At 40.7% G+C, this 253,190-nt stretch overlaps 6 protein-coding genes and 1 long non-coding RNA gene across 21 annotated transcripts; 3 read left to right on the plus strand and 4 right to left on the minus strand.

Moving 5' to 3' along the window:
* Positions 1-12,532: 12,532 nt before the first annotated feature.
* On the minus strand, positions 12,533-71,013 carry LPGAT1 (lysophosphatidylglycerol acyltransferase 1). 2 transcript variants are annotated; one of them, XM_021547611.3, is made up of 8 exons: positions 70,858-71,013; positions 70,149-70,416; positions 44,212-44,330; positions 38,953-39,048; positions 36,604-36,877; positions 27,998-28,124; positions 20,136-20,242; positions 12,533-16,635 (listed from the first exon to the last, which is right to left on the minus strand). In XM_021547611.3, exons 2-8 carry the CDS (start codon positions 70,384-70,386, stop codon positions 16,484-16,486), a joined length of 1,113 nt encoding a protein of 370 aa, XP_021403286.3. In that variant the 5' UTR covers positions 70,387-70,416; positions 70,858-71,013; the 3' UTR covers positions 12,533-16,483. The 2 variants fall into 2 exon arrangements, with proteins under 2 accessions (XP_021403286.3, XP_085432153.1); XM_085576027.1 differs by lacking the exons at positions 70,149-70,416; positions 70,858-71,013 and adding an exon at positions 69,067-69,222 and having other exon boundaries at positions 16,320-16,635.
* LOC146768042 (uncharacterized) lies at positions 66,800-68,066 on the minus strand. Its single transcript, XR_014954017.1, has 3 exons — positions 67,957-68,066; positions 67,225-67,305; positions 66,800-66,935 (listed from the first exon to the last, which is right to left on the minus strand). It is a non-coding gene; the product is annotated as an uncharacterized LOC146768042 (long non-coding RNA).
* Positions 71,014-92,174: 21,161 nt separating the features above from the next.
* On the minus strand, positions 92,175-115,761 carry INTS7 (integrator complex subunit 7). 2 transcript variants are annotated; one of them, XM_085576024.1, is made up of 21 exons: positions 115,639-115,761; positions 115,369-115,498; positions 115,121-115,210; positions 114,387-114,533; positions 111,705-111,842; positions 111,188-111,234; positions 110,502-110,701; positions 109,299-109,421; positions 106,608-106,725; positions 105,526-105,660; positions 104,863-104,960; positions 103,957-104,196; positions 103,171-103,308; positions 102,246-102,452; positions 98,949-99,143; positions 98,067-98,170; positions 97,614-97,682; positions 96,489-96,621; positions 95,194-95,292; positions 94,197-94,382; positions 92,175-93,309 (listed from the first exon to the last, which is right to left on the minus strand). In XM_085576024.1, the coding sequence occupies exons 3-21, from the start codon at positions 115,186-115,188 to the stop codon at positions 93,022-93,024; spliced, it is 2,733 nt and encodes a 910-aa protein (XP_085432150.1). In that variant the 5' UTR covers positions 115,189-115,210; positions 115,369-115,498; positions 115,639-115,761; the 3' UTR covers positions 92,175-93,021. The 2 variants fall into 2 exon arrangements, with proteins under 2 accessions (XP_085432150.1, XP_021403214.1); XM_021547539.4 differs by lacking the exon at positions 115,121-115,210.
* Positions 115,762-115,900: 139 nt separating this feature from the next.
* Positions 115,901-136,998, plus strand: DTL (denticleless E3 ubiquitin protein ligase adapter). Its single transcript, XM_077781781.2, has 15 exons — positions 115,901-116,001; positions 116,416-116,541; positions 117,379-117,477; positions 117,795-117,856; positions 117,944-118,064; positions 118,529-118,594; positions 119,719-119,834; positions 120,500-120,573; positions 121,506-121,609; positions 122,516-122,620; positions 124,769-124,881; positions 128,282-128,371; positions 130,123-130,261; positions 133,840-134,702; positions 136,163-136,998. The coding sequence occupies exons 1-15, from the start codon at positions 115,956-115,958 to the stop codon at positions 136,229-136,231; spliced, it is 2,193 nt and encodes a 730-aa protein (XP_077637907.2). The 5' UTR covers positions 115,901-115,955; the 3' UTR covers positions 136,232-136,998.
* A 42,176-nt stretch (positions 136,999-179,174) lies between these two features.
* On the plus strand, positions 179,175-221,414 carry PPP2R5A (protein phosphatase 2 regulatory subunit B'alpha). 3 transcript variants are annotated; one of them, XM_085576028.1, is made up of 13 exons: positions 179,175-179,990; positions 196,815-197,011; positions 202,048-202,149; positions 207,052-207,144; positions 209,052-209,182; positions 209,386-209,445; positions 210,662-210,770; positions 213,081-213,134; positions 216,235-216,285; positions 216,958-217,077; positions 217,165-217,292; positions 219,376-219,477; positions 220,195-221,414. In XM_085576028.1, exons 1-13 carry the CDS (start codon positions 179,840-179,842, stop codon positions 220,325-220,327), a joined length of 1,431 nt encoding a protein of 476 aa, XP_085432154.1. In that variant the 5' UTR covers positions 179,175-179,839; the 3' UTR covers positions 220,328-221,414. The 3 variants fall into 3 exon arrangements, with proteins under 3 accessions (XP_085432154.1, XP_085432156.1, XP_085432155.1); XM_085576030.1 differs by lacking the exon at positions 179,175-179,990 and adding an exon at positions 180,035-180,236; XM_085576029.1 differs by lacking the exon at positions 179,175-179,990 and adding an exon at positions 180,297-194,373.
* Positions 221,415-223,295: 1,881 nt separating this feature from the next.
* Positions 223,296-243,452, minus strand: PACC1 (proton activated chloride channel 1). Of its 10 annotated transcripts, none has more exons than XM_085576032.1 (9): positions 241,854-241,986; positions 240,603-240,848; positions 238,289-238,385; positions 236,516-236,725; positions 234,300-234,454; positions 233,318-233,460; positions 228,105-228,249; positions 224,677-224,781; positions 223,296-223,981 (listed from the first exon to the last, which is right to left on the minus strand). In XM_085576032.1, exons 2-9 carry the CDS (start codon positions 240,768-240,770, stop codon positions 223,820-223,822), a joined length of 1,185 nt encoding a protein of 394 aa, XP_085432158.1. In that variant the 5' UTR covers positions 240,771-240,848; positions 241,854-241,986; the 3' UTR covers positions 223,296-223,819. The 10 variants fall into 10 exon arrangements, with proteins under 10 accessions (XP_085432158.1, XP_085432157.1, XP_085432160.1 ...); XM_085576031.1 differs by having other exon boundaries at positions 240,522-240,848; XM_085576034.1 differs by lacking the exon at positions 240,603-240,848 and adding an exon at positions 241,247-241,294.
* NENF (neudesin neurotrophic factor) lies at positions 243,370-247,536 on the plus strand. Of its 2 annotated transcripts, XM_085576039.1 has the most exons (5): positions 243,370-243,422; positions 243,456-243,597; positions 244,545-244,605; positions 245,165-245,268; positions 245,835-247,536. In XM_085576039.1, exons 1-5 carry the CDS (start codon positions 243,391-243,393, stop codon positions 246,009-246,011), a joined length of 516 nt encoding a protein of 171 aa, XP_085432165.1. In that variant the 5' UTR covers positions 243,370-243,390; the 3' UTR covers positions 246,012-247,536. The 2 variants fall into 2 exon arrangements, with proteins under 2 accessions (XP_085432165.1, XP_021403249.3); XM_021547574.4 differs by having other exon boundaries at positions 243,370-243,597.
* Positions 247,537-253,190: the final 5,654 nt, after the last annotated feature.

The raw sequence follows: 253,190 nt of genomic DNA on the forward strand, positions 1-253,190 counted from the left end.
GGCAAATATCTCAGTAAACTCAAACAGAACACAGTCAAGTAAGTCCTTTCTTTGCTTTAAACACAGGAACATCAGTTATCCCACATGCTGCAGATAAAAATGGGGTGGTTTGTTTTTCCTGAAACCCTCCCTGTTGGTTTCCTGTGTGGCCATGGGCAAGGCAGGCACAGGGGCTGTGTGTCACTTGTGCTTCTCTGGAATGAAATTAACTCAGCTACCAACTTCTCAGAAGACAGGTAATGATCAAGATTTTGATCTTTTGATAAGCTGCAGCATAGAAGAGCAAGCTGCTTTCATTATTAATATTCTCATACATTTATCTTGTAGTAATTTATTGCACAAGCCAAGAATTATTCATCAAAGAAGTGTAGAAGATAAATCCTCTCCAACTGTTCTATGAGTGACAGACCCAGGGAATGCTGGATTCCTACAGATGTGAGTTTTTTGCCTTCTGAACTCTGCTCCCTCCTCCCTTAATAGCAGCTCTGCTGCTTGTTCCCTGCAACACCCACTGGGTACAGAGAGCACAGCTGCAGTCACCACAGCCATCACAGGCTGGCCAGCTACCAGGTTAAATAAAATACCTGTATTCTGCCCACTTTTTTCGTCACATGGGGGTCATTAAGCTGGGGAGTCTGCCCTCTGTGTAGCTATTATTATTTTCAGTAAAAAGCCCTCTTAGGATCACACTTGCAGGATTTAAATGAAGCCGAGGATGGCCAGTAGGCCTGAAATTTGTGAGGCAGAGAAACAACTGATGAAACAACCAGAAAAATCTTCTCTTTTTAGGAAACTGGGGGTGTTTCTCCTACCCCTCATGTATGGAATGGAAATGCAGTATTAAGACTCCCAGACAACCCTCTGTTTCATGGCAATAAAGTGCAATTCAATTAGCTTAGGGCATTTTCATGTTTTAAAGATAGTTTCCCTATGTTGTCACAACAGGGTTAAATCCTTTCATGTTCTAGAGAAGCATTTAACAATCTTGTATATTAATATAATCATTATAGATTTTCAAACCTCTTGGTTTGGTAATTCTTATAAAAACAGCTAGTATGATGGAGTGAATAGAGGCTGTAATTTTGTCTAAAATTTAATGAGGGAAAATGTCACCTATGGATAAACTACATTTCTAATGCCTTGAAAATATAAAGTATTGAGCCTAACCCTAAAGCTATTTTACAATGGAATTTAGCTTTTTGACCTTAAGATCAGTATTCCATTAAGTCACAGTCTGATGAAAGATGTGTAGGTAATAGGAGAAGCAGCAGCTTGTTCTTTGGCCTGGCTAACTGCAGAGAGTCCAAATAGTTATTTTAATACATCTTACTCTGTTAGGAGAATTACATATTAGGCATTTGTGCTTACAGCACAATGACCTAGCACTAGCAAGGTCATTGGTAAGCTCAGTTTTTTATTTGAGTGTGGTTTTATCTAAGCTAACAGGAGCACCCAAGAAAGCTCACAGCTCTAAGGACATTAACTACATTGCAACTACATGGATATGACTCAACCAAGATTGGATGACTTATTGAGTCCAGAAAATACAGTTCTTTTCTCAAAAGGCCTTCTCTAATGTCTTTAATGGAAAAACATACTACATCATTATGTGACTCCTAATTAACAAGAGCTGCCTCTGAATTAGTATTTTTAAAATGTGCTGGCCTGCACAGCTCTAGACTGACAGCTTTAACTCAGTATCTTCAGTAAGGGTGTGAGCATGTGCTCTGTGCTTCTCACGGTGCAGACCACTGACTTTGCACAGTCCCTGTGATACCCATCAATCCTGTCTCCTGGTGGCTCCCAAGACAGCTTAATCAGCTCCATGAAAGGTTTCATTTTTTTAAATGAAAAATTCAGATGAAGATTGCTGCTGTCTGTGATTCAACTGCCTGTGAAAAATAGCAATGCCCTCTAATATTCATTGTTTGAATAGTGCTGGTGTACTGGAGTGATAATCAAAGTAAAATCAATTGTAATTTTGACTGCAAATAAGGTCTCTGTGATTAGATGGTTTGAGGACACAGTTTGTGGTTGCATGGGACATCCAGAAGCTTAGAAGAGGAAGCTTAGAAGACATACCACAAGGTGCAGGGCCTCAGTTTAAACCTAATTTGAAACCGAGTTGTTAATCCTGTTTTTCTGAGGTGAAAGTAATTTTGGTCACATCCAGTGGGAAATGCTGGCCCATTACCTAACCTCTGTAGTTTCACTTTAGACAGAATCACAGAATCTGGTGTCTCTTTGATCCCACTACAAGCTAATTTAGCATATTGTGCTGGCAGAAAATAGCTCGCTTTGGTTTGGGTGGGTATAAGGTTTGTGTCAGTGCTATTCAGTGCAGAACACAAAAGCACAAGGAGGCAAAGTGACTTGTTAGGCCAGAGGGGAACAGCTTCCAATGCTTTTCCAATGCCAGTCCAGTAGAGTGAACATAAAGCTTCATGTGTTGCTTAAAATACTGAAATGGCCTCCAACATTTCAGTGTCAAAATCAATAGCATTCTGATGAATTGGGACATTAATTTTCTTCTCCCTCCCCCCCTTCCCATATTTTTAATCTCTTTCTCTCTGCTGGTGTACTAAATTTGTTTTGAGGTTTCAGAAAATTTGGAACATTTTAGCTTTTAATTTTAATCAGTAGACACAAGAGGAACTGACCCCTTTTATAATAACTGGAAGGGTTGAATAATCAAAGTCTGAGTAGTCAAGGTCAAAATACATTTCTTAATTTACATCTTACAGTTCTCTCATACCAAGTCTATACATCACAATGTTAATCTACAAAATCTTTAGAACAAAATATTTGGGTTCTTTCTATGAAGAAATTAAACAAGACACAGTTTTTTAAAATGAAAATTATTAATATCATAGTTGCCTAACATTGCATGTAGTAGCAGTGCATCTGCCCACGTTTAGGTCAGTTCACATCAGCAATAATACTTAGGATAAAGCTGCTTCTGTCTTTAATACAGGATCTGTAATGTCACAGGAGGTTCAGTGTCTGCACCACAAGCACAATTACATAATGATGCATCACCCACAGCATCTATTGGTGTGCATTTGTCAACAAAGAGGAGAGGCATATGCATGGAGGGATCAATGTTCCTGTTAACACATTGCTTCAGAGGGATGAGCAGACACCCCCATGGAAATGGATCCCAGGAGCAGGTAGCCTGGGTTTGCTTGCAACATTGTTCTCATCCTTCCTGAAAGTAAGAACTAAATGATCTCTGCTTGGTTATGCTAATCTGTTTTCAAAACTTGACATAATTTGTCAGAACAGGCTGTTTCACCATTATAAAAATTCTGAACTCAGGGTGCTACTCCTGCAGCAATGGATTTAGGAGAGAAAAGGGAGAAATTGGCTGACACACAGAGCTACACAGCAGCATCAGTTCATGGCAGTGCTTACAACACTACAACTGGTGCACTTGGAGACCAAGGAGGAAGCTGAATAAGTGTGTTTGCACATGCCTGAGCCAATTAACTAAACCATGGCAAGTCTGTGTGGAGGTACATAAGATCTTTTCCAGCCTTAATGATTCTATGGTAATTACTTCTACAAAGCTGCTTTCTATGTCTAACATTCAAAATAACTGTTTCAACCTCTTCAGCTTTTTGGAAAGAACAACCCAAAAGTAAGGTGCCTATATATTTAAAGAAAAAAGGCAGGAAGAGACAAATTATAATAAAAATACTGAGTCCTCTAACAAGGAGTGGTTCAGAAGAGGGCAGAGTGGGGTATTTAATTGCTGCTAAATGTACCACCAATCCCCATCAGGGTGAATGCTGAGTACTTGTCCCATAAGTTCATCTTCAGTGATGAGCTCACCAGGCCCTCATCCTAAAATCTGTTTCCTCTCTCTCCTCTAGCTCTGTTTGGAAACCTCCCAGAGCAGTGCTGTGAGATCTAATGAGCATTATCAGTCAGCCCCCTGCTGCCTTGGTTCTTGGTCTGGTGTGTTCACACAGACTGAAATCAAAGCCTGTCCAAACCAATAAACCACACTCTGGATGGACCATCAGAAGGCAGAACACCCACCTAAACTTTTTAATGTAGTGGTCACCAGCAGCAGAGAAACAGAGAGGTGTGGGAGGCAAACTCTGTGTCTGCCACAAATAAATCAGGAAATGACCACGAATTAAGACCTCCAGTGCTCCCATCCTTTCAGCCAGTACTGCAGACAGGGGAGATGAGGAGGTAGCTCCAGAGGCTGCTTCTCATGGAATGCATGCAGCACTAGGAACTGACTGCAGGTTGTGTTTTGAACAGCACCCAGCAATGTCGATGTGACTGGGCTTGAGAAATTGTGCTTGGGCAGCTCTCTTCTGCAGGGCATCTCACCCCAGTGAGGCAATCATCTGGCCCAGCTGCAGCCTCAGGCATTTACTTTGTAATTCACTCCCGCCAATAAAAAGATAAGAATTCATAAAGCTGGAAGAATAATTTTCTAACATAGTGCAAAAATGTAGTGCAACCCTCTCATGTCTACTCATCGTTATAAATGCCACTTCTCTTTTTGATTTTTGACATATATGCACTTACTGCCTTTCCACTTTTGTCTAAATGGTAAAGCAAATTTCAATCTTTAAATATCTTCCTAAGTCTTTCTTGTAGGTCCATGACTCAGCTGAATAGAAGCACCTTCCAGCCTCTTTATTTTCTGTGTTTTAGGGTGCAGTCCTGAGAGATAAGTAAGTGAGCTTTCTCATCATTTGAGGCTTAAGTGTAAGCCATTATTCAGCTAAAAATCCAGATGGAATGTTGTCAGCAGAATTCTTAACCAGCTCTGGGACAACAGGTGAGCAAGGAGAAAGTAAGGCTGAGAAGAGAGCACTAATTTTATCCTTTACACTAAACCTTAGTTTCTCCAGGTGTTTTTAAACTTGTTTTCAACCTAAACCAGGATCCTGAGCATGAAATAGCAATCCAAAAGTTAAACCACCTAGTGATTTTTAGTACCATGGGAATTTACTCAACTAAGAGCAACCCAATTTAAATCAGACACCCAAGTTAAGTTTTTCTGACATTATTGCTAAATTCTGATATGGGAAAAATCCTGTTCTATGTCCTATCTGAAAAATTCTAAATTATCAACTGTTAATAAAAAATTCCTAAAGGATACTGTTACTCACCCTACCTTCCCAATTAAGGTGAATCACCAGAAAATATTTTGTCCACAGCAATGTTTGCATTGCAAATGTTCAACCAGGATGGTGGGGTGCACTTCATTATCTTTTCAGCTCTCTGGAAAATGTGCTGAAATACAGAGAACTACCAGAGTGTGCCAGTTTGTTGGATTACATGTCCAAGGAGATGGTACACTCATGAGATCTGGTCATCGTAAAAGTACACGTGGCTTTAATCAGGTGGAGATAAATGCAGTGGCAAAAAGTATGGAAAGTTTTACTACGGTTTGGAAGGACAGGAGAAAGAGTCACATTTTACTTTTCTGAAACCAATCCTGGGCAGGTGTAAAGGTGACAAAGTGCAAATACTGTGCCTACCCACTTAACCTGAGTGGGTTGCAGGTTCCAGGTTCCAGGCTAGGCTGCATTTAGAGAGAGCCCAGTGGGAGAAAGAAGCTGGCTTTCTATCCCCATCCTTTTCTGATTTAATCATCCCTTAAATGCCCCGTGTCCCCTTTCCCATCTCCCAAGATGTAGAAGCTTGTTTTGACTTTCCCACTGATTTGTCTGCCTCCAGCCTTGCAGCAATGCAGATGTTTTCCTGGCAAAGAGGAGACCCCACTTTTGATGTTTTAACTCCCAGCAACAAGGGCACAAGGCCGGAAAGAGAGTGAGCAAATCCCAGTGCAGAGATTTTGCATACAGAGAACATATATTTTACATATGCAGGTAAATCAACTCCTATTCCTTATGGAAACCCCACCCCAAGAACTCCTTTTTGCTGTTATTTTTTTTCCCTTTTAACAGTTTTAGCCTTCTTAGCCTTCAGTAGCAGATGATGCAGCAACTAGAAGAAATAAGTATGACTAACCACTAACAAAATTTATTTTCTCTCCCTCCTGACTTGCAAACACCGAGGTGTTAACAACTAACAACTTTTGTAATACTAAATTCTGAGATGGGTGCCATGCTTGTACTTTACTTGTCACTGTAAGACACTTTTGATACCAAGTAAGGGTTATTGCCCTAACCTGGAGACTTCCATGCAGTGCTCTAAGTAAGGAATGTTTTGTTCCTGCAGTTTTGATAATTTAGTTGCAGCTCTGGCCTGTCTTACTATGCAGCTTATTCCTGATTCATCTTCTGAGCTTACAAAATACCAGATAAAAATAGATTATTGTTCTATCTAAATTCCCATAATCCTTGTGCTCATTAAAAATAAAGTCATGTAACTGTTCTTAGTCAGGATTGCACTAATTAGTACAACTGGCACTTCTGACCTTGTGATTTCTACCCTTAATACACCCAGGTTGGCTGTGCTGCCTGCATTAACATACTCAGGATATATAATACTGTCTTACACAACAAATTGCTGCAGAGAGAAATGCAAACCAGAAAATAAAGGTCAGGAGCCTGCATGGAGATTCTCCACATCCTTATCCTTTGGCTTCATTGGATATTTTGTATGTATTTCCATATAACAAATTAGAAATTCACAAATAAAATTCAGGGGCCAACTTTTCATAGATCCTTTAAGAGACAGGGTAGCTCTCCAAAATGCTCTTGATCAGTGGCTCTGGTTCAGGTTAGCAGTTTGTTGGTTTCTGTAGCAGCTCCTAGGATCTCAACAATTTCGGGGAGATGCCAGCACAAGCTTATTAAACTTAACCTCATTTGACTGGGTTTTATTTTTAAAAGAAAGACAGATTTATATGAAGAAAGCAACTTCCCTGTTCTCACTTCACCTTAAGGAACAGTTTTATCTTTTTAGTCTTCACTATGCAATAAAATTAAATGTGGGTATTTTTGTGTAGGAAATTAAAAACTGTTGGCAGCAAATTTTTCTGTAGCTGCTGACATGTATTACTTGATTTATATGTGTCACCGGAGTCAGGAAATTACTAATCCATTAATCAATCTAATCCTCTCAACATCAAGCTGTATGGATAAGTATTTAAATAAATTATACCGATAGGACAATCAATTCTCTGGATGTTTTAATAAAAAACAGAAGGAACTTAACTATGCAGGTGATGGATCTACCACAATGAGAACAGAAATTTAAATAGTTCAGAGAAATACTCAGTCATGGTAGACTGACAGAGGATATAAAAGCAGGAAAATTAGAGGGGAGAACCTACATCAGAATTGGGTTGTTCTTTTTTTTAAATCTCTCATAACACAAGAGGAAAGGAAGAACCAATGCAAACCCAGAAGATTTATAATGAATGAAACTTTTTCTGAAAAAAGTGGACTTCTGAGAGAGTTTCCAAGTGGCCTGCAGGACTCATTAACCTTCCCAAGCTCAAAAATCATCCGGTCAACAAAATAAAACCGAAAACCAAGCCAACAAACCCTGACAGTGAGGAGGCAAACTGAAAGGAAAACAAAGCAGGGATGTACATTTCAATGGGCCAGGACATAAGCCAACTTCTAGTGGAAGGATTAAGAAGAAAATTCCTATATATAGCAAGGTTATTCGATGCTTGACCACTCCAGGGATCCTTACAATTTTCTCTGAGGCACTTGGCCTGGCTATTCTGGGTGTGAGGAAAATGGCTCAGACATATCTGGGGCCTGATTCTCTATGCAGCTCTGTATGCATCTGTGCTTATGTAAGAAAGGAAGACATTTTAATAGTTACTCCAGAAATGAAAATGATTAATCTGAAAAATTAGCATTGTATTTATTTGTATTTCTTGCAGAATTGGGGTTTGTAAACCCGGAGCAGAAAACAGAAATGTTGTATTGAGAAGGTAAAAGCATAAAAAAAGAATCTGCCATCTAGCTGCTAATAGAATTCTAAGTTTCACAGACGTTTGGGCCAAAGCCCATGAATTATTTAGTCTTGTTACCTGCATAATGTAGGTCACAACCTCCCTCTGTAATTAGGCTAAACAGTACCTACTTCTGTTTCAGCTCTGTAATAAAACATTTAAGGCAACAGTTCTGATTTCAGGACTTGAGGAATGGAGAACTGAAAACATGCCCAAGCTGGGGCTTTCCCTCCATTCCTCATCAGCTCATTATATTCTGCATGGAACTGCTGCCTCTTCAGCCTTTTTTTTTTTTCCAGCCTGGAGTCCATGACTGACAGCACCTGCTGAGTACTTGTACATAGCAAAGTGGTATTTTACTTAACCTTTGGATAAGCCAAGCAGACAAGACTTCCTTCTTTCTCTTACGATTTTCCAGATTAACTTTGCAGCTTTAATTGTCTCTGCCTGAGTTCTTTTAGGGGTTGTGTTGGCACAGCTTCACTTTGTGTGTGTAAGGCTTATTCAGTGATTAATGCTAAAAATCAATCTTGACCTAGATCCTTCTCTCAGCACAACAGAGACCTGGGCAAGGGGCTCACAGCAGCAGGTGTTAGAGGCAACCTTTGGTGACTGTTCTCACCTACAGGTGCTTCTGCCCACTTAGCAAATCCTTAGCTGCTTGTTCTGAACTTTAGGGATCAGCTGTGGTACAAACGTGGAACATCAAACTGCATCTTGTGACTATTTTCCTAGGGGAATGGCTGGAGTAAGAAAACCTATCAGTTACTGCCTTAAGTGACAGTGGAATCAACACTTAACATTGGAATAAACAGAAGTGGGAGAAATTTTTTTTGACAGAAATTAATCCAGTGCTACCTAAACAACATTGCTTCAGCAAATATTACTGCCAGCCTGTGGGCAATTAACAGGGCTTAGTTTTAAGACTCTACTAAATATTAAATATTATTCATATCTGTTTTTGTCATCGGTTTTGGATAAGGAATTTCCTGGGAAAGCAATCCCACCCACCTTATACAATACAAGGTTCAGCTCTGAAAGCTCTTAAAATTGTTTGTCAGGCAAGGTCTTGTAAATTATTTGGCCATGGTGTAACAGAGCAGAGCACTGCACATAAAATGTTCCACTGGTTTTGCCAGTTGCAAGAGAGTATTTAGTCAGAGCAGCGGCAAAAAACCAAACCAAATCATCAGTTCTGTTCTAACAGATTCTAAGATTGGCATTTTCAGTGCAGGAAAATTACTGTCTCATCCAGTGAAGGGAGTTTTTTCTCATCTATTTTTGTCAGGCATCTTTCAGAAGTGCAGGACAGCCCCTATCTAACAGCTCTGGGTTTCTCCCCTTCAAGTCCTTGCTGATGAGGAAGACCCAATGTGTCTGCCTAAGAGAAATACAGAAAAAAGGGAACAAACACAAGAACAGTATCAGAAGCATCTTCAGTGTTGCCAAAAGTACAGAAGGAGTAGAAAATTGAACAGCTTCATTTTGGGGGAAAACACTGCCAGGCTCTTCCCTTCTGTCTTGCCTCGCCACTTTGAGTCAATATTCAATATAAGGTCTCACTAATGTTACAGAGGGAAACCCTACTACCCTCTGCTCCTACTTGGTCTATCTGCTCAAAGGGTCAAATCTTCCCTTTTATTTACTTCCATGTATTTACAGCAGAAATGCCAATGCAGCCCTCAGTTGCCAGAATTTCTCAACACTTGTGTTTTCCGGTAATTTCTCTTCCTAGAAGATATTTATTCCTAGTGGCTAGGTGACCTTCCTTCTGCTCAGCACCAAACATACACTGCACTAAGAGACTCAGACCACTGAGCAACTTGTCCTCATTAACAAATCAGTAATAAAAAAAATGTTGTTTATTTCATATAATTTATGAAAATATTGTACACAGTTGAACAGATCTGCAGAATTATACTAGCCAACTGCAAATTAAAAATTTTCCTCTTCAAAAGTAATTCAGTACAAACTGACCTTTTAGTTTTTCTCCTTCAGGTTCTCAAGTGAGATTATAAAACACAAACTGTATTGTGGCATATATAATGAGCCATATTTGCCATCTGATTTAGTCTTGTAGTTTTATTGAGCAAGACCAGTGTTACTTTTTCCCAAAGCCACACAGAAGAGCTCTACTGAGGTTACCTTATTATTTACTCTTTGTATAGACCCAGAGTTTGATCTTATTGATCACTTTGACAGCATTCACTTTTTAGGAACTTCCAGTTTCCCAAGGTAAACTTAAAAATCTGCATGCCATCATCCATTCCTTGCCACCTTTAATCCAGAACCTATGTGTTCTTACCAGCCTTTAACACCTAAACAGCAAAGCCATTTACAACAAACTCGATTTATTTTTAAGGAAAAAATATTGGCATCCTTTATTCAGCTGCACCAGATCCCAGCACTAGCTGCTCTGAAATTCTGCAAGCCCATGGAGAAGTCTTAGTCAAACCTGGTACAAAACCAGATTGACATTAGAAAGGACAACCGACCCAAGAGACTTCTCCCTTATTCCACAGAGAACCCAAGGACACATGGGAAGTTTAACAGATTCTAGCTATAGAAAAGTATTGACCAGAAAACCTCCTTTTTTCTCCCCCAGGAGATTTCTTTTCTTTGCCTTTGAGATCAAAGTAACTGCAGCATGTAGCACCTGACCACCTCATGTACCTGGCTTTTTACCTGTAGCCTTTCATTATTTTTCACAGGATTTTTTGTTAAATCAAGACAAAAATGTTTTTTGTTTGTAAACCAGACTAAGCACACATGACATTCACACACCTTTTTTATTTGTTGTTTCAGCTGAAATTAGTGGTCTTTAAAAATTAACAGCATCCCTTCAGAAAAGCTGACAGTTACGAGAACAGCAAAAATTACAATAGAGTCCTGAGAGATAAAAACTTATCTGATCAGCGTGTCATGATATGGTCACAACTCATACAGCTGACATTCTTATAGCCAAGAGGGATGTTTTTTCTTTTTAAAAATACATTTTTCTTTCCAGCAGGAAGGATTTTTTTAAAAACAAACATTTCATCCTAAGCAGGAATTAAAAACAATGGCTTTTTCAGTATGACAACACAGCTGGTAAGCACTGGATACCCCACCAGTGTCTTAATATTAAGATTCCAAGTTTTCCCTCCCACTCCCCAATTCCCCCCACCCCTCACAGAAAAACACCACACAGAAAAACAAGACAAAACCCAGATGGGAAACAAAGAGGTAGACATCACTACAACTACGGCGCTGTTTTGGAAATTGTGCGAGATGTCTCACGATGCTCCAGGGAGTTCCTTTTCCCTTTGTTAGACATTGCAGAATGGCCCCAGCAGTGAACTCAAGAGGTGACAGGAGCCAAGAGCCATTATTGTCACCAAGAGGTGCCAGGGCTGCAGAATAGGTGGGGCTGTCCCACCTGGATTGCTCTGCCAAACTGGAGCTGCTTAGGAACAGATCCCTCTTTAAAACTATGGAGCTCACAATGACAACAGCCTTTCTCCCAACAAGGCTGGAGTCACATCCTTGCAGGAGGCACACACGGGTCAGGGGGGCTCAGGTTCTGCTCTCAGCTCTCAGAAACTTTAAGAAAACTCATTGCTACAGTGACTTGCAGAGGAACTCCACAGCCTGGGCACTGGCACAGTTTCTAGCAGGTGCTGCAGCGAGTGAGGGCTGCAGAAGCTGCTGGCCCCTCTCTCCCTACTGCTCCACTCCCCTTGCCACTCTGGCACTGAAACATTTGTCTCTGTGTCCTTCCCAATAAACAGTGTTATCTATCAGAATTTTACACTGCAGTTCTACAGTAAACCAAAGCCTTATTTTACTTTTTTTTTTTTTTTCACTGTAAGCACAGTAAAGTTGTGTATCCATTAGTTATAAACACAATAAATACAATAATCAAAGAAAATCTTCTCATATATTAAGGATCAGAAGCATGTGAAATAGTCTTGAAAAAAAACCAACTCTATTTTTGCCACAGCAAAAAAACCCAAACAAAACAAAAGCACCAACAAACAAACCCCATCAAAATCGTACCAGCCCTGGGAAAAGAGAGAGAAATGCTGCTTCTGGTATCTGTCTACATTTCTGAAAGACACATTGGCTGCTGGAAAGATTTTATTAAAAAAAAAAACAAAAACAATGAAATAAATTCGGCAAAATAATTCCAAGCATCACCAGCCCTTTGCAAAACCACTGACAGTCACTCCAGGCTTCCGCATCCATTTTATCACATGAAACAAAAATGCAGGTAACGGAAAAGGGAAGGAGAAAAATGAAGGTGAAGGTAACTGCTATTAAAAAACCCCTGTTCATCATACAATATGAACATCATGGTAAAGTGATTTTAAGTAACGAACTCATTTTAATAGGACAGTAGTTCAGTGAATAATTACTTCATTATCTCCTGATAAAATAAAAGGTCCAACTTTAGAATGCATAGAATCCTTCCAATGACGACTTCTATCACAGCCAAGCAGCCTACAGCTCTTACTGAAAAAGCAGAGCTGCTCAGAAGCATTTCTAATGTATGCAGACATTTTAAACCAGAGCTTGGTTTCCATTTTGCTCTTCCCATTGTTGCTTTGTATTTTTAAAAAGAAGTGTAAGAACTATCAAATATGCAATTTTGCAAAATAACCCTTTATTTCATATGGCTCCATTATTTCCAAAAAATACAGAACCCCAGATGTATAATTATTCTGTATCATTGTATCAGATCACCACAAAATCTTCAGCTGACTCTCAAGAGAATGCATCCAACCCTGGGCTCGTGATGTGGAAATCCCAGTTTTAGCTACCTTTGGTCCCAAAATTTATGTCAAGGCAAAGTGGAGCAGTTGAATCCTGTCACACACAGTGATCGGTATCTGTTATTATCTTGTACAAACAGGTGAGAAAAGTTAACAGCACTTTATGGCAGTGTCACACAAAGAAAAGTTGTATAATCTGCAAACCAAGTGAACAAGGAACAGTACCACAGTGATCGCTTTATTTTTACTGCAAGAAGAGGAACCTTATTTGTGACGCTGGGGGAGGAGGGAGAGGGAAGCTTTTAATTTTCCAGGAAATCAAGGTCAACTGAAATTTCACTTTTCAACTTCTGGTGACAACAACTTAAAAAAAAAAAAAAAAAAAAGGAAAAAAATAAAGAAGAAAGAAGAGACACCAGTTTTGCAAGATTCAACAGAACCACACATGGAACCCAAGTGAGACTGAAATGATGGCGCACTCACCCCAGGGCACTGAAGAAACTGCCTGGCATGGATGGACAGGTGCTCTTCACATCATGCGATTCACAGAGCAGCAAAGCTAAACCGTGAGGACTGACACAACTTCAACTGTAACAACTTTTTATGAACAATTAAACACAGAAACGTGGAGATGTTTTGTGGGCAACCCTGACAGAGAACCATCTTTATTCTTATTTTTTGCAGTGCACTCAAATTTCTCTGTTCTCACTTCTGTGTGCAACAGCTTTCAGTTAGAATTTTTCTGTGAATGTTTCATTTTTGGTAATTTTACACATTTTTTCATTATTTTTCCCCTAATGCAAATTCAATGTGATATTAATTTGTGATCAATTGTATGGTTCATTCATGTTTCTATTAAAACACATTTGGAACTCTCCAGAGGAGGCAACCCATGGATGGTGCAGCAAAATGCCCATTACATCCAGAACTGCAGCCAACTGCCAGAAGGTAGAACCAAACTGCAGCCAACAGGAATTTGTGTTTTACAGTCACCTGCTAAGCTCCAAACAGTCTGGACCAGCACAGTATTTAAGCACTGAATTTCCTACATATTGTATCCATTTTACATTTTTCGCTTCCTAGCAGAACTTCTTTTATCTGATTTATTTTCTTTCGTGAAGCAGCATCCAGGATCATGCTGGGAGGGTCCTTTGGAGTTGCTTTCCAACAGTTTCACTGCTGGGTCAGCCACAGCAACTTGGCCGTACGGAGCTGCGGTGTCAGGGGCTCTTCACATTCCCCAGTGCAGGCAGGAGAAAAGCCTGGGACATGACAGGAACTGTTTCCACACCCTACTGAAACAACAACCAGTTCTTGGAAACAAACATCTTGTAAGAGTAAGAACTACAAAGGAACAAAGTGAAAATGAACAGGACCAGATCAATCAAAACACTTGTCTGAAATATTACTGTGCAGTGCTAATTTCTTGAGGCAGCACATGAGCACTTGCTATTGACTGCAACCCACTGGGAAAATAAAAATACTGCATTTGACAAAATAAGATGCTCTTACATGGAGTTCACACAGGGTCTCTTAAGAACAATCTCCTGATGCGAGTAACTGCTGTGCATTCTGCTTATATAAACTTCCCTTTTTGCATCAGTCCAGTCTGTCCTAGCTCAAAATAAAATGAGCTGTACTCTGGGCATCTCTGTGGTTCTGATCAAACTACATGGGGGAGGACAGCAAGTGAGTAGCTTGCCACCTGCCTTTTGGAGTTATAAGAGTCAGACCCATGGGCAGCAGAAATAACCACTTACACTAACAGTGCTGGGCTGCCCCAACAGCCCCCTGGCAAACAGTAGGTTGAATACATTCATTCCATCAGCTGAACTTTAGCAAGAGCAACATGAAACAACAAATACTCCACGGACTCCCTCTCTATCATGGCATGCCTGCCTCTTTTTAATGGTTACACCAGAATTCAGGTGCAGAAATGGCATATAAACAGCATCTTGCCTCAAACATGAAGCTATTGGCAACCACTGTACTTTGCCTCCAACCTGCAGAGTCAGGGAGAGAACACACACTTCAGGGGACCTTACTGTGGTGTCATTTCACATCCATCCCCACTGAGGAACCACTGCAGCATGGGCAGGGGCAGGGATGACATATTTGACAAAGCATTTTTCCACAAAGCCAAGGAAATTGGCACTGCCTCGTGTTTTAGTATGCTCTTTGCCCCCCCACAGAAAGGGAACACTGGCAAGGTTTTGTATTCTGCACGCCACCTCCTGTGATTCATGTAGCAGCAGAGGGAGACAGAAGGGGAATCAATATTGCTAGCTCAGAGCCAAAACTACTGAGGGCTTACTTTGTTCTCAACAAAATTACTCTGTAGAAGGCAGTATGCCAACATCTGAAGTTCTGGCTACCCTGCCTGTATTTAGAGAGATTAGTTTTATTTTAGGAACCGTTCTCGCAAATCTGTGTATAATCACATAAACACAATGCCAACCAGACTTGCCAGAAATAAGGCTGTACATCACATCCTTTCAAAAGGATCCTGCACTACCCATCTCAAAGTGTCTTCTGTTCCAATCTGCCCTTCAGTTCAACCCATCCTTATTCCAGTAAGATTTTAGCAGTATGATTTTAGTGGTGAGCTAATTAATACTGCCCTCCATGTAGTTATTCAGAATATTTACCATACTTATTTTTTCAGTAGTATCTTCCTACAGATTTATGATAGCAATTATACCTATGTTTTCTTTTTACGAAACTAGTTTTTCTTCTATTACTCCTTAGCAAAACATTAAGATGGTTGGCATTTAATTAATTAAACTCTCCCACAAGTGTATTTAGCACTGTTGCAACTAGCGGGGAGAAAAAGGCCTCTAGAAACCACTCCAAGGTCACCTTGGTTGGACTGCAGTATACAAAACACAAAGGAGGCTAAAATCACCAGCAGACCTTCAGAAACAGCTAGAATTGCTCTGCCTTCCATCGTGTGACAAACAAAGCTTCCCTCTGTTTCCAAGGTTTTATGTCTTTCCTTCACTGACTTTTCACCTTTGAAAGTGCATTTTCAAAACTGACAATGAGTGTTTAGCTGCGTTCTGAACAAAAAGGGAATTTAACCGAGTGACTTTGTATTTTCCAAGTTTCCCAATAGCACGAGACACTGGCAGCACATGGAACTTGGAGAGCTGATGGCAAGACCACAGCAGGGATGGGCTGATTCACCCCACGTGGACAGCTTTGAATCACACTGTGATGCTGCAGTGCTTTGAGGAGCAGTGCCTCAGAGCACAGACCTGACAGCAGGTCTTATTTGGGTGTTGGGTTCAGATCAATGTGTCTGCTACAACAAGTGCTGACTGCGTAGCCACAACGACACCTCCACCAGCTCTGCTGAGGAGCTCTGACTCCAGCACAATGAGCTGCAATAAAGTACACGTTGTGCAAATGAGGAATCTCTACCACACCAATGCTGTACACACTACTGAAGAGACAAGTGCTGAATTTTCTGAGCTCTAACTACAATGCCAAGAAATACTTGTGGTGACAAAGCTTTCTTGTCACAGACATTCTTCTACGGTGGTTGTACGATTGCACCTTTTGTCCAAATGCTGAATTTGCTTAAGTGTGGGTAAGAGTATACATTTTTAAAAATACAGACAATTCTTAAAATAATACATCATCAGGTCACTATGTTACTGATCTTCACTTTTAGTGGAGTTTAAAATTCCCCCAAAGAGAGGTAAAAGTCCATCCAGTATTTTCCTTTACTCTTGGAATATTCACATTTGCACATACAACATGATACTCATTTGCAAGAGCCTGGATTCCCATTGTGTCCTCAGGTCCCATTCCACTTCTAAAATAGGCAATGGTACAAATACTGAAAGAAGCAGTACCACATCCCTCCTGACAAAAATGCAAATGATTGTATGGCAACCAGCCACAGGTTACTGAGGGTCATCTCCCGAGAAATCGCTTTTGTCTGACCCTGGGGTGGTGGAAAAGCTCCTGCAAGAGAAAAGAAAACACATTTAATGCTTTGCACAGGGATGACAGCCTTAATGCACCACTTTATTGCTTCTTTACTGCTTGCTCCAGCAATGGTGCCCACACACAATTAATTGGGTACTGCTCTGTGCTCTTATGCTGTCAAATTTTATGAAAGATTCTCCAGAAGCCTTCAAAAAATAAAAAAACACAAAACACAACTCCTTAATTAATAAGAAAAATTTTGATTTTCTTATAAACTTTAAGCATAAACCTGAATGCATTCCTTAGAAGCTGCTACCACTGTACTCAACCTTTGGGGAGAGATCCAACTAAGCTGTGTTATTTTGAAGTTTTATTAGTATCTCCATGATCTAATGGAATGGATTCCATATTAAACTCTATAGCTGTTTGGTGGTGATACTGTATACTGTGAAGATGCAACACATAGGTTCTTGAGGTTCCTCTTGAAAATGTAAATACGTAACACCCTTTCTTTAAAGAAGCTTCCACATACTGTTTGAACACTCAGTAATACTGACTAAGGAAACATTATAATTTGCCATGGAGTTTTCCAGAAATTCTTCACTGAAATCCTTGCTTAGATGGGAAAGACTGGAAGAGATTCATCTGACAATAAAATTTGGTTTTACCATACTTTGACTTTTTCTGACTTGCAATACTAAATTAAAAGTGCCTGAATACATCAGAGCTTATGACTGTAAGCAAACTATTTGCATATATTTTCACCAGCATATTAAATCATCTGTGTTACACTGTACTGAGATCACAAAGACTTGATGACATAAAGCACTTTTATTGATGTTAATCCTGAACAGGGCATATAAAACTCTGAATATACCAGAGAAGATGATGTCCTTGCTGCAGCATTATGGAATCTCAACTTCTCTCAGAAGAAAATGAAATTAATGATTCAAAGAGTAAAGATGCAGCAATGTCAATTTTTAATCTTAGGAACCACACAATTTGGGCAATTAGATACCATCAGCAGCTTATCTCTATGCTTCACATTTGCAATCACTGGAGGAACTGCAATCAAGCATTTGAGACAAAGCTTTTCTTCCTGCATGAATGCTCTTAATTAAAAAAAAAAAAAAAAAAAAAAAAGAGGCAAACAAGGAAAAAGCCTAAAAACACCCTTGATGAGCCACATCCACCTCTCCCTGATAGGTATTTCCTTCTTGGGCAGCTCCCAAACGCTACCCTACTTCTAATGTTGCCCAGGTAATTTTCCTTTCCTAGGTAATTCTTTAATCATTATTCCCCAGTAACTCACAGACAAGCTTCTATCTGTCCACTCTAGCTAGATTTGTTCTTCCATGGCCCATTTTTTTTCCTGTACTAACACTGACTCCTGGTTTAAATAGCTTTTCTTTTTCCCTGGTAGCTACAGAGAGCTGTCTCCTCCCACTCCTTCCCAAGCCAGCTTTGACCTTTCCCTTTCCCAGCTGAGAAAAGCCAAGTACTTTTAGTTGTCCTTCACAGAAACAAGTCCACCTTCCCTTAATCTCAGCTCTGATTATCTGTTCCTCTTGCCAGTTCAATTTGTATTCCTTGACAGGGAAATGGACTGTCTGCAGGATTTCCAGATAAGGTTTCCAATCTGGTACAACAGAGTGTTTCCATAGCATATGGGATGCCATTCCTTACTCTTTTCATCACCTCACACCACTTGGCTTCTGAGCACAGGGAATGAGGAGCACAATGACTTCAGTACACCACCACTCTTTTCCAGCTGCTCCTAGTTTATGGTTGGGGGTTTTTCCTTAATTGACCCCCGAGTGGTTTTGTCCTGCTAAATGTGATCTCACTTGTGTTACTGTGGGTGTCAAGGTTATCTTGTTGAAGAGTTCAGAGAAATCAAGAACTTGCCAATACAAGTTTTCCACTAACTGCCTAAAGCAGGAGTCTGTTACCTACAGCTATTAACTTGAAGTGGTTTTAATTTTATAAATGAAACGTGTAAAATGCACCTGTAAAAAATTATAGGATAGTTTCATGTCAAATTTTAGGCATACTTTTCTTTTGGTTTCATTTCAAGAGGTCTAATATTACAGGTTTTCCCCAGGTAATTTAAGTTCTTGACACTTAAGAATGCTGCAAAATGGAGAAAGGTACTCTAGGCTTTGTTTCTTTCTCTTCCCAAATAAAAATAAACCAAGAAATGTATTCTTGGCTTAGTCAATGCACACTTTTAAAGTTTCATGGAGCATTAAGTCTTACTCCAGCTTTATGAAGTAAGCTTTAATAAGAGAGAGAAGTTCCTAAGCAGTGTGTATTGTAAAATAATATAATGATGATAATGATAACAATAATAATGATTAATAATAACAGAAACAGCACTAAGTCTTAAAACCACACCCTCTTGTGACCATGTGCCAAGTACAAAGTTGGCTCTTGAGCAGACTCAGGGATTCCACTCACAGTCAACCACAGGACTTTTCCAAGGGGTTTCCAAAAACTGTAGCAGCACCTTTTCAGTATGCCAACTAAAGCAATGCAAGCAAGTTCTCAAAAAGTATAAATGGCGGTAACTTTAAATTATACTAATTTATGCCTAATAAGGTCCTATGTCACAGCATTTACATTAAAAACATATCTTTATTAATTCATACTGATTGCACTGGCAAATTATTACCAATTATGCTATTTTGGAAGTGCATTTTAATGAATAAATCTGATTATATTAATTATACTCTCAGAAATTCTGGACTAGTTAAGATTTTCTGCGTATGACTTATTTCAATAGCATAAAGTAATGTCACAAAACCAAGAATTCTTTACAATCTATTTGCTACGCTTATATTTTAAAAGATAGTCACCAAGTTATTTGTCTAATAAAGTCCAATATATGCATTTGGATGTGATTTATATAGCAGAGTTTGAACTCTGCCATCAATAGTGTCTGAGTGACAGCAACATCTCATAAAACAAAATACAACTCTGGGTTGTTAAAGTATTCAATTAATCTCTTTAAGCACTTGGATTGATAAATTAAGTACTCAAAACTAAATTAAAGCAGGCTTTGCAATAAATCATCTCACAGAAGAAGCATCTTCATTTAACACAGTCACCCAGGAATACTAAACTCAGCTGATCTGAGACACTGAATGCTTCCCATCAACAACTGTGATGCACAGGGCTGCAGATCACAGCCCCAGAGAATGTGTGCCATGTATTCTCACAGGTCCTTCCAATCATACTTCTAATCATGGATCTTTGCCATGAAATCCCACAGCAACATGTTTCACAGCTGAACTGTGTGTTACTTTTTTGACAGCTCCCAAACACTACCTTACTTCTAATGTTGCCCAGGTAATTTTCCTTTCCTAGGTAATTCTTTAATCATACTTTTTGCCACACAAAAAGCAGTAATAATAGCAATAATAGTATCTCCTGTATGCATGTGAGAGATGCTTACACATTCCTAAATCATTTTGAGATCTTTGTAAGGAAAGTCATTAGCAGAGCACAGTTCTCTTTGCTAGGTATCATCCTACCTGTTTCATAGAAATGTGTCAAGAGGTCCTCCTTTTCAATGAATCGTTGATACAGCCAGTTTGTGAGAGCTTCAGGCTCTGCAGGTACATCTTTCACTGGAAAAATCCTATCAAAGAAACAAACACAAATTAAGCCTAGAAAATGTATTCTGCATGTGGAGAACAAAACTCTTCTGCCTCAGCCCACCACAAAACAGAGAGAACAAGACTTCTGTATAAATCTAACTGCGTGATTTTCAACTCAAAAATCACAGAGGCATTAATGATACATGAGTGGGAAACTCCAGGCTGCCATCCAGAACCACACTGAAGACACTGGCATCAGTCTCCAAGAATTGCTGTACTACAGCTTTTGAGAAAAACTACTAAGGCACTGGTTTGTTCTTTTTTTTAATAGAACACCACCACACTATATTACTATTCCCTAAAAAGAACACAAACCAAGTGGAATAAAAGAAATTAAAAAATGAGAAAGCTCATTCACAGCTTTGAAGAAACAATTCAGCAGGCAGAAGCCACATAATGACATCACTAAGCACCAACAGCTCTTCCACATCCCAGAAAACAAGCCCTCTGTGCCTTTCAAAGGATGCTGGCAGCTTTGTCTGAAATTTCCAAGGCACATTTTACACTGAAAACTGACCCTGTACTCAAATATTGCTGCTCTGTTTTACAAACACCAATGAGAGAATTGCTAATGTTTTGGTACTTCTATGCTGAATATTAGGTGGCTTAGAAAAACAGACACCCAAAACAGAATTCACTGTAGTACACACACCCTGAAACTCCCAAATAACCCACCATACCTCACTGGATTATTTTCAAAATAGGATTTTCAATCTTACAGTAACTGTGACACTTCCTCAGCAGACCTTCAGTGCCTTTTGATATATACAAGAACTCACACATCCACTGTGTTGTACTGGCAAGTCAATGCAGAAGAGATCTGTGTATCAAGCTGCCCTGAAAAATTCACACTCTGAAATGCCAGGCCTTTCCTGTAGTAGGTTTCTCTTTCCAGGTGAGCTTCCATTTAGCCTCTCATTTACACCATGCTTCTGTTTCCATTAGTGAATTTTCATTTCATTTTCAACAGAGTCTTTCTTAACTGATCATACTGCAAAGAATTGGAAGTAACACCTCAATCATCTGAGAAGTCTGGACAAATATGGCAATGACAGAATAAGAAAATAAGGCATTTCTGAAGAATGCTTTTGTTGCTGCTACAGTTTTCAGTATCTTTGCCAGTTTTGCCCATTTGTCATTCGTCCTTCCTCCTTTCAGTCTGATGCATGGAAAATTAAGCTGGAAGTGGGGGAATCAAGCAGCAAAGCATTGCTGAGTGAATTACAAATCACAGTGCTCTGGCATACAGAAACAATTTCAATATAAGGACATGAACAACTTTATTTACACACTGTGGTGTCAACATGAACTCAGCTATCTCTGTAGCCTTTGGAGTAACTCTGCCTACATCCTCCTTGCCCTGTGGAGTTCTCTATGCTCCAGTAAAACCAGTCTTGTTAACCAGAAATTAGCAAGTGTTATCTCAGATAAAACAGAGTTTGAAGGAAAGTCTTTGGCCAAAGACAAATGCTATGAAATGGTGCTTCAGCAATCAGCTTAAGTTTTCAGTCTGCATATTAGGAACAAAGACAAACAATAAAGAACTATTTTATCTTAGAGCCCAGATGCTGTACAGCAGGTTAAAATTAAACCACATAGCAGCAAGTAAAAAACACACCCACAGAGCAAGGACCATTTTGTTGAGGGTAGAACACTAAGAAAGACTTACTCTGTGTCCCCAGACACAACTGGGCTGCCAAGCACTATTTTTACTCTCTTGTGCTGATCTGCTGTGAAGAGATAAAAGGCTCAGCAACTCAATATTGTGTTTCACAGAGTATTTTTGAAGGACAGATGCTTGCTTACACAGGTTTCAAGAGGGTTCACGACTAAGAGAATCTGTGTTGCCTCAGGACAGAAGTGTAAGGTTACCTGGCTTCACATGCAGTCTCCATTGTAGACTGTAAGATATTCTTCACCTCTGCCTTCACTTCTCCCTGACCTAATGGATAGCAACTCTGTTTTGTCAAGAACATTCCTTCTAATCTGGAAACATCTCAGGATCATGCAAGATACCTGTTAAAAACTATTTTTGAGCTGGCACTTTAATGGAGCAGTGAAGCAGCACAGGTGATACCAGCACTGTGAGAGAATAATGGAAGCACTGCATACCACTGCCCTGCTTGAATCCATCCAGGCTCTTGTGTGGATCAATAATGCTGTCAGAATGCTTGAATCTCTGGAGATAAACTCTGCTGCTTTGAAGTCTGAGAAGCAGGCACTGCTACACCCAGACTGAACAAATATTAACAGACTAAAAAACAACTGGTTTTCCAGTAATGCTACACTGGCTGCCACAACTCGGCAATACTAAGTGTATTTAGAAGCATTTTCAAATGTATTTTTAGATTATCCAGAGTTATTTTTACCAGCAGAACATTCTTACTAATGACTGATCTAAATTAGAGATTAAATATTTAAAAAAAAATCCTAAATTCTGGAAAGAAGCCCTTTTTGTGCTCAATAAGGCAAAGCTAAACCCCCCCTATATTTAAATTAAACATACTGATAATGCCATGGTTCTCTGCCCATCAGATGGCTCAGCTGGCATCTGTGTTTTACAAGAACACTCTCTTGAAGGAGACTGGGTTCAGGAAGGTGAGTAGCAAGTCTACTGTTACAAAACTCCCCACACAGGCCATCCAAAACAACAGCAGAAGCCACTGCTCTGATGGAGCAGGGTCATCCCCAACCACCGGATGCTGGCCTCTGCAAGGTCCAGTGTTAAAAGATGCAGAAAATTTTCAGTGAGATATAAAACCCATATGGTCAGGCATGAGCATCACTTGGCTCTACCCCACCTTTGGGTATGCAGGATCAGGAATGCCATTAGAGGCAGTTTGCTCATCTCATCAGAGAATAAAGTATCACACAGAATGGCCAAGGCAAGGAAAGAGGTCAACATGTAACATCTGAGGCTCCTGAAGTCTCTGGGGCACTTGGATCTTTCTAGCTTTTGGGCAAAACTAGCCTCACATTGTATTAAAATAAGAGCATCTTTGTTCCTGGTGCAGCAAACAGGGAATTTAAAAGGACTGGGTAAGAACTTGACCAGAAAATTCAAGCAGAATGCAAATACCTGTTCCATCACAGGAACAGCTGATTTTCTGTCCCCAGGAGAAGTGGGAAAGGGGCTAAAAGCAGTGGCAGCACATGCTGCACCCTGGGAAGTGAAAAGTGGTGGTGGAAATAAAGACACATTTCAATGGGAATCTGGGAAGAATCTTTCTCCAGCGATGAAGCATTACCCTCCAGCTGGAGCTGCCTGCTGGCAGCTGCAAGGTGCCAGCAGCTGCAGGGACACTCCAGGTACCTGACTGAGGGACAGCCACTTCTTAAACTGCTACACAGATTTGTGTCCATAAAACAGAAGATGTAATGCCAAAAACATGCTGGCCTATGTGAGAATTGTGGAGAATTAGCTACTGATAGGCTGTTTCTCAGAAGACACCGAAGGATTTTCAGAAATATAGCATATTTACTGACATTTATCTCTTTTAAGTTGTCCTTTCTGGAGAAACAACCTCTGATTCTGTACTTAAATTCTGAAATTCATGGCTACCACTTTAAGTACTAACTGCCTTTTATCACCTGTCCTACCCTGCATTGAAGTCCTGTATTACTTGCTGCTCCATGTAAGTCATATTATTTGCTGCTTCAATGGTTTTAAATAAATCCAGGACAGTGGAGGCTGTTGGCAGATATCAGGAATGACCAAAAATAAGTTACTTGGGTAAAAAAGTGCATTAAAATACACTGCCAAACGGGATGCCCTTCTGCAACATTCATTCAGCAACCACAATGCATTTCATCTTATTTATAGCTCGGAGCCTGGCTTATTTCAATAAATCTGTATCAATGCAGACACAAAAATAGAACTTCCTCAGCAGGCTGAAGGCTTGTTTCAGCAGCACAAAAGCTGGCAGGGGAAGAAAGGCAGCAGAGCTGGGAGCAGCCTGTGTGGCACCTCCATGCACGGCCACCCCTGCGTCAGCGCTGACTCAGGCTGCCTCTGACGTCAGGGCTGCCGCACAGCCACTGTCACACAGCCCAAAACGGGGTGTGAGCATCCAAGGGCACCACCCTGCAGGGAAACCAAGGCAAAAAAACAGCCTCTCACCATTCCTGACTGAGGGGATGCTAAGCACCGAGCCAGCTTCATAGCCAGCGTGTTTTATATTCGTAAGTCTCGGGTTCTGCCAACAGAACTGCAGCACTCGAGAAATTACTGCTGCAGAAACCTGGTGCTCAGCTAAGAAACACCAAGTCAATCAGACTAAACAAGTGCTTGGTGTGAAAAGAAAAGAAATAAACCCCAAATTTGACTCATGGCATAGAAATGGTGTGTGGAAAACGCTTATTTTATGATTGGCTTTTCGCAAATATTACAATGAATATTATATGCGTAATGTTAGAAAGTTATGCTGTATTAAGTCTCTTAAGTAATGTTTTAAATATAGTTTTAGGTTCCAACATAATGTTAACATAGAGACTATGTATGTGGGGGGAGAAGGTTTTTTTTTTTTTTGGAATGAGATACTCATTTTGAGGAACACCTAAATCTTCCAAAAAAAAGGAATTTATGGTTTTCTTATCAGAAGAAGCTAATTTCTTCAGGCCTTGCTCAGACTCGAAGACGCTATGGGGATTGAAGAAAACAGCTGACATACAACAGACAGAGTTTCTTGTTTTAAATAAAATGCATGCATAACCATGAAGGATATATGAATATGCAACAAGTGAATTGTTTTAAGTCTGATTCCTTTGTTCACAAGACATGCTTTTCGTGACTTAGTGTCCGAGAGCATCCGGATGTCCATAATTCTTTGCTTTTTATTGTCTTGTAATTGTCCTAACTCTAAACTTTATTACTCTAATTGTATTACTATTTTTATAACCATTTTATTATTATTACTATTAAACTTTAAAAATTTTAAAAACCAAGTGATCGGAGTTTTTCACAGGTGGGAGCTGAGAGCAGCAGCCAGTCCATGGCCTCGCTACATGGACACCAAACCACTCAGCTGATTTCTGCAGGTGGGATTGTAGCAAGTCTGGATTTGCAGGCAACACACACCACACGATGACCCAAGCATAAACCTAAACTATTTGAGAAGGGCAAACAAATATTTCCAACTGACTCATTACAAGGCAGGTAGCAATGCCTCTAGTTTGACATGCTTTGCCAGATGGATTGACATCTCCCACAAAAATCCCAGTACCATATGGCCTGGAGGAAGTTCATTAGATGTTTTCCTTGAGTATTATAATTTAGATAGCAAACTGAGTTTTACAGCACTTTCCAGTAAGTTATGAGACAAGTCAGAGTCAAAAAGCTATTCAATAGATGGGTAAAATTCTCACACCTTGTCTTTTTAGATCCAAATGTGGTAATTGTTCTTTTTTCCAGGGAGGTTTTTTTTGATATTCTGAGGAAATCAGGCCATGGCTTAGCCTAATTATGAACTTCCGAACATTGTGTCATTTGTATTGAAAATTGAAGTTTGAAAGGCAAGGTTCAACTCATTATCAAAATTGAGCTTTCAAAAAAATTTACTGGATTAAACCAAGCCATCTATGTAATTTCCACCAGCTAGAAAAGCACCTAAAATTATAATATAAGGCTCCTTGCTGTGCTCTCTTCTGTTGCTCCCTGAGCAGGATGAAAAGGAAATAATCCTACAGCAAAGGCCCAGGCTATGAGAAAAGGCAATCACCAGATTTTAAAGTCTGTAAGGCAGAAAGAGACAGGTGGTGATCCAGGGGCACAGCAGAAGGGACTGACAGAGCCACCAGAACAAAAGCAGCTCTGCAGTCTCTTCTGCTCCAGTTTGAGTGGCACAGAAAATGGTCCTTTTTTCCCCACTGCTGTCATACATCAATACCTCGCTCTGGACTACTCTAAAAGGGAAAAAACATGTTTAAATCCTGATTCTTCTTTCATACAGCACAGATGGCATTTGGACAAAACCATTCTTCACTTTTTCCAAAGGGGTGCTTTTTTCCCTCCCTATCACTCAGTTAAAGGAAACTACATGAGAAACTATTGCTCTCTCTTCCCAGTTATTTCAAAATTATCCTTAAAATTTATTTCAAATCTTATCTCCCAAGACATCCCAAATTACAAAAAATGAGCAAGATTTTATTGCACTAAATGCAGGAAAGTCTAACACCAATGCAGACAGACTTGATGTACATTTAAAGAAAATTTCAGAGGACATCCATGTACCAGCCTGCACCCACCTCACAGTGCAGGGGCCATGTGCTTCAAGAACTACCAGGACTGGAAGACAGAACGAGCTCCAGCCAAACCCAAGACACTCTGGTCTCATTTCAGAGCCATCACACCCTGTGCACAGCCAGGGCAAGCTGCTGGGTGACCTTCCATTTGGGACACACTTCAGCTGTTTTTACAGGGTCAGCCATGACAAATGGAGGTTATTAAAAACATACATAAAGTAGTCAAACAGAGAGGCTGGAAGAAAATAACAAACTTACACCCAAAAATAAATAATTTATATTTTTCTTAGAATTTCCATATTATAAGAACTTAATCATTCAAGTTCAATGCAAAAAAGGTTGCATCATATTTAAGCTTGTGATCAAAAATAGGTCTGAATATACATTTAGAAGCAGGAAATGAATTCAACTTATGTTAAAACTTACTGTTGTTTTTAAAGAAAGTATTTTTGGAACTACTTTTCAGAAGAATTCCAAATACATTCAACTTGCAATTATCCCAGAGATCTGAGGGAGTACTAAGGTGACCTGAATAAAGCACAACAGATATAATGCTATCTTATATAAATTAGTGTATAAGTATGTTCACCTTCAGGGAAAGTTGGAAGGCAGCTTTCTATAAAAAGTAAGGACAGATTTAAACACAGCTGTGGAAAGAAGCTCCAGCGAGCAGCTTGTACTCTGCATCACACAACACTGACACAGCACTGAGGATGGAGAAGGTCATTCCCACTTAAACTGCATCCCAGGGGATCCACACAAGGATACTTGAAAACTTTCTGTAGAAGTCTAAAAGCTCTCCAAATCACCAAGAGGGAGTAAGACAAAATAATGTGATTTTGGGAAAAAATGCAACAATTTATTTAGTATAGGAAAAGTGTTAAAATACTTCTGGAGGAACTTGCAACTAAAAGCAAAATTCAGCTTCTTTCTCCATAAGTTTACATCTTGAGACAAAGAACTCCTAAGGAGAAAAGTTTTAATAGTCCCCCATCCTAGCTGTCAATGAGAGTTGCAACTTTTTCCAGCTGCTTTTTCTGTTTGCTTTGCTCAACTACTTGAAGTATTCTTTGAGTAAAATCTGGCATTTCTTTATCAGAAAGCTAAATATAATATTTTATTAGGAAATATGTTTATTTAACAGCAGTGATTTTTAATTAGTTGTCATTACTAAAAAACAAAATTTAAGAAATTCAAGTTGGGTTTACCAGCACCTTAACAATAAAGTGAAGATGACCTAACCTTCAGATATATTCCCCACAACTCTATTCAACCACAGGACATTAGTCCAAAACTTAAATTTCTGTTCTAAGATACAGAATAGTCACTGAACTTTTTTAAAAAAGATGTGTTGTGTTTAAATAATATGAATTTCCCACCTGTGTGAGACACAAAAAACCCACTCCCACTGCTACTGATTTCCCCTATCCTTGAAAGGACACATCTGATATGTGAATACTTGAGGTCAATGTAGAAGAAGCAGCTTTACTTCCTACCTGTAATGTACATGTGTCACTGTTGGTTGTCTGTAGCCAAGAATCCAGGTTTGGATGTCTATAGGTTCAGCTTTGGGATATGCAATGGTTGTATCTATCACCCACTGGAGGCCTTTGGATTTGCTCTCTAGGAACAAAAAGAAAATTCCATGTCACTTATTTGAGAGTTATGCAATTTCTACATTACTTCAGGAGGTATGAGGCAGAAATAAGATCATCAAAAATCAAATCCAGATTTCATTACAGAGCACAGAAATACTCTTATAAACTTCAGCTGGACTTGGATTTTATTTCATGGTTATTTCTGTTGTTAGATACCGTGGTACACAGAATAGAACAAGTTCACTCACCAGGTTTGAGTACAGTCACAAGATATCTTGGCCCCAAGGTCAGCTGCTTCCCCCCATTCACCAAAGGGAAAAATCCCAAAATAAACATCCAAGCTTCTTGGTCTGCTCTTCAAGCACATTTGCACCTGGGCCTTTCTAAAAGATCACTGATGGAGCAGGAGCCATGCAGATCCCTCAAAGGTTCTTAAAAATGTGAGTTGCAGGATGAAGAGGAAAAGCATCACTTTCAGGGTGTACTCAGGGTAAGAAAGTAAGGAACTTCACTGGGGAAGATACTGCACCCACAAGGTCCCAGGAGAGGGACCAGTACATGTTCATATGCTGCTCAGCTCACTTAGAAACTGAAAAAATGACCAAAGGAAGTGAAAGTATTTGCTATTAAGATGAGTAAAGAGAATCAAATCTGTGGGTCCCTTCCAACTCAGAATATTCCACGACTCTATAAAATCTGAATATAAGTTGCAACCAGCAAGAGTCGAGGTCATAAATCAGTGACCCCTCTCTAGCACGTCTTCAATTCACAGGTTTGCTGAGAGGGACAGCAGCAGATCTGTAGAGCAAACCAACGAGGAAGGCCACATTGCCAAGATGGCACTTGGAGTTTAGCCTGTGAATTTTCTCTGTTCTGGAGCTGTCTTGTGTTTGAGGTCATATTATACCAGCAGAGTAGTGCTCAATTTCTGCTTGACACACTAGTACATCAATATGCTCACACCACATCAGGCAGTACCTCTAAGGATTTAAAAAGCTGACTGTGAGAAACAGCCACCCATGGGCAAGAAAGTGTTAGTAAGAAGTGTTAGTTTTTAGTATAAAGTACAGTACTCTTCAAGCCTGCAGCTGAGAAAGCTACAAAATAAAAATGTAACAGAGGTTGACAAGAACACTGTCAGCACCAAGAACATGTATGGGGATTGACTGTTTGCCATCCTTCCCAATACAAGAACAGATACTCAAAACTCAGCCAAGAAGAAAAGTTTTCATAGCAAACAGAAAAAATGATTCTTTATGCAGAGGTGGTGAAAAAAAAATGCTGGGAATCTCTTGCTAAAGGATGTCAAGGATGCCAGAAGCTGGGATCAAGAGGGAACTGAGTAACCACGGAGGGTTAACTAACCAGGCAGAAATCCCCACCTGGCTTGAGAAAGCCACCACAGGAAACTGTCAGAGCTTGAAGAATTTGTGGGAGAAGTATGATGCTTGTTTGCTGTGTTCACACTCCTTCTCTCTAATCCACCTGGAGTCATGGACAAGATGTTGGGCTAGACTGATGTGTAGCCTTGCCCAGAGTGGCCACTCTAATTTTACAGATCCACCACACACTTGAAATCTGCAGCACTCAGTCTGAGCAGCACCCTGAAAGCCACAGCTACTGACTCCAGCTAGAATGTACACAAAAGGACTGGCTTGTGAATTTCTACTTGCATTTAATTTCATTTAATTTGCATTTAATTTAATTAAGCGTGAAAAGAAAATTACAGTGACGCTATCACATGTATCTATCAATTATTTTAACAAGCAGACGGTGTTTTCTTGGTGTCTGCTCATCAGTGGAGTTGTATTGCTTCATTGCAAATGTACTACTCCAACAGGGCTAGACAGCATTTCCTAAAATTTATATTATGAGTTCTTAGCACCATGCAACATACTATTCAAAAACTTGACCCTGGGCAAGCTGCACAGGTCAAGCTGAAACATTCAGTGTTACCTTCTGGAAATACAGTATTTTAGAGCACTGACAGACACATGAAATGAGAACTGGAGGCTGCAGGCTTGCCAGCATCATGACAGAGTGCTTGTCAAGTCTCTCTTAAGAAAAGCCCTAACTACAGAGTGCTTCATTTTAAAAGTAGCAATGAATCACAGAAGAGCCAATATGAAATTAATATTAAATCAACAGAAGTATTAATTTAGAAATAGATTTTGAAACAAAGTCATTCAAGTTATTATTTTCCCAGATGTAAAGCAAGAACGGATAAAGGCAAGTAAATTGCCAAAGTTAAATTGCCTAAGTGAGTAAGCAACAAAGATTATTAATTGCAATGAATAAGTGCCAGATGAATATGGACATGTTTTCTAATTATTTACACTAAAGTGTTTCAAAATCATTTATTCAATATTTAGCTATATTAATAATTGTTCTTTCAGTGGATAATGGTTTGCACTTCATTAAGGGAAGACTCCTGCAGTTCTCTGCTGTGCTGATTTCCTACCTTCTGCTTTTGTGGAGAGAGCTGTTGCAGCTCTGGGTTCTTCAGTCCAGCTCCAAACTCACCTCCAACCCTTTTCAGGCAGGGTGAGGGGAAAAACAGACAGCCCACCAGAAACCCCAGGCCAGGAAAAAAAGTTCTGACAGCACCATCAGCCTCTACAGACCTCCTTTTAGAGCAAGCAGGTGCTAGTGCAGCTACCTCCACGTGCTCTCAAATCACAGTATTTGTGCTTGCTCTGGTTTAAAATAAGCCTTACATAATCATCCAAGATGTGACTGCCAAAAAAAACCTACATCACCAAGGATTTAGGAAAATTAATTTTGAAATACATCTTGCAATTTTTGGAGGGGGGGCAGGGGGTTATACTGTGTTGCAACCTGCTCATAAGTAAATTTATTTTAAAGCCCGGGAGCTCTGACAGATCCTGAAATTGGAATAGAAACTGACAACTGCACAAAATACAAAGGAGTGGTACCTAAATATCTCCAAGGATGATGTTTTCAGGTGTAAGGAGACCTTTAACCAAGACTAAGCTCTATTATTTTTTTAAATGGAGCACATTAACAGGAGCTCAAACCAAAGATTGTTGCATTACTTATAACATGGTGTGAATCTCAGGCTGGGCATTTGTACCTGAGAAATCAGAGAGCTGCATATACCTGTGCTAAAAGATTCCTCTCACCCAGCTTGGCTTGGCCAGCTCAGCCACATCTTTCTGACAGCCAAACTCTTCCAACTTTCTACCTACCATTACAAGACACTCTTATCTTTCATTTCATTTCATTGGTGAAAGACTGAGCAGCCTGACTGTCAGAGACTTCAGCAGAAGCAGCTGCTGCAGTGGCCATGCTCAAGCTGACCTCCCCAAACACTGGTTTTTCTCCTCTGGTGTCAGTCTGCTCACCACTTCCAGCACAGGTGAAGATTCTCACACTGCTTGAAAATGTTAAGGGTCTGATTCTTTAAAAATAGCACATAAACCTTCTGAACATGCCCATAAACATGCCCATAGGCACCTGCCCTACACAACAGCACCCAAACCATGCAGCAGCGATGTACCTTAGTGTGAATGGTACATACTTGCCTTATGAGTGCTAAGACAAAACTGAACAATCACATGGAACAACAACTTTCTGACCTAGACAAAAAAAAAAAAAAATCAAAAGTAAAATTTAAACAGCTTCTTGTTTGTTGTTTGGGGTCTTGGTTTTTTTCCCAAATCATCAGCAGAGGCAAATCTTCACAACTGTTTTCTTCACTGTGGATTCAATGGTATTAAGTTGCTCCATATTTACTCAGAAGTAATTCATCATCAGAGTCTTCAAGGCACTCAAGCTGTCATCCTCTAAAGTCCTTTCACAACAGATGTCTACAATCCCAAATTTATGGGGGTTCAGAGCTTCTCTTCATTCCCTTCTTTGTTCTCCCTGGGGTTGCTATTTCCTGGGGTCAACTCAAGCTAAACACCAGATCAGATGATGTACAGAACCCCTCAAACCCACCAGCAGACTGCCAGTGTTTGCCACTGAGAAAAAGAATAAATCACAGACAGATTTGCCTGCCTCCAGCTGAGCTCTGGATGGTGTCACACTGCCAGACTGGATTCAGAGTGGGAAAGAATGCACCAGCCAGGTGTGGACCTGAGGACTGCAGCTTGCACTTAAAAAGAAAGTATTTGTCAGTATTCAGGTGTGGTTTCCTGAACACTTGCACCACTCTGCTGAATGCAGCCAAAGAGGCTGCTGCCTCTCCCTGCACAGCAATCTGTTCTTGTAACTTGTCCCTTGTTCTCTACTTGTCCTTGTGCAATCAACTGGATCACTGACCCCAGAATTAACTTTTTTCTCCAAAGATTAACTCTCAGACTGAACATATTACTCATAATTCCAAGATTTTAATGCAACAAATCACCTGGAACAAAACAAGAAGCCTTTTTTCCAGGAGGAAGAAAAAAAAAAACAACAATCAAAAGCTTTCTCACATGTTATTCAAGTCCAATTCCTCAGGTAACAGTGAATGAAAAAGTTTGATTTTTAAAAAAATCAATTATGAAGGTCAATTTACAACCCTGTAGAAGTGAAAATTCAATTTCTCTGAGAGAAACAGCATCAGAACTGAATGTACTCTGCTGCATTTGAAAACAGTAAGTTAAGATTCCAGTATGGCTCTAAGTTCATAGTAACCTCTTATCAGACAAAATATTGCTGCATGGTAAAATAAAAGAGACTTTAAAAAACACACAAGAGCAAGTTTGATCAAAAATAAGCTCTGGAATGTGCATATTTGAAGAACAATAGCTTCAAGCTCCTTTGAATTGTCAGCTTTCTACGTTCTAAATGCTCTAAATGCATTTAGAACATTCTGATAGTCCTGGAACTCACAAAGTCAAATCTTATCAACTGAAGAAACAGTGTATTTGCAACCATGACAAAGATTAAGTGTTGTGCTAAAAAAAAATCAAAAAGCTGTAGAATACCCCTGTGAACACACACTTAGGTCACTGCAGGGTTAGGGTGATGATGGCTGTTCATCAAGTGTTTTTATACTGCCCCTATTTCTGTTCTGTACTAAAACTTTCTGCTGGAATGTGGTGCTGGCAGCAATGCTGGCTCATCTGTCCCACCTGGAGGCTTTCATCAGACATCAGAAGTACCTTAAACTCTTTTTTCAGGGACAGACATCACTTGCCTACATTCTCTGCATTATTTAGCTTCAGCAGTGGTCATGCTATCAAATTATTGTACTACCTTTCCTATGTTTTTCCATCCTTCTATTAATTTAGGAATACAATTACATAATTTTGTTAAACTAAGCAAGAGTTCCCAAGGGCAGCAAAAGCAATAAGCATTTCAGTAGCTTAATTTAGTATTTACCAGCAATAAGTTAAAATTCACTCTGATGAAGGTTGGTACTTGGGTTTTTAAATATGAAAGAAACCTGTTAAGAGGAAAAAATTAAGACAATAGAGGCTGCTTGTCCTGGAAAAGCTCCTGATAAAGAACTGATCACTTAAAGTACAAGAATTATCAACCAGTATTAATTGCCTTGCCCAGGAACATTTGTTCTTCCTACCACTTCAGAGGAAGAATCAGCTACTAAACTGTGCTAAGTTCATTAGTAGCATAAAAATAAATTGAAAAGGGGATTGGATATTAAGGTCATAATTAAGACTAATGAATTTTTGGGGAGGTTACTGAACCTTGCACTTCTCAAGATAAACCCACCTCTACCAAAGGGATGCCATAAATCAGATTAGAGACCTTAGAGCAGGGCAGATGATGTAGCATTGAGCTACAATTAGCCCAATTCTTGAACTACGACTTGAAGGCCACAGCTTTGGTGACATGTGACATACAAAAGCCAGCTGGGCTGAGGGGCTAGGGCATGACACAATCAAACAACTGTATCTGACTTGGTTTGTGTCAAACCGTGATAACAGTATATGAAGGATGAACCACCTTTTATTATAGTTTCCTTTGTTGTCTTTTCGTCTTTCACCCAGTTTAACACATCACTCCAGCTGAGAAAATAGAATGGTATCAAATTTACAACAGTATAAAAGCTACAAAGATAATTTAAAATTAATTAAGTACTAATAAAATGACAGCAGACAAGAACAGAACCGTGTATCAGGACTCAACATTAAAATAGCTACCCAGGAAACTCAGCAGGAAGGGGACATAATTTTTTATGAAGAAAACTCTTGATCTATAAACCAGTTTACCTAAAATCATGTGGGAGAGGAAGGTGAATTACCATAAAGCTTGGTGGAAACAAAAAGACAGAATATGATGGAGCAGAAAGCTTATTATAGTAAGCTGAATAATTTGGCAACCCAGAACTCCAGGAACGTTGTTAAGAAAGTACAGAGCACAAGAAGTGCTGCAGATGAAAAATGTGTCCAGTAAACCATGAAGTTCAAGTGTGATGATTCTGATAAAGAAACCACTTCCCAAGCAAAACCTTTCCTCTGTGCACTGCACCTGGCTCTAGCACCCACAGCTTAACAGTGGCACCTGAATAGGAGGGAAGCTTGATTTCACTGCCATGGTTTTTTCATGTGATTTAAAAAAGGGAAAAGATGGAAGAGATTAAAAGTAAAGCTATCCACTAACTTTGTTAGACCTCTAACTTTATAATATAACCATAGCAATTTATAGAACTATATTTCATTCAACTGAACACACATTTTCTGACATGGCAAGAGACCAATAAAAGCATTCAGAAAGCAAGAGATAAGAGGAAGGATCTTTTATACAAGATACAATCAAGAACTATTTCATACATCTCTGAAAGGGAAGTTTTACAATGCTGGAAATATTTTTGTGAGCTTAAAAGAAGAGATGACATAAAACACCTCAGTGTCACTATGTATCAAATACTACTCTTTCACAGCATATAAAATTTACTTTCACTTTTCTTTTTCATCCCTTTTAGTACCTCTTCAAGTCCATTACTATGAAAGAGTGACAGCTAAACCCACGCATTTCATTCCTATTTTTGTCCAATTATCTTTTCTTGAGTAGGATGGACAATATGGTTCCATTTTATTTCTGAAAGAATTCCTTTATTTCAGTACCCAGTTAGGTCCACTACTATGAAATGCTCATTTCTCTAGAATCTGAATGATGCCACTCAAAGAGGGGAAAAAAAATGAAGCCAAGTTTCATGTTCAGCTAAGTTGACAGCAAGTTAAGAATAGGAAAATATAAAATTGGTGTTTGACAAGCGCTTTTGGTCTCCCTCCAGAACCAGACAATTTATAATTAATTTGGGGAACTTCTTACTCTCTCTAACATTTTAAGACAGCAAGAAATAGAACAGGAACAGGCCAAACTTTTCTCCTCAGAAAAAAACCCAAACTTTTTAACAAGGACCAGGGTATTCAGCTTCTCTCTTTTAACTCTAAGATGTTTTACGACAACAAGAGCTTTCTTCAGCATTTCCTTTCTGAATGCAGCCTGACAGGAAACACTTTGGTGCATTTCACAGCTTGATTTTCCAGCTCATTTTAAATCCTACCTTCACCTCTCCAAGAACATAATCTCAATTTATTTCTTATGCTGACAAGAGTAACTTCAAAACTAAAAATTTGGAATCAATTTCTGTACAAGGGTTCTTGCTAACCCTGAGATTTGAACTTCAGACATAAAAAAATCCAAAGTCTTCTGCATATGTAGCTTCGTTAGTAAGGATCTTTGTTTCAAAAAATTTGGCTATGGAAACACCAGCCCCACCCATCAGTAAGAAACTACCACAACCACCCAATCCATTGTTTCTATAACAAGTAACAGAAATCCACAAGGAAGTTAAGAAAGATCTCACCCTGCTCTTGAACATGCCAAGTTAATTTTAAAAACTGAGAGACTAAAGCACCACGTCCCATAACTACAGCCATTATCTATACCCTCCCCTATAGCCCCAGGCATCCCAGAACAATAATGGTGCAGGAATATTCTTATTCTCTCGTAACTCTTCTGACGTGACAGCCAAAACAATCCTTCAAATCTAGTGATCAATGACAGTTAACGCCAGCAACAATGGGGACAGGCAACACAATGATCTGCACAGAACAGAAGAACCTGAACTCAGTGGAAAATAGTCCAGGAAGAAGAATGAAATATACAGCAGTGTAAGCAAATAAACTTCTAAAGCCTGGAATAAAAATATGAACATAGCTAGCATATTCCAGAAATACTTTTGCCATAGTTCCATGCTGTCTCAAACCACTGCAAACTATCAATCTTGCCAAAAGGAATAGATCACCTTCCTGCTCACTCTGGGTACCTATTCCAGTATCTGCTTCATTCATCATGTGAGCCAAGCCAAGCACTCACGCAGCCATACCACAGAATAAATCAAATTAAAATTAAGGTTTTTTTTTTTCTCACCAAAAATAAAGTTAGCAGAACTAAAACTAATTATGAAAACATTTTAAAAATGTATTTTATATTTAAAGAGACCAATTCTACACAATGTTTTTTTAAACTCAAATGTTTGACATTTAATTTGCTTTATACCCATATAGTGAAATGATCTTTACCTTTTCTCACAGCATCTCCACCTGATGGAGCTCCATTTTCTTGTGGAGCTACAAGTGTTTTCAGAATTACTTGTGTTGCCCCAAGTCTTGGCAGGGTGACATGCTTAAGAAATGGCAAATTATTTTTCTTGGCAAATGCCTGGCTTGTTTCTCTTCTTTTCCTAAGAAAGCCACCCTCTGGAAATAAAACAATCCATTTCCGATTGCGGCTCCTGTAATATTTTTCTAGATGATCTTTGAGTAAGACAAGCTGCTGGTCACGGTGTGTTCTCCCCTGTAAGGATAAAATATCTAAATGAAATGATTGCTTAAAAGAGATAACATCAGACATAATTATTCTACTTCTAAGGTTTCTCTCCGTTCAGACATAAAAATAAGCCCTTGAGACAATAAAAAGCAATGTTCTCCTTGGAGTACCTCCTGGAGGCCTCTAGATCAGGTCTCAGCTGGGTTACCACAGCAGAACCACAGACCTCACTCAGATCTGCACTCTCCAATGACTCACTCATTTCTCCTCTTTGGTGCATCAGGACAACTTCTTCACTTAAGAACAGCAAGATACAGCCTTAATTACTGCACAAAGATCTTCAGGAACAATCTTTCCCCGTCCCATCTCTGCATGCATCAAGCTACCCGAATTTTCACAGGAATCTCTTTACATTAATTAGCATTTTTGAGTGCTCCAAAGTGACTTTGTCAAATCACTCAAAAGACACAGGAGGGCAAAATTAAAGCTCTCCTCAGCAGAGGTGATTTTAATTCTCTGAAGTGGTAACAAAACTGCTACAAACATTACACTGTTTGGTGGTTAGTTGGGATTTTTTTTGGTCAGAGGAAGGAAGAGGGAACAAGTGGGGTTGAATGAAAGATAGTATTTTACTAAAGGTGAGTTTTGTGAAAGTGCTTCTCCTACATTTAAGTCTCACCATTGCAATTACTTCTGACTTGCCACATGAGAGGGAAGGAAAAGGCTCTGCCTGCTCATCATAATGTAATTACAAAGCAAGACAGTCCTCAGTTAAGCCAGTCCTTTCTTATCAGACCACAGGACTCCAGGATAGCACAGCAGTTAAGAGCAGTGAACAATAACCATACAAATATTACTAGAGCCTGTCTAGAATTAGGCAAAGGACCATTACTCACTCATATGAAGTATTTTTGCCAAACCCAAAGGCTAACAGCCCAGAAACATTTTATTTTCAATTGGCTTATCTTTAGACTCACAATGTCATCGCATTGGTGATGTTGCCTATGTCAGCCACTTTACAAAAATGAGGAAAAGCCTTAGTTTTTGCAGCTCAGTGATGGTCTGGTTTTGTAACTGGAATTGCAACCCCACATTCAGAAATCATAACTAACAAGGTGACTGCCCTGTGTACCTTAAAATGTGCATATCGTAAATTCTACCTATTGGAACAGATTTATATTTTACAAAGCATCCAACCCTGCTCCTCCCACCCATCCTCTACAACAGACAGCTCTAGAGACCTCTATTTTCTAACTATGCCTCTAGAGTTAGTGAATCTCACTTCAGCTGTGTACTGCTGTGATTAGGCATTTCTTTATTTCATTCTGAGTAAATCAACTTCTGTGCAATGTGAAAATTCATTAATTCTCTCTGGTTCTCCATACATTTTATGTCCAGACAAATGAATAAGGAGAGGAAAGAAACATGTATGATGGATATTGCAGTTCATGTAACTGGCAACAGGTTCATGCTTTCCATGAGTTTCTACTTTGAGAATGCAGTTTGACCAACAGCCACCAAACAACAAAAAATCCTACCCCAAACTGTATGAAATAATCCGAGGGTCTCACTCACTAATATTTGAGATGCTGAGCTCAATAGACATTCTTTCCTAATGCTCAAATAGTAACTAACCTTCAAGAATCGATTAATTACTACTTACACAGGTCCATCATCACCTTAAATTGATCCACTACTATGTCACCATCAAAAGGGATGGTTCTGCCTTTCCTAATTTGAAACTCTGCAGCCAGAAGAATGACCTAACCAGACTCTCTGCATGGCTTCAAGGTTACTAAGGAAAGATGAGAGGTGTGCTCAGAAACAGAGACAAAAAGGACTGCCCATGTATTTTGCTTGTACACCTCTCTCATAATAGGCTCCCGTCACAACTGGATTCCACCATCATTTGTGTCCATGCAAGTAATAAAAATAAAATGGAAAATAAAGTAGCTTCAGAACAAATACCTCCTCAAATATACACTGTACAGCACAGCTATTTCATCATGCAAACCAATGAGGAAGTGGAAAGTAAGTCCTGTAACACCACAATGCTCCAAATATAAAGATAAATCAAAGCAGTATTATGTGTTTCCATTTACCTGTCTTATAAAGAAGTCTCCATGGATTAGAGACACAATGCCAAAGTTTGTATACTTAAAAATATGGTCCATCAGCCACATCATCTGACGGACAACCTGAAAAGTAAAAAAAAAATTTAAAAAGGACTGAATTATCAAGTGCAGAGATTAATGAATTATGTATATACTGGTCACATTCTTGTCACTCTTACATCAGTAATAAAACTAGCAAATAAACAGAATAAGGTCCTTTATGCCCAAAATATAAAGCAGCACAGGTACTGTGCTTCTCCCTCAAGAGTAGGATTAAATAGCTGCTTTTTTGTTATGTAATATACAGGTCTACAATATTAGCCATGGCACAGCAGCCAGTTTGGCTTGTCCCAGTCAAGCAGCACAGTGGGAAGGCAAAACCAGAGGCTGAGCCAATAGATTCACTTGACCATCACTTCTTACCAGGACAGTGAAGGCAGCTACTTTACCTGTTCAGTCCTTTGAGATTTAAAATAGAGAACTACTCGCAACAAAGTAAACAACAGAAGGAAAAAGCTTCTTTTCTCACAAAGTCTTTTTCCCTCTATCTCTCCTACATATAGTTTTGGAGAGGGGTAGGAAGTGGTTCTCCAAAACTGGAAAATCCAATGTCTCTTAGATGTTCCCTATCATAGGCCAGGCTGCCTTTTCTCTTCCCTGTGTTATGTGGCCACATCATGACTGACCCAAGTTCAGTGAACCTGAAGTCATGTAAGCCAGTACTCTTCCATTTACCACTATCAACAAAGAATATGAAGGACTGTGACATTTCTCTGGTGGTCAGATGATCATTCAAACACCTTCTGCTTTGCATCTGTCATACGCACTTTGAGGCAAACACAAAATAAAGCAGCCTAAGAAACAAAGATAACATGCTAGTATCCCTTTCTGTCTGCCAGTGGTATTCCTTACTAGATGCTACACATCTGAAGGACCAAAGGCACCCTATGTATTTGTGATTGACAAAAGATAAATTAGTCCCTAGATCCAATGCCTTACTTGAGACTAATATTGGGAAATTGTTTATCCTACAGCTATCTCCAGGCCTGTGTTGAATTAAAGTGAGGATGTTAAATCCAATTTCTTCTCTGCAGACTTTAACATTCTTCCCATAAACTAAAAAGCTTTATGGAAAAAAAAAACAGAAAGAAAAGGTGTGCCCTAAGGACAAGAGTTAAAAAAAGCATCATCAGAGGTGTTACTGCTCATCAAGGCACTACAATAAGCTCATGCATCAACCAAAAGTGACAGGCTGGTGGAGGGAACCACAGCCTTTGATAAAAACACCACCAAAATTTCACTAATGATGATCTAGCCCGCAGCAGTACTCAGGCCTGCCAGTGTTCATCTACTGCTTTGGCATTTTGACAACTGTTGTTCTATTGTATCAAGCAGAAATTAAACCAACACAATCTATTTTATTGGAGGAGATAAGCAAGCTTAATACTCTGCTTTGCTGGAAAGAAAATGTGTCGTTTGAGGAGTCAACACTGGTCCCAGATGTTCCATGGCAATCCTGGATGAGGAACTCTTGCCCAGCAGTGCTGCTGCTTCTCCCCTACCATACTACTTGATGCTGTCTTTTTCTCTAGAAAATGGCAGATTTATCCTGCAAGTTGATCACTACTCTTCAAAGTCTGAAGTCCATCTCACCTCGTTTTAGGGCTTCTAACTAGCATCCCTGAGCTTCCCTAGTCTTTCTGAGGAGTGATGAGATTTTGTCAAAGATGACTGTGACACGCAGATTACAACTGAGACACAGTCTGCTGTGCGTGGGCTACAAAGAGACAAACTTCAGAGACAATGATCATAAATCTGCCTGCAAGCCTAGGCAATGGTAAGAAGTACAAAGTATTTTTATGTATAAATTAATATATACCCTTAATAACGTACCAAATCAAAAAGCAGCTCAAAGAATAGGACACACTTATCTTGCCTGCAGTCAAAAGGCAAATGAGATGAATGGATATTTTATTTTATTCTGCTAGCAAGGGCAGAAGAGAGGGCACTGCAAAATTTTGTGGGTAACTCTTTATGTAGTGACTCCTCTATTTACTATCCTCAGCAATAAAACAGCACTTATGAGATGAGCCTCTTATCACTTTCATTTCAAGGAGGTTTAAACAAAGACATTTAGAAGTATTCTGAACACAAATTAATAGTTGTCAATGGCTTAAAAAACTTCTGGATGTCCCTTCAGCTCCTTTTTCCTTTATGGTTAAGCAAGTTCAGAAGCTAGAAAAAACTTTTACCAACTATATTAAAAAAATCTAGGTGCCTTCTATTCACAGGCCCACTTTCACTTGAGTCTACACAGATTTCATAACAAAGCAACCTGGACAGACTGGCTTTCATCTTTAAGCACCTGTAACTTAACAATGAAACTGAGAAAGTACGACTTGAGATCTGCACACTGCAGATTTGTCCCCATTGCACCCTTCCTGGCACTACTTTCTGTTACAAATCAGAAAAAAAACCCCCACATTTATCAGTCCTAGTCATGTCAGAAAGCAGCAATAGCAGCACTTTAACCTACTTCTTTTTGTTAAACACATAACCTTCAATATTTATGAGACCACAGCTTACTTAGTGATTTTTTTAACTCTTACTTTCACAAAGAAGTTGGAACAATTTCTCAAACTTTACTAAAAGTGTAATTAGGTCACTTCTGGTTCACCTGAAACTTTGCTGCCTGGGTTCTATTATGGCATCATGTATTAATCAAACAATGCTTCCACTAAAATTCTAATTTTTAGCTAAAGTTTCACTTCTCTAATGAGAGATTATATTTTCATTATTCATGTAAGTGAATCTAAATAACAGAAATATCTCAGCACATGTATTTTATCTTACTGCTTTGTGAGATTAAATCGCCTTAGAACAGGCTACACTCTCATTGGCATATGAGGATTTATAAAATATTAGAAAAAAATACCATCATGGCTCCTGACCCCACTCTCAGGAAACACTGTCAAGTTACAAGACTGTCTCATGAGTTTGCCTCACTACATAGAAAAATACAGAACTTTAAATTCAACACTTCTGAGGTCTTAACACAAACATTTTTTTTTTTAAGCAGCATTAAACTCTATGTGCTTGCAGATTACATCTGGTTTTGGTCTGTACTGGCTGGTAAAAGCAAGCAAAAGAAGTTCTGGACTGGCACAAGCTTAAGTCTCCTAAACAAAAAAAAAATCTTGAAAATTATAATCTTGCTGATAGATGAGTATCAAGCTTGTGAAGGAATTCATGTTAAGTTTAAACTGGATTTAAGGAAACCTGACTAATTTAAACATTTGCATACGGTACAATGATTGTTTCTGGACAGGTAGGTTTATTTTTTTTCCTCCATTACTTTCACAGTCACACTAAGTAAAGACAAATCTTTTTAGAAATACAAATCATGCTATTTAAAAGCACCTGATCCAGCAAGTTCTAGCAAAGATAAAATACCCTGATCTTTCTCATTATTTTCAGCCACTTGTACTACTCATGCTATATTTTAAGCATATATTGAAGCTCGTATTGTTTTATTTCTTTATTAGCTGAAGACATCAAAGCCATACTAAGCTCTGGACACGCACATTCCAAGAGCAATGACTGCAACTACTTAAGGGAAAAGGCAATGATTTTAGGGATTTTCTGCTTTTCCAAAAGCATGCAAACCTAATAATTTCCATGGTGAAGATTATTTGTGATCTCAATGCTTTCCTTAATTTTTAGTATCTCTTACATTCACTGAAACTTACTCTGTCTTGACTTAAACATTTCATGTTTAAGCTATGGGGTCAAATGGGATAAACATGACTTAGATTTATATCTATAAACTAGTGGTTAAGATCATATGCCATACATATCATCAGGACTACACCCTCACAGTCATATCTTTACCACAAGATTGTCCTATGTACAATCTTGATGAGGGAGATTAAAGAGCTTATTCTGTCATTCTACTCATTTTCATAGAGCACAGAATACCATATATACCAAAATCCCTCAATTTCAAAAGAAATGACAGTAATCAAAAGTACTTTTACAATAGCCTGCTCTAGAGGGAAAGGGAAAGGGAAAGGGAAAGGGGAAAGGGAAAGGGGAAAGGGAAAGGGGAAAGGGAAAGGGGAAAGGGAAAGGGGAAAGGGAAAGGGGAAAGGGAAAGGGGAAAGGGAAAAGGGAAAAGGGAAGTCTCTGCTCCATCCTGATTAGTATTTTCATATTTTGTGAGGTGCGGTTGTTTAAAAGTTGTTGGGTTTTATTTTGTTTGTGTTTGTTTGGTTTTTTAAAAATAAGCTTTGCTGTCATAAGCAAGATCTGGAAAACTTTCTAAAACAGTTAAACAGTTATGGGTAAGCATAGCTTTATCAGTGTTTTACCATGAAAAGATGGTAAATCACTGATACACGTAAGCATACCTGTAACTATATTAATTTGCACTAAGAAAAACAGTGCCAGGTACAAATTGTGCAGATGCAACAAAAATCAGTTATCGTTTCTTCAGAGTATGATGAAGGAAACAACATTAAGACACTTCAAGAAAGAAGACAACACTAAGACAGATACAGCTGATGCATTTTTTCATCTTGACAGGTACACCTCCTACCCTCTGTAGCCTAATCATGCACACATGCCCTTCTTCCTGATCTGTACAGATATCTGATCTCCTTTTTAGATCCTATACTCTGGTTTCCACACCTTAGATATGAATCTTCTGAACAGCAATGCATGGAATAATTAACATTAGTTACACATCTCACCAAGAAATCCTTATGGGCTTGTGAAATAAGATCTCAAGCAATTTTGACCTTGGCTAGGTAGCTTAACTTTGGCATATGCGCATCCCACCAAAATCCAATAGACAGTTTGCTCTAGCTTTGAGAAAAATTCCATGCTGGAATAAAGTCACAACCAAGAAGCTAGACCTGTGCTGGTCTGAGCAAATTTGGCTTGAGCTGCACAAAGGCATCAGGTGAAAGGAAAAAGTCAAGTCCATGGTTACTTGTGAGATCTGCTTCCCTCTGCGTTAACCTCGACTGGATGCAGTGACTCAGCTCACATCTGACCTTCTCCAAAGACACCATTCAGGGTCTATACCTGCTCCAAGCCTGTCACACTGCACCAAATCCAAACTAAAAGTTCCCTACTGAGATGGGTTAACACCCCAAAGTGAGCCGTTAGGGCCACGCAGGGACACGAGCAGTCCCCAGGGAACACAGCACACACAGCAGCCACCCCACCCCGGATGTAGCCTACCGTGCCTTTATCCTGAAGGCACATCATCAGAGTGCAGACGTCACCCGTCGCTTGGTGGTTCACCAGCACCATGGCTTCATCTTCTGACACTGCTTTAACATCATCACCCCATTCCACTACTATTAAAAAAAAAAAAAAAAAAAAAAAAGGTAAATTTAACAATGAGAACATGGAAATTTTTCTATCAACAAACAAAACTACTCCACACCCAGACTACAATTATAAAGAAACCTACATGCTACATGTCAATTTATATTGGCACATAGCATAAGGCAGGAATGTTAGCAGGACTGTTTTTCCAAGCAGGGGGTATCCAGCTTAGTTTGAAACTGCATGCGCAGAATAAGAACAAAACAAAAATACTCTACCAGAACATGTGCACAGAGATTGATCTTTTAGTGTCATTACACCATTCTATATTTAGGGTCTGAAAATTACATAAGCTTTTTGACCCAGCTTTTGTATTCATCTATCTCACCTCATTAGATTAAAAAGAAAATTATATTGTCAATTGTGGGTTTTGCTGGCTGGGCTTGTTTGTTTTTTTAAACTTAGCAAGTTTTTTTCATTTCTATACTCACTAATACTACTCTACTCCAATAAAAGCAAAACAAAAAATCTGTATTTGGATCATTAGGCTTAAAATGCTATGTTAAACAAACTCATTCATTCTAATCTAATCAAGTTAGCTAAAGGCAAGGAAGTGGGTTCAGAAAATGCTGCTCGGATGACAGAATGTATTAGTTAATACTTTATAGACCAGAGACCAGATGCTCGAGTGGCAACAATGATGTCAGAGGGAAGATACAGTTGATTATCATCCAACATTTACACTGACTATCAAAACCACGCTGAGATAAGGAAGAGGGGTTATAATTGATAGTTCCATCATCATGAAGTAACTAAGTGGAGAAAGAGAAGACTGCCTCCCAAAGAACACAGGATGGGAAACTAGCAAATGCATGCTGTAAACTAAAGACCAGAGTCACTCTGAGTCAGATAGACTGACTGTGTCTAATGCTGCTATTGGGGAAGAGAGACAAGTGAGTAGGGTCTCTCTTTCTTCAGTGAGAGGGATGGACACTGCAGTGCAGGATAAAGGGAAAGGATGGAGACAGGCAGAGGAGCTCTGTGAAGCTCCAAAAGAAAAATAAGATGTATTGCCCATGCATGTAGGATGTAACTTTTTCTGTCTTTGTTCCGTATCTTAAGTGGTACTTACTGGCTATTATTTTCAGTTCTGACAACAAAAGGAATATTTCACCTGCACTCTTTTGTACTATTAGAAGTTTTTCAGGCAGTGAAAAACTCTCAGCACAGGCTAATTACTGTCTTGTAAGAGATGGTTTAACTGATGCAAAGGTAATAGGCTACGCACTGAAGACAAGAAGCAATAATCCATGCATAGCTTCCCTGTCCTTGAAGAAATGAATTAGCATCACACTTTTGAAATTTGCCACTTTATTACTTTCTAACAGCTACAAAATTAGTGCTGAATTGAGAGAACACAAAATAAAAAAATAAAATTGTGTATTTGGTCACAAGTAGATAAAATCAGACTAGAGATATGAGGGTGAAGAGGACTATTCACTCCATAATGTTCAATGTCCTTTCCTTTCCCTGGGAAAGCTAAGCACAGATCTTTCCTTATTTTTCTCACCATCAACTTGGAAGAGTCCCTTATCCCTCCTCCTCACTATGTGCAAATTCCCTGTGATGTCCCCTCTCACCCCATAAACACTGGAAAACGCTTGGCCATGGTGGTCATAGTTGACACACACCTTCCTTATCAAGTACTTCACATATCTCACTATGGCAGCATCCCACCGAGCAAGAAAACAAGATGAAATGAGAATTGTTTTAAAGGGAAATGAATCAACCACATACCAACTTAGAAATTATTACTTCAGTGTTTCTATTAAGCAGCCAATATGCAGTTGTCCTACTGAACTGTAGCTTTCTAAAAGTAATAAAAAGTAAGCAGTATCTACAAAATCACATTTCTCACAAGCAGCTAATTGTTTCCAAATAAAACTACTTTATTTCTAGATCACTCAGAGAAAATGAATGCATCTCTTGACTACAGATAGAACATAGACAGAACATTTCTGGAACATAGAAATTTAATGCTAATAACTTAAACTGTGTAACATTTAAAATTAAGCTTTTTAAAAATGATTTGGGGATCTAACTTTACAATTGATTAAAATGAAGGTCATGACTGAAAAATAGAAGCCATGAGAAGCAGCATACACTTGAAAACAACTAAAGAGGAGAACTTATGAAGCTTAACTTGCTATTAAAAAGTACACTTTTAATATGCTAGGTGAAGACTAATAGGTGACTTTGAAGTTTTCAGATAGGCCCAGTTAAAGAAATACAAGGGAAAAAAACTGCTCTCATTACCTATTTTACCTACTGTTGTTAAACACGAGAGGGTATAAAACAAACAAGCAAAGCACAATGCACTAAGAAGTTTCAGCTAAGAAGTAAGAAAAAGGTGAACTCTGTGATCCCACTGCAAATACAAGGTGAAGAAAAATGAAGTTTGATTTAATTCTTCAACTAATTTACTCCACTAATAACACCTATCAACCAGCCAGGCTAACAGCTCAGCTCCTGCAGTGGGTTATTAAATCCCAGTGTACCAGCTGGCCTTCCTCTAGCTTCTTCCTCCTCGGGCAATCACGTCTCTTGTGCTTAACAATGCTTTATGGTCAATTGATTGATCTGATTATCAAACAGAATAGAATCACTTTGTGTAAGTCCTTCACAGAGCATTTCTGGATTGAAAAGAGAACAGCAAACCACAAAAGTGTGCAGAAAAACCACTGCCATTACTACAGTTTTTTAAAGAAAAAACCAAACCCTCAAGTCACTAGAATTTTAAGTTCACTTTTGCTTTAAGAAATACTTGCACTATTACATTCCTCTACTGCAGTTGGAAACATTGAAATCAAAACCTCAGCTGCATGGCAGCAGAACCAACAACATTGCTTTGCTCCACTGTAAGAAGACAAAAAAACAGCCCAAAGACAAATATTTGTCATTCGGGGGCATGAGATCCAGCAAACTTTCCTCCACAGCTTCTATTTCCAGAGCACATTTTTTAAAGACAGCGTTCTGTGTCAGCAGCCTGACAACAGTTCGATTTCTGCAAATGCAGTTTACCATAGTAAAATAACATAAAGTGAGGAAAGAGCAAGAAATCATTTTAATGTGGCAAGACAGAAGTGATTTAGCTTAAAGAAAGACTTCACTTCTGACTTCAGGTTATTGTGCTAAAGGCTTCACCAGGAAAGGATAAAGACAAGTCTACTTGCAATTACATGAGCCCCAGGACAGAAATATTTACCCTTCTCTCATAAAAAGAAGTCCAAAATGTAGAACATTAAGAAAATATTTCATCTCATGAGCTGCAGACTTAGCTTTTTATGAGCTAATCCTTATAGAGCTTAAAGAAGAGCACAAAAGTAATAATTTTTTTTTCCAAATTTTTACTGAACTATTACTAGCTACTGTGAGTTCTCAGTACACATGGCTACTTTGTAATCATGTTCTTAATGTAACTGTCTGTATGCAAGTGACGCTATGAATAAATATTCAAGCACTTCAATTACAGTGTGTCACTAGGCTAAGCAAAGGACTACTAACCTAACTAGACATTCACTAGATTTATTTTATAGTTTTCAATATACCTGCAAGAATGGCAGTCTACTGATTTGTACAACTGCCCAGACATTATTATGAACAACTTTATTCTGCATACTGCATTTTAAAACTTAAAAAGTGCTCTGAAGTTTTTATCATCTCTTCTTTGTTATAGTCAGTATTTTTACTACAGTGTGTGCCCTAAGAATTGGCATAGGGCCTCGAGACAACTTAAGTCCTAATTTATTATTTCAAAAGGCACTGAGTTTTAAACTCTGATATTTTATGGCAAGGTCAGGGAAGTCACCTTAAGCATTCTAATCACAACTATTGAAACACAAATCACCTAAAAGTTACAATATATGTAAACACATAACTGATTTGGATATCCACTTTATTTGCTATTTAGACTTGAGTCCACACAATATTCACAACTTTCTCTAGAAACTGGGAGAAGTTAAGAACTTCCACATAGTGACAGAATGGGTAAGGCTGGAAGGAGCCACAGTGACTGACACAGTCCAACCTCCCTGCTCAAGCAGGGTCATCCCAGAGAACATGGCACAGGATTGCATCCACACAGCTCTTGACTATCTCCTGTGAGGGAGACTCTCCACAACCTCTCTGGACAACCTGTTCCATAGGTTGTCACTGCACAGTAAAGAAATTCTTCCTCATATTCAGATGTAAATTTCTGTGCATCAGTTTCTTCCTGCTGCTGCTTGTCCTATTGCCCAGCACCACAGAGCAGAGCCTGGTCCATCCTCTGACATCTCCCTTCAGATACCTAAGAGGACTGATGACGTCCCCTCTGTCACCTCTCTCATCTTTTCCTCCTAAGAGAGATGCTCCAGTCCTTGCATCATTTTGTAGACTTTCACAGGACCAGCTCCAGTAGCTCCATGTCTCTCCTGTACTGAGGAGCCCAGAACTGTACAAAGCACTCCAGATGTGGCCTCACTAGAGCAGAGCTGAGGGGCAGGGCCACCACCTGCTGGCAATGTTCTTCCTAATGCACCCCAGGACACCGCTCGCTTTCTTGCTCAAGGTGCTGCTGGCTCCAGGACAGCTTGCTGTCCACCAGGACCTCCAGGTCATTTTTCAGCAGAGATGCTTTCCAGCAGGTCAGCTCCCAGACTGTGCTGCTGGTGCACAAAGTTATTCCTCCTCAGGTACAGGGCACTGCCTTTTTGCACCCATCCTTAGGTTATTTTTCCTTCTGATCACTTGCATCCATTTTACAAGACCTCATGCAAACTTGTTTTAAGAAGCTGCAGACTGGCAACTCTTAGAACTGAACAGAACCGCCTTTAGTCGATTGCTTGGAAACCTTCAGCTACAAATAAACAGCATTACTGAGGAGCAGCCTTTCTCAAAAGCCACCTTGCTACCTAGCAGAAAGAGTGTTATTGTTATGTATTCAGCAGTGACTAATGCCTGACAACCAGGTTTCTATGTTTTAAACATTTCCCCTCTTAGTCAAGCATTTGTGTCTGGCAAGTTGCAATCCTGCTTTACTATTATTCACAAATGACTCGTCAAAGCATGTTTCAACTGTGCATGTACAGTTGTTCAACTCATTTATCTCTCCTTAAGATGGGATTCTTTGATAGCTGGCATTATGAAATCCCAGAAGTGATGCCAAAGGTTAAATACTACTTAGATGTTTTTTGCCCTTCACAAAAAGGTTAAGGTATTTATCTCTGAGAACTGGTTGTCTACACTGAAAAACGGGAAAACAAAAAATGGACTAAGCTAATTATTGTACAGTTAGTCTTTTACACTTATTAAGCATGTATTTTAGGGTCAGAATATATTTAAAAACACCTACATAAAACCAGACATATACTACTTGAAAGAGAAATATGCTCTTCTTATCCCACCCATTCCTTCCAAAATTCCTACTGCGAAGGAAGAATTTGTTTCTTGTTTTTAATAACACACAAGAGGTACAGATGATAAAGAAATATGCAGCACAGAAAAGGAGGAAAAGAACATACATACAATATCATATCTCATTAAACATGGCTTCACCTCATATACTGTCCTCCTTCTATTAAAGAATGTACGCTTTCTAACAGAAGTATTGTTGATTTCAAGGCTACCACAATATCCATATCTTTAGGTTGTAAACATGCAATTTCAAACCAGATTTTGCTAACAAAAAGAGTATCCTTTACAGATAACTTGATTCAGAATTTTATGATGATAAACTGATTGCACTGACAATTTTCCTCTTTATTTCAACCAAGAAAAACAGTTGAAATAGAAAATTCAGAGCAGGAACAGCAGTTGGGGAAGGGAAGGCTGCAAATAAAGGCAGGTTATTCCTACAACATAAACCAAGGCTGGGTTTAAGATGTCCCAGTCACCATATTTGTTTTATTGCGACCAACCATTTTGCACACCTCTACACTTCATGTATTTATGTATGAAACAACATAAATTTCTTTTTGCTTTCAGTTCTTCTTAGCTTCTGTTCCCTCCTCCTGCAGTTTAAAGTCAGATCTGTTTTGTGAACAAGAACACTTTAGTAGTCACAGTATTTATTCCCTAAATCAACCCACCCTCTTACTTCAATTAACCAAGAGACACAAGTGTTAAAAACAAGAGATAATTACAAGAGAGATGCCCTGGCTCTAACCAACCTTTCTAACCTTTGCAACCAACCCAAGAACCATGTTTTCCCTAAAGCAAAGCAGTTCCTTTTGGAAATAGGCTCTAGCAATGACTGCTTTTGAAGACTGACTTAATTTTCCTGGAGTGCACGTTCAAGACCTCATGGGTACAGTTTACTGGAGTTCTATAATTCACTGGCACAAGAGATGATGTTTGTGGCTGAAGAGAGGGCTCCTTTTATCCATATGTGAATGAGAATCAATAATCAGCAAAACCTTAGCTCACCTTCAAGGAAGCAAACTTCTTCCACTGAATCAAGTACTGGCAATACCATTTCAAGAGTTTCAGTATTTTGCAGTTGTATTAAGCAAGCAGTTTATATGAGGAGAAAACTTTTAAAATTAAAAGATACTGTCAAAATACACAAGCTATGACCACAGCAGATATTTAAGGAAGAGTTACAATATATCTTAAGTATTACAAGAACATGTTTTGCAGTGAACATACCCTCCACATTTTCTGGAGGTCTCAGTTATTTCACGCTGCTCCCACAACACTGCTTGAAATGTAGAGGCATCCAAGTCCCACATCTCATAGTTGTGATCATCCAAATTGGAAGCCCAGCTCTGGATGGTGGTTCCTGCTCCCAAGGAGTAGTACAAGTCACAGTATTTGCAGCCACACAGGTAAACGGGAACTGTGAGATGTAAAGACTGATGTCAGCTCTCATGACTACAGTCATAATGAACTGTAGCAGCTGAGAAGGAACACCGCTGTCTGTTTTGCTGCTTCTATTCTTAGAAAATCAACTGCAAGACTGAAGAAGGAGATGGAGTGCTGAAATCCTTTTGAAGCACCTCGCGCTCATGAGTCAGAGCACTCGCAGAAGGAGCGAGCTGAACAGCACATTCCTCCCCAGTGACAGATAAAACACATTAACCACCCAGAAGAACATCAGTGCTTCCATGAACTAATATCCTAAAGCTTTAATACCTTACATACTGGAGATGGTATAACTGCCAGGAGAAAAAAATAGTTTGTTTGAAGTCTAGAAGCGAAACAGTAGGGTAGTCTAGCGAGTTTTTCTCACCATTAAAGAATACTTCAAAATAAAAAACCAGCACAAGTAAAGGTTACTAAGGGATACTGTAATCAAATGATCAGGCCTAAAAGTTGAAAATTATCCTGACAAATTCTAAAGTATGCACACAAAAAATTACCTAGTTAGAAAGACACTGTCACCAAGGTCCTAAAAAGGCAGGTGAACCTGAGCCAAGAGTAAATAAAGTTCAGATTAATGGCCACCACTTCAGTTTATGTGCAAAGCTGACATCCTGTACCATTTTGGTCATTCCCAGTTACAGCGTGGAAAGAAATAACGTCAACCTATGTTCAAAAACGTCTCTTTCCAACATAAGTTTACCTGAATATCTTTAAGATTATCATAAACCAAAAAAAAGAATCTAAGCTAAAGATGAACTTTTGCCTTTTCCTGGTCAAGAGCCTCTAAACACTGGGGATGACCAAAAAGTTGTAATGCAGTAAGTGAGAGAAGCAAAGAATCATATTTTCATAAAACAAATATCAAAGAGGTTCTGAATAGAAGGATCTCGGCTAAGTTGTTACATAGTGCAAAGACAAGATTTGCAGCTTATTTAGACTGCACAATGAAAAGAAACCTCATTTGACAATCATTGACCTATTGTATGAAAAAAATATCTGATGGAATTTTGGTCCAGAGATGTTTTATTCCTCCTTAAAGAGAGAGTATGGATTTGAAAATTTTAAGAGACAATCAAGACATACAATTTTTTTTTCCATTCTGCACTTTCTGATTCAAGTCCAAGGTCAGAGGCAATAATGGAAACACCACAAACTACCTCCCATCACAGAGGTCAGCACTTGCACCTGTTGTCAGGCAAGGCTGTGGGTCCTGTATGTTGGTCTCTTTATCCACAGGAGTAATTTTTGCAAGTGAAAAAGGATTCTCACCAATTATGCACATGACTTTAAATACTGAATCCACGTAATACTTTTTTGTTGTTTTAAAATGCAAGAGTCAAAATTTCAGAGTTTCACCCCTGACACCAATGTCTACTTTTAACAAGAGGCAAATTTGATGTTGGACTACCTTAAGTTGGTATGTTCAAAATCCTTTTCAGTGTACTGTATATTGAAACTACAGTAATTTAAGTATGGTTACAATGCAAAACATATCTCAAAATATATATCAAAGAAACCTGTATCTGTAAGACTACTTTATGAAAGACTGCTTTGAAAGCAGAGATTCTGGAATACAATACCACTAGAACATTCCCAGCAAGCTTTTTTGCAAAAGGTTAGGTACTACAGAGGAGCAAGAAAGGAGGAAAGAACGCTGGTTTTCTCTGGTAAAAAAACATACCAGTGCTGCTGGGTAAGGAAAATGTGCTACAAATTCAAAGTTTCCTACTACTGTTACCCTTATCATCCTTTCAAGCAAATGGCAGTTGGCTGAGGCACTGTATTTTTAAAAACTTGAACCCAGCAAGTTGCTACAGTACTTTACCCATCACTATTGTGCCACTAAGCAAGCAGGAACAGAGCTGAAAGGGTCTGACTCGGTAAACACTGACTGGAATAAAAGTGTTATGGTGCTTTTGTCTTTATTTTCCCTTAAAAACTACTGTTATCTTATAAAAAATACCCATCTGTTGCATGAGTGGGGAACTTGTTCCCTCCTGGATTCAAGTCAGAAAATACCATATGACTTCATGCTCAGTATATGAAGTGGGGGGAAGAGGGAAGAAGCAGGATGTTTGGAATGATGTTTGGTGCTTGTCTTCCCAAGCAAACACCTGTGTGGTGGAGTTCTGCTTTCCCAGGGATGGCTGAACAAACACCTGCCTGCCATGGGGAACTGGAGAAAGACTTCCTTGTTTTGCTTTGCTTGTGTGCCCAGCTTTTTCTTTCCCTATTAAACTGCCTTTGCTTCAACCCATGGGTTTTCTCACTTTTGCTTTCAATTCTCTGCAGATCCTGCTAGCAGGGGACTGACCCAGCAGCTGTGTGGGGTTTGGGGGGTGGCTAGGGTTAAACCACAACAAAGAGCCACTGAGATGATGAAGGGACCAGAGGATCTTTCATAGGAGGAGAGGCTGAGGGAGCTGGGACTGTTCAGCCTGAAGAACAAAATGCTTCAGAGGGAAAATTGTACTCATGTGTCAGTACCTGATAGAGGCCCAGAGAGAAGTGTAAAGATGACTTAGCCAGAATCTTCCCTGCAGTGTCCAGTGACAGGTTGAGACGTAATAGGGACAAATAAAAAAAAAATAAAGGATACCTCACTTCAACACAAGGCAAACCTCCCCCCCACCCCCAACAATCAAACCACCAAAACATTTCTGCTGCAGTATGCTTCCATTGTTGCACAATGAGGTTGCAAAATGTCCATCCTTGGAGCTGTGTAAACCCTCACAGGACACGAACCTGTGCAACTGACCTGGCTTTGAATGGGGGGGTTCAGCTATATGATCCTCAAAAGTCCTTTCCAACCTAAACAATTCTGACAGCCTGATACCAGGAGGAAAAACACAGTGTTAACAGAACTCTCTCTTAGTGGATATGTACAGCTACAACAAAACCTTCAACTTCATCCTGCAGCATGAGAAGGAACAGTCTTTACAATCACAAAGCACACATTGCAAATAAAAACTGGCAATGTTTTTCTGTCTTACTGCTGCAGAACTGCAGCAAAGACATAAATCTGAAAGATAGTTCGAAACTTAATATGAAAGAAGCAGAGTATGATTCATCTGGGATCATCAAACTCGGGACAAAAAGTGGGACCAACCCCAAGAGCTGGAGGCAACAATGCATTTTAGCCAGAATAATCCATTGTGTTCACTGCTAGGAAGTCGTGATCTCTTCATCTGAACATCTTCATTTAGGTATTTTTATCTTTAGCTATATTATGGAAAAGTGAACTCCTCCATTGAGATTGTTTTGTCTGCATGACAAATGTAACACATGAAAGCAGCGAGACTGAAACTGAGCTACTTTAAGTTACTTGAACACCAAGATATTCAAATTATTATGTAATACTCAAGATATAATTAGTGACACCTACTCAAACACAAAGCTTAGGAGTAATAACAAGTAAACAAAAACCCTCCACATGTAAAGTGGGAAGACCCCAGTTATTTCCCTTACTATCTTTAGCCAAAATATTTATCTAAAATAGTTACCTAAGTTGCTTTGAGAAGCAGAAGAGAGTCACTGCAACATCACAGGACAATCTGAGCTGGTGAAAAAAACAAAAACAAACTGGAAGGGGCAAGCCAGCACAATCAGGGCTATCAGATGAGGCATGATGGGGCAGAGCAAGCACCAGTTGAACCAGGATGAATCCTTACAGAACTGTGGTTTGCTACACTGGAAGACCTGCTGGGCAAGTCTGGTTGGCCCAACAAGAAAAGCATCACCAGTACGAGTCACCCAGGTTACCCTCAAAACTGCTGTGAATTTCTTTTTGAAACAAACGTGTTAGGCATGTTGTGGTCTCTAAAGCACAGCAAGTGTAGAGTTTTGTTCTTTTAAAGAACATGTTTAGAACATGCTAAAAACCTGCATCCTCCCCACTCTTTTTTGTAAGCTGATGTACAAGAGGAAGTTAAATATCCTTGGTACAAAATTTTTGTAGCTATGCGTCACAGAGACTATAGATTCACTATTTAGGCAGGGACAGGGTAACAGCTGCTTAATTTTTAGTGAGCTTTGGATTTGTTTGGGAAAAGCAAATCAAAGAAAAAATTTTCTCTCAAAGAGAGCAGTCTGAAAGCACACCCTCTGCCACAGCTAAAACACTGCAACCTAGCAATAACCTGAGCTGTCTTTGTAGAAGCAGCTACTAGACAGCAGAAATTACCCAGAGGCAGTACCAAAAACTACAATACCATTACTACAGTTTCCTTTTGAGTCACTAGCAATGGTATGCATTACTAATTTGACCCTGCTGCTTGTCTTTGCAGATGTGAAACTCCCTGTGACACCAAAAAGACTCATTCATAAGGTACTGCACTTGCCTACACTGTAAGGTGGCTCAGAAAGTAGAGCTCACACATCACCTGCTTTGCAACCTCAGCTGTTCACTCTGAGGATCCTGATGTAAACTGGGCAGCCTAGAACAAGCTGGCCAAAACTAATAATCAGCAAGTCACTGTACAAGAACACAGCACTCCCACAGCTCCCATTCAACTGGTCAGCTGCTTCTGCAGAGGTGCATGCTGTTTGGGTTCAAATTTTCTTCTCTATATGACAGAAACAGGGTCTGCACTGTGTAGTCCAGAATAATATAAATAATGGGGAAGCTGGACGAAAGACTTGCTGAAAAAAAAATGCATTTGCAAGGCAAAAGCAAGGCTTTAAATAAATAATTGGAAAAATCTGTAATGCTGTTCCAAGAAGAAAATAAAACATGAGTAGAGTCTGATGGTTATAAAGAAATAAAGATAAGAATAATCTATTATTACAGTTAGGTAAATAGGTAGATGCAATCTACACTAGATTTTTCTGCTTTTGAAGTGGACAGAATCAAGTCCTGGTTCCTTCTGGGAGCAATAACTAAGACTTGAAAGAATATATTACAGAAACTTTAAGTATATTCACTGATAACTGCTGAAGTTCTCAAAATCAAATCATGATAAAGATTGGAAAAAATTTTCATTGTTACTTAAGAAGGAGCAAATTCTACCACTACGAAATTCTGCAAAAATTGCTGGTTTACTCTTTAGGGAAAAAAAATAAAAAATAAAAAAAAAACACACAACCAAAAAAAGAGTTGAGGTATTTTAAAAGTCACCATACAGAAGATTCTGCTCTCAGTTACTCTAGATCCTCCAGTAAGCCCAGTTAAAAGTAGGGCTCTAAAGAACAAGGAACTAATAGCAGAGAGCAATGAACCTGCCCAGAAAGAGATGGCCAGTTCCTCTCCTTTTAAGATTAGCAGATTGCAAGCTCCCAATATAATAAGAAGGAAAGCAGGGCATCTTGAAGCTTTTCAGATGTTTTTCCCACAAAACACAGCTGCAGCAATGACATGACATATGCAGCAATTTTCCAATATCCCAAGGCCATGCTATATCAAGTCTTTCTGGGGACAGCAGAAGAACTCAGCCAAATCTGTAGAGGGTGGCCAGCAATAAAAAGACACTAATTTTAAGTCTCATTCACATTTCTCACTGAAAGTTTTAAGTTACTGTACTAATTGAGACCACAAACTTTTCAGAGCACTACACGAGAGGCTCTTTGAGGTAAAAGGCATGCAGAATGCAGGAAACTGTCACTGGGTTGCAAGAAGAGAGAAAGCAATTTCTCACAGGAAACTGATAAAACCCAGCTGTTCTAGTGCATTTACATAATAGTTAGGTAATTCATCAAGGGTTTTCTGGTACCCATGAAAATCTCTGAAGTGCCCTGAGGTTTATGAAATACAGGAACCAGAAAACTGCAATCAGACTGGATGTAAGCAAACATTGCTTTTTCTTTACACAAGATGTGCAACTTGCCTGAAACTCCAAGTGAGAGTTTGCATTCATCTCTCCCTACATGGAAACACAAATTAATAGCACGGTGAAAAGGCCTGATCAGCCCCAAGCATTCAACTGCTTAGCTCTGAACTGCACCACTGGGACCAGGTGCAGGCAAGGGTTACAGCAAGAGGGTACACAGCAAGAAAAGCTGCCAGAGTGACAACAGTTAAGGACTAAGACTGTGCTTTTCAAAATATAAGTTACATTTTAAAAAATCTAATTACACTACTAAGCAAGGAATCCATTTTCTCATTGTTCAAATCAACTGGGCTCAGAAAAACATGGTATTTAATATATCCTTTAAATAAGTCATATTGATTAAATACAAACAAAAACAGATCTTAATCTACTTCTCCTCCTCAGGGAAGAAAACTGCATGGCTTTAATCACTAACTGAAGATTCATGTTAAGAAAACAATACTATTAGTGGAAGTCAAGATTCTAAGTCTGGTGAGACCACCCCTGTATCCCAGCTCTGGTCACTACCTTCTGTTTACCTAAAACAAGCTGACACCTTGCAGCTACCTTTTCTTATTCTTCAGTTCTTGCCTAAGTTACCACCACAAGACATGATAATGTCTTGTCATAAAGCTGATGTTTTTCAGCCCAGCTCGTTGTCCAGTACAAATCATCACCACACAAAAGTAGTGCCAGGAAAACCCTTTACTTTTAGATTACCTTGGTTAAATAGCCTAAAGGGAAAGGCCCTTCTGTGCATTTATTTGTTGTCTCCTTACAGTGACCTCAGAACTGAGGAGCTTGTCTCCACTTGAAGGACATTGACCATTTAAATACTTTCAACTTAGTCAAGTCTGGACAGAAAAAAAAAAGGCTACTGAGCACCTGAATGATCACAAGAGCACTGAGAATGCAGATGTAGCATAATCTGAAAATCAATATCCTCAAGCCATAAAACTGGCTGCTAATCAACTGGCTGCTAATCAACTGCAGCATTACTCTCTTCTCCACCCACACACCTCTGTGCCATCCTCCAGCTCCAGCAGGACAGCGTGGCCTTATCCCACAGAACACACCCAGGCACTGGACATGCTCAACCTGCAGCAGGGAGGGGAACACTTCCAAATGAAAGGTCTGCAAAGAATCAAAAAATAACTGGACACACATGCAAGAAAAAAGGATAAACATTTCAAGAGAGGCCTTTCACCATTATGTCTCAAGGACTTTAAAAAACTTCTCATCCATGCTGAAAGTAACAGTCTTTACAACAAGGAAGTTGTAACATGAACGAGAACTATGAAAACACTGTCCCTTGGTCTTGATACCAGGTTATTTTTTTCCAAATAATGGATTTTATAAAGGCTGGGGGAAATGATGTTCAGTTACCACAAATTTAATCATAATCCAATGCGAAGATAATTATGCAAATAAATATAATAGAAAATTCCTATATTTAGTTTTATGATTCTCTTTATGTAAATTCCATTATTAAAACAAGAGGCCACAATAAGTTTAAAAAGCATGCTGGAATGTGTATGATACCAATTCTAGCTGGGAACTTAAGTATTACTTTTGTTGGTATGACACAACAAATAATTCAAGAGAACAAAACCTCTTATTAAATTTGCCCCAGGTTATCCTATACCAGTTCAGCAACTTTTAAGAATTAAGTGTGTGGCCAGGTTTCAGGTTGACAGTAAGCAGAAGTCCATCATTACATCAGAAGTAATACCTTTAATGGCATAGTCAGGCTATCACAAATTAAGCAATTAGCAGGAAAAAAACAGCCTCTCTCATTATATTATTCTAGCTCCTCAAAGAGCAGCAGAAAGTTTACTGCTCCTAATTTTACAAGAAGTTTAGCTCTCTGGCACCTGCTACTATTATAAAACAAACAATCCTCTTACACCTGCTGACAACTGCAAGAAGTACCTTGGACTTGTGGCCAACAGACACTACTTGGGACTTCAGCAGTACTTTTTACTAACATAAAATGATCAGTCTCTGGAAACAAATTTATTCAAACATTCTGAGTGGATGATTCCAATACCTATCCTTCATCCTCGATGCACAGAGCAGTACTGAATGCACCTTTCAATTAAATACTCGGGCTCAAATTGTGAAATATGCTGCTGCAATAACAGTAATTGAGGCTTCTCTTTTTCTCTCTCTTTTCACTCCTCACATTAAAGAAGAATTCTACATCTCAAATAAAAAAAAAAGTTGCAATAGATTTAGAACAAATGGTGAAAATGACAGCAGTAAAATGCTGGGAGACAAAAAAAAGAAAGAGAACAGACTTCAGAGTACTTCAGTTAAAAACTGTTTTAGTGCAGAGCAGTTTCATAAAGGTGTTGAACAACAGAGACTGGAAATAAGCTTCTCCATTTCAAATATAGAATGGTGCTACTTATGAAAGTAGATAGATGACTCTCAAACTTCTGCTTTACAATTAAATGATTTATGTGACTATTCTTAAGTCTGTGGGGAGCAATGGGCACTGTAAGCACTTTAAATGCAACTTATGATCTGTGGCTACTAGTGCCTTGGCTTTTTCTACTCCTGAAACTCTTGCCATAAGTTTTAAAAATTACTTTTTCTTCAAAAAAAAAAAAAAAAGAAAACTAGGAAAAAAAATTAGTCTAGCATTCTCACAGAGTAAGAGCTTTGGTCAGTATGATTCAAACACTGAATTCTACCTACCCAACCAAATCCTCCATACTTCACTCAAACCCAGTTAGTGACCAGACAGCTGGATTTGCCACACAGTTCTTGCAAAGAATCAGGAAAGGGTGGTAATGGGACTGGAAAAGAAGGGAGGAGGCCACCTGCTAGTGTTCCTTCCCACAGCAGCCACCCAAAATAACCCTTTTCCCACCTACACTGACACCCCTCGTTGTTACATGAACTCAGCCCTCCATTTTATCTTTTAAAGTTCAGTAGGATGTTTAATCAGAGAAGGTGAGCAATAAAGAAAAAAGAAAAAGGTATGTTTCAGTATTTTCTCCCTTTGAAAGAGAGGAGGAACAGAAGTGCTCCTCCAGCCTGCAGAAATCACATCAAACTTGAGAAGCCCAAGATAGGCATCAAACGATCTCGAGTGTTTGTATTAGGTTTGATAATACAAACTGAAGAGTTCCAAACACAAAAATATTCATCTGTTCATTTTCATGTCATCCACTCCATGCAGGAGGTTTCACAGGCATTTATATTAACCACGCCTGCATCTGGAAACATTTTTACAAATGTAAACTGAACCTCACAGGTCCTTCATTCTCTATAAATGTATACACAGGCTATGGTCCTATTTGTTTCCAAGTAATGTTGTTGACAGGAGCAACAACAACTGAATTTCATGCCAGAGACAACCACAGGAAATAAAATGAGTAAGAAAGAAGAATGCACTTGGAAAGCAAACTGGCAGCTATCGGAGTTGGAGATTTGCCAGGCCATCTATATATATTTATGCATATCAAAATAGGACAGGCTCAGGTACAAAACTCAAGAGGCCACACTTTTAATGTGATGTCTTCAAGAGTGATGTAACAGTGGTATAGAACCCTTTCTTGACAGACACTCATACTGCTTACAACCCACACCATTGCTCTCTCGCTGGTTTTCCCAAATATACCCAAATATGTCTTGACTTCATATTTCTACATGTCCCAGGGTCAGATTCACAACTGATTTTTAATTTGACTCTGACCTGCCTACAGTAACCTGAGCATTACTGCTCTTTCTTAAGAGCTTGATGTGGTTTTAAGAGGAAAATTAACACTATCCTAGCCAAAATCAGGATGGAGTTTCAGTCAGTTTGATGTCCTCCCAGTCCTCTTTTTAGGAGGCTACATGAACTTCCGTTTAATACAGAGTAGAAGGTATTAAAAGCTCAATATATTAAGTTCTTTAACCAGTTAGCCTTTCTCCTAATATCAAGAGTAAAGAGTTTTATGCCTTTTGCATCTAAAAGACTGTGATAAGCAAGGTGTACTAAACCCCACAGGAACGGATGCTGCTTCCAGCACCATCTGCCACTGCCAGGTTCATGTGTTGCTCCAGAAGCAGAAGTAACAAATGCTGATTTCCCACAAACCCGCTCTCTAACCTCCTTCTCCCCAACAGGATGGACAAGATATGCTGGCACTGTAGCAAACCCTGAATCACTGATGCACTGTTTGAACAAGCAGCAGATGTCAAACAAGACACACAATGGCTGAGTCTGCCTGCAGCACCCTCCACTGAGGCACAAACTTGGGTCTCTCTCCTCCACTCAGCTGTCAATTTTCACAAAACTCATGAGAACACAATTATGCCTGAAATCAGAACCATCTGGTCAACTGCAGACAGATTTGCAAGGAAGCAAATCAGAAGTGTGGGAGAGGTGAGAGAAAGAATAGCTGTTAAACAAGTAGCTTCATCTCATCAGGAAACTATACTTAAACATAGTTACATTTATCTACACAGGTAATAAATGCTCAGGTAATAAAATTACATGAAAATGGTGTTCCATAGCCCACTTTAAACACCACACTCAAACATAACTGATGCTTAAATTAACCGTAAGTATGTGTTCTTAATATTGATGGGGTTTTTTCTCCCCCAGTTCTGGCAAGCAAACACAGACACTATGAACTTTTACAGAAACGCCACATGCTTCTAACTACGGGATGCTAGAAAACCAAATAAATTTTAAGAGAAGTCAGACAAAGTCCTCCCTTTTGCCACCAAAAATGCCCCAAATCCACAAGCACTCATGCCACTGTCCTAAAGAGTCAACTTTCCTGAACCCATGTCCTCCCAAAGAGCAGCAGCTCTGCCCTGTGCTCTTAGAACACCATTTTTATTTTTAGTTCCACATAAGTGAGAAGCAGTAATAAAACTATTAATCTTTCCTCTCCTTTACTTAAATTACAAAGCTGAGGTGAGTCTCTAAGCTATGAACTATTAAACTCCTTAAAAAGGGACAATTCCTTACCCTTTAGAACTGTAACATTTAAACAAGAAGTTTTACAGTTATATTGAATGAATCAAAAGAAGTAACATCATTGGCATTATCTGGTAAAGCATTTGTGAAAAGGTATAATTAGAAGTGTTTAAGAAAAAAATTAAACAGAACCTCCAGGTACTGCTGTCTTATTAACTCTCATAGACTTGCAATGTTCTACCTTTTAATGGAGACACTAAAAATGCCCTTCTCCTTTACACAGAATCTTTTCTATTCTGCCCAGGAAATAGAATCACTGAGTTGTCCAATTTGGTTCTACTTTGAGTTCAGCTGTGAGTGAAATGGTTCTGGTTTTATTTCAGGCTGCACTAACAAGGCTGATGACCCTCTTACAGAGGTCTTAATTCTTCAATAGCTTTAAAACTGAGACAAAACTACTGAACTGTGAAGGTGAACCACTGATATTTTTTTTAGTATTATTCTCCATTCTGTTCTTTACATATTTTATAACAGAAGGTATAGTTTTTCACTGTGACAAAACTTCCCCTAAGTTCTCCACCATTATATTCATCTATTTCCTAAACTGATACTTTACTTAAATGTTTATTACTTTATATTATTCAGCACCGAACAACTTCTGTATTGCATTGGCTATTCATGAAGCTTAAGTACTTGTGAAGTTGCCTACAATTGTCTCTGTATCTGACAAATTCAATTACTACACATACGAAGCTTTAGAGAAACCCCACTGCTAAGCCTGCACCAGAACTACTGGTCTCTTTATTTCTTTATGAATTAGTTTTCAGTTTATCCTAGTCATTTGTTCTCACCCTAAGCTTAGTTTTCTTCTCTAAAAGAATTTGGCAGAAGGCACTTCTCCAGTTTAAGCAACATCAATGAAGAAATCTACTCCAGTGACATTCACATACTAAAGCCCTATCCTGCACAGGACTGCTCTCTTCAATGGAGGCCACAAGCAGTAGTTAAAAAAATACACTAAAGCTGGTGGTGCCACCCAAAGATACATTTCCTTCCTCTTTCCCTTTGCTGCTTGTACCTACCTTCTCTCACCACACCCACAAAAGGAACTGTGTCTTCTATGTCACCCAGCAACAAAAGGGGTGGATGGGTAGTTTTAGCATGGGCCAGAGCTGGCTGTGATCCAGATCCCCACACATCACATCATTAAATATTTGGCCAGTAAAACTGAAGGATGAGTCTAAAAGGCTGGGACTGGCTTTCTTCTGAGGCACTCCCTGCTCGAAATGCTTTGTAGGGGGAGAGGAAAAACACTAAACACAGATTCCCTCACTTGGTGTCATGGAACATTTTTGGGAATGCAAACATATTAGCCTTATTGTTTTTACTATTCTTATTACTTTATTCCAGTAAGTGCACACACAAGAGGTTGGACTAATATCTGAGACATGCTGGCTGTAAGAACAGGGCAATTCCATGCCTACCCAGTCACATTTGACCTGTCAGCCTCAGCATCAGAGCTCACATCCCACTCCAACAAACACCAGCAGATTACATATCTTGGAGCTGTACTTTGGCTCAGTTCACCCTGGAGAGTTACACCACTAAGATTATATTCCATAAAGGATTTACTAACTACACTGTCTAATTAGGGTTGCACAACTCTTCCATTTTTCAGCACCTTAAAACCCTGCCAAACTAACCTTTGGCTAGACTTTTCTGTCCCTCTCACACACATGACAGAATAAGGGAAAGTGATGTATTCTGTTAATCTGTTTGAGCCTCATTCTAAAAAAGTCATTTCCCAGAACAAAACTTCAGAGAAAATAAGTAGTCTTCTCCACATTAAACATTCAATTTTTTTTTTCTCCAGCTTTCTTAAAAATCTTTAAAACTTCCATGCTTTAGAATAGTTACATTAAATGAGAGTAATAAATGCATCTTTGACATAAAGGCATCATCTCTGACATGTCTCAATATACATGATAACACTGTTGAAGTGCAAAAAAAAAATTTCACTGCAAAGAATTTTTGGATGAAGTATTTAACTCTCTAAGATTATGCCTGTCCAAATCAGAGCTGGACAAAAGCTTTCCTTTAATTATTTCACATGGTTCCTAAAAGCCTACCATCAAGGAAAATAACAGAAGTTAAAGGGAACAGAGACACATCTCTCAAGTATTCTTAGTCATACCCCTTCAGTAATGGAGAAGTAAGAAGACTAATGTGAAATAGATATGCTAAAAACCAAGGCCCAGATGAACTAGGGGGGATAAAAATACATGCTAAAAATAGCAAACTCAACCATAAGGAGGAATGGAACTCAGAATTCCTAAAACTTTGTTTTCCTTTGGCTGTGAATCAAAGGAGCTAATTTAGAAGCATTCCACAGCCATTGCTGGACTTAAAATTATAGAATCACACCCTTCTGTATATGTACTCATCAATAATTTCATCTTTATTATGCTTTGGTAGGCTTGCAATAGTTCTTGTATTATCCAGAGCAGGTGAAACAGGAACAGAGATTAACTTGCTCTAAAAAAAGAGAAAAAAAAAAGAAAAAACCCCAAACAAACAAAAATTGAATAAAGTACTTAAATAGCAACAAACAACAAAAACAACAGTGTGTGCTTTTACTCTTAAGCTTTGTGCCAGGAGGCAGCAGCTTTCTGAAAAAAATACAACTCAGAGAGTATTTCATTATCTAATCTTTTGGAATGACCCTTTACAGTGAAATGATACAATAGAAAAATGAATAATAAGCTTTACTGCTTCTGACACATTAAATTACATTTGCTGGCATTAGATGAATCACAGAGAAGTATGGTCACTGTAACCCACGTCCCCAAAAGGAGATATGGGGATTTCCTGATGTGATTTGTCATGCCATCAGAAAAGGACAAGGGTCTTTGTACAGCACTCTGTACAGACACATCACATGCACAAAGAAGCTGACACCAAGTTCACTGCACACCTTCCCTCCTCTTACGCAAAGCTGCCTTTGATGGGCCTTTGCTCTGAGAAACAGCTCCAATGTCCCCAGCTCATCCAACCCTGACCTCTTCTTATCGAGACAGCTCAAAAGGTAAACACAAACTTCCTCTTACAAGCAGCAAACTGAATGTAAACATTCCTGCTTAATCTCAGCATAACCTATGCATCAGGGAAAGCTTCATTTAAGTCAGAGATTGCCTAAAAACTCAATGCATGCCCTCAGCATAAACCAGAAGTTTATGTGCAGTATACTGCTACCCAAATCTACTGAGTCAAATCAGGTGCTTTTGCACATTCTGAGAAAACGTTAACAAGAACCATTTTCCTTCTCCATTTCACACACTGCCTGACCTCCAAACCAGAAGCTGTTTCCCCGTGCCTCTCCCTGCCCAGTCCTCAGAGTAGTGACCAGACCTAAAAGCAAAATACTGCCAGGGAAAAATGATGCTGTAGGAACTGAGGAGAGCAGAACTGAGGGCAGGATTAGAGGCATAGATAGGTCTCCTGAAATAACACTGCCTGCCTTGTATGGGACAAAGAATTTACTTTATCTCATCTGCTGTCCTTCAGCTTCTGCTGCACTTCCTGCCTGAGGAGAGGGGCCAACCTGTCACAAGAAGGAGCACAGACAGCACATGTCTGCACCAAGGAAGTGTTGTCACAGCAACTCCAACCTGTATCTTTTACAGCTCTGGAAGACAAAAATATTTGCATTCTTAGAAGACAAGAGCAATTAAGGCTGTTGACTGACAAAACGGAAACAAGATTTTGCATTAGAAGGAAAAAAAAGGTATGACTGCTGAAAAAAATATGGAGTGGTCACATTCTAATCGTATGTATAAATCAGCCAATAAAAGCTAAATCACTTGGGAGGAGAGAAGATGGAGATAATTAAAAATCAAAATCTTCATCTCAGCTTTTCTTTACCTGGCTGAATAGAGAAGGAAAGAAATTCTCCTCAGTTAACAAAACCTGACAATTCTTATAGACACTCTTTAAAATTAGTCACCATACTGGCTGACACAGAACAGTAATACCATAGGATTGGTCCACTTTTAATTAACCACTGCATCATTATACCAGCAAGCATAGTCACAGCAGGAAGAATTTGTGTGTGCTAACAGGTGTATTACTCTCTTCCACCTGCCCACAGCCCACTGACCTATCCAATACTACTCTGCATGTAGTACTCACTGAGAGGCTGAAACGCAAGGTTTTGTCAAGGCATCCTCTTTGCTCTGGAGTATGAAATACTCCAGGCACAGGTCTGAGGAAACCCCCTCCCCAGGTGCACAGAAGCCTGCAGAGCCCACAGCTCCTCTGCCCTGGTGCTGACCCAAGGGCTGATGACTGCTGCAGCCAGAGGACACTCACCCATCCGCAGGCTGGGCACCAGCACCGCTCCCTGCGGTGGGATGAGCACGTGGAGCACACTGGAGCAGAACATCAGCATCCCCAGTGGCAGGGCTGCTCTGCCAGCTGACTGCTCTGCTGCCCTAGAGACTCCTCACTGCAATACTGCAACAACACCATCACAGGCTCCCACCAACTCCTGCATTCAGACTGCAGGAGAGGCAACAAAACAGTTTGTCTATGCGTAATTAATTAAGCAAGCTTCTCTCCAGCAGTCCTATTTTTGGTGATTTGATTAGGTACATGGATATTACACTTAGTCTGCAATACTTGACCAAAGAGGATGTAATCTCTAAGATGACTGCTTTAAAACTGGTTTTGTAAGTGAGCAAAAGATCATCAGAAATTCACCACCACAGATATGCTCCATCTCCCTCCCATCTACTACACTATTTAGTGCTATCTGGCATATTACTATATTAAATTATAATACAGGGGAAAAAGGTACTTGCCAACAAAGGATCAAGCACTCTTGAGTTTGCTTTTTTTAGAATGCATCTTCCAACAAATGCAGGAAAATATTTAGAAGTATTATTCAAAGGTGCCTTTCAAATCACACCAGTATCCAGATTCCAAGTGCCCTGGATGAACAGCTCCTACAAGAGCAATGCATTTATTAAAAAATGCCTTTAAAAAAGGAGATTTAAAAGAGTTATAAGAAGGCCTTTCTGAAATAATATAAAAATAAAATAACATTGCTAGACTGTCTGTACATTCTTCATAGAGATACTCAGTTTTCATTTTTGTAAGAAACCCTATGGAGCTCAAGAGCACAGAGATATTTATCATATTCTGCCCTTCAAAAATCAAAGTAAACCAATTACACACAAGTTCTCTCTCATACTTGCATCTCAAGAAGAAAAAGATTAGGGAGAGGACAGTGACCTTTACAATTTCTCTTCCCAGTCCCTTCTTTAATTTGCTTGTCCAGTCATATGCCATTTCTTTACATAGTATCAAGTGCATCTGCAAACAGAAACACCTACATTTATCAAAAAGCACAGATTAGAGCTACTGATATAGACATAGATCAAGTAATTTCTATAATAAATCCTCTATGATCCTAACAAAACCCTCCAGGGTTTGACAGGGGTGAGGAAGAGAAGGGCAGACATCATTCAGGAGTTCTTCCTCAGCTCTTACAGCTACATTCAATAAAATATACCAACAATTATGCAACAGCACCAAAGCCCAGAAGGAAAAGCTAGCACTCACCATGTTCTCTTCAATTGGTGTTGAGCTTTCTTCTACACACTACACACAAATTATAGGAGCAATAAAAGTCCGCCCTGAATCTATTTTTCAGGCTGAGTTTAAATCCTTAATTACAAATTATTTATGTCACTTCTTACCCAAGAAATGATCCAAGCTTGGAAAGGGAAAAAAATAAATAAGCTAAAAAACTAAAACATACTTGCAACACAACTGAAGCAGACCACTCCCTCCAAGTAAAAGACAAGTACTTATTTATCTGGTTATCCTTTTAAAGATGAACAAACCAACAAAAAATCCTTCACCAACTACTCAGCTATTCAGAAAAAAAAAAACTTTCATCTTTTCAATGCATACTACTATTTTGTATTTACTTTTGCAAAGACAGAACATACTGAAGCCTACCTTTGACTTAGTTTTTGGGAATTTAAAACAGAATTCCAGAGTAATGCCTCTTTCAGATACACCACTGTAAGTCTTGGACATCAACCCTAATAAAACAGTATATCAATTCTGAATTAGTTATACTGTATAAAAAGCAGGGGACCTAGTGGCATCTTTTTATAAATCTATTAATCTGAAAAAAGACACACAGATTACCCTGTCTGCATATGTTGAAGCCAGAATGATACACTTTCCAGGCTTGTACTGCAAGTGGTAGTGAGCACTGATTAGGTTAAAGAAAGGAAAAAGAAATAAGCTGATCTTTCTCATTGATAAAATTTCAGTATAAAACACTAAGACCTTCATGTCAAATAAAATGCATTTAAACTAAACTTTCATACATGCATTTGCTCAAAATCCTCCCTAAAAGCCATGTTTCATAGTGAAAAGCAAAAAGAAGGGCCTCCTTACCCGTACACCATACAACACTTATGCATAGCAGTTTGTAAATACTTCAAACAAAAATACTAAGGCATTTCAAGACTGTAAAACAAATTGTTTCAAATTGTCAAGAAAGATCAGCAACACCAACAAACAGATGCTTCAGGAAGATTCTAGGATATGCAGATCATGCTAAGACCACCTTCCAAGCAACGGGCAAAAGAAACCACACAGTTCTGCAGGCAGCAGTAAAACTACCCTGAGGAAATGGCTTTCAAAAATTGTCATGGACAATGAATTTTAACCAGCACATTCAGTACACACAGTGAATCCTCGGGGTCATGAACTGTATGACTTTAACATCAGCATTATGACCATAAACTTTCCCATTTCCAATTAACAATACACAAGACACCTTGAAAGACATCCTTCCTTTTGGAAGGCCTTCGTGCTTTACAACGTAAGGCAGACTTTTACAAGTGTACCTGCCACTGCAAACACTATGTGGACTTCTTTTAATGAGCAAACATATAAAAAGGTCTTTAAACAGCATCTCTGGATAAGCTTGAGCTGTACCAGGCAAGGCAGTTTTGAAGCAGTGCAATGCTGTGACAGTTGTAGCCCGACAGATCAGACTCTAGCTTGCTGCTGCTGCTGCCACCACCTCCTTAAAAAGAACGGGAAGCTCACCTAGAGTATCCACAGAAACTCTGTGCATCTCGGAAAGGCACGCGACGGTACCAAAAGCCACAGTGGCACAGAGGCGTCAGCGCTCGTTGCCTAACAAGACTCCGTCTGGGTCAACACTGACTTTCTGACTAATCAGGAGTCTGACCAGACTCCAGAGCTGTCTGCTGCCATTCCTTGTTTTTCTCGTTTACACAAGACCTGCAGATGCAGCCTGGGCAGAAGAGAAGGAAAGAATTTTAGGAGTGCTGCTCATACTTTGCACTCAATAGATTAACTTCTTCCCTTTCCAAAGCTCATATAAAGAACTGATAGCTGTTTTTTGCACGAAGTGCAGTAGCCAGGATGAAAATCAGTGTATTCAAGGACAAGACCAGAGCCTTCCTCATTATTTCAATTCTGTCCATCACCTTGATGAGTCTATGAATACTAAACGAGCAAAAACAAGTTCAGTAATAACCACAAAGCAAACATGCAGAGGGAAAAACCCTACAGATACCGTAATTAGCTCTGCTAACAGTAAATGAAGAGTCATACAGTTGAGAAATATTCTGTATCACTACTTGAATGAAAGAGGTTCTCTCGGCTTCCCTCCCTTCTGTGACGGCAGAAAAGACAGTAGCTGTTGAAAGGAATAGAAGACCTACTCTTCTGACAAGAGCTTTGTGTCAAACTTCTTAGCCTTGTCTCCTGGTATTTCTAAGGGGAGATGATTTAGAGATGCACACAATATAAGAAAAGTTTAGTTCTACTAGCTACATATACAGTACGAATCAACTCTCTTTTGAGGAGATGTATCTTTTTAATGAAACACTAAAATAACGTGATCAAGATACTAAGAAGTCATATTTCCCATTTTGCTAGCACAAAATACTGACTCCAAACCACTTAAAACATATAAAGTTTCTAGCTACGACTTAAAAGATTTTTCAGTACATAGCATCTCAACTGAGAAATACATCTGTGTAAGACAACTGAAAGAACATCCTGCACATCTACTACAGTCAGATATTCCTCTATATGTCCCCTTATGAAAACAGTTTTTTAACATATTAGTTTGTTTCAAATTAGTAAGACATTCTTACCTGTGTATCCTGCCCACCAGCCCCAGGAAGCCACCATAGCTAAAAGCCATTTAAATAACACTCCTTCGATATACCAGAAGCTTTTGCTGTCCAATATTCGGAGAGGCTGCAGCACAATTAAATACAAGACGTAGGACGGAATAGCAACCAGGTTATTGGCGACCATAAAGGCGAACCTGAGGAGTGCTTTCAGGCAGGTGTAGCCCACCCTCTGGGCCTGCTCCAGAGTCACGGCCATGCTCTTCACAGCGGAGGGCGCGGGACCGTCCTGCGGGCAGAGAACAAGGCGGCACAGGTAGAGAGTGGGGACGGCAAAAGCAAGGTGGCACAGGTAGAGAGTGGGGACGGCAAAAACAAGGTGGCACAGGTAGAGAGTGGGGACGGCCAAAACAAGGCGGCACAGGCGGCGGTCCCCGAGGGGGCGAGGCGCGGTGTCCCGGTCCCGGCTCGCTCCCTCGCCGGCCGTGGTCACCGGGCGGGCAGCGACCCCCGCCCCGGGGGCGCGAAGGCTCCGGCGCGCCCCCGCGGCCGCCTCCGGGCAGCGGGGACCCCAGCCCGCACTGCCGGCGGGGCGCACACGCCGCTCCCGGCCGCCTCCATCTCCCCCTCCCCGAAGAGGCGGCTGCCGGCGGCCTCTCCCCGCCCCGGCGCGGCTGACAGGAGCCCGGGCCCGCGGGGCGGGGAGCGGCGGCCCGGCCGCGGGACTCACCTCCGGCGGGGCGGCGGAGCGGCGGCGGAAGCGGCGGGGCTGGGGCAGCTGGGCCCGGCGGCGGCGGTCTCGGCTGGCGGCGGCGGCTGGCGGCGGCTCATGGACGCGGAGGCGGCGAGCCCGGCCGCGGCAGCGCTGCTCGCCCTGCGGCTCCCTGCGGAGGGAGAGAGGGGGGCGGGCGGCGTGAGCGCGGGGGAGGCGGGAGCGCCGGGCCGGGCGGGCAGGCGCAGACCGCGGGTTCACCTCGGTTCTCCCGCGCCCGCGGCCGGGCCTGGCACGCTTCGCTTTCTCTTTCCCTCCCCTCGCTTACCCTTCCCCTCCCTGCCGGCCCGGCGCTCCGCGGGCGGGACCGCGCCGAGCCCCGGCCCCGCAAGGGCAGGCGGTGCCGCGGGCGGGGGGAGGACGCTGCACCTGCCGGGGGCGGGGGTTCGTACCTCGGCGCCGCCGCCGCCTGCGAGCCCCCGACGCGGGTTCATGCTGGGCGCCGGGGCCGCGCTCCCCGCGCCCGCCGCGCCCGCCCGGGAGCGGGGCTGGCGCTGCAGCGAGCGCCGCCCCCGCCGGCAGCGCGCAGCCCCCGCGCCGACCTGTTCTCACCCGCACACACGGACACACGGACACGCAGAGACACCGGCACGGGTGCCGGAGCGCGGCCCGGGCCGGCCCGGCACAGACAGGGGCTGCCCCAGCGCCTCTGCGCCCGTCCCGGAGCCGGACGGGACGAGCCGCGGAACGGCCTCAAGTTGGGTCAGGGGGGGTTTAAGATGGATAGCAGGAAAAGGTTCTTCACCCAGAGGGTTGTTGAGCGCTGGAACAGGCTCCCCAGGGAAGTGGTCACAGCACCAAGCCTGGCAGAGCTCAAGAAGAGTTCGGATAACACTCCCAGGCACATGGTGTGACTGCTGGGGGTGTCCTGTGCAGGGCCGGGAGTTGGACTGGATAACCAATTCTGTGCATCCCGGGAGTTGGATTGGATATAACCAGTTCTGTGCATCCCGTATAACTCTGGTTCTGTGACCAGGGAGCAGCACGACTCAGCCCCACGACTCCCCCTCGCCCTTGTTTTTTGGTTAAAGTTGGGCAGTCAGGGAAGGGAGAAGAGGATGCTGCCACATGTTCCCCCAGCACCACCAGAAAGACCCTTTGGGCCCAGACAGCAGCAGTGCATTTTGTCTTCTCCTTGTAGTCCTAAGTCCCTTGTGCGTGCTTTTTATAGATCAGCTTCTCCAGTCTTCTTCCTTCTCTCTCATCCCTCCCTAGCAGCCACAAACATTTGCCTTCAAACCAATTCTGTGATGGTCTCCAACCTACAGAGACCTTCTGACACCAGCACAGAAGCAACTGAGGGCAGAGACTTGACAGCCCCATGCAGAGAACCTGCACCTTTACAAAACCACTCCAGGGTGAGGATTTTTTGCCTTCTGTGTAACTGCATCATCCCCTGTCATGATACAGGACTGTTCCCTCTTGTGTGTTCACTGTGCCTGTCAGACACAGGTTTGCTCCTGTCCCCTCTGTAACCCCTGAAGAGGCCGTGGAAGAGTGCTGCCAGACTTCCATCAACTCTCTCTGGCCTGACCAGGCTGTTCCCTCTGCTTACTTGAACTGTTAAAACACTTACACTGAGCAGAATGGCTTTGCAGTGATTTTAACTCTCCTTGTGTTCTTAAGGAAGAGCAGCAGCTGAAACTACCTTAACAAGGAGATGCGCTAGAAGGTCTTTTGTGCTGAAAAAAGAAAAGTTCAAATTGTAAAATGTGGACTGAAAAACGTATCGGTTTCACATACTAACCATGCCATGTGTAAAGCTAGCCTACCGTTTCCTAGACAATGAGGCTTCAGAGATGACTGTACCATCAGCAAAACTAAATCCCAACCTCTATTCCAGGAAGCAAACGAAGTTGTTATTGCAGATAAATTTAATTTGAGAACTTAAAAATGCAAACAACTAAATAATACCATCATTTTCTATTTGAGAAAAACAAAACCACACTAAACTTCTGACCTTTTTGACAAAAAGGACACATCTTGCATAAGTGTTTCCCAGTCTGGGCATTTTTTTGCCCGTGTTATTTTTATTCCTAGGTTAAACCTGACAGTTGTGCTCAGTAATCATTATGCACTCAGCTTAAGCTGTTCTGAAGCGCTACCAGCGCTCACTAGATCTTGAGTTTTATGTTGTTTTGGGGTTTTTTTCCATATATCTCATACAAACAACTCTGGGTATACACTTGAAGTTATTCTCAGCAACATTTTGCTCCAAAATTCTCAAGTAGAAAAAAGACAGTTTTTAGGTCGTAATTAAGGATACATTTTAATTTTTTACATCCAACAGCAAAATGAAGCTTAGTTTATGTATCATTCCAAGATGAAAAATATTTACTATAATGAATTTTTAGAAAAATTTAAGTATCTTAAGTTTATTCACACTGCACGGTTTGGAACAGTATTCTGAAAAGTGGTGCATCCAATGAGGGACTGCAGAAATGATGTTAGACAAGTAATGAATTAGGCAATTTATTCTGCAGAAAGGAATTGCACATGGGGAAGCAGCTGTACAAAGCATTCATTCTTTGTCAGTGACTACCCTAGAGCTTAGGAAGCTGTGGTTTAGCATTCTGCTGAATGATTTCGTAGCAAAGACCCATCCCTATTCCTCATTTCCTGGCCTTCCCATGGACAACTCAGGTCCTAGGAAGTGTGCACAATGAAATAACCCCACTGCTCTTGAGAAGCCAGCTGTGCCACCCAGTCTGAGCCTCTGAAGAATCCTTTCTAGTGACATGTGTGCCATTACTGCAAATAAAAAGAAGGAGACAACTAAAAGCAGCAATTTTTATTAGATCACTAACTCTGATGCCCAGAAGTATCACAAGTGATTTTTTTGTTTCGATTCTAAGAAAAATAAATTCCAATTTCTGGAAGCCATTCCTCAATCTCTGAGCTTCATGAGCTTTCATCATATATAATTTGTCTTTTTTTTTTACTATAAATGCAAAAAAAGGGCAAAGTATTAATATAAGCAACTCTCACTTTATGGTCTTTTTAATAATTTCTCTAAAGTTTATGTGTTTTGTGACTGAGTACCTCCCCTATACCTCCCCTTCCTCTTTTCAGCTTCACAGAAATACTGACAGGGATGTCACTATTGATCATCATAAAAATACATTTTAATGTTTTTATTAACTGGTGGCTGTGGATATGAACATTGGTAAAATTAGATCATTAACCAATGTCAATGATTGATGGAGAAAATAAATAAACATTGGAGTTGTCTCCCACTTACCTTCATAAAAACCTACAGACCAAAAACACAGAAAAAGGTTGGGTTTATTCCTGCCAGTAAGAAGGGAACACAGAAGTGTGAATGTGACAATAAACAAACATCTGACATATTTGGCTGCTTTAACAAGTCATCCTGACAAGTACACAGGTTAGTGCATAGGCTGGATCTGAACACTGGATCTGGCTGTACAATTCCAGTCAGGTGTCAGTCATAAACTCCTTGAAAGCCTTTTGAAGAAGGTAACGTTCCTCATGTCTGGGTGCACTTCCAGAAGTGATCAAGCCACTGTCATTGTCATACTCTGCCCTTCAGTGGCACATCTTTGCATTCCAGCTTGGCTGTAGCATTAGAGCTGCCTGTGAGCGGAGCTGCGAGGAGGAAATGGCAGCACAGTCATCCAAGCAGTCCATGAGTCAGAGCCATAATGGAATCCAGGCTTGGAGCTGCAAACGCCAGCTAGGTGAAGGATTGGTTTCTGGAGTTAGGAAACAGCAAGTTTTGGAATGCTTTTGAACCTCAGTCTGGGTGAAAGATTGGCAAATCAAAAGCTGCTCATTTGTCATGACCAGATTCAGTCAGCTCTCCCTGCTTGCTTTTGTTTCAGCAAACTGAAGCTGCAGATGCCATATGGTTGGAGAAAAAAGGGTTAGGAGGATGCACTTGTGTTCTGATGACAGTAAAAACAAAATGGCCTTTTACCAATCATAATCTCTGTCATACAGACAGCAAGGATAAGAAAATAAAATTTCCCAGAGGAATCTGTGAAATTCTACAGAGCAGAAAACAACTGCTGCTTCCAGCCTCTCAGGAAAAAACAACTGGCTACTTGGGGAATTATATAAAATTTTATTAAAAAAAAAAAAGAGCATGAAAACATGGAAGAAGACTAAACTGCCATGAGGAACTACAGAGATGGGAATGTGCAGAGCACAGGCTGCTGGAAGATGCATAGATTCTTAAATTTAAAGGACAGTATCTGTTACTTCATCTCCACCAGCTGCACCTCAGGAGGAGCCGTGCTTGTCAAAGTCCCTTGAACTTCAGTGGCAAGCTGATACCATGTTCTTTCTTGTAGTCATCCAACAGCAGACATGCTTTTTAAAAGATCTATTTTCAGTAATCTTTCAGACACACAAGTTCCATTTGAAGGCTTGCCTTCATTTGTCATACACAAAACATAAAACCCTTGCCTTTGTCATTTCTCCAGGAAGTAAATGTTATCAGCCTATTTGACCTTTTGGTCAAAGATGCTTTTGTTTGCACTTTAATTCTTTTAAGGACACTTCAGGGTAACATGAAGCAGCAGTTAAAAAGGAAGAAAATTGTGACATTGACTTTAACACTTGTCACATTCCTGAATTTATGTAAAAAGACTGTAACTGAGCTGATGCTGAATCTCAGCCCCCTGACAAGTTTCCTTCCCTTGCTTGCACCTCCAGATACCTTCACCAAGAAGAGCCAGCTGCAGCCTTGCCAGTTCCCTTGGCTCTAGCATACAGAGTTGTCATTTTTACTCCTTTTCTCTAATATTTAAACCCTTGGATGAAAGGTTAAGTTTTTTCACATTAAAAAAATAATAGGAGGAAACATCACAAGCATGACCAAAACTTTCAGGCCCGTGATAAAATGCACACTTTTTTCTCCCTTTTACGAGCTTCAGTTGACAGTAGACAGTCTCACTGAACAAGACTGCAGGATGCCAAATTAAGGTCTTGAGTTGTTTTAGGGCCATTTTTTTATCACTAGTGTAAGACAGACTAAACAAAATATATTTTTTCCTGAGTGAATAAAAAGTAGCATTGAAGTAGCAGCATTTGACCTGACATGGGTTTTGGTTGTTATTTGTTTGGCTGTTTGTTTTTTTTTTTAACCAGGAATCATTAAATATGATGCAAGTTGGATTGTTACACAGCTCTTTAAGTTAATATTTCATTCCAAAAATTTTGTAAGCCTAAATGAGACCAAGTAAACGTTTTATAACCAGGCATTATTGCATTTGTAATTTTGCCCAAGGGAATTTTATACAGTTAGACACAGACAGAAGAAGAAACTCTGGCTCCAGTGAGGCAACTCCAGTGCAATGCTTGAAGTCCTGTCCAACATAAAGTTAAAAATAAAGCTTGACACACAGCTTCTGGGGTGTTTTCAGAGCAAACCAAGGCATAGCCAAGGAAACCATGCAACATGCAAGACACAGCTACACAAAATCAGGATATAAAAATACCAGTATACAAACATACTGGGGAAGAGAGAAGACTGCTTAGGTCTAATGCTGGGGCTGGCTGAGGTCCCATCACTCCATCTACTAAGTCCTGCATCAAATTGGGTCTTTATGTAGTGAGATTGTCAAGAGTGTGTACTGCATCCTCCCTGCTCTGCATTTCAGATGGAGCTCATCTGGTGGATTGCTGCTGCCCAATTTAATTGGCCAGCCTAGCTAGGCTTTCTCTATGGGAAGGTATTTTTGTCCCGTTTAGTACCTAATTTTTACTTATCATGTGCTTTCCAATTGTTTGCTGAGTCCAAGGCAGTGTCAAAATAGATTCACTGGGTACAGACATATAAAAAGTTCGTAAACTTTTTCAGGTGGAGATTATGTTCTAATATTTAGATGTACTCTCTTATTTAGGATTTGTCAAGGGTTTGTCTTTAACAATTTTTGAATGCATTTATTTCCTTTGTGGCACAAGAGCAGTGTGATAACCAGCATTTGTACTACTTCCACCACAAAGACTCTAAAGAGTATAAGTATAAGCTATAGAGGGGGACAAAGCGATGATGCTTCAGTAAAGGCTATCTTGATCTCCCAAAAGAATTTGGGTACATTAATATCCGAATATACTTATTCTTCTACAGCAAAACAGGAGAAAATCAAAGAATTTTGGAGCTGGTTAAGAATAATGCAATCATCTTGTTCATGACCTTCACCATTTGTAGTAACACAGGCAAAACCCAGAATATATCCCATTTGAACAACTTCCCAGCTAGTCAAGACTAGCAGAAGGTGAGGCAGATGTAGTCATCACTCCCTTTCTTCTACCAGCTCTATGCAAATTTCATAATTTTCCACTTAGACAGAGCTTGTTAACCTTCACACAATACCACTCTTAGATTTTCCATTTCAATCTGTTTTACATAAGAAATACACGTCATATTTATGATTTTTTGGGTTAGTCTTGGTCCAGCATATGAGGAATATAAGGCCTCTTATTGCAGCTACATGTTCTGTAACTCATATGCAGACCTGGTAATGTTACTCAATGTATTTCACAGTTGGCCAAATCTCTATAATCTTAAAAACCAGAGAGGTTGTTCCTGCTATTACAATGCCTTTTCTTACTGTAATAAAGTCTCCATACCAGCCCCTGTAATTGTGAGCTGAATAATTCAGGTGTTTTGAGGTGTCTGATTTCACATTAAAGCTAAACTAAAGACTTTGACAGAGGCCTCTTATTAAAGATGGGTAACAGATACAGCACAATGCAGCCAGGTGGTCAGTGAGCAACACTTCCATTTGCTGCTGTATGGAATGTGCTTCTGCCACACACTCTGTGTGTCAGCTGATGGGCAGCTTACATAGAGCACAACAAAGCTGGGTCCCCATCTCAGTTCCAGGGGTGTTTTCTTCACCCCATTGAGACTACTGTCACCAAAGCAAATTTGAGCTGAGGGTTTGCTTTTGATTTCTGTGGCATCTTGTTTTGTGTTGGTTTGTTGGTATTTTTGAAAGAAAGTAGCTCTAGAGTTACTCCAACTAATTAATCTTTAACCTCTTTGTTAGCTTGATTATGAAATCTTTTATCCGTAACATTGATTTAATTCAATCCCATCTACAGAATCTTATTACTTCAGGCAATGATAACATGCTGATTATATGTAATCTTGCACTTTTAAAGATTTTTTTTTGTAAGCCCATTAAGTTTTCATAAGGAAGCACGGCACAAACACAGAGATGAAGCCAACCCATCTTTAAGCAGATGGGACTCTTAACATTTTCTAGTTATCACACTGTTTTGTGATTAGCCTTTTAAAAATATATATATACAGAAAAAACAGGAAATTGACAGCCCTGAATTAATCTCTAATATTTTTCTCCATCTAAAGATGGAGAACTACACTGTAGTTCTAAGAACTACACTGTATAGTCCTGGTCATAAAGTTCACATGTTGCATAAAGATCAGATGAAGCTCTTATTTTCATTCAAGTTCACTTCAAATCAACATTTACCAGACTGACCTACTTGGGTTTTGGTAAACTCTTAACACCAAGCCAGTGTTTGTAGATCAAATCATAAACACAAGAGAACTAAATAAATACTTATCACTGTAATTTAATGTGATTACCACACTTAAATCCCTAGTGAACAGCTTGTTACAGAATAAAAGAGTTATTCACACTACTTTATCTTTCTTATGTTTGTTGAATTCTATTTCATTACAATCTAAAATGAATATTGATGTTTCAGGAATGGTGATTTTCAAGTTGAAAAAGAAAGTAAAGAGTCCAGTGTAACAACGAAAGCTGCCTTTGTGGGAGAGTCTGTCCATGTGCTGAATTCCAGTGATTTCAAACAGCACTGGGCAAAGTGCAAAGATCCATCCTATTTGAGCTGACCTGGGGACAAACTAATCGGTCTGGTCCAAGGGTCACTGTGCATTTCCAGGAACCAGGTATTGTAAAGTAAATACTATCATTGAAATCTGATCAGGACAGAAATCTGTTAAAAAACTCCTCATCTTCCCTCCCCCAGTTTAGCACAGCATGCAATCTCCTTGTCTTATGATGCCATATGCAGCTTTGCAACTGTTTTGCTGAGCTTCCTCAAGACTATGTTTAACTTGGTTACCCAAAGAAGGTCATGAACACATCCATGCTGCAAGCTGCTTATACAGTTTTTGCACAAGCTCATGGAAATCCAAAAGGAGAAGTCACACCATAATTTGCATTCAAGCTACCCACATCCTCTGCAGCCTTGCTACCTGGCTGAAAACCATGGTTGCTGCTCTGTGCTGAATGTAGAATACTCATGTCCACTGTTAACAGCAATTAATCATTTCTTTGGGAAAACTTCAGTTAAAGATACTGTTGACACTGGTTAATGACTAATCATTAATTAAGGTAGACAACACTATCAGTTAGCCATTAAAAGGTATCCTTTTTATTTTTTTTTTTCCTATAGGGAAAGATCATTGAATCACAGAATGACTTTGATTTGAAGGGACCTTAAAGACCATTTAGTCCAACGCCTCTGCTTTGTGCACAGACACCTTCCACTAGACCACATTGCTCAAAGTTCCATCCAGCCTGGCCTTGAACACTTCCAGGGATGGGGCATCCACAGCTTCTCTGGGCAACCTGTGCCAGTGCCTCACCACCCTCACAGTAAAGAATTTCCTCCTAATATCTAATCTAACCCTACTTTCTTTTAGTTTGAATCCATTCCCCCTTGTCCTGTCACTCCATGCTGTTGTATAAAGTCCCTCTCCACCTTTCTTGTAGGCTCCCTTCAGGCACTGCAAGGCCACAATTAGGTCTTAACTGAAGCATTCTTTTTTCTATAGATGCAGGAGAAGATTGAATGCCAGAAAATCCTTATACATCTGATCTGCAGTTACATATTATCTTCCTAAGTCAGGGGCAGGCCCAATGTGCTCAGAAGGAGAGGAAGAGAAGAGGCACCACGCCTTGTTCTCTGACTGGCATCAACAATAAATCCCTGTCCCCTGTCCAAACCACTTTATCCTGATTTATACCAGCCAACAGCACAGACTTGGGCAACAGTCATCAGTCAAAGAAGAATTTTCATCTAGATTATAGTAATGCTGTTAGGTATTTTTTACCACAGACATCCAAGATCAGTTTCCTTAAGTCTGTGCCACAGCACTAACATGTTTGTAAGGGACAATTACTTCCTATTTTCATGCCATATAGTCAAGTGCTGCCTAAAAGCTCCATATGTTGGCAGTAAGAGCTGGAAATTGTTCTTCCTGAAATACCACAATTGTTTATCATTAGTGCTATTGATGCATTTCAACTTAATAAAATGTTGTAAAACCCATTACACCATTGTTAACTGTGGCTAAGAAAAGCAATCCTAATGGCATGGATGAATCCACAAGGGATTACATAGTTTGATTTGTTCAGCCTAAGTCTCATAATAAAAAGGCACAAAGAAACTAAAGGTTTCAAAATCATACAGTTTCCTAATGATAGAAATAACTGTAATACTATTTTCGTAATACTATGTATTTAGGTAAAAAAAATATTGAAGAAAGTAAAAGCATAACAGAAACTCCCTTTGTCAAACAGAAGTGATGCAAGTGGAAGATAAAAACCCTTTCAACCATCTGCTCAACTCTTATCCCTTTTTCTCCATAGAGAAATATCAGTAGTTCTAGTTTCACTGAGCTCCTCTGGAGCCCTTCACCCCCCTTGTCGATCCAACGTGGCCAGGCTGAGGCTGACTGACCTACCAGTGTTTTGTGCTTTATCTCAAATGCAAGTTTCTCTAAGGTCCTAGCTGTCACCTCCTTGGTCTACAGCCCCAAGGTTTCCAATGGAAGCTGGTGGCTCTGAGCAGGACACTCACCACGTTGTTCAGGTGAGGATCCATCCCCAGCTTCGGGGGTTGAAAAACAGCATTAAATGCAGTTGTGAGATTGATAAATGAAGTCTCATTATTAGTAGAACTCAGATCTTTCCACTTAATATTGTCAAGACTGAGACATCAGTGGAAGCCACTATAAGTTTTGGAATGGGGGAGGAAGGAGAAGACATAACAGGCTGATGTGTTGAGGTTCTGAAAAATTGTCAAACAAGATGTACTTTGTGTTAATGCTGAATGATACATCACAGCAAAATCAGTATCATAGAACCATAACTGCTTATCACACTCAGCTGTGAGAATGACGTACTGAGTTAATTGAGGTCAAGGATTAATTACATGTCTTTTAGATAACACTTCTAAATGGTAGCATCTGTCTAAAGAAAAGACATTAATTCAAACCTTTTAGGCCAAACATTTACAGAGAAGCAGAAAGTCCCAGTCAGAGCAAGAACGTGAAAAAGTAAGTCAAATGTTATCTTATCATAAAATGTGTCTTGATTGGCAAACTGTAAGTATGGATCAAAGCAGTAATATGCTGGAGAAAGAACTCAATACAGCAGAGTGTATAGGCTTGAGTATTTAACCTGCTATTTAATGATCTCTTCTCTGTACTTGTGTATTCCAAGGAATTTGCCTCCCAAACCCAGCCTTGCGTCCTCTTTTCCACTGTTAATACTTACTGATGACTGAGGCAGATTCTTATCAAGACAAAGCTACCAAAGATGAACACAAAAATAAACAGCTGAAGAACAAATTATGTTGCATTTGTGACAGCTTGGTAGTAAGAGTTCTCAGGCTTGACTGGTGAAGGAGCAGGACATACCACGGGGTGGTACTTGAATTCCAGGCGATCTTGGTGTCTGAGATTACCAGCTGACAACCTAGCAGGGAGCAGCCCTGGCCAGGGCAATGTCTCAGACATCTCCAGGAGTATCTACCATGTCCAGTGATAAGCTCTTTCTTTTCCTGAAGGCAGGGAGGAATGGAAGCAGAGGTTTGACACCTTCTTGTTCCACACCAGGTATTGCTGTCTCAGGTTGGGGTGGAGGCCAGTAATTTGGACTATGTAAATTATATTGCACATTCCACTCCCTACAACACACACTCTTATTGTGGTAACTTCTGTCTCCAAGTGGAGGTAATATAGGAGTTGTTACATTCCTTAATTATTGATCATCACTCCCCTAAGGATGAGACACATTAAAAAACAAACAAACAACGCCCTCAGCCAACCCACCCAAACCTAAACCAACATCAGTTGTTAGATGAATGCACAAAAACATTCCCTGGGCTCTCTCTCTCTCCTAGATGGCAGAAGCATCTAGGACTGCAAGCAAACATTAATTACACATGTCCAAACCTACAGCAGAAAGGCTCACATTCCAGGTGAGGGATCTCTGCCATTCGTTATGCTGCCAGACACCTTCACACTTGCTCCTGGCCACTAAGTTTTCCCTGTGAAAGGTGAGCAAGGAAGGGAGCAGCTCTGACATGTGGTCAGGTAGAGGCTGCCACTGACTGTAAAGCAGCCAGGGTGATCTGCACTGTACACATGCACAGCATTGCCCAGCTCATTCTGCTCCTCCTCCTCCCTGACAGAAACTCGAAACATCACAACTTTTGGCAAAAGTAACTTCAGGGAGTTACAGAAAGAACCACTGGGTGCATTTGGAAGGACTGGGTGCAAGCACTGCTGTGCAGGATGACCTGTTAGAAGCTGTAGATTATGTCTTGAGGAGATGGATGAAAAAGTGCAAGCTAGCAGCTCAGTGAAGACACAATTAAGTAGAATTAATTTGTGAATTTGCAGAATCAAGGCAATAGATTTCAGGGAAAAAGTTGATCAAGCTTTCTCAAATGCACTGTGTAATGCACTCTTGAAGGAGCCTTTATCATTGCAGAAAGTCAGGAAGCTTTGCAAATCACTGCTGTAACAAAAACACCCAGGAGCAGTTATTCTTCACCGGGATTTGCCAGAGGCCTTAGAAAACACTACTTGACTTTATGTTCAAAACAAAAAGATAAAAACACAGACTTGCAATTTTAGTTGTGCAATGCTGCAGCTCAGAGATCAGCAGCTGACAAAACCCTACTGTCTTTGGTCACCATCTTTAAAAACAGATGAAAAACGAAATATCCTTACAAAAGAAATGGATTAACATTCAGTTCCAGTAAAAAAGCAATGAGTATCACAGAAAAAAAAACCTCTCTGTACCGTTGTTCACAGAAGCTCTTCACTCTGTGAGCTGTGTTGCTGAGATCCTACCCAGCCTGTAACAGCTGATTGAGTTCACATTGAATTTCAGCTGAACTGTTATAAAAATCCTGCAGGGTTTCCACAAAAGGTCATCACAATGCATGCAAATGCAGGATGAAAGGATATAAAAGAACATACAAGATAAACAATATGAATTCCTGATTAAAAATAGTTCAGCTGAACCTAAGTATTATATAAACACCAAAGAAGACTTTTTATAAATCTGATCATGCTAGTCAGTGACTTCATTATGCAGGGAAACATGAGCTGGAATACTCAGATTTTTCAGTGCATTCTACAGTTTCACATATAGAGCCATTTGTATGCATTCAGTTCCAGGCCAAGTCCACTGCTAAGTACATCTGTTGTCTGCACACAGAGCTCAACAGGGCTTGCCTGCATAAACACAAAGAAAAAATTTAATTTTGAATCTGTGATACAATGCATGTGAAATCTAGCTCTTGCTACCACCTAGATTAAAAAGAATGCTCATGGACAAGGTCCTCATTTTAGCAATTCAGAAGCACTAATTCTGTTACATTAGACCTAATCATCAAGAACATTTAAATTAGTCCTTCATCAGTAGAGCTTCATTACTTACCATGTGCTATTTGAGTGCATTGATTAAATGTACTGTTAATATTTCTCCTTCCTCAAAACTCAAATACCTTGAGAACTTTTTCAGATTCTCTTTTAGAATTCATCTTTAACCTTTGCTGTTATATAAGTTTAGGTTTGTCCAGTTTCTTTTAACTTCCACCCTCCTTCAGAGTAACAATTGCTTATATATGCACAAATACTTTAAAGGCTTATATTCCTGAAGATGCAAAGCTTTCATGCATCTCCAAAATAAGTGTAGTAAGTTATTTGTAAGTGAAATGTTCATGCAACTGCAGCTCCTTCTACTCCTAGGTAGCCAAAATGATTAAATAAACTAATTAAATAATTAATCACAGGTAGCATTCTTTGTAATGACTGGATTCTTTTGCCATTACCCGGGTAACACAGAAAAATATTTTACTGTATCAGGTTGTACGTCTTGCCAGGCTTGTAATTGAAGTGGCCTGGAAGTTTAATATTTTAGAGAGGCACAAATGAGTCATGGTCTCAACTGCCTGTGCTGAGCATGAATTATGCACCTCATCTTAGCAGCAGTCCAACACAGAACTATGGCAGAGATGCTGTGCCCTGTGTCAACCCTACTACAGCATTACAGGGATTTGTCCTACATTAAAGGAAACTTTTGTCTGCATTCTGTTTAGAAATTCAAGTCTTGTGAATGGCTTGTGAATTCATGCAGACGGCTGAGTAATCAAATCACTGGTGAACAAATAATATCTCAGGCAGCACAGCTGTAGATTGCTGCTCTCTTGCTGGACAAAGTGCTTTCCACCTCTGCCCTTCAGCTGTCAGCTTTTCTTTATCAGCACCACAGCTGGAACTAAGAATGGGTACAAATGAATCACTGCTCCAACAGCTGAACTGCTGGGACTCAGCCAGGCACCACAGCTTCTTTACAACTTACAGGTCAAAGTCTTCCTGAAGGAAAGATAAAGGAAACACGAGTTATGTTTTTATTCACATGTGACCTCAGTACTTCCATACTCTACTGTACTAAGTAACATCATTACTTGTAATCATTTCTGTGAGCACAAGAAGCATGCTGGGGTTTTTTTATCTCTTCTAAAGGGTGGAGATGAGGAAATCAAACAGGTGATAATTAAGTGATAAATTTTTAAACTGCTAATTTGCAATCAACTTTTGTCAACTGCAAGTCACACAAGTTCTGCCCAAGTCCCACCCACAGGATGGAGTGGCAGCCACTTGGCTTGTAAAACTCCTGTTAAGTTCCTGTGTGATAATCCTTTACTCCCTGAATGGCAAAATGTCAGGCACAGCCCAGCAAGACTGGGCATTTGAAAGTCAAACCAAAACTAATTGAATTGCCTAACAATACTGTTGAATGACAGATTTTTATTTTTTCTTTTCAGGAGGACAGGTTTTACTGAGCACTTGGCTCTTCTAAAAATTATTTTTTAAGCCACACTTCCTGGAGTCATATACTAAAAATAAAAATGAGGAATGAGATTAGGCTAAACATGATTTATGGCTATCATGATTGCAGAAAAGCAGCTGAAAAAGCTCAAGAGATTAAAAGAAGCATTTTCCAAATTTACTCAGATTGCATGGCAGAGTATTTGAGGTGGTCAATGCCAGCTTCTCCCTGGGCTGCCTTGGAGCTGCTAGAAGTGGTCAAAGATTTGTAGCAAGAAGAGGATGTCAAGCTCCCAGCAGTTTTTCATAGCAGAGAGTATTTTCATCTGTGCCAGGAGGAGATATGTGATCACACAGAGGTGAGAACTCACAAGTCAGAAAAACCACATCACAGTAAACAGGGGCTGCCTTGGCAGTGGCTGCCCAAACCAGCACAGTCTGTAGGTGCTGTTATTGGCCATCCCTGCAAGGGCAGTGCCCTGAGAGCACAAAGAGCAGCAGAAAGGCACCACTCAGGTGATCAGGCAGGCATCACAGAGGGCTCTCCCATCTGTCTTCTCACAGCAACAGCTCACTGTATTTGTACTACAGAGCAGGCTTCACTGAAAACAAATTTTAAGTTCCATATCCCTCTGGGTAAGCTGCTGAGGTAGTGTTGACACATAAATATGTTCAGTGAATCATCACCATTCCCATCTGCCATTTAGTACACTCACATCACTAAAGGGCAGACCTGAACATGAGCACCTGATCTTCAACACTGATTTTTGTTGAAAAAAGGTTCAATTAAAAAAAAAAGATTCATCAGCATGGCATTTAAAAATATTTTCTCTCAAAAGCATTAATTACCTTTTAAGTTCTTCACTAATTTTGTTATCTTGGCAAATTGAACTACTGGAAGCACTGCAACACAGTTAAGAGTCATGGGGGTTGTGTCCTCCTTTTTCCTATACGAAAAAAAAACCAAAAAAACTCTCTCCACAAAAAAGAACAAAATATTCTATCGCCATAGTGAATTCCTAAAACTCTGAACAGCAAAGCAAACAGGGTTTGAGATTTGTTTTTATTGTTGTTAAATGGTTTTATTTTGAATAAGAAAACCAACACAACCAGGTGCTTTTTTTAGAGTCAGGCTGAAATACCAGAATACAACTAATGATACAGCCTTCAAGCTGGTCTTCTGGTTTTATCTTAATTGCCCCACTCTCCAAAATGAAAATCAGTGTATATTTTTGTTCCTGACCTAAGTTACACACTCTAACAGAAACACAAATCTCTCCAGTGGCTCTATGATGCAGCCAGGATTAATACTCAGAAATTCCTACCCAACTCACAAAGACTCGGTCCACACTAAAACTTAAACCCTTAAAACAAGGAGAACCAAGGAAATGTCCTGCATCTCTCTCACATGGCACAGACTGCTGACAGGAAAAACTTTTCCTCTGCAAGGGTGAAAATGCACATCAATTCAGTACAGGTGACAGACAGAGATAAAGGAAATAAACTATTAGAGTTTGTACATTGGAGGGAGGATCAGTTCACTGCTTACATAAATCAGCTTCACTGATGAGTAGCAATAATTAGCCTAATTAATTAAATTGCTTTTGCTCCTCCCTTGTGGAATGAGGGAAAGACCTTCTGAAGAGGTCAGGCATCTTCTGTCAATTATTACAACTCCTGAAATTTGCTCTGTGTCTGAAGTGGGTGACCAGCTCTGAGAGGTCTCCATCCACTTCACTCAGCAATCTGGTTTGGACACTGCCATTTGCACAGACCAGTTTCTGCAAATACGTACCCATGAAGCTAGTACCAGTGGATTTCAGGCTAAGGGATAAAAGCCTAGCTTTAGCCAAATTTGTAAGTGTTCATGTAGGAATATCACTGGTATAAACTGCAGTCAGACTCTGCACACCTTGGCACTTTGTGAAACAAGGCGAGTCAGAAGCTGTCATTGCTCACCGCTGTGAGCTGCTGCCCAGTGCACTGCTGGCAGATCAGGACATACTCAAGCGTGCCTGACCTGCTGCAGAGCAGAGACTGGCACTCACACAGGCTGGCCCCAGCCACTGCTCCAAAGGGCATTCCTGCCTCCCTGTCCTCCTGTCGCCTCACTCCCTCCTGGGTGGTGACTCAGAGCAGCAGAAGGCCGGGCAGCTGGCTGGGCACTCTGCAGAGCTCTCTGCCCTCTCCAGCTGCCCACGCAGAAAAAACACAGTTCAGATGCACAAGAACTCACAATTTCCTCCAGATTCCTGTTAAATACAGAAATACACTGCAGGTGCACAGTCAGCCAGTCCAGCAGTTTACAATTCCAGGATACACCACACTCTTCCCCAGCACCTTTCTGGTACTGACTGCATTGACTAAGTCAGACGAGACAAACCAGAAGAAAAAACACTCAAGCCAACTAGAACTGTCTTAAGTGGATAAACTCATGATCTGATCCAAAAAGCAAAGCTGGAGTCAGGAATAAGCACAAGACAGAGTCCCTTTTCAGCACTGCCATACACCTAGATGGTGTCAAGTGAAGCATGAAACTGTACCCTGAAGATTCACCCACCATGTTTGGCAGAGTCCATCCATTCACATCACACACAGTTTATATTTATCCCAGTCTCTTGCAGCTCAACTTCTACTCCTTGGGTTTTCTCCATAGTTAGCTGTGTGTTAAGCACGGACAGCTCTTAATTTCACATTAACTGCATTCCTAAATTTAGAGCTTCTGGGAAGCAAGGATTGGCTCTATAAAATGGATTGCCAGCAAGCCACATACTTAAAATGCTGAGCAAAGGCATTTTAAATCAGCCAACCCACACAAGCCTCTTATTTTATCCCATCCTCCTTGGAGTTTTGTAGTCACCATTGATACCCATTAAAAAAACCTTCCAAACAATTGCTTTTAGTAATCAAAGTTTTAAAAGACTTCTGGAGAACTCCACAATCATATCTGAGGGAATGTGAATATAAGACTCCTTATCTATAGGGAAAAAGAAAATGGATGATTTTTAAGAATGTGAAGTGGCTATAGCCTAAGTTTTTGATAATCTATAAAATAAAACAGGTTCAGTATCTTCTTGACTGCTCTACTGACTCACTGGTGCAGCTCTGATAAAATGAAAAATCAGCTTTTTACTACAGTTATGTGTCCAGTAGACTAAAGTGTTTAAGGCATTGTTATAGGCTCTAAACTCAAAGACTTTTCTCTCAAAATTCACTGAATGGTGCCCTTTCTTTATCTAAGATCCTTGGATCAGGAGGCTGAGGCTAAATGCAAACTTCATTAACATACAACCAAGCTGTTCTTAATTTTGACAGCGTTACTTGGAGGTACGCAAGAGATAAAGACCATATCTTAAAAGCAAATAAGAACATCAAAGAAATGCTTCGAGTTCTCAGCTAACAATCAGCAGAGGAGAGCAAGTTTCTGAAGTGCAGGCCTGGGATGACTGCTCACTGAAATGCAGCAATCTGTGACTTCAGTAGTGAGTTTGAGCAGCTGCTGTTTGGCAGAGAGATGTTCCTTGGAGTACAAACAACTCAGGAACTATCAAGGCTCACTAAGATAGATAGGCTTGTTTCCTGGTGATAGAAAACAGCACCTGGATTAAAGATTCACAGGGGGAGAGGGCAACTGCAACACGGCATAACATGCCTTGCAAGAAAAGCATGCAACTCTCGGTTTTCCTCTGATTTCAAGAAGTGTTTTTTCCCTCAGTCACTCTCTCTGCTCTGAAGGTGAACATGCCAAGATTCTGGGTAAGTCTGCTTTTCCTCAGCATCTCAGGTTGTGTCCTTGGAGACACCTACGTGTGTGAAGCAAGAGCAGCTCCCATAGTGATGGACACAGAACTGCAGGAGTCAGGCAGAGAGAACTACCAGTTCTTGGGCTTTACTCAACTCAGAACTGCTTTGAGAGCTGGCAGGGCTCCCAGGTTCCCCCTCTACCCTCTGTTTTTCCCCCCTGCTGTCTTGGTTTGCACAGTGCAGACACCTGAGTACACCTGCACTGCCACAAAAGGAACAGATTGTTCAGAGAAGATGCTATTAGGGACTAAAAGGACATGTAAATATGTGTGTAAACATGCTGATCAAGGACACAGCCAGCACTCTAGGCAAACAGAAAGATGACAAACCAGAAATGAAGCTAATCTGAAGGCAAGATGCCTCCATACTGTACGAGATCTCTCTCTATATGCATACACACACTGAATATCACTCAAAAGATATTTTAGGAATGCGAGAAAACTCCTTCAAATCCTATAAATTCTTTCAGTAGGTTGCTTTGGTTTTTAACAAAGTTGTGGTATCACAAAATAATTCTTACAAGTTTATGCATATGTTTAAAGAACCATTGAACTCGCTTCCAGACCTGTGCAATTCCCATACAGTTTCACAGGATTTAAGTTGAAATATATCCTCTATCAAATACAAAAACTTCAGCTATATTAAGGCATATCAGTCCTTGGGTAAAATGAGGGCATATCCAAGGAAACATAAATAGGAAAGGAAGTCTAAGATTCCATGAATACCCATGATGAATACAACTTCAGGAATCACTTCTGAAATACACTTGAATGACCTTAGCAGGAGATGACACTCCAAATTCCAGGGGAAGGTAGAATCTGACAGCGGACATTCCTTCCCTGCCCTGCATTCAGTTCCACATTGCCTGGAGCAAGGGATCAGCCAGGAATCCAGAAATGACACTTTCTGGACACATGCCTCAGCACATGTTCACAGGAATGAGAGTGGCAACTACCTCCGAGAGTAACTGCCTACACCATCCATGGAGAAGTCAGGTCAAATTACAGAGCCTAAGCAGCAAAAACTATTGTCTTAATGCTGCACTGCACATATTATCAGCACCTCCAGTCATCTTCATTCCATCATCTCCTCCTGCTCAGTCCAACAATTTATCCAAGCCAGATGAAGGCATATCTCAATGATTAGGAACAGATCATGACGTAGCTGTCTGCATAAGCCCTTCTGTTGTTTGAATTCTCAGCAGCTGTCTCAGGACCAATGTCTAGCCACTGAATATTTTCTTTCTTCTGCCAGTAAGTGAAACAGATCTGAATTGTCTTCCATTATCAGTGTGCAGCTATGCATAGTAATCAAGTTATTGCTTTGTTTACTGAGAAACACTAAGGAGATTTAAGTTGGGCACATATCTAGAAGTGCCTTCCAAATTCTTTGCTGCACATCTTCAAGTACAGGCACCAAACAAGAACAACCTCCCTGCTTCCACTAATAGTCAAGGATCACATTCACTGCTGATAGCTCCAACAGCAGCTTTCTGTATACTGCTGTCACTTTAACACTCTTCCTCACTTCTCTTTAAGTATTTTGAGATGTTGTTTGCCATAAAATCTGTGGTTTTTGTTTGACAAGTGTATTTCCCAGCATATTAGGAATAAAAAATACACCATGTTAGAAAACAAAAAAAACACACACATAAAAAATAACCTCACTGCAAATCCAACAAAATATAAAACACTGTGCTTACATGAAAGAATTTACTAATAGGTCCAGGGCCTTTCCTGATCAGCACACACATATAACTAACCTGCAAATAAATCAGCATGAGAAACTCTTCAGAGTTTAGAAATACAGGTATTTGTACAGCAAACCACCTTCCTATACAAGGTAATTTCCAATAAAGTAGCAATTGCAATTTTCCTCCCCCTGCAATCTCCCATACTTAACATCCAGATTCTCAGGCTTCAAGTATTACTTGCTTGGCTTTAAAAGTGATACAAGTTCTTGGAATTCTAGAGACCTCTCAGATCAGGTGAGCAGATGTGTTTAAAGAAGGAACACTTTTTTTCAGCTGTAGCAGGGTTAATCTCACCAGCTCACAGACAGCTAAACCTCAGGCCAGAGCAGGGCTTTCCCTGGATAAGGCTGGGGTTTATTCCTACTAGGCTTCTCCTAAGTTTAGCTATGCACTCTGAACATCACATGACTTATGAGAAAAGTTTGTTCCCCAGCGTGGAAATATCTTGTAATTTCTGAGTTGTTTTGGAATGGCACCATCAAAGGTTTCCACCAACATATTGGTCAATAAGAGCAAAAAACACACATTCATTATGCAGGATAAAAAAAACCCAAAAAACCAACTCTTTGGCCTCTAAGTCTTTTTTTTTTTTTTTTTTTCCTTACATTATAATACAGAGGTTTTTGTGGTAAAGACACTGATCTATGGCTTTAAAGAAAAAAACCCAACTGACCACAAGGAGTTCAGATCTTCAATGTGACAGAAAGCACACACAACAGCAGGTCAATCAGCTCTTTCTGGACCATTTAACTAGCTGTAGCTACAGGTACATATATGGATGTGTGCACACACAGCTGAATACATGCACACACACACCAAACTATGGAACCACAGAAGTGGGACAGAAACCACCACTTTCCTCAGTCAGCTTGAAAGGCAGTGACACTTTGTGTCTCCTGCTCAAAAGGAAAATCATTCACAGAGGATGCTGCTCAACTTTTTACCAATTTTGTGTCTTCTGTTTCAACCTTGCATCCCAGTTACCATTTTTAGTTAGGTTTACAGCCTGACCAAGGTATGATATCCATCCATATCATCACTTCCAGTTTGTCTGTTTTTTTTTGGATAGTCTCCAGTCAAGAGGAAGTACTATGGGAAAACACAGCAAAAAATTCTTCATCCTGCTATGCAAAAGAAGCCTCAGCTTACAGCAATTCATGATCATATTGCTTGAAGCAAGCAAAATCTGTAAACTGAAGTCAGCTCTAGAATGAAATCAGATTGAAGAAATAACAGTATCATGGGAATTTGCTGAGAAAATAATAAAAATTTCTGCTCCAATGAGAGGGATTAACAAGCTGAATCATGTAAGAAAGGCCATCCTTCCTCTTCCTCACTCAAGTAGCTCCTGCATTCCTATAAAGTGACAAGCAGAGTCTATTTATGAAGACTATTTATGAAGACTTTTTGAAGGTTATGTCATCCACTCCCTGTGAGTCTGGATACAATTCAGCCTTTTATATCACAAAGGAAGCGTGAAAATGATCTATGAAGGAGTGTACTTCCAAAATTATTCTGGATCAATTTCTAGAATTGGCAAAATTCTATTTCAAGTTGTCCTGTAAAATTAACAACTAAGCTTAGCAAGCTGGTCAAAGAACACACAAGATTACAAAGTTTTGGTACAACAGACTCCTTTTAAAGAACAAAGCCGTTAACTTGCAAGCTGTCATTCATTTTAATTTCCCTCTTAAAAGAGCAAATAACAAAACCCCAACAAAACAAAAGGTTTCAGAAATACAAATCCATAAAAATTTAAAAACAACATGGTAATATCTTCCGTATCATCTGAGAGACAGTGATTATTCCCACCTGTAAAACTCTGCCTGTTGCAAGACTCCACAGACAGCAACCCCTCAAGCAGTCTCTTCCCTCTGCAGTGACTGGGTATCACAATTGAACTGCATTTTTTTTTCTTCCAGCTGCATGCATTAAGTAGTGCTGAAGAATTTCAGTAACATACATACACCAGCCAAATACTAGAATTTGCTATTAAGATGTCAGAAAAAGAATCTCTGGATATTCCAGCCAATTCCTTCACATTAAAAGATACACACTTGGTATTACACTCATTCCAGTATAACCAGCCAAAGTGAAGTGTTTCCCAATGTCCTGTAAGCCTGACATTAGAACCTATGTGCTTCAAAAAACAACAGCATGGAAAGTACTAGTCAACAAGCTTAGTGTCCCCTGCTACTGTAGTTTGTGGAGCCTGCTGGAACAGGTTTGTAAACAGAAGTTAAAAATCAGGTAGAAGTTCTTACAGTAAGAGCACAACTCCAAATCTGAACAGCTGCCTCTGCTGAATCAAGTTCAAATTTACCCCAGATAATTTAAGAAGCAACAAACTGACATCTGAGGCTTTCCAGAAGGTTGTAATAAAAAGTCTTCCAAAAAAAATTTAAAAAAGAATTGTCCAAGAAAACCTGCAATACCAGTTGCCCAGGACAGTCACTTGTGGCCATCAGAAGCGTGAGTACGCGCTCCTCTGCTGCTGCTGCTGCGATGGGGGCTGTCCCTGCTGCTGCTGGAGACGAACCTGCTGCGAGTATGGATCCTCAAGAGACTTCACAAAAATAGTTGTTTTAGGCCCAGTTTTCCAGACAATACCGTTTGAGTCTATCACAGAGGACTCCACGGTGATGTTGTGGGTGCCAAGGATCACAAAGTTTAGCAGGAACTGAGTGCTGAAGTAGTCGTTGTGAGGTTCCACCCTCTGCTCCATTTCATTGGTCATGTTGTCAAGAGGAATCTGAGAATGCAGATGGAAGGTTAAAACACCATTTTACATAAACTTGCCAAAAGTAAGTTTTCAGCTCTCCACTTGAAGGAAAGAGGAGAAAAAAGGAAAAATCTGTTCCCAATTCTCCTAAGCCAATACATGTCCATACTTGAGACAGCTTGACAAGTTAACAAATCATCTTCCACCTGAGGTTCTACTGTTCCACAAAGTAATGCGAGTCAAACATCACACACTTCCTAGTCCTGTTCTTTTACTAACCATTGACTTTCTCCTATTCTCCCTCAAAAAACCCCAAACAACAAAACAAACCGAAAGCCTGACCACAAAACAGGCCTTTCACCAAGTATCACATTAGCAGAACCTAAACCTCAGGCATGTGACCTTTGATAAAACTGTTGACCTAAGTATAATATGTGTCTCCTCAGATGCTATTTGATTTGGACAGTTTGTCCTCACAATTTCCACAAACAAAATAAAAGAACCTTAAAATGACTATAAAAAATTCTGGAGACTATGTGGTAGAAACTAATCTACTCCTGGTTTGGTTTTTTTTTTTTCCCTGTGGAGTTTTATATGATCTATAACTAGGCTGAGTTTTCCTCATCTCAGGAAGATTCCTAATGACTTGTTCTGAACATCACAAAGCCTCTTTGTTTGGAAGAAGAGCTGTTACAAAAAGGTATTAACATACTGCAGACTTAAAAATCCCAGATCCTCTCCACAAGTTATGCTTGGCTTCAGCCAGTGCTTGAATGTCAACTGGCAAGAGTGAAAGGATTACAGAACCACCCCCATTCATCTCATCCTGGAAATTCTGCTACCCAGAAACAAACAAAAGAACAGCAAAACACAGCAAAAAAAGCTTAAGACTCCTCTTGGCTCTATTCTATCCACACCTTATAGTCTTGTCCAGATTTGCTCTGCAGCACTGAAGAGACATTCAGACAGACAGACTGGATTTTACGGAAAAGGCCTGGTTTAGATCCGTGCTGAACCACTCCTTCCACCTTGAGGGCCAGCTGCTGGTTGTTCTGTACTGCTATAGGCTCTGCTGGGTTCCTTGGAGATGGGGATAGAGCAAGCTGGAACACAAGTAAACAGATCAAAATGTAATTGCAAGCCTCCAGAAAAGCAAACAAAATTTCAAGGATGAAACAGGACACCTTTTATAGAACAAATTCCAATGAGAGGCTGAGTAGGAAAATCAGCAAATGGAAACACACACATTATCAGAGACTCATTACTATATTATTTACTAATCATTATCAGCAATACCAGATATTATCTTTGTATCAGCTTCATTTACTTCACTTCTTCAAAAGATGTGGAAAAAAAATCTTCCACAGAACAGCCATAGGTATATTAAGCTGAACAAAGAAGCAAAATTAAGTATAAATATTAAAAACTTAAGACTTTCACTTTTCCTAGAAAAAGGGAGCACTTAAGTAAAACAAAAAAAACACCCATGACCTTAGTCATATATAGTCATTATTAGTCAGTGAGCTGATATATAGGACAATTTTCTTCTAAGATAATGAACATTGCTTTTTAAAGGAAAAGGGAAAAAAAACCAAATACAAATCTATAAAAGCTGCCCTCCCAGGACTAGATTTATTTAGCTTTGCAGACTCAGAATCAACAAAAATTCCATGTACATTTTACCTTTAAGGCTTTGCAATCAAAGAAAATCCTGCTTGCCTAAGTGACAGTCTAGTGGCTCTGAACAACAATGCATACATGCTATTCAAGTTACTCCTAACAGATCAACCCAAATGCTACTTGCAGTTATGCATCTTCACTAAAAATCCTTAAGCTCTGTGCCTTCAGTAGAGCTTTTCTCATGAAGTAAAGACTTTCTAAAGAAATTTGAGGCCATATTTGAGCAGTACTTACCTTAATACTTGTAGACTGCAGCTTTTGGAAAAAGTACCTTTGAAATGAAAGGGGCACCTTCAACAAGGCAATGACAGCATTGCACAGACAAGCTGTATGCTGCAAGAAACAAGAGCCAAAACAATTGAGAAAAAATATCATTCACGACACAGGGAAAAGACATGTACTTGAGGTACTAAAACAGCAGGAATTTCCATTTTAAGTCAAAAAATATATTAATACAGTCATAGAATTATAGTCACTAAGATTACAATTACTATATTCAGCCTCTCTGTTTATGTTCTGCCCCTATTGAAGGAGGTATTCTGCTCTGGAAAAAAAACAAGGAGGTCAAGCAAAAGACTAAAAACAAACCTTTCCGGTCCCAGTGTTAGAGTTGACGGAGCAGGATCTGCTTGAAACACTCCTACACACAAACCCTCAAAAAACAACTCCCCTCCAAGCAAAAAGACTGGCATCTATCACAACTTAATGCAGTAATTCTTAAGCCTCTTGTCTAATCTTCCTTTCCCTGCTGCACCATGCCTCTGGCTCAGATGAACACCAGCAGAGCCACTGGAGTCACCAAGTTGCCTTGGTGTGCAGCCAGCAACAACAGAGTTCACAGGGTTTACCTTTGCTGTGGTTTACATGATTTACTCCTCTATTCCATTTGGAATTGGTAAGGACTGTAGGATTTAGAAACCAGGCAAATAGATGCCAACCATGACAAACCACCTTGTTCCCACTAACATGCACTTCAGCTTTAGGATGCTCATGAGCAGCAAGAGCCAAAGGCACCAGCCTTGTAAAGGAGAGCATTATCAGCTCCCTGTTTGCACCAGCACACTCCACACTGTGCTCTCTGATGCCCTGCACTGGTAAGAGAAATGCTACACTCACAGAGCACAGTGTTCACCACCAGGGACCAAAGCTAGGCTGCTGTGGAGGGTGGGAGAATTCCTACACAGCAAGAACATGAGTGAGGAGAATATGCTCCAGTGTTTGCTTGAGAGTGTGGTGAGGGGTCAGACACAGACCTGACAGTACTTGTAGCTACCTTATCAACATCTGCTGTGCTCTTAGGATGGAAATTTTAAAAAGATTATTTTTAATCAGACCAGTAAGGTTACAGATGTTTTAGCAAAATGGTTCTTGAAGTATTTTTAAACAAGTGGGTCTTTGTAGAGACCATTTGTGTCAGTAATGTTAATTAACTGAGAATGCTTCCCAGTTTCTTGCCAACCACAGATATATGAAGTTCTGGGCTTTTGGCCCCTTTCGCTACACAATATACATTTAAAAGTGTTACTTGCCAAGTAAGACACAGGAGCATACTTCCTGTTGAGGGATTCCACTTCTTCTAGTACACGATTAAATACAGACATCATTCGTCTTTCATATTCACTTTCAACATGAGCTGTTCCATTTGAGCTATATTCCTGGAAACTAGAAAAAAAGAAATTTTTCATTAAGTCTAACTTACTTTCCTCATCATAACCAGGAGGCACACTACCAAACAGATGTGACAAGACATTACAACATGAAATCCATTAAGGAATGTCTTTCAAACTGTTTACTGTTATTTAAATTATTTTTCCACTATAACACTTTACATATTTATTCACCGCTTTTTGTCCCCACCCTCACCAGGTCTAACAGACTCAGCATACTTACTTCTCCTGGCTTTTTTAACCCTGCAGTGTTTGTAACAGTCATGAAAATCTCACAAGACAAAGCAAGAACACCAGTGAGAATTATAATTTAATCTTGAAGTTTATAATTTCCTCCTTTGAATAGAATTCCATCTCATAGACATCCAGCTTCAAACAAATTTGACTAACACACCTTCTAAGCAATGCTTAATTCATAATGAATACCACAGTCACTTAGGATGTTCACTTTTATTAGCAGCTATAAAATCACTGAGAGATTTTATCCACAGTATTCTCTATTTAATCTCAGCCTAGGAGTTTTAAACAGTGATTCATCAGTACTTCAATGCTGTCTTCTAGTGGATTTAAGTTCACTGTTAGAAAAAGAGCCAGAGGTGATGACTTCACATTAAAAATTTGAACTAATTTAGTGCATGTATTTTCACCACTTTGAAGGAAACTAAGGTGCACTTACAGGTATGGGATCTAACACACAACAACACAAATTAAAATAAGTGGCTAAAGGAGAGATTAGAAGTTCAAGTCTATATTTAAGATAACTCCCAGTATAGTGCTCTCAAGAGCAAAATCAGTATGAAATGCAGAACCCAAGAGTCCCCAATCTGCCAGGTACAGCACAGTAGAACAGATCCTCAAGCCTGCTCAGAATATAATTAGCAATGTCTACTGAGAAACTTTCTGAACATTCCTTGAATTCCTAGGTTTAAAGCTCCAAGGATTTATTAATAAGCAAAACAGGAGTATGCAGTTAACTATCAAACCTACCTTGCAGATTCTGGATCCAAAATCAGAGCTTCTATTGCATGTGAAATCAACAGGCAGCTCTGCTGTTGTCTGATATTAATACTAAGGAGTTAAAAGAGTTTCAAAGTTGGCACCTAAAGCAAGAAATGCCGTGTATTTAGTGGAACTTTTCCTTGCTTCTGTGAAGTAATCTTACAGTCACTACTCATTTAGTTAACAGAAAGCAAGAACTGTGAAAACACCAAGTTATAAGCTGCTCCACTTTTTTTCTCATAACTTGTTTATCAAGTAATTCTAAACAATAGTATGGTAATGTTTATTTTCAATTAGGTTTTAAACAATTGGCAGCTGGTTTTTATGTTATTAACTTTCAAAATTATTTTGTGTCCATCTTCAAAGAAAAGAGGATTCTTATTCTTCATGCTGTGCACATGAGAAGGAAAGTGGACAAACACTATGATTTTTAAAGGATACAGTTCTACATTCCTCAGAGTTGCTGAGTCTGCATCAAAAGATGATTGATAGAGATCTCCATACCGTGTAGCCAAGTTTCGGAATTCCTCCATTGAGTGTTTCATCTGCAGAGACAATGTTACTAGGCAAAAACAGAAAGCAAAGCAAAACAAAACCCCACACATCCAGAAAACCACAACACTGTAATATACAACAATGAAGGAATAAGGTGGCACATTGGAGAAAAATTTATGAAGTTCTTGCTTCTTCACTCAGATAATGTTTGCCAAAGTGACAGATGCTTATCCATGCATTAAACAGGTATATCTCCTGCACCAACAAAATCTCCTTGGGTTAAAAACAAAGCAAAAGAAAAAAACTCCATCAACAACCTCCTCTATCCCCTACTAGTAAAGCAAACTGCTCTTTTAATGACCACCCAATGGTTCTTTCTTGCAGACTACTTGGATTTAGAAGCAAACGTCCTTGGTGTTCTGAATGGAGAGTTGGCAGTTGCTAACTCTCAGCAAAAAGAGTTGCAGAATCACCCCCAGGTATATATATTCTTCCTTAAGTGTACTCAGAGTGTCTGAGGTGTTTCAAAGCAAGGTGTGAAAAGCCTTGCAGCAAGTTTTGAATGTACCAAGTGACTTGCTACATGCATATCCTTGGAAGCTGTGTGCATGACTGGAGGAGAAAACACACGTGCACATTCAGCTTCAAAACACTGTCTGCTACAGGCAGGTGTTTTCAGAGCTACAGGGGAAAACCAAAGTCCACAATTCAAAAAAAACCCACTTCACAACTACTTTTCATTTCTTTTGTCAAATATGTTTGCTGAGAAGCAAAATTCATACCAGAGTCACAAACATAACTGCACAAGAGTGGAAGGGGAGCACATGCCTGGTTGGAGATGCGGCCACACCTCTGGAGATCATTTCCCGATGTCATAGCAATCGTTGTGGCAATAGCTGGGGGTGGGCTTGTTTTTAGGCTGTTGCAGGTACAAATGAGTTGAGAAAAAGCTTGGAGGAGGTCAATCCTGAGTTTCACAAATCCACACTGAAAGCTCAGAGGATTAAGTGGTGTACTAGCAGCCTGAAACACAGTAATAGGAATGTTGGCAAACTAGGTCAAAAGCAAAAATGATAAAATTACACTGCAGTGTCACTGACAGTCTCATCAGAAAACTGAACCCTCAAGTTCAATTCTAAAAGCTGCTTTTTTAAAATTGCATTTAGCAGGTTTGCTCAATTTCAATCATACTAAATATAAATTACGTAGAAGTTACATAATTACTAAGTCATATTCCAAGCATGTCACCATTGTAACTAATGTGACTTAAGCTGTTAAAATAATATTAGGGCATCTATCCTCTTTTTCCAAGGCCAAGCCATTAGGCTTCAAGTGACATTAGACCAGATAGTCTTTACCATAAGAAAAACTACACTGAATTGGATGGCAAAAAAGAAACACAAGGAGTGAAAAAGTGATTCTCTGCATCAGCCAGAAGAGAAGGAACTGGCTCAAGTTACCACAGCAAGAGGAAGGGGTGATGTTTTTTGGAACTGTGAAATGGATGGGAACATTATGAAGGCACTGAACTTGCACTTGATGAAGGCAAGAGACACAGTCTAGTGGTAACTAAGAACAGTAAATAACAGAATTCCATGAGGGTAGACAAGCTGCTATTGTTCAGAAAATACAGTTCTATGAAGCTTTGTTCCCTAAGAGCTTATCTGACTTGTAGAAGCATCTGTGACAGCTTAGGACACCCAGGAGGGGGTAAACTGCAGCACTCAAGGTTTGATACTAGTTAAGACAAAAATCCACTACTTATTTGTCTTAAATTGCTGGATTTTGAGAAGAACAAGCCCTCTCCAAAAACAATGCACTGGGACTTAGACACATGTCTATCTTCCCACTGCTTCTTATTCCTTACCAGGTCATTTCTCAAAGCAAAAAGTTATAATCTACCCCAAAACCTTACTAAGAACCATTTCTTTGCTGGCAATAAAACAGCTAAACTGGTTTCTCACAAAGCATCACATCCTCTGAGAACTGGCCCACTACTGACTAAAGTGAGGAAACAGTCCACTGCAACCAGTTTGAACTACTGAACTAGATTTCAACTGAAAAAATAAGACTATTTAATATTTAAACCATTAAGCCTTTCTTATCCTATCACTTTGCTTTTCCTTTTCCAAGGGCACAAAAAAAATCCCTTTTGAACTGGAATTGTTCAGTTTATTTTGCAAGATGGTTTCAGAAAACCTTCAGTGGAAGAGGGCTACATGGCACTGTAATTGCTCTACAGAGACTACATGCTTTTAAAGAGTAAAGTACTCATATCAGAAAATCCAGACATTTTTATAGCACAAATTGGACTTGAATCTTGTAAATGGAAATACAAGCTTGTCTCATTAATACTGCAATTTACCTTATCTGCCATGGGCAGTAAGGGAGTTACAATTCTTTCTGAAAGCGACAGAAGTATTTCTTTGGCTCAGACAAGTTCTTCAAACACCACCACTTGCTCTCAACATATTTGGAACTGGTGCTACTTAACCAGCTGCTTTGTTCAAGTTTTCTATCTTCTTTAGATTACCAGCAGTGAAAAATAAACCCAGTGTTTCCAATGAGACACAGGATCTGTGCTAGAAAGAGCAGGACCCATGCAAAACCTTTGCTAACTCTACAGCCAAGCACACAGCAAGACAGATGGGGACTGTGGTCAGCATGCTCCCTGACAAGTCCCTGTTCTCCCACAGGGAGAACCTCTTATCCATAAAGCAGAGGGACTTCCTTCCCTCAAGGGCACTAACTCCAATGAAAGAACACTCTGCAGTGCAAGACTGAGTTTTATGTTTATCGAGGAGGAATTGAGAAATTTTCCAACAAGGCGCTGTCTGAATGTTTTATCATTGCTAAACTGGGCTGGCTGAACATCTGCAAGAGATTTACTGACACTGTGTTTTCCAGCTACAGACTGAAGCAGCTACACAAGACTCGTCACATGCACCACTGGTCTCTGGTACCAGCAGTGCTGAATCACGCTCTGCACTGAAACAGCAGCAGCAAGAAAGCTCAAGTCAGAGAAAAGAGAGCAAAAGCCTTCAGCAGCAAGGCTGCAGCATGTCATATGCATTTTATGGCACTTTGTTCCCCTTGAAGAGGCTGAGTTCTATAGACAAGCAGTGAGTGGCTCCTTTTAGAGCTGATACACTCAAGCACGGCTGGGAAATTGTCCAGAGTGATGCAGCAAGTCAGCAACAACCAGCAGTAAAAACCCAACTTCCTCCCCTCTAACCTACAAAACCTGTACTCACTCCTCTGGACCACAACCATCCATAAGGAGGGCACTGTGCCCAGAAAAGCACTATGTGCAACAGGAACTGAAGACAAAAGAAGAGATGAAGACAGGAATCCTTCAACAGAAAAAAAGCCCCAACCTCCATGGAAGGGGTAATTAAATTACTGGATCACAGTATGATCTATTTAAGTATGTTATTTTCCTGCCTGTATTAAATATTAACATCTAATTAGATGAGGTCCCCCTCTCAATGTCCTCTTGATGTTAGAGAAATCTGGAAGTGTTGAATTAGAAGCCTGATTCACTCAGCCAACAGTTAAAGAAACACTTCAGGAATGATGGGTCTTTGCATAAAAGCAGGTACCAGTTGGATTTATGAAACTGAATTGTCTTTCCTCTTCTTACTAGATTGCTTTTAGGATTCCATGAGATCAAGGAGATCATATTGTCAAATGGAAGGCAACTCAGCAAGAGGGAGGATGACAATTGAATCCTTCTCTATATTTCAAGAAGAGAGCAGCCAATTTAGGTCAATTCCCAGGCTTGATTACAACAGCTTTTATTCACCCAAAGCAAGGAGCGGAAAACTATAAGTATTGTAACTTTAATTAAACAAGATCTGTCATATTTCATTTGATCTGATCAAGGCAGGAAATGAGGGATGGAGGGAGAAGGAAAAACAAAAAGAGCAATCTAGCTAATCACACTTGGCCAAGTTACAGGATCTTTTCTCTCAAGATGCAGTGTGTTACAACTGAGATGCCTGCAGAGGAGAACCAAACAGAGTCTGGCAGAGGCTAGAGATATCTAAGAACTTTTCAGAGAGTTAAGAACAGAACCCAAAGAGCTGTGCTGCAGAAACATCACCACTGGAGACGTGTGCTGACCGTCAGCGACGCGATTCCTTTGTGGTAGGACTTCAGGGCTTCGGCGACGCAGGAGAGCGCGGAGCTGTAGTTGTCCTCCTGCAGGCCTGTCAGGCACTGCTCTGCATGGGAGAACTCCTTCAGGCTGTTCAGCCAGAAGTAGAAGTGCTCTGAAGCCACTTGGGTCAGCAGGCTCTGGTACAGTTCCCTGGCCATGTCATGGTTGCCCTGTAATGACAAGAAGGTTTCTGAAAGGGGATGTGAAAGAAGGCTGGGGATCTCTACAAAACTTACACAAATAAGAACGCAGGAACATCTCCAGAGCTACTCCCAGCTTAAAAACAGAAGTAGTGAAACTTTTTCCTATTATCTGATGTGGCAATGCTAATAATAAATAAAAGCACAAGTGCTTACTTTATAGAAATACCAGCCCATAAAAAAGTATAGTATTTATTTACACAAGATAATTCAATAAGATGAGAAAAAAAAAAAAATGGAAATTTACCTCAGCATCTCATACTAGGGTTTCTGTGTAATTCTAACCCAACTGTGAATTTACCTAAGGGAAAAGGGGAACAGTGTATTTTTCTTCCTTTCTTCACACTGAAGAAAGAGAACCATACATCAAGATGACCTTCACATTCTGAAGAGCAGTCAGACAATACAGATTAGGTATGTGCTCAAGAAAGTGCCAGGATATCACTTACTTCCTTCTCAAATACAGGACAAGTGAAAAAACCATTTTGTTGGGATGAATGTCCCAAATTACATATATCGGAGTCTGCATTCCAGGGAATTATGAGGGAAAGTTTTTTTTTTTTTTTTCTCCAATTCACTTCTTTCCCCCAAGTCCTACGATTTTCCTTATTCCCTTATCCCATTCAAAGAAGGCCCTGGCATTCCTTCAAATACAGCAAACCATTCTTCTCCAAGTATTTTCACTTACCATCCTGGAAGCCTGCCTGGCTATCCTGTAGGCTGTCCATCCATTGGAGGCATTCTCAAGCTGCTGCTTGATAACAGTTTTGATTTCTGTGGACAAAGCTTTCTGACTGGAAACAAAGATCACTGTGGCAAGAGAAACCTAGCAGAGAGTGGAAGAATGAGAAAGAAAGTTATATTTCAGTAACTAAAGAAAAGGAAAAAAAAACCATTTCTGTTTTATTTTGGGGCTCAAAACTACATAGAGGATTACATATATATAGATATATTTTAACTGCAAAACTTCTCAGTCATATATATTTTAAACAGTTACATCAATCCAGGTATTTCTTGTAGATACAAGTAACTTTCATTCAAAGAATCTCAACTCTGCCTTTTAGCTGAAATATTTAAAATGCTCCAAGTAAATTAGTAGAAAGCTTGTAATTTCTTTTTTAAAATTCAAATTATTTTCGAAGTAGATGATGAAAGCATTTATCTCTCTTGCAGTATATTAAGTCATTTGCCACAGAGCACCCTATATAAATGGAGCTAGCTGCCATTTGGCCTTTAAACACTACTTTAGAAATACCCCAATAATTTCAATAGCCAGTTTGCCTAAGCAGTGCCATCTGCTGGAAAATCTAATGGAATACACTGCATACTACAGCTTCAAGGAGTCAGAAGTTAAAACAAAATTGAAAATAGTAGCTACAGACTGGCACATCAACCTGGACACATAACAAATGTCTTAGCTGCCTTTTAAAATCCAATTGTTTATACAGACTTAATCCATCAAGGGAGGTCTTACCAAGAGTTCCTGCTTTTTATCTGTAGCAGATTGTCCAATTAATTTATAGAGGTCCATTAGGTCTCCTAGCATCCCATCTGCCAGGACAGGCAGCTGCATGGCAATGGCTGCCAGGCAGTGGCACATGAGGATCCTGGCATTGTCCTGGGCACTGTGCAGCTGTGCCAGCAGGGATTCCACCACGGACTGGCTCAGGTGAGGGCGGCACTTCACCAGCTTCACCATGCAGGTCAGCGTGATCTGCAACTCACACAGTCCACAGGTACCATCAACACAATGTCCTCAAACCCAAAAAAGCCAGGCACAATTACTTAGCTGCAATCAGGTCTGCAGAAACACACAGCTGGTATTTTCAGAACTATGTACTCTACAGAAGTTGAGATTTCTCCAAGAGCCCAAGTTTTTGTCCCTGAGCTACCAGCACTAAAACACATCACAAATTCAAGAAACATTAATAGTCTTTCACACCACCAGCCTTAAGGTAAATAACTAGAAAAATTACTGATGGTTTCTAAAGTAGAAAAATAAGAATAATTATTTATAAAAATGTTGTGATAATGTACATTGCATCTCCATCTCCAAAAAGCAAGTTGTCTCCAGGGTTCTCATTGTCCTCCAGGGACACCTCCATCCAATGTTCATGCTTTATTAGAGCTGTTCCTCTAAGAGGAATGCTCCCTGCCACCTGCAGCAATCCTCTTACCCTAGAGCTGAGAGGAGTTGTACTATAGCTATGCTCACTTTCTCTACTGCTCTGAACTCTGATTATGGACAAACCAGAAAAATACTCTTTTCCCTCCAGCCTGTAATGCTTCCACCAGAAAGGATCTGGTGTACACCAGCCTCTGTTATACAAGCTGTTATTATAACTTACATCTGTGAAGGGGAAGACAACAGTAAAGTCACCTTTAAGGTTGCCTGAGCTCCTGGGCTGTCATCTTGACTACAGAGAACAAGAAGAGCCTCTAAGCCAAAAACTGCATCTTGCTCCAAAGGCAGAAGATCTACAAAAAGAGAAAGTTAGTTTATTCTCTGTTCTGTTCTCTGACCATAGTTGGTGTAATGCTTGCACTGCTGCTGCAGTCTTGTCAATTAAGAATCTTCCCAACACTTCTGCTTTGCCTTACTTTGATGAGAAACAATTCTGCCATTCCACCTTTCGGGTAACTATTCAGCTGCCCCTCTGACACTTGAAAAGCATGCATAAATCTTGGGACTAAGACTTCTAAATGCCCTATTATTATTTTGCAACAGGCTCTGTACAAAGGGCTTTCAAAGGTTGACCAACAATTAACTAGTCTTACAGCAAAGGTAAAACAAGTATTCATCTAGCATGAGTTCTATTGTGGACAGTAATTTTCTCTAAAAGAGACAAAGATGGAACCTTCTCAAACATTCCTAAGACCATACAGAGTATTTCCTACTAGACTGCAGTCCCCATTCTCCCCAGCCAGCATGAGGGATCAGACAGGTTTACAGCCAGGTTCACGGACAGGACGAGCTAATCCATGGTAAGTGCATAAGCCTGACTGTAAACAGAGCCAGTTCACTGCCCTTGCTTTCCCTTACCTTTTTCCTGGCAAGAAGCTGAAATATTGGTCAGAATCCTCACTCCGTGAGCTGCAATGCCACGGTTATTATGGTAACAGCACTCCTGTGCTAGTTTTACCAAATCAAATGACCTTGCAGTTGTAGCTGCTGCTCCTAAAAAAAAGCAAGGCAAATAGAACATAAAACTGTACAGTCTATAAATATACCACAGATCTTTAAGTACATTTCTGCAAAACCATGATATTGATTTAGGGTTTTTTCTTATATTTAAAAAATAGGATGAAAATATTTTTCTCTCTTCAGACAAACCCAGAGACTCTCACATTCTTGAGCACAACACAAGTCAGACACATGAGAAAGAACATTTGGACCTAAAGGTTGATGTTTCAGGACTCAGAGAAATATTGCCTTAAGAAATATTATGTCTGGTTAAAAAAAGCTGGTGAGTCTATTAATTATTAAGTCATGCCAGAATGACTGAAGAGGATGTACTTTTTTTTTTTCCATTTCTGCAGCTCATGTATTTGAGTTTATAACACTCATTTGGGCAGTCTGGCTTTCAAGAAGAAAAAAGAAAATAGTGTGATCATAATATTGAGAACAAGATACCTTGAATCACCTTTAAATGTCTACTCTTTTCCTACAATTTCTCCAGACTACTGTCACAAAGCAGAAAGGTGCATCTGGTACTGCTGTAGGTCAAAAGCCCACATGGGTGGCAGAGTAACATGCCAGTCCACTCTTACACCATGAAGCCTCCCCACCACTCAAAAATTATGCAAATCCATGGTTTTAAGCAGAATGCAGGTCAGCCATTTGAGAGGCAATATGCTCCTTCACAAAATGAAGAAAACTTGAAGACCCAAAGGCAAAACCCCTTTTCAGATACCAAAGTACCCACAGAACAAAACCATCATTATTCATGACTATACAGTGTCCCATTTTAAGTTTACATATGATGAACACAGTCTGACTCTCAGTGTTGTCAAGTTCAAAAACAGTTTTAGAAAATGCTACAAAGTGTTTAGATGAAATAGACCAGCAGCAGAAAACCAAGTTATTAAAATGCCAAAGATGACCATCTAATCCAGTTTTCTTACCTGGAGCACTGCTGAAGTACTGTTTAATGGCAATGGTCCCTGATAACGTGGAAAGAACAGATAACATGCCCATTTTCAAGCTGTCATAAGGAGTGTTAAGAGCAGATTCACAGAGTGCCTAAAAATCAGCAGGAAAAAACACAGAGGTAACAAGTAGCACGAGCTATCTGTATGAAGAATTTAGTTGCACTTCTCTGAGAAGTTTTAAGAATAAATATTTTCCCACAGTAAATACTGTACTAAAATCAAAAGCCAAATCCTCAGTCATCTGGTTTAGAGACTGAACATGTGGCTTGCAGAAAAGTGACAGTGGGTCCTATATGCTAAGAAACATCAATTATAAGTCATTCATTAATTAAAAATCAGTGGCAAACATATTATCTGGTCTCATTGATCCAACACTATAAAACATTTTAAGACAGTTTCACGCATACTGATTATTTTGCATTGTAACAATCTGCAAGGTTCTATATGAATATAAATCTCTAAAGAGCAAGGTTTTCAAGTGTCATTTCCTTTAGCAGCACTCGTGTCTAACAGGAGTTTAAGGTTCTTGATACATAAATTAAAGTGTGTTTTATGTTTTAACTCATTTGTAGCAGAAATCATGTCTTACTTTTGTGCATTTTGCCAGATCTTATCACAGGCCTTATCACATTTAGGTTTGAATAACTCTTAAAATGCACATTGTTCTCAATTCCTTATGCCAACATTGCCCACAATTTAGTCACTCACTGGTTTTGGATGCCTTTTTAGTCAACAGGAGGGACAGTAATATGAGACATAAATAGAAAATATAAGTATATTCTGCTTTAGAGTGTGCCAAAACTGAGTGACAAAGAGCCAGTAATGCAATAAAGAAAAACAATACAATTAGATCCACAGAACATAAAAAAACCCCACAGTGTTCTTAAAAGGAATATGTATTGTGGAATAGTTAAATTCTAAACATATCTGTGATTTGTACCAGTTCATATTTTGCTAATCCACTGAATAGAATGGCATCAACAGACAGAGGAAGATCTAATGATTGGGGCAGAAATCTGCCTCTCAAGACACTGATGCTTTACTCCAGTGCTACCAGATCAGCTCTCAGGGTGTATCTGAAACAGCAATTGTGAAAGCTGCCAGGAGCACTGAGGAATTAGCAGGATGGACTGCTCTAGGCAGCAACAGCTTCTGAAGTTGATGTCTAGAAATCAGTGAAGCCTCCACAGTGCAAAAACCAAACTTCCCAACTGACCTACACAAGACAGACCTAAAATGCTTAGCATTTTAATGTTTATTGGTAAAAAGGTACAAGAGGCAGGCCTTGCCATGGGAAAAGGAGGGTTTCTTCCAGTCTCTGTTGTGTAACATAGTATTTTGTTTATATTACCTCCCAATTATTGGGAGAACAACTTCCCAACTCAAAATGTCAACTTGTTATTTCAGGAGTCAGAAAAACTCTGATTATTTCTGCATGCCATTCAGCAAGGAGTAGCAAGCTTCAGACAAGTAGTTTTGTTTTCACCTAGTCACTGGTTAAGTTCTGACATCAGTGGAACTTTCCCCTATGCATTTCAACTACCAGGACACCCACTTTACTGCAAAACACTACATGACAATGAAAGTCACATTATAAATGTCTCTCATTTGTACTGAGATAACTACTAATGAAATGTGGGATGGAGTAGCATTTTCTTCTCAAAAAATCCATAAATCCATAATTCCTTAAAATTCTTGAAAGGAAATAAATTTATGGAGTTAATCCATTATGAAGAATAAAGCAGTTTACTAAAGCAAAAACCTCTGCACACTCCAAACCATCATCTGCATGACCTGGGGACAAAGCAGAACCTGCTTTATTTCTCACACGATTGTTAACAAACACCTGCACAGTTTTTCCTCCCAGCTGCCTTAATGCTCCAACAGGACATAATCCAAGTAGCTTCCAAGAGTAACAAAAGCAAGGGAAAAAAGACCCAGGAAAAAAGAGCTGTAATCCTCTGCCATTAAGTTCTTGAAATATTTACTTTCCCATTAATCTAAACTGAAGTTATTTTCCATAGTCATTTCTACAAGAAAAACAGGAAGGAAAAAAAATTCATATGCAACTGTGATTGAAAGAAGGCAGCAGTAGTATCTACAATATAACACAAGTTTCCCCAAATAGCACAGGTGCACTTTAAACACCTTCTCATTGACACAACAGAAGTCACAAGGCTACTATTGCAAAAATCCCATTAATTCTAAGAAATGCAATCAAAATTCCATTTGTCTTTTCAAGTACCCCTTGCTGGATGACATGTTTTGACAAATCCCAAAGGCTCCATTTTGCACTAGAACATTGGTGTGTACTCATTGTGGTAAGATCAGTGTTAAACATTCAGCTCTCATATCTGTTACCTGAAATGGGTTTGTCAGATGGAAAAGTTACTTCCTCACAGTACAAAAGCCTCCTACTTGGTATATGCCTTCTCTCAGTAATAATGCTTCAACTTTAATCCCTAAATGTCAGCTTATCCAACTGAAGATTCTATGAGCTGCTCATTAATGCTTGGCTAGTCTGCTGGCAGAGTAACATAACTTAAGAGTATAGAGATGCATGCTATTCCTTTCTTTACCTCCCAAATTGTTCCTCTGGAAAGAATTCTACAACTCCTTGGGAAGTTTCATAATAAACTTTAGCTTAAAAAAAAACATATAGACCTGAATATTTTCTCTGCTCCATGTATGTGGTGTCTTGTTGGCCAACAACTTCAAATCCTGGATCGCAAGTCTCTTTACGGCCTTCCTGGGGTCACTTTTCAAGTACTGCAACAAAAGTTGAATCTGCAAGAAAATAAATTCAGTGCTTAAGAGTGATGCTACTAGAAGAAATTATTTTCAAAAGCACTCAGGAAGAAATGTTGAGCACACTGAGACAAAACTAACTTGAAAAAGTAAGAACACGCCAGCCATGGTTTTTAGTCTTCATCCCTACCCTGGCTACCATCAGTTTTATGCAGTATTAGTTGCTGTGCTGCAGAAATATAGCCTAAATCTCCATGTTTGCTGCCATAAAAAAAAATATAAAAGCAGCACATTAAGTGTTCTAATGTTGCTTCAGTAGACTTAGGTTCAGTACCATCAGAAGTATCATCTGAAATACAGAAATGATCCACAGCAGAGTTTCAGACAGATCAATGCCATTATCTAACAACCACAGACACCAGCCTTGCACAGCTGTACAGGGCTGAAAGAAAGCAAATAGATTTTTGTGACTCCTTTACAAAGAAAGATTAGCTGGATGAGTCTCAAGTGTCACTGTGTTCAGAGCTGCTCTATAAATCACATCCACAAAGCTCATTATCAGAGCATAAAAAGCACTGTATTTTTCCATCACTGCTTTTCCATTACTTGTAGTCCTGAATTTAAGGAAGCAATTGAGATTCCTCAAAACTCTCCAAGAAATACACTTTAAATGCATTAAATATTCATGTGCTTGCATGAAAGAAAGGCAAAAGGGACACCCACAACCCACAACAATATACAGAAGTGCTAAGTAAAGCCTGGTTTCCACAGGCAAGTTGAAGCTCTTTCAGAAAAAGTCAGGGTGTTTATTTTCCTGCATGCTGATCTATCCATGTTGATTTGAAGCTCATTGTTGATTTGAATCCTTGATTTAGAAAAAGACCTGTTATGAACTGTAAAAAAGGTGTAATGTGTTTGATACAGTCACCTGAAAACGGAACCAGAAAAGGCAAATATATGACAGCAGCAGCAGTTTTCAGGGTATTCTTCTTCGACAGCACACAGGAGCAAGCAACCCAGCACAGCCATCACTGTTTATTTTGATCAGCAGGCAGGATCTGAGTGCTTTTAAAATGTACTCTGTACTTCAAGAGGAAGACATGCCTTAGGAAGAGTTACCTGCTTGGGAATGTCAACCAGAGAAGAAGCAGCAAGCAGAGTAAAGGTGTGCAGGGTGACAATGACCATCTTGGTGGAGGGGTAGGATGTCACCAGCTGCTGCAGCAGCTGCCGGGAGCTGGAGGCCAGGCTGGCATCGTGGTGCATGTGCTGCAGAATAGGGATCAACTTCAGCTTCAAGTCCACAGGTGTGGCCAAACCTCAATAAGGGGAGAAACACAGCCAGTTAGTCCTTGGGCTGGCTTTTTTTTGGCAGCTCTGAGGCACAGAATACATCTGGCTTGCTACCACTGCTGAAAGGAGATTGTGCAAACACCTGCAGTGGCTTCAAATAACTCATGTTCTAGCTAGGTGTGAAATGACAGCACTATCAAGCACTTCCATGGTTGTTTGAGAAAGCTGCTTCTTGCTTCACTGCTGGTAATACGCAAATTAACTTATCTGAAACAACCTATGAGAGTCTATGCAAGTTTATCCATCACACTACAGATGGGCTTTTATTTGCTTTGAAAACTTAAATTTTAGGAGGATTTAAGATAACCAGACAGACTATTGGTCAGCTAATTTAAAAACTGGAATAATCTAAGTGCAACAGCATTCTGATATCTAATATGTAAATATGAATAATGAAGAATTTTCAGAGAAATTAAAGTTTTTCCTCTTTATCATTCAACATACACATGTACCTTGAATCATCTCGCTGATTTTATTACATATTCCAACAGCAAAATCCCTGCAGAGAAAAGAAAGTACCAGGTGAAGTGAAAAACAAAAAATTAAGTAATTAAAAACTGAAAAAAAAAAATTTGACTGAACTACCAAACACAATTAAAAGTTACACAAAAGAGTACCTGCCAAAACCTAAGTCTTTTCAGAACCCCTGCACACAGGCATGACCAAATGAGAAAATGAAGGCATTCAAAAACTAACAAGCAGCACTACATTTTGCTAATGTAATTTCTGTAAAATAATTCTATGAGATTGAGAACTAGAATAGCAGATTTAATCATGATTGAGAGCTTTCCATTTTACGGAAAGAAAAATCTGCTGAACTTGTATTCAGATTTCCTTACATCATTATTGCACATAATTGTTTTCTATAAAGGACAGCACAACAGAAAATAGTAAGGTTTGTGAATGCCAGTGTTAATGGAGCTTCCATTCTCTGTAATGTGAAAAAGTAAAAAAAAAAACAGTTCTTACTTAGACTGCGCAGAAAAGTTGGCAGCAGCAAATATTGCAGCTTCAACTTCCACATTATCATGGGAATCCAAACTCTGGCGAATACTGTGATGTGCATTCTTCCTTTCTGGAATGATAGTTGCCATGCTGCCCAACATCCTACAGAAATAAATCACAGCAGAATCAGGAAGAACAGTGATCGTGAAGAAATAATGAAACCAAATAAAATGTAAAAAATACTGGTTAAAAGGCTATGTTTATATAAATATGTGCTCTTTCATGACTATTACAGAAACAAGCAATTACTAAAATTAAGCATCTAATTAAATGTAACAGATTTTGTTGTGTGGGTTGTGTCAGCGGTTTGATACAATTTAATTACATTTTGATACCTTTTAGCTTGAAATTGGCACAGTGAGAAACCTAACAAAAATTCTTTTAAAATTAAGAGCATATAGCATGATTTATTTCCAACATCTTTCACTGATGTAAGATAAGGTAATTAATGAAAAAAGTGCAACACTTTTTGTATAACTGCTAAAAAAGCAGCAAATCAACCTATACTTTGCTAAAAATATTTCAAAGAGAGCTTACAGGCATATTTAGCACAATCCAATTAAAAGAATAATAAATGTAGGATTTATATTGATGGTAATTTTAGCTAGAGTTCTGTGCAAATATTTACAGTTATCTAGCAATAAAATTCCACAGACAAAGTTTTGTTTAAGCAGCTCCTTCTTTCAACATGCTCTTCCTTATTGACACTATTCAAGGAGGCCCAAAAAATAAATCAACAAAAGATTTTAAACTGAAACTGCTGAACCGACAGCTACTTTAACATTTTATTTGATGCATCCTGTGAATTCAGTAATTAAAGTACTTATGCAAACTGAGAGGATTCCTGGGACTTGTAGCAGCCTGTGAAGATAACCCTCAATGCCAGTCAACAACTGCAATCTTATATTAGAGCACTGAAGAGGAACTACAAAAAACCATGCAGACATATTGTATTTACAGATTTCTGAGACACCAGGGCATGAAAGCATAACCTCAAATGAAATACTGAAAGAAAAAAGAAATGGACACTTGACCTCATCAATCAAAGCTCTGTTAATGATTCCCCATCTCCCAGCAGTAACAGTTCCAGATGGAGGCACAAAAAGAATATAAAGAAAGAAAGTGCTCTCTTCACATTTGAATTCACCTGCACAGGGGCTGGAAGATGCAGTTAAGAGGATCATGTTGGATAGTATTAGAGACACAGTCACCAAACCAGCAGGACAATGACATGAAAGACAGATTAATTTTGTTTTCCCATTTGATTCCCAGAAGTTCAAAGCAATCAGTAATATAACAGCATTTCCTTAGAAGTTATTGATCAGAGATCATCTAGCAGTTCTAGCTAGGACAAGGCAGAATGAAGAGCATAGTGCAAGCATAACAAGGTTCATGTAAGTTTTGGTTGCAAGTTAACAAAAACTATTTTGACACAAAAGGAAGCACTTTCACTTGGTCTAAAAGTATCCTAGCAAGATGAGATATATCACATATAGCTCCTGTCTGGGTTATGCATACAACAGATTCAGTTTTCTTCTCTGGTGTACATAAAATTTCAACACTGCAAATTATGTTTTGCCTGGGACCATCCACAAAATTCTTACCATCATAAATGGTTAATAACCTTGTTCTACTTATTCACAAAATTCTTACCATCACAAGTGGTTACTACCTTGTCCTTGTTATTACCAATCCTTATCATTCATGCCTTTGAAAGACAGATGTTTCTGCTTTTAACTCTATGAGCAATGTATAAAAAGCCTCCTTTATTTAACTCACAAATTCACAGAACGGCCTGGGTTGGAAGGGACCTTAAAGACCATCTAGTTCCAAACTCCTTGACATAGGCAGGGACATCTTCCACTTGACCAGGTTGCTGAAAGCCCCATCCAACCTGGCTTTGAACAGTTTCATGGATGAAGCATCCATGAATGCCTCCAACTTCTCTGGGCAACCTGTTCCAGTGCCTCACCACCCTCAAAATAAAGATTTTTTTCTCAGTATCTTATCTAAACCTACTTTCTTTCAGTTTGAAGCCATTTTTCCCCTTGTCCTATCACTAAAGGCTCTCCATCGTTCTTGTAGGCTCCCTTCAGGTACTGGAAGGCCACAATTAGGTCACCCCAAAGTCTTCTCTTCTCCAGGCTGAACAATCCCAATTCTCTCAGCATTTCCTCACAGGAGAGGTGCTCCATCCCTTTAACCACCTTGGTTGCCTCCTCTGGACTCCCTCCAACAGGTTCATGTCCTTCCTGTGCTGGAGGCCCCAGAGCTGGACACAGCACTGCAGGAGGGGTCTCAGCAGAGGGGAGCAGAGAGGCAGAATCCCCTTCCTTGGTCTTTGGCTGCCCAGGCTCTTTCTGATGTAGCCCAAAACACATTTGGCTGTCTGGGCTGCCAGTGAACATTGCTGGGTCATGTCCAGCTTTTCATCCACCAGCACCCCTAAGTCCTTCTGGGCAGGGCTGCTCTTGGTCTGTTCATCCCCAGTCTGGACTGACACCAGGGATTGCTGTGGCCCAGATGCAATGCCTTGCATTTGGTCTTGTTATTCCAGACAGGCACATTGATAGACCTACAGGTTTGAAGTAAATCAGAATCATTCACCAGATTTGAAGTAAGTCAGATCACTCATGCCATACATACCGCAGTGTGATAGCCCGAGCAACCGGATCATTGCTATGGATTACTGAGAAAACTCTCTTGACAAATTCATCCACATTTAGGATCTTCTCTAAGTGCTTCTCACTCTGCTGAGTAACTTTCAGCACACACAGCCTCAGGAAGTTGTTCCTGTTAGAAAACATATAAGTTTCTTTGTCAGGCTATTTTGAAACAAAAATTCAAGTACTTTAAATACTAAAATTATTTAACTACAACTTTTGGAGCAAATTAAAACAAGGAGATATCAATGCTTTAGAAACATTTGCGTAGACTGATAGAGTAAAACAGAGACTATTAATATACTATTGCTTTATTTTCTACTTCAGGTAGTGTCAAATTAAAGCCTAGTTCCAGGGCAATGAACTTGCTGACACCAGTGAGGAGGGGTGTAAGGATGCCTGTTTTGTGCACACACAGGGATCCAGATCTGCTGGAAAAACACATTCAAGACTAAGACAGAGAAGTCTTAATTACCACTGTCAAGTGCTGAGCAAATTTATTTTCCTTCCTGAAGGCAAGAGTGAAGATTCCGCAGCATCAGAATACACCTTTGTAAGCTTTTAAGAAGGAGTTTTGATTACATTATGTACATCACTCAGACACCAGGCACTTGGAAAAGCTATACTTTGTGAGCTTTGTTAGATTAAAATTGGCACATGTGATCATCCATCCATTTATGAGTTATGATTTGAATGTGCTTATGGAGCAAAACTTACACCAGTGAACTTAACCCAGTCAGAGAGAGAATCCTCAAATCAGGACAGATGGAAAGGTACTGTGTCATCACTCACAGCCACTCAAGCCCACTAAAGAAGGGGAAAACAAGTTCCAATCAAGCACAGCCGCAACAGACTGGGTACCAGAACGGTGCTGGCAGGCAAGCAGGCCATGCCAGATCCCAGCGCAGCCACACTCCAAGGCACAGTGCGTTCCCACGGAGCAGGCTCGAGCGGGCAGTACTCACCCCACTCTGAAAACATCGGCTAGCTTCAGGAACGCCGAGTTGATGAGGATGGGGAACGGGTATTTCTGGAAGAGCCTCGGAAAACGAACGACGGCTTCGCACTGCTCCCCGAGCTTGCCGGACCTGAGGCCTAGAGGAGACAGCAGGAATCACCGCACAGCCCCGGCTCCTTCCTCCGCCCCCCGCCCTGCACAAAGCGCTGCCAAGCGGAGCCCCCGCCCCAGCCCCGCTGCCCGGGGCGGCGACAATGCCGAGCCCGCGCGGGCCCACCCTTGTCCAGCTCCATGAGGGCGGAGTTGGCGTCCAGCTCCTGCTCGCCATAGCCCGCGTCGGCCAGGAAGGACTTGGCGCTGGCCGCCATGGCTGCCGCTCGCCGCCGGTCCGCGCACGCGCAGCCGCGCGCCCGGCCCCGCCCGCCCGGCGCGGCCGCGGGAGCCGGCGGCGGGCGCGGCCCGCCCGCCCCCGCGCTGCCCAATCAGAGGAGGCGGGCGAGGCGCGGCGCGCTCGCCGCTGACCAATGAGGGCTCGCGGCGCGCTTGGCGGGCCGGTGGTTTGGCGGGAGCTGGCTCGGCCGTATCCCCGTGGCCATGCTGTGCCGCGCGCTGCTCCGCCGCGCCGCCGCCGCGCCCGCCCGTGAGTACCGCGCCTCCCGTCCGGTACCGCTCCTTCCCGCCGGTCCCGCGCCTCCCCGCCGGTCCCGCGCCTTCCCGTCCGGTCCCGCGCCTCCCCGCCGGTCCCGCGCCTTCCCGTCCGGTCCCGCGCCTCCCCGTCCGGTACCGCTCCTTCCCGTCCGGTCCCGCGCCTCCCCGTCCGGTACCGCTCCTTCCCGTCCGGTACCGCTCCTTCCCGTCCGGTCCCGCGCCTCCCCGCCGGTCCCGCGCCTCCCCGCCGGTCCCGCGCCTTCCCGTCCGGTCCCGCGCCTTCCCGCACGCCCTCCCTTCCCCATCCATCCCCGGCCGCCCGCACAGCCGCGGCGGCCGCCTTGCGGCTCGTGGCGCCCGAGCCTGTGGGGTCTGAGGCGCTTACGGTCCGTCTGTCCCGTTGTAGGTCGGTCCTCAGCGCTTCCCCTGCAGCATCTCTTGGACAGCTACCAGTGCAGCCGAGAAGATGACCACCTGTCGTACGGGGGAACGGGAATGCCAGTCCCTCCTTTTGGCTGCACCTTTTCTACAGGTAAATTCACCTCCTGAATGATCTTTTGAGGGGCCAGGGTATAGGTTCTGTTTCAGCAGTTTCTTGTTTTAAAGTGAGCTTGCTCCTGCAGCCTGCTTGCTCCTACACGTGATAAACTTTGGATCGTGGTGCACCTAGATACTGATGGAAAGTATTCCCTCAAAGAAGCAACTATAAAGCATTTATTTTAGTGTCTCTTTGTTTCATCTGTGTGTGTGCTTCAAGGCATGTCCTCTTGGAGATAGTGTGAGGCTACATAGGCGAAAAACTAGGCTTTATTCAAAATATCTAAAAACTATAATAGGGTGGAGAACATTAGGTAGAAATCAGAGGTGGATGGATGTCACCAGGAGTTACACACAGCATTTCCCCATGATGGGGGAAAGGAGTAAGCAATGGAGCTCCTGGATCTTTAGGGCAAAACTTCTTCATTCATTGTACTCTAGTTTTGGCATGAGATTTTACATTTCTCTAAGGTGGCCTCCTTCTTTTCCAAGTCAGATCATGGAAAATGCTGGAGGCTGTAGATGATAGGTACTCTAGAGATAGGAAACTGTAACTAGAAAACTGCTATAGCTGGTGGAAGAGGTGTTATCTCAAAAGTTGTTTCTGGAGTCATTTGATTGCCCATGTATAGTCATTCCAGAATGGCACATCTAGAAAAAATGCTTGCTAGTATTTCTGTATTTTTACAGTTAGGTTGCTATGTAAATGCTGTTTATTTCACAGCTTTATGTTTGCTGCATTCCCTATTTAAAACATCTGTGGCTTTCACAAAAAGCAAGGGTAGGATTTTGTATTAGCTACATAATATAATATGCTTCAATTTCTTTGCAGCCCCAAATCTGGAGCACGTCCTGGCAGTTGCAAATGAAGAAGGGTTTGTTAGACTGTATGATACTGAAGCACAGACCACCAGCAAGCTAATCTTTAAAGGTAAATGTATAGAAGGTGATCTTCATTTGACGTGACAAATGTGGGACTTGCTGGAATCAAAGAGAGCTTTTTGCAAGTCCTTAAAACGGAAATTTTAGGCAGTACTTTATTCCTTCTGCATAGTTTACTGCATCTTCTTTACAAAGCAGCAACACAATGTGCTCTTACTGCAGTAGTAGATGAATTGTTCTGTATTGTCTTTCATGCCTAAGGCAAACTGTTGACAAGATTTCTGATTTCATGACAATCCAGATGTCATTTGCAAAATACCATGCTGCGATGCACTGAACTAATCTTGGCTTTTGTTTTCTTGTTAGAATGGCAGGCTCACTCAAATGCTGTGTTTGACCTTGCCTGGGTGCCAGGAGAACACAGGATTGTAAGTAGTCTTTTGCCATCTCTTTTTTTAATGCCTTGGCACCTCTGTACAGAAAATGACTTAAGCTTTTTATTTTTCCCTCTGAAGGTCACTGCTTCAGGAGATCAGACAGCCAAGGTGTGGGATGTGAGAGCTGGCGAGCTTCTTGGCATATGCAAAGGTCACCAGTGTAGCCTCAAGTCAGTTGCTTTTTCTAGATTTGAGAAAGGTAAATGTTGGTATTCCCTGTTGTCTGTTTTTTCCTTCTTTACCCCCGGCAAAGTACTTTTAAGGGCTGAAAAAGGGCTTTGGAAACTGATGGGTACCAATAGCACAGGCCTGAGCAGTGATCCAGCCAGGAAAGCAAAACTGTCTAGTTAGAACTCGATGGTGTCCTTATGCTAAAATCAGCACATTGCTGATCTTGGGCAAAGATAGGATATCTGCTTCCATACCCAAGCGTGTGAATATACTTTCCATGAGCTGGTTTCTCTAGTGGGAGTAAGAAAAGGATAGTAAGGGAAAGATAGCAAGTCAAAAAGCATGGAAAAACAATGGCCTGAGTTTTATATTTCCGGGACTGGCATCACAAGTGTTGGGACAGAAGAGCCAGAGGTACATAGGTGCATTGTACTGCATTCAGTTAATTAAATGAATGCTTTTAGAAGGTAATAACACTTTTTTTTCTTGCAGCTGTTTTCTGTACTGGAGGGAGAGATGGAAACATCATGGTTTGGGATACCAGGTGCAACAAGAAAGGTAAATAAACTTTCAAATATGTATCAACAAAGCTTGGTATCTCGTGTAAAAGGACTGCTCAGATGGACTTGTTGGACTGATACTTTTAATTACAATGTAGGCAGCAGAGGCTTCTCAGATAACTTTACTGCTTTAGGTGCTGTAAGAGAATGGAATAGGTATCTCTGTTATATATGTATAAGACATTTCTCTACTTTGCAGCAGTTGATGATGTGCAGCATCAAACCACAGGCTGGTTTGAGAATTCCATGTGTGTAGGTGAAGACATGAGGCTGTATAGAATACATCCCTGCTAGGGCAGTGCAAAGCAGATGAGATAGGAGAGATTGCTTAGGTCAGGGCCATCCAGAGGGGTGAGGAAAAGCTGGAAAGGCTCCTGCCAGAGTAGAAAGGAAGGCAGAAAATGTAAGAAAAAGGAGCTTGTGAGTGCTGGTAGCAACTGAATATATTGTGGGAGCACCTACTATAAATATGTGAGCTCATTCTGCTCCTCTGTTTCGTGGAGCTTTTCCTTCTCCAGCCCTGTCCCCTTATGCCATTTCCCAGTTCCCTGCTCTGCCACACCAGTTTCTTTGCCTGAACATGTCTTGCTCTTCCATCTGTCCCAGGTTCCTTGGCTTTTCAAGCAGGCAAGTGAATGAAAAGTTGACTGACTCCACATGATTGAAGTGGAAGGTGTAGGAAAAAAAAAAGTAGAACAGTCGCCTTACTCTAGTAAGGCAGTACATTTCTAAAGGTAATAGACAAAAGGCTGAACAGGAAATTATAAAATAGAGCACTGGAAATCTTCCAGTGAGTGCAGTTCTGCTTGGGATGAGTGGGTTGAACACTCAGACCGGGATGCATGTGAAAAACAGATAAAGGGGTAATAATTTCCAAAGGCAGTCTGCCTAGATCAGTTTTAGTTTCAATGTTCATGCTACACTGACCTCTGCAGTTTTTTGCACTGTGTTTTTCTCACTGGTTTTGTATATAAGTAATTTTTGTTTTCAGGATGCATGTATGATTTTAAAGGTTAACCTAAGTTACCTTTTAGGTCTAATCCCAAACTGATGCCTGTTTTATTAAAGTGATAGCAAAATTGCATATAAACTACTAATTGAGATGTCTTTGATTTCTTTCAGATGGCTTTTACAGGCAGGTAAATCAAATCAGTGGAGCACACAATGTGGCTGAGAAGCAGACTCCTTCCAAACTGAAGAAGAGGAGGCAGAACCTGAGAGGACTTGCTCCCTTGGTGGTGGGTATCTGGGCAACAAACAAAATGTTCCTTCTGGGGACAGTGGTATTCACAGAATTCTTCCTAAGTAAATGTAGTGAGAAATATGTGGCTTGTATGTGGTAAATGCTTCCATTTACCTTTGCAGAGATAGAGTTTTTTGTCATGGTCATTCACAATGGCTAATTTTAGACATTGTTTAGTTGCCTAACAGCCCACATGCCATAAAAGCCAGCTTTGGGCAAATGCTATGTGAAAATACAGGGGGGATTTTTTTCCCTCCCCAGGGAGGAAAAGAGTGGCTAGCATTCTCATTTTGAGGAGAGAGATAGGGAGAGTTGTAATTTTCTTTTTTTACCCCCTTAATTTGACCAGATAAATTACTGCCTTACTGGAGGAAGACCTGATAATTTTTCATCTATTAAACTTCGAGATGAAGGCAGCTCTCTTATCTGTGAGCTGAAAGGTGTAATCTCAAACTGCTGCCCAAACACTTATCTCTCAGTGGCAATTTCTCTGGTGGGAGTGTTCAAAGCATTGTTGTGTCCTAAATGACATCTGCTGTTTCTATGTTCTGCTGCCTGGCTAGGAGGAGGTTTTCACTGCGTTCACACGGCCTTGAACTAAGCAGCAAGATCTTGCTGACCTTAAAAGAAAATAAAATTCTTTTTTCCTCTCTTTTTAAGGATTTCCAGCAGAGTGTAACTGTGGTGCTGTTTCAGGATGAGCATACTCTTATCTCTGCAGGAGCTGTTGATGGGTAAGGAGGGAGGATGCCTGCTTTCCTGTCCATTCTGTGTGCTCAGTGGCATAAAAAGATTGGGAGATTTTCTCTCTAAGACCACTCAGTGGCCAAGAAGGCTAGAGCTACTGCGAAGTGGAATCAGTAGCTATGCTGCCAGCTTGCACTGGCTTTACTTCCTTACTGGAGATTGCAGTACTGGACAAGCTGTGATATGTGGTAAATGCTCATTTTAATCTTAGCTATGGGGCAGAATGAGAGCAAGTCTTCCCTCTCTCTTTTCTCACAGACCTATGAGACCACACATAGACAGACTATTGTTAGACAGCCTTATGGATGTGAGTGGGTGGTCAGAGCCTGGACATGTGTAGGCATGTTTGAGAAAATGTTGCTTTGAGTTACAAAAGATGCATTCTCTTAGGTGCCAGATCTCTTGGAGGGATCAAGCATCTTGGAGCTTGAGCAAACTCTTATTGATCAGCATGGAAATTATCCTCTTGGACTCAATTCTTTAGCAGGTTCCATGTGGTCAGAGCCTTTCTGAGGCAGATAAGATTGACTGTCCTACCTATGGTTCATGACAGAGACTTGCTGCCAAAGAGCAAGTAAAAAAATTGGAAGACTTAATTTTTAAAACTACAGACTAAAACTACTTGTCAAGTAAAAATACATCCACATATTTCCTTCTACCAGTTGAAGGAAGTTGGCTTCTAGGCTTTTGTTCTAGCCTGTGTTAGTTACAGAAGGCAGTGCTGCCTCCTCACCCATGGCCAGCACAGCAATTATTTGGCTTTCAGCACGGCTCTGCGCTGCTCCTGCTCAGCTGTTGTCTCCTTAACACTGGATACTCCTCAGTCATGAGCAACCTGGCTTCCTGTGCTCTTAAAAGGCTTTATCAGCATGGAAAGGGAAATTTGGAAGCTGGAAACACTCGTGCTTTTCTGTTCCAGCGTGATCAAAGTGTGGGACTTGCGCAGGAACTACGCCGCTTTCCGTCAGGACCCGCTGCCCCTCAGGTCCTTCTGCTACCCTGGAACCAGCACTCGCAAGCTTGGTGAGCACAGGACACGCATTTGTGAGAGTGCAGAGTGAATTTAAGAAGTACTGTCAATGACATTTATCTTTATAGCCAATTGTTGATCAGACTAGCAAACTCTGCAGGGTATTTTGATTACCAATACAAAATTTTCAAGTTGAAGAGTGAACATGCCTGACTTTTATATCACTGCCCCATGATAAAAACTTGCAGAAGCTTCAGCAGTGTATTTTCATAAACAGAGTTGAGGAGCAGTAGAGCTCTTGATGAGGAATTTAGCTAGACATTTTGATATATGACTAAAATTCAGATTGAACTTTCTTTGCATTGTATCTTGCAAAGACAACAGACTGGACTGGATTTTCATGTTACCATCTCTTGAAACTGTTATCAAAAACGATAGCACACTTGTTCATGTTTCTCTGTCTTCTTTGTACCTTTAATGCCTCACAATGCTCTGATGCAACACAGTAATTCCTGATGATTGGTCTGATCAGTGTGGTAATGGTCAATGTCACTCCCAAGGAGGTAGTTGTGAAATAATTTGCCTGCAGGGGAAGATTTTTCTTGAACCTGAATCGCTAGCAAATCAGAGAATGGCTTGTTCTATCAAAGCATGAGGTCTCTGCTTCTACAATTGGTTGTTCCTGTCATCTGTTTGAAACTGTCAAATCAATCACTTGCCTGTTCTGAAGGTGCAATTCCTTTCTAAATCCTTTCCCTGAATCCTCAGGGAAATGTAGAAAATGTAGATGTTATTCTAGAAACATTTCTTCTTCAGTAAGTGCTCCGTCAAACATAGAAACTTTATCATGACAATCTCATACATGTTACAGATCCTTTCCAAATTTCCTTCTCTGGGCATTTGAGAATGTCTCTTTTCCAAATTTTTTTCTTCTGAAGAACTTCTGTCTTTCTCTGTAGGATATTCTAGCCTGGTTTTGGATTCCACTGGTGCTAATCTGTTTGCTAACTGCACTGATGACAGTATCTACATGTTCAATATGACAAGTTTAAGGACCACTCCAGGTAAGCATGATATCTGCGGAAATAGCTGCAAAAAACATAGATGTTCCAGAGTGTAGAAAGGCAAGTTTATCCCTCCAACAGAGAGAGACAGAGACCAGGTTCAACACTTGAAGGAAACCTGTTCCATGCTCTTATCTCTAAAGTTATGCAGGACAGATCCACATTTTGTGTTAAGCCATCCACATAAAATTAATAGCAGATAAAGGTTTACCCAGACAGAGAGTGATGGTAGTTTGCATGTTAACTCTAGTTATCCAGTGAGGAATGGCTGCTATCCAGCCTGAAGCAAGTTTGAACCCTCTGCTTACTGGCAGTCACTGATTTGTTAGACTTTTAGATATTAGTCCACTGAAAGTGATCACCCAGTAACTTCAGATATTTTAAGGTGTCTTTTCAGTTTAACTTAGAACACAGTTTCTGGAAGAAAGGATCCACAGCATATTGAGGTGCTTTATCCTTTCAGATTCCTTCAGCTCTGAATCTGTGACCTTTACGTGCACAAGATGGCCCTGAGCCTTTGGTGCACGAAGCTGCTTTGCCATAGGCTGGTGGCAAAACTTGTTAGATGCATTCCAGCCAGACACATAATTTATTTTCCATTGCCTTTTCTCAGTCTCTCAGTTAACTGAAATTAAATGAACAATGTGTCCTTCTGTCTGCTCCTCAGGAAGGCAGTCTGGTGGGTGGGAATGCTTCCAGAGCGGAGAAGTGCTGCGAGTAGGAAATATTAATAGCTTGCTTGTTGAGGCTGACCCCGGGTGCTGCCACTGGATGCTCTGCGGGGATGTCCCTCACAGGAGCAGCTCTGGCCAGCACAGCCCTCGGTCGGCCTCACGGAGCTCCTGCCTGTGTGTGCAGCCGAGGGGAGCGGCCCTGGCTCCAGCTGCACGGAGAAACCAAGGGGAGCATCCCCAGCTCCAGGTGCATGGAGAAACCGAGGGGAGCATCCCCAGCTCCAGCTGCATGGAGCGGCCAAGGGCAGCGACCCCAGCTCCAGCTGCATGGAGAAACCAAGGGGAGCATCCCCAGCTCCAGCTGCATGGAGAAACCAAGGGGAGCATCCCCGGCTCCAAGTGCACGGAGCATCCCCAGCTCCAGGTGCAAGGAACAGCCCTGGCTCCAGGTGCACGGAGCAGCCGAGGGCAGTGGCTCCGGCTCCAGCTCCATGGAGCGGCCCCGGCTCCAGCTCCATGGAGCTCCTGTGCCGCAGCTCCCGCAGAGGGCAGCGCCCGCCCGCCCTTGCGCCGCCTCAGCGCCGCTGCAGCTGCTCCTATCCAGCACTGGGGCAGCTCTTGTTCCACGGGAAATCCTCCTGCGGCAGCACTTGCTGCCTGGTTCGGGGGGATTTGCTGTCTGATGGCCACTGCACTGTGAGAGCTGTGGGCAAAAAAAAAAATCCAAGGGGTCTTGCAACTCTTCACAGGCCACCGAAGGCAGCCGTGCATCCTCTTGGTCTGTGGGTTGTTTTCTCTTAAAAAGGGCTGGAGGAGAGGGAGCCAGCCCTGCCTGGGGCTGCCCTGGGGAATCTGTGCTTTGTGTCCCAGGAGAAGACAGGACACGGTGCACTCCAGATCCCACTTGGCTCTCGTGCCAGCGGAAGGCTGTGCGCTAGGGGAATGTCAGCCATGTGGGGTGATGGTTTCAAGGCTTTAGCAAACACTACTAAGGTTCTAAATGCAGGAGAGCGTGACTGATGAAATACAAGTTTTATTGACGAAATAAAGCTGCTGGCAGTGGGAGGAAGGAGCAGCCAGTGCCTTTGTTGCCACCTGTGTGGAAGAAGGCTCCGGCTTCGGGGGTTGTTGATGGAGCGGGACTGGTGATGGTGGCTGAGGGAGGAGGAGACAGGGAACCTGAACCAGAGGAGTGGGGCAGCCCTGCTGAGGGCTAAACCTGCTTGTGATATGGGTCAAGGTAGACCTTTAATGAAACTCCCATTGGTTTGTTTGGGAAGCCTGAAGGGCTCCAGCTGAATAATAAAAACTTCCTGCTGCCAGAGCCCCAGAGCAAGGGAGCAGTGCAACCACTTTCTCCAAAGGATATGTGGCTAGGCAGGAAAAGCTTGTAAGATCAGCCCGCCTTGCACAGCTGACTCCAGGGCTATGCATTGAGTGGGCTTTTACTTATTTTTTTATTTTTTATTCACAGTGGCAGTGTTCAGTGGACACCAGAATTCAACCTTTTACATCAAATCCAGCACCAGCCCAGATGACCAGTTCCTGGTCAGTGGCTCAAGTGACTGCAACGCTTACATCTGGAAGGTGAGGCAATGGGGGGAGCTGCTTTTGCTTTTCATGTTCATACAGAACACTCCTTGCTTCCCAATCCTACTCAAAGCAGCATGGGGTTAGCTCCTGGCCTGCAGTGTGTATATTGCTGTCCAGGCTTCATGTAATTGTTTAATGCAAAACAGAACTAACCTCCTGCCATCAATACATCTCTCATCACTGCTGCTTATTGCAAATTGCTGTTCTTAATCTGGTTTTAATGGGCATTAAAATCCTCTTTCAGTCCTGTTGATTCAGGCAGCTATGACAAGTAGACAGACAGTTCTTGGTTCATAGTTAGCAATAGAGCACATTAGCAGAAACCTAAAAGTTTAATTTTTTTAAAGGGCACTCTTTCCCTCCACCTCTCCCTTTTCCAGCTCCTGCTTCAGACATAGCTTTTTCTCATGCTTAATTTACAGTAGATAAAGCCTTTGTACTACAGCAAGGGCTCAGCCAGAGCCTTTAGCAAAATTCCAAAGCACTGTCTGACAACTGAGGGGCTTCACTGCTTAACATCTTTGCAGTGGCATGTAGGAAATACAAATACCACCAAAATAGCAGCAGGCACCTCAGAATAAGGCATGCTTCAAGTTCTGTTCTTCATGTTCCTGATGTGGAAGAGTGGACTTACTGAAATAGGCCGTCACCTGTGTTTTCTGTCTATTCTATGTCAGGTTTGGGATAATTTTTAGGGAATGTTGACGTGCATCCATTTCACAATGAGTTTGAAAGTAAGATACAAACCTCTCAGAGAAGAGGTTGTGGTTTGAGCACATAGCCTCTTTATTTTGGAGAACACTTGGAAGCAGGCTGAGTTGCTCACTCAGTGGAGGCAGGAGTGTGGTAGCAGGATTACTTATGCCAAGTGGTGTAATTTTAACCTTCCTCGTGTTCTGTGCAAATTCAGCAAAAATGCCTGTGTGAACTTGAGTTGCACGTTCTGTGTTCATGTGTTTAGATACTTTCTTGGAACATAGGCTGGGACTCAGTTAAGAGTATTCAAGGATGTAATTATATCTCAAAATTTTAGTGTTTGAGCACATTTAAAATGCATTCATGTACAGAAGGCTTCTGTTGCTATCACATATGAGTGACAGATCGTATTGCATACTTATAAAAGAAATCATTAGATGGTTACTTTTTATTTTAATACTACAGTCATATTAGAAAGTGGGACTTCCAGTGCATTTGTCTCTTTCAAGATCTGTCATATTCAGAGGTTTCTTAATTTAAATGTTGACAGATTTGACTCTGAAACATATGTATCTTTTCATGGCATGAGGACTTACTATGCTCTGAAGAAAACCATGATTAGATGATGCATGAGTAGTTAACAGGTAATGTTGTAAGGATCTTAATGAAGAGCTCTTTCTGTATCTAGAGAGGAATTAAATGCAGAGGAAGACCTTTTCCACTTAGACGATTTCTTTGAGAAACTTTTGCAGCAATGCTAAGTTTGTGTTTGGGTGAGAAACACTGTAGATAGAAGTTATTGCTGACAAGGATGCTGTTTCAGTCTGTTTTCATATATAAGTCACTTCCAGGCAATGAATACTTCCTTTATTGTGCTGGGTTTGTTTTTTTTTTTAATTAGAAGTTCATCAATTAATGAACTCTCACTCTCGAACAACCATAAGATTATACAAGCTGAAGAGCAGAGAGGTTTTTCTCCACAAAGGTGGTACCTATCTGAGGTACCTTCCTGGTAATAAAAAAAATACCATTTGTAGATTTGTTCTTCCATTGTTCTTTCAATCCTTTGATGTGGATCACTCCCAGGAAACCTATCAAGTTACACTTTGGTGTGTTTGGAAAGGAGGTGCTTCTGTATCACATGGTGCACAAAGCCATAGACACCATTTTATGCTATATCTTGAAAATGGATTTAACAGCTGTTTCCAGTGAGGAGAGTAACTAAAAAAGGTCTCATTTCCTAGGTTTCTCTTTTTAACCTTTCCACAATAGGCCTCACTTCCCCAGTATCCTGTCAATTTGGGCACAAAAATCAGCCTGTGTGTGGCTAATTATGACTTAACATACAGACTGCCTGAGAGCCTTCTGCCAAGCACAGTGGTCACAGCCATAACTCTGCACTCTTCTTGATTTCACAGTAATGTAAATTTGGTATAGTTCCTTTAATTTACAATGCTATGGTGTAAAACCACGGGGTGCTAGAAAGAGTAATTCCCTTCCTCTGCTTTCTAGCAATCAGTGGCTACTGAGCCACTGTTTTGGCTGCTATGAATGTATAATAGCAAGACTGGTATTAACCGTAAGTGAAAGTGTTCTCTTCACCAAGATCTCCTGCTTATTACCTAGATAGGGATTTAATTTCCATTGCATGTTTTGGCACTGAAGGGAATGCTCTGACCAAGGCATTTAGTGGATCTTTAGTCAAGTGATTGCCTCTATCATGCCAGGGGGAAAAAAGGGTCCTGTTAAGATGAACCTGTTTGTATCAAAAAAACTTAAGTTCTGAAAATGTTTTGCAGGCTGTGGTAGATGATCTATAAGAGAAAAATGTTTGTAAATCACAAGCCTTCCCCAAATTCTTGAGTCTTCCTTTGAAAGCTATATTTAATGTCTACTCCTGTTCCCAGACAGTAAAGGATGGTGACTCACAGCTCCAGAAAGGACTGCCTGCTGAAAGCAAGCAAAACTTGGATATAATCTCTGTGTGTGTGTTCATGTGTGTGTGTTTTCTCCTTTGGGCCACTTAATGCTGGTTTCAGCTCTGTCTGTCACTTACAGGGGCTGGAGTCAAAGATAAGTAGCAATACTATAGAACAGGAGAAAGATTTTTTTATGAAGAGTGTGAGAGAAATGGAGATCAGCTGAATGATTGTGAGTGATTGAGAGAGGATTCCTGTGAACTCTTAAGAGGGTCTCTGGTCCAGCTGATTGGTTGGAGGAGGAACAGGCACTTGGCAGTTGCACAAATGCCAGTTCTGAAGCCAGTGGAGGTTCTTCTATGGGATTTTATTGGCAGTGGTTTCATTTAAATAAACCATTGACCTGTGATTGGGACATTGGTAAAATAGCAGCAGAATATATTTGCCTAACCCAATTCAAAATAAGAGCCTCCCAACATCTTCACCTGGAACAGGTAGAGGTACTTAAAATGCTTGTTTCTTGCTTTGGGCTGTCAACTCTGGAGGCAGAATTCCTGTGTGTAGCAGGAATTGAACAAGTTTCCATGAGCTGCTGCTTAGGACTTCCTCAGTTGTTGCCTCATGATGACAGGCTGAGCGCATTTGGTTTATGCATTTCATACAGGAAAGCTGGGAAGTATCCACCTATTTCACAGGTGGGATATGGGTTTTTTTTTGGAGTTGTGTATTAGGCTGAGTGCCTTCTGACTGTTTGCTTGTTTTTCTGTGGAATGTTTAAGGTTTCTGAGCCCAGCCTTCCTCCACGGATACTCGTTGGTCACTCTCAGGAAGTTACCTCCATTGCTTGGTGTCCTTCAGACTTCACTAAGGTTTGTCTCCTGCAAAATGGTTTTTACTGTGAAACAATACATCTGATGTGACAACATCTGCTTTTCAAAATGGCAGCAGCATTTGTTGTTTTGGGAGGAAATTTTTTAGTCAATCAGTTCTAAAATGTTCATTTAGGAGACAGTAATCCAACCATATCATATTAGCACAATGTATCAGAACCTTTTTATTCTTTTCAGGTATTTTAGGCTGAGAAATCCTAAGAAATTGCAAATCAGTAAAGACCTCTCCTGATCAGAGCTTGATACTACCTATAAGGAACAAAACAGTGAAATCAGGACTTTCATAAGCCAAAGTCTTGTTTTGTTGTTCCATATTCACATCTTCCTTTCCCTCTGACCATTGATACATCTGCTAGTCTTGTACAGAGTGGCAAGAAGTTTTGAATGCCCTTTAGAAACATATGGACTCTTTTCATTGTGACCTCTTTTCAAAATCTGAGCTGCTTTTGTGACAAAAAGAGCCTCCAGTGAAATTGGGTCAGTAGTTATGCACCAGGTCTCACTAAAAGGAAAACAACTGAAGTATGAAGTCAGTTCAAAAGTTTGGCCTAGCTCAAAACTAGAAATAACCCTGAAAAATCCTGAGCAGTGTCCTAATGATAGACAGAGTTTCTTCCACCCCACAATGTTAAAGAAGTCAGCTTCTTTCCCTAGCTTCCATTGCAGCACCAGGGCTTCCAAAAGCATTACAGTGTAGGAGGGTGGGAGTCTTGCAGGGAAACAGCAGAAATTGTTCTCGTTGTGTAAGATGCACAATACGAGAACTGGCATTTCAGATGAAATCTGTGATCTAGAAGTAGCCCAGCATCCTGATCAGATGTGTTGAAAATGCAGACCAATTCAGCCTTTCAAATTGTTACTGACACAGGGAGGAAATACTCAGCCATTGTTCAGATGCCAAAGCACGAGGAGAAGTGGAAAATATGGAGCTAAGACAGGTCAGGAAGCTGCTTGGTGTGATTTGAGGAGCAAGGTTGCTTTTGGTAGGGACAACATTGGTGTGACAAAAGTCAGAGTAGAGACACTTTCCCCATTCTGATTGCTATGAACTTTTACCAAAGCATTTCTTTTTTCTTTCTACTGGTTGATTCCCTGCTGAGTCACCAGCTAATCTTGCATGAAATATGGGTTAGATGGGTGCTGCTCCTTTGCTCAGGATTCCAGAGATCTTGTTGGAGCGCGTGATGCTGCAGCAGGGCTCTAGAGCTGTGTTCCTGGCAGAGCTGGGTTCTCTGCCAGATACTGCTGATATCTGACTCTGAAGAGATAGCACAGCTCATGCAGCAGCCATCCAATGTCACCTTCTCAGTGTGCTGCAAATGTTTGTCCCTAGGCAGAAGATGTCCTCAGCAAAAGAGGCAGATTAAGATGCAGGAGCACAAAGGATCATGGTGGTTTTGTCTACCAAGGGTTTGAAATCCCAAAATGTGCTGTGCCAGTGTCTCTCACATAGCCATGTGGAGCAAGTGGTTGGTGGTGACGGAGATTTCTAGAGCTGAAACACATGGATGCAGCAGCCTTGCCTGCTTTAAAACAGATACTGCTGCCTGGTGCAGTAATGAAATAGAGTTGGGTTATTTTCATTGTATAATGGCCTGTCTTGTACCCCTTCAGCCAAGCTTCACCATCATTCATATTGGTGTGGTGTGTTGGATGAAACTGTTCAGTTCACTCAGCCAGTGATCCATAGGATGTGCCCTGGTTACTCTAAAACACAAATTTATACTTAGATTGCCACGTGCTCTGATGACAACACTGTGAGGATTTGGCGTTTACAACGTTGTCCTGAGGAAGAGAAATCAGTATCCAGAAAAGCCAACTTGGTGGGTTGGGTCACTCAGAAGAAACCAGAAGAACATCATGGAGCAGGTAAGGCCCCTGAGCTATCTTGCTCTGCAACACAGCTGCTGCATTTTGTCTGTTCTCTGTACCAACAAAAGCCTTTGGCTTGTCTTAATAGCCTTCTGAGGTTTTTCTCATATTAGATAATTATTCATATAGCCAGACAAGCACTTCTACTTGTAAATACTTCTGCCATCAACAGGACAAGCTGGCTGAAGTAGCTTACAAGTATGGCAGAGTCTGCATGGCCAGACTGCAAAGCAAATATTCATTGACACAGCTTGTTGGGCAGACAGATCTTCAGTGGGTTTCAGCAGTGTTCAATAATTGTACAGCCAAAGGAGATGTCACTGAAACTCACTTTTTTTTTTCCTTATCGAATACTGAACTGAGAACAGTAAGATCATATGCCTTTTTCAGTTTGGTAGTTTACCCAACAAAGGGCTGACAGCACATATAAAGTCTTGGAACTCTGACCTGTTTGCTTCTGCCAATAGCTGAAACATACAGAGTGATTTCTCAGGTGCAGTTATCATCAGTATTGTCTCTCTTTCTTCAGGTTCAGTCAGTGGTACTGACCATATACCGCCAAATGAAATGCTGTGTAGTGAAAGCACTTAAAAAAACCATTTAGACAGTTGTGATCATTGTAATGTCCCAGAATTGATAATCTATTCATGTGTTAAGTCTAGTGAACAAATCCAGTACCTTTCTACAAAGTCTGGGCACTCAGACAAGTTATACAGCATGTTCTGAGCTGGCAAGCAGATGTGGGCTCTGTACAGAAGGGAGTCACTAAGCAGGTAGTACCCTAGAGCAGAGGAAGGGAACCCTGATCATAATATTAACTTTGATTTGTCTATAGCCTGCATTTTGTTGCAGTAGAGTAGGTGAAAAGAGGAGAAGTGCCCTCCCCCCAAAGTGAAGTAAGATGAGCCTCCTCTGTAGACTACCTCTGAAGCTAAGAATACAATAGCTTCCCAGCAGCTGCTGCTGTGACTTCCTGCATTCCACCTATCTTTTCGAGCCACCCTCCAAATGAATTTAATCTTGGCTAGCACAAATAAAGGCTGAAGGTCTCCAAATCCCACTAATGGGATAACATTACCTCTAACCTTTCGCCAGTGAGCAACAAGTCTAGCAGGAAGTGTGCAGGACAATGGGAGGGAGAGTGCCAGGACCACTACATAGCTGGTAATTGTTTTGTGTGTGCAAAATCGTTTTGTGTGTGCAAATTGTTTTGTTTTTTGAGTCTCCTCAGAGAGGGCTCAAAAATACCTTCAGGTTTTAGTGCCAGGAAAACAGAAGTAAGCATAGGTTTAGACTACAAACATGAGATCTAAAGTATCTTATACATGAAAATGTTACAAGTCAGGTTTGGCAATAATACCAGAAAAAAATTACTTATTTCTCCTTGCTCTTGCTGCATTAAAGTAACATGGAGGGAAGAGGAAGTACACAGACACTGCTAACACAAGAGCAGGCTTCCTGCTGACCTTGGCTGTTGAACACAAAACATGAGCTGTTAGAATATAGGAGTTATCTGCAGAGACTAATTCAGAGCTGGCAAGCAGAGGACTATTTCAGACCTGCTGGGATGATCCTAGGTAGTTCCCCACCTATTTCTGATGAACAAATGATGAGATCTAGGTTGTGTATTGATTTTGACCTATATAATCAAGTGTAGCAACCAGTTTCCTATTTGGCAATTACTTTTGTGGTTTCTTTAAGTTGTAGTACTTTCTCTGTGGTTTTATGTAACCAAATTTCTGGAGTAGGCCTGTGCATGGACAATTTGTGATTCTTAAATTTGGAGATTGATAATACCACTCTAGAAGACTTGTGGCAGAGAAGGTAGGAAACATCCAAAGTAACCTGCTTTGGTGTGATGCAGGTCTACTGCAGGTATTTGCAGCATTGTACCATGTGCAGTGGCAGCATAAATAGAAACATCTTGAAACCTGAATAATGCATTCAGTCTTAGACAAAAAAGCCTGATCTTCATATTCTTTATTTCAAATTTTTGTTTGCTTCTTGCCATGACACTCATCCTACTCCCAGGATAACTCTTTTTCAATTTTCTGGTGAGTCCACAGCATAACTTTCAGACTGGTTTGGGATTCAGAGTGCTTATACCCAACTAGTCATTTAATATTTCTGCTGAGTGAATTTGTAATAGTCATTATGGATCAAGAGTTGCTGAGCTTGCTATTTCCTTCCCCTCTAGGAGCTTAGATTTTTGAGTGCAACTAATTTCCCAGATGAGTTATTATTGTCTTGTAAGTGCTCATTAAACCAAAGATTAGGAGAAGAAATGTTGGCAGTTATATTTGCATAGCCCAGATTGAAGCAAGTTGTTATGAATAGGATGTTTTATCAGGAGCTTTTAACTCTGTTTTTTGTGTTGAAGTTATTTGTAGTGGGATCCTTTAATATGGGATCCTATTCAGTTTTGTTCTCATGCAGCAGTACTTGCATTTTGGATACTAGTTAGATAATACAGTAAAAGGCTCAGAAGAGGCTTAGTATGGTATATAGCCAGGCCTGTAGGTGCTCACTCAACGAGTTGTTTGTGAGACAACCCAGCATTGTAAAGAAACTGGCAGGTTGCTCACACTAGACTTCTCATTGTTCTAATGAAGTGCTTTATAGTGCAGTGCTAGTGCTCAGAGTGGGGAGTTTGGATTAAACCCCTGGTATACACAACATTTTAGTGCTCTTGTGCCCAGCAGTGGAAGTGCACAGAGTAACTTAAGGCATTACCCCATTCAATTGACTGGTGTTTTCTAAGTGTTCAAAATTTCTCTTTTACGAACAGGGGCATTTGCATCTTGGCTAGTGAACTCAGAAGCCACTGTGAAATACCTTTTCAGGAATCATTTGTTGAGAGATTTTATTTCCTTTGGAATTAAGTCCTTGTTCAGTAGGTGAAGAATTTCTCAACCTTTCCTGGGTGTGGTAAAAAACTACCATCTGTATTTTAATACAACATTGCAGAAAGTCCTCCAGCAAAAAGGCAAGAAAATGAAAGTATGTTCTTCACTAAAAAAAAATCTTTAAAATCTGCAGCCAGTAAATCTTGACGAGGAGCACTATTCATGTGCTAGGGTATCACAGTGTAAGGCTTCCTTGGTACTGAAATTAACCGTGGGACTTGCTTGCAGTACCTTTGTCCCTCAGCTCAGTTATGGAGCTATTAAATATGCAGGACAGTTGGGCACCAGCCTTTTTGCCAGGTAGTTGTCTGGAAAAGCAAAATCCAAAGCTGCAGCAAGGCTAGATACACTTGGAAGATTAAAGTTTTGTTTTGTCTGTTCATTATGGCTGTAGCTCATGTAAGAGCACTCACTGCCAAAGAGATAGATGTCAGACATTGCACAAATGTACTGCATTATGCTTTATCAGTGTGATACAGGATTTTATAACAGACTTGTACCAGTTTAACCAAAATCAGAGGGATTTATACAGCTTCTTAGTTCAAAAGGGTATATCTGACCCCAGGGTCAGCGCTGATTCATCTCCTGGTTAGAAGTGGTTTCTAAAAAGACTGTCCTTAACTTGTTGTTCTGTGTTCCTCATCAGACTACTTATTTTTCCCCTCTCAGGGCCACCAGCCAGCCCACAAAGCCCTCCTGCCAAGGCTGTGACAGCAGGCAGCGTGTGCATTTCCTCACCACGGCCCGCTGCCTGTGCTCCCACTCACTCCGGAGACCTTCCGCTGCCCACCAACACTCCCACAGTCGCTCTCAAAACCCTGACTGCCACAGCCTCCACCCCAGCCAAGCCACCTGGAGCCAGCCCCTGTGCGTCCCCCAAACTGATCCCTTCCTCCAAAATGTCCATCAAACACTGGGTTACAAGGACTCCGTGCTCTTCTCCTCCAGAAGTGGAGAAAAAGGCTCCTTCTCCTAGAAAAGCCCTGGCAGAAGTCAGCCAGGGGCTCCTGGAAGCTGCTTGCCCTGCTCAAGTCCCACACTCACAGTTTGAAAAGAAGGCCAAGAGAAGGCTTGACTGCAGCAAGGAGGCTGACGCGGGGCAGAAGTGTCTGCAGGGCTGTAGCTGTGTGACTGAGCTGGACCATGCAGCTAAGAAATCCAAGCTGAATTTATGTCACTTGGTTCCAGACCAGAAAGCTTCTGATGAAGACTCTCTCAGCCTGGCTGAGTTCTGTAATGACCATGAAGGCTCCAGCCATAGCCCAAAAGAGCCTTCCCTTTCTGGAAGCCACATTAATCCATCAGGCATTCAAACTTCTGCCCATCATTTCAGATCTCCACGTGGGAAAGACACGGAGGTAGTAGATAAAGAGAACAGTTCTCCTGAAAGAAAAAATTGGTTGTCTGCTCTGGGAGAGAAGCTACGGACTGGCAGACCTGGCAGCCAGAGCACATCAAACAGCCCCCTGTCATCCTGCAGTCCTGGTGCCAAAAGACAAGAGCCTGTGGCAGTGGCCACTTCACCAAAAACTGTAAGTAGGGCAGACATCATCATGAAATAAGTTATCCCTAGCTGCCACTCTCCCTTTGTTTGTTCTCTCCTGCTCAGACACAAAGAATTACCTGATCCCTTTGACTATGGACAAAAGGGATGATTTCTGGCCTAATAAGCCGGATTCATTAATGCTTTTATCTGCTAATCCTCTCCATGCAGGAGCAGAATTTTTATGATGTGTCCTTCATTTTCAAGGGACTAAAGGCACACAGGAGCTCAGAGATCCTTGCAGCTCCCAGCTGGATGTTTGAAGGATGTAGCTGTTTTCTTAAATACAGCTCTACTCTGAGAGGCACAATAATGCCAACAGCTTTCCTGGCAGATCTCCTGTTTGTGTGTTCACCATCACATCTTCCTGTTTATGTTACTGGAAAGCCACTTAAACATTGGAATAAAAAGCTAAATTCTCTTCCAGCTCAGGTAGCAAAAGAATTTGTTATCCATGTTAAAACTATAGGGCATCAAATAAATGCCTTCAGTTCCTCCAGTGAAAAATTAGAAGAAAACAAGAAGTGTGCAAGAGTGAGAGGGCAGGATCTGACCTACACCATCTTACTTTTGGTGTACAGGAAGCCTGGCACAGAGCTCACCCTAGGATCTGAAATTCAAGTTAAGCTTTTAAAGCAGCTAAAAGCATTGGCATGAGGGCTTAACTAGGAAATTACAGTTATGTTTTTTAAAACAAACCAAACTTGACTTGTCCCTGAAACTAAACTCGCAAGTTGTCTAGTGTCTTTGATAGAGTCTCATTTCACTCAATATTAGGTAAATTTTCAAACATCAATTTTTAGTTGAACTCTTGAATATCTGATGCTAAAATTGTTAGCATCATTGAAGCTTATCTCATTTCTTACCTGATTTCATCCCTTCCAACACTTCTATCAGATATGAACTGGGCAAACCACCAGTCCTGAAGTTATTTATAGCAGCTGGACTCTTCATGTTGGGGTTGTACCAAGAAATCCTGGTTACAGGAACCCTACAACTACTTGTGACTATTGTGCATGTTTAGACACAAGACAGAGAGGTTTTCCCTGGAGAAAGATTGCTATAGAACAATTACCTTTCCTGTCCAGTATGCTCTGTTTCAGATTTTGGGATGCTCCTGTGTTGTTCTCAGAGCCTGAGGAGATGCCAGGAATGCCCAACAGCATTCATTAAATTTGCTGTATCTTGAAAATCTGCAGCTGTCTTACCTGCTGTGGGGAAGCTGAAACTGCAGCTGGAGTGCATTTCTCATGGCAGTGGGACAACCGTAGGATTTAGACAGTGTTACCTTTGAGGCAGATTGTAGTAAAGAACCTTTCATTTACTCTCTTAGCTGGGAAGCTGAGCAAACTCTAGCAGTGATGGAGGGGAGACTTTTGAGATTCCTGCAACATATGAGCTGTTCACCTAAAAGTGTTTCATACTAGTTTTGGTTTTATTTCTTGCTAGGCTGCAGCCACTTCAGTGTCCATGAGGAAGATCTGCACATACTTCCACAGAAAGCCACAGAATGACTGACACAGCGTGCGGCGCTTGCACCCGAGGGATGTTGACACCAGGGTATCAAGACCAGACTTACCAATGCCAACAACGATGCACCAGGATTACACAGTTTGTTGTCAGACCTTCATAGACTTGAGGTTTTAGTCTTCCCATTTTTAAAGCTGTTATCAGATGAAGAGAGCTGAGTGTGTAAATTCTACACAATACTTAGTCACAGTCTCTTTCTGACTTAGGGTATGTATTTTTTTATAAACAAAGTATCTTTCACATGGCACCTGTTCTACTCCAAAGACAGCTCTGGTGTGTATTGTTGACAGGCACATATAGCTTGTCAGTTTATGTTACTAATCTGCTGTTCAAACTGCTACTACTTAAGAGTACTGTGTAAATCATTGCACTCTCCTGAAAAGTAAGTGTTGGAATGTGTGTACAGAAATCTGCTGGAGGAACATCTGAGCCCTCTTCATGTTGAATGGCATTTCTACAGTTATTCCTATAGTACTGCAGTGACTGCCTGCTTCCAGCAGGGAAGTTAGTAATGTGTTAATTAAATCTAAAAACCTTTCAAATAGCCCACATCCCTCTGATGGTGTGACTATGGTGTAAGAAGAGACAAAGTTTTAATCAAGTACATAATGCCTGTACTCCCCTTGCTATCCCCTTTCTTCTCCCACCCTGTAAACTGCTGTATTTACCTACTTAGCTGCCTCTTCAACCACCAGCACTACAGCGCTTAAGACCAAAAGTTTGTCACTTTACTGAAATAAAATACTGACAAGGTGTGTTCAAAGAATTAGTTTGATCCGTCCTAAATAGACATTCCGTAACAGCCCATTGCCAGTCAGCTCTTACAAGTTCAGCCTGTAGCAAAGGCATTAGTAACTGCTTGTAACATACCTTCATAACAGTTTTATAATACAGTAGTTACAAGATAATACCTTGTAAATTGTGGGCGTGGCAACTGACATTTTAGAAAGCACTTGAGAGCTTTTACGTGTTAATATTAAAGGCTTTGCCATTGTAAGTTGTCCCCAGTGCTGATAGAACAAGATCACTGAAATGAGATCACTGTCCTGCTGGCTAATGACACTAATTCCTCAGCCATGCTTTCCCCAGGATCTTCTAGTAGAAGACCCCTATCTTATGTTGGAGCATTTATTCTGTTTTCTGGTGTTACCATTCCCATGAACTTCAAAACCAATCAAACCTTTTGAATCCCTGTTATTTTTTCCACTGCAGAAGAATTGAGGTATATAAGTGGGATATGATCCCACTAACTTATGTTTTCTATCTTAAATTTTAGCCTCTACTTTACAGTAACATTGGAAAGTATGGTAGCTGAAAGGGATTAGAAGGGAAGAAGCTGGTTTGAATGTGGTAGATTATGTGGTAGATTGTATTTTGCAAGGAAATAAATTACTTGAGAGTAAATGGCTTTTGTGAAAGGTTTGTTACAGTTATGAAGCAAAAGGAAATGTGTAATGTGTTTTTTTTTTTTTTTAAAGAAAAGTACTTACTGTCATGTTGCATCTTTTAGCAGAAGCTTTTGGGTATAAACAGGGACCAGGACAGCTTTCTCTTGTTTGCTGAATTACAGGCCATCATCCTATGAATGCCTCAGGCATTTTTTTATAGTTCTTTAAAAAAATGGATTTTTAAAAAGTGACTACCTGAATAGATCTAGTATCTTAGGCAAAACAGGGATATAAAAAAATCTGCTAATTTAATTTTAAAATACTTTTAGATATTGAAGTGGATGGAAGTAGTAGAAACATAACCTAAAATAAGTAGGTTTGGGGTTTAATTCTGTCTTAATTTTAGTTATTATAGGAACCTTGTTGGGTACAAGCTGTCTTGCTTCAGTCAGATTTTTATGCAGGATTCCTCCATGCAGTTTGTAAAAAACATTGCAGAGTAAATAGATATGAACCCTATTGTAATACATGAGAGTCATCAGACACTCAGCAATAGGATTTAGTGTTTTACCACTCTTCCATAGTATTTTCCTACTCCTTGTTCTGCAGCCAAACCACTATATCCTGTATCTTGTCAATGTCTACCTAGAGAGGATATACACTAAATGGCTTGCCATATGGATGAATAATATTCCATGGGCACGTGAGATTTTCTTCTTTCAGAAGATACGTGTTTAGTGGAACGACATGTTTTGTGGACCACCAGGCATTTATTTCTTCATCTGAAGGTGGTGTCAACCTGGTTCAGAGTCCAGGAGAATGAACTGATATGTCCAACGGTCGTGACCTTATTGTGATAAAATCAAAATTGCAAAAGCATAGAAAAATTGCTGACACAAATTGTCAGCAAGATATTCCTCTGAATTTTATTTCCTTCTAAAGGATTTACAGAAACTCTGACCTCCATGTTTTATAATCAAATTAAGCCTTTTAAAGTATTATTCCCAAATCCTATATATGTATGTAAATCCCACCTTACGTATCCTAGAGGTTTTTCCAGGCAGGTGATAGTGATTCCTGACATCTTGTCTCTGTCCTCAGTGTTTACCCTCTGACTGCTAAATGGGATTTGGGACTGAGCACAGCAGTTTCTGCTATATCCAACAGTTGTTACTGCTGCCCTGTTGGAAGTTGTGCCTCTCCTGCTCAGCTCTGAGCAGCCAACCAGTTTGGATTTAGGGCAACTTGACAGTGACTGGGGCTAGCCAACCCTGCTGGGCAAAACTGAGCAGGCACTCCCAGGATCTGTACAGATGCATGGTCAGCAAGCCTGGGCAAGCATTTCTGCTGGGAACAGCACTCGCTTAATAGTCCCTTGGGGAAGCTAACTGCCAAGAAAACCTAAAATTGAATTTCCTCAATTCCCTGTCTCAGCAGATGGTTAGAGACCAAAACCATGGAGGGGACGGATGTGAGCATGTGGGGACAACATTGCCACCAAGGGGACTGTGCTGTCAAGATACCTCTTGATGTGTAGAGTTGGCATCTAGTAGAGTTCAGCTTCTTTTTCTTCAGGGAGCGTTTGAGTCTTTCTCTGGCACAGTTGTTTCTGCAGCCACTGAACCTGGCTGAAATCTCCAGTATGGTCGAACTTACCTTTGAGTGTCCACTTTGTAAACTGAATACTGAGGTGATAGAAAAATGCACCATCATGGCATTGAAAAATGTTCTAGTTGCTCTCTGCATGTGGTATATAATTTCTTAAGAAGTTTTGTTTAGAAATAGATGTTTTCCAGCCAGGGGTTTGCCAAAAGCATTTGGTAGCTGGGTATTCTAGGGTTTATGTGTTACTCTTCTGAACAGGCTCCTCAAAGTCAAATATTAAACAGTTTTCATCACAAATACTTATTTGCCAGTAAATGGTAAATGGTGTTCATCTTCGGGTCCACTACAATCAAATTCCATTCTTTCCCTCCTGAAGCTGACCTAAACAGTTTTCCAAGTGGAAATTGTCACTGTTCTCTTCACAGAACTCAGAACCCAATGGTTTGCATTTTTCTCACTCTGATTTATGTATGGCCCAGACTACAATAAATAAAATACATTGTGCTACTTTACAGCATCCATGTGTTGTCCTTCAAAGAGCAGCTTTACCCACAATGAACTGCTCTTCATCTGAACTCCACAAAATGCCAAATACAATGCAAAGCATGAGTGAGGGGAAAGCAAACATGAAAGAGTCCATATGTAATTTCTTTTAAAATTACTCAAACATTTCATGTCAATTGTTTTATAGAATAATGCATTGTTGAAATGAGGGCAGCATGAACCCAGAAGGGAAAAAAGCAACATTGCAATCAAAGATAACCTTTAATTTTTAAGCCTCAGTCTGAATTATGTATTTTTCTAATCAGAATAACTAACTTTCCATCTTAATTGGTGCATTATGGAAAAATTCCAGGGACTAATTCCAGTCGTGTGCAGCTAGACAAAGTCTCAAAGATCAGAAAGTGGGGCAGGGACATGGCAAGAAAGCATTATGTATAAATGTATAAATGAAGTCTGAATGCCCCATCCTAATTTTTCAATATAATATTTTTAACTCTGCCGAATCTACAACACTTCTTATTTTTGAAGTTGTTCAGTCTTGATTTAAATGCTTTGCATGATTACAGGTCCATTACAGTTGTACATAAATTGTTCTAGAGTTAAGATACTGTGAAAAGACTGTGAAAAAATTGAATTTGTTTAGCTTTGTCTTTTGCCTATTAGCTCAGGTTACTCACTTTTTAGTTGGGTTACAGATATTTATACTACATTAGATCTTCTATCGAATTTGTAGAAAGCCCAAATATGAGACAACCACCTCTGGTTCTCCTCTTTCATGAGCTAAGGAGATTCTACATAGAAAACCCAGAACAGCCAAGGAAGTGCTTCATTCCTTCACATTAAAGAGCCACAGTGGAACACCAAAGCCACTCTCTGTCATTACTTCACTCAGATTTATGGTTTACTTCTCTTGTCTGAAGAATGACTGAATCCTTTGGCAAAGCATCTTCAACCACTCACTTCTGTGCCATCCCTGGATTTTTTTATTTGGGCCATAAATTATGTAACTCCTTGGTTGCCTCATAAGTGTGCTCTCACGTTGTATTGTGAGTGTGGCAGAGGAGGAGATGGGCACAAACCCAAGCAGCAAAGACAAGGTTGATCTAGGAGAGCTGCTCATTCTTACATCCACATGTCTATAACTGTGACAAAGCTGTTTTCCTTGGGATTTTATCCCTCTAGTTGTAACATCATGATAAAAATAACAGTTTATTCTCCTATTCCTGTTCTTGCAAAAGGTGTTAAGTATCCAAAAACCAGACTACTGATAGTCCCTGTGACTGTAAAGCCAGCTCCAGCAACAGCAAGGTAGGCTGTGTTGACAGGAGTTTAGCAGATACTGTCAGAGTGTATTACTGAATTATTCAGTGTCACCATTCTTTTTGTTCTGCTGATTTTCATGGATTCACTGACAGAGGAGCTGACAGTTTGTACACTGAGATCAAGAGATCCCTTGGATTCTTGAAAACAACCTGTGACTAACATAACTTCAGTGAGTTCTTGTTTGCTTGAATGGACTGATTTGCTGCAGGTAAGGCAAGGTAACAGCAAGGCAATTATGTGAAAATTGGAAGTGTTACATCATAAGGAATTGGCTGTTTGTACACATCCAGTTGTTTGAAGAAGCAAGACTGGAAGAGTGATAAAGAGAAAGCTGATGTTTGCACAAGTTAGTAGGGGGAAAACAACCACCAGAAGTGGAAAGAACAAAGTTCATTGTGTAAGACAGGCAAGTGACTGGAGAAACTAATACTCATCCAGTTTTTACATGCTTAGAAGAAAGAGCAGGGCTTGGGAGGGCCATGCTGCACCTTTGTATCAGACTCACATCTGTATACTCCTATTTTTTTTCCAGTGGGACAGTTGTCCATGCTTACCATTTCATTCTGATTAAGAGAGGGTGTTAATGCTCCTGATCTTTCTCTTTGTGGATACTCTTCTTCCACCTGTTCTGATTTAACCCAATTCTCAAAACGAAGTCAGTTTTGAGATTACACAGTACTGAGATTAATCAGAATAAGGTATTCTTTTTGAATAAACCTGGGTTTATTGCACTGGGGTTTTTTTGCACTGGGTTGTTCAGAAACAGCTATTCTGAATAAACAGCTATTCAAACAACCCTACAGTAACTCTACTACGTAGGTGAATCTTCATGTGAGACTGCTGGTGGAGCAGTATAACATAAAAGCAAGGATATTCTCAAGCATGAAGGCAGCAGCAAAAAAAAATCTCCATGAAAATTAACGTCTTAACTTCCTTATCTCAGCACCCCCAGCCATACCAGTTAGAAAGCATGACACAGAGAAGGGCTCTGGTTTTGAGTCACACAGCCTGTGGTTTGGCTGTCAATGTGCTTCTGCCCCTCCAGAGCTGAAGGGACCCCTGCTGCTGCTCCTGCTTCAAGGTGGCAGAGCCCTCCTCACCCCTCTGCTGAGTGAGAAAATTCCACTTGCTTGTGGATTTGTACAAAGCCGTGCTGCTCTGTTTTCCTGCCACATGCAGCCCCATGGAATTGGATATTCCTGTAGTGGCCACGCTCCTGCCCCCAGAGGGTCTCTGAGGCTGTGCCTGCATCCCTGCACCTCCATCACTGTGAGCACAGCCCAGCCTCCACCAGCTTCTGTCTCTGCTGCTGCCCCAGAGGGCCTGTAGTGGGTCCCCTACTGTGCTCACACAGCTGAAGTGCTCCAAAAATCTTGTTCTGGCTGTGCTTTTATGGGCTTGCTGTACATCCAGCAGGGACACCACCTTGGGGCACCCTTAGCACAGGGCGTGCGTGCAGCCTTCCTTTTCATTTTCTCCCTGGGAGGCGGAGCAGAGTGAGTTTTAAATAAAATGCTGCGAGTTCAATGCTGCTAAGCAGAGCCTGTCTGATTGCAGATGCAGCTGGAGCTCCTGGCTTAGTCCTGGCACAAGCAAGTTAAGGACAAAAGGTCTTCGCTCCTCTTATGCAAAGAGACAATTTCTGTGGCAGCTGAGGGCAGCATTAGTATTCATGCCTTGGCTGGTCTGGCAGCAAGGCAGCTAACTTGATATTAATTGTGGCACAATGACTGGAGTTTATGGGCTGTTTCTTAATATATATCATAGGTAGCCAACCAAATGTTTCTTTAGCCTATTTTCCTTGGGGTACCTGTTCTCCTACCTGCTCCAACAATGGCTTTGGGTTTTTCTTGCAATGGTGGTGTTTTTTTAAGAGGCACAGGCAGGTTCCCTACTTGGCTCATTTATTGCTGTGTTGTAATTTTGTGTTGGTTTATTTTCCAGATGACCAAAGTTCCTCTTAAACTCGAGTCATCTGTGTTTACAAATATTTTATTGTGTAATATACTAAAGCTTTTTCCCAGCATTTGAACTGGACCATAGATTTGCTGCTGAGACATTTCCACATTGTATGCATTAGAAACGTGTTACCCTGAATGACTAATGGAAATTATTTCTGCTCCAAGAAGCAAAATGATGCTGAGTGAAAGAGAGAAGAGGGTTTATATGGAAACAAGAGTATATTCCGCTTTGCTCAGGCCTGCTAAATGCTCTCTCCCCTGCCCCCTCGTCATGTATCTCACCACAGCACAAGGGTGTGCCAGAACATGTTCCCACAACCTTTCAACCCATTCAGCACAGCCTGCAACTTTCCTGGCTATTTTTGTGTACTCCACTCAATGATTAAGTGCCCAGGACTGTGATAATACATCCTTTCAGCACTGGCAACCAACAAAATGCAGTCTCAGCTGCTCACAAACAGCTTTTCCAGTTCTTCTTCCTTAAAAAAATGCATTATTGATAGATTATCCTTCTGATCGTGAGGGTGTAAACTTGGAGACGTGTTCTTCCTGGCAAGGACTTCAGCTCTTAGTAATCAAGGATTATTCTTGTTGACAATAGGGGTTCTGCATCTAACTGGAGCCCCTTGCAGGCTGCCTTTGCCTGCTATAAACAAAGTGTCTCATCTGCAGCTGAAGATTAACCACGTCTGGGTCGAAACAGGGCAGCTATTCAATTTTCAAAAGCTGTAGCACACAGTGGTTTCCTGAACACCTCTGGTGGTACAGTGGTATTTTAGCTTTGCTTCAATTTCTCAGCCTATTTACCAAACAGGCTGTAGCCCTGTTGGTGATTTATCCTTGGTATAAAAAACCCCTTGTCTCTCTGACATCTGAGTTTTTCCATTGCTCAGCCATGCTCGGGTGCTGTGAGCTCCCACTCCCACAGAGAGATTAATTCAATCTCATATTGACCAGGTGAAAGGGTTACCTCAATTCACTGTGGTTCAGAGCAGAGTCTTTGTCTGGGTCAGGGTGCAGTGATACCACCCCAATAAAGTATTTCAATTGCTCCTTCAGGATCAGCTGACAGAGAGCAGGCACAGCACATCCATTGCAGCTGACTGACAGCTTGCTGGCAGCTCACAACCCAAATCACTCCTGCTTCACATTATACCCTGGTGAACTAATAAAAATAAAACCACAAAATGGGAGCTCTACCATTGAGCAAAGTAGGGAAGCATCAGCCACCGCAATGTGGGCAGGACGTGAAAAATCAGAGATCGGAATTTTTGGTTCCCACCTTCCCACTGACTTTCAGGAGTGCCTGAATCCTTGAAGAGCCTTCATTGCCTGAGCTTCCAGGCAGGCTCTGCAGCAATGTTTGAAAGCAGGAGCTTGTCTTCCAAGGACCTTTGGCACAGTGAACATTTCAACATTAAAGCTTGAGTCACTAAGCAGAGCAGGGGTTAAATGTAGGGAACCACAGTGAGGCTCTGGCCCTGCACATACCTGCAGAGATAGGTGATTTTTCATGCCAAGGTCACCTGCTAGGATCAGGGTCAGGCAGAAGAAGAAAGCATTCCCCTGATGGGCTATCTGATTCTACAAGACATATCCTCTGAGTCCCACAGGGCAGCCAGAGGAAAGTCTCCATCCAGAAGCAGAAAAGGAGGCTGTTTTGGGACCTGCCAGCCACAGCCAATAGGAATTATGCAGGCAAAGGGCCAGGCTCCTACAGATATAAATCAGTCAGGCTCCACTGACATCACAGCTCTGCTCGTCCACACTAAGGGAAGGTGTTGCTCACTGTATTTCACATGTTAGATTCTAATTTATACTCATTCTCTATCCCACTACAAGGTAAATCACATTCATTGGCAGGCTCTTGGCTGAAGAGGGTGCTGCATTATACTTCTGGTTTCATTCTAAAAAGTAAAAGCAAAACCTTAGCTTAGCCCTTCCAAACTATGGCATGAAAATGCATGCCAAAACTGTGCTGTAAAAATATTTGGAATGTTAAAAATAGATTGGCATTTGAATAGCTGTTGAAAGGGGAAGCAGTCCCAACTAAACCTGGCATGACCAAAGCTGTTTATTTTCCCTACACTTACTTCCAAGCAGGTTCCAGCACACAGGGAGACCATTTCCTCATAGGGTCTTTGTATCCCAGGTACCACTGGTGGCAACTCCCAGTGTAACTGCAGCTGGTTTCCCACTGCTGTCACCTGCCTTCCTGGCCTGGCATCCAGTCTGAGCATTGTCCTCATCAAAATGGAAACTTTTTCACCACAGGAAACTATGAAGCTGAGAAGAAAAAAATAATACTGAGATGAAAAAAATCTCACTTAGGAAAAGACTAGCATCTTCAAATTTTAGCCTCTGCAACTGTTCTATGCTATTTTAAAGGCAGAACCTACTGATTTATCAAATCATCAGACAGATCAATGCATGCAAACATTGTCTGCTTTCTTGGTGCCCTGTGCTGATGTGCTTGCACATTGCTCATTTTCCACACTGAAGTCATGCTGTGCTAAATCAAACATTCCTATGTAAGTCTCTGCAGCGTCCTATTAATGGCAAAATAATGATACCTTAGAAGCATATTTTCCCAGCTCAACTCTTAAGTAACAATGTATTTTTACACAATATTAATTTTTAAATATGAGAGACCTGCAGAACTTCTTGTGAATCTTTTGAAGGGCCAGGGCATGGGGCAAGTGGAAGTGCCACACGATGGAGAGGGGAATTGATATCAAGAAGAGTGATGAAGTCAATGTTTTATGAAGCCAATGGATAGACAGAAAAGCAGTAGATAAATAATCACGTTGGTCTTGTTGAATTTAAACTTCAAACCATCATTAGCAAGAAAATGCTGCCAGTAGAATTATGAATGTCTTCTGTGATATTTTACATGACCATATTTGTGTGTGTTTCTAAATAAAATCTCTGCAGCAGACTGCAATGGTCAACTTCACACTTTTCCAGGGCAAAAAGCTTCACCTTTATTCTTTCTTGCCAGTATGCCTCACTTAAATTGTGCCTGGGTTTTTGATGACTGCCTGAGGTATTTTCTCTGTATGCTAGAAGAATAATTTCAAAAGGCTTGTTTGTTCTAAAATGCACCAGAGGAATGTGGGGAAGTGCACTGGCAAGGGAGAAGATAAACAGAGCAAACAAAAAGAGCAGTTTAATTTTGCTCAGCTGTATCTCAGCTGCAATTTTATTTTCTCTGGTCAGCTTTGACACAATCATGATGCAAGCAGATGGCAAGGAAGTGAAATTTGCAGTAGCACCCAGCCCCACCTTGAAACAAGACTGAAACACCCACAGAAAAGGAAAGCCTCACTCACCAAGCCATAACACACAACAAAAATTTGCTCTTACCACAGCTGCAATTGGTTCGTAGTCTCTTACATTTCTGTATCTATAGTGTATAGCAGGAAGCTATCAACTGCATTATCATAGATAATGGGTTTTGCTTAGCAAGGCTGCAGATGAGTCATTAAATCCACCAGCACAAGTTCTGTGTGCTGCTTCATGCCAGGCACACCCTGATGAGCCAGGGCAGCAGGGTGGCTGTACCCCTGGGGATGCCCACAGGACAAGAGGCTGGAGCTGAATCCTGTTCTTGCCAGCAGCAAGTTCTCTGCAGGTTGTTTGACATTTTTCTCTTTGTTTTTCCTCCTTTGTAAAGCCATTCTTCTCTATTTCATCTGATGCTGTTGGCATCTCCTACTGTAAAGTGCTTTAAAATCATCGCATGGAAGGACGTCTATGGAGATGCACTTTACAGCTCCAGGGTAACTGGTGGAATGAGGAGAAAGCACATTGCCCCCCCCAAATCCAGAGAGCTAATGTAATTACAGGCTTTCTGCTTCACAGCTGGGGAAGCAAAAATACAAAAGTCTTCATGGTGAACTCTCCTTCCTTCTAGCATCTCAATGTGGATGAGGGTGGGGAAACTCAGGAAAGGGTCACTACAGCAGGGCTGTGAGATAATACTTAAATCAATACACTAAAGGAATAAAAAGGGGTTTGCTCCACAGGATGATTTCTTTATGGTGGACATTTTATTATACTGGTTCAGGTTTGCTGACCCAAATGAATAAAGTACTTGATCAGTAACAACTCCTCCTCACTCTTTGCATGTTGTAGCAGTGCTGCCACAAGCCATCCAGGGAATCCCTCTCCCCAGCCCTTGTCCACAGCAAGTCCTGATCTGGTGTTCCCAGGAGGCTGCCTGGCTCCAGCAGGGTCCTGGGACTGCACTGCTGTGCCTGCACCTTGGGCTTGGCTTTTAGTCTCACTGCTATTTACCAGAACCTACCCTTGGACCAAAGCAGGTTTCCCTCCTCCGTTGGGATGACTTGGAAAAACACAGACTTATTTCAATAAAGCCCCAAGAGGTGAATGGTTTGAGGGGCATCACAGCTGATTAACAAAAATCCTCAGTTAGAATTAGCCTCCCCTTTGAGCTACTTTCAAATAACCTTTAGCACAAATGTCTCTCCAGGCTCAGGGCAGCTGAATGCAAAGTAGGCAGGTCCCAAGAGCTCAGAGTTCTCCCCCGCACTCTCATACTTCCTCTCTATTTTTCTGCCATGATGCATTTGCATTTAAAAGTAACAAATGGGCAAAAATTACACCTTGTGGGAAGTTTATCTCTGTTCACATGATCTGATTTCTTTTTTTAGCAGGATAACTCCTGTATTCTCAGGGAGGTCAGTCACCAGGTTTTGTGTAAGTAGCTAAGTAGCCTCTGACAGCACAGGGGATTCAAAGGAAAGAATTTTTTTTCATGCAAGAATCCCCCTCCCTTCAGGCCTCCTGAGACGCTGGCAGGGTGAGCACAGCATCTCCTGTTGCAAACCTGTGCCTCAGAGATGCAGCTGATGAGTCCAAGAGTGAGGGTGAAAGGAAGGTCACAACCATGCAGTGCCACCTTCAGCTGCAGAGAGAGGCCCTGGGGACAGCTCTCCACCCCCAGAGCTCGGGGCACTGCCCTCCAGCCCCCAGAGACACCCAGGAGAGGGGAGAGAAACCCTGGGCAGCAGCAATGTGTCCCTGTGCCATTTGGGTTCAGCATCCCCAGATTCAGGTGGGAGAGCAGAGGACATCCCTCCTTCCTCCATCCCCCAGCACCACCGTGGGTCATTTGGCTCCTCAGTGTCCAGGACCTGGCTGGAGACCTGTCCATGATGCTGGCAGAGGCTGTGGTCATTCTTTCCATGTGATAAATATGGTAACAGAGTTTGCACGAGGTCAGAGCTGGGAATAAATTCCATTGCTCAAATAGGAGACAGCTAAGTTTCATTCACTTGCCCCTGTTCCAGCTCCGTGTCAACGCTGTTTGTTAAGGGTGACCTATTACAGGTGACCTCCAGGAAACCAAATTCACTTTTTATCTCTCCTCCAAGCTGGCAAAAACCCCTTGGTAGAGGCAGTGATGGAGCACACGGGGTGTGTTTGCTCCAGCTGGGCTGGGGGAGCTGCTCAGGCTGCTCCTTTGGGCAGGCACAGAGCAGGGCCAGGCACAGCACTCTTGGGAGCTGCAGGATCTCTGCCTGTGCCCCTGCCATGGACCCAAAGGAGGTGGCACAGGGCTGATCTTGGCTGCCTTTACTGCATGCAGAGGTCACCCTCCCAGGCCATGCCAGGATGCCAGCCTGGCACCTCCACACGGCCATTGGGCAGCCCAGAGGCACATGCCCTGCTCCCAAAAGGCTCATCTTGGCTCAAGTGGGAAAACCCCCTTCGTGCAGCTGCATGTTGAAAATATGACCGATCACTTGCCAAAAACTAGCAGTTGGAGGCTGTGCTAAGAGATGCACAAAGAGACAGAATTATGCATTACAGACAGTTATAAATAAATAAACAAACAAGTAAATAAATATCTGGCACTTCAGCAGCCCTGAGCACTTGTCCTTGCAACTTACAAGAGGGAGTAAAAGGACACCAAATGTTCCATGTGTGGTACATATTACATATGGCAATTGTATATTGAAGACCATCAATCTCTGCTACCTTTTTTTCCCAGATCACATTTAAAGATTTATTTTGGAATAACTGAAATATGCAAGTGTTGTCCACATTAATAAATTATGGGCAAATCAACTGTCCATATACATAGCAACTGTTTGGTGAATATGAGAGAGAGAAAGATTCTCATCTGAATGCAGCTGACGGCTTTTACAAGGTCCTGAGTAGGAGGTTACCTAAAAAATACAAATTTTATTTGAATTATGGATCTGCCTCTGTGCACCAGTGTTTGAAATCTACTCAGATTCACCCTGCCATTGAGGTTAAATTAGTATTTATATATGTTTATCACTGGTTGAACAGCCAAGAATGTCATTTCAGGTAATGATGTTTGGAATAGAGGGAAGGAATAATAAAACACTGTGGAATAATAAAAGAGCATTCTGAGTAATCAGCCAATAGATCATGTTGGATGGTGTGAATTCAAAATATTAAAACTGCACCAAATGAAGGTGCTTCATTCTTATGCTGGTTTGGATGCTCAAGAAAACCATTTTCTGTTTTTGCTATCAAGAAACTGGACTAAGTGAAACCTAAGTCACTCCTTCCTAAACTATTCCTGTCCATTTATTCAATTTTGAGAATTTAGAGGAAGATGTCTTTTTTACGCTTTGATACATGGATGGAGAGAGAAATGTGTTTTTAGGATGGCAGGTGATGTAATTTACATGAGGAAACTCTAACACTGGAAATTGATCTCTCAAATTCAATAGCTCCCTGCTGTACAAACATAGAGCTTCTGTAGTCTCAGTTTGCAGAAGTTTTAAGACTTCAGAAAAACAAAGAAAATTACAGTAATTTCCAGATCTCCTACCATACATTACTAAATTTTAAATTGTCATCCATATGTGTACCACAACCAAATACAATTCCTGACCTAAGGAATTATCAAATCTAATTGACTGATGAAAGTATAATCTATTACAGATTAAGCCACTTCCATATTTTAGAAGTATCTAATTAGACTTGAAAACATGCCTGCAGAATCTGCTGGTACCTTGTATTTATACAGACACAACTTCTCTAACTGCTTTAGGAGAGAATGTGTATGCTCAGTACACATCTGCAGTGCTTGCTGATAGGTTTGCACTGTGCTCCTCCACTCCTTCTCTAGGGGCCCTCGGGCCAATCTGAAATCTGTATGCTCTTTATTTTCATTTTTGGCTTCCTCAATGACCACAGCACTCCGTCACTGACAGCACACTTGAGAGCCTCTGTTGCTGGAGTTGTTTCTCCTTAGAGGCTGTTTGAGATCCTTTGGGTGCCAAGGTGATAAGCATCACACAGGTGTGTAAAGCAGGCTAGCAGGGCTCACATCTGATGAAGGTGGTATGAGGGGAGAGGCTAAGGCTATCTTGGGAGAGCACAAACAAAGTTATTTCCACAAGGAGTAAACAGATCCATCTCTTGGCAGGGAAGTGGGGTGGGAATTACGTCTGAATTAACTCTCCCTGCTTGCATTGCAAAAGATTTAATGTGTTAGTTGAATGAATTTAAAAAGACATCCGGATGTTTACAAAGACCTTCCTTCTGTTTTCTATTCTAAATACATTCTCCTTTGAAATACTGAGCCTTAAGCCAAATGCTTAAGTCTTTAATAAGAATTTTGACTAAGTAATAAAATTAATAATGACTTCAGGTTTTGGCCGTGGGTAAAAACAAATCTTCTTCCTGTGACAGAGAAGAATAATCCATTGATATGAAGTATCTAAATGGTCACTGACATAAAAAATCATTTCATAAATCCCTGACCACTGATCTTTCAAATGCTTTGTAGTTTGAAACAGATACACTGCATGATTTAGAAAGTCCTAATTATGCACTTTTTCCAACCCAAGTATGCAAACCTCTCATGTAAACACAGCTATTAACCATAGTTGTTTTTAAGCCTTGAGAGAGAGTGAGATTAGTGTGATGGTTCTCTCCTGGGCAGATGTGCTGGGGAAGCAAAGGGCACTTCTGACACATCTGTCCAGAGGCAGCAGCAGTCTGGCTCTCCTCCCTGGTTGGTGGCACCAAAATATTCCTGTTACATCACTGCCATCAATAAATCATCCTCTCCCTCATGGCATATTAGGTGATATTATTGTGTTTACATAAAGCATAGTCAATACTGCTGACTCAAACAATTCCCAGTGTGGTGTAGCTGAGGATGTCCCTGTAGTCACCAGGGCCTGGCCCACACACATTACAGGAAGTTAAATACCAGTAAAACAGAGTACTGCATTGTAACTTCTGTCCATGAGGGCTCTCAGTGAACTTTCTTCTCTCCTGTTATATTCCAGAGATCTCTTCAGTAGAGAGTTCTTTCTTCTCCTGATACTGTACAGTATCCAAGTGACAAGCCGAGGAGATTTCAGCAGGAAAAAATAAATCCCAGGTAATTCTGCAGAATTTGATTACTTTACTGAAGGTGATATTCCTTTCCCAAGTTGGTTTAGCATCTCTGAACTGTGCCAAAATTGCTTTTCCTGGGTGGCTGAGGTAGAACACTAAGTATTTCCTAAAGGACATGGAGTGAAATGCATCCTCAAGATGCAGGGGAAGAGATGAGTCCATGAATCTCTGGATAGCTTTGTGTTTGTCACCCAATTCTGCATCACCAGAATTGGCCAGGAGTGTGTGTGCTCTTTCAGGAACATCTATGAACTGATGGGAGAAACAAACAGGACAACAAACTGGGATTGGCCAAGTCAAGCAATATACTTCCTTCACCCAGATACTTGGACAGGTGTTATCAAGAAAAGCAGTAAAACATTTCAAGTCTAAAATCTAGTAATTTTTCCACAGTATTGAAAGAAAAGTCAGATTAGAGCATATTTCTTTAAAGTAGACTTAGATCAGTGAACCAGATATATTCTGAAGGATGAATTTTTAAAGATCAGTACCTCCCATCTGTAAATTAGCCCATTATATCAATTGTATCAATATCTGTATCTAGCAAGTGGTAGAATTCTAGTAACAAGGTGTTTTTCTGACCAGCATAGACAACCTGATTTTTAAACAAAATGAAAAGATTTTTTTTCTCAAATGCTCTGGAGGAAAAAAAAAAAAAAAAAAGGTGGGTAGCTGTATTTGTGTAAAATCCTGCTTCCCCTCCCTGAGGAACAAAGCTCTTATCTTGGATGTTTAAATTCCACAAACCCAACAACAATGGAGTGCTCATCCCTGTGATGTCTGAATTTCCTGTGTGGCTCAAACCCCTCCAAAATGAGATATCCTTTATCACAGACCAGCCACTTGTGATTTAGCAAGAAATCCCTGTAAGATGGTGGGACAGTTTTTCACATCACTGCTGAAATCTGTTCCAGCCTCCATGCCAAGGCAAGCTGGGAGAGGTACACGTGGGCTGGCTACACCTCCCCTTTGGGGTGCACCACTTTGCACATCTTCTGCAGCCATGAACTGAAGCCTAATTCTGCTGCATCAGGCAAAAAGCCTGATAAAGAGCCTTTAAAAAGAAGGACCAAAAAAAAGTGTGCATTATTTTTATTCCTGTGCTGGTGACCACAGCTTTATGCAAGAGGGGAAGGAAGGAAGTGAAGAAAGTGGGTTGTGCTGTCTCACTCACATCAACAACTTTCTGGAGCTCCCCAAGCTGGTGAGAAGGGTATCTCAAATGTGCTATGAGAGGTAAACAAAGCTCTGGGTGTATCAAGGATATTGAGGGCAGTATTAGTCACATCTCAGGGTATCTCTTTGTCTTTCCAGTTCAGACCCTATATGCAAACATCAGACATACAACAAACAAAATATGGTACATATCAGTGCCATGATTGTGCTTCCAAAGGGGATGAAGCAGGACAGGACTTTGCCAAGTAGCTGCCCAGGGTTATGTTTGTTTTATGAGCCAGCTTTAGCTGCACACAACTCCACTGGTGTAAGACCTACCTACTGCACACCTCAGCTAAATTAATTGCTTTGTCCTTATCAGCTACATAGTTTGCAGTTCTGTTTCTCCTGACCTCAGACACATTTATTGTCAGAGGGGAGCTGATGCACAAATGGCATGTTTTTCACCAGTGTGTCTGTTCCTTGAAAGGAAGGTAGTTTGTTGATTTTTCTACCAAAAATTTCTAATGATACCTTTTTTTCCACAGTAAGAGACTATCTCTCTTTTCAGCCTCCACACACACTCTTGTGGCCCTGAAATAGGTGCCCCTTCAACAGACCCTGCACAGGCTGGACCCCATTTGTGAGCAAGTGCCTCCCTTTCCACAGAGAGATTTAATTTCATACTAAAATTAATTAGGCACATCCAAGCCTCTATCTTCAAAAGTTTTCACCTTGTGCTGCAATTCCCACTCTTCCTCACTGCCAACAGGGCTAGTCCCAGGATGATGCCTGACATCTTCCTGGTGGTCCCAAAGAGGAAGAAAGAAATGGAACAAGGATTGTAAGGGTCCACCCAGCTCTGGGTGCATTTTGGCTGTTTTCATTTTAAGTTCAAAGCCTTCTACATGGCAGCTGATTGGGAGACTTTCCAAAATCTACAGGAGGCTGGGAAGGAATCCAGCATCACAAAGAGTATCCTGACAGAAACAGAGGAACTGGCAAATAAGCATATGTGAAACGTACCCCTTTTTGTCACAACCAGAGGCACTGTTTTCCCAACAAACACCCCATCCATCTGGTAAAGAACAGCCACTACCTGTCTCTGTGGATATGATCCTTGCTGCCCAGACAAAGAGAGATTTAAGCAAGCAATCCCTCTGCCCTATACATTGCCCTTTTCTTACCCCATTATCTTTCCTGTGTTGCTCCCCTTTTGCAACAGATTATATTTTTCTGACATCCTAGACCTACAAAATGACAGCAGAGTAATGCAAATGGGTTCATTTCCAGAGATAAGAATTCATCCCAAGCACTGTTTTACAGGACTGGTCTTTATATTTTTCCTTCAACTCTTTGCAACAATTTCTCTCCTGCCAAATCCCTTTCTGTCTAGATCCTGCTCTTACATTCAGACTCCATTTCCTGTGGCTTTGGTTTGGCTGGAGTTTATACTCTCTTTTTCTTCTTAATCCCTCAACTTTCTTTTGCTGTATTTTAGTTTTGCTTCTCAAGCTCCTAATAGTGTTTCTGTAACCAGATTTCTTCTGCACAGCTTCTGAAAAGGCAACACTGCAGGTCTGTCTCAGAGCATTAGTTTGCAAGCATTAGAAGAGGCAGAGAAAAACCCTGTGTCTAAATCCTGCCATTTAAACTACTATAATGGACGATGTTCGCAGAAAGTCCTTTAAATATTTTTTAAGGGTATCTCAAGTGTCACACACACTGCAGGCACAGACTTTTCAAGTCAAGGATTTACACTGACATTGGCACCTCCTCAGTTTTCTTCATCAAGCAGCACACCCAACTCTTTCCTGCTATGTCCTTGCCTCTCTCCAGCGGCTGCAATAACACCAGAAGTAATTCAGAGGAGCGAGCAAGAGGCTCCTGCTTTGTGTACATCAGTGAAAAGCCCAAGGACAGAGCGAGCCAGTGCTTCTGGCAGCAAAGCACGGATAATTAGGATTAGACAGCCCTGGTTACACATCCGTCGGTGCAGGAATGGCATACTTGCCTGGTGAGCTGGCAGGTAATAAAGCTTGCATGCTTATATGTCCATTATGAACAAGCTTATTAAGAGCCTCTCCTCCCACAGGAATGCTGTAGTATACATGGAAATAAGTCTGTGGTCACCCAGCACTTTGCAGGTATCCAGCTGCACGCTCAGCACACACGGAGCACGCAAAGCTGTGCCAGCCTCCCTGGCAGAATCCAAATATTCCTGCTTAGAGAAGCAAGATCTTTTAGCTGGAGCAAAGACAAGGCCCATTTGCTTTTAGCACTGTTTGAACTACAGAAAAAAACCTGTTTCTCATTCTCTTCAAAGAAAGATGGTTGCACATATTTCTCCAGGCCCCCAAGGAATATTTTGTCTCCATCTAAAATCCTCCAGATTACTTTACAAGTTTCTTAGCTAGTATCTCATTGATTACTGTTGCTATAACTCCTCCTAAACAGATAAAATATTTCAGCTGCTTCAGAGAAATGTCCCCTCTGTGCACTGACGTGTGTAGAAATGCCTCTCGTAACTTCTGAATCTGGCTTATCTTTCCTAAGGGCTGAGGCATGACAATCCTTTGCTATTCCTCTCCCTGGTGTTTAGAATCGTGCTTCTGCCTTTGGCAAAGGATGAGGGAGGTCAGAATCTTCCCTCATACATTTTGTTGAAGCTACAGTATTTGAGACAGGTTATTACTGTTAATGTTACTAATTGTTTGAGAATGTATTTTTTAATGCCTTATAATATTTATGGACTTTATTGTGAATGCTACTACTTACTTCTAGCTACTAACTGCTCCCTTCAGGCATGCTTCTTTTGAAGCAGCAGGTACAGGGTAAATGCTTCAAAACTGAGGAGCTGCTAGGATGTAGAATGCATGTGATAATGATTAGTATTTCCCTCAGGAACTTCATGTTTCTAAGATATTCTTAACATTGGACTCTTGCATCTGTCAGACACTCAAAACTCCCATGGGATCTAGGGAAGTTGCAGTCCAGCCAAGTCCACTTATTCCCACAGTTCACTTTCCACACCTCATTAAAAAAGTGATTCAGCATTTCTCTTCAAAGTTTCAGCAGCCCTGCTCATTAAAAAAGAAACCCTTCAGAAACAAGCCCACATATGCTGTTAAGCACATACAGCACTCTCAGTAGGATTATATGGCAATAAGAAAATATTTTTGGGGAAAACACCAAAACAGAAAAACATTTTTAAAAAGCAATGCAATTCAAATGAGGCCAGCAGCTCCACATGACTCCAAACAACATTCCAAGGTCTTCAAGGACTCATCTATGCTTACCCTTACCAGTTCTGCTACTTTAATTATGCTAACACAGAGCAGCATAATGCCTTTCTGGCACAGTAGCAAGTATACTGGTACAGTTTAGTCCAGTTACACACATTGAGAGTGCATACTGATTTATACCTTCGTATGCAGAGCACAGATTTTACTGGCTATATGTATAACTATCTATCTATCTATCTATCTATCTATCTATCTATCTATCAATCATCTATCTATCTATCTATCTATCTATCTATCTATCTATCTATCATAAAAGAAAAATCATAATAAAACCTCTGGGTCAATTAGGTATAAGTACCAACTAAATTCACCTTTACTAGAACTTGCTTATTTCTCTATCAGTTCTTCTAGGGTTTTCTTTGGAGATCTCTTTATCATGAGCCCCCTTTGCCTTTCTTGCTGCAATTTTCTGTGTGCTGCTGCAGCTGCCAAGCCTCTTCCCAGGTTTGATTCCAGGCTTGACTCTTCCCAATCCCCTTGCAATGTTTTCAGATCAAACCTCTGGTTCATCTAAATTCCATTTTTCCTGACAACATTCACTTTTTCTTCCTTCATGTGAGCTGGGTTAACAAACCACCTGGAGCAGAAGGCCAGTATGAGCCCAGTTATTCCAGCAGGACAGGTGGATGTTAAGCAATACTGTTACCTGCTTACTCCTGCATTTTCATATAGAAAGGTAGGGAACAAGTACCATTTGAGAGAGGTAGTTTTCTTCTTACCATGAGACTGCCTCACCAGCCTATTTTCCATTGCAAAGAGGTTTCCCTAAGTGCAGATCTTGTTTTTTCCCATGTAGATCCTCTCTGAGGCTCTTGCACATTCAGATTTATCAGACATTTGAATCAGAAATTAACAGCCACCCCACAAATCTGGGTAAGGTACCTATATGTGTACATCTATCTTCCCTACTTCTCTGAAGACAGTGACATAATTACTCCTGACAACAGGAGGTCACTGCTGGAGTAACTCCTCCATGCTTCCTGAAGGGAGTCAGCATCCCCTCAAACCTCTGTGTACACATCAACCTGTCCTTCTCTAAGGCAGTCACAAGCTGGAGGCAAAAAGGGAGAGAATCTTCCATCTGAAGCAAAGACAGTCACCACCTCTGACATGTCTTCATGCCACAGATGGCACTGGTCTTTTGGTGAGAAGTCAAGCTCATCTATTACAAATTAGTTTGGAGAACTGTCTGTTTATGTTAACCACAGCCTGACTGTCCAGGGAGAAGCCCTACAACTCTTTGGACTTGCAAACTTGCAGATGATGTCTCTGCTGGATGTGTCAGCTGCAGAAACAGTTGTATTTTCAAAAGGGAAGTGTGAGAAGGTCATTGGAGAGCTGCCTGCATTTCACTGATGTCTTTCTTGCACATGAGGTAGGTACTAGCCTGCTGCAAAACATCACTCAGGGAACTAATCTGCAACCCCAGACAGGAAAACTCACTTTTGCCTGAAACATCTTCAAGCTTTTATCTCTGAGAGCTGGGGAAGCAAGTATGGTGGCTGTTTGATCCCTGATTACTTCATGTCAGTCATTTAAACAACCTAGGGAAAAAACAAGGCAAGGACCTAACTGATGTGACTGTTAAAGAAAAAAAAAAAAAGCCAAGGTTCAAAATCTGATTTCCTTCATATTTAGTCCAGTTGACTACACTGCAAAACACAGTGTCAGGAGCAGGAAACTGAAGCCCTGTATTGACTCAGGTATCAGCCGGAATCCCACAATGACCCAGATCACAAAGATTAAAAGCAACACAATCCCTGTACTAATGAAGTGGGTAAGTGGATAGGACTTAATGATGGTGTGATACTTGGGTTATGGTTTGTGTGCAGTCAAGAGGAGTCTTTGGATAACTGATGAATTTGTTTGTTCCCCTTTCTCTCAGCCTCTCCAGAACCAGCACTCACACTCTCAGAGAGCCTTGATCCTGTCAACAATTCTGAGAGGGACACTAAATGTCAGAAATGCACTACTGAAATAGTTTAACTTTGTCCAATTTGGGGCAGGGACAACCTATTTTTGTGTATTTGCATACAGGATTCAAATCACAACTCTTATATTTCTATGGAGCACTCATAGGTGCTTCAATAAAAGAAGTGTAAAATCCTACAGGAATGTGCAGTGAGAAAGTCTAATGATTACTGAGAAGAGCAGTAATCCAAGGATAAGTGACATCTAGTACATCTCTGTGGCAGTGCCAGAGACAGCAAATAAGGCACTAACAGCACTTGTTAGCCAAGGAGCAATTACAGCACCAGCAGCTGTGGGTGAATGTGAAATCTCTGTAGAAAGACTTTTGACAGCAAAAGCCAATGAGACACTGAGCTCCTCAACTGCTGCACAAAGAAGGAAGATGACACAAGCAAGTCAGGCATTGTTGTGGGTCACTTCACACTGCAGACAGCCCCAGAATACACCACACTTCTAAAACCTGTGTCTAGGCAAGCAACAGCAGCAGCTGGAGCTCGTGGCAGTGGTGTTTGAGGTACTCACACACCACAGCAGTGGCTGCCACAGGTGCACTCAGGCACAGAAGGTGTTTCATAGAGAGCTGCCACTGCAAAACTCTTGTTCCATTTTCATGGGACTAGACTGCAAGGGATGTCATGCAGTGAGAGAGATGCCATGTAAGACCAAAAAAGTGGAATTTTCCCCACTTTTGTTTAGGAAGAGACAGATCACAGAAAACAAGGTATCACGGCAGGGCCACCTAACCCTTGGGAGACAGGATGGCAGTTTTGGAGCACTTTTGTGGATAAGTTCTGGCACCTCTGAGCCCCATGGCCATAGCAAGTGGCAGGGCTCGAGGTCCACCCAAGCACAAGGGCACTGGAAGGCCTTGGGCTTTGTAGTTGGAGATCCCTGTATTACTGTCTGCATCTCTTCTAAATCTCCTTACAGACTAATTACTTGGGAGATCCCTCTAAACACTGCAGGGACATTAATGCCTCATCCTAGGCATTAATATGGCTGCCAGCCCTGTACATGCAGCTGTTTTGTAACCAAAGAAGTGAAGGCTGCAATTAGTTGCTCATCTTTCAAGCCCTTATTTTGAAGAAGGTAACACTCCCAGTTACAACCAAAATGATTAAGACACCAGAAACTGCAGAGCTGATGAGTAAATAATAACCACATGACTCATTTCCTAACTCAGAGATGCCTGGAAACTGAAATTAGCAAGTCACAGAGCAAAAGGCTTCATCTCTGAGGGGTTTCATCTTGTCTTTTTATTGTGCACAAAAAAAGAAAAGTCTGCTGTGCCTGGGCCTTGTGACAGTGTCTTACCAAGACTGTTTATGGAGGAATCTGCACTTTGTTACATTAAAGGCTGTGCTTTGCAGTGCTTAAAAGCATAATTTTAGAGCACAGTGGATGGCCAGGGGTCTGCAATGCACCTTCCTGAGCTGTTGGCACCATGGGGCTCTCTGTTCCTGGGCTCTTCTTACTCTCCCAGCTGCAGGTCACCAGTGCTTTGGGCTGTAAGTTATGGAAAAAGTCAGATGCATCAGGATGGACCTTAAACCCAAATTTCCTTGCTGCAAGAAAGCTGAGCTTTAAAGAGTAATTAGAATCTGAAACCACCAAGTCAGAGCCCTGTTTATGCTCACGAGTGAAGGTGGTTGTCTCCAGCAGCTGCTGACACCAGCCTGCTTTTTTTTGCAAATATGTCAGTTCACAAATGGGCCTCAAGGATTTAGGAGCTAAATCAATCCAACACGTTTTGCAAATCTTGTGTATCCCTTAAGGTGCAAAAAACCCCTCATTCTGAGGGTGAGTCCTACGTAAGTGCTATATACAGTTCATGTTCATCTCTGAGCAGGAAAAAATGTATTAGAATATTTAACCTAATCTGGCATTCTAGAAGGAAGCCTTACCTCGGTTGTACCCCCAGAAATTTGCTACCAGAGTAAATAAATGGTACAGAAATTATTCATCTCACCTTGAAAACTTGCAGTCTGGATTTGGGAGGTTAAGAGATAAAATGTTGAAGCAGGTAAGAAAACTACTTCATCTGAATGTAATGTGAATGTCCAACAGAATGTCACTGTAGTCCCAAATCACCCAAATAAATGACTGCTTAGAAATGAGACTCAAAGATCATTATTCAGAGTTTCAAATTAAGGAATATAAAAAATGGAGACAGCCTGCATTATTCATAAAGGCTGGCCCAGTGAAAGACCCAAACAACCTGAACTTTCAGAAACTTCAGCCAGTAATGATCCTCTGTGCAAAGCCATTGGACCCCATAAATCACTCAGCTGCAGTGGACTTCAACACACACAGCAGAGAAGCCCAGATAAAAAGAGTAAATATTTAAGAATAAAAAAAAAATCAATAACAGACCTGAGCAGCAGAAGATTACTTCCAAATCTATGAATCAGTTCCTTTATTCTTATGTTCACATAGTGCTCATTTGTTTTCAAGAATTTATGAAAAATCACATCCTTTCAAATTTGAGAACAAACTGTACCAGAACCATAACCAAAACATACGGTTTACCTACAATTTCAGCAATTATCAAGTGTGTTAGTTTTGAGTTAATACAATTATTCACAAGGGCTTTGCAAACATTTTAGATGCTCTGGCAATTCAAAACAAGCACAATATGTACTTGTCTGTATTTGCAGGAGTAACAAAGACATGTCAGGGTCCCATTGGCCTCTCTGATTGTGCTCTGGAGCTGGTCACCTGCCCCTCCAGCCTCACAAATGGAGTCCCAGCACAAGCTGAAATGGGAGGCCTCCCATCCTCATGCCCTCACCCCAGCTTCTGAATTGAGACCTGCTTTTTATCTTCAAACACTTTCCCAAACTGGTCAAACATTTTCCCAAATTCGTCCTTCCACAGCCTGTATTCCCAACCCATTACTTACCTGCCCTTCAACCATTTTCCAGTTATCACCTTCTCAAATCTAGGAAGGAGGTTAGCAGCAAGAAAATAATGATTTTTACCTCAAACATGACATTGGCCAAACAACCCAGACCACATCTCTCCCTGACATATTGTCTTTTTCTTTGCTTTCATCCAACCATAACCCTAGCAGACCTGTCATACAGTTGTGTGCCCATTTGTCCTACTGGTGTTGCTCCTTTCCTATATTTCTGGTGAAATTCCTGGTTTGCACTAGCATGACTGTGCATACATAGCCTGCACAATGCTAGCAAATTAGCCTTTCATCCAAGGTGACACAGTTACCTTCCTCCCTCTCTTCTTACTGCATCTTTCAGAGGTGGAAACTTCAGCTCAGTTTCACTCCAAAAGTTAGCTGAGAGTCTTAAACATCAATGCCTCATCATCCCCGTACTGAGAGTTTGCAAGGATGCAACTTCAGCACATCTGTCAACTGCATCTCCACTGACTGTAGAGGGAGCATAGATCCCTAATTCAGGCACCTTTTGTGCCCAAGATCAGTTTATACAAATCCATCTGAAATATGTAAGATATTTCATACTCATTGTATTTCCGTGGGCTTATCCAGCACCTGGGAGAATGGGTCTGCAGCTCTTTTGGAATACAGATTAAAATAACAGTATCAAGCCCTTGTAGGAAAACTGCCCTGGGCAAGGGGTTCTTGACAGGCTCAGGTGGGGTCTGCATCTCAGAGCCCCACCATCAGATGAAGGCTTCATGGAAAAAAAATATACCAGGTCTTTAAAAGAGGTGGCTTTGGATGCTAAATTTTCCTACCTGAGCAAACAAGTGAGCACTTGATAAGAGCACTTGTTCTCTATACCCCATTACCAATAGTGAGAGGATGTCAATATTCAACATGATGGAGTCTTTTCACCACTATGGATAGGAGCACTACCTTTGTCTATTATTTCTGGGCCCTGGAGTCACATCTGCTTTTTTTTTCTGAACAGTTATTGTATAGTAAGACAGCCAGCACAGCCCAAGGATTATGTTTCGTTTGTTTAAAACCTGCTTGCAGCCATGAGGTGTTGAAATTCACACTTTTTTCAGCTGCTGAAGCAACACTCTCGGATGACATATCACAGAAGTGAGGCCATTATCAGACAAAGATATATGATAAAACAAAATAAATGACAAAGAAAAATGGGCCACTGTAAATGCAAATAAAAAGAGTGCAAGGTGGTAGCACATGCAAATAAAAAACAATTAAAAAAGTACAAGAGCTCACACCACTCAAGCCACAAAAATACTCAAATAAGTGCAGCAGTATTCAGTGGAAACTACACAACAGCACTATAGTCCAGCTGCTTTGTTCTTCTCTTATAAAAATTGATCTAATATTAAACATTGCAGCTCCTTGTTAGAACATGAGGAACTAATGCTGGCTGCACACCATGAATCACAGTGAGTATCTATCTGCATTTAAATTTACTGGACTTTGAACAAACTGACCTAATAGCTAAAAATACAGTCTAGTTCCTATTTCTAAAATCCCATTTCTGCCCATCCTAACAGTTCACAGCCAGTGATGGTTTGCTGAGAAAGTACCAGTCCCTGCTTTTTCCAAAAGAGATGTGATGCAAGCTCTGAATCATTGGCGTGGACCTATATTCAAGCAGACAGCTCTCTGAGCTATCAGTTCTTAACTTCTGCATTGCCTGGACATGATGACAGGAATCTAGAAGCTAATTACCTTGCAATTTTCCTTCCTTAAAATTATTTTGTAAGACTGGCTTCTGTCTCCTGTTGTAAGACTGTGGGAATGCTACCAGTGCCTGTGTTTGGTCCTGAAGGGCAGTGGCAGTAGCAAGCACTGAAAGATGTTATCTTCTTGCTGCCCACAGAGATAAAGCAAGAGAAAATAAAAAAGGGTGGATTTTAACATCAGAATTACCACACAGATCATGGCTTCTCTAAAAGACACAAAGGTTCCCACACTGGAAGTCTAGTTTAACAGAAATATAATCTAAAGATAAACTGATAAGTGACTGTATCTAGTTATGCATAGGCAGCTGTCTAGTACTATGCAGCCAAAGCTTATTAGATTGAAGGATTTCCTACAACACATGTAGATGAACCCCTTACAATATGAGATTTAGGGTTTTGTCATGCATAAAACCAAATTCAAGCATCCACGTCCACAAGTCAAGCATGGGAAATTATAATGATTCTCACATAATCATGTCACTGCATCATTTAGAAACTTCACCAAATACTGCTAATCTTGCAAAACATTTGGCAGTTCAGATAGTGGAAATAAAGCAACTCCATAAGGTAGGGATACCCCCAGAATCCAGCATATGTATCTTCCTAAATCAGTTGCATTTGTTTAAAATAACCAGCAGGTCTGACTAAAGAGCACACACTCCTTGAAAGTGAAACAAATTTTCTCAGAGGAGTGCTGCCTCATAACTTGTGTAAAAGCTATAATTCCATTTAGCTGGCAACTTCATCTTGACAAGAAATAAGTACAATTATATTTTCAAAATGTTTTGTCCATGAAAACAAAAAGTCCCTATGAGCTTGTTAAAAACAAATCATGCTAGACAAGACTTCTGCAAAACTCGTGGTGGTGGTAGAATTATGTTCATTATAAGTTGAACACTTTACCTGATAAAGTGTCATAGGAATTTGTAACAAGTGAAAGAGCTGTAGAGGTAAATTTGAAAAATCAATTTGTTCACCGAGAGACTAACTATGTAAACAGAGGAGCAAGTTTTGTAAGCTTATTTTCCAAACAATATTACCTTTTTTCCCCCTACATGATGCATTGTTTTTGTCTCATTTTCTCTGTTCTCAGATCAGGAGCAGCACTATAACAAAACAGCTAAATTATGACCACCATTGGTAAAGACCTTTGAAAATCATGTCCCTGTTGTGTCTTGGAGTAGGGGGTCATTGTGCTCCACAGAGGGCGTGTCCAGAATCCTGTGGTCATTGTGCTCCACAGAGGGAGTGTCCAAAATCCTGTGGTCATTGTGCTCCATAGAGGGGGTGACCCAATCTGGGACAAATCTGAAAGTCAGGATATTACTGGCACTGAAGGCCATTATCTCTTGGGACCACAGTAAGGATTAACCATGGACTAATGGCCATTCCCAGCCCCCATGGAGGAGTTTGGGGAGTAGACAAGGAGGTTTGAAGAAGCAGCAAAGCCAGATCTGCCCTGTGTGTCACCCTGGAGCTGCCAGGGACGCATGGGGACAGACCTGTGCAAGTGAGGGACAGTCCCAGTGGTGTTCCCTTTGGCACTGCCCAAGGTCTCCCTGCCTGCCTCCAGTCCCACCTGCACTGACATGCTCACATGCAAAATGCAGGTCATGCTCACACCAAAACCTGCTGGCAGCTCCATCTTTTCCTGCTTTCTCAAGGAAGTGGGAATTACACTATCACATTCACTGTTGCCCTGCCTGCTAGATGAACTCCCACGACAAATCCTGGTCTGTTGGCCAAGTTTAACAACACAGGGGCAGGATTTTATCTTTCAGGGAAGTGTCCAAGATTGAAGCACCAAGATGTTTCCTATCACCATCTGAGTAGCAGTTGCCCCTGGGCAGTTTTCCTTATCTCCTGTTAATAGGCCCATCAATGTCTTGCCACATGGCTCAGAGATAACACTCTCCAGGAGCCAGTTCTGTTTAACAGGTGGTTAAGGACTCAGAGTAACATCAGTCCATTGTGAGATGCTCTGCCCAGGGGGAGGAGCTAGGCATTCCCACCTGGATAAAACCGGGGATTCCTAGACAGAGAGGCAGCCTTTCCACAGGTTTCTGAGAAGACACAGCAACCATATCTGCCATCCCAACAGGACTGCAGCCGCTCCAATTTGGACTGCTACCAGCACGCTGGCCAGAGGGGTGTCAGGTTGTATTCTGACTTTGTCAGTGGTCTTCCTTTTGTATCATTGCATGTACTCTTGTCTTTTTTTCCCTTTTCCCAATAAATTGTATTTCTGACTTGGAGTCTCTCACTGGTTTTGCTTTCAAACCAGAACAGGAAGATAAAATCAACTTCTCAATGTCATGCAAATCTGCACGTGGGTTGTGGTGGGGACACCACCATCAGGAGAGGATCTCTGGGAGACCTCTGCAGCCTGGGGTTTGTGTCTGGTCAATGTGCAGCAGAGCCCAGAGGCAGCCCTGGCACTGCTGTGTCCTGCCCTCAGGGGAACTGGGTACCAGGGAGGTCACAGGGAATCACCTCGCTCCCCACAATAATTTGTGCTCCCTGAGGTGCTCCAGGACCTCGGGCACCTGCCACAGGAAATCAGCCCCCTTTAGTTCTGCTGCACAGCTTTTTGGTCCCTTCTTTGTATTAATCTGCTGAAGAAAAATCTCAGTTAAAGATCACAACAGCACAGATAAATTTGCAAAAAAGGGTTGTCAAGAAGCCAGTATTTAAATGTCTGATAGTTCAAGTGCATCACACTGACATAGCATGGAAACATGACACTATTCTAAAATAATTTCTGATGCTCACATAATCTGGACATTACCAATAACACATTTAAAACAAGAATTCCACTGCCTTATTATTATTTGGAATTTTACATAGAACTAGACCTTTAGGCCTGTAACTCACATGAAACAATAGTGAAAACTAAAGAACTTAAACAGTTTTCCAGTGTTTTCTTTTGTGGCGATGAACACGCATCTTTGGAAACCATTAATCCCTAACACTGAAGGGAAGGCAGAATGGGAAATCTGATAAGCACACTAGCACCAGTTTGCAGTCAGTAGACAACAACATTTTCTAACTTTGAAAGCATTATAAAAATGTGCATTTCCTTGCCTTCTCTTTGCCCACCAGTATTTTCTGGAGACAGCTACTCTAATCTCCTGGAAAGCATCACACCTCATGGTATCACCCACAGCAGAATATGGTCTGTGCCCTTGGGAAAGCCCAGGATCACCAACTGGACTGGCTGAGGAGGAAGGGAAACAGAAAACTTCAGATATTGGACAGCAACCATGAGAATAGCATGCTGCTTTTTTAACCATTTCCTAACTAGAACTGGTAATGTACCATTTTCTTTCAGTAGAAGAAATTGGAACCAGTATTACTTTGCTCAGTTTTGTTTATTTATAAGGGAGGAAAAACATCCTGTATCCTTGAAAGCAAAAGGAATCAAGCAGCAGAAGAGGCAGGCTTTGCTTACAAATCAAATCCCCTTTTTGGCTAGCAGTCTGGCCAAAGGTTCTCTTTTAAAATTATTTTTAACTCTACCAGACTATTGGTGCTTCTGGGCTGCAGTGATCCCTTTCTTACTGTCCTGTCTCAGTTTCTGGGTTTTTTGCCCCTCCTCAAAGAATTGAACTCAGTGAAACCTCTTTACCTGCATATGCTTGCACATTGGAAAGTAGCTCCTATTGTTTTGGATAGTTGGTCAATAAAAGATCCCTTTTCTTACCACTTTATTAGCATTTACCTAAATATATTAAAACTATTTACTCCTCAAAATACCTAATTAATGTTCAGATGTAGCCAAATGATAGCAGCATGCAATCTTGATTAAAGACACCCAGCATGACTTGGCCTATGAAAGTATTACACAGAATTTCAACTCTGGTGTGCAGAGCTAAAAGCAACAGTAAATCACACAGCACCACAGCTCCTACAGAGTGTTTGCAGTAAAAAGAGTTCAGTTGTCAGTGAATGCAGAAAATGTAAACTTCATCATAAAAGACTGAAGAAATTGCCAGATCATCATCTAAAGTCAATCAGTATATCTTTGGTGAAGGTGATGAACTTGCTTAATGTAATGGAGCTAAGAAAGCTGCCCAAAGCAAGCTCTAGAAATTAGGATGGTCACAAAAGTACCAGGCAGGGGGGAAAACATCAATTAAAGAAAACTATTTTCATTTTGCATTATCTAACAACAAAAAAATACACTTAAAATAATGTGCTTATTATTAATCAGATGAACAGAATATTCCAATATTCTATTTATAAAGGAAATAGCCCCACTCTCACAAGTACTGCTGACAGTCTCTTCTCGTGATCTGAGCAGGCTTCCAAGTTTCTTCAGACCTGTAATAATAATCCTGAAAAGCATAAAGTGGCTAGGCTGTGGCAACCACTTCTAAAGTCTGAGAAACAAAGAGGGAAGCATCCCTTCCCAAAGGGAGAGCAGCTGGGCAAAGAGCAGGAAAACACATACAGGTTTTGTGGTGGGATCGGGATTTTTTTATTAATCCTTTGGTATAGCTCCAGCTTTGCAGGTGTTTTTTCCACAGTATTGTTTGGCAATAGGTCAGACCTCCTGCAGGGTATCCACAAGTTTCCTGATCTCACCTTGTCCCCTCAAAATCAGAGTGCCTTTCTTTGTCACTGCAGTGCCTCATGGTTAAATGTCCTTTTCTCCTACTTAAAAAAATTGTCTTTCTTTCCAATTCAAAACCTTTGAAGGACTCATAAGTCTTCCCCTATTTTCCCCTCTGTCAGACTCTCTGGAACTGGTATTCTTTTAATTCCTGTTCCTTCTTCCTATTTAAGGACTTTCCACTTTATCTGGGGCGCTCATTGAAGTTAATAGCTCTCCATCACTCTGACAAATATGTGGTACAGCCCCAGCAGCAAAGGGTCTGTTCCACACTAAAAACCCTACACTTACAATAACATTGTCCAAAATTCATCACATGTGTAGAACATGCAGGCCATCCCATATATCTGGGATCAAATAGAGGTTAAATGTCATTTAAAATTGATATTGTATGGGTTTTTTTCTAAGACAGGGAGCAGGACTGAACCTACTTTTCACAAAGACAGCTGAACAGAAAAGACAACACAGATATTTAAGTAAGACTTGCGTTAAAATTATTTTGATTTTTTCCTTTTTTCCCTTCATACAAAAAAAAAAAAAAAAAAAAAGAAGAAGCTGTAGAAATAAAAGCTTTTGAAATCCCCACTGCCCTGTTGGACAGGGAAAACAAATCTAAAGACATTTCAGTCACAATAGTTTTGTACTGTTTAATAATTGTGTGTGTAGACAGCAATACATTCAACACTGGACTACAGGAAAGACATTTCTATGTCAAAAAAGCCAAGAACTCATGTATACTCTTAAATCTCTGTGGTAAAAATTGTGGAAGACAGAAAATATTCATATTCAGAGATATGAACCACAGAAATCAAATATATATGGTTAGTGTACCAATTTGTCTGCATTACTTTGGATATATGGTGAATATTAATAAAAGTTATCAAGAAGAGATCCCATCTTCTGTCCATTAGAGTGATGGAGAAAAAAGATAGCTGACTGTGCCTGTACTTAATAAAACTGGAAGGCCTTTTTAACTATAGAAACTACAGAAATCAGTTTAGAACTGATCCTCTTATAATAACATTGAGCTTTACTTATACATCAGCTCATACCCTACCATGGCTTTACTTCCCAAAAGCCACTTCAATATAATTTTTTAGGCAAGACTTAATATTTAAAAAAATAATTTCAGAAAATGGAAACTTAAGCATTTAGTTATAATATCTGACCTTTGGGCTCATTTGAAGAGTTTTTCCTTAATGATGTCAATGTAAATTTGATGACTTGATTATCAAATTTTTACTAAATTTGATAATTCTGTGGTCTCCAAAATCTAGAGTAGAGAATAATCAGGCCACCAGTTTTTAAAGCAAAGGAAAAAATGTAAGGGGAACCTGAGATACCCCTGTAGGAGAACATGCATATAATTTAATAATCTAGAAAGAAACTAGCAGGTGCTCAGTTATACTGTAATTATTCTGCTTCACCACGGAGAGTTCTGAGGTCTATTAAGAGAGAAAATAGTCTGAATTTTTTCTTTTCTTACAAGTTGTCAACTTTTTAACAAAGAGGCACATTGAGTAGCATATACAGTCATAGTGATCTGTTCTGACCAGTGCTGGCTAATTAAGGCTGTAGCTAATTTATTTTTAAAAGATGGCTTGGGTTAGAATCTGAAAACTGAATTGTTAGGTAATACAATACAAAGAAGACATGTTACAACTTAGAATGAAAGTGCACTTGTACCTCTCATCTTAGTGGAGGCTGTAGGTGTCACTGACTGCAGCCCATTTCACAGCACCAATTTTTACTCAAAGAAGACAACATCTATTTAAAGTATGAAATAACCTGCTGGTAAACTCCAATGTTTGAAAAGAGACACTAAAAATTAGAAGGCTGAAGTAATAAGTGGTGGGCTTAACTGGAAAACCTTAAAGAAAGGCCTTTTTGTTGGTAAATAAGCTTTTCCAATAAATCAGTTTTGTTTCATTTGAAGAAATATCAAATAGCTATGCGGAATATTTTCCCCAACACCTTGAACTAAATGCGTCTCCTAAGACATCAACAGGGCAAGAAGATTTGCCATTCCTTCTTTGCATTTTCCCAAAGGATTAGGCAGGACTGGTAGAACTTGTATATGTAAATGCATATATAAATATACAAATATGTGCATATATATGGGGCAGCTCGTGCAGCATGGCTACTCCCCGGTGTGGTGTGGTTCAAGCCAGAATAACACTGAAGATGTGCACATCATTTATGCTATCAGAGCACTGAATTATGTGTTGTCCTGTATTCCTTCCCCAGGAAAGGTGAAATTTTGAAGAAATGCAGTCAGGTGTGATGGTCGTAAGACCAGCCTGAAGGAATCCCATCCCTGTCCACCTGCTCCACCTCTCCAGGGGAAAAGTGGGTTGTGACTTCTGAAGCCAACTTTGCTCTGAAGCCAGGGTGCCTTTTAATGACATGGTAAATACCACAGAGTTCAGAACATATATTAAATGGCATTCAGTACAAAAATTCTATCTTTTCATACTTTTACATGACTGGGTAAATATAAGTATGTCTACAGCAAAATTTCAAGTAGAAGCCTATTATACTACAGTGATCAACTCATTGTATACTGTTAAGAAAACCTATATATTAAAAAAATATATGGTTGGCTCGACTTCTAAGAATACCCAAATCTATTAAATATTCCAGATATTTGGCTACCTGTTTACATTCACAAAGCTCTTTATGGGAGTGAAAATACAGCACTATTTCCCCTGCAATGTTCAACTTTCTATTTCTTAAATAGCAAAGGGATACTGTTATTTCCGTTGCAAAAAGAACATTTGCCTGTTTAAATCTTCCCTTTCTGAAAATACGGCTTGTTTGTTTATTTACTTAAAATTGTGAAAATACATTTGATAATTGATAATTATAATTAATTTGATAATTATAATTAATTTGATAATTATAACACAAACCGGTGTTATAAACTCAAATTACTACATCAGTACAAAATGGTTTATAATCAGAGGTTTAAAACATGCTCCATTGTCAACTGGTAAATCAGGATGGAATTCAGCTCTTCCAGAAATGGCAAGGTCACATACTGTCTGATCACATTCATACTACATGCAGTTTTATTTCACTCAAAATCTTTGTCTTTATAGTTGGTGTTGATCTAAGATGTTAGAAATTATTGCAGTCTACAGAAACAAGGGAGGGGGGTAAAATCAGTTGTTAAACATGTCTGACTCTTGGAGATAATTCAAATGGAAAAAAAATCCAGGTCATTGGCCTTTTTAAATAGACCCCCGGCAATATTTACTCCTCCGTAAATAGCACAGTCACATGAAATAAAACCGTGTTCAGCAAAGCCTGCAAAACAAAAGAACAATTTACAGACTGAGAGGCGAGCCCATGTGTTGGCCGGGGAGGATTGAGGAGCTCGCTGCCCGGGCTGTGCGCAGTGACTGCGCTCAGCTCCGTGGGGACGGTCACCCAGGTGTCCATCCATCCTTCCTTCCTGCAGCAGGAGCCGGGAAAAGCCGCGGTCCTCCCCTGACCTGTGAGGGAAAGCCTCTGCTGTAATGTCCCGTCTCACTGGGGCACACAGGAGCTGCCCTGCTTTACTCATGTCAATCTCTTCTGTGTGCTTACTCACTCTTTTGACTCTATTTCAAGTCCTACTTTTAATGTTTTTTTTCCCAAAGATCCAGCTCTGGAAATAATGTTATTACATAAAAACCACAGCTGTCTCTTTTAAGTCTCTTGCTGCTCTGAAAACACTTGAAAACTGAAACAACTACAGACAAAAACTTCGTAACCCATACAACAAATCAGTAGTATCCACAAGGGCATGTGACTTCATTTCATTCATTAACTGGGGAGTGGAAGGATTGATTTTAATTAAATCAATATTTAGGACTCTTGCTGACTAGTATCACTCATTCTGGTTTTGCAAAATGAGGTTAAACAATGCTGCTGAAAAGGTATTTTTGGGACCTGAGCCCGGTTCGGGGGCAGATTTGCAGGCAATGGGTGCCAGCCCAGGCAGCAGTGGGCCAAGGAGAGCTGGCTGCTCGGTGGACTTGGCTCCGTTTCCAGTTACTGAATCGCAGCAGAGACACGCGAAAATATAAAAATACTTCTCTGCTATTATTATCCCCATAGAATAGAACTACAAGGGAATAGAATTACAATTCTAGAAGCAGACACAATACTTTACAGAAAGTCTTTTACACCGTCAAAGTGCTTGGAAATGCTGGTGCAGCAAAGCCTTTCCACCTTGGATTTAGGGAGAGATTTTCCCTATCCTCTTTGTTTCTCTGCAGAACAGCCTATATATATGTCTGGTTTGCAACTCTTGGCCATGTTTTATACTTTCCTGGCTGCCACATTCATTAAGTTTCCAAGCAGCTGATTCTTAGCATGCAGTAATTCTTGTTAGCCTGCTAAGAAGCTGACAGAATAAACCTTGCTGTTTGTTTAATTCCCTTCACTGAGCATTAGGAATTACTTCTGAAAGAACTTGGGCTTCCAGGTGTTCTTTTTTGCATGCAAGTATTTAGTACCAGAAGTAGTTCCCTCTTTCCTAAACACTGTGTTGAACAATCTTTAAAGCTGAAAACAGTGCTCATGGGCATTTATGAAGGTCTGATTTGCCACAGGCAAAAAGCATGTAGGAAGTGACAGTGGAAAGGCTACAGTGGTTTTTGTTGCTGGCAGTGGCAGCTGGTTGGTGGGGCTTTGTGTCATTTTTGCATTTCAGTGAATACAGGTACCATTTGTTAAATTTAAAAATACTATTAATCCACTCTTTGCTGAAGATCTTTACCCATTTTATATATAAAAATGCAAATAAATCTTCAGCACAGAGAACAAGTCCATTAATACACATATGCTCATGTTCTGTAGATTCTTGCACAGGAAATTTTATTGCAAAGATGCTAACAGACTTTAAAATCTTAGCTGTAAACCTATGTCCCTAAGGGAGGCTTTACAGCCTACTGAAGCAGAAAGATTGCAGTTGAATACTCAGATAGCAGTGTTTTACACCCTAAATGACAGGTCAAGACACAGACAAAATTAAGGAGTTAAATTGGGATGCATTTTCATTGGACTATCAGTTACAATAAGCAGTGTATTTTTGCTTGTGCATACAAAATTCTTAAAATACATTTCTTATTTGTAACACAATCACACTGGATTGTCTGACAGAAGACTCAATTCAAAGGTATTTAAAATCATAACAAGAATCAAGCTAGTTTTGACAATCCATTGCCTGCATGTATCCATACACATAGTTTTGCCTGGAAAGACTGTTACAAGATGTAGCTGAGGGTGTGTATTCCATCGCCATGTGTTTGAGGTGTGGCAGTAATCTTGTGTTAATTGGGCAGTTTTCTTTATCTCTTCCACAACCAATCCTCCCTCGGGAAGATATCTTCTATTAATGGGCCTTTGAGTCTCCCTGCGAATGTACATAATCCCATTGTGAGAAGCTCCGGCCAGAGGGAGGAGCCAAGCATTCCTACCTGGATATAATCTGAGCTGTGGAACACCACAGTCAGCCTTTTTCAGAGGATCCCCAGAGGAAGACCAGATCCATCTACACCACCACTGGACCTTCAGAGGTAACCTACACCCTTCTACAGGATCACTGCTTCAGCAGAAGGCATCTGTCACTGCAGGAGGACTGCAGCCACCAATTAATAGGACTACTACCAACATCCTGACCAACAGAGTGTCAGGTTGGATTCTGACTCTAGAAGGAATTGAGGATGGAGACCAGGTAGGACAAAAACTTGCGTCAGAACCTCGCGGAAGAGGCTGTTTTGAGAGGCTCCATGGCACAAGGATCTAACAGAGAGGAAAAGTCCCAGAGATCCCACACAAGGAATGACTGCAGATTGTGGGGATCTGAGGAGCAACAACCCATTCTGGGCTGGGAAGGTGGCCAGAACTTGGAGCTGGGGGTCCATGGGCTTCATGATGAGAAGTCCCACAGATGCTCAAAATGTGGGAAGAGCTTCAGCAAGAGATCCTCCCTGATCTGCACTGGAAAATGCACTCTGGGGAACGGCCCTACACGTGTGAGGAGTGTGAGAATAGCTTCATCCAGAGGTCCCACCTAATTGTCCACCTGAAGAGCCACACTGAGGAACGGCCCTACAAGTGTGAGGTGTGTCAGAAGAGCTTCAAGAAGGCCTCCCACCTGACAGTCCACATGAGGAGCCATACAGGGAAGAGGCCCTATGAGTGTGATGAATGCAAGAAGAGGTTTCAGAGTAGGGAAAATCTCTTCCTGCACCAGTGGATTCATTCAGAGGAGAGGCCTTTCTGCTACCCTGACTGCGGGAAGAGCTTTAAGCACAACTCCCACCTCATCACCCACTGGTGCATCCACAGTGGGGAGAGGCCCTACGAGTGTCCTGAGTGTGAGAAGAGGTTCAGGCACATCTCAGCCTTGACCAGACACAAACGGAGGAAGCACTAAGGTGCCTGTGAGTCCTGTGAGTGCAGGAAGATCTTTGTGGGATGCTCCAGTGTGCTGGCTTTGCATTGAAGCCATTCACAGAAGTGACTAAGAGAAGCTGCTACTAGTTTCCTCTGTCTGACAAAAACTTACCAGTAATTAGCCCTGAGAATTGATGATCTGTTAAACCATTGAGAAAGCTGGACATACCTCTCTGAATAGCTGCCAAGGGGCTGTCCTGGCACCGAAGGGGACTCTGGGCCCCTTGAGATTGCAACACAGCCCCCAGTGTGGCCTCAAATCCATCATCACGACTGCATTGCTGCCTGGCAGGGATCACGTCACCATCTGCACGCCCCGGGTGAGATACAAACTCTTTCAGTGCAGAGATGACACCCACAGACACCAATCCTCTCTTGAGTGAGAGAAAAGGACAGAGTGAGGACATGCAGAGGAACAACATGAATACACCAAGGTTAGTGAAGAAAGAGTCAAGTCCCAGATGGGAAGGATGAGGAGATGCCTTGACCTTGAAATCCTCTTGTAAAGCTATGGAGAAGAATATTTGACTCTTTTCCCCCCTGTAACCCATTGAAAAGTATGGGGAATAAAGGGTTCAAATTGTAGATATGAGCAAAGGCATTTATGCTAAAGTAAGCAGATGTTGAAGCAGCTGTGATCACATGACAAGTTTGAACAGAGAGAGAAGATGGATGAAGACCCTTTACCCATCCAGAAAGAAGAAGACCTCTGTTCCCAGAGATGATCTCAGAGATAAATAAGGAGAACCTTTGCTCTTAAACAGCTCATCCTTAAAACAGTACCCCATAAATTGACATGGCCCATGAACACAGCTGTGGTAAAAGCTGTGAAAAAAGGGAGAGACTTCATGATTGCAGATTTCTGGGCAACTGCTGTTCGTGGAAATTAAAAGCCACGAGAGAACTGTTTTCTTGTGGAGAAATTTCCATAAATTGACAAGAGGGACTCCGCTCCCTAAGTGAACCGAAGAAAGATTGTTCTAGAAGTGATAAACTGACTGACTTGTTTCTGTGCTTTGTTAGTGGGAAAGAAAATGTTGTAGGAGAGGGAGAAGTGTTCTAAAGGTTTTATTCTGATTATTATTATTCTTTCTTTTAGTTAATAAAGTTTTCTTTACCCTTTTAAAGTTTTGATCCTGCTTTACCTTCCTCCTAAACCTATCTCACAGCAGGAAAGGAGTAAATCTAGGGGGTACATTGGCATTTGACCAACAGTAAACCCACCACAGACTGTAATGATGTAGTCACAGGTACACTGAAAGGAGTCAAACTCAGGACCCTTACAAACAAAATCTTGCCAACTAACCTCTGAATTCCAATCCCTGAATTTCAAATTCTGCCCTGGGATTAAGGTGACAAATGGCCCTGAGATTACTAATGCTGTATTATTCAAGGATTTGTCAAGCAGAAGACTTGGGAACACTTATGCTTGATATCTACTACACAAGATAGACTACAGAACATATGTATGTAAGCATATACTTTATCCTGAACTAGGTGAATATCTCACTTGGTTCTACTGGGGCATTAGTCCAAGGAAGTATTTTAATCTAGGACTAAGCCCCTCACATTTGCAGACAGGCTGAGTGAGTTGGAGTTCTTCAGCCTGGAAAAGAGAAGATTCCAGGGAGACATTAGGGTACTTCCTATATCTAAAGGGGGTCTAAAAGAGAGCTGGAGAGGGACTTACTAAAAGGGCATGTAGTGACAGGACAAGGGATAATGGCTTTACTCTGAAAAAGGGTAGATTTAGATCACATATGGGGAAGAAGTTCATCACTGTGAAGAGGGTGAGGCACTGGAACAGGTTACTGTTGCCCTGATTTATAAAAGTGTTAAGTTTTCTTTTATAGTTCTTTTGAAAGTTTTAAAGTTCTTTTAAAAGTTTTCTATGCCTTCTGATGTTTACATATTTCTACTGGAGTTCTCATACACTGTTCATGTTGATAAAGATTGTTTTGCATTCTTCTTTGTGGGAGGAAAGAATTGATGGACTGGTTGGTTTGACCAGTGTGGTTGGAGAGGTGGCAATTTCATCCTCCAATCCACTGTCGCTTTTGGAATTTCATATATTGCGAGGTCAGAAATAAAATTTGTGCTTTTTTTCCTTTGAACTTACCAAGCTTCTGTGTGCTCGTTTTGTGTCCAATAGCGACAGTTACCCAGAGAAACTGTGGATGCCTTATCCCTGGAAGAGCTCAAGGCCAGGCTGGATGGGGCTTTGGGCAACCTGGTCTAGTGGAAGGTGCCCTTGTCTATAGCAAGGGGTTTGGAACAAGATGATCTTTGAAGTCCCTTCCAACCCAGGACATTCTGTGATTCTGTGAAATACCCTGAAAAACTGCTGGGTTTGTGCAGTAGTAAATATAAGCACAGTTGCAGTCAACAGGGTTTTTCATATTCATTTTGAGAGGGAAATCAAATTTTCTCAACAAACTTTCTTGGCTGAGAGTTCACCCACTTAGGGCATCCTCTTTACTAAAATATTCCTCCCACTGTCTCTGGGAAGAGATAGATTTCTGGCAGCTTGGCCTCCAAGCATCGGTATGGATGAATGGGAAAGCAGAGCTGTAGTTAACTCCTCATCTGCTGGCAGCCAGGCAACTCCCTGCAGCAAAAATCTGGTAGCAACCTGGTACTTGAAGCACCAGATTTGCAAGACAACTTGGCCAGGATTCTGCAAGCTAATGATGCGTCATGTTCTTGTTCACCTTTCCAAAGGTTTCTCTTCTGGGTAAAAAGATGATATGAAAATGCAGGAAATAATCTGTGGCTAAATGAAAAGAACCATAAATGCGACTTTCAGTAAAATCTGCTCCAGAATGTTGCTCCTCCGTTCTGAATAATGATAATGAATGATAATGAGCCTTCTTCAAAGCTAGAGATATGTGAGAGGTTTTGCAGAATCAAGGCCTCAGTGCATACTGAGGAGCCTGATTTAGGAGTGGGAATAGCTTGGCATAAAATTACTATTCACAACATTCTCTGTGGACACCGCAGACTTCAATGAATTGAATCTGGAGCCAGCAGCTTGTAACCTGGCATCGTCCCCGTGTGCCTTTAAATATACTCTGAAAACCAGGGGCTTCAGAAGCTGACTCAGAGCAGCTCCGACAGCTGTGTAGGAAGCAGAAAGCAGGGAAGGGCAAACTCCAGCCCTCTCAAACACAGTTATTTCAGACTGCCACTCACAGCTCTTGTTTCATTTTTTGTCTCCAAATACCCCAGTCCAGCAGGCCTGTATGTTCCAACGATTTCACACGTTGATGTAATTCCACTGACTTCAAGTGCAACTTAAAGCAAACATTACCATTTCAGTTTGGGAAACTGTAGCTGGTCACCAGAGATGCTGCTCATTCTTTTCTGAAACAGAAGAGTTATATTAAAAAGACAAAAGAAAACTCAATGGCTAGAAGTACTTCTTATTTATTTGAGAGAATAAACGTTTTGTTTTGTGTAGCTGACTCAGATTTCACCAATATTTCTTTTACAAATGATACATGAAGATGCAGTCTGAAAATATCTTTCAGTGCAATCAATATGAAAATCCCATCATTGCAAGGAAGGCTTGGTGTCATGAATTTCAACTGCCAACAGATTTTTTAAAGCACATTTTCAAACAGCACTTCTAAGCCTAAGCAACCTTGGGGAAAACACTTTAAACCACAGAAAACCAACATTTTTACATTTTACAACTAGAACATGTATCAAGCTTCCTTAACAAATCCTGAAATGCTGATGAACCTCTAAGGTAGACTCTTTTACCCTGGGAATTGGAAGCAAGGCTTGAGTTGCCAATAAACAGTACACAGGACACGCTGGGCAGTGTCAGTTTCTAAAAATGGGTGCAGAAGCAAATGACAGCTGTTGGAGGGCAGGCAGGAACAGAGGAACACACCGATACAGGGGCTTGGCCCCAGTGATCTCTCAGTAAGAGCTGTGGGCCTTGACGTGAAGTGAGAATTAACCAGGTAATTAATGCAAGGATTTCCTTTACTGCAATCAATATAGGAGCTGGTAGTTTAAAGGACAAGTACCTAGAGACTGCTATGTTATCTGTAAAACAGATTTTATAATATAAGGAAATGAAATGAAAAGTCTACAACACCTACAAGATTGATAAAAGTATATTACATTAGTACTCTATAATTTCTAGATATGTTCTATCCAGAATTTAATCTAAAGTGTATAGAAAAGGCTTGTCTCAGCTCAGCTCATAGGGGTTATAGAATATTTTAAACCAGAAAAGACCCATAAGGATCACTGAGTCCAACTCAAGTGAATGGCTCATACTCCCTCTCTCTACTAAAGATTATTTCATTAAAAGCAAAGAAGATGAGCAGTGCACAAGCTAGAGACTGTGTTGACATAGGAAAGGAAAATGAAGAGACAGAAGCAAACAGGGAGATCTGTTTCTACTGAATAGGCTATCACACTCTTAGTCTTTTACATTCATATAAAGCTATAATCATTTGCCTTTTGATTTATGGTTTATATACACAGAGATTAAAGTCCAACTCATGTCATGAAGGCATTTTACAAACATTTACGGTGATCTTATTGTATTTATGCCCTACCACAGCTACCGAAACTTGAGTGTGTGCTTAAAATACTACAAATGCTTATTTGCTGAATCGGTATCCAAACCTATGTAGCAAAAAGAAATGCGCTGACGTGCTCAAAACTTAGCGGTACGCGAATGGCCACAAGACACGGCATCCCGCGTGTCCAGCTCCGCACGGGGGCGGGGGAGCCGGGTACGGGAACGGGCCGGCGCAGGTCAGATCCTGATGCAGCCCGCGGCGCACACGCAGCCGTGGCTGTCACCGGCCCGGCTGCAGCCCGAGCCCCGCAGGCGGATCGCGCCCAGCAGCGGGACGGGCTCCCGGCTGCGCATCCAGCCCGGGAAGCTCGGGCAGCGCCGCCTCCAGCCGCTGCCGCGCTGCCAGCCAGGGAAAACACCGCGGCCGCGCCGACCGTCACACACCCGAGCCCAGCGGAGACCAAAGGAGACCTTAAAGCGCTGAGGCGTCGGGAGGGTGGGCGAAGGAACCAAAAATTCGGGAGCAGTGGGGACACGGCACGGAGATGCGCTTGGGAGCGCAGCGCGCGCTGCCGCGGCTCCCGGCGCTCCCGGCTCCCGGTCAAACACCCTCTCGGCGGTGTCCCCGTGAGCGGCACCGCCGGGCGCGGGACGCTCGCTGCGCCGCTCCCCCGCCCGCCGCGGGATTGGCCGGAGCGCGCCCCGCCCGCCATCCCGCCCCTTCCCCTTCCCCTTCCCCTTCCCTTTCCCCTTCCCTTTCCCTTTCCCTTTCCCTTCCCCCCGCCGGGAAGCCCCGCCCACCCCGCCTCCCCCGCTCCCGGCTGGAGGAGCCGGCTGTCAATCATCCGGTCCCCGGCGCGCGGCCCAACTCCCGCGTTCTCCCCAGGCCGCCGCGGGCGGAGCGGGGGGCGTTCCGCATTCCTCTCCTTCCATTGGTCGCTCCGGGCCGTCAATCACCCGTCGCCGCCAACCGCTGCCTCTGCCACCGCCCTCGCCCCGCCCCTCCCTCCTCCCTCCGCTCAACTCCGCTCGCTCCGCCAAGTTGCGCGGCCGCTGCCCGGCGGCTCCGGGGTTGTGGCGGCGCCACGCGCGGCGGCCCCCGGCGGAGCGCGACGAGGCGGGATGACGGCGGAGGCGCGGGGAGCGCCCGGCGGCGGCTGAAGGCGGACAAGGGGCGTGTGGAAGCGAGCGGCTGAAGCCCGGGGGCGAGTTCGGCTGATGACAGCGGGCTCGACTGAAGGGGACGCAGAGCGAGCGAAGCGGGAGCGGGGCAGCGGCGCCGCCGAGCCCGTCCCGCAGCGGGTCGCGCCGCGCCTGCCCTGAGGACAGCGGGACCCCGGGAGGGAAAGTTTGGCGCTCGCCCGCGCCCGCCCCGCCGGGCAAAGTTGTCTTTGGGTTTGTTTGTTTGTTTTCCCTTTCCTCCTCCTCCTCCCCCCTTCCGCTCCCCCGCCGGCTCCGCGCGGGGAGGAAACGGCGAGGGAAGCAGGAACTGAGGAGCGACCCGGGAGCCTCCCCAGCGCCCGGCAGAGCCCGCTCCGCTCCTCTCCTCGTCGGTGCGGTGTGTGAGGGCAGCCAGGACTTCGTTTTTGGTGGCGTTTTTCGTTATTGTTGGTTTTTTTTTTTTTTTTTAAGTCCCTTTGTTTTTTGCCCGCCCGCTTCTCCCTCCGGTACAATATATGCTCGTGGAGAGCCGCCCCGCCGCCCAGCCATGTCGGCGGCCATCTCTGCCGCGGAGAAGGTGGATGGCTTCACTCGGAAATCGGTGCGCAAGGCGCAGAGGCAGAAGCGCTCGCAGGGCTCCTCGCAGTTCCGCAGCCAGGGCAGCCCGGTGGAGCTCTCGCCGCTGCCCCAGCTCAAAGGTACGAGCCTGCCCTCCCCTCCGGCTGCAGGTGCCGCTGCCCACACCGCCTGCCCCGCGCCCTCTGCCCTTTAGCCGTGTCCTCCCCTGCCCCCGCTGCTTTCCAGGTAGGGACCCGCGGCAGGAATTGCTCCTCTGCTCGCACCACCCAGCGCCGCTGTCCCGGGCGCCGACTCCGCTAACTCGCCACCCCCCTATTCTGGCTGTTCGCGTGCGTTTTAAGGTCTTACTGAGGAAAATGTAGACGGTAAGTTGAGCTGGGGAGTGCAAGCAATTGAGCGCTAAAACCGGGGAGCGAGCGGTGGCTCCTCCCACGGGGGTTTTGCGGAGAGGAGCTGTGCCCGAGGCGTGACATCCCGAGTTAGCGGAGAGCTCGCCTTGGGCTGCCCCGGCTTTCGCACCGCTCTCGGACGGTGCTGGGACGGCGTTTTGCTGCTCTCCAGGAGTTGCCTCGGAGACTTCCTCCAGCACAGTCTGTGTGGCGACACTCTCACGCGAATGAAAACTCTGGATGAAGCGGAAAATAGACAGTGATGGTTTTATCCGCTGTGCTGGTTCTAAAATTTGAGAAGGCTCAGTTCATTAGGTCATAAAAATGAAGTGAAGTTCATTGCAAACTTCTACATCTTTGACCATCCGAATACGTTTCTGTATATTTTTAAAATTACGAAAGGATATGTTGAGAGAGTATAAAGCTTGTTATTAAAGCATTTATCAGGGACTTGAAAAATAAGGTAGAGCGACTACCTTAACGTGACTTAGCATGTTAATTTTACTTCCACTGGCTTTAAGGTCTTAAGGCTTTTGAAGCTGCATCATGTGATGGTGGAAAAAAAAAATCTGATTTGCAGTGAATATCCAAAATCTGAATGAGATATAGTAAACATAAAAATATTCATAGGTACTAAGTTTGGATTTTTTTTTCAGTTTGATTTTTATGGCACTTACAGTCATGTCTAATATTTCAGGGCTGTCACGTTTTTTCTGCTCTTTGAGTGACAGATGTACATGAATCATAAATCTGGCTCTTAGCAGAAATGTTATTGACTAGAAATAAGCTTAGGCAAGGGAGTAACAAGGGCAGGGTTGTTTGGTTTTAAAATGTTTGTTGCAGTCGGTTTGGGTGTTAGTTTTAACAGCAACAGCAGGATTGTTCTTGCTCCTTGTTATGGGCTTTCCTTCCTCTATGAAGTTGTGTCCTGTCTTGGTCCGCTACTTTGATTTGAGGGATATATAACCTGGATATTTTGTTTGAAACTAAGATTCAGTTTCTGCTGTTTCCATGCAGTTTAGACAATACATTTTCCTAAGAGCTGAATTTGAGAAACCACACTTGGGACTTTGTAAAGGCCCTTGGTAAATACTGCATATAGGTGGCAGACTTCAGAAAGTTTGAGTCCTGGTCCAGCAAACAGTTAAACATACGTGTGTTATGCAGGGAGCAATTCCAGCTTCAATCAGCAAAATGTCCAAGTTTACATTCTTTGCTGAGCTGGGACTTTAATATTAAATTTTTAACTCTGCATTATTAAGTCTTGTAGTTTTTTGAGTGTGGTTTTATAACTTTTTACTTGTAATACAGAAAAATTTTGCATGCCATCAGCAGCTCACATGTTTGGAAATTTGAAGCCATAAACCAGCAAAGGAATTTCTTCAGTTATGCAGGGTTTTATAGTAGTTTGAATCGCCTTATTGCCTTAAGTTCTTAAAGGAAAATCCCTTCAGTCTTTATGCTTATGATTCAGATGTGAAGTCTTGCCTTGGAGACCTGCTTCAGAACAGAAATTGTGGGCAAAATATACTTTTATGAGCTGTAGTGTCCCAAGTAGGCAGTTTGCAGAAAGTTAAACAGCACTCCTTTTGCTTGCATTTTTCCCTTAGGTTTGTGATGTTAGATTTGTCCCGTAGCTGTGGACATGGGATAGTTTCTTTTCATAATGCTCCCTTTCTCCTTTTTCCTTTTAAACCTTCCTTGCCTCTGAAGCCAGAAAAGGTTCTAAAAAGAGTTTGCTCTCTCTGCAAATGGATCGTTTTATAAAACTATTTGTTCTAATCGCTTGTGTCTTGGGAAGATAAATCTTTGCTTTATTTGTTAAAGTTAGTATGGAATTTAGCAATAGTCTTGATGCTGCTAGTGTAATATCATCTACAGACTCATGAGCCAGAATTTACAGGGATGGGCTGGAAAAGGAAAGTACAGTCATTATAATGATGCCTGCGGGTGCTCAGCATACACTTAGTAATTAGAATAAGTTTTTACTTTTACAGACCTCTGCAAATAAATGTTAAACCTGAGGTATTTCAAACCTGTATTGGGAGAAAATGCAATATTTTTAGATGAAAAAGCTGTTTGGTATTGTGCTGCTGTAAAATATTTCATCTTGTTTATAGGAATTGTCTTGTTTTATCACTTTTAAGAGACAATATTCTAAAATAAGTATAAACAGTATTTTAAAACTCCCTAGTAGGTTTGTCAGACTGCCCTAAAGGACTTGCATCTATTTTACTGGAGGGAGAGATGTTCCAGAAGAAAACCAGAAATTACCCATCAGTTTAGAAAGTACCTTCTTGGGTAGTAAGTGTTGTGGGATTTTTCCTTTTCTGTAGGGGTTGCTTTGTTTGCCACTGGAATGGCCAGCTCAGATGGTGAGACACGCTTTTCAGAGTTGTACTGTTTTAAAGCCTTTAGACAGATAATCTTAAAAAGACATATTTCTGCAGTTAATTGTACTGCTGCTCTGAATTGCCAAAATTCTGTGCTTTGGCTGTATATTTCTTCTATCAGTGATACATCACATCTCTTACTAGTGAGTAACAGTCCCCAGTAGCAGGAGCTCTTCCCTTCAGAGGTGGTTTTTTTTTTTGGGGGGGGGGGGGGAGTGAGATGGAGAGGAGGGATGGTAAGGTTCTGTGTTGTGATTAACATTCAGCTTGTCTTTGTGTGTGATGATATCTATCCTGTGTAGGTGAAAGCTCAGCAAAACCTGACTGATGGCAGGATACTCAAAATAATTTAGTAATGTGTTCTTCAGGTAATTTAGGAGGTTTCCTAAAGCACTGTTATTCAGGACAGTGTCCATCTTGCTATATTATTTAACAACTGAATAAGAAATACTGAAGACAGAGTGATGATATTTAAAAGAAAAAAACAGATTGTTTAATCACCTCCCAATCTTCTTTTCATTTTGTTACCTAAAGTTTGCGTAATAACAGAATTTTGAAGAATCTTCAGCCAAAGTAATGTGCTGGAACACAGCATGATTTTGTCATTTCATGGGCAATTCTGAGAGTGTTGCTTTTAAAGAAATCTGGCAAAGGTAGTGTTATTTTTGTTATCTTAAGAAGTGGTAATTTTGTCCCAATAGGAGATTGTTTTAAGAGACTGCAATAGAACATGGCAGTTACCTTCATTTTTGACAAAGAGATGCAGCTTGACCTTGGAACCTGATCTGACTCTCTCCAGTATGCATGCTTGTCTCAGTCACTTTTGGTTGAAGCAGCATGTAGAAATACAGGTGGAAAGTGGTGAATAGAAAACCCAACTTGCTGCTTTTATTTAGTGCAGTTAATATGGTCTGTCAGGTTGTAAAGCAAATAGATTTTTTTTTTTGTCTTCTGTGTACCAAACATGTCAAGTGCAGCTGGAAAGAATAAACATTTCCTGATGCCTCTTACCCTCACAAGAGAAGAACTGGAAGGTGGTCTAGAAATCTTTCAGCCATGAACTAGCAATAGTTAGAGGGATCTCTGTGGGGCTGAGAGTTACAGAGGTGGAGTGTACTGGAATGAGAAGACATTTTTAAGAAGTGTGTAGTGTCAGCATTCAAATACAGGTGTAAAATAAGTGTTAACTCTGGTTATTTTCTTTACTTAAACCACTGAGAGAGAGCTTGGCTTTGGATCTAAACTGGTTGCTGTGTTCAAGCTAAGCTTTTGTGGGAATGTTGCAGAGGGGCCTGGTAACCTTGCTGATAGTTAAAATTTTAATGTTATTAAATCTGAGGATCAGTTCAAGCTTCACACTTTGAATGGTTTTGAGTCGCACTGTGTGCTTCAGAGTAACATAAATTAAGTGGAATTAAAAACAGCTGAGAGGAATTTTCTTGTCATGTTAAGTTGCCTTTGCTCTCCAAGGGAAAATGTGCTTCAAAGTTTTAGAATGGTTTACTTTTACTACAGCCTTAATAAATATTTATAAGTGAAAGGACAGTTTTCTCGCTCAGATTTGCACTTGGTTTTTTGTGTCCCTCATGATTAATTGTTTCCTCTTCTGTAGTCTCCCATCCTCCACCTTTTGTATTCAACATCCCTTGCAACTGTGATATTCTTGGATGAGTTTTTCCTTAAAAGTGAAAACCTTTAACTCAGATGAAGAATGAGGATGTTCTGTGAGAAATTTATGTTTACCTTTTACTATAATCTCAGCAGGACAGACTATGAAGTAGTCAAAACTTCCTTTTTAGTGAAGTTACAGTCTTGAGAAATAAACAGCCTATAACAGATGAAAAAACTGTAGTAGTTCCATGAAAAACGAGCTGTTTGAATTTTTTTCTATATTAAGGAACTGTTCCTAGTTTATGGAGTGGAACATTTTGGTTCTTATTCTTAACAAATTGACCTTTTTATCCGTAGACTTGAATTTTTAGTCTTAGAATATACTTCCATCAAAAGCAACTCCTAAATATAGAGCCTATTGACTATCTTCACATGAACTTTTCTATTTCAATCTTTCACATCTTCCATGTGCCAGCTTAGTATCAGATTTCTTTTTCCATATTCATTGCTTTCTGGTTTAGTCAGATAGTACCTTTGCTGGTGCTGAATTTAATGTTAGTTGCTGTGGGAAATACAAATGGAATTAGTTATTTCTGCAGGCTATCTGATCAAAAGATTATTACTTCAGTCTATAGATTTGAGGTTTTTTTAAACATCTGTCTATCTTAAAATCATTCAGTGCTTTTCAAAAATGTCATACCAACAGTTCTGGACAGATGAATATTCTTCTAAAGCACAGAGGGGATATGTGTTGTATTCTGATGAAAAAAAAAACCACTTCCATTGAGAAGGCTGCAAAATTTAGCTTCTATACCCTTGTTGTCCTGATTCCTGTTTTAATCTAGCAGGTTAAAATTATGGCTTTTAGCAGCATGTGGATTTGGAGGGTTGGAGTTGCAGCCTAATTGGATTAATAGGTAGTAAATAACACCTGTTTTAGAAGACTCCCTTGGCAAAATGCTCTGCTAGAAACTAGATAGTGACAGCTTCTTTTTAAAGTGTGAATCAGAGAATTACTGAACTAGTTTTTCTCAAGTTTTGCTGGATTTGTGACCAGTGAATAATGTTGTCTGCAAGATGCCTATTTCATGGTATGTTTCTGACTTGAGAGAAGAGTTCATCATAGTTAAGGTTGCCTTTGGTTTGCCTCCATAAGACCTTATTCTCAGCTGCTCTTAACATTGCTGCATTGTTTGGACAGAAGTTTTCCATGCCAAGTATGGACAGTTTTATTTGCAAATCTTTCTCAAACTAATTTTCTTATTTTCAGCAAAACCAATTCAAACTACTTTGAACATTAGAGGAAAGCTAAATTATATAGTGTCAATATAAAAACAAAACAAACCATTAATTGTGTTGAGGTTTAATGCATGCAGATCTTTGGAGCTTAGCACAATGGTTTTAATGCAAATGAACCTCATGTGGTCCAAATTCTTGTTTGGTCCAATTGTAGCTTAGCAGTAGGACTGGTGAGTTGATATTTACCAAACTGGTTTGTAGAGCTCCTTCAGGATCTGCCGTGCAGCTCGTGTTTGGCATGGGAGCATTTTTTGGGCTTCTTGTTGCAGTACTGCTAGGACAGCACCCAAGTGTAGGCAAAACCTGTCATTTTCTACAAGCAAGAGCCCAGGAGTACATTACAGGTGGAGGCATTTTATGGAGGTATGGAACTGCTGAGATGATGGAAAAGCCAAAGTGCGAAGAGAGAGCAGAAGTCATCTCCTCTCCAGTGGCTGCAGGGAGCTCAGTGTTTGGAGTCTCAACACTCCTGTTGGCTGTGCAACTTTCTGGAAATATTTCTTACTATATTCTCTTCTAATTTCTTTGTAACTTTCCATTGCAGCCGGGGATTTTGAACTTCCCGTGATCTTCCTGAAACTTCACAGGCTTAAGGTTTTTGTTCTGTACATCAGGAATTCTTTGCAGATTAGCTGATTCATCAAATGAGAGATTTTTTTTCTTGAGAATTTAAAATTCAGGAGTGCACAACTGTACATTTGGGGGTGGGAAGTGAAGCTGGAAAGGCTGCTGAAATATAAATGCAGGATACAAGGCCTCAGTATTTTAAGGGCATGGAGGGTATGGGAACAGTCTGATCAGAAGTCTGCAGGCCTCTATCCTGCCAAAAGTGTAGTATGTACTGCTGCAATGGATAAGGTGAAAAAAAGACTATAGATCAAAAAATAAAAATGGTGCTCTTGCACTGCCTTAACTATTGGGAAAAGATTTCTATCTCATTCTCATCCTAACTTTCTTCTCTTTGCCATTGTTTATCTTGATCTTACCAAGCAAAGCTTTGGTGAAATTGATGGGTTTTGTCAGTTTTGTTGATATGTTGGTATTCAGAAGAGAAATACAAGTTTTGCTGAGGAGTTGGAAGGTGGAGGTGAGAGTAACAGCAAAAATTATATTAGTGCATGTCTATTCAAGAGCAATGCTGCAAAAGGAAGATGTTCTATTTCTAGTAAATAATTTTTTAAAAAACTGAGAATTTAAAAGATGATAAAGTTATTCCCTACAATAGGAGAAAAGCTTTCCACTTTCCATATTTTATACAAGTTTCAAATGACTGATTAGAAATTTGTATCTGAGACCATCACATGCTTGGAGAGTTGGCAAGCTGTGGATGACAGACAGTGCAGTAGATCTCAGAACTGAAAGAAGAGGTGGGTTGAACAAGTTTAGAGGACGGCAGTATAGTGTGGGGCAGGAAGGCTGATCTGAAAACAATCAGGAATAAAAAGTCACAGCAATGTCTCTATATATGAAGGGGGAAACAGCTTCATTTCTGCTATAGTTGTATTAAAGGATTAGCAGAGTACACAACTGCATAAACAAGTGAGCTTTTAGAAGTTATTTAATAGATTTATTTCTGTAGATGCTTGGTCCTTCAAAATACAGAGGCATGGTTTTTATTTTATTAATTTCATCCCAAGTAACATTGTACAGGAGAGTATAGGGCGGAAAAAAGTGGGCTTTCTAAAAAAAGTTCTAATTTAGTGTAATTGTGTAAAACTTTTGAAAAGCATGCCATATTTTCCATTTCAAATTCTATGCTTGAAATATGGCATACATGTAAGATTGAAGTCTTAAACAGCAAAATTTTCATTCCCTGTCCATATAAAAGCAAAAAATAGTGAGACTTGAGCTTAGGTCTTGAATTATGTATGGGAAACAAGCTTGTGTATTTCAGCATAGTTGGATTCTGTAGGAAAGCAGTTCTTGTTTTGAGAAGAAAAATTAAAATATGAGTCTCAGCACCCTCTTGAGAGACATGGACTTGGTCCCACAGTAAAGTCAGGAAGGGCAAGGTTTAGTAATACTTAATTGTTCATTTTCCCTTAAGAGTAAGAAGCAGGATCAAAATAAACTAAATACCTCAAAATTATGTAAATTGAGTTTAAAAATATCCAAGATATTTCACCAAATGGGAGAGGACTTAAAGTGCAGGTTCCCTCATTACTGAACACTTCATATTTAGAGTTCTTGGTAGAAAGAGTGTAACTGTTTGAGTATGCTTAAAATTGATGAAAAAATATCTCAGCCTTTTATTTATGAGGCTAAATGTCTACTTCACTTAAATTAAGCAAAGAGATCCCACGAATGTTTGCTACTGCTCAGGATGATCTGTTCTTGTTGAGGTTGGTGGGAGTTGGGTCACTGAATGCAGTACAACCAGGATTTCACTTGTATTCCCTGTCTAACTTAATCATAGTTCTTTCCACTGCAACATAAGCATAAGATGTCTCCTTATTGATCTGTGAAGACTTTGAAAATTAAGAAACACCTGTTTAGCCAATTTGTGAACTTGGTATTTATTCAAGGAGTTAATCCAGTACTTGTAATTTGCATGCACATTTACACTGGAATCCAAAGGAAGAGGTGGGTTTTCCTTGTGTTTTGAAAAGTTAGATTGGCTGTTTCCTCTGGCACACATTTCCTATTAAATTACTGCTCTATGAGATGCCTCTTTAAAGTTTAAAAGCTAAGTGCTAAATTAACTACAAGATAAGTTTCTCTACTTTTGTTAAATTGTGTTTAACAGCCACCCTTGGTTTCAATAAAGGGTGTTTTTATATTTCACTTAGCACTAATATTGCCATGTGAAAATTACATGAGCGTTTCTTCAAGTTTCTGGAAAATAAACAAACTTGATTTGTGTTGACTTGCATGTTCTTGTGTGATGTCCAACTGGAGCAACTTCATCATCTTACTCAAAATTAATTTTATACTTGGATATGGTGAGGAAATGATGGGAAAGTTAATGGATTTTTAATCTGTTAATAATATGCAACACAGATCCACTTATGGCATACTGCATAATTACCGCTCATTAATTATAAACTACCATAATGTCAGTCAGACAGGAGTTTTGCAGTTGACTTAAAGGGAACTTAAATTGCAAATACAGTTGCTGCCCCTTCAGACTTACAAGGTGCAAAATGATTGGTTTTGTTCAAGAAAAGTGATTAGGTCCCTGTGAATTGAAAATGTTATTAATGCAGTCCTAGATAATGGGTATTAAGCTGAAATTTCTGCTGAGGCTGTGTGGCACACAGCTTTGTCACCTGCTTTATGGCTGTCTGCATGCCCTGGTAAAATCTGTGCAGAGCACTACGGGTGTTGAGGGGTAAAATAAGGAGCAGAGTTGCTCAGATTATTATTTTAATTCTTAGCAGGGTACATGTGAAATGCTTCCTTGAGTCCACCTTGTCATACCCTCAAGGGCTTTATTGCATATTCAAATGGAAATGTGAATTTGAAGTGTAAAAGTGTAAATAACGTCATCATATTTTGGGAACATGGAGCATCATACCAATTGTCCCTTCTGATCTTTGTGATTTGACACTCTCAGAAGCTTGGTCTGTACCGTCCTTCCATTTCTGTAGTCCCTTGGGTTTTGTTGGTGGTTAACTTCCTTGGCACAAGAGTGAATTACCTGGAGTGACAAGTTGCTTGTGCAGCTTCTCTGAGTACTTTCACCTTGTGGCTCATTCAGTAACCTGACTTAGATTTTTTAAAGAAATTACCTGTTTACATACACAGGGCTTTACCTTTTTTTGCCCTCTTGTTAGGAGTACTTCTTGAAAGCATCTCTGTTTTACCATAACAAAAACCTCTGTTGCATTTCAGTATTTAGAAAGCTATTTAGGAGCTGTCTTTTCTGTTTGGGAAAGTAGTTTCAATTCTTGGGCCTGTGTATTAATTTCTGTAATTTTGAGTTAAAGTGCTATATATCCCATATTCATATCTTTTGAGAAAGAATTTCCCATTCAAAAAATCAATTGCTCTCTTTTCTTGCATGAGTGACCTGGCTATGCAGATGAATTCCATAATAGGATTTATCACCCTGAAATTTAGAGGTCTCTTCCTTAAAGAGGCAGGTTCCTGTTTTAAATTAATTTTTTAGAGGCTCTGGATATATTCAAAAAAGGCTTACCCTGCCATATGATCAGTCACTAAAACTGCTTTATGGATTTTAAATATGACAGCAAATACAGTAGCAGAGTGTGTCAAAACCATAAACTAATGCATTGGAGAGCATTATAGTTGGCTTATGGGTGGGATCAAGCTTGTTTCAAGTACAAGAGCAGTGAGGGAGTAATTGTGTTTTGAAAATATAACATTTCAGCTGTGTAAGAAGTGAAACTTCTTTAACTTTTCTAATAAATACAGTTTCACTCTGAACAAAACTTCATATGGTTAGCCATGTGCAAATTCCTTAAAACTCAGTACTTTCAAAAGCAGCACTGATTCAACTGTGTCAGTCTGTTGGACAATTTTTTTTTTTCTTGCTTTTCCTTGTTGTTGCATGGAAGTGAATTTCAGCTTGATTCTGAACTGCTAGTGTGCTCTTGAGGTAACCTTTGTATTGTTAAACTTGTACATTTTGTAAAGGGTGACTTTAGGGTGTTTTTTGTTCCTGTTCCAGTGATTAGTATGCTTGGTGAGTTTTTATTTGTTTAAAGACCCAATGGTGCTTTAATTCTTCAATTTTTAGAAAGTGTGGTAGAAATAAGGTGAATTGTGGCTACAATTACTAGAGTCTAACTTTAAGGACCAAAAGGATAATTTGTATTACTTTTTGCATCTTAACTGCTTGTTGTCTTCTGTAACTAAACAGTAAGAAATAGGGCTATTAATACAAAAGCATTTCAGTACTTTCTTAATCTCTAAAGTGTCTCAGTTGACTCAAATCTTAATTAAAATCAAGGGATTTAACATGGTAGTAGCTGGAGACTCTTAACTGTGTGAGGTTATAAGAAAGCCTGGAAGATGGTAAAAACCATTAGGACTCTAGATAAGACACTTGCAATTCATTATCATTGCAAGAAGCCGTGTCACAGAATTTGTGACAGATGTTGTTAGATCAGCATAGGCTTTTCAGATTTTCTGGACTGATTTGTTGAGGTCAGCTGCTGGCCACATGGAGCAGCAGCTGAGACTCTGAACAATCACTATCTTACTGGGTGGGAGACAGCTTTCCAGGAGTACTTCTTACTAAATGACTTAAAAATTACCTGTAGCCTACACTTGTAACTAACTCTCTAAATCACAGTGCATGTGAATGTGAATCACAGTGTATGTGAATAAAAGGAATTGTTGATTGTTATTCTCATCTAGTTTTACTTCTAATACATGATTTCCTTTTTTCCCCCTTCCCTGTCATGTATCACAGAATTAATCTTAAATTCAGAATATTCCAATGAGCAAAATTTCTGATTTTCTTACTATTTCAAAAGAGACTGGAGATGTACCACGTGGAGGGTGCCACAGTGTGCAGATCTTGCTTGATGACCACCTACAGGATAGTTTACTTAAAAATGGAAATACAGGAGAAGCTCAGCTTGTCTTGATTGCCCCTTTGCAGTCCTGATTTCTGAAATGAAGAGGTTAAATATTAGTAGGAGCACCTGAGTCCTAGACAGGATTTACCAACTTGGCAGTTCTGTGTCAAGTCTTTTTTGTGGTTGTTTTGTTTTGGTTTTTGTGTATCTCCTACAGGTAGTATAAATTTATTTTCAGTAATGTTTGAAAATGCATTCTTATTTCATTGTCTTCCAAATCTCTTTCTCTAGTGAACAAACTTACTATTCAATAAGGAGCTGATTAACTTTTAGGATACATCAAGTTGTTCTGACTCTATCTGTCCTGGAAAGTCAGAGTTCTGTTTACTGATAACATGGAGAAAAATTCACTCAGCCCCTTCTGGAGTCTTAGCAACAGCTGTAGATTTTGGGGTAACAGGTAATTTGAAAACACATTCTTTGAACTCTTGATTGTAGGAGGCAGAGGGAAAACCTACAACCCTGGTCTACTAAAAAATACTGCTTATTCTTTAGGGTGGTGAAGATTTTTTAATGTGGAAAACCTGAAAATATTAATGAAAAGTACCTTGGATGCCTACAGTGCTGCACAGAGCTCATCTGAGTAGCCCTATCACTTTCAGTGGGGCTGTTGAGCTGCCAAAAGCTGGAATTGTGGGACCTTCTCCTATGGCTGTATGGAGTTACTGGGGAATGTTATATACTACCAGCCAAGTATACTGGGGCTGCATTTTTTCTTTAAAAAGAAGCTTAAAGTGATTTAAAGCAAAACAAAATCCCCAAAATAACGAAACCCCACAAGAAACACAAAATCCAAAATGTGTTATTCTCAAGTCTCTGACTTAAGTGAAAAATCTTACCTGCACGTTATCTCATGCCTCAGTACTTGGGTGATATGGTTCCAGAGGACATGGTGAACGAATTTAGCAGCTCACAGGAGCTTCTGCTCCTGTCTCCAATCCTGTGCCAGAGCTGATGCACATCAGGCCCCTCCAGAAGCCATTTAACCTCACTAATAGGACCATGTTATTGAGTTAAAGCAGCTTAGGAAGAGCCTGAGAAGTTCCAGAGCCAGTGCTGATGGATGGATGTGAGTGGAACAGAGAAGGGGAAGGGAGGAGTAAGTGGGAAAGGGAGAGAGACCTCTCTCAATCTCTGTCAGCAATGCCTTTGCTGCCTGTCAGGCTGCAGATGGAGACCTCTGAGAACCTGGAAACACTCCATGCCCTGTTGTAAAATCAACTGCACCAAAACTGCACTTGATGCAAAACCAAATCTAACAATGTTTTGCCATGCCTATAACATCAGCACCAACACTCAGAGGCTAGGAGAGGTCACAGTGATCATGTACACAAGAGCTCTCTGGGACAAAACCAAATAATAAATTTAGGTCAAATGAGGCTCCCCATGCTTGGTGTGTGTAAGTGGGGCAGAGTTTAGCACACTACCTCCTTTTCAAACTAATGGTGTCTCTGAAAGGAGCAAGGCTGTACAAAATTAAATGAAAAGCCCTAATTTTAAAATTAAATTAAAAGCCCCAAACCCAGAGATTTGGTGTCTCAGTCCACATGCTCCTCTCTCCATGTCAGTGTTAAGGCTTTGTCCTGCTCCAGCAGATTCTTCCAAGTGCAGCTGAATACAGCACAGTAGGTGTAACCAGGCAGCAGAGACTAAATCCAAAACTTTGCACTGTGGAATGCTGCATAATTATGATATGATCATTTTTCATGTATTCAATTTGTCAGGGAATTATGTAGAAGTGTAGAATTGTCTCCAGGTTCTAAGGAGATGGGTGTTTTTTCTGTAATATCATTGTCCTCTAGGTGCTTGAAAGGGCTGGGTATGAACTGCTTTAAGAGGCTGTCAGAAGCTCCTTGGTTGTTTCTCTGGCTTCTGCATCTTCTTGGGATAGCTCTTTCAGGAAAAAGTAGAAATATTAGTGAGACTTAAAAAAAAAAAAAGGAAAATGTTTGCAAATATATGAGGGCTTTTATTTTGTATTGGCAAGGAAACTATGAATTTTATTCTTGCTGTTTGTGTAGTTGTGAGAGTTTTTGTGGATTTAGAGTCTGGTTTCTGCTGAGGAATTAAGGATTATGTTAGGTTCTCTGGCTTTGTACTGGAGGTCTTGGGTAAACAATTGTGTTGAGAAAGGAGAATTGTCTTTCTTTTCCTTCCAGGAGGAAGGCCTGTAAATGAAAGAGGTAAATATATTGTAGGAAGACATCATTGTAGTTTGTTTTTTTCTCCAGTTATGTACCAGTGAAGTAGCTCTTGTGAATTTTTTTTCTTCCCATGTTTTGCTTGGGCCTTCTCTAGAAAGATTAGTCTCTCAACTCAATATTCCATGCTTAGGTTTGCATTGATGACCTTATAAATCTGCAAGCATTTGATTTAGAGACAAATCTGTACAGTCATGTAGTTTCCACATTTTAAAATTTCTGCTCAGGAAGAACTTTCAAGTCAAATTGCTTGCTACTTTTTGTCCTTGATTATTGTGCCTACTGTCTGTAATGAGGGGGAGTTTGTAAACAGTAGAAATAGTCTGTGGATAATTTAAGTATTATGAAGTGCAGCAATCAAATTAAGTATTTTAATCAGGTACAAGCTGTCTACTATCTTTCATGGAAATGACCAGAGGCAAGTCATGATTAAAGTGGGTCATAACTTGCAATAATTCTTTTGGTGCTGGATGTTAAGTTTTTGTCTTCAGGATTTCCCATTATTATGCTTGATTCAGGGTTGTTTCATTGAGGCATCCACTGTCTACTTTGAACCCAATTTATCTTCTGTGGTCTTTATGGTATTTAGGGTATTTGAAGAATAACAGTTATCTTGAACTCCACATGTACGATTTAAATCTTTGTAGAATATTAGATTGAAGCTGGTTTAAAAACCATGCCGTGGGTTGTTCAACTACTAAAGCTAAAAGCTCCAGTATTTATACGGTTATGGTGGCACAGTTTATTTTATTCCTAGAACTAGAATAATCTATTACGATATGATTTTATTGTGGCATAAAGTTGTCTAGCTTTCACCGTGATGGGATAAAGGTAAGGCTTTGAAAAGTTAAGAGCCCTATCTGACAAACAACTTTTCCTCAATCACTTGGTGGTTCCCATGGTACCTTTCATAACATTCATGGGACAAATGTGCAATGTGTCAAGCAGGGATTGAGCACTTGAAAGCAAATCGTGCTGATAGAATAGAACTGGCTTTCTTGTTACCTTATTTTTGCCATAGCTGCACATAATTTTCATCTCTTGCAGATGACTAGAGATGGTAAGTTGATAAAATAATTGTGTTTCCCCTTGCAAGTCCAAAAAAAGGATGTATGCTTAAGAAGGTACTTCCTTTGGTTTTACTTTAAATGTTTTAATAGTAACAAAATAGATTAATGGGTGGGTTTTTCATTTGAGGAGACAATTGAGAGAGATCAGGTTGCTAATGAAATAGACTGCTCATGCATGGCAGGGGAGAGACTCTCTTCTACTCTTGTGTCTAACCAGAAGTGGCCGATGCAGGAATTTATTTGGTGTCCTAGGGAAGGTAATAAGTGATTTAATTATTTTGTATGAATTCCAGTTACTGGCTTTTAACCTGAGGTCTTTAGTCTCTTTGAACCATGGTTAGAAGTATTCAGGTACTGCTGGTTTTTGAAACTTCTAAGTAAATTTTGCTTAGTGATACTTCATTTTTAATTTTTTGATTTTTTTTTTTTTTTATCATCAGCTACCTGTATTGTATTAGCTGTGCCTCACTTGTGGACCTTTTTAAGTCAGACTGTAGTTGAGTTTGTAGTGAGGAAAAATAAGAGTAGGCTTGGTTCCTGTGTTAGTCTGGCTGTCAGCTTGGGGCTAGCAACCAAAAAAGCTGCCCTCTCTATGTCGGTTCCTTAAATTAGGCTTTTTTGGATTTTATCCTCAGCATGTCACTGTTACTGCTTTGTTGCTATGATACAATACTTACTCATGCAATCCGCTGTAGAATATTAGAAGATCTGAGCTGAAATGTTATGTAACTTACAAATGTTTTTACAGCTGATGTTCATTATTTTGCAGAGAGTAACAATTTGTGTCTTTGTAGTTACCTGAGTGAAATAAGCATCTTGCAAGGTTTTTTCTTCAAAAGAAAAGTGGTTCAAATCTGAGGGAGTAGTAATTGGTGGCTCGTTCCAAAGCTCCCTGAAGTTGTTATGCTCTGCTGATGGGATCACAGCTGGGAAAGGGAGCACAATCCAGGATTCTGGTGCTGAGTTTCCAGGGCACAGTGAGCAGCGTGGGTTATGCTGGAGGCGTGTCAGTCCATTTCAGCAATTACTTTTTGCTTAGGGAAACGAAGCAATTCTATCAGATAACTACTGAATATTAAACCTGCTGTCGACTGTTGTTGTTCCAGCCTCTAAATGAAAGGTGCTTTGGTAGGAAACTTGAGAAACAGGCATTATCAGAGTGAACTGTTAAAGGTATAACAGGCTAATGATGATTGTTGAATTAGAATAATTCTAAAACATTAAAGAGAAGCATGAGATTTTTTGTGATTTGATCAGGTTTTAAAGTGAGAGTTAAGATTTTCAGTACTCAATTGCATTTTCTTGTCTTGATAATTTTTTTTTGTGATGAAACAGCAGTGCTTATAGCAATACTGCAGCGAATGAATGGTGCTAAGGGATGTAGTCAGGCTGTAAGCAGTCTTGAAAATCCTTCACGGGAGAGCATTCTCTATTTGGAGATAAAATTGGAGTACTATTTTTTCACCCAAGTGAGTGAAATGCCAACTGGCTGATAGATGAGGTGACACTGTATTGGTCCAGTGTCTTTGAACCCCTATAAACAGTTGAAAACAAGAAAACAAGATACATTAAACCAAATTTTCAGTTAAAACCATGATTGTTATGATCATGCAGCTTTCAAACAGTTACAACATATTAAGGATGTATTAAATTTTTGAAGTGTTGTGCTTGATAATCCGTCTCTTTTAGAGTAGATGTGAAATACTAATGGAGGAATTCTGCTTATCAGATTACAGAGGTACTGAATGCCAAAATGAAAATGCTAAGTCACAGCCAAACATGTTGTCTTAATAGGCCAGAAAATCTGGAAAACCCTTATATGACCAAGATTGTCATAAATTATTTAGACCAAGGCATTAAAATTCAGGATTAATCCTTTTGAAATACTGGATTTTTTTCTTCAGAGAAACATAGATCACATGATGTCGAAAGTATGTGAAGCATTTTGCATTGGGTAAAAAGACAAGGTTCCTTCAAAGCAGATTTTACAGCTTTTAAGCAGGTTACATAATGAGGGATTAGAGAACAGAATGAGACAAATCGGATGAATGAAAGGTTAGTTTGATGTACTGCTTCTGGATATGACTTCTGGTTGTGGAGAGCTGAGACTTGTTAATGTTTATGTATTTAAAATAAAGTTATTTCAGTAACTCATTGCTGGTAGACAAATTTACTGCTATGTCTTTGTCTGTTATTTCTTTCATGTACCAAAAGTTGGAGATGGTAGATGTTTCATTCTGACATACAGATATTTTCAGTTTTGGCAAAATTGCTTAATAATTTGCTGTTCGTTTTCTGACTACAAAGGACAATTTTTCCCCATTAAAAAAACAAGTCATAGCTATGCAAATTCTTGTCAACAAAATAGATAGAAAAATCCTGTGTTTGCTTCTACAGATTTAAGTGTTTGGGGTTTTATTTTCTTTTATAGATGCCACCTTCAATGAACAGCAAGATCTTTTTTGTCAGAAGTTGCAACAGTGTTGTGTGCTCTTTGACTTCATGGACTCTGTTTCAGACCTGAAAAGCAAAGAAATCAAGAGAGCAACACTGAATGAACTGGTTGAATATGTTTCAACAAATCGTGGAGTGATTGTTGAATCAGCTTATGCTGACATAGTGAAAATGGTAAGTAGAGTGCTCTTATTATAGTTTGTATTTTAATAAAATATCTTAATCAGTTTATGACTCTAATGGTATTTGACTAAGAATTGTGGTTGGTTATTCTGCTTACACAATATAATATAATTTGTTAATGATAACTTGGCTCAGAAAGGCTTGTAAAAGCAAACAACTTTCAGGTTTTAATTATTAGCTGAAACATGATGCATTTAGGTTAATTAAAGTGAGAGAACTGGTACACTGCAGCTACTTGCAGTCTGGGTAAGCTTTAAAGTTGTTCTCTTTCAGAAAATGGCAATATTTCGGTGCTGCCTATCTTTATTTTTTAGTGGCAGTGGAGACAGGCTAAAGTTTTCTGGTAGTGATTGCTGCAGGTGCTGGTGACAGCAGAAAGGTTTATCAGTATAAGAAAGCAACTCTACTTTGTAAACACTTTTCATGGCTGTTTGTTATTATTTTGGCTTTTAGAGCTGTACTAGAGTAGCCTAAGTGGTTTGCTGAAGTTATAAACCATAGGATGACTTATCCCATGCAATTGCTGCTAATGGCTTGTTGAATAATGAACAAAATATTTGTGGTTATCTGCTGACTTTCTCAGGTATTTATGTACATTTTCAAATGCTACTTAAGTAATGTTTTTGATCTGCCTGTACCCCATGTACAGGGAATGCAATTGAAATACACATGAGAATAATCTGAATTTTTTTTTCCTAGAAGTGTGAAATGTAAAAACAATGGCTTTAGTGCCCATGCATTTACATCAATGGTTCTCTAAACTTTGGTGAAGTTTACATAGATAAAATACTGACTTTAAAAGAGCTCTCAGGAACATAAGCAGAACAGTTCAAATATACAACCTGAAACTTGTGTAGTTCTTTATACAGTACAAGTTTAGGGCTTTTTTAGGTTCATTTTGTTTGTTGTTTGGTTGGGGTTTTTTTCTGGGCAGCTGATAGGGAAGATCAGATCTTTAATGTAAATAAGTGTGGAAGTTTTGCTATTATACTGAAGGGCTAGGATTATTGAAACCCTTCTAATCGTTTTGGCTGTTTCATCAGATGCTTATTAAGTGTTACAAAAAAATCTAGGACACTGGGGGGTTTTGCATAGTTTCGTTTTTTAAAGGACCTGGTTTTCTGTCCTAAATGTTTTTTACATAAGAAAATAAGGGACAAAGTATGTTCATCTCTTTTTAGGCTTTTTTTTTTTCTTGCTGCTGATGGCAGCAAGCCTGAATCCTTGCAGTATTTTCTTATTCTGTGTGCCCTCTGTAGCCCCTTGTTAGAAGAAAGAATATCCTAACTAACCCATAGTACTTGTTGAAGGGAGGTTTTCTTTTATATTGGAGTTGTTTTCTTTTTTGGAGATAAGGTGGTGTTGAGCTGTTCTTTTGAGGTTTTTTTTGTTGTGCAAATGATTGGATTCTGTGGATGCTTGTTTTTCCTTCCATAACAAATTTCCATCTCCTTTACTCCCCTAAAATTACAGAAACTGAAGAAGCTCAGTGAGAGCTTTTTGAGAGCTTGAGACAAAAGATCCCTCCAAGCTTGAATGGTATTTCTGATCTCCCTGGCAACTGGCAGTAGAAAAGACCTTTGCTGTGAATTAGGACGAAGTACCAGCTTTCAGAAAAAAATCTGTATGGGTCTGTCTCTCCCTCCACATAACACCTGTGTCAGGCTCGAGGCCTCTTGGTAGCAAAACTTGTCTGAGATTGAAGAGTTACTGTTTCACTTCTGTTTTGTTTGGGTTTTAAATTTTTAGGCTGTTCAATGTTCCTGTGCTAGAAGAAAAAGAAAAAAATTTGAGTTTTACTGCAAAGTTTGAAGTGTGTTTTTGGGATGAAAAAATAGAAATGGCCTTAATGAAATCCAGCTATAATCTGGCTCGTAGTAAAGGACAGGCAGACTAAAAAATTCCCTGAAAAAAGCCAGAGTGGCAGCAGTGGCAGAAGCAGAAACAATTTCTTTCCAAAGCCCCTTGTCATTCCCTAGGCCTGGGACAACTTCTCTCGAGCTCACAGAGGAAACAGCCTCAGGTTTCAAACAGGTTTCTTGGAGTCACCTGGGCTGTGAGGAGGAGAAGTCAACAATGCCTTAAAGATAGCAGGAAGGGAAATAAAATGTTTTTTCTGGCTGGGGCATGGGCATGGTCTGTGCAGGTGAGGAGGTGTCTGGCATCCTTTGCTTCCCTGCTGAGCCAGGTATGCCACAGGCTCCTGTGGTTGTCTCTGCTCTGCTTGGATCCTGAGGCAGGGAGCTTGAAATGGTACCAGTGTCATTTCAAGCCACTGACAATGGAACAACATCATTCAAAAAGTCTTTGTTTAAACAGATGTGCACGACACACTGTAGATTATCTTCTTGGTGCCCTAGGCAAGCAGATTTTCCTTCAGCTGAGGGAGAGTTTTGCTTACAAATAGTTTTGAAGGTGTAGCACAGCAGTCAGTGCACCTCTGTTCTGGGTCATCCAAATCAAGTGTCTTCTCTGTTTGGAAATTCTCAGTGAAAAGCATTCTGAGGCTAAAAGGAAATTAGGCTGAATGTTTTAATTTTTAAAACTTCCTGGGTAATTAGAAAGTTCTACCTTGTATCAGTTTTGGGAACATGACAGAAGTGTCTCTTCAGTACACGTAACTCTTCATTTCCTTGTGCCTATCAACCTTGCCTTGTTCCCCAGTAGCATATAAAAATCTAATAAAATCTTCACATATATATATTGTCCTAACAGGCTGTATGAGTTGTGAATTCAGGATTTAAAAGAAATCAGCTATCCTCAATCTGTACTGAAAAAACCATTCAGAAATTGGAATTGAACCGAGTATCTTTCAAATGTTTAGATCAAATGTACAGACAATAAGAGGCTTTTCTTCTTTTTTGTTTTAATATAATTGCTGTATCTCAGTACACTAACTGGCACATTTTCTGATGCCATTTTTTGAAAACTTGGGGGTTTAATTTAGAAAGATGATGCTGGATTTATCTGGAAATTGTTCTAACCTTTTATGATTTATATTTCTGAAATCACAGTTTTGGGATAAGACATAACTTAGGAAAGAAAAAGAATGCTTTAAATAATATGAGATGTTATAGAGGAGGATTTACAAAAGTATTGCAAACATAATAAGGTAAATTAACTGGGTTTTTTTTGGGAAGACAGGCTAATATGTAAAAAGGGTGCAAGGTTTATTTGAAGTTTCATATATTCTTGAGAGATTAATAATGCTAGTGGAAGTATTGAATACTCCGAAAATCATACAATTGGTTTTCCAATTTCCAGTAAAGGCCTGGCTGAGAGGCTTGCTAATTTTTTCTGCTACAGAAGTGTATTTAGGAGGTTTGTTTTGGACATGAAACTTACTCACTACTCTGAGGTTCCGTGCCGAAGGCTGACCAGCTCAGTTCAGCAAGATGCATCTAGAAAGAAAAAGAAGTGTTCTCAGGAGATGTTACCAGAACACTTGCAAGCAGTGGTAGAACATTCTCTGTAGGAGACTGATTCATATGCTGGAGGGTTTTATTGAATACCTGGTAAGAGTGAACAAAGCAGATAAGAGAACCAGGATTGTAATGCTGGTTTTTGACCTTGATTAAAATGAATGTTCTCTGACTCCTATTTCTACCTCCTCTCCCCCCTAGTCTTTTGTTCTTGAGCTTTGGAATCCCAAGTCCCTTGTGTTTATAACATTAAAGGACACCTGTACTGCTTTTTATGGGGTTGTTTGTTTGGGTGGTTTTATTTGGTTTGGGTTTTTGTTTTGTTTTTTCATTGTTTTTCCTGTGCATTAAGCTTGGAGACAGCTGAGCCCATCCCCACAGAACTTCACTGCCCTTCCAACCTGGTGCTGTGGCTTTGCCATGTCCCAACAGGAGACAGTGGCACGACACAGAACAAAGGGCATAGGAGGAAATGAAAAGTCAGTTTATGCAATAGCTGTGTATCTTGTTTAATGAAGCAGCTGATTCTTTAGTGCAGAGCCAGCTGGGTGACTTCAGGATCTTTCTGAAGTCCTTTTGCTAGATTCTTCGAACACCGTGGAGACTCCTTGGAATATGTGCAGGAGGATTTTCTGCAACCTGTCAAACAGCTTCTTTTGTGCTTAGTAGGCTTGGGTGATAAGCAGCTACTTAAAACAGATTTGATTAAAAAGTCGAAAAGAGCTAAAAAGGTGATTGGAAAAGTTGGGTTAAACTTGTTCCTGAAGGAATGGTAGAAAATGCAGAAATTAAATGAATTGCATATTCTTTTGTTTGTGTTAGAGATTTAAATCGAGTATGTGCTATCTGATGCAAGAGATGACATTTTCCCTTTGACATCTGAATGGTCTTCTATCCATACTTCAGCATACTTCAAAAATCCTTGAAGAAACATTTTTAAACTTGTCCTTTTGAAATTGATTTGATGTGACTGTGTCATACTAAAAGTAACCTAGAGTAACTTTAAGAAAAATAGCTACTATGTGAAATGGAAAAGCTAGAATAGTTAGGTGTTTCTAACTTTCCAAACCTTGAAACATCTTGAAATATTCAAAGGTGAAAAATATAAACAGAAATATCTTGAAATCTACGTAAAGAACTGTAGAAATAGATCCATTTTTGGGATCGTTTGCCTTACATGACAGACATGCTCTCTCTTATGTGGACAGAACTCTCCTTAAGTCATAATTGATTAGTTATGTTTTATTTGTGGTCTTATATAAAAACAGCTCTTGGTGTCATGTAGTTAAAAATTGTTCTGATAGGGAAGCTGATTTTTTCTTAAACCTCCATAGTTTCAGGGAAAATTTTGGAATGTGACCATGTTTAGATTCAAGCTTGTCAAGCAGTTGAGACAAAAGTTACTTTCTTATTTACTGATATCTTACTGACATCATACAGACTTCTGGCTGCTTGTATTTTGCAGTTTGGAAAAAATGAGATAGTGATTTCTTATGTTACTTTTTTAAGATGTGTTTAATTTTATTTCAGGATAAGTGCAGTACCTTAATGAGTGTGACCTGTGAAAGCATAAACAGTGATACAAGTAATTTTTTTTGCTTGCAGATTAGTTCTAATATTTTCAGAACACTTCCACCTAGTGATAACCCAGATTTTGATCCAGAAGAAGATGAACCAACACTTGAAGCCTCGTGGCCCCACATACAGGTGTGTAATTCCTTTACTTCCAAGCCTTCTTGTAAGACAAGAATCATGGATGCTTCAGTCATTTTGTGCCTTTGTTAAGAACAAGAAAATTGCTTTTATAATACAATTGAGTTTTTATACTTGAGAGGGGAAAAAAAGTTTTTTAGCATGTATAAATATGGCTGAATGTAACTCTTCCAAGTGGTTTAAATACTATTTTTTTAAACAGAGGGATTGCACTGTTACATTGTGTTGTATGTATGTCTCAAAACTGTGGATATTTTAGGTAATTATGTTCTTCACCTAAGAGGTTTGTTTTCTGCAGCTGGGCAACCTTTTAGTGTTGCTTCAATAAAATATAAGTTAATATTAACAGTTCTGTTTCTCGTGGCAATAACAAAAAATGGAGTAATAGCCTTTGTCCTTTGAGGAAATAGAAATCCCCTCCTTCTTCCCCACCCTCTTCCCTCCTTCCAAAACTCGACAATATCAGCGTTGTTTGGTAACAGTTGCATGGTTATTCTATTGTTGCACTTCTCTGCTGTATCAGTCATGTGATTGACTTGAAACACTGCTGAATTTTATTTTCAATTAACTCTTAGAAGCTGTAAATGTCCAAGCACGTATCTTTGGTAGTTCATTGCTGAATTTATGTAAGTAGTGAAGTGACATGGCAACTCCTAGCAGTGGGTAGATAAGGCTGCTGCACATCTTTATACCATTTGTTCTCTCCTCTCAAGGGCTAAGATGCTACTCTGCCCCCATAATATTACAGTTCTAATGCATCCACAAATGCTCTTATTTTAAAACTGGCCTTCTAATATTGACTCTAAAAGGTACGTATTCAGCATAGTATTTCAGACTCAAAGAAGAATTAAGTTATCACAAAAAATAACTCTGCAGGTTAAAGGGTGTGATAATTGTTTTCTTATATATGGGCAATTCTAATTCATAGGAGAAATGGCTGTAATTGAACTAGATAAGAGGCTTGTCTTTGTTGGGTGGGGGGGTGCAAGAGCTAAGCAAATGTCTCTTGTCAGCAGCAGCACCATCTGACTTCTAAATACCTGTGTCTCAGAGGTGAAATTTGTAAATACTAGCTCAGTTCACTTTAAGTCATAATTAAACTCTAGTCCTGTTCATAGAAAAAGGCCTGTGGATTTGTGATCAGTTCACACGTGCCTTAGGCTTGCCTGAGAGAAATTGAAAGAGGTATTATTTAAAATTCTATTTTCGGGTTTCTTCCTTGCTGTGTTCTAAGGGAATTTTTGTCAGGCTGTCTGGTCACTGGTTGTGGATTTCCCTCTCCTGTGTTTGTTGTTCATCCTGTCCTTGGAATCGATCACTTCTTGCAGCACAGTGGAAACAGTTTGTTTCCCACTCTGTCCTCTTACAGTTCATGTGCTGCTGGACCATAGAAGACTGAGTTAGATAAAGTGCTCATTGCCCTTCAGGAACACAAAGCTGCTGGAAATGTCAGATTTTGTGTGTGGAAGAATGGTTGTGTACAGCCTTTCTCCTCCCCAGCAAAATACACCATTATTTTTGGCATAGTCTGAAGGACTGCTTAAGGAGGGAAGGTGTGGATGTTTTGCTGGCTGTGATTTGTGATAGATAAATTACAAACAAAGTCCAAATTCTATCCTGATCTATAGTTAGGTAACCAGTTTTCTGGGAGAATAAAAAAAAAAACCAACTGAACCTCTACTCTTCTCTGCTTGAATCTGTTGACATAATTGCTTAGTAAGTTACCAGTGTGTGTAGCCACAACAAAAGACTCCAGACCTTCAGTAAAATGAGTGGCACTTGAAAGATGTTGCTTTAAAGCAGTGCTCAAGATGGTTTGTAACAGCCAAAGTAGGTTGAATGTGTTGGCATTTAAAACCAACCATTTAAAGCATTTTGAAGCTTATGGAGTTGCAGAGTTGGTGGAATTGGTAGTTTAAAGCGATAATATTCTAGTGGTCTTTGCAAGACTGAATCACTAAAGCATTAAGAGTTGTATTTCATAGCTCTTTGACCCAAGTAGACCAGTTTTGAGAACAAAAAATACTAAATCCAATATCTTTCCCCTGATTTAGTATTACCAAAAGTAATGTTTCTGTTAAGAAAGCTGAGTGTGCCTGTCTCTTTAGGTAGGATCTGTTGTGGTCAGAATCTGTTCTGGTACCCCTAGTTTGGTTGTTGTTGTGCTTTTAAGTTTGCAAACATTAGCATACATGAGAAGTGAGAGTTTGACTAATCCAGAAATGGCCACTGCAACTTGATTCCTGAAATGCCCTGGAAAAAGATGCTTTCATGTATCTCCCAAGGCTCACAAGGATTTCCAAAGTTATTTGATATCTTACCCAGTTGATATCTTGAATTTAATCTTGGGCAGCTTGTGACAAGATGTTGCAGCATTGTTCTTTTCACTTAGTTCATCTGCTTGGTGTCTCTTGCAGTCATTATACCCTTTTATGGAAAGAAGCCATAATTGTCCTTCCTCCCCTGTCCTTTAGGGAAAACAAAATATGTCAATTTAGTGTTCACTCTTAGAAAGTGTTCTATACCATGACAGTTCTAGTGGCTCTTTCTCTGTATCCTTTCAGGTTTTAATAATTTTCCTCAAGCACATGTAGGTCTGTGCATCTCTGTCTGTGCTGTCAGTATCTTCCTGGAATATTCTGGATTTCATCTGTCACTTCCATAGCTTCATTGTGAGGATGGATCTGAGTCATCCTATGGCTAACCCTTTCTCAGCTTAAGGGCTTGCAAATGCTTAGCAAAGCTTTTCCTTGAAACTCCAGCTTTGCCTTTGAGTTTGCAAACTCTGAGTTTGCAAACTTGGAACTCCAGTTTTGTCTTTGAGTGACTTTGCAATCTTTGAGTTTCATCCTGTAATTTAGTTTTCTAGAGCTTCAGAGTCAACTTGTCCTTTCTTGTGGGTAACATACTTTTATTTTCTATTTTCCCCCCTGCTGGTAGCTACTTATATTAAGGCAATTATCACACATGGATGTTCTTTGTTGTTGTCACTGACAGAAATATTTCATACAGCAATTTGTTACAGAAATCTTGAATTAAATTAAGTTCCAAAATTAATCCCTATGAAGCTGTGCTATATAACCTCCCTTTGGCCATATGTTCCCCATTTCTATATGAGTTTATCCAGTTGCTAATTTGAAAAGATCAGTAGAATGTAGAACCACTAGAATGTTTTGGGTTGGAAGGGACCTGTGAAAATCACCTTAGTCTGAACCCCTGCCATGAGGAGGGACACCTTGCACAAGACCAGGTCGCTCAAGGCACCTGCTGAGTTTGGTGTCATCTGCAAACGTGCTGAGGGTGCTCTCAGTTCCACTGTGTGTGTCACTGATGGAGGTATTAAGCAGCCATGGTTGAGCTCTTTCTAAGGCAGAGGCTGGAATATGATAACATTTAAAATTCTACTATTGGATTGTCTATGATGGGGCCAAGAGGATGGGGACAGGGACAGGACAAGGAGAAATGGCCATCATTGGAGCAGATGAGGAACTTGACACTGAGGGTGGCAGAGCACTGGTTCAGGCTGCCCAGGAAGGTCATGGTCTCTTTCTCTGGAGACATTCAAACCCCACCTGTTCCTCTGTCACCTGCTCTAGGTAACCTTGCCTGGCCAGGGGGTTGGACTAGATGATTTCCAGAGATTCCCAATCCTAACAATCCTGTTATTCTATGTCAACTGCTGATATGAAAAGCTCTTCTTGCAGTCTGTCAGAGGGGGACAAACTGAAGGGTAGCTTGGGTTTCTGAGACTCTGCAGATACAGCACACCCTCCTTGAGGCTATGCATAAGTAACTGTCAGCTCAAATGGTCTACATAAAAGTACTTACTGTCATGCATTTTTCTGAAGTGAGGTTCCTAATTATAATTATGAATTACTCAGGTTGGCTCTCAGTTTAGTTAAGTACTCAGAGTGGTAATAGTTGAAATTCATGCCTTTGAGTATGAGCAGAGCTCTGCATGGGTTTTATTTAGAAGCCCAGTCAGTGATGGCACTATGTACCTAAATTGCATTGTAGTGTTATTACTAATCAGTTGTTTAATTATATGGAGTTATGAAATAGGCATTGAGAACATGAACAATTCTGAATGTAATCTAAACATAAGGCATCTTTCCTCCCAGTTCTGTCTTAGTGAAGAGATGCCTTCTGTGTACTTTATTAACCTGCCATTTTTATGCAAGTGCAGAGTTTTGTCTTGGACTTCTGATGAACCCCAAAATATGGGACTTGTGCTCTGGCCTCTTCATGCCACTCTCTGCTAGCCCAGGCTTTTGGTAGCTCTATCTCTTTATCAGGAATTTTATCTCTGGACATTGTGGGATTGTAGCAAATAGGAGCTTGAACTAAATAGAAATAATATGCTACAAAGGAGTTTCCAGGATATAGAAGCCTAATTTTAATCCGAATTCTTTCAGTTTCTTCAATTCATTCAGCTGTTTTAATACAACTTTTCATTTTTAGAGTTTGTGGTCAAAACTTCATTTCAGGAGCACTCAGTAGATTTTTCTTCATCTCTATAAGGACTTATGTAATGTTAGAGCACTTAATTTAACTCTGTGCTGCTCAGTGTTTGGTAACCTATTTCTGCATAGTAAATTCTTAACATGGAAGGAACTTAACATTTAGAACTCATTTTTTGTACACTATTGGTATTTTCAGTAGATTATTTATTAAGCTTTGACTTTTCTGGGAATTGAAGGGTTCTGTGTACTTAATGTTACTCTTTCAGTAAATTCCAGTAGGAACTGTGGTTAAGCAGTGATGTGTTAGGCTTTGATTCCTCTTGTGATTTTTGTGTGTGTGAATAGTCCCACTGACTTTGGTGGTGGTGACAAGGCTGAGATCCGTGTTATGGTATGCTTCCTAACTTCAGAATTTTCATTTCTATGTTTGTAGTTGGTGTATGAGTTTTTCCTGAGGTTTTTGGAGAGCCCAGATTTTCAGCCCAGCATTGCAAAGCGATACATTGACCAGAGATTTGTACAGCAGGTAAGAGGAGAGTGTTAAAATTGAAAGTGGGATTTAAGGATCACCTCTTGAGCTCATCTTATCAGATGGACTTAAAGCTTTCCTGTTGACACAGGGTAAATTTCTGTTGTTGCAGCAGTGGTTTCTGCCAAACACTAAATAAACAGCACATCATACCACAGAGGCTATATGTAATTAGTAACTTCAGGAACACTTTGTTTTCAGATATTAACCTCAGTGCTTTGCAATGAAAGATATTTGGAATTTATAAAGTTCTGTTTTTCATGATTTGTAACTTAATTCCAGCCGAATCAACAGTGTGGTAATTATATTTTTGTAGTCCTTCTATGTTTATTTTTTAATGGTTTTACCATGGGAAAACTTAATGTACTTATTGTACATGAAATGTGTTTCAACACCTTCTTACTTGTGCCTAGATAGTGTAATACTCTTTACTATTGTGTATTAACCACTGAAGGAAAATCAAGTAAGAAATTACTTAGGAAAGTCATGCTTTACCATGCAAAGCAACTGTGAGCAAGAAAATTAAGTGAGATTTCATATTAAATATAACTTCTCAGGGAATTACGGTGTAGAATGCAATAGCAATTTTTGGTTCAAGGTGAATTCAGTGGGGATTTTTTCACTGTGTTGAAATATTTGTTTGCCAAATTTTGTTTGTCAAAATACTTGTTTGCTCAGTATCTGAAGAGTGAGGACTGTCAGGCCATCACAATACAGCAGTGAAAAGTAAAACCACAGGATGGGTGCTTTCCCTCCCTAACTTCAGTGACTGCATTAATTTCCACTTAATTGGTTCTACTGTTCTTGTTTATAAGTGTTTCCTTCTTCTCAGTTTAATTCAACTTACACACAAAATTTAAGCTGAGGCTGCTGGTGAGCCATTGGCTGTGGGTATCCACTTTACAAATTGACCTATGGTCCTTGAGAGCAGCATTGCAGAGTTTGTTCCTGACATTTCACTTGATCTTTCTCTTGAGTACAAGATAGAGACAATGCAACCAACAGCTAGCTATATATGGGAAAAAACGTGGAGTAGTGACCCTGAGAAATTCCTGCTAAATATAAAATTGAAATGAGCCTGAACCAAGTTCCTGAACAGCTGTTTCCAGTCCCTTGTGGTGCTTGGTAGACATACCTAAGCTCAGACCTGAGCAGGAGACTCTGCTGACTGCCCGAGCTGTTACTGACTTGCTCAAGGCAAGCTCACATTTCTGAATATGCTGTTGCTTGGCCATGCAGGGTTAAAAGAAAAAAAACCACCAAAAATTATGGTCTGTAATGTGATTGGACTATTTTTTATGTCTTTGAGTGAGCATGGTGTTTTCTGTATCTTTGGAAGACTTTCTACAAGAAAAAAGTACGTGGAAAGTTTTCTTGCAGCATTAGTAGGGAATTGGTTAGTAATTACATATCTTGTTCTTATTCTATGACTCCCTGCTTAATTGTAAAATTCCTTGTATAGGAATGCTTTTGCTTGGCCATCAAGACACAACTTTTGAGATAAGCAGTAAAGGATTTTAATTACAAAATTGTAAATATAGGATATAGATTTGATTCATTCTGATTTCTTAAATAGCAAATGTAAACCACTTATCTACAGTTTGATAATTTCATGTTTGCAATTGCATTTTTATTTTGATAGTATAATAGTTACTGGAATGACTTTGGTGTCTGTTGTACACAGGAAAGGAATGAAGTTGATAAGTTTATTAGAAAAAATCAACTTTATTAAAAATGTAATTTTGAAAACCTACTATTGACATCAAAACAAAATGTACAGTTAAACCGATCCTATTTTATTCCTAATGTAAACTTGTAAATTCAAGATAAAATTCAAATCAGGTAGTAGCAATACAAAACCTTAAGTCTTTAAAAAATAATACATTTTAATTTAATTTTTAAAGTTGTTGGAGCTCTTTGACAGTGAAGACCCACGAGAACGTGATTTCCTAAAGACAGTTCTTCATAGAATTTATGGAAAATTCCTCGGTTTAAGAGCATTCATCAGGAAACAGATAAACAACATTTTCCTCAGGTATGCTCTGTGTGTGTGACTAGGTTGAGGAGGATTTTATCTTGCCTTCACATTCTGGGTCTGCAGTGATTTATTCTTGAAATAAAAGACCTGTGTTTGGTCTTTGATCTTGCTTTCAAATATTTGAAGCTTAGTAAAGGTTGTTTATTTGGAATCTCTGGTCCTCTGTGGCAATTTTTGACGGTTGTCTTTTTTGGTAACAGGTTTATATATGAAACAGAGCACTTCAATGGTGTTGCTGAACTTCTTGAGATATTAGGAAGGTAAGTTTGATCTCACACAGAAAAAATATTAAACATTATTGTGAATGTTTGCTTCAGCTTTTCTGCTTTGGGAATGGAGGAGGGAAGAGAATTATTATAGTAACGAGTGATGAAGTGCAGTCACTGATAATCTAATACTGTCTGGGTTGCCACATGAATATCAGATTAGGACACAGAATAAATTATTCTTTTTTCAGTGCAACTTTTAAAGATGACAGGCAAAAAATGTTTCTCAAGGGTCCTTGTTTGTCAGACCTATCTACTCTTGGTTATCTTCTGCCTGATAGATGACTTGTTCTTTGATTCAGAAAATGAGTGTTGACTTTTGCCCTTGTGTTGAATGAAATTAATCTTCAGCAGGCTTGTTTTTTGTTTTCCTTCAGTTCTATTCAGGAAAGCCTTGTAAGTGCTAGGGTATTTTAGTTACTTTTTTTTTTTCTTTTTGGATGTTATTTCACTAACTTCAGTTTAACTTTGAAGTTTTTCTCTGGTTCTTTTACTGCCTTTCCAAAACTGTCACACATTTCACAGCAGAAAATTGTATTACTGGTCTGACTAAAAAGACAAATATGGTGAAGCTATTGTGGAGTAAATTTTTATGGAAAATCAAGTGATAGGGATCCCACTATTTTCTCAGATTTTGCCTAAAATGTAAGGGGCAAAAGAAACTAACCTTTTCCTGAAGGACTTTTTTCTTTTCTATAGCTCATCCACTCAAATATAAGAGGACTGAATCAATGAGACAACTTTAAAACTTTGTTTTTGAAGGGAAAAGTTGTTCAGCTATCTCAAAACAAATGTTTAAACTGCACTGTTAAAATTGTATAATCTTGTTTCTCTGCAAGTTGCTAGTGATGGTGAGTGAAATGGATTAGCTTCCTGATACATCTGTCTAAGCTTTACAATTAGACAGCAGGACTTCCTGTAGGTAATTTTATTTAATGGAGGTCATGATAAAAATACTTCAGCTCATCTCACAGGTATTATTTAGCTTCTAGTGTGGTTCTCTGGTATTCCTTACCAAGAATCTAAACTCTCATTATAATCAGCATTTTAAAGGTTGTGCACATGCACATGCATTTTATGGCTTCAAAATAATCAGGTTTAAAAACTGAATCAGAAATTGAATTTCAGTTGAACTTAGAGAAATTCTTGACTTGCTAGGAAACAAAATATTTTTTTAATAAAAATAAATCCTGCTTATTCATGTTTTCAGTATTATCAATGGTTTTGCACTGCCACTGAAAGCAGAACACAAACAGTTCCTTATGAAAGTTCTGATTCCCATGCATACTGCAAAGGGATTAGCTTTGTTTCATGCACAGGTAAGCTTTTGCCTATTTTTAAGAATGGTGGGGTTTTTGTATTTACATTTGAAATTAATGAAATTTAAAGCACTATGTGTTAGAATATCAATATTCCAAAATATTTGAAAATTCAGTCACTTTAAATAAAATCTTCCAGATTTTATATCTGTTAATTTTGAGATAATACTTGGCATATATTACAAGTGAAAGAATGTACCAATGAGTCAAAGACTTTACCAACTGAAGTTGGAAGCTTTTTTTGCTTGTAGTCTTGTCACACTTTAAGCTTCATTTAATCCCAGGGCCTTGTGCTATTGTAATTTCCTTTATCTAACTGAAATGCTGCGTGTAAAGGAGCCTCAGGTATGGCCAGGTATTTATTTCAGAAGTGGTTTTTTCTTTCTAAAGCTGCACCAGTGATGGGGTGGGAGGGAGAATGTTGTTGCCATTTATAAATGGTAGAAATGCACAGTAGCTCTCTGGATCAGACAGGAATTATGTAGATCCATGACACACTGTCAGAATGCTGCAGTTCTTCAGCTGACTTTCATTCTTATACTTGCCACAGACATTCAGCATTTCATTTGAGGAATAATCTCTATGCTTTCCAGACATATGGCACTACAAGTATTGAATATGGTTGATGAAAACTTGGAAGTAATGCTGCTGTGGCTAATTAAAAGTACTAATACAGCTCCATACAGACTGAAGATACAAGAAAATGGGTTTCTAATTAAAGTGAAATCATTGTGACTGTATAGCCTACAAACAGGATGAAGTGAAGAGCTCACTTTATTCCTAATTCTCATATAAAGTTTTAAATTAAGCACATCACTTGCCATTGTGGTTTATTGTCCTTCTGCTCCCTGAAAGGGCTCAGTCACCTCCCAGAGGTGTTCTCCCTGGCAGATCAGTACAGCAACCTGCCCCTTTTTTCCTGGGATACATTTAATCCAGTTCATGGCTACTGAAAGGGCCCTCTTAATTCAGCTGTACCTGGAAGTCACATTTGTCCTGCTGACCAGGCCACTCCTCTGTCCCTTCATAAAACACTGGTGCCAGGTGCACACACAGCACTGCGTGTTTCATTTTATCCCAAAGGTCTAAGCCAGTGCTAAATCTGCTTTGCAATCCCAAGTGGCCAGGTTGCTTTGTTGGTGAGTAAAGTATAGCCTACCCTTAAAAATTAAAGCCTTAAAGATGAACTAAGCTTGAGTCTTTGTGTCTTTGAACTGTAAAGCATTACTGTACTGAATATTCACATCTAGTGGGATTTGTGAGATTAATGTGTGACATTTATTATTTTTTGAATCTATACAAATGCATTAGTAGCCTAAGGGCAAAAGAAATAAGTAAGACCTGTTGCAATTACATCATTTTAATTATCTGTTTTGGCATAAAAGATTAAAAAAAGAAAGGTGATGCTTAAATTCAAGCATCCTGAGTATTAAAATGTAATGCATATTACATAATTTTTGTCTTTATATTGTGAAATACAGTGATTTATTAAAATCAATCTTAATGGAATATAAGAAAGATTGTAACTAGTTCAGTAATAGCATTATTGTATGGTTTCTGCATGGTATGGTTGTTCACTTATCTCAACTATGTGCTCCTCAGTAACTAAACTCTAAGTAATTATGTAACATGAAATATCCCTGGCCTGAGCAGGCCCTGCACAGAAACCAGGAGAGGCTGGGAGAGCAGTGCTAGTCACTCACATTTGCTTCCCCACTCCTTCCACCTTCCCACAGGCACAATTGGCCCTTGCTGCACTGGGACAGGATGCTCAGCTGGCAACAGCTGCCTCATCTCTTGTGGCCTTGGAATATGTTCAGATTCTTTCACTTGTAATCTTGCCACTGGATGTTGTGTGCTGTAGGTTTCACCTGAGCAATGTGTGCTCAGTCAAACCTTTGTTACAATTTGGATTTTACTGGAAGTGTATGGCCTTTTTACCCCAATATAGATGTTTGAAAGTGTAAGCTTTGTAATGTTAATACAGTTAACGTTAAGAAAAATCTGTCTGGATATGGGATCTGAGTTAGGGAAATATCTGCCAAGCTTAAAAATAACTTTCTAGGTTGAAAAGATGATTTTTGGTATGCAGGAAGTTTTTTTTAAGATAGAGCAGGCCTGTATATCTTGCTGCTTTAATTGCTGTTTTGTTTAGTTTGGACTAATATGAAATGGCTGTGTAGGGGTGTCTTGGGTTGGGTTTCCCCCCATGATCTGAAGTGCTTCCATTAGAAGATGTGATATTTAGTAGTGCTACAATGTCCAAACAGTGTCTGCTTAAACTCAATAACCGTATGACTTGCATTCCAGCTTGCCTATTGTGTTGTACAGTTCCTGGAAAAAGATACAACTTTAACAGAGCCTGTAAGTGTTTTTCAGTTGGATGTCTTTCTATTTTTAATTTCAATTAAATATTTTAGTGTAACCTGTTGAATTGTGCAGCGGTTTTGTGTTATCCTGATTAAAGATAGAGAGGTAGGATTTTTTCGGGGGGAGGGGAAATGAAATCTAGAATAGTTAAGAAAATTCTGAGTTTGAAAGGGCACTTATCTCTTAACCTGTGGCCAAGATAGAACACAGGTTTAACTAAAAGTTTGAACTCCTGGTATCAAGCAACCTACCCCAAATAAGAAAGCATGTCATGACTGTATTGTCATAAAAACTAAAATTTCAATGGTTTTGGTACTGATTACTTGTCCTTAGCCACTGCATGAAATTAAAATATTTTGGGGAATAAAAAAAAAAAAACAGAAATAAAAGTTGAAAAGAATAACAACATTTCATTTGGACAGAAAGAACCCTGAAATTCCAATGATGGTGTTTTTGTTCTGCCTCTCCAGTTCCTGGGGTGCCTCTTGGCAGTCAGAACTCAGGTGCTTCAGGCATCTGTGCCTTTTGCCAGACTGAGTCTCCCGTGATGCATATTGACAGCTCAGCTAAAAAGGGTTTATGCACAGGCTTTGGCAGGGCCCATGAAGAACAGAGGCTCAGGGCAGTGCAGCAGCTCGTGAGGACACAGAGTGATGTCAGGCCAGCTATAAAAGAAACTGGTTTTATTTAGGCAATCAGGAGTATCTCCATTAGGGCTACATTGATATTTAAATACTTTACTCATTTTGTGATGGAAAAATGAAGAGCTTATGCAAGACCTAAATTTTCTTCTATTAAAAAAAAAAAAAAATAAACCGTTTTGGGGAAATAACATTGATCTTCACTGGATGCCCTTTCAGTGGAAGCTTGTTTTCTGCACAGCCATTTCAGCTGACCAGTTATTCTGTAGCTGATGGAGGGTGCCTATGGATTTGCCTTGTGTGCTTGGAAGCATTTTTCCCCCTGTGCTGCAGAGTTCCCAGCCACACTGGTCAATAAACTTATTTTTGTGGGACAGGGTGAGGAGAAAGGAATTGTGTAACCTGTATTCCTTAAGCCAAGTGAGGAAACAACCCAGGCATTTTGACAGTTAAAGCTGACATGTGAGCAGAAAATGTGTAGTGTTACATAAAAACCTGCAAGATTGAATGGAGTGACAACGTGACAAGGTCGGAACTTCCTGACACAAATTTACAGGAGTGTTGGTGCAGGATCCAAGCCTAAACTGCTGTGGAGTAGGCAGGGCTTTAGAGCAGTGCCCCAGTGCATTCTGAGGCTCATCTGGACTGTGGTCTCTACACTTGTGGTTGCTTCTTAATCAAGTTAAAGGTGAACTCAAGCTGGAGAAGACACAAGAACTCACTGCAGAGTCATTACTCTGGGCATATAGTAAAAGTTGTTTTATAAAGGAATTAAAGTTAATAAGATAAGTGAAGCTTTTAAGAAACTTTTTGAAATGCTTGAAAAGTAAATGTTGAAATTTGGGTCAACTGATGAGATAACATTGGAAATTTTTCTTGGCTTTAGGTCAAGTAATATTTTAAGAACTCCATCAGAAGGCTGTCTTCACACATACCTTACTGTTATTTTTCTGGCAGAAATTGTCACTCAGGGTCAATTTGGAGGACATTCAACCCGAGCTCTTGTAGCTATGGTAGTCTGCCTCAGGTCAGTCCTGATGTTTGCAGAGCTGACAAGAGGAGTTTGTTACCTAACCCTGCTGAATGCAATGGCCTTTGCATGGAAGAAATCAGACTAAAAGTGCAGTCCTTGTTACATGAGTTAAGTTTTCCAGCAGGTGCCTACAGTGGTAATCCACTTCATGAGAATCCTGTAGCTCAGGGAAGAGTACTGATCTTGTGTAGTAAAAGCAGAAATCCATGTACATAAATCTGCAGATATTAGCTTTTTAATATAAAGGCACAGTCAAGCCAGAAACTGATACTCCAAGGAGGAGCAAGGAATAGGTATCTTGTTGAGTTGTGCACTGTCATACTCAGAACGTTATTTCTTTATCAAGTTGAGAATATGGGTCTCTTCTCTAGCAAAATATATTTAAAAATTCTTGCAGTAATTTGTACTGCGAAGCGCACATTAGTCTTATTAACTTGTGTCTCTGGAAAGCCACTTTTGTTAATACAAATAGTTGTTAATAAAGCATCCATCTGGAAAGCTAAAGGAAAAAAAAAATCACAAGACAAAAAGCAAATATGGAAGGTATTTAAATAATTGAGTAAGATTTCCCTTTGGATATGATCAGCTAGGTGCTGTTGTATCATAAAAAGTAGAGGTCCTTTCTTCAGAATGAAAGTTTATAAGGCTCTGAGAATGTTTCTGTTTCTGGAGCTTAGTTGCAGCTTTTTTTTTTCTCCCTTTTTTAAATCCAGAATTCATTTTGTAGTTTAGATGCCATGTGAGATGTTTATTTCTAGGAAAAATACCTCCAGCCTTTCTTTGCTGTATTCCCTCCATTTGTCTTGGGGGCTGTACTTTCCAATTAATTTTCCCAGAAGTTTTGTTTTTCCAGTCTTGTGTAAGGTAGTCGATATCAAATGGTATTAGATACCAAATGTAGATAATACATTTTCTCTGTAAGTTCACATCTTTCTTACTTTAGTTTCCAGTCTAACATGTCAAATTGTAGCTGAGAAAAGGAAGAGTTGGAGGCCATGGCTTCTCTGTAGAGCCCTGTCAGCATTTATATATTATTATATATTATTATTATCAGGCTTCAAACCTTTGGTGCCAAGGCGGGTGCTTCCCAAAGTATGGATGAGTAGAAGACAAAAAATATTCTGTGAGATTTAGCTACAGGGAGTTTAACTTCATTTTGTGATGCTTTGATGTGATCAGCATCCTGTCAGTTAATGTGAGTACTGGGATGGGGGCAGAGTGTGAATGGATAATCACAGGCACACAGAGCAATAGGGGGCTGAGTTATTCTGATAACCTAAACAAGACAAACATTTAAATGAATGTTTATTCGGTTTTCATTGAACCTCTGGACAAGGAAAAACAAACTTGTAATTTTTTTTCTTATCAAGTATGTAGTAGAAACTTGTCCTGCTTTAACTTGTTTGTATTTTTCATACAGGTAATCAGAGGACTGCTCAAATTTTGGCCAAAAACATGCAGTCAGAAAGAGGTTGGTTTTCTGTCTCATTTCTGGTGTCTGCTGTGATGTAAAGTCTTGTGGGGCAGATTCACAAACCTCTCTGCTGTGCTCTTCAAGAGATCTTGCAGAAAACTTGCAGTTCTTGAAGCTTCTTGAGGCACTCACCTTTGTCATGTGATGCAGTCTGGTTTCTTGTGTGTAGTTAAAATGAGCTTAAAAACCAGGAGTTTGATTTATCTCACCAGATTCCATCCCAAACAACTCTTTAAAAGTGGGTCCCTTAACGCTGTTGTCTCTTTTTCTGCAAGTGGTGATATATTTTTCTGTGCCAGCTACACATTTTATATGGGAATTAACTACTATCACTTCAAAAGCTACTTTGGTGATCTCTGATAATCTCTGCAACCATTCTTAAAACAAGATGCCCCAATTTTTTTCTTTTGTAACTGTAAAACCCCATTTTCTGCAGAAGCAGTTTGACGAAGTATTCAGTATCTACACAAAAGGAGAGCTGCAACCTGTTAGCTGAGGGTGATGATTGATTTCTTTCAGGCTGCAGAACCTCTGTGAATGTCTAAATGCCTTGTAATGACAGGCAGTGTTCTTTGCAGGATTCATAATGTGTGAGCTGTATTTTGTTTGCTTCTGTTTACAGTGGTGATATGAAACATTCTCATCTTTTTTTCCTTTCTAAACAAACAGGTAATGTTTTTAGGTGAAATAGAAGAAATCTTAGATGTTATAGAACCAACACAATTCAAAAAAATAGAAGAGCCTTTATTTAAGCAAATATCCAAGAGTGTGTCAAGTTCACATTTTCAGGTAAATAAAATAAGTATAAAAAAACCCAAACAAATTTTGTGGTAACTTATTTTATGGTTGTTATGAACCATTAACTTTGTGTTTCAGGTTGCAGAAAGAGCTTTGTACTTCTGGAATAATGAATATATTCTTAGCCTGATTGAGGAGAACATTGATAAAATTCTACCAATTATGTTTGGCAGTTTGTACAAGATCTCCAAAGAACACTGGAATCCGTATGTAACATTTCACTTTATCTGTAGCACCATAAATAAATTGTTCACTGTTCCAGGTTTGGATTGGGAGCTTGTAAATGTGACTTCATTTTTACTTAAATCAGATGAAACCCATGACATTCTGGGTGTTAAATGGAGTGTCACTTGCAGCAGTGTTGTTCTTTCACTGTTCTGCACTGTTACGAGGGACACCTGGAATTTATTGAAAAAGTGTGAGGAAATTGGATGGTCTTTATATTGTAATCACGTCTGGTTCTTTGTGTTATTCAAAATGCAAATTAATGCTACTTAGACCAAAACAGTTTCCAAGGGTTGCTTCTGTTTATGCTTTGTTGTCCTTGATGAATACAGCTGTGTCTTCATAAGTGTTTATTGCTGACCAGTGAGATAAGAAGAGGAAAAGATCCTATCAGAGAATAGCAACCTTTATAAAAGATGGTAGGACTGAGAAATGAATGACTACTTCACTTTATAAAGTTAAATATTGGTGCAACAAGTTAAATATTGGTATTCCTGTGTTTGAAAAAAGCAGTAATGGTATTGAAATACTGAAAAGCAAAGGCTGCTGATGCCAGCACCCTGAATTAGGCTGCAAGTTAGTATGCAGAATATAAGTTTGTACAGGCAAAAGCCAGGCTGAGCAGGACCCTCCCACAGCCCTGCAGTAAAACAGATGTCCTGCTTTAAGCCCTTGGAGGCTTTGCAATTATTCTGGGTTTATCTCGATGCTGTGTCTAGCTGCAAACATAGCAGCTGAGACTGGAAATAAACTTTGGGGAATAGTCCCTAGGCTATCACTGTATTTGGGACCTCAGCAAATTTGGAGGATGCCCCTTTTTCCCTATCTGCAGGCAGAAGTTGCCCTTGATGAAGGAAGCAAAAGACACAGGATAATTGCCTACTTGAAGACAAGGAAGTTTGGGGAAGAAAGTCTAATCCTTTGATTCTAATCTGTTTTGGAGGGCAGCAAAACATGCTTTTATCCATCTGGTTGTCTGATATGGACTCAATTTCTTGTTCAAAATCCAACTTTTCCTCTCAGAAAACCAAAACCTTAAATAAGCTTTTGCCCTCAAACCACATGAAACCCAGGGTACAAAAAACCCCAAAATTTAAAAAAGAAGAGTATAAACAGGCAAAGGATACTGTGCATTTTGAATGGAATGAACACAAGGCTGTCATGAACAGCTGGGAGATTTCCTGGTGCCATGATAGACAGAGTGCACTGAAAAGGCAAACCTGGTTCTTAGGTTATTTCCTTAGGGGTTTCTTTGACTCCTTTTCCAAAGTCACAGGGCTGCAGCTTTGCAGTCAGTGGGGAACTGCTGGTGAGGAAGAAGACAGTATACCTACTTTTTGCTTAGTGATTAAGCTTAATGACAGGCATTTTAATGTTTAATTTTACTGTTTTTAAAATTCTTTGTACAAATATGAGTGGGTTTAAAGGAGATAACAGAACATTTAAGATGGTTTACTGAAATATGAATACTTTCACAAAAAGAAGGGTAGTGCAGGAATACAGGCAGCCAGGTAACACACGGCCAGTGGTGCTCATGCTGCTGAGTTTAAGGAAAGTGAGGTACCCAAATCCATTATCTGATGTTCTTGATTCTGGTTCTCTAGCAAGACTCCTGCTGCCCAGAAATACTGCTAGGAGAGCTTTGCTGTGCTAAACCACACTAAGCCTGTGGTTTGTCTGCTGCCTTCCTGAAGCTACGAGCCAGAAGTTTGATTTTTCTAGACTCTCATATTTCATTGCTCAAATATTACAGAATTGTTGTTAAGACTTGGTTTATTAAAGGTTCACATAATTGAATAGCTTTAAAGTACAGCCATAGCATGAATAATTGTATCTTGTGCAATTACAGAAGTCAGGAATTTAAGATTAAATAGCCATTTCAAATATACTATAATTTCCTCTGTAAATTAATAAAAAGAAGAGGATTTTGTTTCAGAAACTCCCTGATCTTACAGTAGTATCTTAAATAAGAAGTTTCTAATCCAAAAAAGGAATCAAATGCTTGTTTTCTGAAGTTAATTTTGTCACTTATTAAATCTTATGGCTGTGCTCCTTCTGTTCCAGAACCATCGTGGCACTGGTGTACAACGTGCTGAAAACCCTGATGGAAATGAATGGCAAGCTCTTTGATGAACTCACAAGCTCATACAAAGCAGAAAGGCAAAGGTACTGAGCCTTTTTCCAAGTTCCCATTGATGAACAAGTCCAAGCTGTAATTTTGGCAGCTGCTTTGCTGTTGTGGGGCTCTGTAGTGGAGCTGTTTGATGCTGGGTGTCCCGTGAGTGAGGCTGTGCCATGGGAGAGCCAAGCCCAGGGAGGGGACAGGAGGGCCCCAGCTCTCCTCCTGCCTGGGCAGGGGATGTGCTCCCTCCTGGGTGGAAAATGGGTCTCAGCTGCTGCTGGCTGTGCTGCCCCAGGTGTCTGAAGGGCATGCAGCTGGAGAACGCTTCACAGCTCAGCAGAACCAGTGCTCACCCTACTCAGCAGCATTGCTGGAGTCAGGGAGGCAGGGCACAGGTGACCCTTGGCCAGCTGAGACCACTGCCAAGCCTCCCTGTGGTAGCTGTGTTCTTCCCTCACAAAGATTCTCAGTCCTTTAATTTGTGTGCATGTGATTAAAAAACCTCCTTAAAACAGCAGCCAGCTGTGCAAAGGCACCCTACAGCGATGGCCTGCATTTGCTGGAGCAAAGGTACAGTTTCAGCACTCACATTACAAATTTGTTATGCTCTTTTTAACTGAGGAAAGTGTAATTGCCTCTAAAAATAGCTTTGGAAAAAAACTTTAAAGTGGAATTAGAAGATGCAAGTCACAGTTAAGGTACTGTGTCTCCAGATTGTGCTAAAAGCACATCTGAAATTGATTTTTCACTCTTTTCTTCAGAGAGAAAAAGAAAGAATTGGAACGTGAAGAGTTGTGGAGAAGGCTGGAGGAGTTAAAGCTTAAGAAGGTGATGGCAGAAAAGCAGAACAGCACTCACAACGTGCTCAATGCACACAATACAAGTGCCAAATAAAAGAAATGACCACCTCTACTCAGCAGACATTCTTTTTTTGTACCCTTTTGAAATATATAAGGATTTGTAAAAGAAACCTCATCAGTATAATAGAAACAGCCAATTTTTATCTCTGGCAAATGTAAAGATTTGAATTTAAATACAGCAGTTAAGTGATGTCATTACCACAACCTATTGTAAATTTGTCTAATTATTGATATACTGTCACTTCCAATGTTTCATAGAACTGAATTATCATCCTTAACGAGTGAAATAATTATGGGAGTGGTGAGAATTATGACTTGAATTTTTGATTGTGTTGCACATAGGTGGTATAGTTTGCTACGTACACATTTTTCCTTGTTTTATATGTGCTTTTCACATTGCTGCATACTTTGGTTAAGGTGATAGAAAAGGCTTCTAGTTGTGCTGTATTTTCTCAAATAAAACCAAGGTACGTTACCAGTAACTTGAGATATTCAGTATATGCCCCTTACAGCACCAAAAGCAACTTGGATCCAGAGCTGTCCTTGAATTCCTGATTGGATTCAGATTTAGATTTATACAATGCTCACATTAGAAAGGAGGCAAGGTAGGGAGAGAATGAGCTGCAACAGGTTGGGGTGGCCAGTGCCTCTGCCCTATTCCTGCTGCCTCTTGGGTCCTGGGCTAGTTAGGGATTTCCTCCTGCTACAGCTGAGGATGGAGCTTCCTCTGGAGAGCCCATCAATGATGCTCCTCATCAGCCCAAGGACCCTCTGGAGTGGTGCAGTCTCCAAGAGAGACCCATCTTGGATGTTTCTGCGCTAGTTTTAGCATCTCATGGACTGAAGAATGAGACCAAAATTGGCATTACTATTTTTTTTTTCAGTAAGGAGGGAAGAATGTTGAGAAATTATTCCTTGTTTTCTTTAAAGAAAATGCAGTCTGTTTTGCAAAGGTGGAAAGTTGACTATAGAAGTCTTGTCTGTTTACTTGATCAAGTATTTTTTCACATCTTTTATCAGAGTACCATTCCAATCTCTTAAATTGCAGTTGTGTGGAAAAATTTTGTAATGAAAGGTCTTTGGGGAACTGAGCAGCATTCAATAAAGTCTTTATGTTTGTATTTAGTGCTGTACCTCACATCTTTGTGTTTCTGAAGACCAGGAGAATTAGAATGGCTGTTACAAACCTTTTTAACTGCCCATTGTGGCTTTTCACTGAGTGGCTAAAGTGGGGAGGTCCCTGCTACACTGTTTGAGTCAACTGTATGACACTTACTTGTTGCTTCATTTTTGTCTCTTAAGTAGTTGTTTTACAGATGGTATGGGACTAGCAGAGCCTGAAGGGAAAGGACAGTCACACAGGCACAGCTCACCTTGCTTCAGTGCCTTTTTGCCTTTAGAAGAATAAAATTCCCAGTGTGTGGCAAACTTTGTTCAGCTGTCCTAGAGCCTAAATGAAAATAACTTACAGAAATGTTGGGGAACCGAACACCTTGCAGGGCTTCAAGGAATAAATCACTGCCATTTGTAATTGTTACAAGTTTTTCCCAAAGTTAAAAATAGGGACATCAGGCTTAAGTAATAGAAAAAAACAACACAGGAGCTGTAAGATAGGCTTCCAAATTGTGCAACACTTGCTGTCAGGATTGCTCCTATAAATAGGTTTGTAAAAGAAAGGTTTCTTGGCTGGGATCACTGGTCTGCTCTTGTAACATTTCCTTATAAAACAAAACATCTTGACAGCTGAGATGTAGTGACTGGACTGCTGTGGGAGTTTATTGAGAGGAAAAAATAGTGCATACTGCAAAAAGGAGTTTATCCTTTATTTAACTATGTTTTCTACTCACCCTACAGCTGCAGCTATGTTGTCTTACAACTTACCTTCTCTCACCTCATTAGCAAAAAAAGAAGAAAAAAATGCAGTAGGATCCATGAGAACCAGTTCCAATTGTTTATAATTTTTTTTTGTAAAATCCAAGAAATAGGTGCTGTTCAAGGAACAGTTGGGTGTTCCTTTGGCAGTGGGGCATCAAGAAAGCTCAGTTGTCATAGCATAGGCTCTTAGGTAGCAAAGTCAGTGGGGGTTTTCTTGATGTGGAAGGGTTCAGTGTGGGGGATTCCCCTTGCCTGGTTTCTGTCCTGTTCCCCATCACCCAGGGAAGCCTTTTTTGCTTCAACCATGCAGTGTTTGGCCTTTGCTGGTCTTGTCCAGTTTAATCTCATCCCTTTGCTGTGCACTAGGCTGAGCTGCTCAGGAGCCATCATGGCAAGGTACTGAAGATAAGGTGGGGACTGGACACCACCTTTCCCCTATATAACCATCTTTGGCCCCTGAGTAAACATTTTCCCCCAAACAGCCAGTGCTGCTATCCTGTTTATCTTGTTTTCTCCCCTGTTTACAACTGTCTGGTCAATGCAGTGCCTCAGTTTGCTCTGGAAGCCAGATGAAAGCAGGAAATTTTGTCCAAAAGGCTTCCTCAGATGCCAAAAACAAGGAAGGAAGGTGAGGGGGTACTTTTGATACACTTACTCCTCTGAGTACTCTGCCAGAAGAGGAAGGAAGAAGCAAACGCTGAGTTGGCATCCTTGCAGCAAAGACTTCAGAGCAAACACACAGTGGTGCCCTGCTCCCTGTAGAGCCCACACGTTCAAGTCGGGCATCTCAACTAACAAGGGACTTATAAGGAAGAAAAAGACACCAGCACCCCAGCACAGCTGGTGAGCAGGCATTCCCACAGAACAGAGAATCACAGTTCCTTGCCCTGCTGATGAAAGACTGTTTTTCACTTCCTTAGGAAAGACTCCAGAAAGAGGGATAAACAACAGCCTGAGACACACTTTGAGATCAGCCACCAGCTCAGCCCCCCATGCTGTCCTGTTGCTTAAGTTTCTTTGAGCTGGACTGATCAGTGGTTTCCACCTTATCCTCATGCCATAACACTCCTGCCTCCTGCAAAGCTCCTCCCTGAGAGCAGGTATATTCAAAGAAGGCACACAATAGATTACTTGAAGTATTTTTTAATATTAAAGTCATTGTACTTTGATTTAAAGATGACATGTAATGGAATTCCAGTGTGTTTTGTTTTGAAACATACTTTGGAGAAGAGAGGCCAGGATGTTTTCAGAGCACTTTACCTTCCACTAAGCACTATCAAGGCAGTGACTGTGCTACGGGAGCAGCTCACAGCTGATGCAGAAACTAAAGGGTCTGTCTGAGAAACATTCAAACTCTGTCCACTTTTTCACAATTTCCTACAGTGATGACTTCCTGAACATTAGTGAGTTCCCTCTTTTCTCCTTGGTTCCCCCATACACAGAGGTAAACTTGTTAAACTTGGACTAGAAAAGCGTGAGTTTGTTAGACCTGTCCTAGAGTTAGCTCCTTCTGCAGTTCCAAGGCTGGTCCTCCAGCCAGCATCTCTCTGGAAGAAAACATACCTGATTTTCAGCTTTAATTGCCGATTGCAGATTATTCCAGTTATTTTTTATCCCTCCTGCTATGAACAGTTAAAAGGCAGTCTCAGTCTCAGCTTATGTGGTTCGTTACTTGACGAGTCCTCTTCAGATGCCTTCTTCGGATTTTGATCATCCACTTAACACTTAACTTAGCAAAGTCTGCTGCCTTAAACAGGGCCAGAAAGATACCACAAAGAAGAGCAATCATGTTCCAGGGATTTGCTGTGATAATCTGTAAGAGATGACAAATACTAGTCCCCTTATCTGCTTCCACATAGTAGAGAGGAGTGAGAGGTGTGAGAATGGGACTGGGCTCTAAAGGCCAAGGAGGAGCCTGGGTCCTGCAGGGACAGCAGGAGTGCAAAGGACCAACTCCTGTCCCACACAGTCTGCATTCACACTCTGGTTTTGGGCAAGAAAACACCAACACGCTAGATTTTGCTGCTGCTGGACCTTGGTTGTCAGGTAAATAACAGTACCACATTTTATTCTAATGAATTTATTCTAATAATAGATTTAAAAAAAAACCACTAGGCTATTTTAATTCTAATTTTAGCCTATTCTAGGTTTCTTGTCAATTAATTAAAAAAAAAGTCCATAAACCAGATTATCTAGCAGACTTATTTAAGCAAAAAGTTCAGCCCTGCCTGAAGCTGCCCTTTGCTAGAACAGAGGGGGCCAGGTGCTTTTCTTAGCTATGTGGTACCTCTAGCTACAAGCAGAATGCTGAGTCTCACCAGCCCAAGGAACAGCATCACATGCTCCTGACCTCCACACAGAATGCATTACTGCACATAAGGAAGAGCCTACACTGAAATTTCAAAAGTATCCTCACTCTTCTCTGCATTTCTTCTTGGGGTGAGGTAACAGAGGCAAATGCAGGCACAGTCAGACAGTGATTGGAGAGGGGACTGGTGGGTTACTCACATCCTGAACAGTCTGTATGAAAGGATCTTTCCATTCAAACACCACAAAGAACAGCTGGTCACTCCTTGGTTTAGTTCTCTGGTCAATGTAGTTAACCACACTGGTCTGGGGAGAGGGAAAGAAAAGTGCAGGTTACTTTCTTCAGCAGTACAGTGAGGCTTTTGTGCAACAGAAGAAGGCCTCTAAGAAGGTGAAAATACCAGACTATTTAGGGACTTCCACCATAGCCTTTCTCTACCTAGAACAATGGGTTGCCAAAATATGGCAAGGGCAGTTTCCTCCCTCTGTCTCATGTTCACATTGTCTTCTTAATTCTCACTCAGTATCACACTACAATATCATTTCTACATTGCCTCTCAAGAGGGGACACAATTTCCAAAATTCATTTACTTGCAGTAATACAACATTTGGAAAGCTCTCATGAATTAATGTTAAATTTATTTGCCAGAGAACGACATAATGACGGCAGGAAGATTCCTTCTTCTTGAAAAATGGATTGTAGAATAAACTACAACACTCCAGCAAGTGCAGAATGAACATGGAAGGAAAGAAACCCAGGTATTAACAACCAAACCCATACCTCCTTGTAATGCCCATTAACTGGGTCACTACTTGAAACTAATGCTGCCCAGCAGAGCTGTAACACAATTCCAACAGGGAACTGGGTTAGGATACCAGACTATGTTACAGCCACATTAAGCCAGCGCCTCAAGAACCACAACCAGGAAAATATTAGGACATCAGGCCCTAGGAAAACACTTGTGTTGTAGCACCTGCCCCCAGCCTGGGGGGAGCTACACAGGGTTTGTACACAGGCAGCAACCAACACAGTTTGGACTGCCCCCTGCTCCTAGGACAACACAAACTGCCCAAGAGCCACACAGGGACCTCAGGAGAGCACAGTGGGGGAAGGACTTCTCCCTCTCCAGCCTCAAAGGAGTGTTTGCATCTTGGTGTGTTCAGAGGGGAGTACTGCTGCTCATTCTGTTTCATTCTGTACTGAATGAAGCAATGAATCCAGCAGCACTGTGATTTTCTATCAGGGTTGTGACATAAAGATGAGGCAGATGATGGAAGAACATGCCTTTTCCATGTTCTGTGAGCCCAGTTTTCCAGGCAGAGTTGGAAGTCTCTAAGCAGACCACTCTCTTCATCTCCTTAAAAGCCTTCCCATTGCATGAGGGATGACCTGCTACAAAAGCCTGTGACCTACCATGGTGCAATCTCTTAACAAATACCTCAGGGTTTCTCTCAGTCTTCTCCACAGCCCCAGCCCTGAACAGATTTTAGGTTGCAGGCAAGAAGAAGCAGGAGCTAGAACACTGTTTGTGGCCACTCACAGCATGTGGAGCTTCCTCACCTCCTGGTGTCTGGTCAAACACCTTTGCTGCAGACTTATTTGTGAGGAATTTTGAATGAGTTACAGACAGGACCTCTGAGTTGCTTTAGATGATGCAATTTATTTTTCTTATCTTCTGCATAAGCAGGAGGCTCAGTTTGGCTCACATCTTTACCCCATGGCTCAGAAGGTCACAAGACCTCTGGTTACAAGACCTTTGAAGGATTTATTAACCAATAAAACACTGCCAACAAGGATATTTATGTTTTTCATCCAATCCTTAAATATTTCCATCTTATGGACTCATACTACAGTGTAAGCTTTCTTAGCCAGTTATGTTATGACATACAAACCTACAGTACTGTACTCTAAAACTCTAAACTTTCCTCTATCTAGCATAACATGTCTCTGCTTTAAACTATAAATTCACATTCTTGCTTCTAACACCTAAGTTTGGAAACCTTTTCCAAGGTCTCAGATGAAATCCTGTGTTTAATTCTAAGCTTTGGCTTACAGGCCCAAAGTTGTGACAATTCCCTGCATTTCAGATTCCAACACTTGCCCCACACTTCCACAGCTGATTTCCTTATTGCAGGGTACCAGTGCCCCAACCACACTCAGCCAAGAAAACTGCACACCAGGAAGCAAGCATTACACAAGGCAAAACAAAGACAATGGGAAAGGAAGAAAATAGAAATTAATGACTGCTGGGCTAGTTAGCTAGAGTGACTGTTCTGTTTGACCTAGTATTTGTATCCATCTTTCCAGTATGCCAGCTCCCAGGTTTGGATTTGAAAGGCTAATGGATTTCCTGGTGCAATTTGAGCAGATGTTGTACTGTCAAACAAAGCAAGTGCAAATTATGTCTGAGCTGTTTCCATTTCTGCTGTATTATTAATAGGGATCTGATTCCTGGTTCCTTGGTTTTATTAAAAACAAACAAACAAACCCACAAAGCAAAGAGAAAACCCAAACCAGCAACAGTGTTCACTTACTCAGATGATCAGTCCATAACTGCTGAACTAAATAGATGTTTATGGTCACAAAAAGCTCTTTTTTCCCTGAATTTGAGCCAGCCTTTTGTTTCCACTTTGAGACACGTTAGACTTGGGCACACGAAGACTTTCAAAAATCCTGTACTTGGTAAGCACCAAATGGCAAATGATACAGAGCTGTAGGTGATGAAGGACAGACAGATGCCTGCTGTCAGTGCTTACATGGCAGCAGCAGACTGATGCACTCTTTCCTCTCCTCCAAACCAAGTTATTAACTTGGGACTTGCATGACTCTGGGGTTTGCCTCCTGCCCTTCTCTAGTGGAGTAGGAGTGCACCCCCCCTCACAGTCACAGCTCTGGGCTGCCCCTAAGGCTGTACCATGTAACACCTAACTGTGAGAATCAAGCATAGAACTGGAGATTCTGCTTCATTTTGCTCTCCCCAGAACACTCTTTCCAAGAGAACCAAGGACCAAGAGAAAGTATAATCTCTGAAAGGACAGTTCTTAGAATTTTCATTTCTCACCACTGGTGAGACACTTCCTTTCCAACCAACAATGGAAGCAAAACAAACTCAAAACATAATTATTTTCCCTTGAATTAATGTGAACAGAACAGGAATGAAAGGCTCATTTCCTGTCTAGATAAGCTTGCATCTTCCACCTGCATATCTTCTAGTTTTAAATGATGCAATAAGTAACTCCATGCTTCTAAGGACATTCAACAGCTAAAAATTCCAAACCCAAACAAAAAACAGACAAAAGAATGCTACAAAGGATACAAGGCTTACATTTACCTCTTCCTCCTAACATCAGTGGCAACCTAAACAATAGCTCTTTCCAACAGTAGCTGTTATTTAGACAATTCCTTTGGCAATTGTTTTCCACCTTGAACTGTAGGTAGCTGTGTTAATATTTCTGTGTCAGTCTCTTGGGACTCTTACCTCAGACTACAGGTGTCATAACCCACGTGAGGCCTGGATTTCTGGCCTCCTGTTAGGAGCTGTTTTCCTGAGCTCTCACAAGGCCATACCAAACTCCCAAAACTTTTTTTTTCAGTACTACTTTGGTTTTTTTTTTTTTTTTTTTTTTACCTCTTGTTTGAATTCAACAGTCTCACTACCATCTTCTTCTTTTGTTTTGACCAAGGACATCTTGACCCAAGTTCGGAAGCCTCCAGAAAACTTCCAGCTGGAGTATGAGCTTTCACAGTCCTTCATGAATTTTGCTTTTTCTGGACTAAAGGGAAAAAAAATCATTACTTTATTTACCAAACTGAGCACTGTAGGCAGAAGGTCAGACCTAGGCATTTCAAACTTTGTTCCCAATTCCTTTTATTCTCCACCTGCTAAACTCAACACATCTAAAGCATTGTGTGTAGTGATGTTTTCATTAATGGTAGCACTTCACTGGTGCATCCTTAACTGCAGAGGACTTACCTGGTGCCCTACAGCCCTGGAGGTGCCTGTAGGGATTGTTCTGCCTCACAGGGAGTTTGGCTCTGCTCATCTGTCACCTCTGGGACAGAAAGGAGCAGAGCCAGGACCTCAGGAAACAACTCATCACCATGTTGGGAAGCAAGAGACAGCAGGAAGAGCCTAGAGGAAGAACAGGGTGCTTCACCTCATTTCTGGTTGCCAAATAAACCAGTTGCAATGCATACGTGCTTAAAATGCTGTGAGATTGACATTCAGTATAATCCTATTATTTTGGAAGCACTGTAGCTTTGGCGTAAGGCTCCCACCTGCAAGAACTGTTATCCCAATATGCAGCCATAGCTATCTGCAGCCTCCAAAACAGTGGGATTGCATCTTTACAGCTTTAAAGATGATAAATCTTTAAGGCTTCCAACACCCCTCATGCTGCAAGTAGGAAAGGGGTAGCTTTAAGGCATATCTGGTCTCCATCTCTTCTCTACCAGCTGCACAGGACATAGTGAATTAACCATGCTATTTACTTGAGCTCTTCAGTACTGTGATTTTAGCCATTTTCATGTCATCCCTGTGAAATAAGCCCAGCCCTGCAGCTGCTTTTCCAATAAGGTTTAATTTGAGAAGAAGGGGTAAACCACAGTGAGAAGTCAGGCATCATTAAAGGCTATTTTTACTAAGATAGATTTCAGGTTGTAGAGATATGACAGAGTATGTTGGTCCTTAAAAGAAGGAAGAAGGTTTTTAAATCCATCTACCTAGAAGAAGGGGAAGAGTGTTCTTTGCTTTTATGGCAGAGGATGTGCATAACCAGGTCTTTTAGGAGATAAAGGTGTTTTCATCTTTCAGGAGAAAAATGCAAAAAAGTAAAGAAGAAAAGCAGAGGTGAAGAAGCAAGCTCTTGTCCCAGAACAGGCCAATCAGGAAGATTTGTCCAGCACTGACCAGATTTGCACTTTTCATGTCTTTTTTATTTAGTTTTCAAACTCAGGGCTTCTCTTCTTTCTACAAACCAAGGTGCCTTGTCTACAAGGACCAAAAGGACTGCATCAATGTAAGTATCAACTCTGGAGCACACCACCTGCTCAGGCTTAATAGATGAATACACAGGTGTGCATGGGAGGGCAAAACCCAGCAAAGCCATTCTCTCAAGTCAGGGCTTCAGGCAGTGGACTCAAAAACACAGAATTCCACTGTGCACGTGCACAGAAAAGAGAAGGGTTCCTGCAAAGAAAAACTAACATGCTTTGCTACCTATCAAGGCAGTTGCTGTCCCCAGGGTGTCCTGGGAAGTTAGGAATATCTTGACTTTGACATGAGCTGCTTGTTTAGTGACCCCACCAGGATGGCACCCACAGGAAAAATGTGGGAAAAGCCTAAGGACAAAGCCCACAGCCTGCCTGCTCCTCACCAGAGCAAACCAGGGACACAGGAATACCCAATCCAACAACTGCTTCCCCTCCTGGGCTGTGGGCAGAGCAGCAGCTGAGGGGGATGGCACAGGGGAGCACTGCAATGCTTTGCCACTCAAGAGGAACATACATAATTAGCACTCTGCCAGCCAGTCAGATGCCTAATGGCTGGCTAAATACAGCATCCCAGAAAAGCTTTCCAAGCCAACATGGAAAAATGAGGCAGGAAGTTATGACACAGCTACAGCCACAACTTCCACGGTAGGCAGACAGCAGCAGTATGCTTTGCCTTTGACAGCAATTGCAGGATGGAAAAAGGAGGATTAATAGTATCTTAGGAGAAGCTGTGGAGAAGTGATCTGGGAGGCATCTCCATAATCCAGACCACTGCCACAGAATGAGGGGAAAAAAAGGGCAGTGGACAGGAGGAGCACAGCACAGAGGCACAAGCTTTGCACAAATTATAGCAGAGGGCAAATAACACAGCTTTAAAACCACACACAACCAAGTGAACACAAGACAGGAAAGGGATTTTAAGCAGAAAACAGTTCTCCAGGCAATTTCTTTTAATTCCCTCTTCACACCAAAGCCTACACAGGCTACACCTCTTTTTTTTTTTGTTTGTTTTGTTTTGTTTTTTTGGGTTTTTTTGTTGCTGTTTGGGTTTTTTTTTCCCTTTTTTTCCTTTCTCTTTTATTTTTGATCTGTGGGAGTCACTAACCTATTTCTGAACTGGGCTGTAGTGCTGCAGTGGATCCTTTACCACCACTGTCCATGGACCACCCTATGAGAGCCAGAGAAGTTCAGGACAGAACACCAGCAGATTCCAATGCAGCAGCAAGAGCCAAACCCACTGATGGTTCAAGTCCAATCTGTGTTTATTGCTGTTGTGCTTCCCCAGAGCAAGAAACTCTCAAACAGCCGTGGCACCTAATAAAGGTTGGTATGGTAGCAAGTCTCAATCCTTCTATGTTGTATTTCTCTGCATGCAGCAATCCAGATCAGAGACATGAATATGGGGCTCTGTTTGGACCCTGAAATAATCTCTGATCTGTTCACACTGGTATCCATCATTTCACAAGACCATTAGTTATTTGACATGCTACACTAACAATCGTTTTGTCAGGGATATATTCAGAGGATTTTCTTCTAAACCCCACGTATTATCCTAATGGCAGTTCAGGGGAGGAACTTGCATTTCCAGCCACACATTTTGGGTAATTTGCAAGGGTTTCATTATTTCCCTCCCTCCAATTAATATGGTACAGACAGCAGCTGCCACTATCTTAAAAAAAAAAAAAAAAAAAAAGAAAAATAAGCCAGCAGCATCTCTCTCCAGCTCAGAGGCCAACAACAGCACACAGTGAAACAGTGTTCTGTGGAGACCAGAACAAAACCAGTGAGCAGTGCCAGTTTCATGGAGTCTGACCCAATTTTAACAGAAGGGCTGCAGAGAATAAAGCCCTTGACAGAAACAACTGGACTTTGCTCCAGTCCTCAGCACTTACTGCACCACAAAAAATCTCTTAAGGGTACAAGTCTTTAGATGCCATTTTTCTATTGCTTGTGGCACCTCTGATAACACTGTACATGAACTGCTGGGCACAGTGTTATTCTGGGCTCTCATAACCAGTGAGACACTTTGTCAGGAAAAGTAGTTAACAGAGGCCAGTGATTGAAGTTTTCAGAGGCTGTATGGAAGGACACACAAGAGTTTTGCAGATATCTTATGCCAGACTTCTCATCAGCTAAATTTAGCATCTGCTGATGAACAAGAAATCATTTCTATTTTCTTTTCTGCTGGAAGCTGGACAGAATGAGTGCTCTCCACATACACAATGCAGTTTCACATGCACTTTCAGTAGTCAGGAGAAATGTAAACTCCCCATCTGCCCTGAGCCCAGCCAGTTCATGCCAGGACAGCAAACACAGCACTGAGCAAGACAAGCCACACCATTTGTATTAAGTTTGGAGGATGCTGCAGAAAAGACATCACTGGCCTCCTGCCCACAGCTGGTTCCTTTCCTGCATTCCATCTAGACATGCAGATCATTTAGCACTAAGGCCTTCATCCCCTTGCCCATGTGACCATTCACCTGGGTTAGTTCAAAACCAGTTTTAACTCCTAATACCTGCCTCAAGCAAGCACAGAGGATGCATCCCCAAACAAACTGGGCACAGACTGAACTGTTCACCAGGGCTGGCCCCAGGCAGTGCTGGTGTCTGGCAGTACAGAAAGAGCTGAGCACCTTGCTGCAAGTGGTCCCACTGTAAGCATTTCTTACCAGAGCACAAGCCATAAAACCAGAAAAAAAACCAGAATAAGGAACAAGCAGCACCTTCTACACCACTACTCTTCACTGGTGTTCTCTCACCCTAAAATATGACTGCCTAAATCTCCCAGAACATTTTATGAGGTGTTTCAGTGCAGTTACAGAAAACAGTTAAAGACTTAGCATGACTTCAATGAAGCAGAAATGCTTTGTAAAAGGCAAATCCAGCTAATTGGTCTTTGGCCACCCAGAGGTATCATGTCTGAACACTTCCAGTCTTTGATCCATCTGAAAAGCATCAGTATGACCATGTCCAAGCCCCTGAGAAGGCCTTGCTACAATAAAATCTGTTCTCTTCCCTCCTTCACCTAATTTTGTTCTGCATGGGTTCTCTATCCCCTGTCCCTTTTCCACTGAGCATCTATTATCAAATTAAGGTTGACCATCAAGTGTCATTATGACTAATATTTCTTGGCTAACTTTTAACCTGGATCTCAGAAAGAGTAACAGAATTTGAATCTAAATTAAAGCAAAAATTAAACCGTAAAATATGAAATTTATTCTCAAAAAGTGGAAAAAGAGTGGGTCTTTCAAGAAAGTTCAAGACAAGATTAGTTCCATTCTTGATAAAATTAGAAGGTTGATTAGATACTCCAATGATACCAATGTCAAACCAATAAAAAGCAATTTCGAAAATGAATTTACATCATTCTGCAGAATTTTAAATATAGCCAGTAATACAAAGAAACAGTTAATCTGTTAATCTTTCAATGAAAACACAACAAAGCAACCTAGGGATCTGACCTTTACAGCAATTGCTTTAAAAACCCCCAAATGGCACAAAAGTATTTGTGTTCTTGGTGCACTTCCTGACACACTACCCAGGACAGCACACTTCCTGAGCACCCAGCATCAGACAGCAGGAAGCCAGCACCAACTCCAAGCTTTTATAAAGTGCAGCAACAAATGGTTTAAGCACAGCTGAAGAACAGTTTTTGTCACTGAAAAAGCCCTCAATACATTTTCTAAAGGTCAGATTAGTAAACAAAGACATTAAAGAGCATCAACGTGCTCCAAACATTTTTTAAAAATCATAAAAGCCTGCCTGGATTTTTCTGAAAAAGCCCTGCCTTCACAAGTATTGTGACAGCAAGTTCAGTGCATCCACAGGCTCACCCCCCCCTTTACATACCTGCTGACAAACTCTTGGAATGAAGAGAACAGCAGGTAGTCAATGGCACTAAAATCTTGGTCTGTTTCATTTAAATAGAACTGCAAAAACACCAGTTCCCTTTTCTTCACATCACGAGGGCCTTGAACAACCAAAGCATACTTCTGTAAGCAAACAGAGATGGTGAGAGGAGCAAAGGAATCCTCATTTGCTGTTCATTAATTTGCCATCTGGCACTAATACTCTGTAGAAATCTAACACACACAGAGAGTTTCTTGGCTGCTACTAAGTACACATCTATTAAAATACCTAACAAGAATGCCACTTTGGTCCCTTCTTTTAGTTTAAAAAGGGGGTCTTTACATCAAGATTCAGTGTTTAAACATTAATATTTAAGTATTAGATATGGTCATTTGTGGGTTTTGGACATTTGTTTATACAGAAGCAAGCTTCCCTGCACTTCTAAAGGCAGTTTAAGTCAGACTATCACTCCTCAATGTACCCATCTTGCTGGCTCAAAGCACCTCAGTGTAATGAAACACTTGGTGCCCATTTAAGATTCTTCCAAGTGTGACAAACATGGTATGTAATTCCCAGCAGGAATTCATGTATGAATTCCCAGCAAACATAAAAAGAGAGATTAGCTATCCTCCTTTAATGTATACTGATACTGCTTTCAATCAAAGCTAGGTTTGCAATATCAAGGAAACTGCTTCCCAGTTCATTTAGGAGAAGAATGAAGTGAGAGCTTCACTGTGAAAAATTACTTATTTTAGCCCATTAAGGATTTTGTACTGCACACACCCACAGGACAACTGATCTTCCATAACACATATATACACTGACTGAGGTCTTTTACATTTCTGAAAACAAAATGACAGATGGCTTACAAAAAATCCAAACCAGAAGCAAGGATTTTTTTTACAGCACATAGTACATTTCCAACAAGATTATGAGCAGAAACCCCACAGTGAATAAACTTTGTTTATTATATTGTTATTACCATAGTTTGATTAGTAAAAGGATCTGTGTAGTTGATCCTCTGAGTGGTGCATTCAATGTCTCCTGGCTGACCTGGATTTATCAGAGGTGGAATGTGATCGTAGTAATGATGTTTGCAGCTAAGCAGCTGAGCCTTGCCTGGGTAAAAGGCAATACCTGTTTGGGGAGAAAAAAATTGGAGAGCACTGATTTCCTTTCTGATGACATAGATTTTCATTCTGGAATTAATCCCATGGGATACTGAGCTATCTTTAAGATGCCACAAAACAATCAAATTAAACCATGCACTTCCACATTTTTCTGAAGCAGGACAAAAACACCAACTGCATCAGGACAGAACCCCCACGATGCATTGAAAAAAATCAGGGTTCATATTCAGTTACAACAGTTCAAGGTTCATAGAAGCTACCAAGTTTCCCTAGTCTTCCCACAAGGCAGCAGCTAATCCATCAGTCCCTCTCAACCCCAGATGAATCTGCAAAATATGTTAGGGGTCATCAAATGGGACATGTAGTGCTTTAGTTTTCAGATATTAGCATTTAACACAGCAAGTGTTAATTGGAAAAAATGTACATACAATACCTGACAGATCAAAGATCACTGGCTGAGCTAAGAGAAGTGAAAAGATGCTCTTCAGAATACAGCATCTTCTGTTAACCGAATGTGACATCATCATAAAAATCAAAGCCATCAAACATGCATTAACTGCTACCATCCCTTATTATTTACAGCACTGGGTAGGGCAGACAACTACTCCACCTGGGTGAAAGCCCATATATACCATAAATCTCCTGTTTCAGTCCAACAGCACACTCAAGCAACCTCAGCCACCTCAGATTTGGAAGGCTAGCAAAATACAAGAGCCAAACCTCAAAATCTTTTTACACCACCTATGCCATATTTATTATTGGAAACAAGTCTGCTGGAAGACAATCTAGTCCAACTTAAAACAAAGAAAGAGTATGATTGATTAGATATAATTAACTCACAGCTGAGATGATCTGTCCACCAAAATGTGAGATGTCAAAGCACTGAGCATATATCAAATGCTTTATTTCTTCCTGCAGAGCTCCATGCTTGCAACGTGCTATCTCATCATTTTAACAGAGCAATAAAATAAAGGACTACATTGATTTAAGTTCTCTGATCTCCAGAGATCTCCAATAATACTTTTGGATTTATATGTATGCTGCTCTGCTTATTTAAAATCTGCTTAATTTCTTCCTGTTGCTGGATGTAAAGCTCACATGCAAAAAAAAAAAAAAAGAAAAAGAAAAAAAAAAAAAGAGGAAAAGCCTGAGTTTTCTTTCTCTTAAAGTCAGATTCATATGGTCCACACATAAGGCACTACTTCCAGAGCTGGGCTAACTGGCCATAGAGAAAGACAACTACAGTAATATGGCAACAACTCAAAACACCTTTCAGCCACAACTACTGAAGTGGGCATGTGGAAAATGTGGTAACACTTCAGACAGAAGTGTTATTGTTAAACTGGAAACTCATGGATTACTGACTGAGCTGCATTTGCTACCATGGCTCTACTTAAGAATGGCTACTAGACAATTAAAATGAATAATAACAACAGAACTCACTATTCAAAAATGCTCCTGTGGAGCAATTCCTCCTGCAAACTGCAACAGTTTCTGCTGCCACGCTGCATTTTTGTGCCAACATTGCTCCCAGCAGTCACATCATATTTTCATTGCCTCCTGATGTAATACCATGTTGTAAACAAGGCAGGGTGGAAGTAGAAAGTGGCATTGTGGTTATTTTGTGGCTGGTTTGAGAAGTTCACCTTCTTTACTGTGAATGGCATCTCAGTGCCCAGTGCAGCACCAAGCTCCTGATACGCATGCTGTGTGCTACTCTGTTTGAATGATACAGATTGGGGAATATCTCCAAAAGGAATTATCTTTCTCCTCTAAAAGAGGACTCGTTTTAGAGTCTGAAAACACTTCTCATCTGTGAAATGTTGCATAATTCTCCACAGCTTCTGCCATTCATGTTCTTGGCACGAGAGCTTCCAAAAATCTCCTGTACAATTTAACATTTCTGTGCAAAGTCAATACAACTTTTTAACCTAAAGTAAGGAAATGAAAGACCTGGGTCAAGTCTTATATGCACTCTGGGATCTGAAGAATGAACACCAAAAATATAAAACAATTCAAGAAAAACACGAACAAGAATTTAACCCATTTTACTTGTTACCACTCTTACCAGGTGCATCATACAAGGACACTTCCTTGTAAGTGACAGACATCACTGGGTGCTTGAGCTTCTCCCTGAAGTCACTGATGGTTTGGTAGACAAGGAACACAGCTACAGCCATGAGCAGCAGATAAATAAACAGGAGAATTACTGAAAAAACATTCTTTAGGCAGGTCTTGCTGAAACGCAAAGAAGGGGTAGTGGTACCCAGCTCACCATCTGGAACCAAACAGAATATGGATTGGGATTTTAACATGCAGATATTTGTGCTGAATTTTCATTTAAAGATCAATCATGTGAGAGGAAAATAAGCCTCAAACTCAGCTTGATTTTAAAAACCACAGCTAATTATAGGCAGGCAGATACTTCCTTTCAAGTATGAGGTGTAATCAACCTAAGATTGTGACTCCTTTTCACATGCCAGAATTTGGCACTCTGCTTAAGGCCACTGCAGGCAGGAAACATGGTTTATTTTCAAGGACAACTGAGAAACAAAGTATAAAGTTCACAAGAAAGTCTACTCATGGTCAGTCCTTGCTTCTGGAAAAAAAACAACTCCTTTCCCCCCATTTCCAGTCTGAAGTGATTCTTACACACACTCAGCATAGACATCAATGGAGTGATTTAATATTCTAATGATATGCATTGCATCTCCACCATGGTAGAAGTTACTAGATATTTGTTACTCTCTAGTTCATAATTCCTTGTGCATGTTAAAAACTGTCATAGAAGGATTCTTCCAATTACAGCTAGAAAGAGATTGACCCAATTCTCCCAGAGACTCTTTTCCTTCAAATCTTGTTCTCTTTAGATCTTCACAGTAGTCTCACCCACACACAGACACTGCTTTCCCCATACCCCTTGCCTTTGCCATTTCTTTTGGTAATATTTCTAAGGCAAAGGCTCCTGTACTCTTGACTTCTACATCATGTTTTGTCATGAACGATATACAGCTGATCACACAAAATTTTGTGTTAAAACTCAATGCAAGGAAGGAGATGAGCAGCCATGCTTCCTGCTGACTGTTCTTGTGGTGTCATTAAATGAGTCAGCCCCTCTCAGGCCATGCCACATACTGCTCCCCAACTCTGTGGTTTGGTGTTTGTGCCTTCCTACAGCAAACACGAGCTTTTTAGTGAACCCCACTGCACACATAACCACTTACAAATGTCCATGGGCAAGTTACATGCCAGGAGATGGCAGCCAAGGCAATTAGGACATTAATATGCATAAAATTGCACTGCTGAAACAAACATGTCTTGGACAGCTGCAAGGCATTTAGGCCATGCTCCTTTCAGGCTGCCTAAGCTCAGTGCCCGTGCCTGAGCTGCAATAAGCCCATTTAACACTGCTCCATGCCCTCCAAAAGCAACCTGAACAAGGATCTATTCTAAAGCATCTATTCAATAGTGCATCTTGCTCATATACATCTGGCACAGACTCTGCCTGCAACCCCACTGCCTCTCAGGTGAGACACAACATAAAGGAAGATGACATATTAGGCTATCTCAAGAGTCAGATGTGCCGAACCTGTTTTGATTGAGCACAGTTCCTGACAAAGAAATATTCTCCTATCAGTCCTTGGATAACCTCCTTGGTTTTCCATCAGTACTGATTCACATAAAATAAGTAAGGGAAATCAGTGAAGTAAGGGAATTAAGTAGTGAAACTAGCATTTTGTTTACTTTCAGAAGTGCAATAAAATAGCAAAAACAAAACCACACACACAACAGCAGCTAACAGGCCCTAACAATCAGCAATTTTTGGGTCAATAGTTCTTACCTGGTAAAATAACAGAGCTGGAATCTTCATGAACTTCCATATCTCCTTCTCTCTCCTCTGCTGGATTTTCAGATACTCGTTCCACATCTTCACTCAGCTGTGTAGTTAAAACAGTGGTTCAATTTCCAAACATGCTCTCAACTTGCAATTGTTGGAATTTCTATGGTACAAATAAAAGAGGCTCCAACTAACCAAACACACAAAAATACACCCCCAGTCCAAGAGCACCCAACATCTGTTCCACTTGTTCACAAGACAAAAGCCACATTTCTGTAGACTTAGAGCCACAAATTAAGTGACTTGCACGCTACAAATTTAACCTACTTCAACAATAACATGACCTTCCCATTCAAGTTCAAAGTAATTGCTTCCCCAGCAGCTCCAACACACTTTAACCCCACAATTAGGACAGTGATCTCTGACAAGCAGGAACTTCATTCTGTCACTGAAGAATATATTTTTAGGCATAAAGAAACCACAGCACATACCAGCAAACAGAGCATTAGCACTTCTTAATAAGGAGGTACAAAAAGCACAAGATGCATTTTGACAGGTGTTAAGGCAAGGCACTGAAACACAGTCTCAGCCACAGGTCGCTGGGTCATTATGAGACAACAGTCAAGCATCTCTATATTTCTGCTCCTTATTTGATCTCACTGTGCAGATTATTATATATTAGTGGTTATGCAACTAATTAGTCTTCCAGTGTTTCTGAAACACCAACAGAGACCAGATGTTTTCTTGTTTTGCTGTTCAGAGCTCTGGGCTCAAACTGCCAGGCCATTCCCTGAGAGTCAGAAGCTTGTCACAGCAGATATGCATCACACAACATTGTGAAGGACTACAGATTTTATACATCATAAATAGAAAGTATCTCTTGTATGTTTTCCAAACTTTCTTTCGTGGTGGGAATTTTCACAGAGATTACAACAATGCAAACCAAGGCGTGAGCTTCCAGCACATCACATTAGCCTTGTTCCTGTTTCAAGGAAAACAGGGGCACAGTTAATGCTGCAGCTGCACTGGATGCTATTAAACACTACACCCCTAACTTACACAACAGAAACATGCATGTATCCATAAGGGAGTGCTTTTATTTCACCCTACTTTAATTCAGTACTGAAATCATCATTATGCCATTACCAAATCATCACTAGCACCTATTAGGAAAGAGTCCACTCATTTTACATCTTCAAAGTCTCCTTCACCTCCTGCTGTATTTCTGTATTCATTTCCATCACACAAAGCAAGATGAAAGCAGTTTCCCAGCTGTTTTTAAATGCTTAAGTACATAAATAAAGTACGATTTCCCATAGCATGAGGCAAGAAGTGAAGAGATAACTTGTAGGCTAAAAACTCAGCTCATATGCAAGACTCTCACTGGGGTCCAACTGAAGGTACCTTTTTCAATTATCACAACAAAATAAAGGAAAATTAAAAGTCTGTTCCTTGTTGTAGAAATATGCTGGTTCTGTTTATCTGACCCAAAATAAGCTAGTCTGACCCAAGAAAAGTGCTCACTGAACCTCTTGTACTAGTTACACTAAATCAGCTAAGAAACCAGTTCCAATCATCCTCGTGCAAATTACTGATACCAGAGCTGATCCAACAAATGTAATGGAAGTGACAAATGTGACTCCCACACCTCTGATTCCCCAGCTACAGGCACCTCATTGACTGAGGTTATTGGGAGGGTAAATGAATTCTGTTCCTGATGGTAAGGAGACCCCAACACAAGTCTAAAAAATAACAAAATAAGCAACATTTCCTATCCTCTCAAGGGGACCTACAGCAATTTTTTTCAACAAGTGGAAGAAAAATTATCTTAGACGTAATTCCCAATCTAAATGATTCTGTGGTAAGCTCAGAAAACACAACATTTCAGCAGTCCTGAGAAACAAACCTAAAAATCCCAAACAACATGCAACTATGTTTTCTTATCACTGTTCGCAATGTTTCACAAGCTTTTCACAGACAAAGCCAGAGGACAGCCAGGCAAGAGCAGGACTACTAACATTTCTTCAGAAACAGTAAGCAGGTTGAGCTGATGTGTAAGACCCTCTCCCTAAAAATAACTTTATTTTACTGCACATCCTGAACAGCTGAACTGAGGTCACCAAGATCCCAGTGCTGTGCATGGTGCAGCCACTGCGTTCTGAGCAGCACACAGCACCTTGACTCCATGAGGCAGGGCAGCACAGACCTACAAACCCAACACCTCACACACACCCACCCTGCTACAGCCTCCCAGTGGCTGGGAAGCCAGCACAGGACACTGCAGGACAGCTGATTCCAGTTCACACTTGCCACTCCCCTTGGATTCAGGGGTTCTGCCAGCCTTCCCATGTGGTATTTCTGATACAGGGTGAAGCGTGGTGCCAACCAGGAGGAACACAGATTGCAGGGTGGTGGAGCTTGCAGTAGGATGCAGAGACAGGATCTCAAGGGCAGGAAGGGCATGAAGCAGAACTTCACTCAGCATCCCTCTGGGTTCAGCACATACAGCTGCGGGAGAAACAACCGCAGGAACCTGCCCATATCCCAGCAGCTTTTTTCAGTCCTGCACACAGAAAATCACTGAACAAAAAGAAGCTCAGAAACGGCAATTCCAGCCATCTGAGCATTCCGGCCAGGGGCAGAAGCAACAGACTGCTGCAGGTGCTGAAGAAGGAATGGACACACAGGTGCTGCACTTACACACACACCCTATCTTGGTTCCTGCCACAGTTTGGGATAAACCCAAACATATGGAGCAGTGTCAGTGGTGGCTGATACTTAAGGTGGAAACATAACATGCATAGTCCATGTCCACACTTCAGTCATCAATGCAGATTCATTAACTCTCACAAGTACCTTCCCTAGGTACAAGCACACAGGACAACCCTATCTTGATGGTCATGGGCTAAATCCTTCCTACTGGATAAAACTCCCTTAAATAAAAGGAGAACTTGCTCATACAGGCCTTTTGCTGATCCGCTGATTCATCACCTTCCAATGCCTTCTAGCCTGGCAAGAAAACCAGACGCTGAAACTAAACAGACTTTACCACACTAAATTAGAATGTATTAAAAGTGAGCCTAAACTACCCGTCACGTGTAGAGAAAGGAAAATATCTACATCCCTTTTGCCTGCAAGATACAAACAAAAGCGCTCTCCTGTAAGTCTCCAGCGCTGCTGAACTTGGCACAAATTTCTTGTGTGTCTATTGGGAGAGATAGGAAGGAGCAAGGGCAGCCGGGCTGCCGAGCCTGTACATCGATATGCAAACCAGGCGCTGCCTCGGGCTTTTGGCAGTGCGATAAAGCGTGCTTCAGTTTGGGATGCGGCAGCTCTGCTGCCCAAGCCGCTCCTCACGCCCGACAGCCCATCCATCCCCTCCTTACCAAACCCCGGCCACAGATCCGGCCGTGCCCACCCCACACGCCCGCACGGCCGCTCCCACGATTTCAGCCCCGCTCAAAGGCGAGCTCGGAGCCGGGCGCTCCCCGCGCTTTCTGCGCCCAGCGCCGAGCCGGGCTCAGGGCGGCAGCGCCGGCCGGCCCCCGGCCCTGCCCGGCCCCGGTACCTCCTGGTAGGATGCGGACACCTCTGGATTTGGCATAGCATCGGCGGGAGCAGCGCCGCGGGGCTGGGCAGCGCCCGCCGGCACCGCACGGGCCGGGCCGCTCCGAGCCGGGCCGATCCGAGCCGCCCCGCCCGGGCCGGGCTACGCAGGCGCCGCCGGGACCCCCGGGCCGCCCGGGCCGGCCCTTCCCGTGCCGGCGGTGCCCGCCCCTCGCCGGGGCTGCCGGGAGGCGTAGTCCGGGCAGGGCGCTCCGCCGCGCCTGAGGGGCGGTTTGCAGAACGTCCCTCCCTCCTGAGGGGCGCTGACCGGGGGATGAGACTCTCCTCCCTTCACAACGCAAACTGCTAACGCAAGCATGAGCCACGCTTGGAAAGCCGGCTCCCCCCCGAGCTGCACAAAATACTCCCCTTTTCATTTTTTTTTTAAATTTTTATTTTTATTTTCCTTTGCTCAAGGCTGTTATCAGAACACCAGGCGAGCTTGACCAGCAGACAGAACTCCTGCAGGACTCCTGGGGTGACCCACCCACGCTGTGCCCGCAGCAATGGGGCACTGCAGGAAAATAAAAGCCAAAACCACGTAAGGGCTGATTCACGAGCCACATGGCCACAAATACCTACACAGCTATTTATTTTTTTTTTCTTCCCCAGCGTGGAAGTAATTGTCAATGTTGCATCATCAAGAAAAAGCATGTGCAACATTTTTTTGCATTGAGATGCAACACTGTAAGGGAGTCTCTGCTGAGTACATCATTCCCCTCTGCCTAAGGCCCACACCTAGCAAGTTAATAACCAAGTTTTTAAGTCCTTTGACAATAACAATCCTATTATACATTTGAATTACAGCACTGTAGTCAGGAAGAGTGGATGCTGCAGGATCAAACATCCAGGCTTTAATTCCTTCAGATCCTCACTTGTCAGTGCTGCAGCGAGGGATGTGATAGACGTATCTGAACTGCAAAAGTATTCTAATACTCTTGATTCTACATAGAATGATACCAAGCTTATTTTTATACCAGTCCTGAATGTTCCCCTGTGCCTTATTTACAGCATAGGGAAAACTGTAATCTGAAAATTTCCAGTTTAAACAGTCTGTTCCTAGGCTAAAAATGTCTGGGTTTTTTGTCACAAAGAGGAAGCCTGCGCTATGTGCGCTGATTTTGTGAATAACCATTGAAAACAGCTAGCAGAGAAACTTCAAGAGGGAAAGAAGGAGGAAAATTAAGAAATTTTTTATTGTTAGGTGTCTGTTAGGGTGCCAAGCCCATCTCTTTAGCACGTCCTTGGGTGCCACATCCACGGCTCTTTTACCTCTAGCGATGGTGACTCCACCACTGCCCGGGGCAGCCGGCTCCAGTGCTTTTCTGTGAAGAAGCTTTCCCGAACATCCAGTCTAAACCTCCTTGGCACACCCGAGGCTATTTCCCCTTGTCCTGTCGATTGCTCCTACCCGTGAGCAGCGGCAGCAGCTCGTCCCAGCGCCGCCGCTCCTTTAACCGCGGTCCCGCCCCGCTGCCGGGGCGGTGCGGCGGCGCGGCATGGCGGGCGCTGCGGCCCGGGGCCCGCCGCCGCCGCCGCTGCTGCTGCTGCTGCTGCTGCTGCTGCTGCTGCTGCTGCTGCTGCTGCTGCTGCTGCTGCTCCTGCCGGCCGCCAGCACCCAGCCCGAGCTGCGCTTCAGGCCGCCGGCCGAGGCCCCCGTGCGGCTCTTCACCGAGCCCGAGCTGGCCAGATACGACGGGCAGCAGGTAGGGCCGGGCCCGCACAGCTCGGGTTTGTGCTGCTCTGCTGCCGCCCCGCCATCCTCCCCCGCTGTCGTTCTGGGCATCTCCTGCTTCTCGGGCAGCGGTTTGTGAAGGTGTGCCGGCAGCCCTGTGCTTCAGCCTCTCCCCGCAGTGCCGGGGTTGATGCTGCCACACAACTGGGTGCCATGCGCCCGTTCTGCTCGCTCCCTGCTTGGCAAGGTGCTCCCGACAGAGAATTTCAGATTACCACAAGTTGGAGCCAACAACAACCCACCAAGATTATTAAAATAACAAGACAGTGTTAACTTAGGAGTGTTTAGCTTCCTGTGATTCAGAAGGCTGAGCAGAACTCCATGTTCAAAATTATAAAGTCCTGTATCCATACACATCTGCTTCTCTTTCGAATCACTTGCTGTCTGACCTTCTCTAGATACTTTGACGAGACTAACCAATGTCTGACTAAAATTACGTCTTATGTGTAAAACACAAAGCAGAAGCACTGGCTTATTTAGTAAAACAGATGTCAGCAAATCAGATTTACATGTGTTCATGTATTTATCTTTGTTTCTTAATCAAATAATGATGTTGGTCACACACCCTTTTATTTTGAGCAATATTCATCTGCATTAAGAATCGAAAGATGCAGTTGACAATCTTCAAGCCGACTAGTGTTTAGACAAGAGGTGACTTGCAGAAGGGACATGTCTTCTATGGTTGTGCTGTTTGGAGTAAAAAGATTCTCATTGCTTGTGGTTGAACCCTCAAAGAATATTAGGGGCAGTTTAAAGCACAAGCAAGAAATGTCAAGAGAGTGAATGTGTATGGTGGCATAACGAGTAAACATACAACAAAGAATTTGTGTCCTAAGAGCTTGTGGATTTCACAGCTGACAGGAACTGCTTTTTGCCTGTGCTTAAGTGCTGAGGATGTATTGATGGCTTTCCCTCCAGGAAGGACAGCCCATCTACCTGGCGGTGAAGGGAGTAGTGTTCGATGTCACCTCTGGAAAAGGTTAGTGTGCTCTTCCTCTGCTGTTTACTTTGCTTTCATGTTATTATTCAGTCTTTGTTTTAAAATATTCCAGGTGTATCAAAAGCCTGAAGTTCAATTGCAACAAAAAGATACACTTTTTCATCTTCTAAAAAACTTGATTTTCCTCTCTGACAGGGTCTTGGAAACTTGCCTTGATGTCATCATAAATAAACTAATGGCTTGTTACTGTGTTTGTACTAACCTTGTCTGGGCATACACATTGGGTTGGCTGATCTTAAAATCCTAAATTAGACAAAGCTTGCAAATTCTGGGGTCTACAAACATCTCATGAGAATGTAAAGCACAACTCCCTAAATAGGTAAATTTTAAGAATGCAGTATAGGAAGTTCAAAAGCTGTATAACCCCAAAAAGTAGGAAATCCAACGTCAGTTCTGGAAAGAAGGCTCTTCGACTTGAGTTGTTGCTTTCAGTTCACTGACATTCTGTTCACAGTCTGGTGAAGGGTAGAGGCTGAACATACCCTGTACATTGTCAGTTCATCACTGGATTTTATTTATTTATTTCTTAATCTGACAGAATTTTATGGAAAAGGAGCCCCATACAATGCTTTGGTTGGAAAAGACTCAACAAGAGGAGTTGCAAAGATGTCTCTGGATCCAGCAGATCTTACACATGACACAGTAAGAAAATGGGCCATTGGTTTGATTCCACTTTGCAATTTTTTATTATTATTCAAGATGATGAGTGATGATTTTAAATTGTTTGTATTTATATAAGTTGACTCACATATTTAAAATCAAAATGCATTAGTTCTCTTTAGATACATAAAACATATTTATTAGTCATCAAAGATGCCAACAGCCTTCAAGAGGAAAGCTTTTCATTTGTGGAAACAATACAAGTTCTGTAAGCATATAGAAGGGAAATCACCTGCTGTTTAAGAAGATGCTCACAAACACAGTAAATCCCTTTCTTTTGGTTTGGTGTCTCCTGATGTGGCAGTGAATGCTGGCTGTGCTGGTGGGTTGTTGCTTGTTTGACCTGAATACCTTAAAGTTTTGTCAAGGCTGAATTTGAATGGAAAGAATACCATTACAGGCTGTACTACCAGTTTTGTTCATCATGCTTTGCAGTGTAAAAAGCTGACCCTAAGGTTTACAGTAATCATTAAAAAAACCACAAACAAGTAAATATATCTATTTTTATTTCTTTGAGACAGAACTTTTTATTTCCCTGTTTCCTTTAGACAGGACTCACAGAGGAGGAACTGAAGTCCCTGGATGACATCTTCAATAATGTTTATAAAGCCAAATATCCAATTGTTGGCTATACTTCTCGGCGAATTCTGAATGAGGATGGCAGCCCCAATCTGGACTTTAAACCTGAAGATCAGCCACATTTCAGCATTAAAGATGAGTTTTGAAGAACATTTTTGTACCCAGAGAATGCCTGGGCAGAGGCACAGCAGAATATTAAATTATTCCCTGTGTTGTGGAGTTCATTACTACAATTAGCTACCATGAGTAATTTCTCTGCTCAGAAAATAAGTGCGTGTGTACACACATGGCATAGAGGAAACAAACAGATCTGTAGTAGTGTCATATACCTGGGCTGTTTGCTGGGAATTACAGGAATTATTTAACCTGCAAGTTCTTGCTGCCAGGATTTCTCTGTTAAGAAGCATATAATGTAAAATTACATTCCTTAAAAGAAAGAAGAAAGCTTTTAATAATTGAAATATGACTGGTCTTTTTGTAAATCCCAAGCTGTTTCCCACTCCTTGGTAAAGTGTAAATTAATTTTTTGGACAAACTAACATCAATTGTCTGTGCTTCATGTGAATTTAGGTAGCACACGAGTACAGACAAGTGCAATACATACACAGGCTTACATTTTCAAAGGCATTAAGGAGTTTAATATTTGATGGGTTTGAGAGAACTGGCTATAAAGCCACTCAGTCTCCTCAATGCAGTTACTGTGGAGTATTTCTGCAAAGCCTACAGCTGCAAACTGAGAAAAATAAATCTATTTTTCCCACATGAGGACTACTGTGACATTTGAAATAAGACTATTATGTTAGGTTTGGATAAATGACACTTTACTTTTTAGAAATAATTATTGAAGATGTTATCTATATTAGATTATGATGATTTTCTTCTGCCTTCCTCCAATCTTTCTCTGGCAAAAAGAGAAAATCCTAGCCCACTGTTTGCCACATACACTTACAACACAAGTTTATGATAGCAGCTTAGTGTCCTGTGGACATTGTTAGTATTTTTTATATTAACAATTTCAATTCTCATTTTTTATGTCTCTTAGATTTCCTTTGTTCTTACCCTGGTTCATTAAAACTTACTGCTGTTTTAATGAAGTGTGCAGTGCCATGTTTCTCTTCCTCTTAATCTGATACAAAACTGCAGACCCTGCAGTGTGAAAGCAGACCCCACTGATGGTGTTTCCCTGGCAGTCTTCCAGCAGCAAGAGGACTGTAAAAGCCTGAGCTGTATAAATTGCTGCTAACCCCCAACTTTAACTAAGGAGAAAGTGAATTGTCCCATATGTGGACTTATCTGTCACTGTCACCATTTTGATTGATATGTGAAAAATGAAACAGCTGCTCCCAATTCTGCATTAATAACACAGATATAATAAAAATATGATTCTGTATTGTTGTTCTATTTCTTAAGCATTTTGGTAACTTTGTATGAAGGGAAGATTTTATTAGATCATTCTCCACCTTCTAGTTTGCAGGGGACAGGTGCTGTCAGTTGAATAACTAGAAAAGCTGTTTCTATGTATTTGCCCATTCTTTCCCAATGTTACAGATTTTATTCTAGATTTGTTTTGTGTCTCACCATTAGACCACTTCATTTGCAGGAGGGACTCCATGGGCCCTCCCACTGTTTGATGGTGCTCTGAGTAGAAAAAATAAATCAGCATCTAAGAAATTACTATTGCTTCAGATAATTACTCTGTGTTACTATTATTATTATTACTGCTGCCCTTTTGATTAGAAACCAACAGCAGCTGGGAGTTTGCTCCATGATGATAACCTGTTGTCTTTGTTAGAATGCATGTGGGTTTGGTGGTTATGGTGGTTGGTTGGTTGCCAACATTTCACAAATAATTTTTCAGTGCCTACTACTTTTATTGCCCTTCTCATCCTTTCCTTGCATGCTTCCTGATGGGGCAGCTTCAGTAGTTGTGCTGCTGTGGTTACTGTAAAGCCCTTGCTTCATCTGGGATCACAATATCCAGCTGCATTTCAAAAAAACCCCGTTGTAGCTCAATTGCAGCTCATCACCACTGAGTGGCTAAGTGTTCCTGTTCTCTCCCTGTTTTTCCTGTTCTCCCTATGAAATCACCTTTGCTGATGTCAAGGCAGGTAACTCAGCTTCTGCTTGGACTAAATTTCAGGTTCTTTTCAACGAGGAAGTGCTCCTGTTGCAACAGGAAAGGGTGATATAAAACCCCCTCTTGTATTGGAAGATCCTCACAAATTCAACCTGCTCTTACCCTTGTCTGTGAGGGAGATGCTTTAGTCCTTGTCTGTTATTAAAGACAAGGTTATCACAACTGAGTGCACTTTAGAAAGAAAAACATTTCCATTTGAAAACTGAAGGTTTCACATTTAATCACTTCCTAGGCTATTTCACTTGGGTTCCACTCAGCAGAAGTGTTACAACAATAAGGTTTTAAGTGGACACATCCTTGACACGTTTTCACTGACTGCTTTTTAAAAATGAATTCAGAGTACCATAGTATTTCTTTTACTGTTAATTCAACAACACTCTTTTATGTCTAAGGTTGTTTTACTTGCCAATGGCCTTAAATTGATTTTGCTTAAAAGTGAACTGTCAGCTATGGCTGCTTTGTTCATGCAGCTGCATTTCCGTGACCTCTGTATTATTCCAGTAAAACAGGTGCCCTCATGATCTATAAATTGCACTCAAAACAAGCAAGCTGTGCAAAGCCCTATTGTAGCCCTCCTACTCCACACCTCTTTTGGAGAGTCTAGAATTTCTTTTTAATTTGCTTGCAGCTTCCAGATAACATTGCAAATGTAATTGTTTTTGCTTTGTGCTTCCAGCATCCATCTTGCTATCTTAGGCCTAAGGTTTTAATGAATTGCTGCACCAAGAATTGCCTTCCTTTAGTACTGAATAATAGTTTACTCTTCAGCATGTTAAGAATTATCAGAATGTTAAGAATTATCACTTACCTAGATGCACAATCTGAGTTGGTGTTTCCCAGCTGGCACTCTTTTCATAGTCCCTCACTTTGACTCTAACACATTTGTGACAGGATAAACTCTATCATTCCTGCTTCAAGAAGGATTTCTCTTATTAGTGACTGAAGCATTAGGACTGCAAGTGTAAGCAACAAAAATTCAGTAGAGGGTTTATGAAATTCAAATCAAAGTATTCTCTTTACTTTTTTTGCAGTTGTAGAGAATGCAGTGAAGAGAAATCCTCCTAAGAACGTGTTATTAGTTATTGTATCCTAATCTAAACAAGACCACCTGCTGGAATGCAGGAGCTCTGAATCCTGCAGATAGAGCAGCTGAGATGTTTCCAAGGATTTAGGATAAGACAAAGTTATTTCTTTTCTATCCATAATACGTATATGGACACCACTTTTTTTGTAGCTCTTTGCCAAAATATGGGTCAATATCTCAAACAAGGTTTTGTATTAGTTTTCTTCTGCAGAAAAGGCCTTGTGATCCTTTGAAAACTGCAGCTTAGGCTACTAACTTTGTTGTCTGATGGTATCACTGGCTGTGAATTCATCACATCAGTGCAGGAATCACAGTGGGATCACAGATCAGACTGCACTTGTCAGACCTGCCAGGCTTCCATGTTTCAGTAAAAATTAAAAGAGGATGCTTATCTGTTTAAGGATTGTGCTCTGGAACAGAGGAAGTATCAAAACAGTTTGTAAATCACCTCCTTTTACTGTTGTTTCAAAACCATTATCAGGGAATACATACAAGGAAAGGTATTAAGTTGTTGTAGTTTTCCCTTGTAAGACTCCCAAGAACCTGTAGAACAAGACAAAATGGTTTAGATGATTTTCACATATGTATTCTGTCTCTTACAGATGAATATATTTATCTGAAATGCACTCAATGTAATTTTCATTTGCTCAAGAGCAAATGGAAGAGATGTGGAAGGATGCACTTAGGAAACCCAATGCTAATTTTTCAGCTAGTCTGGTTGAACTGAAAGGGAAAAAAGTAAAAAAAAAAAAAAAAATCTGCCTACTTCAGTGAGTGAAAAAGCTGCTATTCAGAAAGATTCAGCTGCACACCAGGAAGATGTGCTAAGCAGCTCTGATTAGTATTTGCATATTTTCAGATGAACACTGGATATCTTGAAATCCCAGAACTGACATAAGTGATGATAATCACACACTGTTACTCATCATCCATTTATTCCTTTACCTAATGTTTTCCTCTCAATAGAGGAGAAAATATACAAACCATGCAATTTATATGACAAATCTGTGCCCCATAAGTAATATTCATAAAAATGCACATGAATCTATAACCTGAAAGCTATTTAAATGGTATACAGAATGGCAAAGTACTAGTTTTCAAACAAACTAGTACTTGCCTGTGAATGCTTTGAAACAAATAAAAAATCATTAAACTTTTAGATTTGTAGCACTTCATTCAGAGCTCTGTCTGTGAGTGCTAGTTCAGACAATTATAATGTACAACATATCTGTCTGCTTTTGTAGAAAAATCAGTGCTATATAAAAAGATGATTTGTTTTTCCACTCTGTAGTCAGTCAGAGTGTTAAAGACCTATGTGTATGATAGGTGGGCATCACTACTAGAAGTACTGATAGGCATGATTTTGACCTTGGCATGACCAAAATAACCCTAACCCCCAAAAGAAAATAGGTGGGAAATGAGAATTTATCTTGGTGTGCTACTGGGACAATTGATACTGGCAAAGTAGATCTGGCAGAGCAGGTCTGATAGAGTATTTCCTATTTTTGCTTCTGTCAAATATGGCCAATGATAACAATGCAAACTTGCACCCTTATTCATCTGTTGGGCTTTACATAACACCTTCTGGTTTAGCTTTTTTCTTTCTGTTCAGTAGAAAGTGTGAGTCCTGATCTACTTGCTTACAAAACTTACCCTTAAATCTTGGCTTGGGTAATCTGTTGATGAGAAATCCAAACCAAGAGAAACAGAGATGAATGTTCTGTGAAAAATAGAGCTTGTGCACCTGGATGAACTGCAGAGCCACAGGAAGTACTCTTGAATAAACAATTTCTTTTAATGTTTCCTGTAAGTTATTTGTAGCTGTTGCCATCAGAAATTTTCTACTCTTGATGAATGTTCAGCTTACCATGTTCTGCAGTACTTCTTGACATGAGTCTTTATCATTCTGACATGAGCTATTATCCATCTGAAAAGTGAAAAGTTTAGTAGAAACTGGGTGCAGGCCATCTTGGAGATAAGCCAGCCAAGAGAAACCAAAATATGACCTAATTTTCCCTCTACTTAAAGAAACCTCTCTGAAAAATGAAAAGATATCACTGTCCCAGGGTCTATATTTTACCTTTCAGATTTTGCTGAAAGTTTCCCATACTGTGCAAAGGCAGCAGATAAAGTCTTGAAAAAGACTTGAATCTAAAACCCTTGCATTGTGAAAATTTTAATCCACTTCTCCTGGGGCTTTAAAGATTACAACAACTCAGATAGTGGCATACAAAGTGCCAAACACATGAACTGAATCAAGCCAGGCCTAAGCTAGTAGGAATATCTGAAGGTAGAGCTGAAGCTTAGAGCTTTCACCCTTCTTTTGCAGACAACAAAAGCTTTGAATGGAAAACAAAGATCCTTAATGGTAGCACTTGTTTCAGCCAGTTTGAGCAGACAGAATTAGATGGTGACTGAAAACTTGTTCTGTGCTGCTTTGCAGGGATTCTAAATCATTTATGTTGGATACACAGAACTTAGTTACAAGCAATTCACTTCCTGGAGGGTAACTTTATAGATTAAACTGATAACTGGTTCACAATAGCCATGGCAGATCAAGAATATCTTAGGAAGGTTACTTGCCTCGTTGGGGGCTTTGGCTCCATAGCCTTTATTTTACACTGCAGATAAAAGTCCAGGTAAACTCAAAATTATTAATTCCATACATCCCTTTATTAATTGTTAAGTTTGAGCAAAGCTCCTAAAAATTTTACTAATAAGAATATTGTTCCACAAAAATCCAAAATGTTCATTCTGAACTGTGCAGCACACCTAAGTATACTTAAGGCAAAAGTGGTAATCAAAGGGATTACATGTTTAAATTGAGGTTACATGTCTTGGAAGTGCCTCAGGCATTTAAAGGATTTTTCCTTATTTATTATTTCACCATGCTCTGTACTTTAAAATAGATGCAAGACATTTTAAGAATAGAGCAGTAGGACTTCCAAGGCATTTCTGAAGTATTTTCATGTTACACAAAGATAAACATGCATGTTTGTCCTGATATACACAACAGACAGATCCAGCAATTTGGACAAAGGCAGCAGCAGTCTTACAGTCTTTTACAATATGTTATATTCCATGTATTTCTTGAACTGGCCAGGTCACAAAAAACACCCTGACACAACAAAAATGATAGGCAGAAATGAGCTTGCAGGGATAGCTGAAAAACTCTCAGTATTAATGTGTGTAAAGACCCAACCTATCAATTTCAGTGAACTTGAAAGAATTTTAGGAACATGAGCTTAGCAGGGATGTTTGGTATGTGCTGAGACTCTGTGATTCTACACACTGAATATTATTATTGTCCCTAAATTCCTTCCTATTCCTCTGAGTGGTCTCCTTTGAGCTTAGCAGCTGGAAGAAAACAGGCTGCTGAAAGGTTCATATGTGAAGCAGCAGCATACCAGTGCAACACAATGATGTGAGGCAGAGCAAAGGAAGGGGGAATGAAACTGCACTTACAAGAAGCAGCAGGAGATTATAAATAAATCACAGGAGAGTATTCCTTCAGAAGAGGTGAAACTTGCTGATGCTTTCAGAGATAAGGTTGAACTTGAGAACAGAAAAGTGTGACATCCTTCTTGGATACAGTTCTGAGGAAATTAGCATTAATTAAACAGTTCACTCTGCTGGCTCTTTGCTTGACAACCCCAGTCTCACTTTGCAAAAATATGATGCCTTTGGCTTTGATACCTTGCAGGTGCCTGGATTGATGGAAAATCACACTGCTGCTGTTCAGTCCATAACGTACCAATTTTTTCCATTTTGTCTTTAAATGATGCCCATTGCAGTTTGAGAAAGGAGGCTGGAGTTTAGCCAGTGAAGAGGTGACCTGGGACACAGAAATGAGGGTGCAGTTCTCAGCTTCACTACAGCTTTGCCATCCTTAATGACTTCCTAGCTGTTAAATAAGCTGGTGTGTTCCTTGAATTCCTTGTGACTTTTATCCCTGCTGTGACTTCCAGCCTCTTGAGGAAGGTAATGCTGGCTGTTCATTTGGCTGGTGGGACTCCAAGATGGCTGTAGTATCAAGAATGTGACTTTGTGGAACTCTAACTTTACTTTCCTCACTCCAAAGAGGTATAACTTTGTGGTGCTTCA

This window comes from Lonchura striata, chromosome 3, assembly GCF_050655825.1.
Source record: "Lonchura striata isolate lonStrDom1 chromosome 3, ASM5065582v1, whole genome shotgun sequence".
NCBI lineage: Eukaryota > Metazoa > Chordata > Aves > Passeriformes > Estrildidae > Lonchura > Lonchura striata.

Excerpts from the sequence above, each read along its gene's own strand:
- LPGAT1 (XM_021547611.3), bottom strand. The coding sequence starts at position 70,386 with ATGGCCGTGACTCTGGAGCAGGCCCAGAGGGTGGGCTACACCTGCCTG. Across the intron at positions 39,049-44,211 it reads GCCTTCAGGATAAAGGCACG|GTTGTCCGTCAGATGATGTG; the intron begins GTAGGCTACATC and ends TTTACTTTTCAG. Across the intron at positions 36,878-38,952 it reads GAGACTTCTTTATAAGACAG|GGGAGAACACACCGTGACCA; the intron begins GTAAATGGAAAC and ends TTATCCTTACAG.
- INTS7 (XM_021547539.4), bottom strand. The coding sequence starts at position 115,729 with ATGGCGGCCAGCGCCAAGTCCTTCCTGGCCGACGCGGGCTATGGCGAG. Across the intron at positions 115,499-115,638 it reads CCTCATGGAGCTGGACAAGG|GCCTCAGGTCCGGCAAGCTC; the intron begins GTGGGCCCGCGC and ends TGTCTCCTCTAG. Across the intron at positions 93,310-94,196 it reads AATCTGGACAAGACTATAAG|ATTCCTCTTGACAACATGAC; the intron begins GTGTGGATAGAA and ends CTGCATTCTCAG.
- DTL (XM_077781781.2), top strand. The coding sequence starts at position 115,956 with ATGCTGTGCCGCGCGCTGCTCCGCCGCGCCGCCGCCGCGCCCGCCC. Across the intron at positions 117,478-117,794 it reads CAGCAAGCTAATCTTTAAAG|AATGGCAGGCTCACTCAAAT; the intron begins GTAAATGTATAG and ends TTTTCTTGTTAG. Across the intron at positions 124,882-128,281 it reads GCAACGCTTACATCTGGAAG|GTTTCTGAGCCCAGCCTTCC; the intron begins GTGAGGCAATGG and ends GGAATGTTTAAG.
- PPP2R5A (XM_085576028.1), top strand. The coding sequence starts at position 179,840 with ATGTCGGCGGCCATCTCTGCCGCGGAGAAGGTGGATGGCTTCACTCGG. Across the intron at positions 179,991-196,814 it reads GCCGCTGCCCCAGCTCAAAG|ATGCCACCTTCAATGAACAG; the intron begins GTACGAGCCTGC and ends TTTCTTTTATAG. Across the intron at positions 213,135-216,234 it reads ATACAACTTTAACAGAGCCT|GTAATCAGAGGACTGCTCAA; the intron begins GTAAGTGTTTTT and ends TTTTTCATACAG.
- PACC1 (XM_085576031.1), bottom strand. The coding sequence starts at position 240,770 with ATGCTGAGTGAAGTTCTGCTTCATGCCCTTCCTGCCCTTGAGATCCTG. Across the intron at positions 238,386-240,521 it reads CACTGGGAGGCTGTAGCAGG|CTGAGTGAAGATGTGGAACG; the intron begins GTGGGTGTGTGT and ends TTAACTACACAG. Across the intron at positions 224,782-228,104 it reads CTGTTGAATTCAAACAAGAG|ACCAGTGTGGTTAACTACAT; the intron begins GTAAAAAAAAAA and ends CCCTCTCCCCAG.
- NENF (XM_021547574.4), top strand. The coding sequence starts at position 243,391 with ATGGCGGGCGCTGCGGCCCGGGGCCCGCCGCCGCCGCCGCTGCTGCTG. Across the intron at positions 243,598-244,544 it reads CCAGATACGACGGGCAGCAG|GAAGGACAGCCCATCTACCT; the intron begins GTAGGGCCGGGC and ends CTTTCCCTCCAG. Across the intron at positions 245,269-245,834 it reads CAGATCTTACACATGACACA|ACAGGACTCACAGAGGAGGA; the intron begins GTAAGAAAATGG and ends TGTTTCCTTTAG.